Raw genomic sequence first — 243,747 nt, 5'->3', positions numbered from 1 at the left:
ATGCAACAATTACAAAGATTTTGCTGAGGTACAGCTCATGAAAGGAAATAAGTCAATTGAAATAAATTCATTAGGCCCTAATCTATGGATTTTACATGACTGGGTAGAGATACAGCCATGGGTCAGCCTGGGAGGGCATAGGCCCACCCACTGGGGACCCAGGCCCAGCCAATCAGAAGTAGTTTTTCCCCTCAAAAGGGCTTTATTACAGACAGAAATACGACTCCTTATTTCAGCTCATGAAATGAGACCAACACTTTACATGTTGGGTTTATATTTTTGTTCAGTGTACATGGAGGATTTGCTGTTCCTGTGTGTTAATGTATATTTGAGGTGTATGTGTTTTTTTGCTATTTTTAAAATGTTGTTTCCAAACCTTTCCCTTGGGAAAGTGGGGAGGAAAATGTGTTGGGCGAGAGTTCACTTATGTATTAGACTGGTGGGGGTCGGGCGTGCAGGCGGCTCTGGCTGGCTGGGCGGTGTGGCTGAAATCTGACATAGAGGATGTCTTAATAAAGACAATTAAAAGTCTGTATTTATTTGAAGAGATGTTCATTTGTTAGGCTATCGGTTAAAGGTGCAACACAATGTTGACTATTGAATTATCATTGATCTAGTTCAGTCTTATCAATCACTTAAACATATTTCATCATTATTTCTTACCTAGCTTGACGACTGTTGGCATTCTTTGCTTACTTTTGAATTATTCTAAATAGACATATTGGAGGATTGTGTAGAAATACAGGAAATGGCTTGAAATGTCCCCAAAAAGTCCTCCCCAGACCCCCCGCCAATTTAAAATGGCAAGCCCTCTTTTTGTAGTGTGGTGGTCGTACAGTTTCGGCAATATTGCGGTGATTTGATTGTTTTATTGGGGGGTAATCGTGTGGTGATTGGTCAAAGTTTTACGCCCTCACATCAAATGCAGTGAATTGTTGGTTTAGCTAAATATGTTGCGATCGCACTCGCAAAATCCTGGAGGGACTTAATAATAATGATATGTGCTTATAACTGCTCAGAAAGAAATCCACGTTTGTAAAGCATTCTGAGCAGGCAGCATAATGCATTATTAAGCTAAGTGGTATAATGCCTTATTAGCTCATTAGGAAATAGAACATTATATGTACTCAAGTGTTATATTGCCATCCCCTGTGGACCCTCTCATGCACAGTGAGCACACACACACACACACACACACATACAGTACACACACACACACACACTGCATACCAAACATGACTGTAAGCCGCTTTGGATAAAAGCTTCTGCTAAGTGGCATTTATTATTATATATGTTATTATACTTTGCCTCATAAAAAACATTATGCTGCCTACTCATAATGTTTCTGGAGGTAGTTCTAGAAAATGTACGAGTGGGTATTAGCACCAACGTTATGCTTTATAGTGTATATTTCATAAATCATAAGGCCTTATAAATGTTTTATGAAGAAGTATTCATAGGAAGTGTTATCACTGCATCTTTGGAACTCAAACAGATTAAGTAAAAATAAGTAGTCAGAATCACTTGCAAGCATAGAACACAGATCTAAATGAACCAGAATTGTAAGGATATTGTCATGCTTGCTCCCACTGCCCCTCTCTGTCGCTCGAGGGCACCAGGCTGCCCATCATTACGCACACCTGTCACCATCATTACGCGCATCGGCGCCTGGACTCCTTCACTTTGTTGATTGCCCCCTCTATATCTGTCTGTTCCTCAGTTTGTTCCCCATGTCAGCATTGACGGCGTTATGTTTTCCCCTGTCCAGACACTGTCCTTGTTTGTTTCTTGTCTGTTATCTATTAAATGTTCATTCCCTGTACTTGCTTCTCGTCTCCCAGCGTCGGTCCTTACAGAATGCTGACACCACAATTTGATTTAATAGCAGGTTTGTTCTGCACAGATTATATTTGTCTTTATTTTCACAATTGTAATGACACATCCATTCCTGGTCCTGTTTCCAACAGAGTTGGTTTGTATTTGGACTACCCCCTTTTTTCTCCCCAATTTCAGGATTCTCATTACTGTAACTCCTCAACGGGCTTGGGAGAGGCGAAGGTCGAGTCATGCATCCTCCGAAACATGACCTGTCAAACCACGCTCCTTAACACCCTCCCACTTAACCCAGAAGCCAGGAGCACTGATGGAGGAAACACAGGTCAACTGACAACAAGGTCAGCCTGCAGGTGCCCGGCACACCACAAGGCGTTACTAGAGCGCGATGGGCCAAGTAAAGACCCCCCGGCCAAAACCTCCCCTAACCTTGATGAACTCCCGGTCATGGCCGGTAATGACAAAGCCTGGGATCAAATCCCAGGCTGTAGTGACGCCACAACACTCTGATGCAGTGCCTTAGACCGCTGCACCACTCGGGAGGCCCCTGTAGTTTGTCTTTCTATAGTGCAGGGTATCCAATTGGTGTGGGTGGTTTTATTTGGCACCCCAATTTTTCTGAGCAAAAAAGAACACATTTATTTTGGGGATTGTTAGATGTAAAAACACCAGGAAATCAGCTCCAAGTGATTTTAATTGAATACATTTGTTCCCAAGTATTGCTGCGGATAATAGAGAGACACGTGGTTCTATACAAATGTAAAAAGGTTTGAAATTATTATGTTTTAGTCAAACATTATATCTGTTTGGGCTTCTTGCGGTCAATTTGCAGTCTACAAATTATTTGTAATTATGTTCCAGTCCAAACAGTTAAGTAAAAAATAGATAAGTAAAAAAACGAATAAATAAATAACAGATAGTTCAAGTGCAGCAGTAAAATAACAGTAGCGAGGCTATATACAGGGGGTACTGGTAAGTCGAGGTAATTGAGGTAATATGTACATGTAGGTAGAGTTAAAAGGACTATGCATAGATAATAACCAGAGAGTAGCAGCAGCATAAAAGAGTGGGGGGGCAGGGCTGGCTTGGGGGTAGAAGCTATTAAGAAGCCTTTTGGACCGAGACTTGGCACTCCGGTACCGCTTGCCGTGTGGTAAAAGAGAGAACAGTCTATGACTAGGAGGGCTGGAGTCGTTGACCATTTTTAGTGCCTTCCTCTGTCACTCCCTGGAATAGAGGTCCTGGATAGTGGGAATCTTGGCCCCAGTGATGTACCACCCTCTGTAGTGCCTTGCGTTCAGAGGCTGAACAGATGCCATACCAGGCAGTGATGCAACCAGTCAGGATGCTTCGATGTTGTGCTCGTCCGTCCTCTTCCTGTAGTCCACAATCATCTCCTTTGTCTTGATCACGTTGAGGGAGAGGGTGCTATTCTGGCACCACACAGCCAGGTCTCTGACCTCCTCGCTATAGGCTGTCCCATCTGTTTAGGCCCTGAGTTTTTCTTCCCCTCATCATGTGACGCATGTGACAACTCTGGATCCTCGTTGAAAAAACTCTGGATACGAGTAACAAACAATAGCAGTATACTTGTACAATTATTGAGGATGAGAAAAAAAGCCTGTTGCTTCTTTGCACTGTGGCCTTCTATATATCCTTTGAGGTTCTCGTTGGAGATGAATGCCTGCAGATTTCTCCTAATGCATACAGCGGGATAACTAACACAAGGTTAATACATTGTCTGTAAGGTGGACCTCAAGACCTTCAACCTGGAAAATCCAGTTAGGGGTCTTCACTCACTCTATCCTACTGTGAAGTGAGTGCATTATTGAGAACAGATGGTAATGGGGTTTTAATGCTGAATGTCAGCTGCTTCTCCTTCTTGTGACTTTGACTCCATGTCATTCATAAGGTATATGAGCTAATCTGTAAGCAGTTCAAATCAAAAGTGTATGAATTCTGCCTGGGTTAAATGTTGTTGTAGCAATTGAGGAGGGAATAGCTGGAGCAGTGCTTGAACCAGCAACTCTGGGGTTTCAGGGCAAGTGCTCAGCCTCCTGTGCCATTAGGTCCAGATTGTCTGGACCAGTCATTTGGACCTAATACACTTCAACCCCTGCAAGCCAGCAAGTGAAGGAACAAGGGGTAGGCAATCATTGAAATACATCACAATATATATGCCCCTATTGGTGAGAAGAGAGCAAGGGGATTAATTGCACAGGTATGTCCGTGGGTTATTTAGCAAGCACGGTGACGTTACAATATTCTGCTGTGCTCATTAGCTAGAGGATAATAGGTGACTGACATTCTGCACATGGCTAATTGATAGTAGTGACATGACACTGTGCTCTTGAGAACATTTGTATAGCCCACAGATAGAAATTCCAGCTGTGCCCATGATAGAGGATACTGAATCAAAGTTTAATGTGAGGAGATGCATTCAGATCAGCCTTACTGATTGAACTTAACTGAATAAGGCTACCCCAGCACTCAAACCAACTGTCAGTGATACATAACTAGACAAACATCCAGTTTAGCTCAATCTCTACTACCTATGAGGCCCACTAAATGTGTTTTTAATCTGCAAAGTGACTTAAACACCCTGTGATCCTCAAGTTTACTCCATGTTTCCTCCGGTCTTAAATCTGAGGCACTGGCGGGAGAGGTGACATGTAAGGCAGTAACATTATCTGAAGAGTTACATTAGTTCCACCGGCTAATGCCAAGGCTTTAGCTCAGCAGGCTAACGCAGTCTTGCAGCGCTCAGAGGTCCAGATTAGATCCCAGTCAGTTACAGACCAACTGTCCTAGTGATGGGCCCCCAGTTTGACAGACACCAGTGGCCGTTGACATGGCACGTTTATCTGTAGATCAACCCACGCGTTTAGGATTACCTCCCTCCCAGTCCGTTCCAATCCCTCTTTATCCCCCGGCTCACACCTGCGGAGTGACGTCTTTACTTTCACTCTGTGTCGCCGAGGGACTACCTCCTCACAAATGAAGTGGGGACGCGGTTGTAAATACCAAAAATACCAAGAATAGTTCATGAAATTATTCATTCTTTCCAATTCTCTCCTGTGAGTTCTTTTGAAATGAGACGATGAAGGAACAGTTGGACTAAGAGTCAGACTGTTTCAATGGTGAGTGGGCTATAAATAGCACGTTGTTTCTTGACCAAGTCCGAAAGAGAGATGACACCATAACACAATGGTGGCGGCAAAGCTGGATGCCTATCAGACGGAGCACTTACCCAACTCTAATGCCGAACTGCAGGTGAGTTCCATTGGGTATCCTGTCAAGGCCTCTCAGAATGGGTGTCTCAGCAGCTGTGTAGCCTACTTGGTGGGGTGCCTGCTACTCTCTGATGTCTGGTCATATTAGGTAGGTTATTGTCTTCGTTACCATGGTTGGAGTGAGGAGGACATGGTTCTACATGATGATAGGCAGTGACATTTAAGACACTCTGTGAGGATGCACTGTGATATGAATTAGTGATTACATTTACATTTAACATTTAAGTCATTTAGCAGACGCTCTTATCCAGAGCGACTTACAGATTGGTGCTATCACCTTATGACATCCAGTGGAACAGTCACTTTACAATAGTGCATCTAAATCTTAAAGGGGGGGGGGGATACTTATCCTATCCTAGGTATTCCTTAAAGAGGTGGGGTTTCAGGTGTCTCCGGAAGGTGGTGATTGACTCCGCTGTCCTGGCGTCGTGAGGGAGTTTGTTCCACCATTGGGGGGCCAGAGCAGCGAACAGTTTTGACTGGGCTGAGCGGGAGCTGTACTTCCTCAGTGGTAGGGAGGCGAGCAGGCCAGAGGTGGATGAACGCAGTGCCCTTGTTTGGGTGTAGGGCCTGATCAGAGCCTGGAGGTACTGAGGTGCCGTTCCCCTCACAGCTCCGTAGGCAAGCACCATGGTCTTGTAGCGGATGCGAGCTTCAACTGGAAGCCAGTGGAGAGAACGGAGGAGCGGGGTGATGTGAGAGAACTTGGGAAGGTTGAACACCAGACGGGCTGCGGCTTTCTGGATGAGTTGAAGGGGTTTAATGGCACAGACAGGGAGCCCAGCCAACAGCGAGTTGCAGTAATCCAGACGGGAGATGACAAGTGCCTGGATTAGGACCTGCGCCGCTTCCTGTGTGAGGCAGAGTCGTACTCTGCGGATGTTGTAGAGCATGAACCTACAGGTTAGCGCTCAAAGTGAGATTGTGTAATTCCAAGATATCCTGTGATGAAACAGACAAAAACCTATGTATTGCCTTTGTCATCATCATTATTATTGTCCCTCATGATGAAATCGGGGAGGTGTCTGTGGATACAAAACATAACAAGCCATTGAAAATACAAACTTTGAAAAGTCATGCCCCTCTTCCCGTTTAACCTAAAGTCATGGCATTACGTATACATGTCCCGCTCCTCAAAATCAACACATTTGCCTCAGGAACCCTTAAGGTCCGTCATGATGGATTGTCTGCCACTTGGAATTTTACGCTAGTCTTAAAACGCTAGTCTTCAGTACCGAACGACAAATCTGCATGAAACTGGATATGTGGCATCTATGGACAAAGTAGTCTCAACACAATATTTTTCAGAATAGGACCTAAACTACATGGCTGCTATTGACCAATAAACATTCACGTGGGCGTGGTCTGGAACATAAATGCATATAAATCAGTCGAGGATATATTGTAACAATATTTGGTACACATGTTGCAAATACTTTCAAGACTTAACATATGCAAGAACATAGCAACCTCATGGTGGCGCTATAACAGGCACATGTTTATATCTCTTGATCTGTTTCACTGAAATTTGGCACACATGCTCAGGGATTTGAATCTAGCCAACACACGCAATATCTCAGACACCACTGGACCGATTTTGATGACACTTGAGTGAATGATAAGTCTTGCCATAGAGATCCATCATTTACGAAATAACAGTGATTGTTCTTAGACTCAAAAACCTGACTCTGAATTAAGACACAATCACAAGTAAGGCTTGGGCAAAGAAACATGCAACATACGTCATCAGAGCGTGCAACAGAACATTGTACTGTCTACACATGGTTTGTTGTTTATATTATATATTTGTTATTAAATCGATTTTAATCAGAACTAAAGTTTGGGATCCTTTTTTTAACGTGGATTCCGCGAGTGCTAGCTGGCTGTACTACAGACACCTGTCGTCGTCGTGGGAAAGACTCATTGTTATCTTTTCATAAATCAACTGGTTGCAGTAAAGAGCCAACCTGGATACCAAAGAGATCCTGAGGGAAATCGGTGAGTACCAATAGCTTTGCACCATGGAGGAATGACATACTCCATCATGGAAAGATCCAACTACCTCGCAAAAGAACTTTAACCGGACAAAAAAAGAAAAGCAGATTAATCTACAGTCACGGACGATTTACTTACCGTTGAAGTAGAGGCTAGTGCTCTGGCTGGAATCCATGCAACACTGGAACCGCTGTGTGAGGAGATAGCAGTGCTGAGGGGCAGTTTGGAATTCAGCCAGAGTAAAATTCTCACACTCCAAGGAGAGAACAAGGCACTCCCCGCCAAAGTAAAAATCCACAATACCAAAATGGATTGTCTACTCAAGAAAAACAGGGTGATGAAGGAGTCACTACTAGACATACAAACTTATTGCATGCGTGAAAATCTATTTTTTTCTGCGATTCCTGAGGATGCATCCAATTATCCAGAGGGCGCGATCAGAGAACTCATGCAATCCACCTTGAAACTTCCTATAGAGACTGTAAACAAAGTGGCTTTCCACCGAGTACACAGACTTGGAGCGAGAAGACCAAGGGTCCCCGACCAATCATCGCAAAATGTGAACACTACCAATGAAATGAGCAGATCAAAAGCAGGGTAATGGAGCTTAAAGGGACCAAATTCAGTCTCAATGACCAATTTCCAAGGGAGGTAAATGAATGTCGTAAGAGACTATATCCGGTATAGAGGCAAAAGAGGGAGAAGGGTAAGCGTGCCTTTTTCATTGTGGATAAACTCTTTATAGATGGACAGCTATTCCGAGACAGCTCCATAACAACATGCCTGTACTAAATTCTACAGGGACTTGAGGTTACGAAAAAAATGAAGTCTGGGAACGCTAAAAATATCTGAACACTATCAAGTGGATATGAACGCTTACACATACGGACTTATACATACACACACACACTCCTGATCTTTCTCTCTTCTCTCACTCTTTCTTTCTCTTTTCTCTTCTCTTCTCTCACTCTATTGACGAGAACTATTTTATCATTTAATGTTTCTTGTTTGTCTATATTTTTTATGTATTTGTCTACAAATATATACTGTATGTTTACAACAAGCAAGGGGAAGATATCAGAATATGGGCATTGGGGAATAATAACATATTGTACGGAATAGATTTGTACTGTAGTGATGCAACTATGACGGTGATATGATATGGATTACAATTATCAACATGAATATTAAGGCTATACGCACTACATGTTACACACAGACACTCAACCATGCAAATTGTTATTATTAATTTGGACAGCACACATTATAGTCTTAATCTTATACAGACACCGTACACACTCTCACTAAATCACATCCAATATCATACACATCAACCTACACAGATTTACCCCACACATAATATATTGACTCAATTTTCTAACATCTGTGGCATTGGCTCACAGCCAAACAGGCAAGGGAATAAAACAAATATTGCTGGAACCTATTTCTTCAATTCTAAATATCAGACATTTGAAAGCTCTAATTTTGACCATCATAATAACTCTGACAGCAGTAGCTTTACAAGCACTAATTATGGTAAATTTAGATGGAGAATAGTATCTAGTTATGGTAAGGGGTGAAATAAGTATCGCCAGTTATAATTGTAACGGTTTAGCAGATTATATAAAAAGAAGATCAATCTTTTTGTGGCTAAAAGAAAAGGAATATAACATACACTGCTTACATGAAACTCACTCTACATCCTTAGATTAAGTTGCGTGCAAAAAGGAATGGGGTGGTGAAATAATTTTCTGTCATGGACAGAGGAACTCAAAAGATGTGATGATATTAATTAACACAAAAGTCACGGAGTCATCTATGATTCTTCAAATTATATTTTAAAAGAGGAAGTTAAATATTTTAGGCAGATGTTCTCTTTTCCGTCTCATCCTCTCCCACTGAATGAAGATCACGGTAAGGAATTATTTCCAAATAATATAAAACATGGAAAATTAACAAATGTACAGAAAAAATAAGTGCAAAGGCTAAATTATAGAGGAAGAACTTTTTGAGGCTATTAAATCCTTTCATTCTGGAAAAACCCCAGGGCTTAATGGCACACTGGCAGAGGTATATCAAGCCTTTTGTGATATACTAAATGCTCCATTGCTAGATAGTTTTAACTACTCCTATCTCCTATAGAAATGGTAGTCTGTCAGGTAATAGGCAGGAAGGTCTGATTTCTCGATTATTAAAACAAGACCCAGATGGAATATATAAACACCCGGTCTATCTAAAAACTGGAGGTCTCTTACACTTCAATGTTGTGATGCAAAAATACTAGCGAAATGCATAGCACTCATAATTAAAAGGGTTTTTACCAGGTATTGTTCATCCGGATCAGACAGGTTTTTTATATGGACGATACATTGGAGATAATATACGACAACTATTAGAAATAGCAGAACATCATGGAGCATCTAAGAAGCCAGGCCTGGTATTTATAACGGATTTTGAAAAGGCATTTGATAAAGTAAGACTCGATTTTATTTATAAATGCCTTAGATTCTTTTAATTTCAGGGATTCTCTTATGAAATGGGTACAAGGAGTAAAATAGTAAAAAAAACAGCTACTTCTCAGAGTTTTGAATTCTCAAGAGGAGTTAAACAGGGTGTCCACTGTCACCATATCTATTTGTTATGGCCATCGATATGCTTGCTATTAAAATCAGATCCAATAACAACATTAGAGGATTAGAAATGCATGTATGCCAATGACTCAAGTTTTATATTATGTACGCAAGCTAGATCCCTGCAATGTCTCATTGAAGATCTAGATAACTTTTCTGTACTCTCTGAACTAAAACATAATTATGATAAATGTACAATATTACATATTGGAGCTTTAAAAAATACAACTTTTACATTACCCTGCAGTTTACCTATAAAATGGGCTGATGGTGAAGTAGACATACTCGGTATTCATATCACAAAATATATAAATAAGCTCTCCGCAATGAATTTCAATAGAAAACTTGTAAAACTAGACAAGATCCTGCAACCATGGAGAGGTAAATACCTGTGTTTTTATGGAAAAATTGCCCTGATTAACTCCTTAGTCATATCTTAGTTTACTTCTGATGATTCGTTTTTCAAATCATATGAGCAAACAATATTTAGCTTTTTCTGGGACGCTAAACCAGTCAAAATAAAATGAGCCTATAATGAATATGAATTGGGTGGGTTGAGATTATTAAATATAAAAGAACTAAACCTCTCTCTAAAAGCTTCACTTATTCAAAAGTTGTACTTGAACCCTAAATGGTTGTCAAGTAGATTACTAAGAAAAGCTCATCCATTGTTTAAAAATGGCCTTTTGCCTTTGTGCAGATTGCCATGTCTTATTTTCAATTAATTGACTACAATTTCAATTTCATCCCCCTGAAAAGATATTACAAATATTATGGCTGAACTCAAATGTGCTGATTGATAAAATTCCTGTAATTATGGGAAAGGGTATTTTGTTCTTAAATGATATTGTAAATTGGAATGGTAGAGATGTGTCCTTCATGGAGTTATCAGAATTGTATGGGAAGGTCTGCTCAATCCAAGAGTTCAACCAATTGATTACAGAATCACCCCAAAAATGGAGCAGGCAGGTGGCAGTGGGAGGAGGTAGGGAACTGGTCTGTCTGCCCAATATAAAGGATCAAAACTGGTGGAGGAATAAAAATAGCATAAATAGGAAAGTATACCAGTTTCATTTGAGGACCAGGATGTTGACAACCGTGCCATACAGATTGCAAAATAGTTGGGAAGAGATTTTTGATGTACCGATTCCATGGTACAGGGTGTATAAGTTCATATATAAAACAACGCAAGATTCAAGACTTTGTGCTTTTCAGCTAAAAGTATTATATAGAATTCTTGCTACCAACAAAATGTTGAATATTTGGGGCATAAAATCATCTAAACTTTTGTGATGAAGATACAGAATCAATCTACCATTTATAATCAACCATTTATTTTGATATTGCCCTCAGGTAGCCTGTTTCTGGTCTCGGGTTCAGGAATGGCTGAAAATGCATAGCATTGATCTAAAATTGAAAATAGAAATAATACTGTTAGGAGACCTGGAGAGACCGGGTCAGTCAATTACTAATATACTAATAGTCTTAGTAAAAGTATTTGTCTTCAACTCACAATCTGTGGATTCTATTCGATCAGATAGATTGAAATTGTATGTTAAACATCACAGCATACTTGAAAGATATATGTTGTGTAGAAATCCGAAGAGGGTGGACAGCAGAGATACAGTGGGGCAAAAAAGTATTTAGTCAGCCACCAATTGTGCAAGTTCTCCCACTTAAAAAGATGAGAGAGGCCTGTCATTTTCATCATAGGTACACCTCATCTATGACAGACAGAATTAGAAAAAAAATCCAGAAAATCACATTGTAGTTCAATGCCCTTGCTAATGGAAGGAGGTTTTCACTCAAAATCTCACAATACATGGCCCCATTCATTCTTTCCTTTACACGGATGAGTCGTCCTGGTCCCTTTGCAGAAAATCAGCCCCAAAGGATGATGTTTCCACCCCCCATGCTTCACAGTAGGTATGGGGTTGGATGCAACTCAGCATTCTTTGTCCTCCAAACACGACGAGTTGAGTTTTTACCAAAAAGTTATATTTTGGTTTCATCTGACCATATGACATTCTCCCAATCGTCTTTCTGGATCATCAAAATGCTCTCTAGTAAACTTCAGACGGGCCTGGACATGTACTGGCTTAAGCAGGGTGACACGTCTGGCACAGCAGGATTTGAGTCCCTGGCGGCGTAGTGTGTTACTGATGGTAGGCTTTGTTACTTTGGTCCCAACTCTCTGCAGGTCATTCACTAGGTCCCCCCGTGTGGTTCTGGGATTTTTGCTCAACGTTCTTGTGGTCATTTTGACATCACAGGGTGTGATCTTGCGTGGGGTCCCAGATCGAGGGAGATTATCAGTGGTCTTGTATGTCTTCCATTTCCTAATAATTGCTCCCACAGTTGATTTCTTCAAACCAAGCTGCTTACCTATTGCAGATTCAGTCTTCCCAGCAGGGTACAGGTCTACAATTTTGGTTCTGGTGTCCTTTGACAGCTCTTTGGTCTTGGCCATAGTGGAGTTTGGAGTGTGACTGTTTGAGGTTGTGGACAGGTGTCTTTTATACTAATAACAAGTTCAAACAGGTGCCATTAATACAGGTAACGAGTGGAGGACAGAAGAGCCTCTTAAAGAAGAAGTTACAGGTCTGTGAGAGCCAGAAATCTTGCTTGTTTGTAGGTGACCAAATACTTATTTTCCACCATAATTTGCAAATAAATTCATTAAAAATCCTACAATGTGATCTTCTGGATTTTATTTCTCATTTTGTATGTCATAGTTTAAGTATACCTATGATGAATATTACAGACCTCTCTCATCTTTTTAAGTGGGAGTGTCACGCCTTGGTCATTGTATTTTGTGTTTTTGTTATATGTTTGGGTAGGCCAGGGTGTGACATGGGTTTATATTTATTGTATTCATATTGGGTTTTGTATTATTTGGGATTGCGGCTGATTAGGGGTGTGTCTAGTTAGGTTTGGCTGCCTGGGGCGATTCTCAATCAGAGTCAGGTGCTTGTCGTTGTCTCTGATTGAGAACCGTATTTAGACAGCCTGACTTTCGCGTTGTATTTTGTGGGTGTTTGTTCCTGTCTTAGTGTTGTAGTCACCAGATAGGCTGTAATAGGTTTCACGTTCCGTTTGTTGTTTTTGTATTTCAGTTATTTCATGTACCGCAATTCCTTCATTAAAGTCATGAATAACCTACACGCTGCATTTCGGTCTGACTCTCTTCATACAACAGACGAACAGAAACACCCACCACTCACAGACCGAGCAGCGTGTGAACTGGCAGGATCTAAAGGAGGACGTTATGGACGGCAGAAGCATGGATTATACGACGTGGGAAGAAATCGACAGGTGGGCGGCCGACCCAGAGAGAGTGCAGGCGCCCGCCTGGGATTCCCTACAGCAATGCGAAGAGGGCTATAGACGTATGGAGTCGAAAAGGAAAGCACGGCTATACAGAGCGAAAACCGAAAGTAACGGGGTAAGCGCAGAGAGAGAGTGGCTGAGTCAGGAGTCAGACCTGAGCCTACTCTCCCTGTTAATTGTGAGGAGCAGCAATATGAGGACTTCTGGTCATGGGAGGAGGAATTAGACGGTAAAGGACCCTGGGCGCAGCCGGGAGAATATCGCCGTCCCAAGGAGGAAATAGAAGCAGCTAAAGCGGAGAGGCGCAGGTATGAGGAGGCAGCACGGCAACGCGGTTGGAAACCGGAAAGTCACCCCAAAAAAAATATTGGGGGGGAGCTAGAAGGGAGAATAGTTATGCCAGGTAGGAGACCTGCGCATACTCCCTGTGCTCACCGTTGGGCTAGAGAGACCGGGCAGGCACCGTGTTATGCTATGGAGCGCACGGTGTTTCCAGTGCGGGTGCAGAGCCAGCTGCGGCACATACCAGCCCTTCCTATTGGCCGGGCTAGAGTGGGCATCGAGCCAGGTAAGCTTGGGCAGGCTCGGTGCTCAAGAGCTCCAGTGCGCCTGCACGGTCCGGTCTATCCAGAGCCACCTCTACACACCAGTCCTCCGGTAGCAGCTCCCCGCACCAGGCTTCCTGTGCATGTCCTCGAGCCAGTACCACCAGTTCCAGCACCACGCACCAGGCCTCCAGTGCGCCTCGCCTGTTCAGCGCAGCCAGCGCTTTTCTCCTCTCCTGCGCTATCGTAGTCTCCCGCCTGTTTAGCGCAGCCAGAGCCTTTCTCCTCTCCTGCGCTGCCGGAGTCTCCTGTCTGTCCAGCGCTGCAAGTGCTCCCAGTCGGCCCAGCGCGTCCAGTGCGCCTCGCCTGTTCAGCGCAGCCAGCGCTTTTCTCCTCTCCTGCGCTGCCGGAGTCTCCTGCCTGTTTAGCGCAGCCAGAGCCTTTCTCCTCTCCTGCGCTGCCGGAGTCTCCTGTCTGCCCAGCGCCGCCAGTGCTCCCAGTCTGCCCAGCGCCACCAGTGCTCCCAGTCTGCCCAGCACCACCAGTGCTCCCAGTCTGCCCAGCGCCGCCAGTCTGCCAGGATCCGCCAGAAGTGCCAGTCTGCCAAGATCCGCCAGAAGTGCCAGTCTGCCAAGATCTTCTAGATCGGCCAGACAACCTGAATCATCCAGTTCCACCAGCCAGCCAGGATTTACCGGAGCCTACTACCTGCCTGAGCTTCCTCTCAGTACTGAGCTTCCTCTCAGTACTGGGCTGCCTCTCAGTACCGGGCTTCCCCTCTGTCCCGGGCTGCCCCTCTGTCCCGAGCTGCCCCTCTGTCCTGAGATGCCCCTCTGTCCTGAGCTGCCCCTCTGTCCCGAGCTGCCCCTCTGTCCCGGGCTGCCCCTCTGTCCCGAGATGCCCCTCTGTCCCGAGCTGCCCCGCTGTCCCGGGCTGCCCCTCTGTCCCGAGCTGCCCCTCTGTCCCGAGGTGCCCCTCTGTCCCGAGGTGCCCCTCAGTCCCGAGCTGCCCCTCGGTCCCGAGCTGCCCCTGAGTTATGTGGGGATCAGGGTGAGGACTATTAGGCCATGGTCGGCGGAGAAGGTGGATTATCCCTGGACGCGAAGGCGAGGAACTAGGACATTTATGGAGTGGGGTCCACGTCCCGAGCCAGAACCGCCACCATGGACAGACGCCCACCCGGACCCTCCCTATGCTCTTGAGGTGCGTCCCGGAGTCCGCACCTTAGGGGGGGGGGGGTTCTGTCATGCCTTGGTCATTGTATTTTGTGTTTTTGTTATATGTTTGGGTAGGCCAGGGTGTGACATGGGTTTATATTTGTTGTATTCGTATTGGGGTTTGTATTATTTGGGATTGCGGCTGATTAGGGGTGTGTCTAGTTAGGTTTGGCTGCCTGGGGCGATTCTCAATCAGAGTCAGGTGCTTGTCGTTGTCTCTGATTGAGAACCGTATTTAGACAGCCTGACTTTCGCGTTGTATTTTGTGGGTGTTTGTTCCTGTCTTAGTGTTGTAGTCACCAGATAGGCTGTAATAGGTTTCACGTTCCGTTTGTTGTTTTTGTATTTCAGTTATTTCATGTTCCGCAATTCCTTCATTAAAGTCATGAATAACCTACACGCTGCATTTCAGTCTGACTCTCTTCATACAACAGACAAACGACGTTACAGGGAGAACTTGCACAATTGGTGGCTGACTAAATACTTTTTTGCCCCACTGTAGGTGGGATGGGCTGAAGGAAGCTGAGGGTTGGGATGTGGAATTGGAGACAAGTGGGAGTGGAGTTGCTGTGCGGGAGATAGAATGATGTTCAAAGATAAAAGTCTAAAATAAAGTCAAAATAAAACAATAAAAAGTATGTGTCATGTTTTGTCTTATATTGTCTTGTCATTTTGCTTTTCCTTCTGTTCGTTTTCCCCCTGCTGGTCTTTTTAGGTTCGTTCTCCTTTTTCTCTCTCCCTTCCTCTCTCTCTTCTCTCTATCGTTCCGTTCCTGCTCCCAGCTGTTCCTATTCCCCTAATCAATCATTTAGTCTTCCCACACCCGTTCCCTATCTTTTCCCCTGATTAGAGTCCCTATTTCTCCCCTTGTTTTCCGTTTCTGCCCTGTCGGATCCTTGTATATTGTTCACCGTGCTGTGTCTTTGTATCGCCCTGTCGTGTCGTGTTTCCCTCAGATGCTGCGTGGTGAGCAGGTGTCTGAGTCTGCTACGGTCAAGTGCCTTCCCGAGGCAACCTGCAGTTTATTATCGAGTCTCCAGTCAGTTCTCGTGATTACGAGTGAAATTTGTTTTTATGCTTTATTTACCGCTCCGATTTGTCTAGGAGTATTGCTATTTCCTTAAACTGGATTAAAGACTCTGTTTTCGCCAAGTCGCTTTTGGGTCCTCATTCACCTGCATAACAGAAGGATCCGACCAAAGAATGGACCCAGCGACTACAGACGCTCGTAACACTGCCGTCGAGATCCAAGGAGCCATGCTCGGCAGACACGAGCAGGAATTGTCTGCTGCTCGTCATGCCATGGAGAACCTGGCCGCTCAGGTTTCCGACCTCTCTGGACAGTTCCAGAGTCTTCGTCTCGTGCCACCTGTTACTTCCTGGTCTGTCGAGTCTCCGGAACCTAGGGTTAATAACCCACCTTGCTACTCCGGGCAGCCCAAGGAGTGCCGCTCCTTTCTCACCCAGTGTGATATTGTGTTCTCTCTCCAACCCAACACATACTCTAGAGAGAGAGCTCGGGTTGCTTACGTCATTTCACTCCTTACTGGCCGGGCTCGAGAGTGGGGCACAGCTATCTGGGAGGCAAGGGCTGATTGTTCAAACAATTACCAGAACTTTAAAGAGGAGATGATTCGGGTTTTTGACCGTTCAGTTTTTGGTAGGGAGGCTTCTAGGGCCCTGGCTTCCCTATGCCAAGGTGATCGATCCATAACGGATTACTCTATAGAGTTTCGCACTCTTGCTGCCTCTAGTGACTGGAACGAGCCGGCGCTGCTCGCTCGTTTTCTGGAGGGACTCACGCAGTGGTCAAAGATGAGATTCTCTCCCGGGAGGTTCCTTCCAGTGTGGACTCTTTGATTGCTCTCGCCATCCGCATAGAACGACGGGTAGATCTTCGTCACCAAGCTCGTGGAAGAGAGCTCGCGTCAACGGTGTTTCCCTGCTCCGCATCGCAACCATCTCCCTCCTCTGGCTCAGAGACTGAGTCCATGCAGCTGGGAGGTATTCGCATCTCGACTAAGGAGAGGGAACGGAGGATCACCAACCGCCTGTGCCTCTATTGCGGATTTGATGGACATTTTGTCAATTCATGTCCAGTAAAGCCAGAGCTCATCAGTAAGCGGAGGGCTACTGGTGAGCGCTACTACTCAGGTCTCTCCATCTAGATCCTGTACTACTATGTCGGTCCATCTACGCTGGACCGGTTCGGGTGCTACATGCAGTGCCTTGATAGACTCTGGGGCTGAGGGTTGTTTCATGGACGAAGCATGGGCTCGGAAACATGACATTCCTTTCAGACAGTTAGACAAGCCTACGCCCATGTTCGCCTTAGATGGTAGTCATCTTCCCAGTATCAGATTTGAGACACTACCTTTAACCCTCACAGTATCTGGTAACCACAGTGAGACTATTTCTTTTTTGATTTTTCGTTCACCTTTTACACCTGTTGTTTTGGGCCATCCCTGGCTAGTATGTCATAATCCTTCTATTAATTGGTCTAGTAATTCTATCCTATCCTGGAACGTTTCTTGTCATGTGAAGTGTTTCATGTCTGCTATCCCTCCTGTTTCTTCTGTTCCCTCTTCTCAGGAGGAACCTGGTGATTTGACAGGAGTGCCGGAGGAATATCATGATCTGCGCACGGTCTTCAGTCGGTCCAGAGCCAACTCCCTTCCTCCTCACCGGTCGTATGATTGTAGTATTGATCTCCTTCCGGGAACCACTCCCCCTCGGGGTAGACTATACTCTCTGTCGGCTCCCGAACGTAAGGCTCTCGAGGATTATTTGTCTGTTTCTCTTGACGCCGGCACCGTAGTGCCTTCTTCCTCTCCTGCCGGGGCGGGGGTTTTTTTTTGTTAAGAAGAAAGACGGTACTCTGCGCCCCTGCGTGGATTATCGAGGGCTGAATGACATAACGGTTAAGAATCATTATCCGCTTCCCCTTATGTCATCAGCCTTCGAGATTCTGCAGGGAGCCAGGTTCTTTACTAAGTTGGACCTTCGTAATGCTTACCATCTCGTGCGCATCAGAGAGGGGGACGAGTGGAAAATGGCGTTTAACACTCCGTTAGGGCATTTTGAGTACCGGGTTCTGCCGTTTGGTCTCGCTAATGCTCCAGCTGTTTTTCAGGCATTAGTTAATGATGTACTGAGAGACATGCTGAACATCTTTGTTTTTGTCTACCTTGACGATATCCTGAATTTTTCACCGTCACTCGAGATTCATGTTCAGCACGTTCGACGTGTACTCCAGCGCCTTTTAGAGAATTGTCTCTACGTGAAGGCTGAGAAGTGCGCCTTTCATGTCTCCTCCGTCACTTTTCTCGGTTCTGTTATTTCCGCTGAAGGCATTCAGATGGATCCCGCTAAGGTCCAGGCTGTCAGTGATTGGCCCGTTCCAAGGTCACGTGTCGAGTTGCAGCGCTTTCTAGGTTTCGCTAATTTCTATCGGCGTTTCATTCGTAATTTCGGTCAAGTTGCTGCCCCTCTCACAGCTCTTACTTCTGTCAAGACGTGCTTTAAGTGGTCCGGTTCCGCCCAGGGAGCTTTTGATCTCCTCAAGAAGCGTTTTACGTCCGCTCCTATCCTCGTTACTCCTGACGTCACTAAACAATTCATTGTCGAGGTTGACGCTTCAGAGGTGGGCGTGGGAGCCATTCTATCCCAGCGCTTCCAGTCTGACGATAAGGTTCATCCTTGCGCTTATTTTTCTCATCGCCTGTCGCCATCGGAACGCAACTATGATGTGGGTAACCGCGAACTGCTCGCCATCTGCTTAGCCCTAGGCGAATGGCGACAGTGGTTGGAGGGGGCGACCGTTCCTTTTGTCGTTTGGACTGACCATAAGAACCTTGAGTACATCCGTTCTGCCAAACGACTTAATGCACGTCAAGCTCGTTGGGCGTTGTTTTTCGCTCGTTTCGAGTTTGTGATTTCTTATAGCCCGGGTAATAAGAACACCAAGCCTGATGCCTTATCCCGTCTCTTTAGTTCTTCTGTGGCTTCTACTGATCCCGAGGGGATTCTTCCTTATGGGCGTGTTGTCGGGTTGACAGTCTGGGGAATTGAGAGACAGGTTAAGCAAGCACTCACTCACACTGCGTCGCCGCGCGCTTGTCCTAGTAACCTTCTTTTCGTTCCTGTTTCTACTCGTCTGGCTGTTCTTCAGTGGGCTCACTCTGCCAAGTTAGCTGGCCATCCCGGCGTTCGAGGTACTCTTGCTTCTATTCGCCAGCGCTTTTGGTGGCCTACTCAGGAGCGTGACACGCGCCGTTTCGTGGCTGCTTGTTCGGACTGCGCGCAGACTAAGTCAGGTAACTCTCCTCCTGCCGGTCGTCTCAGACCGCTTCCCATTCCTTCTCGACCATGGTCTAACATCGCCTTAGACTTCATTACCGGTCTGCCTTCGTCTGCAGGGAAGACTGTGATTCTTCCGGTTGTCGATAGGTTCTCTAAGGCGGCACATTTCATTCCCCTCGCTAAGCTTCCTTCCGCTAAGGAGACGGCACAAATCATCATCGAGAATGTGTTCAGAATTCATGGCCTCCCGTTAGACGCCGTTTCAGACAGAGGTCCGCAATTCACGTCACAGTTTTGGAGGGAGTTCTGTCGTTTGATTGGTGCTTCCGTCAGTCTCTCTTCCGGTTTTCATCCCCAGTCTAACGGTCAAGCAGAAAGGGCCAATCAGGCGATTGGTCGCATACTACGCAGCCTTTCTTTTAGAAACCCTGCGTCTTGGGCAGAACAGCTCTCCTGGGCAGAATACGCTCACAACTCGCTTCCTTCGTCTGCTACCGGGCTATCTCCGTTTCAGAGTAGTCTGGGTTACCAGCCTCCTCTGTTCTCGTCCCAGCTCGCCGAGTCCAGCGTTCCCTCCGCTCAGGCGTTTGTCCAACGTTGTGAGCGCACCTGGAGGAGGGTGAGGTCTGCACTTTGCCGTTACAGGGCGCAGACTGTGAGAGCCGCCAATAAACGTAGGATTAAGAGTCCTAGGTATTGTCGCGGCCAGAGAGTGTGGCTTTCCACTCGTAACCTTCCCCTTACGACAGCTTCTCGTAAGTTGACTCCGCGGTTCATTGGTCCGTTCCGTGTCTCCCAGGTCGTCAATCCTGTCGCTGTGCGACTGCTTCTTCCGCGACATCTTCGTCGCGTCCATCCTGTCTTCCATGTCTCCTGTGTCAAGCCCTTTCTTCGCACCCCGTTCGTCTTCCCTCCCCCCGTCCTTGTCGAGGGCGCACCTATTTACAAGGTACGTAGGATCATGGACATGCGTTCTCGGGGACGTGGTCACCAGTACTTAGTGGATTGGGAGGGTTACGGTCCTGAGGAGAGGAGTTGGGTTCCATCTCGGGACGTGCTGGACCGTTCGCTGATTGATGATTTCCTCCGTTGCCGCCAGGATTCCTCCTCGAGTGCGCCAGGAGGCGCTCGGTGAGTGGGGGTACTGTCATGTTTTGTCTTATATTGTCTTGTCATTATGCTTTCCCTTCTGTTCGTTTTCCCCTGCTGGTCTTATTAGGTTCGTTCCTTTTTCTATCCCTCTCTCTCCCCTCCCTCTCTCTCCTCTCTCTATCGTTCCGTTCCTGCTCCCAGCTGTTCCTCATTCTCCTAACTCACTCATTTAGTCTTTTCACACCTGTCCCCTATTTTGTCGTCTGATTAGAGTCCCTATTTCTCCCCTTGTTTTCCGCTTCTGTCCTTGTCGGATCCTTATATGATGTTCGCTGTGCTGTGTCATTGTCTCGCCCTGTCGTGTCTTGTCTCCTTCAGATGCTGCGTGTGAGCAGGTGTCTAAGTCTGCTACGGTCGGTGCCTTCCCGAGGCAACCTACAGTCAATGGTCGAGTCTCCAGTCTGTCCTCGTCACTACGAGTGGATTTTAGTTTTTCATGTTTTGTTTTCTTCTTATATTGTCCAGGAGTATACTTTTGCCAGTTACTGGAATAAAGACTCGTTTTTGGGTCCTCATTCACCTGCATAACACATTCTCAATGAAGTAAGCATTATATCACAATACTAATTTGTATTATTGAAGATTGCAACATATAATATTCAATATTGCTCCCATCTTTCATCTGCACTTATCTTATCCCTGACTGTAAGTCACTCTAGATAAGAGCATCTGATGAATGACCAAAATGTAATTGTAAAAACAAACACTTGCAACATATTCTGGGTATTATTCTAATGAGCTCCGCCTCCAAACAAGTACACATTTGGGTAATACTTTATTTGGATAGTCCACATGTAACATTTCAACTAACAATCTACTAACCCTACCCCTAAACGTAACCCTTACCCTAGCCCTTATTCCAAACCTAACCCTTACCATAACCTTAGCAGGCAGTTGCTTATCAACAGATAGTTTGTTGATAGTATGACTATCCAGACTATTCAAATAAAGTGTGATCCAATTTTTGTTCGCTCCGGACCAGACCAAATCTGAACCAATCGTAGACATCTAGGCTGTGTTTCACAAGTTTGAACGGTACTGTACGACAGTTCAGTACAATAGAGCACAGTAAAGCACAGTAGAGTAGAGTACAGTACAGTTTAGATCACTAAAGTAGAGTACATTAGAGTAAATTAAGGTGTAATACAGTACATTATACTATACTCTACTATGCTGTGCTGTACTGAACTATACTTTACTTTTATTGACTTTACTTTACAGTTCTCTACTGTGCTCTACTGTATTGTACTGTACTATACTGTACTTGTCTTTACTGACTGTACAGGGGTCGATAATCTAGAGTAGTGGGGCAAAGGTACAGAATGGCAGGCAGGCTCAGGGTCAGGTCAGGCAGAGGCCGGTAAATCCAGTGTAGGGGCAAAGGTTCAGGACGGTAGGCAGGCTTAGGGTCAGGCAGAGTGGTCAGGCAGGCGGGCTCAGAGTCAGGACTGGCAAGGGTCAAACCAGGGGGGCAAGAAAAAGAGAGCCTGGGGAAAAGAAGGAGCTGAGACAAAATGCCGGTTGACTTGAACAAACAAGAGGAACTAGCAACAGACAAACAGAGAACACAGGTATAACTACCCATGGGATAATGGGGAAGATGGGCGACACCTGGAGGGGGGTGGAGGCAAGCACAAGGACAGGTGAAACAGATCAGGGCGTGACAGTAATGTACTTTAATGTGCTGTACTGTGTGTGCTGTACTGTGCTGTTCAAACTTGTGAAGCATAGATGTATATTATAGGTTCAGATTCTGAACCAAAATTAGACATCTATGTTTGGGCCAAATCAAGGCCGGTCCGGTCCAAATCTGAACCAAAAATCAATATCTGTGGACGTTGGAATCAAGTCAGGTCCCGTGTGGCTTAGTCGATAAAGCATGGCAATTGCAACGCCAGGCTTGTTGGTTTGATTCCCACGGGGGACAGTTACCTGTACAAAACGTTTTTGGATGGCTGTTCACTGGGGCATAGGCATATTCATTATACCGATTGTGTTGCAGAAAGTTGTTAAACCGAAGCAAATGGAAGAAAACTGGGAGGGACCTAGCCAACCTGAATTTGTCCAACAGAAACTCACATTTTTCGCTGTTTGCTTCCGTCTGGTTAGGCTAAACGGTAAACGGTTTCCGTAATGAATACAACACTGGTCACAAAAACAATGATTGATAGTCAGCTTAAACTTCTTAAATTCATCCATTATTGAGTTAAAATACAGATACTGTATAGGCCTACATTTGTAAAGTCATCCACAACAACCACAATCCAGGCACAAATAGCTAAATGAGAAAACTGTTGGATTCACATCAATGCGCTTTGTAGCCTATATATCAATAATAAGTTAGGCTATAATAATAATAATACTAATAGGCTATCCGTATCGCCCATAGGCTGCAAGCCTGCACCACTGCTGTCGTCCTTACCTCCAAGCATTTTTTTCAAGCTGGATAGTCTTTGGATGCCGACAGAAGTCGCACCATTGGACGAGAGCTTGGACTGTAGTATACAAAAGCCTGTTCCTGTTCTTTCCCCATGATCCATTAAACACACCTGTGGTCAGACTCGCTCAGGCGGAACAAACTTTAAACTTGCACCTTTTTTCTTTGCTGATTTAAATGTCATTGAGAAAACAGAAAGTTGTCAAATCTTTTCCCGCAATCCTAGTTTTTCAAAAGTATCTGTAGTCTGATTACAATATTTTTTCGCTGGTAATATAACAAATAACAATTACCGTTTTATTGTAATCCATTACATGTAATGGACTGTTAATTCCCCAACCCTGCAAACAATGAGATGTTCAGTCTTGTCTGAGATTCTAATGCCTTAGTCTACAGGGCTAATGCATTGACAGTAGCTACAATTAGTGACACAACACACACTGTATACAACAGAGCCCTGAAGTGATCTAGTGTTTCAGTTGGTGTTTTTTATCTCACCATGAGGATGTCAACCCTTAGCATACGGTGCCACATCATCATTCAGTCGCACTCTTATTAAAGTGTTTGACGAACTAATGACTAAATGATCATTGGTGGTCTTAGCAAGTGTAGAAAATAAGGTTTGGTGTGCTGAAACACTTCTTACACATTAATCACACTGCATTGATGTTTTGATGCCTGTACCTGGCCTCCTTGGATTCAGTGACACGAAATATCACGGACACCTATAAAAACAGCAATGTGAATATTGGTGGGGAAACACACAAGTGGTAGTAAAAATTGTCAGGTAGATAGTATGCATAGTAAACGAAATGCCCCCTTGAAAGGTAAACCGTCTGAATTCAGATAGGTGACAAGCTGCCATCTTGTCTCACCCTCTCAAAGAGAATGCCTTTGAAAAGGGAACCCTCATTTAAGCTTGTGACCATATTCAGTTATTGTGTCAATGTGGGTGTATGACACTAATGGTTGCCTCTTCCTGCTGCAGGTCCTTTCATGATGTGATCTGAGGGTGACTGTCATATTATAGCCCTACGCACCAAACTACATCAGAAAGAAAGAGAGAGAAGAGACAAGAAGAAAAGAGCCATGGGGTATGGAGCCAGACCTCAACAAACATAGTATCATTAGCATACTGTAAAATATACTGTATGCTAAATGGATAGTTCACAGGTATTATAATAATTTACATGGTGCCAATATTTTCCATTATGTTTTTTATGCTTTTATGCTTGTGGAGAAAAAAATGAAGGTGGAATATGGAATCAGTTAAACATTAGACTATATCACTAGCCACTTTAAACAATGCTACCTTATATAATGTTACTTACCCTACATTATTCATCTCATATACATATGTATATACTGTACTCTACAACATCGACTGCATCCTTATGTAACACATGTATCACTAGCCACTTTAACTATGCCACTTTGTTTACTTTGTCTACACACTCATCTCATATGTATATACTGTACTCGATACCATCTACTGTATGCTGCTCTGTACCATCACTCATTCATATATCCTTATGTACATGTTCCTTATCCCCTTACACTGTGTATAAGACTGTAGTTTTGGAATTGTTAGTTAGATTACTTGTTGGTTATCACTGCATTGTCGGAACTAGAAGCACAAGCATTTCGCTACACTCGCATTAACATCTGCTAACCATGTGTATGTGACAAATAAAATTTGATTTGATTTGATTTGACTACTTTTGAGGCACGATAATGTAAATTCAGATTAATGTTATTTTTTTATTATTATTATTTTTTTTGCAAAAACAGTGGCGTTGACAAATTCAAATTTGGGGCAGATTTTCTATCAAAGTGTCTGGTTTCCTTGAAAAAAATTCTGAAAGAAATACATATCCTTACACATGTTTACACAATTCACTTATTTCATGACATCAAGCTTAGCCTGCTCATTTGAGCAAATTTACTGGGTTCATTATTCTATATCAACCGAGACACTGTATCTAATTGCCCTCCTTGAAAATGACTTAGTCTATATGGAAATGCTCAGTGAATGTAGGTCTACTTTGATCTGTTCAAAGGCAGCACCATCCTTTCTGATTCACCCCCAACAGAGACACAGCAAGGGGTCTGGGGCTTTTAAAATTCATGCTATAATTTCTTTCTCTCCCTTTTTGCCTGCAATGGAAAAAGCACCTGATACTGGTTACCCCCCCCAAATGTATATATTGTACATTTGACACTTTTTATAAACAGTTTGGAATGCTTCCTCTTCAAGATTTAAGCCTGGGTATCTGTAAAGCACTTCGTGACAACTGCTGATGTTAAAAGTTTTATAAAATACATTTGCAAGGGCGCAGTGTATGTTACTGCTAGACCAAGGATACATTTTTGTGTTACCGATTGACCAAGGACTCATTTTAGTGTTACCGCTAGACCAAGGACTCATTTTTGTGTTACTGCTAGACCAAGGACTCATTTTTGTGTTACCGCTAGACCAAGGACTCATTTTTGTGTTACCGCTAGATCAAGGACTTATTTTTGTGTTATCGATTGACCGAGGACTCATTTTTGTGTTACCGATTGACCAAGGACTCATTTTTGTGTCACCGCTAGACCAAGGACTCATTTTTGTGTATACGAGTAAGTGGATGAGTGAGTGAGAAAAGGAGAGTGAAAAATTCAGCCACCACAAACCAACCCCAGCACTCCCTACCCTCTGAACAGCAGGCTTCTGCGCTTTAATTCTGCTTTGTCAGCCTCTGACCAAAGCTCAATCAAAACACTATGAATACAACAAAGAGATTATCAATTATTCCCAGGCCAATCTGAAACTATTCTAATCCCGTCATGCCCTGGTGTAGCGTGAAGTTATTTCCCCCCACTAATGGTTAAGGTGATCTAACACTTGCCCCCCCCCCCCCCGTACTATCTCGGACTTTGCTGATAGCTATTTTATTGAGGAGAAATGTACTTACTATGAATGTGATCTGTGGTTGTCCCACCTAGGTATTTTAAGATGAATGCACTAACTGTAATTTGCTTTGGATAAGAGTGTCTGCTAAAATAAAAAAATATGTAGGTAAATGGTTAGGATTGGAGGAGAGATCCTAGATCTGTACCTCAGGAAAACTTTACCTTTAAAAGTTGGCACGGACCGAGTCGATGTGCATGGGTATGCGGTAATTAAGGTAGATATGTACATATACAGTGCATTCGGAAAGTATTCAGACACCTTGACCTTTTCCACATATTCTAAAATGTATTCAATTGTTTTTCCCCTCATCAATCTACACACAATACCCCATAATGACAAAGCAAAAACTGAAAAAACTGAAATATCATATTTATATAAGTATTGAGACCCTTTACTTAGTACTTTGTTGAAGCAACTTTGACAGCAATTACAGCCTCAAGTCTTCTTCGGTATGACGATGCAAGCTTGGCACACCTGTATTTGGGGAGTTTCTCCCATTCTTCTCTGCAGTTCCTCTCAAGCTCTGTCAGGTTGGATGGGGAGTGTCGCTGCACAGCTATTTTTAGGTCTCTACCGAGATGTTCAATCGGATTCAAGTCTGGGCTCTGTCTGGGCCACTCAAGGACATTCAGAGACATCCAAAGCCACTTCAGCATTGTCAGTCAGGTTTGCTCCAGACGTGACGCTTGGCCTTCAGGCCAAAGAGTTCAATTTTGTTTTCATCAGACCAGAGAATCTTGTTTCACATGGTCTGAGAGTGTTAAGGTACCTTTTGGCAAACTCCAAGTGGGCATTCATGTACCTTTTACTGGGGAGTGGCTTCCGTCTGGCCACTCTACCATAAAGGCCTGATTGGTGGAGGGCTGCGGAGATGGTTGTCCTTCTGGAAGGTTCTCCCTTCTTCACAGAGGAACTCTGGAGCTCTGTCAGAGTGACCATTGGGTTCTTGGTCACCTCCCTGACAAGGCCCTCCTCCCCCGATTGCTCAGTTTGGCCGGGCGGCCAGCTCTACGCAGAGTCTTGGGTGTTCCAAACTTCTTCCAGTGGAGACCACTGTGTTCTTGGAGACCTTCAATACTGCAGAAATGTTTTGGTACCCTTCCCCAGATCTGTGCCTCGACACAATCCTGTCTCGGAGCTCTATAGACAATTCCTCCGACCTCATGGCTTGGTTTTTGCTCTGACATGCACTGTCAACTGTGGGACCTCATGTAGACGTGTGTGTATATCCAAATCATGTCCAATCAATTGATTTACCACAGGTGGACTCCAATCAAGTCGTAGAAACATCTCAATGATGATCAATGGAAGCATGATGCACCTGAGCTCAATTTCTAGTCTCATAGCAAAGGGTCTGAATACTTATGTAATAAGATATTTCAAACATAAAAATAAAAAAAAACGATTTTTACTTTGTCATTATGGGGTATTGTGTGTAGAGTGATGAGGAGAAAATACATTTAGTCCATTTAAGAATAAGGCTGTAACGTTTTTAAAAAATGGATAAAGGGAAGGGGTCTAAATACTTTGATGAGTCAAACGAGTTAGTGCAGAAAGGGTCTGGGTTGGTTAACTATTTAACTAACTATTTAGCAGTCTTATGGCTTAGGGTAGAAGCTGTTCAGGGTCCTGACTGGGTGCATCAGTACTGCTTGCCATGTGGTAGCAGAGAGAACAGTCTGACTTGGGCGTAGTGTCCTGCTACGAACCAGTGTGTTCTGTGCACCACTTGCTTATTACTTTAGTATTTTCCCAGCACAGTGCACAATACATTCTAAAGTTATAAACAGTTCTGCATAGGGGTAGGTAGGGGAGACAGGCCTACCCCTTCACAGACACACCCCACTCTGAGCCAGCTTGCTTCTTCTCTTTCTGTCACTATCAAACTATCAAGGAATTCTGTAATCAAACAGGAATGAAAATAAATTCTTCCTTCTTTTCTTTTCTTTTTTAAATATCTGAAAGGGGCTTTCATGGACTGCTGCATAATGCCGGTTGTCATAGCAACAGCCTCCCTCCTGGGAGGGAGGGGCTGCAGAGTGATCCCCTTAGTAACCAAGGCCACGCTGCGAATTGAGCGCGCGCGGTATTCCCCAGCACGCAGAATAGAAATGAGAGAAAGAGTTACTGTATGTTTCAGGTTGGACATGATAATAATAGTTTTGAAGTTGGACATTGAAGGGAACAAAACTCTTCACAGTTGCAGAAAAGTGTCAAAAGATTGTGATTTTAGAGGCAGAGTTTGCAAACATTCTTGAGTTTGTGAAATAATTACTGTGGAATTACTGAGCAATTACAAAATTATAAAAATAAAAAAAAATCTATATATAATATGTCATATTTATCATCTAAATATTTGTATGTTAATGCATAGACTGTAATAAAATAGATATAAAACTGTCAATTATCTACCCTGTCACACACACAAAATCACAAAAGCAGCATGCACTTGAATAATGTATGAATATAGTTTATTTTTGTACATCTGCTTCGCATATCCAGTGAATGTAATATTGATGGCGTGTTAAAGCGGATTGGGTTGATGCATGTGTGTATTCCGCTGGGATTGCCTCCTTGCCTCGCTTTTTTTGGCAGATCAGATATGCCTTTAAACCTGCAGCATAGAACCAACCCACTGCTTCATTTCTCCTGAAATTGACAGAGAAGGCAGGGGGCGCACAGTTTTTGCTCCTCTCTCTTAAATATTGCCCTGGGGATACTGACCGACAATACATACATTCTCTAACAAAACGTGAGTATTTTTCAGTTTATTCTTGGAGGGATACTCCGATATCTGGTCAATGTGTTCGTTGTTTGTTGCGTCATTGTAAATTATTGCAATTAGTTTTATCAAACGATGTAGTCTAGAGCACATTCATGGGACACATGCATTATTTTTCGAAGATTGTTTCAGTAGCCTATTTCAACGTTGAAAGTTGTTTCATTGTTTCGGCTACTCTCACCACTTGCTTTATCAGCGCAAGAAAGCAATGCGTGTCATATGCAGTCTTGTTTGATTCAATATATTTGTATGGTTTGACTTGTTGTAGGCTATTCTCGTGCATTGTTGTCATATGTTTGCAAGGTCAATGTTATTCACACTACTTCACCCCTTGAACGGCTTGGTCCTTGTCCTTTTTTCCCCCTGGGTTCCTTGAACAATCTAAATAAATCATTCGTTTTGAATTGAGTGCTTGGTCTGCTTGCTGTAGTGTTGACATGAAGATAACAGATATCCTTCTGTAGCCTACTGGGTATCTTGTTATTTCATGACCATTGTTTTTGTTCTGGAAGTATGCCTTCTCAATTCATAAGTACATGACTTAGATCAAAGCGAATCCTTGCATTTCACTTTTTTTCCCAGGGTCTGTGAGCCTTTCTTTTCTTAATATACTGTACCTACGGTAGAGTATGCATTGACATAAGATAATAGAGAAGAGCTGAATTGCCTAGTCTTGCTTGGCTCCTGTATGCAGACTCATGCCTCGTGAGTGATGCTGCTAACTATCATTTACAGGAGATAGCCCTATCTTCCTTATACAGACAGACACAACCTCCATGCACTGATCCAAGTTCAGCTTTATTATAATGGTAAAGTTTAGGATCCAGGTATAAGCTGATCCCAGAACAGTGATCAGGAGTAACCTCTGGAGCCTCTATTTTCTTCTGAGTATAAACTGGCCTGCGAACAGTTGTAATGACCTGCTGTATCCTGACCTTAACAGTAGGGTGTCATTTAGCCTTGTCAGAGGTGATTTTGTCATTGGAGGGTTTTGAAGGGCCATCATCTGTCTGATTGGGTAACATGGCATTATAGGTGAGGGATGCATGGATGAAATGCTCCTGAGGCCATATGTATCAAGGGTCTCGGAGTAGGAGTGCTGACCTAGGATCAGGTCCCCTCTGTCCATGTAATGTTATTCATGGTGATCTAAAAGGCTAAACTGACCATAAATCAACACTTGATCCGTCCAGGACAGGACTAGAGTATGTAGGCCTGCGCTGGGTTAAAACTATTGATGCTAATGTTAGCATTTTAGGTTATTCGTTTTTTGTCCTCCTTGTTTTTGTTGCATCATTTTTTACTTGCAATGGTCACAATATGTGATTGTGTCTGCTCACTTATTTCACTACTGTCATTGTAGGTTGCTGGATAAGATGTGATGTCTATGGTTGCACGTACTACTATCTCATTTGTTGTTCTCTTTCATTTAGACTCATTCATGAAGTTTGTGAGAAATCCAGGCATTCTTCCATTCACACAGTAGTTTGGTATGCTCCAGTGGACTTCACATGAATTAACCACATTGCTTCAGTCACGGCTTCACACGGCTTCATTCAATTTACATTTGTTTTCCTCAGACCCCCAGTTCCTCTAAGGAGATTGTGTCAGTGAAGTCTTATTACATAAACTCTCTCTCTCTCTCTTTCTCTTTTCATCTCTCTCTCTCTCTCTCTCTTCATCTCTCTCTTCATCTCTCTTTCTCTGCCTCTCTCTCAATTCAAAAGGGCTTTATTGGAATGGGAAACACGTTCACATTGCCAAAGCAAGTGGAATAGATAACAAACAAAAGTGAAATAAACTGTCTGAAATGAACAGTAAACATTACGTTTCAAAAGAATAGACATTTCAAATGGTATATTATTTGCTTTGTACAAGTGTTGTAACAATGTGGAAGTAGTTGAAGTACGAAAGGGAAAATAAATAGACGGATAAATATAGGTTGTATTTACAACGGTGTTTGTGCTCCACTGGTTGCCATTTTCTTGTGGCAACAGGTCATAAATATTACTGCTGTGATGGCACACTGTGGTATTTCACCTAATACTGTAGATATGGGAGTTTATCAAAATTAGATTTGTTTTCAAATTCTTTGTAGTTCTGTGTAATCTGAGGGAAATATGTGTCTCCAATATGGTCACACATTTGGCAGGAGGTTAGGAAGTGCAGCTCAGTTTCCACCACATTTTGTGGGCAGTGGGCACATAGCCTGTCTTCGCTCGAGAGCCAGGTCTGCCTACGGCGGCTTCTCTCAATAGCAAAGCTATGCTCACTGAGTCTGTACATAGTCAAAACTTTCCTTAATTTTGGGTCAGTCACAGTAGTTAGGTATTCTGCCACTGTGTACTCTCTGTTTAGGGCCAAATAGCATTCATGTTTGCTTTGTTATTTGGTTAGTTCTTTCCAATGTGTCAATTAATCATCTTAGGGGTTTCTCATGATTTGGCTGGGTTTAATTCTGTTGCTGTCCTGTGGCTCTGTGGGGTCTGTTTGTTTGTGAACAGAGCCCCAGGACCAGTTTGCTGAGGGGACTTTTCCCTAGGTCCATCTCTCTGTAGGTGAGGGCTTTGTTATGGAAGGTTTGGGAATTGCTTCCTTTTAGCTGGTTGTAGAATTTAATGTCTCTTTTCTGGATTCTAACAATTAGCGGGTATCGTCTCTCTCTCGCTCTCTCTCTTTCTCACTATTTCTCACTCCCCTCTCCTTCCAATCTCTTTTCTTGGATGGCTGCCCACCACACTGGCAAAGTCCTCCTTGTCACATCACTGGCTCATGAATGCAGTAACTATTTCTCAGAAACAGGAAGTAGCGTGGGACGGGTGCTGCAGTATGTTGGCATGATGCGGGTTCCCTGCACCAGTGCAGTGCAGCCCCAGAGCTGGACCTGAGGGATTGTTCTGCTCTTCTCATGGCCTACATATATTGTATTTTGGGGGATTGTATATGCAGTGTTTCTCATTTCAGGAGTAGGGAGAAGTTGCCCCTAGACACGGATCTTGGGTCAGTTTAACATTTAACACAAGGTTAGGATTAGGGTTGGTAATACCCAGGGGATACAGGTTTTTGTTATTTCCTAGTATTAACACACCTGATTAGCTTCATCAAGAGTTTAGTGATTAGTTGATGAGTTGAATCAGATGTGAAGTGAGATAGTACTGGGCTAGAAAAAAAACTTTTGCTACCTGGCGGTTCCCTCCAAGAATGTATTGAGAAACACTGCTACATATATTTAGGAAGGAGGATGGTACCAGTCACTATGCAGTTCACTCCTTTATACGGGCCCTTGTAGATTTTAAGGATCGGATGGGTATAAGAATGTTGCAATAGTGCTGCATAGACTTCTGGTCAGTTAAATGGAGTTTCTGACATATTGCTTATTCACATTATTCACTCATTAGATCTTAAAGGAGACATCAATAAGACTTAGTGTCTAGGTTAATCTCTCTAATGCATGTATGGAAAACACTGCATGTTGCTCAAACCATGCTTCAGTGTGGCAATATAGCCTTGCCTCCCAATCATGGCCGTATTGATTGTTTGTAGTGGCTAGGCTACTGGACAGTTGACCACTTATTGATTTATCCAGTTTGGACACAGCCTGTTGGCCCAAAAGGCTCACAACACTGGTGTCCTTTGACATTTGGTGACCCGTGTGAGGATGTGGGTCGATGGCCCTGGTTGCTGCTGGAAGCCAGGCTGGTTCTCTGGTTGTCAATGTGCAGGGTGACTAACTGGAGGTAATTGGTTGCAACACACACGCTCACAAATCAGACACACACCCACACACGCAAATACCCACTCACAACAAGTATATTTCCCAGTCATACCAGTAGGAGATGTCAATGGCTCACAAAAAGAGCATGAGCTCATGAGTCAATGCATGAAATACACCATTGTACCGAAAGTCTCCCACACACACCTTCACAACAACAAATTAGATGGTTATCTAGGGTCAGTTTTGCATTTCCCACAGTAATGGTTAATGTAAGGATTGGGGGTGGGGAAGCTGATCCTAGATCTGTACTGTAGCTAGGTGAAACTTCACCCCAGAGTATGATGGAGATGCTGGAGGTGTAACACTGGAGTGTTCTCTTGCTGTTTGTGATGCTGTTTATTATGAGTGACACACACATACATTGGAGAGGTTAAAGTACATTTTGATATAGTGGTGCTGGAGACGTAGCAGCATATCATTCACGGGTGGCCTCTGTACTGTATTACATGCATACAGACTATCCTACCGATCCTTGACTTTGGCGATGTCATTTACAAAATAGCCTCCAACACTCTACTTAGCAAACTGGATGCAGTCTCTCACAGTGCCACCCGTTTTGTCACCAAAGCCCCATATATGCTCTCGTTGGCTGGCCCTCGCTACATATTCATCGCCAGACCCACTGGCTCTGTGACAGGTTAAAGGACATATTCATAGCCTGTTATACATTGAAAAGTATTAGTAAGTTCATAGTATGTGAGGATCTTAAAACATCTAAGGTTAAAAAGATGCATTCAGTATTAGTTGATAGAGATTGATAACATTCATATAATTGTGTTAAAGTTCAAATCTGTCAAAGGGTACGAATTGTGAGAGTAATGTGTAAACGTTATATTGATTACTTTATTTTGTGGTGCCTAAAAGTGTTAATCTGTGATCTACGAAATGCTCTTAATCTATGAGCCGGAGATCGATTGCTCTGGTCTCCACGCATATTCCTGGGGAAATTCGCGGTCTTTTCTCATTGAACTAAATGTTGACTTGAGAATACAACACCGTATCACTCTCGTGATTATTTCTCCCCTGTTTTCAGGGGCGTAACAGCTCCAGGTCATCTATAAGACTTTGCTAGGTAAAGCCCCGCCTTATCTGAGCTCACTGGTCACCCTAACAACACTGCGCTCCAGCAGGTATTTCTCACAGGTCATCCCCAAAGCCAACACCTCGTTTGGCCGCCTTTCCTTCCAGTTCTCTGCTGCCAATGACTAGAACAATTTGCAAAAATCGCTAAAGTTGGAGACATATCTCCCTCACTAACTTTAAGCATCGGCTATCTGAGCAGCTCACCGATCGCTGCAGCTCTACACAGCCCATCTGTAAATAGCCCATCCAACTACCTACCTCATCCCCATATTGTTTTTATTGACTTTTTTGCTCTTTTGCACCCCAGTATTACTACTTGCACATCATAATTTTTCACATCTATCACTCAAGTGTTAATTTTCTAAATTGTAATTACTTTGCTACTATGGCCTTTTATTGCCTTACCTCCTTACTCCATTTCCACACACTGTATATAGATTTTTCTATTGTATTATTGACTGTACTTTTGTTTATTCCATGTAACTCTGTGTTGTTGTTTTTTGCCGCACTGCTTTGCTTTATCTTGACCAGGTCGCAGTTGTAAATGAGAACTTGTTCTCAACTGGCCTACCTGGTTAAATAAAGGTAAATTAAAAAAACATACATACAGTTGAAGTCGGAAGTTTACATACACCTCAGCCAAATACATTTAAACTCAGTTTATCACAATTCCTGACTTTTAATCCTCGTAAAAATTCCCTGTCTTAGGTCAGTTAGGATCACCACTTTATTTTAAGAATGTGAAATGTCAGAATAATAGTAGAGAGAATTATTTATTTCAGCTTTTATTTATTTCATCACATTCCCAGTGGGTTAGCAGTTTACATATACTCAATTACTATTTGGTAGCATTGCCTTTAAATTGTTTAACTTGGGTCAAACGTTTTGGGTTGCCTTCCACAAGCTTACCACAATAAGTTGAGTGAATTTTGGGCCATTCCTCCTGACAGAGCTGGTGTAACTGAGTCAGGTTTCGAGGCATCCTTGCCTGCACATGCTTTTTCAGTTCTGACCACACATCTTCTATGTGATTGAGGCCAGGGCTTTGTGATGGCCACTCCAATAGATTGACTTTGTTGTCCTTAAGCCGTTTTGCCACAACTTTGGAAGTATGCTTGGGTCATTGTCCATTTGGAAGACCCTTTTGCGACCAAGCTTTCATTTCCTGACTGATGTCTTGAGATGTTGCTTAAATATATCCACATAATTTTCCGCCCTCATGATGCCATCTATTTTGTGAAGTGCACAAGGCCCTCCTGCAGCAAAGCACCCCCACAACATGATGTTGCGACCCCTGTACTTTACGGTTGGGATGGTGTTCCTTGGCTTCCAAGCCGTTTTTCCTCCAAACATAACGATGGTCATTATGGTCAAACAGTTAGATGTTTGTTTCATCAGACCAGAGGACATTTCTCCAAAAAGTACGATCTTTGTCCACGTGTGCAGTTGCAAACCGTAATCTGTCTTTTTCATGGCGGTTTTGGAGCAGTAGCTTCTTCCTTGCTGAGCAGCTTTTCAGGTTATGTCGATGTAGGACTCGTTTTTACTGTGGATATAGATACTTTTGTACCCGTTTCCTCCAGCATCTTCACAAGGTCATTTGCTGTTGTTCTGGGATTGATTTGTTACTTTTCGCACCAAAGTATCATCTCTAGGAGACAGAACGCGTCTCCTTCCTGAGCGGTATGATGGCTGCGTGGTCCCATGGTGTTTATACTTGCATACTATTGTTTGTACAGATGAATGTTGTATCTTCCTGCGTTTGGAAATTGCTCCCAAGGAAGAACCAGACTTGTGGAGGTCTACAATTGTTGTTCTGAGGTCTTGGCTGATTTCTTTTGATTTCCCCATGATGTCAAGCAAAGAGGCACTGAGTTTGAAGGTAGGCTTTGAAATACATCCACAGGTACAACTCCAATTGACTCAAATTATGTCAATTAGCCTATCAGAAGCTTCTAAAGCCATGACATCATTTTCTGGAATTTTCCAAGCTGTTTAAAGGCACAGTCAACTTACTGTATGTAAGCGCGCACGCACACACACACACACAAACACAATAGCTTGTTTCCATGGCACCCATAATTTATTGGTGTAATGTGGTGGCTGGTAAAATGGGTCAATGTACCCTGAAAAGGTGGCTCGTAATTGTTTACAGTCAGAGAAGCAATAAGAGTAGATTTATGACAAGTGACTGAACTGATGAGTTGTCTTAGCGAAGAAGATAGTTGTGTAAATGGATGAGCTATGCCTGACCTCAATATCTAGGATAATAGTGTGTGTCTGTGTGTGTGTTTCTGTCTGTCTGTACATGTCTAGGTCTGTGTGTGCGTACTGTAGTTCCAGGGCTCTCATCTTGCAACCAATCCAAGCATGAAATAGCATGTAAGCTCTCTGTCCACTCATCTCATCCTCTCCGGGTTCAATGCTAACAGAGTCTGCTTTACAGCTCTCTGTCTGCATCCCAAATGGGCTCTGCCCAAAAGTAGTGCACTAAATTTGGGATGCAGACTCTGTTTCTCTCTCCAAGCAGATTTATACCAACTCCCCTTCTCTTATCTCATCTTCAGCTGAGGCCAACATACGTGAACTTTCATTCATTGAAGTTGCTCCTAACCATTGAATCCTGATCAGATATTGTTCCATCCACATTATGGGGATTATTATTTTGTACGTGAAAATGTGATTCTAGGAGTTTGTCTCTATAGTCTAATGTGGATTCCTCTCGTTGGTTCCTCTCCCTATTTTGTTTTAATCTCCACTGACTGTGGTGAACGTATTATTTAAAAAAAAAAATATATATATATATACACTGCTCAAAAAAATAAAGGGAACACTTAAACAACACAATGTAACTCCAAGTCAATCACACTTCTGTGGTAGCATGACACGCAGTCTACAACCCACACAAGTGGCTCAGGTAGTGCAGCTCATCCAGGATGGCACATCAATGCGAGCTGTGGCAAGAAGGTTTGCTGTGTATGTCAGCGTAGTGTCCAGAGCATGGAGGTGCTACCAGTAGACAGGCCAGTACATCAGGAGACGTGGAGGAGGCCGTAGGAGGGCAACAAACCAGCAGCAGGACCGCTGCCTCCGCCTTTGTGCAAGGAGGAGCAGGAGGAGCACTGCCAGAGCCCTGCAAAATGACCTGCAGCAGGCCACAAATGTGCATGTGTCTGCTCAAACGGTCAGAAACAGACTCCATGAGGGTGGTATGAGGGCCTGACGTCCACAGGTGGGGGTAGTGCTTACAGCCCAACACCCTGCAGGACGTTTGACATTTGCCAGAGAACACCAAGATTGGCAAATTCGTCACTGGAGCACTGTGCTCTTCACAGATGAAAGCAGGTTCACACTGAGCACATGTGACATGTGACATTCTGGAGACGCCGTGGAGAACGTTCTGCTGCCTGCAACATCCTCCAGCATGACCGGTTTGGTGGTGGGTCAGTCATGGTGTGGGGTGGCATTTCTTTGGGGGGCCGCACAGCCCTCCATGTGCTTGACAGAGGTAGCCTGACTGCCATTAGGTACCGAGATGAGATCCTCAGACCCCTTGTGAGACCATATGCTGGTGTGGTTGGCCCTGGGTTCCTCCTAATGCAAGACAATGCTAGACCTCATGTGGCTGGAGTGTGTCAGCAGTTCCTGCAAGAGGAAGGCATTGATGCTATGGACTGGCCCGCCCGTTTCCCAGACCTGAATCCAATTGAGCACATCTGGAACATCATGTCTCGCTCCATCCACCAACGCCACGTTGCACCACAGACTGTCCAGGAGTTGGCGGATGCTTTAGTCCAGGTCTGGGAGGAGATCCCTCAGGAGACCATCCGCCACCTCATCAGGAGCATGCCCAGGCATTGTAGGGAGGTCATACAGGCACGTGGAGGCCACACACACTACTGAGCTTCATTTTGACTTGTTTTGAGGACATTACATCAAAGTTGGATCAGCCTGTGGTGTGGTTTTCCACTTTAATTTTGAGTGTGACTCCAAATCCAGACCTCCATGGGTTGATAAATTTGATTTCCATTGATAATTTTTGTGTGATTTTGTTGTCAGCACATTCAACTATGTAAAGAAAAAAGTTTTTAATAAGAATATTTCATTCATTCAGATCTAGGATGTGTTATTTTAGTGTTCCCTTTATTTTTTTGAGCAGTGTATATTATCCCTATCCCTCTTTGGAGGACAAATATCTTAGTTTTTTTTACAGCTTCTTTGCTACATATACATACATTTTACATATACATTTTACATACATGGTGCTTTTAAATACAACAACAATACATACATTGCAATCCAAGATGGCGTAGCAGTCAGACGTCTTTGTCCTGTCGTGTCCCTTGTATATATCGTTATACATATTTTCTAAATACTGTCCTGCAACCCGCCTCACCAAATGTGGCGTGGATCTGATTTTTTTCCTCCTAAAGTATTTATATTTACTTCGGATCTGGAATCCCTCAACTGAAGCTAGCCAGCTAACTACCGGCTATCATTCAGCAAACCATTGCCAGCGTTCATCAGCTAACCCTCAGCTCAGAAAGCTCTCGTCAGTTCGAACAGCGTGACTTTAACCAGAGCATAACGGACCTGTTATTTTTATCCCCGGATTCCTACCGCAAACGGAACATTTTCTTCTGGATCTTCACAACTAGCTAACCGCAATCCCGGATGACTACTCCTGGCTAGCGTTTCCATCCCAGAGCAAGCACAAATTAGCTTGAAGCTAGCCCGGCCAGGGCTCCTGTGCTACCACCGAAGTATACTCTATACTCATGCCTCTCTCTAATATCAATATGCCTTGTCCATTACTGTCCTGGTTAGTGATTACTGTCTTATTTCACTGTAGAGCCTCTAGGCCTGCTGAATATGCCTTAACCAATCATGTTATTCCACCTCCTACATATGCAATGACATCATCTGGTTTAAACATCTCTAGAGACTATATCTCTCTCTTCATTACTCAATGCCTAGGTTTATCTCCAATGTACTCACATCCTACCTTACCTTTGTCTGTACACTATGCCTTGAATCTATGCTATCGTACCCAGAAACCTGCTCCTTTTACACTCTGTTCTGAACGTGCTAGACGGCCAGTTTGTATAGTCTTTAGCCGTACCCTTATCCTACTTCTCCTCTGTTCCTCTGGTGATGTGGAGGTTAATACAGGTCCTGCAGTGCCTAGCTCCACTCCCACCCCACAGGTGCTCTCATTTGTTGACTTCTGTAAACGTAAAAGCCTTGATTTCATGCATGATAACATTAGAAGCCTACTCCCTAAGTTAGCACACTCTGCCAACCCAGATGTCTTAGCCGTGTCTGAATCCTGGCTTAGGAAAACCACCAAAAATCTTGAAATTTCCATTCCTTACGATAACGTTTTCTGCCAAGATAGAACTGCCAAAGGGGGCGGTGTTGCAATCTACTGCAGAGAGAGCCTGCAGAGTTCTGTATTACTATCTAAGTCTGTACCCAAACAATTTGAGCTTCTACTTCTAAAAATTCACCTTTCCAGAAACAAGCCTCTCACTTTTTCCGCTTGCTATAGACCTCCCTCTGCCCACAGCTATGCCCTCGATACCATATGTGAATTGATTGCCCCCCATCTATCTTCTGAGCTTGTGCTACTAGGTGACCTAAACTGGGACATGCTTAACACCCCAGCCATCCTACAATCTAAGCTTGATGCCCTCAATCTTACACAAATTATCAATGAACCTACCAGGGCACCCTCATAGTAAACACGGGCACCCGCATAGATGTCATCCTAACTAACTCGCCCTCGAAAATATAACCTCTGCTATTTTCACTCAAGATCTCAGCGATCAATGCCTCATTGCCGGCATCCGTAATGGGTCTGCAACCAAACGACCACCCCTCATCACTGTCAAACACTCCCCGAAACATTTCTGCGAGCAGGCCTTTCTAATCGACCTGGCCGGGGTATCCTGGAATGACATTGACCTCATCCCGTCAGTAGATGATGCCTGGCTATTCTTTAAAAGTGCCTTCCCCACCATCTTAAATAAGCATGCCCCTGTCCAAAAATGTGGAACTAGGAATAGATATAGTCCTTGGTTCACTCCAGACCTGTCTGCCCTTGACCAGTACAAAACATCCTGTGGCGTTCTGCATTAGCATCGAATAGCCCCCGTGATATGCAACTTTTCAGGGAAGTTAGGAACAAATATACACAGGCAGTTAGCTTTTCTAAGGCAAGCTTATTCAAACAGAAATTTGCAACCTGTAGTACTAACTCAAAAAAGTTATGGGACACTGTAAAGTCCATGGAGAATAAGAGCACCTCATTCCAGCTGCCCCCTGCTCTGAGGCTAGGAAACACTGTCACCACCGATAGATCCACTATAATTGAGAATTTCAATAAGCATTTCTCTACAGTTGGCCATGCTTTCCACTTGGCTACCCCATACCCCAGTCAACTCCCGGCACCCTCCACAGCAACCCGCCAAAGCCCCCACCATTTCTCCTTTACCCAAATACAGATAGCTGATGTTCTGAAAGAGCTGCAAAATCTGGACCCCCTACAAATCAGCCGAGCTAGACAATCTGGACAAACATACCCTTGTAAAACTGACCATCCTACCGATCCTCGACTTCGGTGATGTCATCTATAAAATAGCCTCCAACACTCTACTCAACAAACTGGATGCAGTCTATCACAGTGCCATCCGGTTGTCACCAAAGCCCCATATACTACCCACCATTGCGACCTGTACGCTCTCGTTGGTTGGCCCTCGCTTCATACTCGTCGCCAAATCCACTGGCTTCAGGTTATCTCCAAGTCTCTGCTAGGTAAAGCCCCGCCTAAATCTCAGCTCACTGGTCACCATAGCAGCACCCTCTCGTAGCACGCACTCCAGCAGATATATCTCACTGGTCATCCCCAAAGCCAATTCCTCCTTTGGTCGTCTTTCCTTCCAGTTCTCTGCTACCCATGACTGGAAGGAATTGCAAAAATCTCTGAAGCTGGAGACTCACATCTCCCTCACTAGCTTTAAGCACCAGCTGTCAGCGCAGCTCACAGATCACTGCACCTGTACATAGCCCATCTGTAAACAACCCATCAATCTACCTACCTCATCCCCATAGTGGTATTTATTGATTTATTTACTTTGCTCCTTTGCACCCCAGTATCTCCACCTGCACATTCATCTTCTGCCAATCTACCATTCCAGTGTTTAATTGCTATATTGTAATTACTTTGCCACCATGGCCTATTTATTTCCTTAATTTACCTAATTTGCACTCACTGTATATAGACTGTTTTGTTTTCTTTTGTCCTACTGTATTATTGACTGTATGTTTTGTTTATTCCATGTGTAACTCTGTGTTGTATGTGTCGAATTGCTACGCTTTATCTTGGCCAGGTCGCAGTTTTAAATGAGAACTTGTTCTCAACTAGCCTACCTGGTTAAATAAAGGTGAAATAATAAAAAAAAAAAAAACAAACAGACTCTTTAATCCCAACCCTCAGCCACTCTCAGCCCATCCCACCTATCACCAATAGACCACCCTTGTTTGGTTTCCATGTGCCATGTACTTTTCAATTGTGCTGTGATGTTTTACAACGTTTTTAAATCTTTCTGATCTTATATTATCCACAGATTGTGAGCTAAAGATGAATGCCTTTCCTACGAGTATTATTATATTATTTATTGACTGACTATGGCTTTCCAGATCACCCAACACTGCTATTTGTAAGCTTAATTTTAAGTGAATGTTGTGATTTCTTTTTTTATCCATTCCTGAACCTGTGACCAGAAAGCTTGGGGCAATATCAGAATAAAGGATCTTTTGATTCTGTCTCTAAGCAACCAAATCTACAGAGCTGAGATTGTTGCCCCTCCATATATATTGCATTCTGTTGGTGGCAAGAATTTTATATAATCATTTAAATTGAAAAACTCTTAAGTGTTGATTAAAGTGTTGTTTTTTTGTACCAGTTCATAAACCATGTGCCATGGAAATGGTACGTCAAATCTCCTCCCATTTATTTTGCAACCTGTATGGCGCAGCTGTAAACATTTTTGTCCTCAGATGACATGATATTTTTCTATTTATGCCATTTCCTTTCAGCTAATTTGTATCTTTAATATCTGTTAGGAAAACAAATTCCCTACCTTCTCCCTTTTCCACTTGCCTCCTTACTTTTTGTGGTATTGCTGAATTTGGTTGTAAATTTGGATTGAGCAGATATTCCCATTTATTTTCAATAACTGCACATGTGACATAACTCCTCCATTTCTATTCATTATATCATTAATAAACATAATACCAGTTTTTTAAAATTATCCATAAAGAATGAGTTTAGCCATAACATTTGTTGTAATATTTGTTATATCATTTCTGGAGGATCAAACCGAAATTGTAACCAGTTTTGTATGGCTTGTTTAAGAAAGGGTGATACTTTAAGTAATTAGTCGGAAATGAGAAATTGTAATCTGTATGAAGGCAAAAAAGCGATTTTTTTTTTAACCGAGGATGCGCTTTTCTTAATAATCTACTGGAGAAGCATTTTAGGTTTAAGTATAATTTATGTATGAGTGAAGCTTTTATTGAGTGGTTTAATGCTTTAATATTTAATCATTTCAGCCCCCCAAACTCATATTCATTCTATAAATAGGCACGTTTAATTTTGTCTGGCTTAGCATTCCAAATAAAATGATTTTTTTTTGTTTCTATGATTTAAAACATCATCTGAAGTAGGCAATGCCATTAGTAAGTAAGTAAACTGTGATAGTTTTGTAAAATCAGTGTATTTTTACCATAAATAGACAAGTATTTATGGTAAATTTATCATATCTATTTTTGCTAACTTTCTATGGAAATAATTGTGTTCAGTTCATTTATATATATATATATATATATATATATATATATATATATATATATATATATATATATATTTATTTATTTATTATTTTATTTTTTGGAGATATGTTTACTTCACCATCTGCCCATTTTATTGGTAAACTACAAGGTAGTGTAAGCACAATTTTTTTAACGATCCAATACGTAATATGGTAGGTTTTAATCCAGAGAGACTAGAAAAGTGAATCATCAGCATACATCCACACTTGTTTTTATCCCCTGGATTTCTAACTCCTTGATGTTCTTGTTGGATCTTATTTTAATAGCTAGCATTTCAATGGCCATAATAAATAGATATGGAGACAATGGACAGCCTTGTTTTACTCCTCTTTATAGCTCAATACTTCCTGAGAAGTAACCATTGTTTACTATTTTACATCTGGGGTTGACGTATATAAGAGTTTCACCAAAATGTATTCCAGGCATTTACAGTGGGGAGAGCAAGTATTAGATACACTATGGATTTTGAACGTTTTCCTACTTACAAAGCATGTAGAGGTGTGTAATTTTTTATCATAGGTACACTTCAACTGTGAGAGACGGAATCTAAAACAAAAGTCCAGAAAATCACATTGTATGATTTTTAAGTAATTCATTTGCATTTTATTGCATGACATAAGTATTTCGTCACCTACCAATCAGTAAGAATTCCGACTCTCACAGACCTGTTAGTTTTTCTTTAAGAAAAATATATAAAATACACCTGTCCACACACTCAATCAAACAAACTCCAACTGCTCCACAATGGCCAAGACCAGAGAGCTGTGTAAGGACATCAGGGATAAAATTGTAGACTTGCACACGGCTGGGATGGGCTACAGGACAATAGGCAAGCAGGTCAATGACCTGAAGAGAGCTGGGACCACAGTCTCAAAGAAAACCATAACCATTAATAACACACTACGCCGTCATGGATTAAAATCCTGCAGCGCACGCAAGGTCCCCCTGCTCAAGCCAGCGCATGTCCGGGCCCATCTGAAGTTTCCCAATGACCATCTGGATGATCCAGAGGAGAAATGGGAGAAGGTCATGTGGTCTGATGAGACAAAAATAGAGCAATTTGGTCTAAACTCACCGTGTTTGATGGAAGAAGAATGATGACTACAACCCCAAGAACACTATCCCAACCGTGAAGCATGGTAGTTGGAAACATCATTGTTTGGGGATGCTTTTATGCAAAGGGGACAGGACGACTGCATCGTATTGAGGGGAGGATGGATGGGGCCATGTATCTCGAGATCTTGGCAACAACCTCCTTCCGTCAGTAAGAGCATTGAAGATGGGTCGTGGCTGGGTCTTCCAGCATGACAACGACCCGAAACACACAGCCTGGGCAACTAAGGAGTGGCTCCCTAAGAAGCATCTCAGCGTCCTGGAGTGGCCTAGCCAGTCTCCAGACCTGAACCCAATAGAAAATCTTCGGAGGTAGCGGACAGTCCATATTGCCCAGCGACAGCCCCGAAACCTGAAAGATCTGGCGATGGTCTGTATGGAGGAGTGGGCCAAAATCCCTGCTGTAGTGTGTGCAAACCTGGTCAAGAACTACAGGAAACGTATGATCTCTGTAATTGCAAACAACGGTTTCTGTACCAAATAGTAAAATATGCTTTTCTGATGTATCAAATACTTATGTCATGTAATAAAATGCAAATTAATTACTTAAAAATCATACAATGTGATTTTCTGGATTTTTGTTTTAGATTCCGTCTCTCACAGTTGAAGTGTACCTATTGCTAAAAAAATACATACCTCTACATGCTTTGTAAGTAGGAAAACCTGCAAAATCGTCAGTGTATCAAATACTTGTTCTCCCCACTGTATATATAAATTCTAATTGTACTATTTCAAATGCCTTTTCAAAATCTGCTATGAAGACCAGACACATGTTTTCTTCAATGTTTCATAATGTTCAATTGTTTCAAGTAATTGTCGTATATTATCTCCAGTATATCGTCCATGTAAAAAACCTGTCTGATCAGGATGAACAATATCTGGTGTAACCTTTTTATTCATTATAACATTTATTTATTTATGTTTGCAGTAATGAAATCAGTGTAACGAACCTCGTCCTCTTCTTCTGAGGAGGAGTAGCGAGAAGGATCGGAGGACCAATTTGCAGCATGGTAAGTGTCCATAATGTTTATTAAAATACATAAACTGAACACAACGAAATACAAAACAATAAACGTGAAATGAACGAAACAGTCCCGTATGGTACGAACACAAACACGGAAGACAAACACCCACAACCCAAAAGTGAAACCCAGGCTACCTAAGTATGATTCTCATTCAGGGACAACAATTGACAGCTGCCTCTGATTGAGAACCATACTAGGCCGAACTCAAAAACCAACTTAGAAAAACAGACTGCCCACCCCAACTCACGCCCTGACCATACTAAAACAAATAATAAAATAACAGAACTATGATCAGAACGTGACAATCAGACCACCTTGTTGAGTACCTGAAAGTCTACCATTTGTATAAGAGTAATTAAAACATGCTAATAATGGTTCTTTGAGTACATCAAAAAAGGTCTGATATACCTCTACTGGTATATCGTCAAGCCAGGGTGTTTTTCCAGACTGAAAAGATTTTATTGCCTCAAAGTTCCTCTTCTGTAAGTTGGCCTTCACACTGGTCGTTCTGTAACGGCGGCAGCGTATCCTAGTGGTTAGAGTGTTGGACTAGTAACCGGAAGGTTGCGAGTTCAAACCCCCGAGCTGACAAGGTACAAATCTGTTGTTCTTCCCCTGAACAGGCAGTTAACCCACTGTTCCCAGGCTGTCATTGAAAATAAGAATGTGTTCTTAACTGACTTGCCTGGTTAAAAAAAAGTGTTAATTTGACATTATTAATATTATTATTATTATTATTAAGAAATAAATCCTTGCAGTTAACATCATTCAGTGGAAATGGAGACTGAAAAGAAACATATGCTTAAAATATTTTGCATCCTCTTTCAAAATATAATTTGGTGAATCATGGATAACTCCATAATTTGTAACGAGTGTCTGTAAGTTATTTTTGGTAGAATTTCTGTGTTGAAAATGTTTGTGCATTTTTCACCATTTTTCCATCCAATTCACCTCATTTTTGTAAAACATTACACTTGATTGTTCTTGAATAACTACCTCCATTTCTTTTTATTTTTCCTCTAACCTATTTTGTGTCTCTATAATACAGTTTCCATTACCATCTACCTGCACTGTTACCTCCTCTATTTACTTTATTAGTCTAATCTCTTGACCTAAACTGTTTTTGTTTTAATGATGAGTATTGCATTCAATCGCCTCTAAAAGTACATTTGAAAGTGTCCCTTACAATAAGGGGATCTGCTGTACCTATGTTGCACAAAAAAATATATATATTATGAATTATTTTGTCTTAGCTAACAAATTGTCATCCAATAGGCTTTGATTACATTTCCAATATCCCCGCCCACATGGAAATTCTCTAAGAGTTTTTGGAGGTCAATTTAGATGGTGGTCTGATCGCATTCGGTCTCCTATTAATACTTTTTAAAACTTTTGATGCCAGCAAGAACGAGACTAGGAAGTAATGAAGACGGCTAGCTTGATTAAGCCTCCTCCGTGTATATCTCAGGGTTTTTCACCCTCCATATATCCACTAGTTCTAACGTATTCATGATCTTTGTGATCTCCTTAAGTGCCTGAGGGTAATGGTTTGTAGAATGACTTCCTTTATGATCCATTGAGTTACTTAAAACCGTATTATGTTCTCCCACCATAATAATAGATTATTTCGTTGCTTGTGAGCTCAATAGATTATTATATATATTTTTGAGTGTGGATCATCATTATTTGGCCCATATAGATTAATTAGCTAGATCTGATTTTGGTCCAATAGCATATTCTAAGTAATCCATCTTCCTTGCGGATCTGTTTGCACAATCGGATCAAAATGTGTTTTAATTAGTATAATCACCCCTTTTGAGTGTCTTTGCCCATGACAAAAATATATTTCTCCCTCCCAGTACTTTTCCCACCCAACCTCATCTATATTTGCATTTGTAGTTTCCTGTAAACAATATATATTATATTTTTTCTGTTTTAGCCATGTAAAAATTGATCTTTTTTTATGATCTGCTAAGCCATTACAATTATAACTTGCTATACTTATTTTCCCACTTACCATAATGATACCCAAGTTTCAATTAGACTTACCACAACCAATGTTTGTAAACTTACCATTAAAAAGCACCATGATGATTTAAGTGTCCATATAGTTGTACCATAATAATTTGCACTGTTAAGCATACTGTAGCTGCAACTTTGTAAACCTCCAATTGTCCTAATATTACACCCACTAAAACCTCCCCCCATATCTAGGTCTGTTGTCACTAAGACCATCAGACCATCTCCCTGACTCATGACACTCCTCATTATATCATTTTTGTATTCCGACAAAAAAAGGAAGAAAGATTCTAATGGCCGCTAATGACTGCAAGTAAAAATGAGTCTTATCACATTATATCCTCTTGTATCGTGCCATGGCTGTGCCAGAGCCGACCACAAGCCAACCCCGGGCACTCCCTTATAGGAAGGCATACTAATAAGTTATACACAGTCGATTCCGACACAGCCACGGCACGACAGCCAAGAAAACATGCAGTACTGACAATCCAGAGCGAGTAAACCTGTAAATCCACCCACCCTACACATTGTGGTTTTTATTCCAGGGTCATATTGCGCTATCACCTCGGCTGTTTTACACATTGTACACCATGTTCGGCATGATCACTCAACTGTTTTTCACACTTGCTGTTGTATCCAAGTATGTTTGTTATATAGAATGACCAGTGGACATTATCAGAGAAGCCCTTCTACCATCTATTAACACAGAGGCCAGCTAGGCTGTACGCAAACCTCTGTTGAGTCAACCAAGTACACTCTGTCCCGATGTACAGGGTCTTCGGGGTCTTAATCCCTTTAAGTGAGGGTGGAAGTGGTTAGGGAGGAAACAAATGCATTTGGTGATTGCTGCAGGCATTATTAGGCTCTGCCAATATCATTACAGTAGGAGGGAGAGAGGAAATTCCCCAAGGGCAGGTCTGTGGCATAGGGAAATATTGGCTAGAGAGTATGTGTGTGTGGTGTTTTTTTTTTTGAAGGGGGGGAGATAGGGCTAGGGATCTCTGTATTTTTCTCGGTCTGTATGTCTGTCTTCATACATGTATTTTATGTTTGTTTGTGTGTGTTGACAACATGAGCGATTCTTTCATTGTGCGGTGCTGCAGTTCCAATGGCTGTGCTGTGAGAGACAGGGAGATTGAAGGATATTTAAGAGGAAGGCTTTGTTGGCATCAGTGGCATCAGACCCAAACAGGATAGACTGAGTTAGCCTTACTGCCCTCTGTGCAGAGAGTGGTCCTTCTGCTGTCTGACATAAACACTCACACAGCACTGTTCACCAGACTCTTGCTGTTGTTTTCAAGACCCCAGGGAGCTTCAGTGAGTGGCATGTTATTATGACCAGTGCTCCCTTGATCCTGGTGATTTGTAGGTAAAGTCATTTTGAGGAAGTAGTATATCTCTCCCCCGTGCCTTAACATCCTATCTTTGTTTGGGGAGATTTCTCCCTTGTTCACTCCCCTTCGCACATCTGAGTAAAAGCAACATGGCAAAAACTAGTTGGAGCTATTGCTTACACCTACTCTCGTTTCAGGTCTGTGGACCACAAACCACAAGGCTACTTTGACAACCTGTTGGTTAATGAACAAATAAATAACCTACAATGTTTATCCTTACATAAGGGGTGTCAAACACATTTCCCAGAGTGCTGTGTTTCTGCTGGTGTTTGTTATTTCCTTTCAATTTGTGTCCAGTTAAGATCTAGACAACAAGGAGGGGGATTCTTAACTATTCAAATACCTTAAATGATCAATCAATGGCAAGGGAGTGAGCGAAAACGTGCAGACACTCCGCCTTCCAGGATTTGCGTTTGACCCCTGGCTTAGACAAACAAGCAGAGAGTGAACATTTGGGACAGCCAAATAATAATTATTTAAAAAAATTGATGCTCAATTTGTTCTCTACTGTATTTTAGCATGTATTTCATGAGTATGGTCTTTTAGTGAAGACTTTGCAAGAAGTGATAACATAATTCTTAATTGGCACAACTTTAGTCAATAGTCTGCATATTCATTCATCATCCACTAGTGTTTTGCTCCAGGCCTTGTGAGGCCAACAACACTGCTCTGTAGTGGCTTTGCTTCCTGATCAATAACTGTGTTCAGACTGCACACACAACTATACCAATGTGACTACTTTTCCAAAGGATGCTGGGATGTCAGCTGGGTAGTGTTCTTGGTGTATGTTCATTCGACACCAATCTGAAGAAATGGGACTGAAAATGGGAGGGAAATTTGATTTGACTTGAACTCTGATACAAAATGCTTGTTTTTGTTTTCTGTTACAAAATGTTTCGCCACTTTGTGCCCTAATGAACACGACCCAAGAAGCTGCTGGTGAGGCCTGGTACTGGACACCTAGTGGCCACTAGACCCATCCCTTAGCCCCCACCTCTGCTGTTCACAGATCTGAAATGACTTGACCAGTGAAAACAGTAGTGCATATTAAGCATAGCCTATCTAGTGAGATAGGGGGGAAGCCATTGCCATATTGCTTCCACTTATCCAGTCCGTCCACATCTGTGAACACTGAATGGGTAAGAATATGGGTTAAAGGCCAGGGACTTAAATGGAACCGAATCCAAAACGGTCACAAAACACTCCCTGTCTATTTAATAATCTACTGATAAAGGCCTATTCCACAAACTTTTTCTACTTTATTGCCCCAACCTTAACAACCTCTTGAACCATACTTTTCCCCAGCCTCAGGGGCTTTGCCTACTTTTTAGTACTGTTTTGCTCACTTTGGTTCTTGTGTTCATTTTCTCTGGTATAATTCAAAGCATCACTGCTGAGCCCTTCTCCCGCTGGCCTGCCATATAACTAACAAATGGAAGATGCAGTAAAGGTTGATTCTCTTTTCCTGTTTCTCCATTAAAAGACTGCGCTGTTGCCACAAGGCTGGAGTTAGTTATTGGACACCACTTTGTGTAAATACCTTTTGGGAAATGCATTACTACCATATTGTTTCTATTACAACGGCGTACTAATCTCTGGTTAGTGAATGGTTGGCCAAAATATTTGTTTTTTTTGGCCAACCATTTACTCAGACCTATCATCAGAGGTGTGTAGAAGACCATGGAACCGTAATGGGGGAGAACTCAACGACCGCTTGTTTGGTTTTGAGGGCTAATGGAGCGTGCAGATGTTTTTACCGCCACTCTTCGTCGGGGACTTTATGTAGAAGTCCTGAAGTTTAAACCAGTTAATTACCTCAGCAATGACAAATTCAATGTGCTGCAATGTTTTTTTTAGGCACTGGAAAAGGTGCCTGATTCATTCAGTACTGTTCTATATACATACATTTATGTCAAATGGGTTCCCATGCTGGTTCCACATCTTACGACAATGCATTTATTATGTACGGTATTATAATACTTTTACCTTGGATTGAATAGAACTGAAATAGATTTACTATATTTCACCTGGTGAGTCAGTATAAAACATAAACACCTGGTCCTTCTGTAGCTCAGTTGGTAGAGCATGGCGCTTGTAACGCCAGGGTAGTGGGTTCGATCCCCGGGAGCACCCATACGTAGAATGTATGCACACATGACTGTAAGTCGCTTTGGATAAAAGCGTCTGCTAAATGGCATATATTATTGTAAATACAAATATTACCATCCCTTTCTAACCATGCAGAACATGCTCTTCTAAAACATGACATTCAAATCATGAGTGGCTTCCGGCATGTTCTGTTTGTTTCCCTCCTCTCCTCCTGTTACACATCCCTTACTCTCTCCCTCCTTATCTAGTGAAGTCTGTTGTTTTCTGCCTGTAATGCCTCTGGCCCTGTGGGGCTTCAAGCCAAACACACACACACACACACACACACACACACACACACACACATGTGGCCACCCCCAAGCCTCACTGAGCTCTGCGATTGGTCATTGCCTCTCCCCTGACAGTGATGCCCCTCCTCCCTCCTGCTGCGCTCAGCTGGTGGCTTCTCTGTCAGTCTGTTTGAATTATCGTAACAGCTCCAGCCTCTCACACACATACGCTCCCTCACATACACACACACACACACCATGTCAGAGATGAGACGGATTATGTGACAGGGAGATCTGTGTGGACGTTCTCACATACCGAGAGGGAAGAGAGAAGAGATAGAAACAGAACAGCCATGGAGTTCAAGTAAGTGGTGTTTTCTGGGCTTGGAGAAGGGAGGATGGAGAGAGAAGGGAAAAACGAGGGACATTGACAGAGAGAAATTAAGAAGGGAGGAAGTTGTATTATCTGCATAGTGTCTCCTTTGGGGGGATAGTTGGGTGTGTGGTGTAAAGTCTGTGTGCGTCACTAACTGTGTGTCTCCGTAGGTCTGCCCCTTTAACACAAACAGTCAGAGATAATTAGTTGACTAGACACATACAATGTCAAGGGAAAGATCCATAGGTGACATCCTCATTTCACTCAAATACCTTATATCTCTTGAAATATTACTGGAACTATTTTCTAACATCCTAACACAACACTATGAGCAATGGTTTGGTGGCTGAATGTTGAACTTAGATCTTACTGTGTGTGTGTGTGTGTGTGTGTGTGTGTGTGTGTGTGTGTGTGTGTGTGTGTGTGTGTGTGTGTGTGTGTGTGTGTGTGTGTGTGTGTGTGTGTGTGTGTGTGTGTGTGTGTGTGTGTGTGTGTGTGTGTGTGTGTGTGTGTGTGTGTGTGTGTGTGTGTGTGTGTGTGTGTGTGTGTGTGTGTGTGTGTGTGTGTGCATTCGTTTACAGTATTTTTGTTTGACACTTGCAGTTGTTCTCTCAGTGTGTGTGTGTGTGTTTATCAGCGTGGACAGGCTGTAGACTGACGCCCATGCGAGGAAACCAGACACTGATGATACATTGATAGGAGGAGGGCTGTGAGAGTGTGGCTTGTATCCCAAATGGCACCATTGTCCCTATATAGTACACTACTTTTGCCCAGAGCCATATGGGCCCTGGTCAAAAGTAGTGCACTAAATAGGGGGCTCTGGTCAAAACTAGTGCACTACATTGGGAAGAGGGTACCATTTGGAACAAGGCCTGTGTATCAATTGCTGGGGTGATGAAACTTGATATCTGGGGGTTGCACTGGTCCATTGTTCATCATGCAGACAGTTCTGGGCAGCTATATGGGCTACAATGGGTGTGGGGCTCTGTAGTGAGTCAAGCCCTGAAATCTTAAGTGGGTTATGATGCGATACAATCAAATTCCAACCATATATTATAATTGGAATGAAAAATGCTATTTTAAAGATAATTTCCTATTTTCATGGGAGTTTATCTTGCTTAGAATATATTTGTGAATTAATGAACTCTTTTGGTGAGGTCTGCTTTGTATTTCATCTTATGAAATTATATTTACTTTGCCTATTTCCCTTATTGTTCCATGAACTGTTTTCTTTATATCTACCTGATAATCTGTTGGTTGATATTGAGTCAAGTGGTTTATATTGTGTTCATGTTAGCTCTGAAACATTTAGCCTTTTTATTTGCATTTAGCTCATACATTTGTGGTTGAGTGTGCTAAGGGATAGTTTGCGTCAAAAACTAGAAAACATGCTCAACTCATTGCAGTTTTTGCTCTGTACTGAACGCGCTCTTCTCTTGAAAACTTGACTGCTGGTGTGCACTGTATTAGCAGTGGACTAATGAACAAAATACCAAAAGACAGTTTTTCAGTAAAGTGATCCTTTAACAGTACTGCTTCTCAGTCTCACAGATGCAGTGTATTTTGTGGTATGGCTGACTGCTGAGTGAGCGCTGAAATGGGAAGTGTATCTGACTCTGGCTGACAGATGTGCAAAGTCCATGTTTTCTGTTGCACTGACGCTAGCACAGTTGTACTCTGTAATTTAAGGTGACTGGAACACACATATATACAAACAAACAAACACACACACACACACACACACACACACACACACACACACACACACACACACACACACACACACACACACACACACACACACACACACACACACACACACACACACACACACACACACACACACACACACACACACACACACACACACACACACACACACACTGACTCTTCTCATTGACAGTGCTGTCGCCAGATGTGTAGAGTGAATGTTATTGTCATGGACAGAGCACTTATGAAAGAGACAGGCCTTCACAGATACACAGCCAGCAAAGGGGAAGAACAATGTTCAACATTGAGTACAAAGAACAGTAGGCAATGTTTGAGTATTCTTCTCAGTAAAGCACGCATACCGGTATATAGCTATATTCCTCTGACTACCATGGAGAAGAGCTGCAGTATATTGAGCATTCGGAACATTCCCTGAACTGCTAGGGGTCAATATTGCCCATCAGGCACAAACATGGCTGCCATGGCATTATGTAACAACATCTAACAGCATCGGGATGCCTTTTGGTTTAAACCGCAATGACCAAAGCCTCTATCTATAGCTGTGGGTGGGAGATGGTCTTAATATACTTGTGGGTGGGAGGATGAGAGAGATCTGTACCATCCCCCTTCCCCTCCCGATATCTCCATGATCTCTCATCATCCCATCCCTACTGCGTGGGCCCAGTGGATGCTTTAGATTTGTGTGTGTCCACGCACAGAGTGGGGGTGGGGGACTTAACGCACCCTTTCCAACAAACACACATTGAACCGACAAATCCCTCTCAACAAAGAGAGATTGAGATGAAAACAATGAAAATAATAAAATCACTTCAGTTAGTGTGCAACAGATGAAAAATACATTCATTGGTAACAAAACATACCAGAATTCTCAGCAACACAAGTAAACTGTATTTGTGTCATACTTCCACTATGAAAGTACTCCTGAGCAAGACAAAGAATACTTATAGAACCTCTAGATAAGAAAACTGTCACCTGAAAATAGCTAACCGCTGGAGGATAAGACGGAACAAAGATATTCAAGATAAAGAAACAAAATATTTTAAAAAATGGATAGCCAAAATTAGGATTATCCTGACGATTAAGAAACAATTTCAACATAATAGATTTTAAAGGGTCAATTAGCAGTTGATTGTCCCTTTAAACAGATGCCTCAAGTCCTCAATTGGCAGCTTCATTAAATAGTACCCACAAAATACCAGTCTCAAGGTCAACAGTGAAGAGCCGACTCCAGGATGCTGACCTTCTAGGCAAAGTTCCTCTCTCCAGTGTCTGTGTTCTTTTGCCCATCTTAGTCTTTTATTTTTATTGGCCAGTCTGAGATATGGCTTTTTCTTTGCAACTCTGCCTAAAAGGCCAGCATCCCAGAGTCACCTCTTCACTGTTGACGTTGAGACTGGTGTTTTGCGGGTTTCTCAAACTAGACACGAATGTATTTGTCCTCTTGCTCAGTTGTGCACCTCTCTTTCTACTCTCGTTAGAGACAGTCTGCGCTGTCCTGTGAAGGGAGTAGTGCACAGCGTTGTAAAAGATATTCAGTTTCTTGGCAATAGCCTTCATTTCTCAGAACAAGAATAGACTGACGAGTTTCAGAAGAAAGTGCTTTGTTTTTGGCCATTTTGAGCCTGTAATCGAACCCACAAATTCTGATGCTCCAGATACTCAACTAGTCTAAAGGAGGACAGTTTTATTGCTTCTTTAACTAGGACAACAGTTTTCAGGTGTGCTAAAAGGGTTTTCTAATGATCAATTAGCCTTTGTAAAATTATAAACTTGGATTAGCTAACACAACGTGCCATTGGAACACAGGAGTGATGGTTGCTGATAATGGGCCTCTCTACGCCTATGTAGATATACCATAAAAAATCTGCCGTTTCCAGCTACAATAGTCATTTACAACATTAACTATGTCTACACTTGTCACGACTTGTTCGGGCGGAGTTTGGCGGTCGACGTCATCGTTCTTCTAGCCATCGCCGCTCCACCTTTCATTTTCCATTTGTTGTCTTGTTTTCCCTCACACCTGGTTCACAATTCCCTCATCAGACTAAATGTACATTACCCTCTGTTTCCCCCATCTCTGTGTGTGGAATTGTTCTTTGTGTAGGGTGTTACGCTACAGGCTGGCTTGCGCTAGGTTTGTTTCAAACCAAGGTTTGTTTGTTTTGTTTAATCCGGTTTATGTTACCGTGGTTGTGCTTTGTGCTGACTTGCCTGTGCCTTTGGGCCAGGGTGTATATTAAAGTCCTCCTGTTATCACCCATCTCTGCTCTCCTGTGCCTGACTTCTCGGCAAACCAGTCACACACCCCGTTACAGAATTCCACTCCTATCAATGGAGTCAGCAGTAGCGGGTGCCCCCGTTTTGGAGATAGAGGAGCGCGTCCAGGAACACGATGCCTCACCATCTCGGCGCTGTCATGGACTGTATCGTCCACAGGGAGTCCCTCCAGCGCCCCCACCAGCACAACAGGGGTCTCCACTACTCGCCTCCCCTGCACCCGGTCCCAGTGGGATGGGTCTCGCCCTTCCCAGGGAGTTTGATGAGATGGCGGCACACTGCCAGGGGTTCCATCTCCCAGCACCACCACTCCGTTGCCTATGGAGCCGGGGGTGCTGAACTCAGGGAGGCCGGAGGGGGGGGGGGGCTTTCACGTGCACCAACTGTGGCTGCAGAGGTCACACTGCCGGTCGGTGTCGGGTTGGTTCCTTTGGGGGTCGAGGCAGCAGGCAGAGCACTCTGGCGTCATCCCAGGTGAGCTTGCACCCTACTCACCCAGAGCCCTCTGTTGCCCACCTGTTTTTGCAGGCCAAATTTCATGAATTTTCCCCGCATTCCCAAAATAAGGCGCTCGTCGATTCAGGCGTGGCAGAGCATTTGCCCATAGTTTAGTGATCCCCATTGTTCCAGTGGTTAGGCCCTTTCCAGTTCACGCGTTGGACAGTCGACCATTAGGGTCCGGCTTTATCAGGGAGGCTACCACTCCTTTGGTCATGGTGATGAAGGGGAGTCACAGGGAGAGAATCAGTCTCTTCCTCGTTGACTCTCCTGCGTTTCCCGTGGTGCTAGGCCTTCCCTGGTTAGCCTATCATGACCCCATGATCTCTAAGAAGGTGACTCAATTACCACCCCATTGTCGGCGATAAACCTCCAGGTGGACGCCGCACTTCCCAGGAGTCACGTGTATCCCCTGTCACAGGCAGAGACAGCAGCTATGGAGACATATGTTTCCGAATCCCTGCGTCAGGGGTACATTCGTTCCACCACTTCACCCATCTCTCCTCGAGTTTCTTTTTTGTGAAGGAGGGAGGTCTGCGCCCGTGTATTGACTATCGAGCCCTTAACCAGATCACTGTGAAGTACAGTTACCCGCTACCTCTCATAGCCACAGCGATTGAGTCAATGCACAGGGCGCTTACAACCCGGTGCGTATCCGGGAGGGAGACGAGTGGAAGACAGCATTCAGTACCACCTCAGGGCATTATGAGTACCTCGTCATGCCGTACGTGTTGATGAATGCTCTGGGCGTCTGTACATTCCGTCTGCTGTCCATGATCTATTGTGCACACACGTCACCCTTCTCTGGTCATCCAGGAATCGGTCGGACAGTGCGCTGTCTGAGTGGGAAGTACTGGTGGCCCACCTTGGCAAAGGACGTGAGGGTTTATGTTTCCTCCTGCTCGGTGTGCGCCCAGTGTAAGGCTCCTGCCCAGAGGTAAGCTACACCCCTTACCCATTCCACAATGGCCATCTGTCCGTCGATTTCCTCACCGATCTTCTTCCCTCACAGGGTAACTACACGATCCTGATAGTTGTGGACTGTTTTTCCAAGTCCTGCCAACTCCTCCCTCTGCCCGGTCTCCCTCCGGCCCTACAGACTGTGGAGGCCTTGTTTATACACGTCTTCCGGCACTACGGGGTGCCTGAGGATATAGTGTCTGATCGGGGTCCCCAGTTCACTCTGGAGGGCATTCATGGAACGTCTGGGCATCTCGATCAGCCTTACCTCGGGTTTTCAACCCGAGAGTAATGGGCAGGTGGAGAGAGTGAACCAGGATGTGTGTAGGTTTCTGCGGTCTTATTGCCAGGCCCGGCCCAGGGGAGTGGGTGGCGTTCGTGCCCTGGGCCGAGATGGCTCAGAACTCGATCCGTCACTCCTCCACTAACCTCTCTCCTTTCCTGTGCGTACTGGGGTACCAGCCGGTTCTGGCGCCTTGGCATCAGGGTCAGACCTAGGCTCCTGTGGTGGACGACTGGTTCAGGCGCGCGGAGGAGACCTTGGATGCCGCCCATGTTCACCTCCAGCGGGCCGTGCTGCGCCAGAAGGTGAGCGCAGACTGTCACCGCAGTGAGGCCCCAGTGTTCGCACCAGGGGACCGGGTCTGGCTCTTGACCCGAAACCTGCCCCTCCGCCTGCCCTGCCGGAAGCTGGGGCCGCGGTTTGTGGTGCCACTTAAAGTCCTGAGGAGACTGAACAAGGTTAGTATTAACCCCTCGTTCCACGTGTCTCTCCTCAGAGAGCTGGCCCACTCCAGGAGTCTGAGGTGCGGGTCACCCCGTTACAACACTGTATTTCTGATCAATTTTATGTTATTTTAATGGACAAAAAAAATAGCTTTTCTTTGAAAACCAGGGACATTTCTAAGTGACCCCAAACTTTTGAACGTATCTGTCTCGTCTGTCCCGTCTGTCCGTCCGTCCTATACCCTTTACTCAGTACTTTCTTGCAGCACCTTTTACAACATTGATTATTCTTGGGTATGACGCTACAAGCTGGGAACACCTGTATTTGAGGAGTTTCTCCTATTCCCTGCAGATCATCTCAAGCTCGTTCCGGTTGGATGGGGAGCGTCACCGCCCCGCTATTTTCCAGTCTCTCCAGAGATGTTCGATTGGGTTCTAGTCCGGGCTCTGGGTGGGCCACTCCAGGACATTCAAAGACTTGTCCCAAAGCCACTCCCGTGTTGTCTCGGCTGTGTGCTTAAGGTCGTTGTCCTGTTGAAAGGTCAACCATCGCCCCAGTCTGAGGACCTGAGCGTTCTGGAGCAGGTTTTCGTCAAATTTCTCTCTGTACTTTGCTCCGTTCATCTTTCCCTCGATTCTGACTAGTCTCCCAGTCCATGCCTCTGAAAAACATCCCCCCAGCATGATGCTGCCTCTACCATGCCTCCAGACATGACGCTTGGCAGTCAGTTCAAAGAATTCAAACTTGTTTTCATCAGACCAGAGAATCTTGTTTCTCATGGTCTGAGAGTCTTTAGGTGCTATTTGACAAAGTCCAAGCGGGCTGTCATGTGCCTTTTACTGAGTAGTTGCTTCCGTCTGGCCACTCTACCATAAAGGCCTGATTGATGGACTGCTGCAGAGATGGTTGTCCGTCTGGAAGGTTATCCCATCTCCACAGAGGAACTCTGGACCTCTGTCAGAGTGACCATCAGGTTCCTGGTCACCTCCCTGACCAAGGCCCTTCTCCCCCGGTTGCGCAGTTGGGCTGAGTCTTGGTGGTTCAAACTTCTTCCATTTTAAGAATGATGGAGGCCACTGTGTTCTTGGGGACCTTCAATGCTGCAGAAATGTTTTGGTACCCTTCCCCAGATCTGTGCCTCAACAAAATGTCTTGGAGCTCTACAGACAATTCCTTTGACCTCATGCTTGGTTTGTGCTCTGACATGCACTGTCAACTGTGGGACCTTATATAGACAAGTGTGTGCCTTTCCAAATCATGTCCAATCAATTGATTTACCACAGGTGGACTCTAATCAAGTTGTACAAACATCTCAAGGATGATCAATGGAAATTGGATGCACCTGAGCTCAATTTCGAATCTCATAGCAAATGATCTGAGTACTTATGTATTTCAGTTTTTCATTTTGTAAACATTTCTAAAAACTTATTTTTGCTTTGTTATTGTTCGGTATTTTGTGAAGATTACTGAAGTTTTTTTATTTTTACTCCAAACCGGCTGCGCACTTGCGCTATTGTGCAAAAATGTATTTTGTCCCCCTACACCAAACGAGATCACGACACGCAGGTTAATATATCAAAACAAACTCTGAACCGATGACATTAATTTGGGGACAGGTCAAAAAGCATTAAACATTTAGGGCAATTTAGCTAGTTAGCTTGCACTTGCTAGCTAATTTGTCCTATTTAGCTAGCTTGCTTTTACTAGATCATTTGTCCTGGGATATACACATTGAGTTGTAATTTTACCTGAAATGCACAAGGTCCTCTACTCCGACAATTAATCCACACATAAAACGGTCAACCGAATCGTTTCTAGTCATCTCTCCTCCCAGGCTTTTTCATCTTTGAACTTATATGGTGATTGGCATCTAAACTTTCATAGTATTACCACGACAGCCGGCAAAATATTTTGTCTTCCAATCCCCCACGTGGGTATAACCAATGAGGAGATGGCACGTGGGTACCTGCTTCTATAAACCAAAGAGGAGATGGGAGAGACAGGACTTGCAGCGCGATCTGCGTCAGAAATAGGAATGACTTCATTTTTGCCCTTGGCAACGCAGACGCTCATTGGCGCGCGTGAGCAGTGTGGGTGCAATAATTGAATAACATGGATTTCTACATTTGTTTTGCAACGCTCGCACACACGACGTGTCCGGTCTGGTCAGCATGTAAGGCTGTAACATAACAAAATGTGGAAAAAGTCAAGGGATCTGCATACTTTCCGAAGGCACTGTATATATTAAGTTGTATTCTTCAAGAATCAATGGGTACATATCATTACATATTTTTTTTTTTAAATAATGTAGCAATTGCAGATTGCCCCTTTATGGATTAATTATGTACAGTTGAAAACAGAAGTTTACATACACTTAGGTTGGAGTCATTAAAACTCGTTTTTCAACCACTCCACAAATATCTTGTTAACAAACTATAGTTTGGCAAGTCGGTTAGGACATCTACTTTGTGTATGACACAAGTAATCTTTCAAGCAATTGTTTACAGACAGATTATTTCACTAAAATTCACTGTATCACAATTCCAGTGGGTCAGAAGTTTACATACACTAAGTTGACTGTGCCTTTAAACAGCTTGGAAAATTCCAGAAAATGATGTTGTGGCTTTAGAAGCTTCTGATAGGCGAATTGACATAATTTAAGTCAATTGGAGGTGTACCTGTGGATGTATTTCAATGTCTACCTTCAAACTCAGTGCCTCTTTGCTTGACATCATGGGGAAATCAAAAGAAATCAGCCAAGATATTTTTGTAGACCTCCACACGTCTGGTTCATCCTTGGGAACAATTTCCAAAAGCCTGAAGGTACCATGTTCATCTGTACAAACAATAGTACGCAAGTATAAACACCATGGGACCACGCAGCCGTCATACCGCTCAGGAAGGAGACTCGTTCTGTCTCCTGGAGATGAATGTACTTTGGTGTGAAAAATGCAAATCAATCCCAGAACAACAGCAAAGGACCTTGTGAAGATGCTGGAGGAAACAGGTACAAAAGTATCTATATCCACAGTACAACGAGTCCTACATCGACATAACCTGAAAGGCCGCTCGGCAAGGAAGAAGCCACTACTCCACAACCGCCATAAAAAAAGCCAGACTACGGTTTGCAACTGCACATGGGGACACAGATCGTACTTTTTGGAGAAATGTCCTCTGGCCATAATGACCATCAATATGTTTGGAGGAAAAAGGGTGAGGATTGCAAGCTGAAGATCACCATCCCAATTGTGAACACTGGGGTGGCAGCATCATGTGGGGGTGGGGGTGCTTTGCTGCAGGAGGGACTGATGCACTTCAGAAAATAGATGGCATCATGACGGAGGAACATTTTTGGATATATTGAAGCAACATCTCAAGACATCAGTCAGGAAGTTAAAGCTTGGTCGCAATTGGTCTTCCAGGTGGACAATGACCCAGGCATACTTCCAAAGTTGTGGCAAACTGGCTTAAGAACAACAAAGTCAAGGTATTGGAGTGGCCATCACAGAGCCCTGACCTCAATCCTATAGAAAGTTTGTGGGCAGAACTGAAAAAGTGTGTGTGAGCAAGGAGGCCTACAAAACTGATTCAGTTGCACCAGCTCTGTCAGGAGGGATGGGCCAAAATTCACCCAACCTATTGTGGTAAGCTTGTCGAAGGCTACCTGAAACGTTTGACACAAGTTAAACAATTTAAAGGCAATGTTTCCAAATACTTATTGAGTGTATGTACATTTCTGACCCACTGGGAATGTGATGAAAGAAATAAAAGCTGAAATAAATAACTCTCTACTATTCTGACATTTCACATTCTTAAAATAAAGTTATGATCCTAACTGACCTAAAACAAAATTTTTACGAGGATTAAATGTCAGGAATTGTGAAAACTGAGTTTAAATGTATTTGGCTAAGGTATATGTAAACTTCCGACTTCAACTGTATGGTATTCGCACTATGGATTCTATAGTCACTGATAATAGTGGTAGATGCCTCAATCAGATTATATCTTTGATGTCTGCCTCACAAACTGCCTAAATGTTAACTGGCTAGAATAATTCAATGAAAAATACCCGATATGGTGGTTAGATTTGTATGCTCTAATTGCTCTGATAAGTGGTCTCCTGTTAATGGTAGGTCATTTCTAGTTGTGTATACTGTCCAATTCATCTGAATGATAAGTGCTTTGTGCTAGTTGTTGATCTACAACAGTGCCGATGTTTCAGGATTGATGTAGTCTTCATGGACTGTTGTCATTTTCATTTTCCATTTAATTTTAGACGAATGCTATAATTTAGCTTTGTTGCCTTCCATTGAACAATACTTGTATTCCCCATTTAAGACTCATCTTAAATCAAATAAATACTCACAGAAATTGCAGTTATTTCAACCTACACTATAACTGCGTCACACATGGCACCCTATTTCCTATGGTTGCACTACTTTTGACCCTATGTGCCCTGGTTAAAAGTATTGCACTATATAGGGAATAGGGTGTCATTTGGGATGCACACCGTATGATGGGAGGACTTTAATGTCAGTCATTAAGTCCACGATGTCCTTTTGTTATTATGGTGATTTCAAAGCCCTTTTACTCCGGTCGTTGCTCAGTAACAAAGTGCACAGCATTTATGTTCCTTGTTTGTGTGGCCAGTCTAGCCATTGATAATATGTATCCCAGCCAGGTGAAGTGTATGTGCGTGTTCTGTGCATGCGTGTTTGTATGTGTGTTCAGAATTTGACACTGCTAATAAACCTAAGCAATTAAAAACCTGTTAGGATTCCCCTTTGGAACTCTCCTAACACACACTCTCTACAGTTCTGAAATGAATCTCTTCACTCACTGAAAACAAGCCCTGTGTCTGTCTACAGTCTCAGACAGTTAGCTGAGGTGTTAGCATGCTGCTAATGCTACTAGTGATTTCATTATGGAGCGTTGGGCCCCCTGCTCTAACCTGTTGTGTGTGTGTGTGTGTGTGTGTGTGTGTGTGTGTGTGTGTGTGTGTGTGTGTGTGTGTGTGTGTGTGTGTGTGTGTGTGTGTGTGTGTGTGTGTGTGTGTGTGTGTGTGTGTGTGTGTGTGTGTGTGTGTGTGTGTGTGTGTGTGTGTGTGACTGTGTGTTTGTGTCCCTCTCACGCTCTGGTTTACGTTTAGAAAATTTGGCCGGCGTCACCGTTGTGATGGTGTGACAAGGCAGTTTGTGTTGTTCCCATAGAGAGATGGAGAGAGATAGGGAGCATAGGGGGAAACAGCTGAGGTCAGTGCTCTGGAAAGAGCTGTGGGATGGAAAGGGTAGCAGAGCTGAGCGGAGTATTGACGTTATTGGCCAAAACGAGACAGGGCTGCACACCGACACTGCTTTCCATTGAGACTGGTGAGTGGTATATATTATTGATTAATTTTATATTGGAGTTTGGACTGTGGTCCAATACTTCTTCTCTTCCCTTTATGTATTGTGGGTCAAACACATAGACTGTAAAAAAAATAGGTCAAACAAGATTGGATAGATTGAAACTGGAGTTTCTAGTTAAGCGGCTTTCACATTTTTCCAATCATGTCAGATCTGATATTATTTGAAGCAAGGAAGAAATTTAGACTTTATAAACTATTCAAACAGGGTTTTGGCCTATATTTGCAGTATAAGTAATGTAACTGAACTGGGTGTGTTAATTTTGAGAGGTTGAGAGTTGGCATAAGCCTACTGTAACACACAACCTTGCTCTGGGAGGCAAAAACACCCGTTTTCTTTTTTTGCGAGTATTCTTTCCAGCCCAGTGTCTTTGTGTCCAGGGGGGTGGGGTGAAGGGATGGGGGAGTCTACAGATGCCAAACGTCATGCAGACCTCCCTCTGAATGGGTTGAAGTAATCCTCAATCTGGCGTCTGGAAGAGGAGAGGGTGGACACATTTTAAAGATGCACGCACCCACGCACACACACACACACACACAGACAGAGCTCACAGCTGGAATGGTGAAATGGACTGACTGGGTGGTGTGGGTGCACAAGCATGGATGCACATGTACACAAACGTAATGCTTGGGAATTACCGTCCATGTTCCTGTTATATCCAAGCCAATCCTCCTACATCCCCTTTCCAGCGTCCTCACCTCCTCCACAATCCCTCTGATCTGCTTTTTTTTAAAATTCTCAGTAAGGGACTAGTATCTAGTCTGTGATCTCTCTGTAGTCTCTGGTTCTCCTCACTCTGTTGTGGTTTCACAGAACTTGTTTATTCCGTAGCAGCCCTATCTCCTAGCAGATGCACACAGACAAATGACACAATGTGATTGCACTGACAATGAAAACATATATCCATAAGCCCTTCTGCTATTGGCTAAAATGTTGTTTGCTGATAGACTAACTGGCCATATTCTCTTGATTAGATTTAGTTTCATGCTGCTAATAAGTTGTTATTGAAATCTTCTCATCTGCTTTGTGTTCTTTCCCCCTCGGTAAGAGTCATTATGATTTGATTCGTGTAGTGTGAAATTCTGAATCAGTGGCCTGAAATTACACACTACAATTAATTTTCCACTAGTTATGGCAATTATTATAAACGATATAGCTGTTGACGCTTGTTATGCTTTGCCTCCTGTGATTAAATTGCACCAATAATATATTTGTTTAACTGTAGTTTCATCAGCTTTGTTGGTTTGGTCATTGTTTTGTTTTGCATCCCAAATGGCACCTTATGGGCACTGGTCAAAAGTACTGCACAATATACAGAATAGCGTGCCATTTTGAGAGGCAACCTTGGGGTTTTATCCGCCATTTTAAAATAAATTACTGTAGAGACATTTCTTTCTTTTGATCTTCTTTGGAACTCAAACAAGGCTCAAACTAGATATGGTAATTTCCGTGTAAAACGTGGCATGTCAAATTGTACCAATGTGAAGTTCATAGGAGTGTTGTGACTGGTATCAGGAAACTAGGTATGTCGCAAGTCACGACTTCACAGGAGAACCGTTTGAACGTAAAAACATTTGTTTTGATCAAAATGCGTTTTTTTTTTGGCAAAAATGCCTTCTCGATATGTGAGCTTTCATGTGCCTTAATAACAAACTTTTATGCCATCTGTAAATACGAATACAGTTTTTAAATTACAAGCCAAAGGTTTAGCCAAAGAAAAACTCAGGAACCTTCCCGCTAGCCATGAATGGCTGAGATGATGAGTGGGCTGGACATGCCGAGAGATGAGTTTCAGATTGGTCTGCAATGTAGTATCTTGACTATAAAATGAGATGCTCGTTATGCGTAGGTAATCCTTTCTACTGCATTTTTTTTCAAACGATATAACATTAGCAATGGAGAACTGCAAATATGTTGCTACTGCTCTCAATAACATTGCTGCCTTGAATTTATCAGGCTCTCAAAGGTCAGTGGGGAAAAGTTGTAATGGATTACTTTCTGGAGAACGATCGTGCCATGCTGACTCTCTGACTATGAAAATGAATCAGACGATGAGGAAATCCCTGATTTAGGTAAAAAAAACATGTGCATTGAAGAAGACAGTGTAGAGTCTTCTGATGACAGTGATGGGGGAAGAAACGGCAATCAGCAGTGTTGTCACGGAAGAAGTTGACCGAGTTTTGAAATCAGTTGAATGTCTAGTAGAAGCAGAATATGATAAGGAGATTAATATAATTCTGCTGTTTGATTGCAAATGCATAAGGAGTCGAAAAGAGAACACAGAAGGCTGTTGTATAAAACACCTGTTTCCGGATTGTATCTTCAAACTAAGGGCAACCATGGCATCCGTGACAGAGAGGGAGAAAGATCTGATGATTCTTATGGCATTGCACATGGTCAGTGTGAACCAGAGTGACTTGACACAACGAGCCAAGCAGGCTGTGCAAACTAAACAGAAACGACACAGGACGTCTTTGCAGTCTGCCGTGAAGCTTTCATCCATGTATATGTACATGGCTACAGTTTCAGATATTATACATTTCTAATTTTGTCAGAAAGCTGTTTTCATTGGAGGTTAAAGCTTGCTGGCTTGCAAGCTAACATCGAACCCTAACCCTAACCCTAGTTCATTGTTTAGCTAGCTGACGTTAATGTTACATGTCTAAACAAAATACCCCAAGTTAAATCTTGCTGTTCGGTGTCTATATTTTGTAAAAATTAAGGCATATTTCAACCATTTTTTTTATAATATATTTTTTTAGGAATAAGCAAATGCTTTTGATTTCTGGTCAAACAGATGGAAAGGGAGTCTTAGAAAATCTCTACCAGAAAAAGTCTTAAAAGGTATTAGAAATACATCAAAACACAATTTTGAGGTAAAAAAACCCTTGGCAACTAATATCAACACTTTTCTTATATTTTGTTGGATACAGCCTTCTGTACATTTAAGAAACATTGCTTTGTGCCTCAATTCTGTCACCAAAAACCCACATATCTTTAAGATATTTTCTTTCCCTCATGAGAAGGGAGGATTGTCATGTTTTGTCTTATATTGTCTTGTCATTTTGCTTTTCCTTCTGTTCGTTTTCCCCCTGCTGGTCTTTTTAGGTTCGTTCCCTTTTTTCTCTCTCCCTTCCTCTCTCTCTTCTCTCTATTGTTCCGTTCCTGCTCCCAGCTGTTCCTATTCCCCTAATCAATCATTTAATCTTTCCACACCTGTTCCCTATCTTTTCCCCTGATTAGAGTCCCTATTTCTCCCCTTGTTTTCCGTTTCTGTCCTGTCGGATCCTTGTATATTGTTCACCGTGCTGTGTCTTTGTATCGCCCTGTCGTGTCGTGTTTCCCTCAGATGCTGCGTGGTGAGCAGGTGTCTGAGTCTGCTACGGTCAAGTGCCTTCCCGAGGCAACCTACAGTTTATGATCGAGTCTCCAGTCTGTTCTCGTCATTACGAGTGGAATTGTTTTTTATGCTTTATTTACCGCTCCGATTTGTCTAGGAGTATTGCATATTTCCGTTACTGGATTAAAGACTCTGTTTTCGCCAAGTCGCTTTTGGGTCCTCATTCACCTGCATAACAAGGATAATGAATGTTCACAGAAGTAACAAGTAAAGGTAAACCTGGAGTAGTGGCGAAGCGAGTTCTGTGCCATCTCGGCCCAGGGCACAAACGCCGCCCACTTCCCCGGCCGCTCCCCCCTGGCAATAGGAATGCAGAAACCTGCCCACATCCTGGTTTACTCTCTCCACCTGCCCATTACTCTCGGGTGAAACCCTGAAGTAAGGCTGATCCAGTCCCCCAGACGTTCCATGAACACCTTCCAGACCCTAGACGTGAATTGGGGACCTCGATCAGACACGATATTCTCAGGCACCCCGTAGTGCCGGAAGACGTGTGTAAACAAGGCCTCCGCAGTCTGTAGGGCTGTAGGGAAACCGGGCAGAGGGAGGAGACAACAGGACTTCGAGAACCGATCCACAACGACCAGGATATCGGTGTTACCCTGTGAGAGGTTGAGATCGGTTAGAAAATCCACCGACAGGTGCGACCAAGGCTGTTGTGGAATGGTTAAGGAGTGTAGCTTCCCTCTGGGCAGGTGTATAGGAGCCTTACACTGGGTGCGCCCCGAGCAGGAGGAAACATAAACCTTAGCCAAGGTAGGCCACCAGTACCTCCCGCTCAAACAGCGCACTGTCCAACCGATCCCAGGATGACCAGAGGGCACTGCGTTCATCCACCTCTGGCCTGCTCGCCTCCCTACCACTGAGGAAGTACAGTTCCCGCTCAGCCCAGTCTAAACTGTTCGCTGCTCTGGCCCCCCAATGGTGGAACAAACTCCCTCACGACGCCAGGACAGCGGAGTCAATCACCACCTTCCGGAGACACCTGAAACCCCACCTCTTTAAGGAATACCTAGGATAGGATAAGTAATCCTTCTCACCCCCCCCCTTTAAGATTTAGATGCACTATTGTAAAGTGACTGTTTCACTGGATGGCATAAGGTGAATGCACCAATTTGTAAGTCGCTCTGGATAAGAGCGTCTGCTAAATTACTTAAATGTAAATGTAAATGTAGGGTGACGTGTGGGCCCAATAGATTAACCGGTCACGAACAGCAGACGGGACGTACAGACGCCCAGCGGGACACTGGACGGGAGCGGGGTCTGCATTTAACGCCTGCTCAATGTCCGCGTAAAGCTCCCATACTACCGACGCCACCAGGCAGGAGGCGGGGAGTATGGGAGTGGGATCCATGGGCCGCTCCTCTGGGACAATGCGTCTGCCTTCACGTTCTGGGAGCCTGGTCTGTAGGAAAGGGTAAACACAAAATGGGTAAAAAACATGGCCCACCTTGCCTGGCGAGTGTTCAATCTCCTCGCTCCCTGGATGTACTCCAGATTGCGGTGGTCAGTCCAGATGTGAAAAGGGTGTTTAGCCCCCTCAAGCTAATGTCTCCATGCCTTCAAAGCCTTGACGACAGCCAACAGCTCCCGGTCCCCCACATCATAGTTTCGCTCCGCTGAGCTTCTTCTCTAAGAAGGCACAGAGGCGGAGCTTCGGTGGTGTACCCGAGCGCCGAGAGAGTACAGCTCCTATCCCAGCCTCGGACGCGTCCACCTCCACTATGAACGCCAAAGAGGGATCCGGATGGGCCAGCACGGGAGCCGAGGTACTCGTCTCCCTCTTGCACTCGTCTCCCTCCCGGATACGCACCAAGTTGTAAGCGCACCTGAGATCTAGTTTGGCGATGAAGCGTTCCCCGTGCATTGACTCAATCACTGTGGCTATGAGTGGTAGCGGGTAACTATACCTCACAGTGATCTGGTTCATACCCTGATTGTCAATACACGGGCGCAGACCTCCTTCCTTCTTTTTCACAAATAAGGAACTCGAGGAGGCGGGTGAAGTGGATGACCGAATGTTCCCCTGACGCAGGGATTCCATAGCCTCCATCTACGCCTGTGACAGGGGATACACGTGACTCCTGGGAATTGCAGCGTCTACCAGGAGATCTATCGCACAATCACCCTGTCGATGGGGTGGTAATTGAGTCGCCTTCTTTTTAGAGAAGGCAAAAGCCAAATCGGCATATTCAGGGGGAATGTGCACGGTGGAGACCTGGTCTGGACTTTCCACCGTAGTAGCACCAACGGAAACCCCTAAACACCTCCTCGAGCACTCTCGCGACCACCCCGTGAGAGCCCTCTGTGGCCAAGAAACAGTGGGGTTATGACAAGTTAACCAGGGAAGGCCTAGCACCACGGGAAACGCAGGAGAGTCAATGAGGAAGAGACTAATTCTCTCCTTGTGACCCCCCGCGTCAACATGCCTAAGAGGAGTGTAAATGTTCAGTGTAAATTGTTAAAAGTCGCCCTTGTGCAGAGTTGTATGGTTTGTTAAACTTTGCAATCAATGTTTTTGTTAGATTTTTTCACTTAAAATGTAAGACCAGAGACTCAACACAATTCCGTTACCATGGAATTGCCAATATCAAGCTATCCTAAAAATCCTTGCAGAAAAACATCATTATTTTGCAGTGCACGTTCTTGGCATTCCACATGCGCATTTTGGCACGGTTACTAATGTGTTTATGACTCTTCTGAGTTGTATAGTATTAGCAGCAAGAACTACTTTGAAAGCCAGATAATGTGTGCGTCCCAAATGACACCCCTATGGGCCCTGGTCAAAAGTAGTGCCCTGCACTATATAGGGAGTAGGTTACCATTTGGGACTGAGCTTTTGTGTGTAAAGCACTGGATTGGAACACTCGCCATCAGCATGCTACACTATGAGCCTGTGGCTATGGGTCAAGTTTGGTCGAGTGAGTTCTGATTCAGACCCAATAAAAGAGGAGAATCCTTTCGTTGAATACAGTCTTGTTAAGTGGATTGTTTTCTCTTCAACCCTGTTTTGGCTTTGCGTATGCTCTGTTTTTTGGAGGCATTAAGGTATAAGAATGTGTAGCAGCATAATGGTATTGGACAAAACACTTGTTCAGTCTTCTGTCTGCACTCCTTGGAAAAGAGACTTTCTTGTTGTGCTGGATCTCGACTTAAAATGTTGCATGCAATGAATTGGATATATGCTTGTGCAATTGTGCCCTTATTGGTGCAGTTCACGCAATTCACTTCTATAAAGGCCTTTCAAGTCTCTCTGTCCATCCATCCACACATAGGCCCACATGACCTGATTCTAATTTGTCTAGATGTCTACTAGCCTCCCAAGCATCCTGGTAATCATGCAGTGCTGTCCAGAGCTGTGGTCAAGTGGATAACACTCATGGCTAGTGCATGCCTCCTCACTGGAGACCAGGCTTCAATCCCGATCTACACCCTTTCCTCCTGTGTCTCGGTTTGCTATCTGAACTACAGATGAGAGGGAAATTCTAGCCTGAGTACCAGTCTGTTTGTTCCATCATGCCACTCCTTAGTATGACAAGGGCCAGGCTAGTGGAATTCCACTTCCCTTTTGAATCACAGTACTTAAGGACCTGCTCAATGAGGCGAGTGAGATGAAACCTGCCGTTTCATTACGCAAGAGCAGAGAGGGTGGTGTCACGACCCAGTTGTGTCCCCAATGGCATCCTATTCTCTATACAGTGCACTCCTTTTGAACAGGGGCCTTAGGGACTATAATAGAGAATAGGATGCCATTTGGGATGCAGCCCCAAGTCTACGCAGAAGGCTTGAATTGAGAATGAAGACTACGTTATTTTTGCCACATTTGCATACTGTCATGTTTCTGGATGCCCTCAGAATATTTTGTCATTCTAAACTGTCAAATGTTATCGGCTGTTATCTAGACAGAAGCCAGCAGCTTTGCCATATCTTAGTTAGTTTGTGATCAGATGAATTGCCTTGTCATTTCTAATGCTAGTACTACCTAACGAGTTGCTGTTACCTCAATTCCCCGCTGTCGTTGTTTAGAGTTGACATTTGCGCGTGTGTGTGTATGTCCGGGTGTGTCTACGAGTCACTGTCTGTCTGAGTGTTTATTTATTTGTGTGTGTGTGTGCATGCATGCATGTGCTATTGAGGCTGCCTTCTTGCACCCAAGGGGTGCAAGTTTTGGTTTTTGCCCTGGCATTACACAGCTGATTCAAAGCTTAATAATTAGTTGGTTATTTGAATCGGCCGTCTGGTGCAAAAAAAAACTAAAGTGCACCTGGACCGAGTTTGGGGGAACACTGCTCTAGTCTTGTTCACTCTCTGTAGTCTCTCTCTATCCTTCTATATCTTTTTCTCTTCTTTAATATCTCCCTGGCTTCCCCATGCCCTAATCAATGTTCATTCATCCCTGCGTCCCCCTTTCTTTTTCCCTACCTTTATCTCCATCTCCCTGTCTCTCTCTCTCTCTCAGCCTGTGCAGTGAGTCAGCAATATGGGTATACACACACATGCACACTGCTGCTCCCTTTGATCCTGTTAGCTTCTGCCTCATTGGTTGCTGAGCTGACCCACGCCGGCTTTTCCCTGTCTCATTGGTCACTCTTCAAGAGGCCAGCCAATCCGCTCCCTGCTGCTTGCTGATGCTGCTGCGTCCCTTTCCCAGGATCCTTTGCCAGCTCTTCTGCAGTGATCCAGCATTAACTTGAGAGAGCGGGAGGAAGGGAGGGATGGGGAGAGGGAGGGATATATAGGGTGAGTGGAAAACAGAGGGGAGAGAGAGGGAGACAGAAAGAGGGTGATGGGAAAAAGGAAAAGTGACAGTAAGAGGGAGGGAGGAAAGTGAGGGAGGGAGCGAGGGAGAGGGAAAGAGATGTAAGAGATTGATTGGCTACGAGTCCAGACATAGGTCTACACTGTTGGCTCTCACAATTAATCCTCCTCTCTCACTCTAACTCTCTGCTCTTGATATGTGTCGTCATCTCTTTTCAAGCTTAGCAGCTCTTTAAGCAGCTCATAATTTCTCTGCTCCCTGGACAGGAGTGTCTTTAGAGGGCACAAGCATGCGCTGTGTTTTAAGCCAAGGATGACTCAGCGATGGTAGGGCTCCTACAGAACGCGGTGGGTAGATGGCACGGTCTTGTGTTGGCACGGGTAGCTCTGGGTGGGTGACAGTGTCCCTTACTATATCGGCGTAGTGGTGACGCCTGTTGATTGCTGTGACTGAGTGTTTGGGATAGGGATTTTAGAGTGATTTATATAGTGTCTTAGCAATGTCATCACTTTTGGGCGATGCACTGTATATGCTGGAGTAATGGATTTATGGTTTTGTGTATTGATTTGATTGATTAGTATTGGGCATTTTCAAATAGGGTCATTGTTAATGCTGATTTCTACAGATATCTATCTATGTTTTCTCATGTAAGTTGCACTCGGATTCTCTGATTGGTCAAGATAATTTGACATCTTTAACAGAAATCTACCTTTTGTCATCTGTCATCAGTCGTCTGTTGCCTATGACACTCTGCTAGAAGCATATTGATGGATTAATCCATTTATTTAGTTGCATTTCACGTTGTCTTACATAAAGATTATGTAACGGCGAGACCTCCCTTTGTGAGATGACAGGAGTTGTGTATGTGTTCTGTCTGTGTTTGGTGTTGTCTTCGTTGTGTCTGTTGTGTTGTGTCTGAGTCTTGTTGTGTCTGTGCTGTGTCTGTGTCTGAAAGAAGGATTTGTGGAACAGTTTCATAATCATCTTTCATGCACTGCAAATCCACCTAGATATGCAGGGATGTTTAATGGAATTGATAAATCAGGGAAGGAGCCGGATTGTGTTTCATCAAATCTTCTATTTGATTGAAGGCTTTCGTTGTGCTGGGTTTGTGCTTGCATGTACCGGTTGATTTTTCAATGTACATTTTTTTATCAACAATACTGTGTTTTTTTTTAGATTCCCTTGAGATATTGAGTATTATGATTAAAAAAGCTGACGCACACCCCAAAAATATTCCTACATAACCTGGTTCAAGCATTCATTATGTAACCCTGAAGGAGGCGCTGCGTTGCCGAAACATTGGTTATTAGGTTTACCCCATTCAATTGTTGGAAGCATTTGATTACGAGTGGGCGAATCTCTTTCTTTGTTTGAGTGTTAAGGTGTCATAAATCTTCGGGGTTATCTCAATAGACTATGAACCATATTGTCATCCTCTTTAAGGTCCCGAGTCCCCACGTGTGGAGAGTGAACCCATAGTTGACCAAGGAAGTGAAAAGGACTGTGTAATGACGTAATACCAAAGCTTTCCAGATAAATCTAGCTTTAAAAAAAATCTCAATCCACCGCTTGGCTAAAACCCACGAAGCTTCAAGGGCCGCACAACCAAAGTTATGTAAATATTGTAGCTTAGCTAAGGTTGCGACAGACACTATGAAGGACTTGACTTCTGCTGTGTACTGTTGAGTAGTCAGCATTTAAGATTTAAGCAAACTATATGGAAAGGGTTAAACCAAGTGAAGGGGCTGACCTCTTCTCCATCCCGGTAGCCATGACAACGGTTTTCTTTTTTTCCTGTAAAGCTATTTTCTGGCACATACTGTACAAGATATCAGCGAGGGAGGGAGAGTCTCCCTCAGGGCCTTTTTCTACAAGCGGCAGAGGCGTCCTGTTTCTTTGCCTGTCCTAAATACAACCTGAGACAGCTAGCTAGTTGACACACATGTTTTGCTCACACTGAGACCACCCTGGCCTTGATGTTGATGGGACCGGACTGGACCAAATTCTAACCTATCATAGACACGTTTCACAAGATTGGATAGCATTGTACAGTGAGTAGAGCACAGTACAGTACTCAGTACAATCAGCACTCAACTCTGTCCTCAGTGGCATCACTAAGCTTCTACTGTATATGCGCTGCTTTGCTTTCACTTTGTTATCAAATATTCATAACTCAGTGCTTTTTCTGGAAACATCCACCTAGCATAGCACTGAAGCCATAGCAAAAAAATATATTTTGAGATCATCCAAGCCCCAAATTGAGTTATTGATCCTGGGTAGGGATGCCAGATGGCATTTGAGGGGTACTGACAAGGGCCAAGGCCCCGAAACCACAGTGGATCTTTTTTTTCTTTCTCTCCTTATTTTTCGGGGACGTTCTACTCTTCTGTGGCTAGTATCCGTAGCCAGAATTGCTTGGTCCCCAGTTGGCTCTACTGTTGCTATTCAGCTGGTGCCATTGCCTGAGATTGACCTCCTACCTGTCTTTTCCCCCCTACCAGCCATGGGTCATGTTTGCCTGGTCCCAAATCTGTTGGTGCTTTTGGTATGGCAATGTGGCAAGGTGGCACAAACGGGTCTGGGACCAGTTCCTGGGGTTCAGATCTGTTCCCCAAGCAACCAAAGCCACAGCGTCTGTGTCTCATTTGAAATGGGTGATTTAGCCAAAATGCTAAAAGGCTCATTTCTTTTGGATGGTCGTAGTTGTCAATCTGTATGCTTTTGTTTTATGTAAGTCATTGAGTGAGCAGTTAACTTCTTAGGTCTTATTCCATGTTCTTTGAGGGTGATTTTATTTAATAGACTTGTTAATGACTACTACTAAGCAGTACAATATTATAATGCCATTGTGTGTGATAGGGAGGCAGGGTAGCCTAGTGGACTAGTAACCGGAAGGTTGCAAGTTCAAATCCCCGAGCTGACAAGGTACAAATGTGTCGTTATGCCCTTGAACAGGCAGTTAACCCACTGTTCCTAGGCTGTCATTGAAAATGTGTACTTAACTGACTTGCCTAGTTAAATAAAAGATCAAATAAAAAAAATGGTTACGTCCTGATCTTTATAGGCCATATTGTGGGAAATATTATTTATTTATACATACTGATATGTGGACTATGTTGAGATGTTTTGCTTTTGCTGTGACAGAACTGTGATTTGTGTGTTTGGCATTTCCTGTCTCGGTGAGGGGCAGGATGGAAGAAAGCAAGCAGCTGACGTGTGTCTCCTCCTTTTACCTTTGTGTGTGTGTGTGTGTGTGTGTGTGTGTGTGTGTGTGTGTGTGTGTGTGTGTGTGTGTGTGTGTGTGTGTGTGTGTGTGTGTGTGTGTGTGTGTGTGTGTGTGTGTGTGTGTGTGTGTGTGTGTGTGTGTGTGTGTGTGTGTGTGTGTGTGTGTGCATATGCGTACTGATTGGAATTGCAAAAAAAATTGACACTTCTGTATGTGTGTGCGCATACCTCCAAAACCCTCTGTGTCGAAGTTTTAACATGGGCATCTGTGCGTATGTGTGTGAACCCCTCTAACCCTCCTCTCTCTGTCTTTCTGTAGGGTCCAGGGTGAGAGGAACAGGGAACTTTATGACAGAGTATTAGGATGGCCAGTGAAGGCTCCAGTAGCATCCCCAGCCCTGTGGTGCGACAGATCGACAAGCAGTTCCTGATCTGCAGCATATGCCTGGACCGCTACGACAACCCCAAAGTGCTGCCCTGCCTCCATACTTTCTGTGAGAGGTGAGGTGTGTGTGTGTGTGTGTGTGTGTGTGTGTGTGTGTGTGTGTGTGTGTGTGTGTGTGTGTGTGTGTGTGTGTGTGTGTGTGTGTGTGTGTGTGTGTGTGTGTGTGTGTGTGTGTGTGTGTGTGTGTGTGTGTGTGTGTGTGTGTGTGTGTGTGTGTGTGTGTGTGTGTGTGTGTGTGTGTGTGTGTGTGTGTGTGTGTGTGTGTGTGTGTGTGTGTGTGTGTGTGTGTGTGTGTGTGTGTGTGTGTGTGTGTGTGCGTGCGTGCGTGTGTGTGCACGCTGCCTGTCTCATTTTTGTTCAGTTTGGGAGAGTGCGTGAGCCTGATTGTCTTTGAGAGTGTGATTTATCGGTTAGCAAACGTGTGAATATTCTGCCAATTAAGGGTGATAGAAAGTGATGCTTGCTCATCACACATCCTTGGATTAAAGATGACCTAACCAAATATATATAAAGTGTCTCTCCTTTTGTCATGGATAGGGAACTTAGCTGAATATAGAAACTAAATACTGTAGCTTCACAAAATGGCTGTCTTTTCTGTGATTACATTTGGTCTGTCCATGTCACCCTCCTAGACTAGCTGCCTTTGTCCCTGAGAGAAGAAGGGAGAGCTCAGTGCCTGTCTCTGCCTGTATCATTGTTCTGTATAGCATCTAGAGCGTGACATTACTCAATTAGATTTGATGATGCTGTTGTACCAAGATGCTCTCGCTCTCTTTTGCTCGTTCTCTATCTTTTGCTTGTTTTCTCTCCCTATCGTTGTCTCTTTCTCCTTCTGTCTTTGTCTCTGATTGTAGACAGAGAGGGACTAGACTTCTCTCTGTCTTCTGTCTCTCAACTACCCTTCTTCTGTCTGTCTTCTCTCCCATCCTCTTTTTCCCCACTCTGTCCCTCTCTAGTCCCTCTCTGTCTAGTCTCTCTGTTCATTTTGGAGTCAGTATGGTGCAGGCAACGTGTGTGTGTGTGTGTGTGTGTGTGTGTGTGTGTGTGTGTGTGTGTGTGTGTGTGTGTGTGTGTGTGTGTGTGTGTGTGTGTGTGTGTGTGTGTGTGTGTGTGTGTGTGTGTGTGTGTGTGTGTGTGTGTGTGTGTGTGTGTGTGTGTGTGCGCGCTGGACAATAACATATTCAAATAGTTTTTGAGGGGCAGAAAACTTGAACTTGATTGACATGTTAGGTTCTTCTTCCATTTTTAATTCTGTGTTGACTTTGATGACCATCGGACAACTTAATAAATCAGTGATTAAACAGTGAATCAGCGTCTCTGTGAAAATTGTATATGACTAGATAGAATTAAATCAAACTAGCAATTCAATAGGCCATTTAAAGTTGTTTTTTATATATATATTTTGTGGGACCCTTTTCTGGGCTTTTGTTCTTCTCCCATAAATCAGGTACCTAAATGTTTTGCAGGATGCTTTTTTAAAATGTATTGCAGGATGCTATCTAGGGCTAGGCAGTGTGTGACTCTGAATCCCAACCCTTCATACAATGTGCTGTTGGTGTATGGTGGAAATAACCCTGTAGACTGCTACTACAACATTTTAGGAGTTGATCCTGTAAAAAAAAATGTTGTTTCCTGATTCAAGCAGAATATACTAGACGAGAGTCATAATAACATAGATGTATGATACATATGTCTGTTGTTGCATCCCAAATATCAACCTCTTCCCTATATAGGCAACTACTTTTGACCTGAGGCCATTTGGGATGCAGGCGTGTAGCCTGTGTTTTCTGTCATGACAGGTATTAGGGCTGTGGTGGTATAGAAATAGTCTAGAAACACTAAGTATATCCACATCTGACATTTAACTCCGTCCTTCTACCCGCCTCTCTCCTCTCCAGGTGCCTGCAGAACTACATCCCGGCCCACAGCCTGACGCTGTCGTGCCCCGTGTGCCGCCAGACGTCCATCCTGCCGGAGAAAGGCGTGGCGGCGCTGCAGAGCAACTTCTTCATCACCAACCTGATGGATGTGCTGCAGCGGCCCCCCAGCGACAGCTGCAGCCAGGAGAACGCCGTGTTGGAGACCATCAGCTCTGTGGCCACGGGACAACCGCTCTCCTGTCCCAACCACGTAGGAAATGTAGGATATAACAACAGACAGACTCTCTCTCTCTCACACACACAGATAATCATTTCCATCCATCAATGTCCATCTAACGTTATCCTCCTAGTAAATTATTCTACCGATAGGTCACCTTGAAATTACAGTGATGATCAAGGAATCCCACCAGGAAATTCCGTGACATTCATCTCTCTCTCTCTCTCTCTCTCTCTCTCTCTCTCTCTCTCTCTCTCTCTCTCTCTCTCTCTCTCTCTCTCTCTCTCTCTCTCTCTCTCGTCACCATAGCAACAGGTTTATTTTTATGGGCTACTGGCATGGGGGCACTACCACACTGGCACTGAACTCCTAAGTGAGGATAATGACTTGCTTCAATGCTTGATACAGAGGTTTACAACAGGGTGTGATGTTTTGGGGAAGAAAGGATTTTAGATTACTTGTGTGGTGTTTTTTTGAATATAGTTAAGAGGAAATAAATAATAGGGTTAGTAAATATCTACAGTATTTTGTGCCCTCATATATTCTGGGAATATTTGGGGAGTGCTTTTGCACACCTGCACAGTATGCATTTGCAATCATGTCAGAGGGAGGGAAAGGGTAAGGAGAAAATGGATTCTCATACCGTACCTTGACCTTTGAACTCTTGCTTTGCTCTTGCCTAGGTGATGGAGTTCTACTGTCCACCGTGTGAGACCGCCATGTGCCAGGACTGTACGAGCGGCGAGCATGCCGAGCACCCCACTGTACCCCTCAAAGATGTGGTTGAGCAGCACAAGGCCTCACTGCAGGAACAGCTTGACGCCGTCAAAAACCGGTAGGGGCCAATACATACCCCTGGGGGACACCAAGACGTTATACGACATATTTACATCCATTTAAACAAATTACAACCAGAAAATAACCATTTAATAATAATTATGACATCCAATTGCACTGGACACAGTCAAAAAAAGGTAATGGCCCAACACACACCCCTGGGGAAAGTGGGTTAATATGGTTGTATTTGTACACAGAATTCATCATATGTTCTTCCCCAATTTGCACTAGTGTATTGAGTTTTCCTATTAGACTCAAAGTCCTTTATCTAACCAGTTTGGACCTTAGGCTTTGCCTCCGTAAAGTATTCAGACCCCTTAACTTTTTCCACATTTTGCTACATTACAACCTTATTCTAAAATGGATAAAATAAAACACTCCTCAGCAATCTACACATAATGACAAAGCAAAAACTGTTTTGGGGACATTTTTGCAAATGTATTAAAAATAAAAAACAGATACCTTATTTTTACAAGTATTCAGACCCTTTGCTATGAGACTTGAAATTGAGCTCAGATGCATCCTGTTTCCATTGATCATCCTTGAGATTTTACTGGAACTTGACTGGAGTCCACCTGTGGCAAATTCAATTGATTGGACATGATTTGGAAAGGCACACACCTGTCTATATAAGGTCCCACAGTTGACAGTGCATGTCAGCGCAAAAGCAAGCTACGAGGTCAAATTAATTGTCCGTAGAGCGTCAAGACAGGATTGTGTCGAGGCACAGATCAGGAAAAGGGTACCAAAACATTTCTGCAGTATTGAAGATCCCCAAGAACACAGTGACCTCCATCATTGTTAAATGGAAGAAGTTTGGAACCACCAAGACGCTTCCTAAAGCTGACCGCGAGGCCAAACTGCGTTATCAAGGAAGAAGGGACTTGGTCAGGGAGGTGACCAAGAACCTGATGGTCACTCTGACAGAGCTCCAGAGTTCCTCTGTGGAGATGGATGACACTTCCAGAAGGACAACCATCTCTACAACACTCCACCAATCAGGCTTTTATGGTAGATTGGCCAGACGGAAGCCACTCCTCAGTAAAAGGCACATGAATTTCCGCTTGGATTTGGCCAAAAGGCACCTAAAGACTCTCAGGCCATGAGAAAGAACATTATTCTGGAACCAAGATTTAACTCTTTGGCCTGAATGTCAAGCGTCACATCTGGAGGAAACCTGGCACCATCCCTACAGTGAAGCATGGTGGTGGCAGCATCATGCTGTTGGGATGTTTTTCAACAGCAGTAATTGGGAAACTAGTTAAGATCGAGGAACAGAGCAAAGTACACAGAGATCCTTGATGAAAACATGCTCCTGAGCGCTCAGAACCTCAGACTGGGGTGAAGAATCACCCTCCAACAGGACAACGACCCTAAGCACAAAGCCAAGACAACGCAGAGTGGCTTCAGGACAATGACCCTAAGCACAAAGCCAAGACAACGCAGAGTGGCTTCAGGACAACGACCCTAAGCACAAAGCCAAGACAACGCGGAGTGGCTTCGGGACAAGTCTCTACATGTTCTTGAGTGGTCCAGCCAGAGCCCGGACTTGAACCCGATCGGACATCTCTGGAGAGACCTGGAAATGAATGTGCAGTGACGCTCCCCATCCAACCTGATAGAGCTTGAGAAGATCTGCTGAGAAGAATGGAAGAAACTCACTAAATAGTGGTGTGCCAAGCTTGTAGTGTCATACCAGGAAACGCAAGGCTGTAATTGCTGCCAAAGGGTCTGAATGCTTATGTAAATGTGATATATTTTTTTTTTATTTATTAAAAAACATTTCTAAATAAACAAGTTTTGCTCTGTCATTAGGGGGTATTGTGTGTAGATTGATGAGGGACAATTTTAGAATAAGGCTGTAACCTAACAATGTGGAAAAAGTCAAGTGTGAATTCTTTCCAAAGGCACTGTATATGTATCAGAGGCAACCTAAGCATTATCCCCGATGGCCCAATAGTTTGAGGGACAATGCGCTCCATCCTTCAAAGTGATGTAGTCACAGTCAGCTAATTTTGACGTAAGACTGATCGCACCCACCCTCTGACTCCCTCCCTTTCTTCAGGCTGCCTGAAATCGACTCGGCCCTGCAGGTGCTGTCGGAGATCCTGCAGCAGCTGACCAATCAGAAGAGCTCCATCGAGGGGGACATCCACACCACGTTCGATGAGTTGCAGAAGACCCTGAACGTCCGCAAGAGTGTCCTGCTCATGGAGCTTGAGGTCAACTACGGCCTCAAGCAGAAGGTGAGGCCCCCAACATTTGATAAATGGGGGGGGGGGTTGTTGAGTGGGACATTTATTAGAACCTTTTCTTGTAGGTTTCTGATTTGTTTTGGCAATTTGTTTAGTGCACACAGTCAATATGATACGAAATTAGAGGCAGGTGGTCAATGAAGGTAAGTAGTTTAATGATTAGGAGATAAAGGAAATAGATTTCTAAACACGGGCATAGTTTTTAAACCAAGAATGAACAGCATTATACTCTGAATGTAAACAAGAAAAATAGTGAAAGTAGATGCTTTCACAATCTGAAAATGTAGTATTTATTGAAAGCAGTAGATGGTAATTTTACAACAACTGTTTTCTGATTCCAACGTGCCTTCCTAGAAACAGATCTCTATCCTAAAATATTAAATGAAACCTTTATTAATAAAGGATAAATAACATAGCAATATAAATAAAGTCCTCTGTTCGTTCTACTATCCCACACAGCAGCAGAGGCTCTGTTTACACTGCTTCTACTTTGCATGCCAGTGGCTCAGCTGTGGATCAGGCTGTTCTCTGAGAAATGATTAAATAAAACATGGTTTGGGGAGGGCTGGGAGGGAGGAGAGACTGACTGCCAGGGCAGAGAAGCTGATGCCCCACCCAGCCCAGAGAACCAATCAACCAGGCTGGCCTAGTGCCCAACGCCCTCCCCTTAGGGAGCAGAGCACCATCACATGGGAATGATTCACCAGTAGGACCTGCTGGCTAGAGCAGACAGAGTGCTGCACAAAGGAAGGGAGGACTTTAATCTTTCTGCCTTTTCCTATAGGGTGTGGACTGTGGACACTTTCTACTTTTCTATATCTAGGCTTTGGGGTTGTCATTGTGTTTATCTAGTTGGCAATTTAGGCTTTGAAAGTGCTGTATCTTTCTAGCTAGCAAGCTAGCTGAGCTGTTCATGTTTAAAGAGAGGGTGAGTCTTGAAAGCAGAGAAGGGTTGATAAAGTGGGTAGGTACAGTGGTGTAGGCTTCCACAGTGCACTGAGCTAAGTGAGTGTGCACTGTATCTACCTGCCCTTGGTACGTCCTCTTTCTCTATCTAGAACATCTTTGTGTTATTCTTGCAGAGTGTGAGTCTTATACAGTATGACACAAGGTTTGATATAGATAGTGGTGGAGAAAGTAGTTTTGGCTGGGGACTTTGAGAGCTCAATGGCTTCTCGTGTGGTCGAAGAGGATGAGTGTGATAGCCAGATGCAGGTGAGAGACAGTGAGACTGTGTGTGTGTGTGTGTGTGTGTGTGTGTGTGTGTGTGTGTGTGTGTGTGTGTGTGTGTGTGTGTGTGTGTGTGTGTGTGTGTGTGTGTGTGTGTGTGTGTGTGTGTGTGTGTGTGTGTGTGTGTGTGTGTGTGCGTGTGCGATGCTCAGTGTTTCAACCCAGCCCTGTAGCATTTCTGTGCTGTGGTGTTATGTTAACAAGTGATAACTTTGATAGTTTGTCGACCCTCTTTCATATGCCTATACCAGTGGATGTGTCAAAAGTCCACTTAGCTTAGTCTGCAATTCTATGTTTATTCTTGGTAATGGAAAATGTAGCTTTATTCTCAGTACAGCAAATTAACTGATATTCATGTGGCATGTGGACAGCTGTCTAAAACCAGATGTGTGTTTTCATTTGTTGTGTGTGCATTTTTCCAGTTCCCTGCTTGCAGTGTATATTTGCATGTGTCTGTGTGCACACATTTGTTAGGTGAATGTGTTTGTTGATCAGACGTTGGACAATGTTTGTCTATTTACATTGACAGATTGTATATATGTGTGTGTTGTCAGCCCCTCACACTGACAGATGTTTGCATGCCCACATGTGCATCTCCATTCACACCCACCTGACACCCTTCTACGCCCTCACCCTCTCTACTATCCCGCCTCCTCGCTCTTTTCCCCTCTCTACATTGTGTTTCTCCCAGGTGCTCCAAGCCCAGCTGGACACGTTATTCCAGGGCCAGGATGGCATCAACAGCAGCTGCAATTTCACCGAGCAGGCCCTGAGCCACGGCACCGAGGCCGAGGTCCTGCTCGTCAAGAAGCAGATGAGCGAGCGACTCAGCGAGTTGGCCAGCCGAGAGCTACCCCTACAGCCTGGGGAGAATGACCAGTTGGACTTCCTGGTGGAGACGGAGGGCCTCAAAAAGTCCATCCACAATCTGGGTACTATAGTTACAACGAATGCTGTGGCGTCTGAGACGGTGGCCACGGGCGAGGGCCTGAGGCAGTGCGTAGCGGGCCTGCCCACCTCTGTCACCATCACGACCAAGGACAAGGACGGTGAGCTGTGTAAGATGGGGAAAGCTAACATCACGGCGGAGATTGCCACGCCGGACGGCAGCGTGGGCGACGGTGAGATACTGGACAACAAGAACGGGACGTACGAGTATCTGTACACGGCGCCGAAAGAGGGTAGTTTGACGCTGTCGCTGCGTCTGTACGACCAGCATATTAAGGGGAGTCCCTTTAAGATTAAAGCGACAAAGTCGGCCGATGTGTCGCCCAGTACGGAGAGCGCTAAGAAGAGGTTGAAGTCACCGGGGAGTAGCCACGTCAAGCAGAAGGCCATCAAGAGGCCAGCCAGTATGTACAGCACGGGGAAGAGGAAAGAGAACCCCATCGAAGATGACCTCATTTTCAGGATCGGTAATGGTTGCCTTATCATTGGTGTTTTAACAGATTTAAAGGGAAGGTTCAACTAACACATTTAAAGGGACCGTTCACCTAATACATATGTTGTAGTGTTGTACGGTATAGGGTATACCGAAACATTTGTACTTTTTTGATACTAGAACATAAAAATCGGTTCGGTACTTGAATTTTGGTTACTTTCAGTACTTCTGTAAAAATGTGTTTCACGGATCAACTCTATCGCTTATATTGTGAGGCGCACACCGTGCCTGCTCCACTTACTCATTGATAGCCTGGACTTGGAGTCTGGACTGCATCATGTTAACTTCTGTGCAGAGTGGGGAGCTAACACACTTGAAAATTTTTTTATTTATTTTTTAATTTCACCTTTATTTAACCAGGTAGGCAAGTTGAGAACAAGTTCTCATTTACAATTGCGACCTGGCCAAGATAAAGCAAAGCAGTTCGACAGATACAACGACACAGAGTTACACATGGAGTAAAACAAACATACAGTCAATAATACAGTATAAACAAGTCTATATACAATGTGAGCAAATTAGGTGAGAAGGGGAGGTAAAGGCAAAAAAGGCCATGGTGGCAAAGTAAATACAATAGCAATATTGCACCCCATTATTTTTATTTCTACTTTGCAATGGAAGAATGTGCAAAGTAGAAATAAAAATAATGGGGTGCAAAGGAGCAAAATAAATAAATAAATAAAATACAGTTGGGAAAGAGGTAGTTGTTTGGGCTAAATTATAGGTGGGCTATGTACAGGTGCAGTAATCTGTAAGATGCTCTGACAGTTGGTGCTTAAAGCTAGTGAGGGAGATAAGTGTTTCCAGTTTCAGATATTTTTGTAGTTCGTTCCAGTCATTGGCAGCAGAGAACTGGAAGGAGAGGCGGCCAAAGAAATAATTGGTTTTGGGGGTGACTAGAGAGATATACCTGCTGGAGCGTGTGCTACAGGTGGGAGATGCTATGGTGACCAGCGAGCTGAGATAAGGGGGGACTTTACCTAGCAGGGTCTTATAGATGACATGGAGCCAGTGGGTTTGGCGGCGAGTATGAAGCGAGGGCCAGCCAACGAGAGCGTACAGGTCGCAATGGTGGGTAGTATATGGGGCTTTGGTGACAAAACGGATTGCACTGTGATAGACTGCATCCAATTTGTTGAGTAGGGTATTGGAGGCTATTTTGTAAATGACATCGCCAAAGGTCGAGGATTGGTAGGATGGTCAGTTTTACAAGGGTATGTTTGGCAGCATGAGTGAAGGATGCTTTGTTGCGAAATAGGAAGCCAATTCTTGATTTAACTTTGGATTGGAGATGTTTGATATGGGTCTGGAAGGAGAGTTTACAGTCTAACCAGACACCTAAGTATTTGTAGTTGTCCACGTATTCTAAGTCAGAGCCGTCCAGAGTAGTGATGTTGGACAGGCGGGTAGATGCAGGTAGCGATCGGTTGAAGAGCATGCATTTAGTTTTACTTGTATTTAAGAGCAATTGGAGGCCACGGAAGGAGAGTTGTATGGCATTGAAGCTTGCCTGGAGGGTTGTTAACACATTGTCCAAAGAAGGGCCGGAAGTATACAGAATGGTGTCGTCTGCGTAGAGGTGGATCAGGGACTCACCAGCAGCAAGAGCGACCTCATTGATGTATACAGAGAAGAGAGTTGGTCCAAGAATTGAACCCTGTGGCACCCCCATAGAGACTGCCAGAGGTCCGGACAGCAGACCCTCCGATTTGACACACTGAACTCTATCAGAGAAGTAGTTGGTGAACCAGGCGAGGCAATCATTTGAGAAACCAAGGCTGTCGAGTCTGCCGATGAGGATGTGGTGGTTGACAGAATCGAAAGCCTTGGCCAGATCAATGAATACGGCTGCACAGTAATGTTTCTTATCGATGGCGGTTAAGATATCGTTTAGGACCTTGAGCGTGGCTGAGGTGCACCCATGACCAGCTCTGAAACCAGATTGCATAGCAGAGAAGGTATGGTGAGATTCGAAATGGTCGGTAATCTGTTTGTTGACTTGGCTTTCGAAGACCTTAGAAAGGCATGGTAGGATAGATATAGGTCTGTAGCAGTTTGGGTCAAGAGTGTCCCCCCCTTTGAAGAGGGGGATGACCGCAGCTGATTTCCAATCTTTGGGAATCTCAGATGACACGAAAGAGAGGTTGAACAGGCTAGTAATAGGGGTGGCAACAATTTCGGCAGATAATTTTAGAAAGAAAGGGTCCAGATTGTCTAGCCCGGCTGATTTGTAGGGGTCCAGATTTTTCAGCTCTTTCAGAACATCAGCTGAATGGATTTGGGAGAAGGAGAAATGGGGAAGGCTTGGGCGAGTTGCTGTTGGGGGTGCAGTGCTGTTGACCGGGGTAGGAGTAGCCAGGTGGAAAGCATGGCCAGCCGTAGAAAAATGCTTATTGAAATTCTCAATTATGGTGGATTTATCAATGGTGACAGTGTTTCCTATCTTCAGTGCAGTGGGCAGCTGGGAGGAGGTGTTCTTATTCTCCATGGACTTTACAGTGTCCCAGAACTTTTTTGAGTTAGTGTTGCAGGAAGCAAATTTCTGCTTGAAAAAGCTAGCCTTGGCTTTTCTAACTGCCTGTGTATAACAGTTTCTAGCGTCCCTGAATAGCTGCATATCACGGGGGCTGTTCGATGCTAATGCAGAACGCCATAGGATGTTTTTGTGTTGGTTAAGGGCAGTCAGGTCTGGGGAGAACCAAGGGCTATATCTGTTCCTGGTTCTAAATTTCTTGAATGGGGCATGTTTATTTAAGATGGTTAGGAAGGTATTTAAAAAAAATATCCAGGCATCCTCATCCGGGATGAGATCAATATCCTTCCAGGATACCCCGGCCAGGTCGATTAGAAAGGCCTGCTCGCTGAAGTGTTTCAGGGAGCGTTTTACAGTGATGAGTGGAGGACGTTTGACCGCTGACCCATTACGGATGCAGGCAATGAGGCAGTGATCACTGAGATCTTGGTTGAAGACAGCAGAGGTGTATTTAGAGGGGAAGTTGGTTAGGGTGATCTATGAGGGATCTATGAGGGTGCCTGTGTTTAAGGCTTTGGGGGGGTACCTGGTAGGTTCATTGATAATTTGAGTGAGATTGAGGGCATCAAGTTTAGATTGTAGGATGGCTGGGGTGTTAAGCATGTTCCAGTTTAGGTCGCCTAGCAGCACGAGCTCTGAAGATAGATGGGGGGGCAATCAGTTCACATATGGTGTCCAGAGCACAGCTGGGGGCAGAGGGTGGTCTATAGCAGGCGGCAACAGTGAGATACTTGTTTTTAGAGAGGTGGATTTTCAAAAGTAGAAGTTCAAATTGTTTGGGTACAGACCTGGATAGTAGGACAGAACTCTGCAGGCTATCTTTGCAGTATTTTGCAACACCGCCCCCTTTGGCAGTTCTATCTTGTCTGAAAATGTTGTAATTTGGAATTAAAATTTAAGCCAGGATTCTAAGCCAGGATTCAGACACAGCTAGAACATCCGGGTTGGCAGAGTGTGCTAAAGCAGTGAATAGAACAAACTTAGGGAGGAGGCTTCTAATGTTAACATGCATGAAACCAAGGCTATTACGGTTACAGAAGTCATCAAAAGAGAGCGCCTGGGGAATAGGAGTGGAGCTAGGCACTGCAGGGCCTGGATTCACCTCTACATCGCCAGAGGAACATAGGAGGAGAAGAATAAGGGTACGGCTAAAAGCAATAAGAATTGGTCGTCTAGAACGTCTGGAACAGGGAGTAAAAGGAGGTTTCTGGGGGCGATAAAATAGCATCAAGGTATAATGTACAGACAAAGGTATGGTAGGATGTGAATATAGTGGAGGTAAACCTAGGTATTGAGTGATGAAGAGGGAGATATTGTCTCTAGAAACATCATTGAAACCAGGAGATGTCATTGCATGTGTGGGTGGCGGAACCAACAAACTGGACAATGTATAGTGAGCAGGACTAGAGGCTCTACAGTGAAACAACCCAACAAACACCAACCAGAACAGCAATGGACAAGACATATTGACACCAAGGAGAGGCATCCCTAGTCGAGTGATCAAAAGAGTCCAGTGAGTGGAGTGGTTGGTCTCGGGGTCAAGGCGATTTAGACAGCTAGCCAGGACATCGGTAGCAAGCTAGCATAGGATGGAGGTCTGTTGTTAGCCACCTCTTGCGTTCCGTCAGTAGATTAGTGGGGTTCTGTGTGGTAGAGGGGATTAGTCCAAATCACACAACAACAAAAATAAAATAAAAACAATAGATATAGTTATAGAGGCCCAAGAAGAAACATAATAATAATAATAAAAATAAATAAATTGTCCGATTGTCTATTCTGAGAGCAGCCGGTAAGACAGCTAACGTTTAGCAGGCCGCAGATGGGCGTTCAGGTAACGTCGCGACGGAGGAGCCAGCCAGATCTCCTTTGGGTAGATAACGTCGGCAGTCCAGTTGTGAAGGCCCGGTGGGGCTCCGCGTAGGCAGTAAAACGGGTCCTGATAGGTGACTGCAGCCCAGGAGTGATTGACGGAGCTCAGGAGTGATTGACGGAGCTGGCTAGCTCCGGAGTAATTGATGTTTGCTCCGGAATCGACGAGAGCAGATAGACACACGGATAGCAGCTAGCTAGCTGTGAGATCCGGGAATGAATGTCCAGAGAGCAGTTGAAATCCAAGGACATGGAGAGAAAAAATTGGTCCGGTATGTTCCGTTCCGAGCCGCGCCGTACAAAACTGGCGATAGATTTTCGAGCTAAAGGATAGCTGATGACCACAAACCGTGGTTAGCTGAATACTAACGATTTGCTAGTAAAGAAGCTAACTAGCTTCTGAACTAGCTTCTGATTAGCTTCTAGCTAGCTCCTGGCTAGCTTCTGGTTAGTTTCTGGCTAGCTTCTTGGAGTTTCTGGCTAGCTTCTGGCTAGCTTCTTGGAGGATTGCAGATTTGAGGTAAATAATACTTATTTATAAATATAATTGGTGAGGCGGGTTGCAGGAGAGTGTTTTGAAGATGAGTTGATGGAAAAAAAAATGTATGTGAAAAAAAGTTGTAAATATATATATATATACAGGACACGACAAGACGAGGACAAAAGACGTCTGAACTGATGTTGAAACTGTTAATTACTGTTCGCAAAACAATGTCCATACAGGCTAGATCACTTTACAATGCAAGGAGTCTTGGTAGCATCAAGCTTTGTAGGCTAACTTTCCTTGCTAGTTTACAGCGGAAGCAAACATCAATTTACTACCGTAGTACTTTATTTGTGATTTAATATGGAGACTGTAACGCAAAATGTACTGATTTGAAAGCTGATTGTCACCAAAAACTTTATTAATTCACTTAATTGGTCTCGTGTTGAGTATGCATTCACCTGTATTGTGAACAGGCCTAGGCTATGTTTACATTTGAGTAATTTAGCAGATGCTCTTATCCAGAGTGACTTACAGTAGTAGTGAGTGAATACATTTTCATACTGGTCCCACGTGGGACATCGAACCCACAACCCTGGCGTTGCAAGCGCCATACCAACTGAGCCACACGAGACCAAATTTACCCAGTTTATCAATAGAGATTTACCATTCAAATACATTATTACTGTTGATGTTATGTAGTTTGATTAGTAAAAGCAAAGTCCAATTGATTTTATGATTGTATAATTGATTTAACATTTTGATGTAAAAAAAAGAAGAAAAAATCCAAAGATGCCAAACAATTGAACAGAGCAGTTTTTCTGTCTCGATCAAGTGCCATTCTGTGGTGAAAATACCTTTTTTGCTGTGGTATCATTTTGGTGTTAAGTATTGTGAAGGTATCGAGTATCGCGATACTAAACCTGGTATTGGTATCAAAGTCAAAATTCTAGTACCATGACAACACGAATATGTTATGAATTACTAGTCAAAGTTTTTGTGTGGAATTGGGATAAAGTTACTCAAGAGAACTGACCAATGTAAGAATAATACAGTTCACTTTATCAAAAAAAATAATGTCAAAATGTTTTCACTTTGGAAACTCTTAATCTACACTCATAGGATGAATAAGCATTACGGGGGAATTTGACACTTGTTTATTTCATGCCTTCCAGGTACAAAGGGAAGAAACAAAGGGGAATTCACCAATCTACAGGGTGTGGCTGCCTCCTCAGTAGGCAAGGTGTTGATAGCAGACAGCAATAACCAGTGTGTTCAGGTAAGAGAACTGGCTGGAGAATGTCATTTCTAGCTCTATTTCATAGATTACTCATTAAACCCATGTAATTTATGCCACGCAGACCTTGACTGAATCCCAAATAGCACCCTATTCCTTAGTGCACTATTTTTGACCAAGGCCTGTTGAGCTAATGCTCAGGCATTACCAAGGCCTCAAGGGAAGGTTACCCGTCGCACAAATGTAAAAACATTTGGCTTCAAAAGAGAACTAGCTGTTGTTCAAGGTAGGATCAACAAGCACATTATGCTTCTTCTCTTCGCCTGAGGGAGATATCTGAGGGAATTGTGGGATGACTCCTCATCGCTATTGAACATAATTAGCTTGGTGAGACCGTGCACTTTGTCATCTCCATGGAGACCAACCATCAGCTGTCCGTCCTCCCTTTAATGCATTTGATTTGAAAAGGGCTGAGAATGTGTTCCATCAAATGAACATACAAGCACTTGTGTTTTGTGATTTTTCTTTTGTTTTGTTTTGTTGTTGTTGTAAATTTGCGTTGTTGATCTGTGGATTTACATGGCTTGAATACCAGATGAATAATGGAAATTGACAAAAAAAAAAAAAAATTGATTTATTTACCACAGCACACATTCATTTTTGAGTGAGCACATCCTTTGTTGTTTTATGTAATAAAGATTAGGCATGATAAAATAAGTTTCTACTGTAGTTAGACTCTTTCATTCAAATATTTTATCCCATTTACAGAACCAGTCAAAAGTTTGGACACCTACTCATTCAAAGGCTTTTATTTTTATTTCTATTGTAGAATAATAGTGAAGACATCAAAACTATGAAATAACACACATGGAATCATGTAGTAACCAAAAAGTGTTTAACAAATCAAAATATATTATATATTTTTACATTCTTCAAAGTAGCCACCATTTTCCTTGATGAAAATTTTGCACACCAGCTTCATGTGGAATGCTTTTCCAAAAGTCTTGAAAGAGTTTCCACATATGCTGAGCACTTGTTGGCTGCTATTCTTTTACTCTGCGATCCAACTCATCCCAAACCATCTCAATTTGGTTGAGGTCGGGGGATTGTGGAGGCCAGGTCATCTGCTGCAGCACTCAATCACTCTCCTTCTTGGTCAAATAGCCCTTTCACAGCCTGGAGGTGTGTTGGGTCATTGTCCTGTTGAGAAACAAATGATACTCCCACCATGCGCAAACCAGATGGGATGGCGTATCGCTGCAGAATGCTGTGGTAGTCATGCTGGTTAAGTGTGTCTTGAATTCTAAATAAATCACAGACCGTGTCACCAGCAAAGCACCATCACACCACCTCCTCCATGCTTCAAGGTGGGAACCACACATGTGGAGGTCATCCATTCACCTACTCTGTGTATCACATAGACATGGCGGTTGGAATAAAAAATCTCAAATTTGGACTCATCAGACCAAAGGACAGATCTAACCGGTCTAATGTCCAATGTCCATTGCTCGTGTTTCTTGGCCAAAGCCTCTTCTTCTTTTTGGTGTCCTTTGGTAGGGCAATCTTTGCAGCATTTTGACAATGAAGGCCTGATTCATACAGTCTCCTCTGAATAGTTGATGTTGAGATGTCTGTTACTTGAACTCAGTGAAGAATTTCTTTTGGCTGCAACTTGAGTCTGGTAACTCTAATGAACTTATCTTATGCTACAGAGGTAACTCTGGGTCTTCCTTTCCTGTGGCGGTCCTCATGAAAGCCAGTTTTATCATAGCGTTTGATGGTTTTTGCGACTGCCCTTGAAGAAACTTTCAAAGTTATTGAAATTGTCCGCATTGACTGACCTCCATGTCTTAAAGTAATGACGGACTTTCGTTTCTCTTTGCTTATTTGAGCTGTTCTTGCCATAATATGGACTTAGCCCTATTTGGTAAAAGACCATCTTCTGCATACCTTGTCACTACACAACTGATTGGCGCAAACACATTAAGAAGGAAAGAACAAGGCACACCTGTTAATTGAAAGGCATTCCAGGTGACTCCCTCATAAAGCTGGTTGAGAGAATGCCAAGAGTGTGCAAAGCTGTCATTAAGGCAAAGGGTGGTTACTTTGACGAATCTCAAATATAAAATATATTTTGATTTTGTTCAACACATTTTTGGTTAGTACATGATTCAATATGTATTATTTCATCATTTTAATGTCTTCACTATTATTCTAATGTAGAAAATAGTAAAAATAAAGAAGTAGGTGTGTCCAAACTTTTGACTGGTTCTGTACATAACAGTGGTAGTTAGCATCTAGCTCAGGTCTGTTCAATTCCGGCCAAAACATTTGTTTTTTGTTTCTACCTGGTAGTTAATTGCACTCACCTGCTGTCAAAGGTCTGAATTAGTCCATGAATGGAGGAGAGGGTGAAAAACAAGTGTTTTGCCCGTACAGAAACTGAATTGAACAGCCCTGCATCTAGCTCATCTCTCTGAAGTCGTTCTACCTTGACCTAGTCACAGTGGTATCTTTTGACTGTGAGTTCTCACCAGAGCTCTTTTAGGTGTGTCTGAAGAGATTGTCTGAAGAATATTCTTCTGAAATAGACTGGATGAAAACAAGACTCGGTTAGGAGCTCTGACTGCTCAGATGTTTTGATTTGCTGTATATCGTGATGCTTTTGCAAATTTGAAAATATGGCAAACATACCAACTCTAACAATTCCAGTTCAATAATTGAAAAGTGTCATTTTATTTATCATATCAAACAGGATTTTCAAATGATTTCCTTAAAGGACTGAACAAAAAAGAGCCCTCACTATCCATTGATTTAAGTTTTATATTTCAAAGCATTTTGACAATCAGATTCAGGCCCGTGTTTCTTTTGCAGATCTTCTCTAACGACGGTCTGTTCAAGAGTCGCTTTGGGGTGCGTGGACGGTCTCCAGGGCAACTGCAGCGGCCCACAGGAGTGGCGGTCCACCCCAACGGTGACATCATCATAGCCGACTACGACAACAAGTGGGTTAGCATCTTCTCCAGCGACGGGAAGTTCAAAGTGAGTTCAAAATGTATACAATGCCGTCATTTATCCTGGAATCCACACTAGATATCGCTCTGTTCCACTTTACTGATTGAGTCTGGATCTGGAACCCTCAGTCTGGATTCGGACCTGAATTCGTTGAAATCGTTTGTGCTGCTTTCTAACCACCCCAATTGTCGTCCCAAATGCCTCTCAATTGGAGCAGGTCCAGACTTAATCATTGAAGTGAAAATATTGAAATGGAGGGCTATTCAGTTTGGATTCCGGTCTGTTCCGTCATGTCATCTAATAGCTGCTGTCAGAATTGCTTTATCCTAAGTGATGCTTTGCATGGCTGATGCTTCTGTAGCTCAGTTGGTAGAGCATGGCGCTTGTAATGCCAGGGTAGTGGGTTCGATTCCCGGGACCACCCATACGTAGAATGTATGCACACATGACTGTAAGTCGCTTTGGATAAAAGCGTCTGCTAAATGGCATATATTATTATTATTATATTACTGATAATGGAAAACTCAATGTGGGTATGCTTTCTGACTTGATTAGTCTTTTTCTACCCAGCAGCACCTGAAAAATAGGTTCCCATGCCACTATGAGACTTCAACGTTAGCCTGAAATGTCAACCTGAAACATGAACCTGTTTGCTATTTCTTTACATAAAATACCCAACAGAAATACTGGGGTATTATCCACTGTCCTTCCTGACTGTTCCTCTATCTCCCGCAGAATAAGATTGGCTCGGGCAAGCTGATGGGCCCCAAAGGCGTGTCGGTGGACAGGAACGGCCACGTCATCATCGTGGACAACAAGGCGTGTTGCGTCTTCATCTTCCAGCCCAACGGCAAGCTGGTCACCAAGTTTGGTAACCGCGGAAACGGCGACCGGCAGTTTGCAGGTACACTCAATGGTAATGGTGTTGCACTCCCCTCTCCACTCCCTGTCTTTTGCTCCCACCACCTGCATGCGGAATGAGGACTCCCCCAGGCAAGTGACCTTTAGGATGTGACCATGACCTTTTGAGCTATAACATTTTATTTGATCAAGAGGGACTTCCCGCATGCTCTTCCTAATATCTCGAAGCCCTTTTATTTTGTCAGTCTCGTGTGTGTGTGTGTGTGTGTGTGTGTGTGTGTGTGTGTGTGTGTGTGTGTGTGTGTGTGTGTGTGTGTGTGTGTGTGTGTGTGTGTGTGTGTGTGTGTGTGTGTGTGTGTTTCCATTCAATATTCAAATTTTCAATTAACCCAACCTTATCTTAAAGGGGCAATCAGCGGTTGCAACATCCATTTTTGGCCTTATAAATATGTACCCATTGATTCTTATAGAATATAAATTGCGCCTCATCAGCTTACTTGAACTGACATACCCCATCAGAACCCAAAATATAGCTTGTTTTACTACAATGTTTGTAAACAAAGTAAATATAAACAAATACCGGACAGCCTCAAAACACAATTGAAAACTATAAGTTTGTATTCATGGATATCCTTGCATCCATATCTCTGTCTTTGAATTTGAGAGCAGTTACATTTCTCCTGCCCCATCCCCCCTCTTTTTACAGAAACAGTGGTGGGGAGTACGCTTTGTAATTGTTTCAACTGCTGATTGCTGCTTTAAAGGTATGGGTTAACCTTACCTAAACGTGACAGAGTCCATCGTGTTTCCATTTTTGAAAAGAAATGCTTTATTGACGTTGCTTTGTTTTTTCTTCTTCTTCTGGAGTAATAGGCCTATATAATCACTTGTTATTCTTAATTCACATGACTAAAGGTTACATTTCTAAATACTGTCCACATGAAATCCAATAATTTAGATTTACCTGAATGGCAGCCATGAAGTACCCAGCAGGAGCAGCAGGCTGGTAGGAGATGATCACCGGGTTAGGGTTGGTCCTCTCCTTGTTTTGGTTCGTGAGGAACTCGACACCTTGTGCTGGGGCCACATATAGTGGCTTGGTGGCCACAAAGGACCTTTGCCTTGCTAGCACACATGACCATCCTCCTAAAGCATCTTACCAGTCCATGCCCAAGTGGGGACACTTCAGGCTGAGGAGTAAGTTTCACACAGCTCTATGTGCTACATTCACCCCTTAAACTTACTCAACAGCGACCCCAGCATTGACCTGAGCGCAACTGTAGATTCTAGTCACTAGGCACCACTGTAAAGGATATTACACTAGCTTAGCGAGTACCACTTCCTCCTGATTCGGCTCACACAGAGGCTCGAACCCAGGACCTCTGTCTTGCTAGCATACGTGACAGCTCTCCTGAAGCATCTTACCAGTCTGTGCCATGCGAAAAGCTCGCTATTCCGTGGCGCAACTGGGGCCACTTTAGGCTGAGGAGTAAGCACTACACTGTGCTACACTAGCAGCATTCTGTATTATTTTGTTACGGCTCTTTCAGAAGTCTCATTGGACGAAGGCATAGCCTTTAGACTGCCCATTCTCGTCACAAACCAGCTTGCTGGAGAGAATGTCTCCGAAGGCTGATTCTTAACAAACATATTTCCTACCCTGCTCTTTCTCAAGGATGGGTCACGCTGAGAGCACATGATCCGCATAGGTTTTACATGAATGCTTTCAAAGTTGCTCGTGTCCAGGGCATGCTCAGTATCAGCTGGGCTAAGAAAGTTGACATAAGTGCTTCTCAGTGAACGACTGGTGATTTGGTCCCTTGTAATACAAAACCGCGTCAGTCACCTCAGGATGAAGATCACCAAAGTAAAGGGGGGGGGCCCTGGGGTTTCTGGGCCCATTGGGAGCCATGTATAATGAAGCATACATTCTTGTGCTGTCCACGCTGGTTTGCTGGCAAATACTGCTGCTGGTGATGTAAAGTTGGGGCGAAAAAAATATTGAAAAGTTTGTTTTGGCTGTTGATAGTTGCTCAAGATAACAATGACCGGAAAATGAAAGAATCTCAGGTTTTGGAACCCCCGGAACCCCTCGTTGTGTATGTCATAACACAAGTCATGTTTGATACTTCAAGTCGATATTCGCGTCATAAGGAATTCCGCTCAACCACGCCCACAAATTGGGGAAAAGTATTTTCAATCGACCCCCATTGTAAAAGAGCCAACTTCGTAGATTTCTTTTGTTATACTAAAATAACAAACATGCCAAAAAGCTGCGATGTTATTCAATGTACCCGAGTTGCGCAGAAGTCTAAGGCACTGCATCGCAGTGGCTAGAGGTGTCACTACAGACCCGAGTTCGATCCCAGGCTGTGTCACAGCCGGTCGTGACTGGGAGACCCATGAGGCCGCGCACAATTGGCCCAGTGTTGTCTGGGTTAGGGCAGGGTTTGGCCGGCCGGGATGTCCTTGTCCCATCGTGCTCTAGCGACTCCTTGTGGCGGGCTGGGAGCATGCATTCTGACTTCGGTCGCCAGTTGTATGGTGTTTCTGACACATTGGTGTTTTCCGGGTTGAACCAGCAGTGTGTCAATAAGCAATGCGGCTTGGCAGGGTCTCGTTTTAAAGGATGCATGGTCCTTGACCTTCACCTCTTCTGAGTCCGTATGGGAGTTGCAGCGATGGGACAAGACTGTAACTACCAATTTGGATATCACGAAATTGGGGAGAAAAAGAGGTATAAAAATCCCAACCCAAGGTTTGCAATGCACCCACATAGGGAAATGGAGCCTGCGAGACGAGCCCTGTTCCTTCAGGGCAAATGGGAAATGTGGGGACCAGGTGTCCAAGTAGACTACACGTAGTTGTGTGTGGAAAACACTTATTCAGTACAGTCCGTTTGAAACTCCACTCTCTACTTGAAGCTGTATAGTCTGTTTGTTGTTGTTCTTGGCTAGCTTAATGTTCTGGTCGGTAGATAGCTAACACTCACGTGGCTGCTAGCACCATCATGAGGGAAGCCCTGCCATATTACACTTTTCTAAGTAGACAGAACGCTCAGGAGCAGACAGTGTTGAAAAGTAATCTTTAGACATGTACTTTTCTTACATGTTGTTTTGTAATTGACTAAAACAAGTAGACAACAAGGAAATAGCATTTGAAAAAAGTCAAGTTTTTGCTATGAGCCAATGGGGTAACCTAGGTAACCACAGGTTGTTTTCCCCACAGGCGGCCGTGACATTCGAATACCGAATGGGACTATCAAATATAATCTATCCAATACTTTCTTTATTGCATCATAGTCAGTTAGAATTCATGATTTACATAGTAAATGTAAGTAAGCTAATGAATCAAATGTGAAAACTGTAAAAAACAAACAAACAAAAAATCACAGTAGGCCTGAGCGTACACATAATTAGCAAATTACCTGTCAAAAACAACCATCTGAACAGCAGGACTCTCCAGTAGGGGAGAGTGGGGTAAGTTGAGACATTTTTGATATTCATCATCACTCCATCAAGGGAAATATAGTTTTCTTTCTAACAAAAACATCTACATATATTTCAGGATGTTAAGTATCCCTGGAAATAATCACAATTAATGTAAACATTACAGTTTTGAAAAAAAAATAAAGTGGTCTCTTGGCATAATTTGTTGTGCTTGCGGGACAGGGTAAGTTAAGCCGCCTACAAATGTTGTGTATTGAATGAAATATGAGACCGACCGACTTGATTCAGTGTCATGTAGCAAAATTTGAAATTGTGTTTTATATATTGGATAAAAGCAGAGAGACAGAGCTACGAAATGGTATATCATATACTGCATTTGAGGAACAATGGGAAAGTAATTCTGCTTTAAGTTGAGAAAATGGCCTTGGAATGTTTTGGTACCAACTGGAGACATCTTCTTTGCTCATTCACCATCGTTCACAACCTCTTAAGCTTTAGCATGACCCATCTCTTTATTACTCGCCCTAGCAGAGCTGGTTAGGCAAAGAAAAGCTGCGTTAGACAGGATTACCTACACATACTAAGCAGCTCAAATAGACAGAAGCGTGCTATATGGCGCTCGTAATATAAACATTTTATTCAGATGGCATACAAGTTTGTTATTCAGGCACATGAAAGTTCACAAAAAACGATTCAAATGACTCTACTGTAAAGTAGTGACCCGCGCCATGTGCCTAGTTTCCTGAAACTGGTCACATATTACAATTACCCTTTTAAAACCATTTCTCTTTATTTCCCAAACACAAAATTCAACACAATTACAATAGCTTCTTTGTCAAAAAATTAATTAAATAAAAAATGGGACCTTACCACTTTTTTCCCATATGGTTTCCTAGAAACAAGGGTGGCTCAACTTACCACACTCTTCACTATAGCTTTCCATTTCAGTTAAATACTTTTCTTTCATTTAACAATGTGTTAATGATTCCATAGTTTTATTATGCTATTTCGTTACAGTTTAACAGAGTAAAATGCATGCAGTGGAATCCGTTTCTACATATGTTTTGGCATGTCTTTCATAAACATCTCATATCAAATGATACATTGTTTTAAATCAAGACATGTTCAACTTTGTCGGCGGTGTCTTTAGTAGTTTTACTATATTTACATGTAGGCCGTGGTACATGGCAGCTGACGCATGTACACAGCACATAAAATGTATTAAACAAGGAAACAAAAACAGTATGTCAGGATAGGAGCTGAAGCAGTTTGTCTTGGTAGTATCAAACAATGTCTTGAGCGGTGGGAGGCCATTTAGCAGAGCACCTCGGCGTCCCTAGCGTCCGTAGCGTAGCCACTTGACTTTTGTAGCCATTCTCCCATACAAACAAGTAGCACCCACTTGGGTGATGCCCCGGCAGCTCATCACTACTCATCGGTAGTCCAGAGTGGGCTATTTACAATCCTCAAGCCTCTGCCATCACCCGCAAGCCATCTCCACTTTCGTCTGTTTCGTTGTTTACGTTGCCATAGGAGCAGGGTTAAATGCATTGTACTGTCTCTCTGTTTGATCCAGGTCCTCACTTTGCAGCAGTCAACCATAACAATGAGATAATTGTTACGGACTTCCATAATCATTCTGTGAAGGTAAGACCATCTCACCAATTACAATTGATTTGTTCCCTTGTGGAAAAAAGTATGTATATTTTCCCGTAAAAAGGATGTGCACCTTTTTATGAAAAAGGGATATAATAATAAATGATTTATTTCGCTTCTCTAGCGCTTTTCATGACAAAAAATTATCTTAAAGCACTTGAACAAGCTGTAAAATTGTGTGTATACTTATTACTATGAGATTATTAACAGAGCACCAGTCCAGTATTGAACAGCAATTGTATTCTAGGAAGACTTATGAGGCTCATAGTTATTTTAGCAATAACTCTATAAGACTAACATTTTAACAATACTAATTATTGGCTTATCTGAAGGTATGAATTATTTTGAGAATCAATTGGAGTTCTTTAACAGAATAACAAAGACAAACAAAATTTCTTTGAACAAATCAACATTTAATAACACTAATCTAAATATTTACAAACATAATGAGAATGATCATGAAAAGGTAGGAAATAGATTGGAAGACCTCGAGATCCTGAACATTAAAATATGTTCTCCTCAGTCTGGGATCAAAGTCTGTGGTGGCTTCTTGATGGTTCAGGCCGCATAGAGGAGAACAAAGGAAGAAGATGGTCTGTGTGTGCTTTCCCTGTTGAATTGAGGTACCTCCATCAGGTCGCTCCTTTGGTCCCGAGTTGGTGTCCTTATGTTTGTTGCTCTTCTCTGTTGGCTCCTTGCTTGAGTTGCAGAGGCTGTGCTCTAATTGTCTTATCCTTCTTTCCTTGAAGACGGTCAGCTTAAGGGTACCGTTCTGGCTACACTAGCTCTAAGTTGTATGTTTTCTCCTGAGCCTGTTTAGTGCGTGGGCACTTCCTTCCCACTGTATTTACTGGATTAGAGGTATTATTCCCGAAATATATACTTCCCCCCCCCTAAGTTATCAGTTACCGGTTCTGGCCATTAAAGGCAAAGGTCCAGAACTTATGGTCGGCCCGCTGGAGGTTTAGACCTTTTTCAGGAGCAGACCTTTTTTATAGTCCTGCTAGGTCACATGGTATCACCCCTAGGTGTCGAGCCATTTGTATGACCCATTGTCTTGGAGCTAAAGTATTTTGGGGGAGAAAACCTAAAGTTGGTTAAGGTCAATTCGACATTGTGTTCAGCGGCCTCCCGGGTGCCACCAGAGATTTTGGGTTCGAGCCTAAGCTCTGTCGTAGCCGCCCGCAAACGGGAGGCCCATGGGGCGGCGCACAATTGGCCCAGCATCGTCCGGGTTGGGGAGGGTTTGGCCGGTAGGGATATCCTTGTCTCATCGCGCACTAGCGACTCCAGGCGCAGTGCACGCTGACCAGGTCGCCAGGTTTACAGTGTTTCCTCCGACACATTGGTGTGGCTGGTGTGTGGTGTGGTGTGGCTGTTGCAGCGACGAGACAAGACTGTAACTACTACCAATTGGATACCACAAAATTGGGGAGAAAAAGCATTGTGTTCAGCATTGTTCAACATGACATTCAAACGACACATCGCTACAAACAAGAATCAAATAAAACTGCTATAGGATATAGTAGATCTGGACTATGATTTTTAGACAGTGTTGACTGTTTTGAGTGTTTCAAGCCTCCAACAGATGGAGCGACAGTCAAGATGGAATTGCATGTCTTAAGCAGAGAAAGGAGGTCAATGGGGGGGAGATGAGCAGGTCCTCCGGAGACTGGCAGGCAGACCGCACAGTTCACTCTGCATTGAAGGCATCTCACTCGCGCCTTGTCCCCCCCCCCCCCGCCCTCTGCCTGACTGCGATTTCTCCGTAGCCGTTGACTCTCAGGTCTTGTAGCGTAGAAAGAGATGTTTATTTTTGAGCTCTCCAGTCTCCATTCACTCAGGATATTATGATGACGGGCCGCTCATAACTTCGGAGGAAACCTCCCGAGCGGTGACGTCGTCACTGCCAGCTCGCCATGAATTAGTCCTCCTCATTGAGTCATGAGACCGTAGAAATAACAATGAAAAATAGAATGTATGGTAGCATCGCTAGCTAGCTATCATGAGACAGCTGATTTGCAATGAATTCATGGGCAGTAAACAAATAGACCTAATCCAGATGTAATATATAAACATTTGGCTATTCAACCCCCACCCCCCAAAAAAATTATTAGATTCCAACAAAAAACATGTAGAAATTATAAAATATTTACAAAATGTCCAGCGGCTCTCTGCCTAAGCAATTTCACAGCAACATGGCATCAATTGAACCAAAAGATGATGGTATGTACCTGTTTCTTTATATAAAAAGGGATTGTGTACCTTTCTGCAGGTGTTCAACCCTGAGGGGGAGTTTCTTCTGAAGTTTGGTTCCAACGGGGAGGGGAATGGCCAGTTCAACGCCCCTACGGGGGTGGCAGTGGACGTCAACGGGAACATCATCGTGGCAGACTGGGGCAATAGCCGAATACAGGTGAGGCCAAAGAGCATGGAAGTGAGACCAAGGTCAGGGAAGTGGGAGACCTTGGTTTGGTGTTAACTAAAATGTAAATGAAAAATGTTTCTTGTCCTCTAGCGTGCTCTTTAAAATATAATTTTATTATCCATTTTTTTTGTTAGATGTATTATATTTTCATCTAGAGTAGTCAGTTAGATTAGTGGTATTTCAAATGTATTTCTCTCTGCACTCTCTCTCTCTCTCTCTCTCTCTCTCTCTCTCTCTCCTCCCCCTCTTTCTCTCTCTCTCTCCTCCCCTGCTTTCTCTCTCTCTCCCCCTCTTTCTCTCTCTCCCTCTCTCAGGTGTTTGATGGCAGTGGTTCGTTCCTCTCCTACATCAACACATCGGCAGACCCTCTCTACGGTCCCCAGGGCCTGGCCCTCACCTCCGATGGCCATGTGGTGGTGGCTGACTCTGGGAACCACTGCTTCAAAGTCTACCGTTATCTGCAGTAGCCCTCGCACACTTAGTGTACACACAGACACACACACACACACTTATGCATACACACTCACATTCACAGATTCACACACACAAAGACTTGCACACACACACCATCCTCACTACGGAGTAATGGGTGGATTTGCACTCATCCACTTCACCCACTAATTCAATCCCACCATCCATCACAGTTCCATACAGAACCTCTCTCTAACAGTTAACCCTGACGTGTGCCTCTGTAGACTCCTTCATGAACTCTGACCTTTAAGCTTGTCCTCCACTGACCCCCTGGACTTCATAAGAGAAACCCTGCATTTTCCCAGAAACGTATTTTCTACTGTCGGCCATGGGGAAGAGGAAGAGGAAGAAGGAGAATCGGTCATGTGATGTAGGTGGGAGGGACTATGATTGAGATTTCTATGGATTGGAGGACGGAGATTTATTTGACTAGTTTCTGCCCCTGCCCCTAATGTGATATATAGAAGTAGTAGGGTGAAGTTGTCCCAAGATACTGATCTTGGCTCAGTTCTGCATTTTCCCCATCAATAGTTAAGGTTACGATTGGCGGAGTGGAAGCTGATCCTAGATCTGAACTTAGGGGAAACTTCACCCCAGAGCTGATATACAATACATTCCTTTTTGTTTAAAGGGATTGTTGGGATGATGAAAAATGATAAGTGGGTATCATGGTTAGGTTGGACCAATTCTTCCTTTTGTTATTTATCGTTGTGACATGACACTTGATGTAAAACTGGAAATTAATGTTTATCATGCAAAGAAATTAAAGTACGGAAGTTGTTGCTAATATTAGTTTGCCGGTCAACAATGTGTATGGAAGTGAGATTGAAAAGAAGTAAAAATCAAAAAATAAAGTGCCTGGACTTTAATCACAGGCTAGCTCCAAAAATATGTCTCAAAAAATTTGATTGTTTCCCTTTCTTGGCATCCCCCGATTATAATTTGGCATCAACGATCACCGCAAAGTAATCTCCGGCTAAAGTAGCTTTTAGTAAAAATGTTCTCAGTAAAAATAAGTTATCTACAGGTATCTCTACCCACCTCACCTGTTCAATTTCATACATAGAACCTCAAATATATCAGGGTATTTTTTAAGCATGGTATATATAACAAGTGCATGCAACGCTGTCCGAAAACCTTCCCACAAAAATTTGTGAAACATTCCCAAACATCTGCAAAACCTTTGTCAAAGATTGCATCCATCTACAGGAAGCAATCGAAGTTTGGTATTCGATGACATATTTTGTGACATCACACAATGGTTACATTCTGCTTATTTGTGGGAGTGCTTTTTTCAATCTACACCACCACCACTTGATATTTACATATATTAACAATAAGGAATTCACATACTGCTCAATGTATGATATATATTATCTTATCTCCTCTAGTCTGGTGGTTTCACACTTTGCTTCTCTTCCTCAATAATAACAGACTAGGTATTGTTGCTCAATGCAAAATATTGTGCGTGCGCGTGCGTGCACGTGCTGTAAAATACAATAAGGGACACTTCACTTCACATTAAACTCTTTATGATACTACTTATGATGGCTCAAAGCATTCTTGGATGTTAAGTTCACTTTCAATGAGTCCTGAAAATGAACAATGTAGTTATACATCTGTGTTATTCTTGCTACTCTGCACTGTAGGTCATTGTAGAACTGTTAGAAACCATAACAAAAATATTGAAACTGATATTACAAACCTGTCATCTCTTTTTTGTCTGCTGTCACAAAATCTATTGATACTACTCAGGTGTAGTATTCTGATACTGTAGCTGACACTGTCTAATAGTTGATCTAAAAAAAAACGTAAAATGGCTAAACAGTCGATGTAATCTGTGTGAATAGACTGCACTCTGTTTCAAAAGGTAATTAGCCTACATCATAATAGGTTCAGCCTTCAAATATGCTCTCATTTTTTTTTTGTATGTGTCCATTTTGATTCATTTAGATTCGAAAGCACTTGACTCGCATCAATTCATGACTTTCATGTACATAGTTTCAGGCACCCATTTTGTATTTGTCCTCAAGTTATTTGTTGTCCATGTTGATACCCTGATGCCAAATGGAAGAAGTGCCCATATCCTGTATGTTTAGCTCTCAGTAATGCAGCAAGTGTGATATCCAACTTAAACATTTTTGTACAGAAAGTAAGTTTTAGTGGCATTGCAAATGACTGAGTTGTTCCATTCCACCCCCTGAATGTGTATGTAAAACTTTTTGAAGATTGATTCCAAGTGTTATGAATGTCATGCACATGGTTAATGTCAGACACATGGACTTAGAATGTTTTTTTTCCACCTCATACATTCCAACTTTTACATAACACCCTGTTAAAAACGGAAGTGTTATTCCCTTTCACTGTATCAGAACATTCATATTTAAAGTTAGATTTCCCAAAGCCCTAATATGCTTGCAGTATGTGAAAACATTTTCTCAAGTTTGACCATTCCATCATTTGATGTTTATTTCCTCTTTGTGTACAGCACAGAAATAAAGTATTGCAATTCCTGAAAAAAAGTGTTTTGTGAATCCACTTCAATGAATAAGAAAGAAATGGCATGTAGATGAGACACTTCAATTAAGAAACGCTTATGTTGTCAAAAAAGCATCAATTCCAAAGCTATTTCTGTAGACCTTTCTTGCAGCCTCTGGTAAAATCTTCTCACTGGGGAATTGTCCATGAGGAAGAATCCTAACCTTTATGATAGTCCATGTTAACACCCCTGGTACAAAGACACTTTGCTATTAGAGGATGTGCCACCCACCCTCTTTGGTACTGTCATAACCAATGATTTATGTATATTATGACCGACAGGGGGTGCTGTTTTGACGCCACTGTTCCTCTATCTTGCCACTCCCAGACAAATGTAAACCATTTTGGATAGTATAGAAATTAATTTATTAATGTCTAAACATGTTTTTATGGCAGACATCATAATGCATAATTTTCAATGATATTATGAGTGCTCAACATAAAAAAACACACATTTTCCTTCAAGTTTAATTCTTAGAAAATACTAATGTTATTGTTCACACTACAACAACAAAATACTTCAACACATCAGAGGAAGAAGTGAAGCGAGAGGTTTTCCTTTCGCCAAAATTGGTCAAATAAATCCAATGCGTTTCCATGGGCTCATTTTTGACCTAAGCTTGTCGCCTGCCATTCAGCCATTGAGATGGCACATTGTTAGGGCGGAGACATGAGCATCATCATTATATACAAATATTTGAAACATGTTGTCCTTGAAAGATTGAATTGAGGACTGCTTCTTCTGGGGAGTGCCAATATGGCCAATACATCCATCAGCAATCCAGGGTTTATATACATCATTGGAAGTGGTGAAATGCAGGGTGACCCAAACTTGGTCCTGGTGCACGTTTGGATTTTTTGCTCTTGCACAAAACTAGTTGATTCAAATAATCAAAGCTTGATGATGAGTTGGTTATTTGAACCAGCTGTGTAGTGCAACGGCAAAAAAACAACAACTAAATGTTCACGGGGGAGGGGGGCAGGACAGAGCATGGGAAACACCGGGTAGTGGAGGGGTAAAAGCAGTTTACTCACCTTTTTTTTGCCTAACAGTTCACCCACCTCTTGCAGAAAAAAATGCATTGAAAGTATAGGGAACGTTACATTTACCACCTCGACCTGTAATCAGAGTTTTACTCGACACATTATTTTCCCATCACTACATCTCTGATCATAACCATAGTAGACTGTACTGTGTAGGACTGTGTAGTTCTCCTAAACAGCCAACAGATGGCGCCAGGGTATGAGAGGCGAGTGTCATACCCCGCCCTCCCTTCCCTTGTCGACCACCCTTGAACTACCGCGGGAAACTCATTGCTTGCACTGAAGGATAAGCGCGCTCCGTGTAGGTTATTTACATTGCATAATGGTAAGTTAGTTATACCCTTTTTACAGTCAACACCCTTGCTTCATTTGAATGGCACAAGGGCTAACTAGTCAGTTGAAGAAGTTGAACAAGCTAGATAGTCAGTTGAAGAAGCTTTGGCTGAACTCTACAGTAGCGAGCGAAGTATATACTATAGCTAGTTTAGCACACTCAGCTCAAACGAACTAGCATGTATGCTAGCTTGGCATGTCTCTGCTAAAAAAAAACTGTTGCGTCCATATGCTAGCTAGGACTATGTTATGTTATATGTGGGTTGGCGTTTATTTATGTTCACATGCTCCTCCGAGCTCGCCACGGCCCGTCAGCGAAAGTCTGCGAAGCCTAATTTACACGAATATGTCAAGAGGCACATTGTTTATGTGTCTTTTAAGGGGGAGGGGGGGTGCAATGTCAACCCCACCTCTGTTTTTGTAAATCGCTGAGGGATGGAGAGATTTAGGCTAAAAAGCCAAATGTATGTTTGATCCGAAAACGTGGTCGAGAATCTTCGTGTAGATGGTATGAAAAGCTCTGTACACACATGCCGTGTGTCTCTCTGAAATGTTGTAACAATGTGAAGGGGGTATAAACACGAACTTACTTCCATGACAACTTCCTTCACAATAGCGCTGCTCTTCTAAGCGTAAGAAGTATGAAGCCCAAAAGTCTGCTGAGGCAGCATCTCACTAAATGCTGTATAGCCAAATCGGATGCAATGACTGACCATCCATGAGATAAAAATGATAGTTTTAACCATGTGTTGAGGCTATACAGTTTTACAATGTATATTGGGTTCTGATGGGCAATGACAGTTGAACTAAGCTGCTCATGAGGAATGTATATGTTCAATTCTTCAAGAATCAGTGAATGACTTTCAAGAATCAATTTTGAAAGTCCAAATATGTATATACCATTTACAGATTGCCACTTTACGACTGACTTATTCTATTTATTCTATATTTTTGTCTTGCAGTCCAAAAAAAAAGGTCTCAGTCATGAGGAGAAGAGGACACGCATGATGGAGATTTTCTTCGAGACAGTGAGTTAAAGGAATAGTTCACCAAAACAACATTAGTGTCCTTGCTAATCGATCCCATAACGTGAATGGGATTTGTGCCACAAATAAATTAAATGTTAGCATGTGGAAACGGTGCCAGGGAAACTAAAACCAAAGCAGGAATTGCTGTCATACCTTATCTTCTCAATAGACTTCACTACAGCAGGGTTTCCCAAACTCTGTGCACGTTTTGTTTTTTGTCCGAGCTCTTCACAGGTAACTCAAATAATCAACCATTCAGTCTTTGATCATTTGAATCAGTTGTTTGTGTTACAGCAACAAACAAAAAACGTGCACCCCTTGGGGTTTCTGAGGACTGAGTTTGGGAAACTGGCCTACAGGGTAAGGAAACAATGTCATTTTGTTGAACTATCCCTTTAGTAATTTGACACCTATGTCTATTTCATAACACACATGCCGTTTCACTTCAAGCTGTGTATTAAGGTCCAAGAGTATCCATGGAGAGTAGTGTGATTGTGGGAGTTTTGAGTCAGTTGGTGAAACCGGGGGCTGGTTTCGCACTGCAGTTAGAAAGCTGCCGCGGATGCCAGGGTTGGCTATGACACCTGAGCTCAAGTAAACAGACCAAACACAGCACCTTGAGCGTGCCTCCATCTCTCAAACACACACACACACACAGGCTCTCCCTCTAGTGTGAAACACCCTTGGACATGTTGGGGCAGGGAACTTGGTTTCTAAGCTGGGGTTAACCAGTAGAAGAGGTTTTCAGGACGGTACATGCTGTATTGCTGATTCAGAGTAAAGTTAGTTTGAACATGAAATTCTGCCCATGGGAAATATCGGTTCTACGGAGGCTTTTGAAACTGAGCCAAACCCAAAATGCACCCTTTTCACTATTTAGTACCTTTGACCAGAACCCTATAGACCCTGGTCAAAAGTAGCGCACTACATAGGATTAGGGTGCCATGTGCGACGCCGACACACACTGGGGTTGAATAGCGGGAACCAGGTTACCAAGATGTCCCAACCGACCAACTCCATTTTCACCAGTGAACAATAACGGCAAGAAACTGGAAGTCTGCAGTTTGACAAGTCTGCAGGGATTTCCCTGAGTAAACAACCTCTTTGTCGCACTCTTACCGGTCACTTAAAGGTTTAAAACCATAGAAATAGAAATCATTTCTAGGTGTAAAGCATACTTCATATCATGTTTGATCATGTTATAGGCCTATACCGGTTTAGGTATCCTATAACGTTTTCCATGCCCTCTTTGATTTGAAGCAACACCAATAAATGTCTGTTTTCACTGTTTTTTCAAGAAAAGATGTATGTTGACACACTGAATGCATGCATATGGCCTGTAGGTGTTTTATATTATGGCCTAGTTGAAAAAGTAGAGCTTCTAGAGTATTAGTTTAGGACAGCTTGGCAACCTCTCTAACTTGCTCATACATAATATATATATATACTACTATATAGTAGTATGGAGTAGTTTTTTTTGTCTTTCTCACCAGAAAGAGGTGTTTCAGCTGAAGGACATTGAGAAAATCGCCCCCAAGACTAAAGGAATAAGTGAGTAATGATTCATTGAGACGAACCAGATGGATCGTTTTACAAGTGAAACCTGGGACTCGTGATTTATTTTCTATATAAATAAAACATTAAATTAAAACATTTCCCTGCGATGCCAAGGTGCCTTTTCTACTCAGTGACGGCATATGGATCCCAAATCTTTAAGACCGGCCCACTAAAATTCCCAGAGGTCGTTTTCTTCCCCCCTCTTTAATTTAATAGTGTTCATGTTTTTGGGCCGAGCATTCTGCGGATGCTTGAAGTAGTTCCGCGTCATTTTCTTCCCATGAATGTGCGGTCTGTGTCAACACAGAAAGGTGCCCTCATGCACCCATAACAACATAATGGTAAAATGGTCCCGACATCATTGTCTTGGCAACCGAGTCTAGCCCTAACCACTATGATTCATCCCATATTTAGGCTGTAGTATGGAGTGGGACAACACTACTGCCAAAAGGCACTAACTTCTCATAGCAATGATACAGATGAAACGGCCAAGTTTGGGTATGGGCTGAACTGCATTTGCTTGAACACACAATGAACCCTTTACATGTTGCGTGAGTGTGTCTGTGTATATAGAGAGAGAGAACTTCAATGAAAAGTACATGTTTTAAGTGCTGGTCCCATAGAGAAACAAAGCCGTGCTGTTTTGGTACGCACCCAAAAGGGACTTTATTTTCTTTTTTTCCTTTTTTTTATTTTTACAGTGGACGTTACATTAATTTGGGGGAACTTGATCGGGCTGCTCGCGACTGATTGGAATCACATGTTTTTAAAGGCCCTGCTCTGGCATCGGGATGTAGTTACGGGGGCAGGGTGGGAGGGGGGGGGGACTGTGTGATATACACAGCAGTTTATCACACACAGCAGAGAGGGAAGGAGGGAGAGAATGAGAGGGGGAGAAAGGGAGCTAGTGGGAGAGAGTGAGACCAGGGGCCCTCTTTGAATACGTTGAAAATGCATCCATCCTTTTCCTTGATGTGGTTTAATCACTCATTTCAATTCATTGGATTAACGAAACCAAGGATTCAACTACATTGCCTTCCACCAATCCAGCTATGTTATATCAGTGATTATTTGAAGGAATTATATATTTTCAAAAGGCCCCAGGGGAGACAGAGCGAGCGATTGGGGGGGGGGGGGGCAAACGAGCGAGACAGACGAGAAACTAGCAAGTCCAGATGTGCCAGACTATCGAGAAATTTAAGCATGTTTGATAAATGAGGCCCCTGAAATCCTTGTTCCAGAGTTTGCTTGAACAGGGCCCATTAGTTTGATTCTCCCTGCTGCCCAACATCCTCCCAGTACTTAAAGTAGAAATTCAGTGCTTTACATATACACAGTATACTAAGTATAGCTAACGTTTGTAGTGGCTGTTTAGAGAAAACAGAACAATGGATTACAGTTTCTCCTGGCCATAAGACTACTTTCCGGATGTGGAGCCATCTAACTTTAAGTTGTAAAATACTGAACTTTCCCTTTAACACAACTCACTCCAAATCACACCAGATCAACTTTATTAGTGCTACGGCAGAGGAACAGAACAGTCCATGATGTTGGACTATCGCATTTCACCAGCCGCCCTCGTTCCAGATGTAAGAACGTTCTATTATGCTCGGAGGTAACGTTTCCTCTGGGTACAGATCTAGGACCAGCATCCCCTCCCCCAATATATCCTTAATCGCTGTGGGGAAAATGCTAAACTGACACAAAATCAACTTCTAGGGGCAACTTCGTAAGCCCTCTATTATTCTCGGCTGATTTGGGATCAGTTAAGAGAGGGAGGGAATCCACAGAAGAGTCCCGGACCTTATTGTTGTAATGAATGTAAAGCGATTATGTGGCAGATGAGTGGGCTAGGTTTGCATCCCAAATGGCACCCTATTCCTTATTTAGTGTACTACTTTTGACCAGGGGTCATTAGCGCTTTGGTTTAAAGTAGTGCACTATATAGGGATTAGGATGCCATTTGGGATGCAGATATATTCTGGTCTCGGAACATCTGGACCACAGAGTTGGAAGATCGATGCTATATGACGCTGGTTAGTATAATGGGCTTTACTCAGTAATATGACGATTTGAAACAAATCCAGTTGTTTTCTTATGGAGTGTGAATTGATCATTAGGGAACTAGGGCACTAACACATTCCTGGGCTCTACATGAATTCACCTTTCTGTGATTCCTCACATCCTTTTCAGTCGTATTGGAGGAGATGGTCCAAGGTTCCTCCACTCTGACCTTTTTTCTCCAATGGGTCTTGAGAAGGTGAGGACAGAGGATGCGACAAACCCAGGAAAGATTAACTGAGAAAGAGCCCTTGCCTCTCTCCTCCTGTCTGCAGCACCCATGTCAGTGAAGGAGGTTCTCCAGAGTCTGGTGGATGACAACATGGTGGACTGTGAGAGAGTGGGCACCTCCAACTACTACTGGGCCTTCCCCAGCAAGGCCCTGCACGCCCGCAAGCGCAGGTTGGAGGAGCTGGACAAGCAGGTGATTATAACAGGGGTGTATTGTGGTCTGGCGGTCTTAGCCACTGCCTCTAGAGCATACCGCTGCAGCACGGGTTAGAATCCGACTCACTGCTACAGCAACTTTCTTTCCTCTATTTATCCTATCCAATAAATGCTATGTGAGTGGGACTGCCCCCTCAATAGTGTGATCTGTCTTTGTTTCTGGAATTTTGTAACCCTACTGACACCGCGGGGGGGGGTGTATATTGGTTTTCAACAGGGCAAAGTACACGGTCACTCCCCCATCTGACCTCTAACCTTAACCTAATGCTGCAGGTCTACTGGCCTCTCCTCCCCTCCAGTTTTAACAGCTTGCTAGACTTTTTATGGAGTTCACGCTGTGACTCACATGGTTCTTATTACAGAACATCTTAGGCCTATAGACCTCACGTACCAGGATTGTGTCCCAAATAGTACCCTATTCTCTACATAGTGCACTTCTTCTGACCAGGGCCTTATTGGATATACTTAACTAAATAACCATATGTGTCCTGGTCAAAAGTAGTGTACTACATAGAGAATAGGGTGCTATTTGGGATGTAGCCCTTGTCTGCATAGTCTCAAGCCCACAGACAGACCGGTGCATTTCCTATCCCAAATGCATTCTCTGTTCTCAGAGCTGTGGTTAACTGTACTCTGGTTTCTGTAGCTAGCACACCAAGCAGGCATACTTGTTTGCAGTAAAGCATTTGCTTTTATTGTAAGTGGGAGGTAAAGGAATTACTACTACACTCAAACAGGCGATAAGACTTGCCGGTCACATGTTATGTGATCAAAATGTCAATTTGTTCATCAAAATGTACTTTACAAATAATAAAATATTGACTGTGAAGACAAAATTAAAAATGTACTTAGACTGGCTTCGAGGTCTAGAGTTGAGTTTGAGGGGAGCGGTTAAGACCGCTGTCTTCAGAGCACACACACATCCTACCATGTCGGCGTGTGTTCGAAATCCAGCCCACACCCTTCTGGCACAATCTTCTCTCCCATCTTTCCTGTCTTTCTCTCGCTATCTCTATCCCCAACAAAATAACGAATAAGTAAGGAGTACATTTTCAACACAGTATCTTATTTGGTCATGATCACAAGAGGCTCTAGGTTCAGAACCAAAGTAGCCTACATCTAAGACCTAATAGTCTCATTGCAGAGTTGTGGGGGGTTGGCGGACCCGCTATCAGTAGCGGCGATGAAGGTGGTGTGGCTTGTCACAGGCGCCAGTGTCACTTGGTGGTCCTCTCGATAGCATTTCCTCCTGGTGCCACTGATGCGGCCACCGCCGATTTGGAAATGAAACACAGTGGCGTGAATATGTGATGCTTTATCAGTGACTTATTTATATGAGAACCCTCCCGTGTCTTATTCCATAAACAGAGTACAAGGAAGGGGACTGTTTGTTTTGTAGTCTATACAGTTTTAGTAAAATTGTATTTTAATACAATAACTATTGTTTTATCACCGTCTGAACTTTTGAATACAAACCGTTTTAATACGAGTTATGATGTATAAAGAGATGTCAATTAACGTGCCCCAAATGACACCCTGTTTCCTGTGTAGGGACACAGCCCATGCCAATGTGTAAGAATACTAACCAGTGCAAATATTATAGCTGCCAGGTTTTCATACCCGTGTTTACGGTATTACCAGAAGTGCGCACAAGGGGCACTATTTATTTTGACACACAAAACAATATAGGTAACATGTATTTTGATCCAGGAGGGGATTGAATGTCACTGCTGTAACCAAGAAGCTTGATCTTGACATCTCGCTACTTAGCTAGAAAACCAAATGCATAGCTGGAGCCCTGAGCTGGATATCATTTATTTGACACATCTTAGCTGTCTTCTAGTTCTACGTATAAGTAGCACGCACCCCCACAGGTATTGAAAATAATACCGTTGGTATTTCGAAGTACTCCGATATTCATTTTAAATGGTATATCGCCCTAGCCTATGCACAATTTAAGAAATAGATAATGTATGATATTTAGTTATATATATATATATTTTTATATATAAATGTTCGTGATGAGTAGTTTACATGTGTCAAGTTGAAGCCCACAAAACACATTGATGTGAAAATGAAATATGGTGTTAAATTGTGTTCATTCGAGATCTCCTTTCTCGCCATAGCATACCGAGGCGAAACAAAGGAAGATGTCTCTGCAGCAGGCTGTCGACAAAGCAAAAGTAGGACGTGAAGATACAGTAAGTACATTTATGCGCACATGCCAACCTTAAAGGGAAAGAAGGCTGTTTATTATCCTTCATTTCATCACAGAAATTGAGTGTCTTACATTAAGAATTATGAATTTGTTAATGATGAGTGATTTGTTTTCATATTGTAAGTTAAAGGACTAGAATCCACACCAGTGAGAGGGGTAGGTGTGTGTGTTGCATATACTGTGCATTTGGAAAATTATTCAGACCCTTTGACTTTTTCCACATTTACGTTACAGCCTTATTCTATAATGGATTAAATGGTTTCCCCCCCCCCCCCTTCATCAATCTACACACACAAACCCATAATGACAAAGCAAAAAGAGGTTTTTAGAAATGTTTGTTAATAAATTAAGACTAAAAAAATGGATGTGGAGCGTAGCTGCACAGCTATTTTCAGGTCTCTCCAGAGATGTTCAGGTCTGGATTGTGGCTTGGGCCACTCAAGGACATTCAGAGACTTGTCCCGAAGCCACTCCTGCGTTGTCTTGGCTGTGTGCTTAGGGTCGTTGTCCTGTTGGAAGGTGAATCTTCACCCCAGTCTGAGGTCCTGAGCACACTGGAGCAGGATCTCAAGGAGCTCTCTGTACTTTGCTCCATTAATCTTTCCCTTAATCCTGACTAGTCTCCCAGTCCCTGCCTCTGGAAAAAAACATCCCCTCCAAGCATGATGCTGCCACTACCATGCCTCCAGACGTGATGCTTGGCATTCAGTTCAAAGAATTCAATCTTGTTTTCTTCATACCAGAGAATCTTGTTTCTCATGGTCTGAGAGTCCTTTAGGTGCTATTTGGCAAACTCCAAGCGGGCTGCCATGTGGTTTTTACTGGTGGGGTGTTGCAGAGATGGTTGTCCTTCTGGAAGGTTCTCCGATCTCCACAGAGGAACTCTGGAGCTCTGTCAGTGACCATGGGGTTCTTGGTCACCTCCCTAACCGAGGCCCTTCTCCCCCAATTGCTCAGTTTGGCCGGGTGGCCAGCTCTAAGAAGAGCCTTGGTGGTTCCAAACTTCTTCCATTTAAGAATGATGGAGGCCACTGTGTTCTTGGGGACCTTCAATGCTGCAGAAATGTTTTGTTACCCTTCCCCAGATCTGTACCTTGACACAATGCTGTCTTGGAGCTCTACGGACAATTCCTTCGCCCTCATGGCTTGGTTTTTGCTCTGACATGCCCTGTCAACTGTGTGACCTCTATATAGACAGGTGTGTGCCTTTCCAAATCACGTCCAATCAATTAAATTTACCACAGGTGGACTCAATCAAGTTGGAGAAACATCTCAAGGATGATCAATGGAAACAGGCTGCACCTGAGCTCAATTTCGAGTATCATAGCAAAGGATCTGAATACTTATGTACTGTTAATCATATTTATTTCTATAAACCTGTTTTTACATTGTCATTATGGGGTATTGTGTGTAGATTGCTGAGGATTTTTATTTAATCCATTTTAGAATAAGGCTGTAATGTAACAAAATGTGGAAAAAGTCAACGGGTCTAAGTACTTTCCTTAGGCACTGTATGTATTAGCGATTGAGGGGGTCAATAGTTACATTTTGGGATATTATTTTTGACAATGTATTGTTTTGACAATATTGCAATATTGTACCTGCACCAAAACACCTTCCTTCATAGCTGGTTCTCCATCTTCTTTTTAAATTTACATTCCATTTAAGTCATTTAGCAGACGCTCTTATCCAGAGTGACTTACAAATTGGAGCCAATTTTGTTTCCAACACTTCCATTTCCCTGACTGATCAAAATGGCGAGCAATATGTTTGGAACATTGAATTGCAATGAAATCACAGTATTGAATCGCAATACATATAGAATCGTGAGAATTGCAATACATATCATATTGCACCTAAGTGTGGTGATAATATCGTATCGTGAGATACCTGGCAATTCCCTGCCCGAATATGTGTTTGCAGACTTGGTGTGTGTATACTTGTGCATATGTTTGTGTGTGCGTAATGTGTGTGTGTCTGGATTTTCACGTGTTTGTGTCCACCTATAAAGGAGGAGCGGGCCTCTCTTCTAAAGGAGCTGCAGGCTCTGAGGGAGAAGAGGAGTCATCTGAAGTCAAAGCTGGAGAAGAACAGGGAGTGTGACCCAGAAGTGATCGAGGAGATGAGTGAGTACCCTGTAACCAGCCTCTCAAAACAAGGAGGCTGCGTCCCAATAATCAGACCATTTTTTTTCCTGAAGTGTGCTCTCGAAGTGCTCACTCAGGCTCGCAAGCGGCACAGCGGTCTAAGACACGGCATCTCAGTGCTAGAGGTGTCACTACAGACCCTGGTTCGATTCCAGGCTATATCACAACCGGCCGTGATGGGAGTCCCATAGGGCGGCGCACAATTGGCCCAGCGTAGTTAGGGTTTGGCCAGAGTAGGCTGTCATTGTAAATAAGAATGAGTTTTTAACTGCATAGTTAAATAAAAATGTCCCTCCACATGTCAGGCGTTAACTTTTATCTGTACTCTTTTGGTTCTTGAGAAAGAGGCTATTTAGTATTTTATAGGTCATATCAACAATAACTTCTGCTTTAACCACAAGCTCATTTTACCTGTATTTTGAACCTTGCCCCAATTTTGTATATCTTCAAACTTTCGCCATTGTTGAAACCTCCCCATACAAATTAAGTTTGGATTGAATTAATAAAAGGAGGGAATCCAATGAAACATCAGGTGCCTCATGTGGACAGATGGCCGATCCACAGCTGTCCATCAGGCCTTCCTATTAAAAGCCCAGAGGCTGAGGAGAGGCCTGGACAGCATCCAAGAGGGAGAAAGCAATCAAGCAGCCCCATGCCAGTAGCCTACGAGTCCATGCTTAATTCTCAAATCTGGATCTGCTCCAGTGCGTAGAAATAGAATCGATAGATCGAACATGGCTCCAGTCCAGCACAAGGAAATAGGACACTCCTCATGATGGAGTGGAGACGCCTTCAGATTTGTGCACCTTACAGTTGCGTGAGGCATGTTAAAAAAAAGGCAAAGAGCATTCCAAACACAGTCGGTCTACCACTACGGAACATGGCTTTGAATCAGAATCGCCGTTCTATCCCTTTCCAAATCTATGCTTCCCCTCCTTGACTTCTCTGGTTTCAAGTCTTGCTCAGTTTAACCCATCTCTTAAAGTAGAAACTCAGACTAAGCCCATGGCTGTTACTGCGTACACAACATGGCTGACCTCTCGGGCCTGCACGAAACTTAACCGGTCGGGATTAACAGCTTTTAACGGTCTGCCCGTGTCCTGAGTTTATAGACTGTTTATTTTTACACACCTCTCAACTGGTATAGGCACGACAAGCGATTGACTATTTGAAGTCTAAAAAGGAATCGTTGTGGCTTTAGTGTGTGTGTGTGTTTCAGTGTGTGTTTCAGTGTGTGTTTCAGTGTGTGTATATTTGCACTCGTGACTCTCTAAATGTGTGATTGATTTATCTTCTCGTCCTCTCTCCTGTCCCTCGATGCTACGAGGCCTCGCTATAGAGTTGTCAAGCACATGAAGAGTGCTGTCGTTTTAATAGCCCCGACACTGCACTCCACGCTTTCGCTAGTGTCACTGAAGAAGCCGTTACTGTCCAGAGTGACTTAACACACAGACTCTGAACGGAATCTTGGGGAAACAGCTGGCCCCATGTCCATTACAGAGTCCCCTTGGTAAAACAGCCCATTTCTCAATGATGTACTCACAAGGCTAAACCGCCACAACAGCTGTGTGGCTCCCGCGACAGGGAAGTCTTTTCTTTTATGGGTTGAACGGGTCCTCTCCATTTTTGCCTGTGAAATTGCTCTGCACATCAAAATAATAGGCACAGGCGTACCAATGAAGGCCCTAGCAGGTGTGTGGTTTCAAGTTTTGTATTAGTCACATGTACGGGATACACACAGTATACACCGCCCAACGAAACTTGTAGATTACTTCTGCACAATGCATCAATAACAAAGGATGCGAATACGAACAAGGTGAATGAATCAGTAGAATAGAATAAACATTTTAGCACGAGTGCCTTCAGAAAGTATTCACACCCCTTAACGATTTGGCCTTAATGACCATGCAATCTTATCTCTACCCGGCACAGCCAGAAGAGGACTGGTTCCTCTCTAGGTTTCTTCCTAGGTTCCCGCCCTTTCAAGGGAGTTTTCCTAGCCACCATGTTTCTACATCTGCATTGCTTGCTGTTTGGGGTTTTAGGCTGGGTTTCTGTGCAGCACTTTGACATCTGCTGATGTTAAAAGGGCTTTATAAATACATTTGATTGATTGACCCCTTGACTTGTTCCACATCTTGTTACAAAGTGGGATTCAAATGGATTTTGTTGTAATTTTGTCAACAATCTACACAAGACTCAAAGTGAATGAAAAATTGTAACATTTTGTAAAAAGAAATAAGAAAAATAAAATGCATATAATATATATTTATTAGATAAGTATTTAACCCCCAGAGTCAATACATGTTAGAATCACCTTTTGGCAGCGATCACAGCTATGAGTGTTTTTGGGTAAGTCTTTAAGAGCTTTCCACACCTGGATTGTGCACAATATGCCCATTCATTTATTAAAACAATTATTCATCCATTTTCAGGTTTTTCAATAGATTTTCAAGCAGATTTAAGTGAAAACTAACTCGGCCACTCGGGAACAGTAACTGTCTTCTTGGTAAACAACTCCAGTGATTTAGCCTTGTGTTTTAGGTTATCTCGGTGGAGTTGCTGTACCAGGCTGTGATGCAAACAGTATACTCTCGATGTTGCTCCTGTCAAACTCTGTGAGGGCCCTCGGGGACAGGCCGAATTTCTTCAGCATCCTGAGGTTGAAGAGTTGCTGTAGTGCCTTCTTCACAATGGTGTCTGTGGGGTTAGACCATTTCAGCTTCTCTGAGATGTGTACGCCGAGGAATCTGAAGTTATTGACTGCCTCAACGACGGCTCCGTTCATGAGGATGGGAGCTTGTCTTGCCTGGTTCCTCCTGAAGTCCACAATCAGCTCCTTTGTTTTGCTAATGTTGAGGGAGACGTTGTTTACCTGGCACCACGCTGTCGGAGTGCCTACCTCCTCCCTGTAGTCTGTCTCTTCATGTCTATGATCAGGCCTACTACTGTTGTTTCTTCAGCAAACTTGATGATGGAGTTGGAACTACCCATGCAGTTGTGGGTATACAGAGGATACAGGAGGGGACCTTCACCACCTGTGGTCGTTCCGTCAGGAAGTCCAGGACCCAGCTGCATAGGGAGGAGTTCAGACCCAGGGCTGTGAGCTTTATAGGGCACTATGGTATTGAAGGCAGAAGTGTAGTCGATGAGCAGCATCCTCACATATACATCACATACGTATAATCCTTTTGTCCAGGTGGGTAAGGGCTGTGTGCAGTGCAACAGCGATTGCGTCGTCATAGGATCTGTCAGGGTGGTAGGCGAGTTGGAGAGGTTCGAGTGTGTCGGGGAGGGAGGAGGTGATATGGTCTTTGACTAGCCTCTCAAAGCACTTCATGATGACTGAAGTGAGTGCTATTGGTCGGAAGTCATTCAGTTCAATTACTTTCCCTTTCTTGGGCACAGGGTTGATGGCGGACATTTGAAGTAGGTGGGTATAGAGGCCTGAGCTAGGGAGAGATTGAAAATCTCAGAGAACACAACAGCCAGCTGGTCTGCACATGACTTCTGTGAACGGTGGATGTTGCTGAGGGGTGGACGGCTCATAATAATGGATGGCATGTATCAAACGTGCTTTCCCTGAAGCCGTCCTCCCCTCAGCAGCCTCCACTGAAACACTACCTATTAGCAAAGGTGTCGGCAAGAGTTGACGTGCTTGCAGGGATTTGTGGTCTTGCATTACATCTACTTTCAGGCTAATTATAATTTTAGAATCTGAGTAAACAGAGCTGAATATATTGATAAGTCACCTTGTCCGATAGATTTACATGGTTATCAAAATGTCACGCCAGGTTAAGCCTGCACGAAAATCCCCTATGGGAAAAAAAACAATTGGAACCATTTCCCTGTTTGACCGCTAGGTTTTATAAGTATTATGACACCTCCACTATGGGGCTCTATAACAAAGGGGTGGAATACTTATTGACTCAAAGACATTTGAACTTTTCATTTTTAATTATGAAAAACATAATTCCACTTTGACATTATGGGGTATTGTGTGTAGGCCAGTAACCCAAAAAATTCACCTGTTATACAACACAATGTGGAAAAAGTCAAGTAGTGTGAATGCTTTCTGTAGGCACTGTAATGCAGGAAGGCACAAGTTATAGTCCAATATTTACACATGATTGGGGGACAGCTGTTAATTGTACAGTATTTTGTAATCATAATAAGAGTCTGGTGGTAGCAGATGTGTGTGTAGAATGAATGTATGTCTGAGCATGTGCTTGTGCATTGCAACCACTGAAGGTATCCCCATCACTTGTTTGTCTTGACTGGTATCTGAACCCCCCCCACCCCCCCCCCCCCCAAATGGGACTGGAATTGGTTTCTAATTGTGGCCCGTCTAATGTAGCTCCCTGGTGAAAGTGGATGCCGACCGCTCCTCCCCACCGTAGCCCCCACAGCCCGTCCCACGAGCGCTGAAAGACGAGTCCATGGCGAAATGTCAAACCCTCACCCTGTGTGTGTTCTGCTTAAGTCTGAATGATGAGGCGTGAAAGTCGAATAACGCGATCCAAATCCTACAGACGCACGGCACTCCTAGATTCCCCAGATTGATTGATGGAGGGAGGGAGACAGAATAAGCGGGACCTCCCCTATTCTAGTGCCCCCCCGCTAGCGGGTTTACCCACATGTCCTTCGGGAACTGATTGATTCTGGTGACCATTGTCGGCGGTGCGAACCGAAATCCCCGGCGCAGGCGGATGCCAAGGAGGACTCCACCTCCGCCCCTACTGCGTCACCCTTCTCTCTTTCACCACCGTCTCTCTGTCTCCCCCCCGCAGCTGTCTTGTTGCCGGAGGGGCTCCACAAGGCTGGGCATTTATCCCTGCGTACATTTTCAGATAATCGTCTCAGTGTACCCAATGAAACGCTAATTGTATTTCCAAAGCTGCTAGTGGTTCTCGTGAGGTTACAGGACACCGTGTTGTGTCTAGGTTCAAATGGGGTGTGGATTCAGCCTGCAGTGTGTTAAGACCAGGCAACCCTGGACAGTCAGGTTCTGGTCTAGCAGAAGGCTGTGGGCATAGGGGTTAATTTAAGGACCTACTTTTAGACTTGCTATCAAGAGATTTTGACACTTGATACAACGGAGTTGAACTGAATTCATTAATCCCATTTTTACATCGAAGGACTCCAGTCAAGGGATACAAGTAAAACATTAAAAGCAAATAGACTACAAACCTCAGTGGACATTTGTATAATATAAAACCACAGGGTAAAAAAACATGAACATTTATTCTGTACTGTAAATATTATGCAGCTGAGCTAAACTTCGCTGTGTTGGCTCCTACAGGTGAGTTTGCTTTGAGTTAACAATTAGCCCCTAGCACTGAAATCCTCCTATTTGGAGAAGCTTGCTGTTTGAGTTATGTGTAGGCTACTTTCGCACAGATTTCCTGCATTGTGTATCATGCCAACTCTCCAAAAATAATTCCATCTCTGCATAGTCCTCATCCTTGCTTTGATAACTGTTAGGTTCCCCTTGCGCCCTGTGGTCAGTGGGAAGCTGTCCACTCATTTCTACATCACTTCTTTGTGTCTGTCCATCAGACCAATCCAGAATTCCTTGTAAATTCATTCATGCATAAATACCTGCTGTTTACGATCACTAGGCATGCTCCTCTCCTTTAGACAGTCTTGTCGGCTTTGCCCACTGGATTTATTCTCAGTAGAGATTTACATTACATTTACATTTAAGTCATTTAGCAGACGCTCTTATCCAGAGCGACTTACAAATTGGTGCATTCACCTTATGACATCCAGTGGAACAACCACTTTACAATAGTGCATCTAAATATTTTAAGGGGGGTGAGAAGGATTACTTTATCCTATCCTAGGTATTCCTTAAAGAGGTGGGGTTTCAGGTGTCTCCGGAAGGTGGTGATTGACTCCGCTGTCCTGGCGTCGTGAGGGAGTTTGTTCCACCATTGGGGAGCCAGAGCAGCGAACAGTTTTGACTGAGCTGAGCGGGAACTGTACTTCCTCAGTGGTAGGGAGGCGAGCAGGCCAGAGGTGGATGAGAGATGTAGTACACACTGCAGCTGAAATGGCTCCATCCAGAATATTGCTCTTGCACATAGAGCTGAAGATCATCTCTCTCATCTTGCATCTGATCTCTTGGTTGGCTCCTTGATGCCAGGACCATGACCTCTGAGGGTCTCTGTATTAACACGGAGATCCATCATCTTTTCCTATGCCTCACCACTGTCAGCGGTGTCATAGATACTTGGATATCTCCACTACTTATGCCACTGAGTTACAACAACAAAAAAGATCTGCACTGTACTCTTGCATGGTTCTCTCTCTAATTTTATTGCAAAAAATAGCTTTGACCTTTTTGAAAACAATAGCAAAAAAAATTGTATTTTTAATTTCCTCGTATTTTTAAGCAAATGTTCAAAATTACTGAAACTCATTCTTAAAAGCTCATATTTTGTTCAATCATATTCCAATATCCCTGTGACTTCCTAATAGAAAGTTACCTCACTTTCAGGGCTCTCCAGTGTGACCACTTTACTCCCATATGTGCCTTAATATTTGAATGACCAGTAGTTTTGTTATCATCTCTTAAGTGGGGAGACGACTTGGGAGTAGCTGACTCACTTGACTGTTGACGTTGATTGAGGAAACCACCAGTGTTACGGAAAGTAACAGTTTCCAGTTTTTAGAAATGTTAGAAAATCTATTAAATACAGAAATATCTCATTTGCATAAGTGTTCACACCCCTTTGCGATGACACTACAAATTGAGCTCAGGTGCATCCAATTTAATTTGATCATCTTTGAGATGTCACTACAACTTGATTGGAGTACACCTGGCCCTCTGAGCAAAACTGAGCAAATGGGCAAGAAGAACCTTGGTCAGGGAGATGACCAAGAACACAGTGACCACTCTGACAGAACTACAGAGTTCCTTGGCTGAGAAGGGAGAACCTGCCAGAAGGACAACAATCTAAAGCACTTCACCAATCTGGGCTTTATGGGGGAGTGGCCAAACGGAGGCCACTCCTGAGAAAAAGGCACATGACGGCATACCTGGAGTTTGCAAAAAGGCACGTGAAAGACCGGTCATTAGGCAAAAGATTGTGGGCTGATGAGACAAAGTAACTCCTTGGCTTGAATGCGAAGTGCTATGTCTGGAGAAAACCAGGCACAGCTCAACACCCGTCGAACACCATCCCTACCGTGAAGCATGGTGGTGGCAGCATCATGCTATGGGGATGCTTTTCAGCGGCAGGGACTGGGAGACTGGTAAGGATAGAGGGAACAATGAATGGAGCCAAATGCAGGCAAATCCTTGATGAGAACCTGCTTCAGAGTGCAAACGACCTTACACTGGGGGGGTGAAGATTTACATTCCAACTGGACAATGACCAGTTGCAGCAATTTAGCATACAGCTAAAGCCACGCAGGAATGGCTTCAGAACAAGAATATGAAAGTTCTTCAGCGGTCAAGCCAAAGCCCAGACTTGAATCGCATTGAAAATCTGTGGAAATACTTGATTGTTGTTCCCCTGCCGCTCCCCATCTAACTTAACAGAGTTTGAGATATTCTGCAAGGAAGAATGGGAGAAAATCACCAAATCCAGATGTGCCAAGCTGACAGACATACCCAAGATGACTCAAAGCTGTAATTACAGATGACTCAAAGATTCTTCTACGAAATCTATTTAATCTATTTTTATTCAGGCTGTAACACAACAAAATGTGGTATAAGTCATGGGGTATGAATACTTTCTGAAGGCACTGTAAGTACCCCAGCAGTGTTAGGTCATTTTATCTTTGAAAACTCAAACATTGAACAGATCCTTTAAATTCAGCAATACAGTGTCTCCAATGGATGTGTTGAAAGTAAATGGTGTGGTACTTCAAACCCGAAATGTACATGTGAGCCTGCTTTGACTTAGCAGTTGGCCCCTTAGCAATGAGGGGTATGGAGTTTCAGTTATTGATATGCTACTTTCTCACAGATCCAAAGGCGCATTTCACTGCATTGTGTATTATGCCAGCTGGGGCAGAAATAAAAGTCCTTCGCTCCACACAGTCATTTTCCTTGCCCTGATAGCTGTTAGGCTCCCCTTGCGCACTGTGGTCAGTGGGGTGCTGTAAACCCGTTGCCAGGTCCCTTCATCTCGGTCAGTTAGACCAATCCAGAATCCCTTGTCGATGAATGAATAGATAAATGCCTATTCCTCTCTGCTGTTTATGGTCACAAGGTCTGCTCCTCTTCTTAGACGGTTCTGTCTGCACACCTCCCAGGATTTAGGATAAACACTACCCTGACTATCATGAGAGGCAGTAGAAACTGAAACTGAAATATCTCCATTTCCTTTGAGAATATTGCCCTAGCGCAGAGCCCGTAACTGGTCTTTCTCAGCAGAGCAGTGGTTTCTAAAAACACTCACCCAAAAATCATTCCATTATAGTGGACATGGCATGCCTGTGATCCCAGCCAGTAGAAGTATACATAGCAACCCCAGACACACTGCAGCAGCTCTTTTCACTGAGATCTCCGAAACGAGATACTGGTTGTCTCCTTGGGGTGTTTCCCTCTGTCTCAGTGCTGGGGTCAAGGCCTCTGAGGCTGCCTGCACTGCTGTAAGTATTGACAAGATGTTGCTGTAGCTATTTACGCTCCTCTGCCTCACCACTGTCAATGCTGTCTTTTGTTGTCATAGATACTCTGACATCTCCATGTACTACTGATGTCTGGCTGATTCAACCAAAATGTCTACTGCTCTTTTAATACATGTCTCTGATCGGAATGTGTGATGGAACTGTGCGGTGAGGGACTTCCTGTGTTGTACCAGGAAGAGAAAGTCTAAAATATGTGACTGGCTGTAACACGGTTATTGTCAACTTGAGGCGGCCTCCATCAGTATGAGTATTTGAAAAGCCTGTACAGTCACCAAGCTTATGTCCATTTTTACCTGCATTTCCCTTCTTAAAGCTTGAGTAGCTGCAGCACCAGCTATTAGATTTGCTTTCAAGAGATCTTGATACAACTATGGGTTAAACTGAATTTATTTAGTTTATTTTTAACATGTTAAGTATTCAGCCAAGGGGTACAATTCAAACATTAAAAGGAAATAAAGTACTTCAACTGACATTGATAAGACATCCATACAAAACCATTAGGAAAACATTAACAGCACTCAATGCAGTTAAGAAATGCAGCTGAGCCATACATTGCTGGCTTGGTTCTGCTTTGAGTCTGCTTTGAGTTAGGAGTTAGCCACTGGCATGGATGCCTTCCTGTTTTGAGAAGCCAACTTATAACTTTTGTGTATGGGCTGGCTACCATCTCACAGATCCAGAAGTACAATTCACTGCATTCTCCTCTCGGGTAGAGAAATGGGTCCATCACTCTGCATAGTCTTCATCCTTGCCCTGAAAACTCAGGTTCTCCTCTTGACGAGTACCCTGTAGACAGAGTTGTGTCATCCACCAATGTTTATGATCACCAGGTCTGCTTTCCTCCCAGGATATAGTCTCCGTAGAGATGAAGTACAAACTGGAGCTAAAATGTCTCCATCCCAGTTTCTCTAGCCCAGAGATCTTTTCTTGTAGTCTGACAATCACTTTATTATAGTGGACACTCAGGCCTATGATCTCAGCCAGAAGAACAACAGCTCCAGACACACTGCAGCAACTCTGGACGGTCTGGAGTGCTGATCTCCTGCTCGGCTCTCTGGGGTGTTGCCCTTTGTCTCAATGCTGGGATCATGACCCCTGAGGGTGCCTGCACTTCTGTAGACATTAACAAGCTGCTTCTGTATATATTCATATTTACTCTCCTCTGCCTCACCCCCGTCAATGCTGTCTTTTGTTGTCATGGAGATTGAGACCTCTCAGAGTATCTATGTACTACCTATGTCCTTCTGATTCAACCAGAATGTCTTTACTGCTGTCTAGTACATGTCTCTGCCATGTGAATGTGACAGTTCTGTTTAGCTAGGGACTCGGTTGGGGACCTCCTGTTATACCAGGAAGAGAGATGAGTCTATATATGTGACTGGCTGTAGCACAGTTATTTGAAGTTGAGGTGGCCAGATTGTTCTGCCAAAAAGCGGTTGAGGAGTGGGCCTAGCACATTCACATTATTGAAAAGGATGGCAAAAAATACACTAATTATGTACACAGTTTAACTGCCAGAGTGAGACGTCTAACTTTTATTACATTTTTTTTTATTTCACTCGGCAAGTCAGTTAAGAACATATTCTTATTTTACAATGACGGCCTACCCCGGCCAATCCCTCTGACCCGGACAACGCTCAGCCAATTGTGCGCCGCCCTTTGGGATTCCCGATCACGCCGGTTGTGATACAGCCTGGAATCAAACCAGGGTCTGTAGTGATGCCTCTAGCACTCAGATGCAGTGCCTTAGACAGCTGCACCACTCAGGAGTCCAAAACTTCTATCTTCTAACAAGTGTTTCTTCAATAGACCCAAATAGGGTTTAAAAAAGAAACCGTTACCTTTGCTGTCAAAGGTAACATAACTCAGAAAAGCACTGTATGAGTTTACTTTTATTATAATGAACAAAAAATACAAACGCAACATGTGAAGTGTTGGTCCCATGTTTCATGAGCTGAAATAAAAAATCCCAGACATTTTACATATGTAAAAAAAAACTTCTCAAATTTCATGCGCAAATTTGTTTACATCTCTGTTAATAAGCATTTATCTGTTACTAAGATATTCCATCCACCTGACAGGTGTGGCATACCAAGATGCTGATGTAAACAGCAGGACCACTACACAGGTCACACCTTGTGCTGGGGACAAGAAAAGGCTACTCTTAAAATGTGGATCTTTGTCACAACACAATGCCACAGATATCTCAAGTTTTGAGGGAGCATGCAATTGGCATGCTGACTGTAGGAATGTCCACCAGAGCTGTTGCCAGATCATTTGGTTAATTTCTCTACCTTAAGCCACCTCCAACGTTGCTTGAGAGAATTTGGCAGTACGTCCAACTGGCCTCACAGCCGCAAACAACTTGTAACCACGCCAGCCCAGGCCCTTCACATGCGACTTCTTCACCTGCGGGAATGTCTGAGACCAGCCATCCGGATAGCTGATGAAACTGTGGGTTTGCACAACCGAAGAATTTCTGCATAAAGTGTCAGAAATCGTCTCAGGAAGCTCACCTACGTGCAGATACTGACTGGTTTTCTGATCCACACCCCTACTTTTTATTTGATCTGTGACCAATAGATTCATATCTGTATTCCCAGGCATGTGAAATCCATAGGTTAGAGCCTAATTTATTAATTTCAATTGACTTGTATGAACTGTAACTCATTCAAATCTTTGAAATTGCTGCATTTTAATATTTGTGTTCAGTGTAGGTGAAACTCAGAGCAGATTACTTTAAAAACCTGTATCATTCGACACACTCATATACAATTCTAGCCTGAATTAAGAGTTGTTAAAGCTGGACTAGCTCCAGCAGTTTTGAATTGATCTACTCCGCTGCTTGTCTTAACTTGCTATCCTTTTACCAGCATCAGAGAAATCAAGGATCGCGAAACAGAACTCCCTTCCAAAGCACAGCAACTCTTGCCGTTATTGCCAGGGACAACATTTACTCACACAGGCGCTATGGATATACTGTAATTCCGCTATGGACGTTTAATCTTTGTTATAAGTTCAGGGTTTAGTGTTAAGACTGACATAAGCGCTTTGTTTTGGTGTCTTTGTGCTATGATGGCGTGATGCTTTGTAAAGAATAGATTTCAGATAAAGTTGGCGCTGGTCTTTCAGCTTCAATAGGATTGCTTAAGTCAGATGTTTTTGTTTTTCTAGACCAGCGTCAAATCTGTTAGTAATTTGTGTGGACATAAACCTTGACTAATGCTTACTTACATTAAACATTTATGCTTACTTAAACACTTGAGCATTTTTATGCTCACTTTTATTTCTTTGCACATACAACCTTTTCTTGTAAATTTGAGTTGCCATTGAAATCTAGTTGAGCAAGCAAAAGAGGGGAAATGAAATTTGCAATTCAAAGTGCGGCCACTGACATGTTGTCAAGTTTGTTCCCCATAACCCATTTTCGTTTTAGTTTCCTCACTTATTGTTACTCATTTGACCATTTCCCACACAGCCTTTGATTAAACCTGTGTAAGTACGTTGACTTGGACATAGTTACTGTATGTATTCTGTGGTCTCAATGGGTTTGGTTAATTAGTTCTAGTTAAAGAGAGTGAAACGATATAGCTCTGTCCTTTTTCCTGATTGAGCCGTATTGAGTTCTTGTTCTTTGGGGACATAGGCATGTGACTTGCGTGAGAAACCAAAACAACAGGCCACAGAAATAACATTTGGATTTATTTCAGATGGCTGTTGCATTCGTTTCTACAGCAATAGGTACAAGTCACGTTACCCCCTGCCTCAACTTGCTGATCCGAAGCAAGATTTCCTTTCTCTTCTAATAACCACTCATCATATCATCACCTGTGTCAAATCTGATCCAGGAACGGCTCCTTCGAGGGCATCTTTTCCCTGGAGACGGAGGTGTTTCTTGGCTTCCAACGAACAATGCGGCTTTGGCCAAGCTTATGTGGTCCAGCTCCCCCCCTTGGCTGGCGCTCCCGTGCCCCTCTGCCAAGAAATTGGATCCCCAGTGCTGCAATCTTTCTTCGGCGCTAGGCTGGGTAGCATGTTACACTGACATAGCAGATTGATCTGCCATCTCCCCCCGAGCCACGGCTATTCACAAAGGGCTGTAATGGATGGGGCACACAGGGTAACTCTCACTTTGGAATTGAAAGTGGTTGGTGTGCGCTCGAGGTGATGGATTAGCTTGGAAGCGGCGTCACGGCTGGGGAGTCGGACTGCGGGAGGGATTTCTCTGGTCAGAGCATAGGAAAAAGAAACGCACTCCCCCGCATAATATACTGTTCAGCCAAAGGGTTCGACTCCAATTCAAGTAAAACTGGTTTGTGTAGTAGTGTATAAACGTACCCTTTGTTTGCTGTAGTCAAGTGATATATAAGAGTTTTCTACTAAATGCATCGTCTGGTTTCCCAAACCCAGATTACTCCTGGACTAAAATGCATGCTCAATGGTAAATGTCTAGAAAGGGCTTTTTTTCAAAAGTAGGCACTGGGTCAGGGATACCTTCCCTCAATGTATGATTTGTTTATGGTCTTTGTCCAACGTGGCAGACTTTTGCATAAGTACAGTATCTATGTGTTGATGGTAGGTTTGTGTCTTGCAGGAAAGTCCAATGTCACAGCTAAAGAGGCAGTGTCCAGATGGACAGGTAAATCAACTGAAAGACTAACCTGACTAACATGCACAACATGAACAGACTGCTAGACTGTATGGACATTGCACTGGGTTGGATGAGTCAACGTGGTGGAGGCAAAAGCCTCAACTTTTACTGGGCATTTTCACTCAAAACACACACAAGAAATCCAGACAAACGTACAAGTTTTTGTGTGTCATTTCGGAAAAAAATGTTAAAGGGGCGTTTCTCTGGGAATCCCATTCTGTGATGACAAAGGTCTTGTTTGCCATCACAGAAAACAACACCTGAAGGTTCTGAAAACCCAAAGTACCTACTAACTAACTGCAGCCCTACGCACTCCCCATTGTGTGCACTACGTGAACCCGGCAGTAACCTGGCACGACCAGTGACCTCAGGGTGATTATGATCGTGGGGAGGCACTACAGGGAGTTAGGGGCTGCTAGGTGGTGTGTAGTGAGGAGCAGGGTTAGTGTTTACATACTAGCTATCGTGTTGCAGTGGATAACTCCCCTTAATCTACGGCCCTTTCACACTGGGTGAACAAACATATGTATGTGTGTATGTATGCATACACACCACACACACACACTTTCCCTCTCACTATCACACACAGCCTTGCATGCACACACACACCCCAGGGTTCACACCACCACCCACTCTGTAAATACAGTGTCATTACATGACTTTAGCGATTTGAAAGTTATCCGGCCTGGGTTTATTGTTAAGCCCGACAAGTGAACTTAAAAGTGCAATTAGACCTATCCATTGATCCGGCGGACCCCAGGGAGGGAAAGTGCTCTGCTAACCTTCTCATATAGAATCAACATTTACTCACAACAAATCTCCATTTGGCAACATTGAGGTCATGTCAAATGTAAACAATTCTAAGCTATATTTGTTGTTGATCTGTTTGATGAATGATAATGTGGTGCATCAAAGTGAGAACACACCCATATGCGCTGATCCCATTGGTCTAATTTCACTATTTGTCAAATAATTCATTTCACAGTCAGTTTTGAATGAATGGGATCAGTGAGAAATATCACTTGTTAATAAAGTAGTTTTCTAATCATTGTATTTTTGTCTGCAGATAATGTCTTTGCCATCAAGTCGTGGGCCAAGAGGAAGTTTGGTTTCGACGACGGACGCATCGATAAAGCCTTCGGGATACCTGAAGATTTTGATTACATGGACTGACTGCACAATCTGTCATTTTAATTAATTGTTTTTGTTAAATGAGTGACCTCCATTGCACACAATGCAAGTCAAACATGTTACTTTATGTTGAAAGGACACTAAGACCACTCAGGCAAGCCCCCCCAAAAAACAGCCTTATGTTTTCCGTAGTTGACTCGGAGCAGCTGCAATTTTGGCATTCGCTCAGGGCCCTTGCAGGTGCAAATGCTGCTTATGTGGAACCTGAGAAGGCGCTGTGCTAACCTTTGGGCTGTTCCGTGGTGGTGGTGGGGGGGGGGGCTACTTTTGGGACACCTGTTTGCATGAAAATCGAGAGCCCAGAGTCGTTGACGGAAATTAGCTGTGTCCAGCACTTCGACCCCCCCCCCCACACACACACACACACACACACACACAGAAAAAGAGGCAGCACATCAAACACCCATTCAATGTTAAAAATCTAACCTTACCTGATTTAAACAGATGTAAATGAATACAGCCACTCATGTCCCTTATCTCTCTTTTCATAATTTACTTTGACAAAAGAAGCATGTGGCACCAGGACTGACTGAACTTGCCTTATCTCATGTTTAAATCAAAAGAGGGAGAGGGTTGTTGTGGACAAAAGGTGCTTGGTGATTGACAATGCAGTGGTGTGGAGAGTAACGCAAGGAGCACCAAAATACAAAATGGAAGAGCCACTGAAATATCGTTGAATAGGCTGGCTGTACAGTGGGGATATGTTTAGAATTCACAACATTTAGAAGCTCCATAAATTAATAACTCCCTGTAAATGTGCTTTATGGTCTTGTGGTTCTGCAGAGTCTAGACTGAGGTGTTCAGGTTTTGTTGTTGAGAACATAATGGATGATCCATTTCAATAAAGTCTTAGTGTTATGTTTTATCTTACTTAACTGTTGTGTTTTCCACAGGCCTACATGTACCGTAACTGATTTCATATGCCTCGAATTTCCAAGCAACAGGGTGAATGCATCACCTTTCATTTTCTGTCTGAACTGGAATGTGGCGAAAACCTCTCAAACAAAGGGCAGCATTTTTTTCTGCTGTACACCGTGATTTATTCCAATGTGGTATGAGCAAAAAGGGTATATTTGCCGTGAACGGTCCAGAATTACTTTTGTGCTTTTGCTGTCTGTATTTGACAGATTTTTTTCAAACTGCACAAACAATGGTTATAATTTATGTGCTCATGGAGTTGACTCTCCAGATGCCGTTATACTACTAGAGGTCAAATGTCAACCCATTCGTTCAAAATGAAAAGTATCCACACAGATCCTACCCATTTCTTCACTTTGCAGTGACAATACATCTACAGTTTGAATGATCATTTACTGCTTTATCCTTTCTTATGCATGTTTTTCATGTATTTCAAAATGTTCAATGTATTCCTAATTCCATTTTCTCATTACAGCAGATTCAGCATTATTATATATTTTGGGAAAGGGGGATGTCTAGTCAGTTGTAAAACTGAATGCATTCTTCTGAAAACTGTCTTCCGCATTTAACCAAACCCCTCTGAATCAGAGTTGTGTAGGGGGCGAACTATTCGAAGTCCATGTGCCTGGGGAGCAGTTGTTGGGCGTTAACTGCCTTGCTCAGGGGCAGAACGATAGATATTTACCTTGGCGGTTCTGAGATTTGATCCAGCAACCTTTTGGTTACTGGCCCAACACTTCTACCAGTCAGGCTACTGCCGCCCAGTAGGACGTGCTGCTACTACTATACTGTGCAAAAATATAATATATAAACGCAAAAGTGTTACTTTCTTGAACTGAAATAAAAAGATCCCAGACATGTTCCATATGTACAGCAAGCTTATTTCTCTCAAATTTTGTGCATAAATTTGTTTACATCCCTATATGTGAGCAATTCTTATTTGCCAAGATAAACCATCCACCTGACAGGTGTGGCATATCAAGAAGCTGATTAAACAGCATGATCCTTACACAGGTGCACCTTGTGCTGGGAACAATAAAAGGCCACTCTTAAAATGTGCAGTTTTGTCACACAACTCAATTCTACAGATGTCTCATGTTTTGAGGGAGTGCGCAATTGGCATGTACGTCCTACTGGCCTCAACCTCAGACCATGTGTACCCACGCCAGTTTAGGACCTCTACCTGCGAGATTGTCTGAGACCAGCCACCCGGACAACTGATGAAACAAGAGCATTTCTGTCTGTAATAAAGCCCTTTTGTGGGGAAAAACAAATTCTGATTGGGTGGGCCTATGCCCTCCCAGGCCCACACATCGCTGCACCCCTACCCAGTCATGTGAAATCCATAGATTAGGGCCTAATGAATTTATATCAGTTCCTTAAATGAACTGTAACTCAGAATTATTGCCTGTTGCATTTATTTTTGTTCAGTATATTTGACCTGAACCCTCTACCGTGTGCAGATATTATTTCAAGCATAACATACCTTGTCTAAACATGTTTGGCCTAAACGTTTGAACAATGACACACCCACCATGGAAGAGTATGTGTGATATTTGTGTGTGAACCTGCTTAGCCTGTCCATTCTGATTCATTAAGGTTGACCTGAAGTCTGCACCCCAAAAAATGTACTTCACCCTTGAGCAGTAGTGTCCAAAATGTACTTAAATAAAATATAGGCTTGTGACTTTTATGTATTCCACTAATTGTCTACCAGTTATTGTTGCTAACCTAACACTGGCCTACAGCATATGGCCTGTTTCAATGTTGAACTTGAATACCAATGTCCTTTATAACTCTTCAGTTATAAAACGAGTATTAGAGGAAGTGCAAGAAATGTGCTTTATGTGACAGGGTTCTCATGGCATAATTTGAGTTTGCAGGACTTCATTGGTGTTGATGTTGGAGGGACTTCTAGTACTATGAATATTGCAGTTTGATTATTCCAAATGGGAACCACATGATGGAATCTCTCAACCTTTGGAGTGATCTATTGATTGGCACAACGTTTTTCAACCTCAGTAGAACGGGGTATGGGGGATTTTAAAACAATGGGTCCACAAGCGCATCATCATAACCTAGATTTGCTTTGGTTGACCGCATGACAGTTGTTTGCCCGCGCGGGAAGAAAAAAAACGAAATAGAATGTTTCGTATAAACTTTGTTTTCTGCACGATTTACCTGCGTATTGGACTGGCCACGCGATATTCCCATGAGTTGGATCATTTGGTGCGTTTAGTTCGTCACGTTCAAGTCCACCTCATTGTGCCAAAATCAGCCAACGCAGGCAGGCCGATGAATGCAACGCCTTGGCTGTGGTCGGCGCATACTCTCCACACACACAACGAGAAAGAGGGCGAGGAACAGAACAGGGTGGGAGGGTTTGCTATAGACGGGGAGCGAAAGCAAGAGAAAGAGAAAGCCAAGCGTAGCACAAGGCAGGCTGCTAGCTGAACAGGGCAGCATGGCGGTGGTACGGGAGTTCCAACAAGGCAGCCGCTGTCACAGAAAAACGTGGATTAATATTATACTCGGAATTCTACCGCTACTTTTGCCCTGCATACAGCATGGAGGGGCTCAATTGCAAGGTCTGGTGAAGTCCATTTTTCTTTAATAATTAACGTTAACCACCCATTGCGAAAATGTCGGCGAGAACTGCCAGTAACGTTAGAGCGAACGTTACCGAGTTGACAGTGAGGACAAGTCGCTATGCGAAAACGGGAGGGCTACTGCAACCATCGTATTGTGGATTCCAATTCGGCATAATTTGCGTGATAATTTTGAATGTGTTAATGTCTGCAGAAATGTTGCGAACGTCGTACACTTATAAGTGCTAAGACTATTTTATTAAGTATTTTTATATTTGTTTTTAATCAGTGGACAGTTTCCTGTGTTGGTTCATGCAAGCCATAACGTTATTTCAGTCAAGTGTCGCGTTACAGTAGCTAGCGAATTTAGCTACAAGGGAACTTCGTTTAATGATAGTTAGCTTGCCAGATGCCATTGTTATCACTTTGGTTGTGTGTTTTTAAATGTTTCAGTGTATTTATTGGTTGTGTTATAAATGTATAGCTCGGCTTTTATAAATGTTAAAGCTATGTGTTTACACGCTAGCAAAGCCAAAGCTAGCTAACCTAAAAGCAACGTTGATGATGATGATTTCGTGGGTGCTTACTGGCCTATTTAACACATGTACAAGTGTGTATTAATACTTCATGTGTGAATTGGGATATCACATTTTTCAACTCTCCCCGAGCCACCCTCGGAGAGTGGGATCATGGGCAGTTGAATACACGCCTTTGTCAGTCAAGCATTTGCACAAGTTTATGCTAAACGTTGACAAACAGCCGTTTCGCTGTCCCCTGTTATATTTTTTGGGGGGTAAAGCATTTTATCTAGACATTATTTCTTTCTTTTTTTATCTGATGTGCTTGACAGCGAGTGTTTTCTGCTCAAGTTTTCACATTTACACCTCGTCCCCCTCTCTTCCTCCCACGAAGCCCTGAGTCAAATGTCCAGCGTGGTCGAGGTCTGGCAAGCTGAGGATGCTGACCCAGTAGTCCCAACTCAGGTAAATGCAATACACAATTTATTGAGATGGTATAAACCTTGATTGCAGATGACATAAAGATAGGCAGGCATTTATATTTCTTTAACAAAGCATACCACCTCCCACGTGCATGGGTATATCACCCCATTGTTTATGTTTGCACGTGTCTTGGAGCGCAGTGACATTAAGGAGGTTAGTTAGGTACTGCTACATTCTATCACTTCTGTGTGTTCTCTAATTTTGTCGAACTGTTAATTATGGTTCTATTTTGCCAAGTCAGCTAAACGTGTTCCTGTTCTAAACGTGAGCATTTATGTTTGAAGCGAGGAGTCCAAATGGAGGCGGGGAATAATTTGCCAAGGCCACCACCTGCTAGAGGAATAGAGGATGCCATGTGGCCTGCCCTGTTACTTGTCGGAAGTGTGCAATAATAGTGTGTCCATGAACAGCATAGCAAAGCCCTGTCTTAATTATCTCCATCTCATACATATCTTACACATTTTATTTGTCACATGTGCAGAATACAAGAGGTAGACCTGTGAACATTTCACAGTAATAACCTGTTGTAGTCCGCGCATGTCTAACATTAATTACTATGCTACAGAGAAAATAGCCTAGCTAGTCAAATCAATGAAGTTGGCTAAATAGATGTAAATATGATTTAATTCATCTGTGTTACTGGCACTATGATGCAAAAGCTTTTTTTCACGATGACACCTCACAAACTTCCCGAATTTCAAGTAATGCGTTGTCAGTGCTGCAGTGTTTTGCATTTTGGCCCTGTCTGCATTTTATGCTGTAGCTGATTATGTTTGACTTTTTCTGTAATCCAGGAACACCCTACATATTTTGTTTTACTGATTGTCAGTGAAGCTATGACGGACTGTCATGTTACCTGCAGATAAGACACTTATTTTAATTGAACCTAGGATAAAAACAGTATTGGAATGTTTTCAAATACCTGGTCATTTAGGTTGTGTACACCTTTTGACAGTCGACGCAGAACAAAAACATTATGCTTTCAATTGTCTATTTGATGGGAAGTAGAATTTGCCTAGTTCCATTTTCACATAGAAATGGTGTACCGGTACATTTCAGAAGCTTACCCTGACATACAATGTCACCTAAGTTAGACCAGTTGTTTTGGTTCGTATTCCCACCAAAAAAGGGTGTGTACTGTGCATCGCAACTTAGTTAGGCGTACATTTGCTCAGTGCAATGGGGAACCAAGGTAATCCTGTCAGGGTTGCAAATTATTTGGACCTGTTGATAGCAATTTAAAGTTAATGACATTTCAGAAGCTTACCCTGACATACAATGTCACCTAAGTTAGACCAGTTGTTTTGGTTTGTATTCCCACCGAAAAAGGGTGTGTACTGTGCATCGCAATTTAGTTAGGCGTACATCTGCTCAGTCCAATGGGGAACCAAGGTAATCCTGTCAGGGTTGCAAATTATTTGGACCTGTTGATAGCAATTTAAAGTTAATGACATAATGCTGCAATTGTTTACATTCCTCAGTATTTGTCAGGCTCAGGTAGGCAGGGCTGTGCTGTGAATGGAGTAGCTGTGTCTCAGCACTATGATTTGTGAAATGTAGTAATTACATAATCTGTTTGCACTTGGCTGTGTTTAGTAGGTTCACAGTTTAGCTAAATGTTTCTTATTGGACAAGTCCAGGTTGTCCTTCCCTGTTTCATTGTTTTCTTCCGTTTGGTGCCTAATGAATATAGTCCTTGTTTAAGATTGTTGTTGTTGGGTGGAAGATGTTAGCAGCTCACTGAGGTGATTCGGTGCAAAGATATCACAGTTTGTTTTAACCGTGCCACAACAAACCACTCCCTCTGTAAACCATAACTGGTTGATCTTGGTTGCGACAATTTACAATGGAAGAGTAAAACAAATATTTAAACTTTAAAGAAATATATTTTTAAAAATATATAAAGATCAGTCATTCCACCTTTTTGAGTGTAACTTAGTCCATAAAAAACAGATTTCACATAATTTTTTTACATTCTGTCATAAAGAGCACATGTTCAACTTCATTTTACACATTTTTCCATCTCGAGGTTAAATAAATTACTATAGTAAGTGCCTATTATGTGCCAAATAAAGTAACATGGTTGATGATTTCATCTTAAATCAACCATAAAGTTAATTAGTCATAGCAACAAAATAACTAGGGCTTTACAATGATAGTAAAAACTTGTCAAAATGTTGTGGGTTAAAATCTTCTTAAAAGTCACAGAGGGTTATTAAGGATCCTCATTTACTTATTTGATTTACTTCTGCCAAGGAAGTCCAGCAACATTAATTGTATATAACTGCCTTAAGTGATAATCCCTGATAAGCCGGTGTTTGAAGGGTAAATTGACACGGGTGTTAGGCCCGAGACGAGTTTGAGTGCAAGCAAACCGTGCCAATACAGTGCATTCGGGAAGTATTCAGACTCCTTTTTCCACATTTTGTTATGTTACAGCCTTATTCTCAAATGGATTAAATAAAACATTTTCCCCATCAATCTACACACAATAACCCATAATGACAAAGTAAAAAGAGGTTTTTAGCAATGCACATTTGCACATTTATTAAGAATTAAAAAATGATTTACACATTTACTTACGTATTCAGTCCTATTACTCAGTACTTTGTTGAAGTACCTTTGACAGCGATTACAGCCTCAAGTCTTGTGAAGTATGATGTTACAAGCTTGACACACCTGTATTTGGGGAGTTTCTCCCATTCTTCACTGCAGATCCTCTCAAGCTCTTTCAGGTTGAATGGGGAGCGTCGCTGCACAGCTATTTTCAGGTCTCCAGAGATGTGTGATCAGGTTCAAGTCCGGGCTCTGGCTGGGCCACCCAAGGACATTCAGAGACTTGACCCGAAGCCACTCCTGCATTGTCTTGGTTGTGTGCTTAGGGTCGTTGTCCTGAGCACTCTGGAGCAGGTTTTCATCAAGGATCTCACTGTACTTTGCTCCGTTCGTCTTTCCCTCAATCCTGACTAGTCCCTGCCACTGAAAAACATCCCCACAGCATGATGCTGCCACTGCCATGCTTCACAATGGGGATGGTTTCAGGTTTCCTCCAGACGTGACGATTGAACTATTTGGCCTGAATGCCAATCTTTGTTTCATCAGACCAGAGAATCTTGTTTCTCATGGTCTGAGTCCTGGGGCGGCAGGGTAGCCTAGTGGTTAGAGCATTGGACTAGTAACTGGAAGGTTTCAAGTTCAAACCCCCAAGCTGACAAGGTACAAAATCTGTTGTTCTGCCCCTGAACAGGCAGTTAGCCCACTGTTCCTAGGCCGTCATTGAAAATAAGAATTTGTTCTTAACTGACTTGCCTAGTTAAATAAAGGTAAAATAAAAAATAAAAGGTGCCTTTTGGCAAACTCCAAGCGGGCTGTCATGTGCTTTTTACTGAGGAGTGGCTTCCGTGTGGCCACTCTACAATAAAGGCCTGATTGGTGGAGTGCTGCAGAGATGGGAGAATCTTCCAGAAGGACAACCATCTCTACATAGGATCTCCGTCAGTTACCATCAGGTTCTTGGTCACCTCCCTGGCCAAGGCCCTTCTCCGGTGATTGCTCAGTTTGGCTGGGCAGCCAGCTCTATGGAGAGTCTTGGTGGTTCTAAATTTCTTCCATTTTAAGAATAATGTAGGCCACTGTAGGGTTGGGCGGTATACCATATTTTATGATATACTGGTATTGATGCAGGGACCGGTTTTGGTTTACCGTCAATACTGGTATTTGAATATTTGGTTTGTTAAATGCGATAAGCCATGTGTAATGTCAATTTTTATGGTTTACTTCGCTACTTGAATCATCTCTTGCGGCTCTTTCTCTCTATGCCACTTTCAACACAGACCTAGCCATGCCCCCTGTCACTCGAGTGCATTTGATGTTCCTCAACCACGAGACACTTGCGTTCAGTCTGCATGGTCAATGCTGCACATGCAACAATGTTGATGACAACAATGCTGTTTTCACTTTGCTTCTTAATATAAATCCACTAGCATTCTAAACTCAATAAAAAAATAACCACAATCTAAACAACTTCACAGATCTTCATTGTAAAGGGTTTAAACACTGTTCCCCATGCTTGTTCAATGAACCATAAACAATTAATGAACATGCACCTATCACATCGGCTGATACCGATGTTGGCATTTTTTAGCTAGTATCGGCTGATTCTGATATTTTCACCGATATATCGTGCATCCCTACTCCCCGGCATTTTATATCGTGCATCCCTACACCCTGGCATTTTAATTTGTGGTCATCTCAAACGCTGTATTCAAAGTGCCCACTATTATATTCTTATAGATTTAGAATAGTCATTCGATGTCCATGATTCCAAACGTTTTGCTCTAATTCGGAAGTCAAATCGCATTTGCAACATTTGGTTAAAAAATAGGTCCTATATTATTTGCCCATATCGTAAAGCCCTACGTGGCAGTGTGGAAATTGTCAACTGAGCAGTGGTTTAAAAAGACTTAAGTACCACGTAAGTTTTTATTTTGGGGGGGATTCTGTACTTTACTGTTTTTTTTTTTGACAACTTCACTACATTTCTAAACGAAAATACTGTACTTTTTACTCCATTTTTCCCTGACACCTAAAAGTACTCGTGACATTTTGAGTGCTTAGCAGGACAGGAAAAGGGTCCAATTCACGCATTTGTTAAGAGAACATCCCAGGTCATCTACTGCCTCTGATCTGGAGGACTCCCTAAACACAAATGCTTTGTAAATTATGTCTGAGTGTTGGAAGTGTGCCCCTGGCTATCTGTAAATAAAATAACCAAATGGCACCATCTTTTTCTTTTCTTAATATAAGGAATTTCAAATTATTTATACTTTTACTTTTGATACTTGAGTAAAAGTATTTTGTTTTAAATATACATATGTAGTATTTTACTGGGTGACTCCCTTTTATCGGAGTAATTTTCTATTATCTTTTACTCAAGTATGACAATTGGGTACTTTTTCCAACACTGCAATTGAGTGCAGGAAATGCAGAAATTATAAAAAAGTGCTGACATTTATTTTGGTTGAAGTTTTATACTGTTCAATCAGAATGGAGAGACTTATTGCAATCACTTAATCTATGTGTTGCACCCTAGGATCACTCACTACTCATAAAGCAAATGTGTAACTTTTATTATAAAAAAAAAAAATACTGCCATACCGTCCAATTTTAAAATACTGTGATATATTTCGGCCATATCGCCCAGCACCAAGCCACTGTGTTCTTGGGCACCTTCAATGCTGCAGACATATTTTGGTACTTTTCCCCAGATCTGTGCCTCGACACAATCCTGTCTCGGCGCTCTACAGACATTTCCTTCTACTTCATTGATTGGTTTTTGCTTTGACATGCACGGTCAACTTTGGGACCTTTTTATATAGATGTGTGTGCCTTTCCAGATCATGTCTAATCAATTGAATTTACCACAGGTGGACTCTAATCAAGTTGTAGAAATATCTCAAGGATGATAAATGGAAACAGGAAGCATCTGAGCTACAATTTCGAGTCTCATAGCAAAGGGTCTGAATACTTATTTAAATAGGATATTTCTGTTTTATCTGTAATACATTTCTAAAAACCTGTTTTCACTTTGTCATTATATAATTGGTATTGTGTAGATTGAGGGGTGAAAAAATATATTTAATCCATTTTAGAATAAGTCTAACGTAACTGTAGAAAAAGTCAAGGGGTCTGAATACTTTCTGAATGCGCCGTATATCCTCAACACCGACTTCTCGGGTATTTATCACTTTTATACAACGGGTTACCACATTCAAATCAACATTTTATTTTGATGTATTTATTAATACTATTTCGACAAAATATAGTCCCGACACACATCTAAGGACGCTACACAAGCAGGCTAGTCGTTGGTTCGTTTTGCAGAGACGCGAACCAGTCATTCCGTCTTTTGTTCTCTATGGACTCAACCCAGTCGTTCGTTCTAAATGTTTCATTGCCATACTGGCTGGCAACGTTGTTATCCCTTGCTTGCTAGGTAGCCAACTGTGGCTAACTTAGTCACGTCAAACAGTGCAACCAGAATAACAGTAGCTGGATTTGCATTTGTTTAACCTCTTAAATGTGGAGTCCCCATATTTGCGGAGACTATTTTTCAATTCAGTCTGTGTGAACGGTAGCCCCTATCTGCAGGGTTTCTGCGGAATGCCGAGTATCTTGGCTATTGATCGGTGTGACTTACTACCATATATGGGCATGCGAATATATAAGGTGGCAGGTAGCTTAGTGGTTAGTGTTGGGCCAGTAACTGAAAGGTTACTGGATCGAATCTCTGAGCTGACAAGGTAAAAATCTGTCGTTTTGCCCCTGAACATGGCAGTTAAACCATTGTTTCCTGGTAGGCCGTCATTGTAAGTAAGAATTTGTTCTTAACTTCTTGACGCTACCCATCCCGGTAGCGGGGTAATTGTCATCAGCAACTGCTGAATAAGCATAGCGCAACAGTCAAATAATATTACAAAAAAATATTCATATTCATGAAATCACAAGTGCAACATAGGAAAACACAGCTTAACCTTTTGTTAATCGACCTGTCGTCTCAGATTTTGAAATTATGCTTTACAGCGAAAGCAATCCAAGCGTTTAAGTTTCTTGATAGCATAACATTATGTACACTAAGCATTAAGTAGCTAGGTCACAAATCAGAAAAGCAATCAAAAAAATAGTTTACCTTTTGATCTTCGGATGTTTTCACTCACGAGACTTCCCAGTTTCACAACAAATGTTCCTTTTGTTCCATAAAGATCATTTTTATACCCAAAATACTGACGTTTGTCACGTTATGTTCAGAAATGCACAGGAAAGAGCGGTCACGACAACGCAGACGTATATTCCAAATATCCATAATGTCCACAAACATGTCAAACGTTTTTTCATAATCAATCTTCAGGTTGTTTTTTAAATATGTCAACAGTGTGTAGGTTTTTCAATGACAGCGGGAGGAACAATGGCGGCTTTACTCAATTGCGCAAAACTCACTCGGAGCCCTCACCTATCTACTTACGCAATGTGATCCTTCACGCTCATTTTTCAAAATAAAAGCCTGAAACTATGATTAAAGACTGTTGACACCTTAGGGAAGCCATATAAAAAGGAATCTGGTTGATATCCCTTTAAATGGAGGATAGGCGTGCATAGGAACGGAGAGGTTTCAAAATAAGAGGCACTTCCTGATTGGATTTCTCAGGCTTTCGCCAGTTTAGTTATACTCACAGACAATATTTTTACAGTTTTGGAAACTTTAGTTGTTTTCTATCCTAATCTGACAATTATATTTATTATTCTATTTTCTGGGGCTGAGAAATAGGCAGTTTAAAATGGGTATGTTTTTAAGCCAAAAGCACAAATACTGCCCCCTACACGCAAAAGGTTAATTGACTTGACTAGTTAAATAAAGGTTCAATTTAAAAAGGCCAGGCTGAGCTCATGACCTCGCTTCAAGATGGCTGCTACCTACATACTGGTTAGCGTTGTGAAGCATAATCAAAATAAACAAGGAATACGTTGATAAACACCGAATGCCGGGCATCCACAGATCATGAGGATATATTATTTGTCTGCTTGTGACCTACTGTTATTGAGAACGTTTTTACCAACAAGGTAAGCTTCGATTTGGTCTGTGTTTGAGCTATAGCTACATGGGGGTATCAAATTAATTCTTAGGTTGTTTAGGAACAAAACATTGGCAATGGGCTACATATCTGATGTATAACTTAATGGTAACGTCTAATGTCCACGAGTGATCATATTTTTGATGCGCAAAGATATAATTTTGCCTGCTTAGGCACAGTGTACATCCATTACTATGTCACCTTGACAGTCTTGTAGACAATTAGAGGCTTTCCAGGAATATGCAGTTAACCTGGGTGGGACAAAGGAAGCCGTAGAACTTTTTTTTCATGCGTTATATGAAATATTGCTACCTGGCTCAGACGAGACGCACCAAACACGCTACATTTACATTGTAAACTGATTTAATTTAATTTAATTGCTTTTGCATACAATTTAGCTTCTCGTGGAGGGGGGGGGTGTAATTCAGCATATCGAACAGGAACCTTAAAAGACAGTATAACGACCATAAAAGCTTAGAATAAAATACTGGAGTCGGACAAAGAGGATTCCCGTCTGGATTACTGCAACTCGCTGTTGGCTGGGCTCCCTGCCTGTGCCATTAAACCCCTACAACTCATCCAGAACGCCGCAGCCCGTCTAGTGTTCAACCTTCCCAAGTTCTCTCACGTCACCCCGCTCCTCCGCTCTCTCCACTGGCTTCCAGTTGAAGCTCGCATCCGCTACAAGACCATGGTGATTGCCTACGGAGCTGTGAGGGGAACGGCACCTCAGTACCTCCAGGCTCTGATCAGGCCCTACACCCAAATAAGGGCACTGCGTTCATCCACCTCTGGCCTGCTCGCCTCCCTACCACTGAGGAAGTACAGTTCCCGCTCAGCTCAGTCAAAACTGTTCGCTGCTCTGGCTCCCCAATGGTGGAACAAACTCCCTCACGACGCCAGGACAGCGGAGTCAATCACCACCTTCCGGAGACACCTGAAACCCCACCTCTTTAAGGAATACCTAGGATAGGATAAAGTAATCCTTCTCACCCCCCCCCCCCCTTAAAATATTTAGATGCACTATTGTAAAGTGGTTGTTCCACTGGATGTCATAAGGTGAATGCACCAATTTGTAAGTCGCTCTGGATAAGAGCGTCTGCTAAATGACTTAAATGTAAATGTAATGTAAATGATTCCGACTCGGGCTGACGAAGTTTGCTTTCCAGAGGGATTGGACCCATTTTAAGATCTGTAAGTCAATTATTTTCTTGACTTTATATCTAATTTACTATATTGTTTTTTGTAAGCTTTTTGTGATTTGGATGTAGTTTACATAGGCCTATGTAACAAGTAATTTCAATGTTATGTAATTCCAAAGTAGTTATTGTCTAAGTTTCATCCTTGTAACTTTGGAGAGGCCACTAAACTCTCATGGCCATTGTTTATTTGTGGTTCTCACCTTTCCCTCTGTCTCCAAGGTGTTACTGTTTGCATTGTGTGTGTGCTTCACACCTAATGTGAGTCACTGTCCAGGTAAAGTTTAGGCTTGGTGTTTTTACTTTATAGTAATGTCATTTTGTAAATTTAGTCAACTGTAATTCTGTCTCACAACAATATCTCTTTATTGGATGCAAATAGTTTGGATGATGTTTGGGAGCCATCCCTTCCCCCAGCGAGCTTCCCCCGCTGCTATGTCAATCACCCCATCTGATGGTTCTATATCCACTTTTCATAGACCTCTTGATAAAGAAAAGATGGGATTCTGGCACCATTCGCCCTATCAGAATAGTTTTCCCCAAGACCAAGGTAAACGACATGACAAATACAGTGGAGAGGGGGACATTACGTTGGATCAGGACTAACAAGCAGCTTTTTTTTAAAATGGAAGGACACTAGGAAAGTAACCATGCTCACCACACAGCGTAAGGCCATAACGACCATGTCTCAATGAGGGTGAAAAATGCCAATGGGGCATTGGTGAGGAAAAAAGTCCAGGTTTCTCTGAAGGACTACAATTCCAATATGGGAGTACTGACCTATCTGATGCTCTGATGGGCTACTACCAGGTCCTCCACAAGACCAGGAAGTGGTATAAGACTCTTTTTTTAAAATCTTTTTTTTACCACTTTGTGGAGATTGATACAGTAAATGCCAAAGCAAAAGGTCAAACCCCTCACCCAGTTGGCCTTCCGAGAGCAGCTGTGTTGGAAATGACAGAATTGGGGACCCAAAGCCACCTCACAACTGTTAGCACTTGTTACTTTTCATTAACACAGACTCTAAAGCAAATCAGGTGGAGGTAAATGTGTTTATTCTTATTCAAAAAGGACAAATCATGTGGGGAGGTAGATGTTCATGCTCCCCTGTCCTCAGTGATTCTCTCCTGGGTGATTATCTTCTGTGATTCTCCAGTGAACAAAGGGACAGGGTGTAGTTTATAACCTTGACTGGTTGACCAGTTAGAATTCCTTGCAATAAAACTGGGCCAATGGCCAAATAACAAGTATGCTGTTTCAGGCTCACTTTATAGACTCATTCCTCCTATGTCTCTAACGTTGCTCATTAATCCCCTATTACAGAAAAAGCAGTATTTCCACTCATCAATAGTACTCTATTGAACTCTTGTACTCGGCGTTGTGTATTTATCTTCGAAATATTCTTACTCTCCCCTAGACCATTTTGAAAAGAAATATACTTAAAGGGTATTTTTAGAACATGAAAAAATAGACAGTATAAATAACATTAGCAGTAAGCATAAAATCATTCACATTAAACACCTTGCATTTCTATAAAACACAAAGGGCATGTTGTACTTGCTGTTACAATAAGAAATAGATTTCAAGCAAAGTTATTAGTATTAACAGGTGTAATGATGAGGAAACTCACCCAAATTTTTTTTTTCCAATTGTCCTATTGGAAATTCACCAAGTCCTTTTAAAGGGACCAGCTCTTCCACACTGGTATCAGTCCCACATAGATAACTATTAGAAATTATGTTCTGACAGTCTGCCAGGAGTGAGGAATTATTCTTCCGTTCCACTGGTTGATAAGGACTTTTCTAATGAACACTTCACCGGTGATCTTGTATCCTTTCAAATACAGTCCTTGGATCAAGGGATATTGCTTCAGACTGTAGATTCTCATAACCTGTAACGACGGAAACCGTAACGAAGGAAAAAAAAAGGTGAAAGTAACTTGTCCTGGTTTCAAGAGTGATATTTGACATAGATTTCTGTAAGTAAGCATGTCCCGATTTTCAGGAAACCGTTGGACATTTCACTTAGATATCCCTAATATGATGATTGCGGTGTACAACATAGAAGCTTATCAGGTTCTGAGCATCTTACATGGATCCCAAACCGGCTGCACACGTGCGCCATCGTGCATAAATGTATTTTGTCCCCCTACACCAAACGCGATCACAACATGCAGGTTAAAATATCAAAACAAACTCTGAACCAATGACATTAATTTGGGGACAGGTCGAAAAGCATTAAACACGTATGGCAATTTAGCTAGTTAGCTTGCACTTGCTAGCTAATTTGTCCTGGGATATAAACATTGAGTTGTTATTTTACCTGAAATGCACAAGGTCCTCCACTCCGACAATTCATCCAAACTCAAAACGGCCAACCGAATCGTTTCTAGTCATCTCTCCTCCTTTTGTCTTTTTCATCTTTGAACTTATATGATAATCGGAATCTAAACTTTCATAGTACTACCACGACGACCTGCAAAATAGTTTGAAAGACAATCACCCACGTGGGTATAACCAATGAGGAGATGGGAGAGTCAGGACTTTCAGTGCGATCTGCGTCAGAAATGCTAATCAGTTCTATTTTAGCCCTTGGCATCGCAGACGCTTGTTGTCGCAATAATTGAATAACATGGATTTCTACATTTATTTTGCGACGTGTCCGTTCTGGTCAGCATGTTACTATGCTTCTGCACCTGAGATTGGCCCCTCATTTTTCTTCGTAGTCCAAATAGGATGGTTTGGAACTGTAGATCCCTGCAGTTGTCTAATTTGCCATGTCATCGTTCCTTCATAAATGTTCAGTGTAGAGTCAAGTTGCATAATAACATCAAGGCCTTACATTGATTGTTGAAATGATCTTATCCACACCCCTGCATCAATCTTCATTGGATCAATAGATATTGATATGGTGGTTGGGTTTGTTTCATGTCTCCCCTCCACACATCTTCTTGCCCGTGTACTGAGGACATGTATATTTTGCTTAAGATATGGGCAATACAGTGACTCAAGCACCCTTATCTACTGCAAAGTTGTTAACCATCACGTTCACATATATTCCATCTGATTACATATGTTCACGAGCTGAGATGATAAGTAAAGCGGGGGTCTATTAGTTTCCTTCCACAGCATCCAGCAAACTTGCTGCTGAGCCAGACGGAGCTTCTTACATTTCTGCATCAGCATTGTATCATTGTCCCGTTTCCCCTTAGACAGACCTGGCTTCTCCTGGCCATTCTTCATAAGAACACAATTTATTTTCCGACATTCTCGTTTGATAGTGATCAGAAATCCGCAATAATGACATGCACCAGGTTTCTCTTCCACTGAACAAATAATGTTGTTTCACTCGGAACCTGCACAACTCTTGATACCCACGTCTCGTGGATGCATCAAAGTTTTTGAACATTTGTCCTACTGTTTTGGGGATGCTGATTTATGTGTGATTACTGTCACCGGAGGTTTGTCTTCACTACCTTTTACAGCCTGTGTTCTGGTTGGCCTAAGATGTCATTCGTCACTGCTGTCAGATTCTGTTGACTCAAAGCCATGCAGTGCTGACCAGATGCTTGAAACCCGATCATCCTTGCGGAACTCAGCCTAAGGGTAGATTGAGGGAACAAAGGGTCCACTTGTGGGGGTCAAGTCTATTTTTTATTTTTTTTACGACCCTAGCCTGTAATTGTTGAATTTCTTCTTTCAAGGTATTGAAATGTTCACCAAGAGCTTTCAAACTATCCTTATCGCTCTGCAATATCCTGTCATGATTCGCCAGAAAGAATTTCTCATCCCGTTAACCTACTTTGGCTATAAAAGTTAAAGACCGTCTTGTCTTTGTCAACGAGTTAGACATCTGTATTTTTCCTCAAGCTTTTTGTATTTCGGATAGATTCCATCTTTGTCAACAATGACGGAATATTTCTTTATTCTCTCGTCTACACTCCTCTACTTTGAAATGGTTCTTCATATCACTAGACGGTGAATTTAAAATCTTTTTCATTCTCACATCCGGAGGAGCTGTTAAGTGGTTTTCTCACTTAACAATGGCATTATATTAACTTCAAAAGTTGGATCATATATCTCTGTTTTAATATATTAATTTAACCCCAAAGAATGTGTGCATGTAACCCCTTTTGAGGACTCAAACCTCTTCTTGAATACGTTGTCTCATAAATCGTATGTTCACTTCAAAAAGCTTGTTGAAGACTTACATTAACCACATGTGTACAAATTGCTACTCTACTAGCAACTCCTATGCAACAAGGTTTCACAAAAAGGACTAACCAATTAATAGAGGACTTGAACCCCTGTAATAGAGAACAAAGACCAAGGACTTGAACCTTATATCACAGATATGTATCACTCATTGCATGCACTAATTTGAACCTGATTTGGTTCTTTTTAAAATGGTATTGGTCTAGATCAGCCAGCTCTATGCCATCAATCGGGAGATTGGGAGTCACCTCTTAAAGTGGGTCAGCCTTATCTCTTTCTTCTGGATTAACACAGTTGAGTTTTTCTTGTTGTTCAGACAATTCATCCGGGTCACGGCACCAAATGTTAGCAGTTGTTACTCTTAAATAACACTGACTCCAAAGCAAATCAGTGCTCCCCAATAGGTTTTTATTCATATTCAAAAAGGAGGAATCATGTGGGGAGGTAGATGGTAGATGTTCATGCTCCCTCTGTGCTTGGGTGATTCTCCCGAAGTGATTATCTCCAGTGAACAAAGGGACAGGACAAGTATCGTATTTCAGGCTCACTGTATAGACAAATTCCTCCAATGTCTCTGACCCTTTGCTCATTAATCCCCTATTACAGAAAAAACACTATTTCCAATGATCGTTAGTACTCTATTGACCTCTCGTACTCTGCCTTGTGTATTTATCTTCAAAATCTTCCTACACAACCATCACAAGACCCCCCCCCCACACTCAAGGTGAGTGTGACTATCCAACACACATGCCAAAAGACAAAAAAAAGTACTGCAAACATGGGGGAAAAAGGGGGAAATGACAGATCTTCTTTCAGAAATGCCAGTTGGCTTTTTGTTTCCTGGCAGAGGGACTGCTTCAGACTATCACGACATGCTCAAGCTACAGTGAAATTGAAATCTAATCATCTACACCTGGGATGTAAAATGAGCACGAATGCCATTTGTAAATAATAATACATTTCAGCTAATGTCACGTGCGTAACCAAGTTTGTTTGAGAAGACAATTGTGTATAATTTGAGTTGTATATCAGTTGCTTCTATATTGTTTTCGTAAGTAGTTAATTTGTATGTAGAACCAGTACATTGGATATGCCTAGGCTAAACTTTGAGGCACTTGAAACACTTGAATATACCCTGTGTGTCCCGACAATACCACAATGTTTGAGAGGGGTTGGTGTTGTAGGAATTTAGTTTTTATAGTGAACAATCATTTTTAGGCACATCCAGTTTGCAAAAACAGTACAGTTACCACATTTGGACACTTTGACGAGGTTGAAAGGACAGTTGAATGTAGCCTGGGTACCCCATACCACCACAATGTTTGAGTGAGGTCGATATGATAGAATGTGTGTTTTAATACTGAACAACCAGCAAATATGTAATAGCACTGGAATTATCTAATTTCCAGACATATGCCAAATTGAAGAGGTTTAGGGACACTACTTAAACATCTGCCCATTTCTAGTAGTTAGGTCTATCAATGTGTTTCCAGCTCTGGGCATCAATAATGCACTTAAAGCTTGTCAATGAAAGATGACTTATCATTTGTATTTTTTTTTATTTTAAATGGTTCACTTGTGTGTGCTTGATCTTATGTGTTCTGAATTATGTAATTGAGAATGTGCGCTCTCGTCAGCACACTGTTGTTCAGAGGAGCTAGCCAACAGCACAGCTAACACAATCGCGTCAAATTATGCCAGCTGATTCATGATTTTGACTGGCTGAGAAACGCAGCCTGCCTATCTGTCTCGTCCCGACACCTTCATTACTATGGGACAGCTGGAGATCAAATTTGAATATTGAAACAATGTTGCAAATGTTGGAGAGACCGACAGCAAGGATTATTTAAAATCTCCGATGTTAGTCTAAATTAAATAATGTCTGTATGCTTTTTATAGTGGCGATCAAGTTCATAAATTGCCTTGCTGGTCTGATTAGACAGTTGATTGCGCAGTCAGATGGAACGGAGTAAATAGGCATTTTAACATCATAGATTTAGCCGGTGGTAACTTGTGGAATAGACACCGGCTGGGATGCGGTTTTAACCAATCAGCATTCAGGATTAGCCCCACCCGTTGTACAATTTAAACACATTGCATGGCATTACATTTCATAACACACTAAGTGTGTGCCCTCAGGCCACTACTCTACCACATATCTACAATACACAATCCATATGTACTTGTGTGTAGTGCTTGTGTTAGTATGTGGATTGCAAGGGGTGAACAGATTGCAAGTCTGATTTATTGAGTTCTCCATATGGTCGATATTAAAGGGAACTTCATTGAATATAATAGTCTTTTAAATTCAATATCGATGCACAATTTCTTCATAAAATGTCAAATGGGTGCAAAATGCACTTTGTGGTACAACCTATTTTCTGTTGTTAGATCTTAATGGAAATGAAATACATCTGTTTTGTTTCCTTGATAGCGTTTATGCCAAAATGCTCCGATGTCCAAACTGTATTTTTACGATAGATTAGCCTAATCTGATTTTAAAAAGTCTTAACTCATCTTGAACAGCTATTACGATAATTACAATGGAAGTTAACTACGTCTGTCTCTTTGGCTCCGTTTAGATAGGCAGCCCAATTCTATTTTTTTTCCACCAATTGGTGTTTTGATCAATCAACTCTGAAAAAGTTCTGACAAGAAAAGATCTAATGTGATTTAGACAAAAGACCAATTAGTGGAAAAAAGCTCAGTATTGAGCTGCCTGTGTGAACACAGTCTTAAGAAACAACAACAGATCACCATTTCCATGCTTTGTTAAATGTTTAAATTGAGTTTGATCCATGAGTGACTAGGCGTACAGTGGGGGGAAAAAAATATTTAGTCAGCCACCAATTGTGCAAGTTCTCCCACTTAAAAAGATGAGGCCTGTAATTTCCATCATAGGTACACTAAAACTGACAGACAAAATGAGAGAGAAAAAATCCAGAAAATCACATTGTAGGATTTTTAATGAATTTATTTGCAAATTATGGTGGAAAATAACTTTTGTTATTGACCAAATGCTTATTTTCCACCATAATTTGCAAATAAATTCATAAAAAATCCTACAATGTGATTTTCTGGATTTCCCCCCCCTCATTTTGTCTGTCATAGTTGAAGTGTACCTATGATGACAATTACAGGCATCTCTCATCTTTTTTAAGAGGGAGAATTTGCACAATTGGTGGCTGACTAAATAATTTTTTGCCCCACTATATATGCATGCAACGTTATGTAGGCTAGGTAGATTAACCTACACTAAAACACACCGCCCTTCAACTATACTGAACAAAAATATAAACGCAACGCTTTCAAAGATTTTACTGAGTTACAGTTCATAAGGAAATCAGTCACTTGAAATGAATTCATTAGGCCCTAATCTATGGATTTCACATGACTGGGAATACAGATACCTTAAAAAAATGGCTCACAGTGGTGGGCCTCAGGATCTCATCACGTTATCTCTGTGCATTCAAATTGCCATCAATTTAAAAAATGCAATTGTGTTCGTTGTCCATAGCTTATGCTTGCCCATAGCTCCACCGCCACGATGGGGCACTTTGTTCGCAACGTTGACATCAGCAAACCGCTCGCCCACATGACGCCATACACATGGTCTGTGGTTGTGAGGCCGGTTGGACGAACTGCCAAATTCTCTAAAATGAAGGTGGCTTATGGTAGAGAAATGAGCATTAATTTCTCTGGCAACAGCTCTGGTGGACATTCCTGCAGTAAGCGTACCAATTGCACGCTCTCTCAACTTGAGGCATCTGTGACATTGTGTGAAAAAACTGCACATTTTTAGAGTGGCCTTTGATTGTCCCCAGCACAAGGTGCACCTGTGTAATGATCATGCTGTTTATTCAGCTTCTTGATATGCCACACCTGTCAGGTAGATGGATTAACTTAGAAATGCTCACTAACAGGGATGTGAACACATTCGTGTACTTGAGAGTAATACGCTTTTTTGTGTATGGAACTTCTTATTTATTGGACTGATAGCCTGCGTCTGAGGGGAGGGAGGGATCAGCGGTGAGGCTGCCGGTCACCAGACTCAACGTCCCTCTTCGCTGAGAAAGGAGAAAGTCTTCCAGCTGATAGCGAAACAAACTTAAATCACACTGCATTACTTCTGCCTCATGCACCAATTAATGTTGTGACTCCTATGACCAGAGAAAGTGAAATATTCCTCAATATTTAAAGACACAAGCTGCAAATCATAATAATATAGGAACGCAAGGCATTATTGTTGGGTTTTTACGTACATTTTTGGTGATTGACTAGGAATGGCTTGGAGGTTGGTGATCACTGCTGTAAAGAATTAGGTTTTTTTTTTTCTTCTGGCAACACCAACGCCTCCATTGTATAAAAGGGGGCTGCATGCACAAAGTTACTACTGTACTTTAAAAACAACTATCCCCACACAGCCACTCTCCTCCCGTTGTACAAAAAGTCAATGTACTGCTGAGAGCTCGCCAATGTGACTCATGTCATGGGCCCCAGATTGTTCCTATGGAAGTGAGCTGTTCAATGGTAGCAACGAGTTCGGCTAACACTCCAGTTTACAAAGCTGTATGTAATAAGAAAATCTCTGTGGCTCTTACATTTAGGGGATAATGCCAGAGAAGCCGATGTTTGTTTAGATTATGTATTAGTAACACTGGCTTCGAGGGCATTATTTATTTTTTACTTAACATTTAATTTAACTAGGCAGTGAAGAATAAATTCTTATTTACAATGATGGCCTACTCCGGCCAAACACAGACGACGCTGGGCCAATTGTGCGCCGCCCTATGGGACTCCTAATCACGGCCGTTTGTGATGTAGCCTGGATTTGAACCAGGTACTGCAGTGACGCCTCTTGCACTAAGATGCAGTGTCTTACAACGGGTTACTGACATATTCACTTAATGATTGACACATTTTCAGAATTTTCAATCTTCCACAAGATATTGTCCTGACACACATCTCTGCTTGTTACCCAAGCTGGCTGGTCGTTCATTCTATCGGTTCAGTTGCTAGAGACGCGACCCAGTCGTTCTCCATCTATGGATGCGACACAGTCGTTCGTTCTAAATGTTCCATTGCCATAATAGCTGGCAACATTCTTATCCCTTGTTAACTAGCCAACTATGGCTAACTTAGTCACGTCAAAATGTGCAGCCAGAATAACCACAAAGTAGACTCATTTGTTTTAGCTCTTTTTTTCCTTCCTGATTTTAACTGGCTGAGAAACGTTGCCTGCCTGCCTGTCTGGTCCCGACACGTTCATTACTATGGGACAGCTGGAGATCGAATTTGAATGTTGAAACAATGTTCCAAGTGTCGGAGACAGACAGCGAGGTTTATACAAATCTCCACTGTTGAAAATGTAAGGTTAGTCTAAAAGAAATGTGAGATAATGTCTAGATGCTTTTTATAGTGGAGATCAGCCCAACCAATCAATTTATAAACTTGATGACAGTGGATTGCGCAGTCAGATGGAACGGAATAAATAGGACTAGACACCGGCTGGGATGCGGTTTTAACCAATCAGCAATCAAGATTACACCCACCCGGATAAGAAGTACATCATGTACCCGTGCATCTGCTTTGAGTATTAGTGTTGTCACAATGGGCCACCATTCACCTTAGGAGCATTTAGAAAGATAGTCATTTTAATTTTTTTCATACGGCATTCCTTTTATCCAAAACATAAATGTTATAAACGTACAAACTTAGACTGCAGCTAATTTGTTGATTCATTTGGGTTTATTTAAGCCTAACACTCTTGATTGATTATATTTGTCCATTGTTTATTCATTATCAAGTGCTGAAATCCTACTAATGATGCTCATCATACTAATTTGCACTTTAAAACAATGACTCAATATAGAAACTATTAGGCTAAACTGTAATTACAAGACTAATATATACATTCTTTAATCTGCTATGTATTTATGGAGGTTTAGTTGTTGTTTTGTAATTTAGTTGTTTTGTTTGCTTGTCTACGTAGGTGGAAGAGCGCAGCAAAGGCAGTCTTCCACTGGAAGAGAGGTAAGATCTTCTAATCCTTGATATCCCTTGGCGACGACAAACCAACATTCTTGTTACGTTACTCATTTTGTTTCACTCACACCACGCCACACAACAACCATAGGTGTGGAAAATGGCAGATAAATAATATCCCACTATGATCCGAAAGGATTTGCTGTCTTGAGTGGAGAGAGAATGTAGAAACAGCCAAGTGTAGTTAAGTTAGGACTATGGAAACAAACCACTGCATGCAGTTTAATCGAAGCTTGGATTATGACAGGTGTGCATCTTTCAGATGAGAGAACCAAAGTGGGCGAAAGACCAAACTGGGTGTGGTGTGCAGAGTGGAATAGGACTTGTGTTGTTAAATCAAGCATCATTTTGACTTGTCACACAAGTTCACATCCACTGTAATGTGTAGCCTACATGTATTCCGATGCATTTATAGTGGAGATGCACGATATATCGGTGAAGATATCGGAATCGGACGATATTAGTTAAAACTGCCGACATCGACCCGATGTCTAGTTTAACGCCGGTGTGCAAAAACAATGTCAAAGCTGACGTACATACCTTTATAACGTAGGTACATGACGTAATGACTGTGCAACACAGCATTCCTAACCTAGCCCACAATGTGTGCTGTGTGGACCGAGCAGTCATTTGAAAGAGTAAGAAAATTTGAGCGAGAGACCTCAAAGGTGAAATCCATTAAACACCAAGATAATGGCATTCATTGCCCTTGACAATCAACCGTTCTCTGTCGTGGGTGATGTTGGCTTTCACCGACTGGTCGAGCACCGGTACACTCTACCAAGTGTTCTATTTTTCAGATGTTGCCCTACCGGAGTTACACAGTAATAGCGTCACTGCTATTCGCTTCACGACTGACATTTGGACCAGCGATATCAGCCCCATGAGCATGATGAGTCTGACAGCACAATGGGTTGATGAGGATTTCGTACTGAGAAGTCTTATTTCATTCTCATGAATGTGCTGGTTGTCTGAAACTTGGAAACATGAACACACTAGCTTGCTCTATTTGGACAACTGACTCGGGAAATAAGCTTATCAATTGCGTCTGCAGCAGACGTGATACTCTCTGTCACGGCATTGAAACGCCTGCTCAACAGGCATTCTCTCTTTACTCTGTCGCCACATGCTCGTACAAGTACCACTACTTTGATGCAGACAAACAGGGCTTACGTGAAATGTATGAACAAATGAACTACGAAACAGCACAGCAAGTAAGTGAAAGAAATCAGTTTAGATTGTTTTACTGGTAATGGGGACAAACGTAAATGCCAACACAATAAGTTTTTGGGCAGTGTGTGTGTAACCTTTTATTAACTAGGCAAGTCAGTTAAGAACAAATTCTTAATTACAATGACTGCCTACCAAACCCGGACGACGCTGGGCCATTTGTGCGCCGCCCTATGGGACTCCCAATCACGGCCGGATGTGACACAGCCTGGATTCAAACCAGGGACTGTAGTGACGCCTCTTGCACTGAGATGCCATGCCTTAGAACGCTGTGTGTGTGTGTGTGTGTTAACTGTTGAACTGTACTAGAATGTCTATGCCTAGGCTATATGTTTTAGATACTGGAGCTCCAGAGGGGATTCTAAGAGGGCCTTATTGGGGCCTTTTCAATATGGTGTGGTGTTTATGTTGGTATGAGTGTGGAGGGCGTGAACACGAGTGGGAGAGGGCGAAAGAGCGGCACGGTAATACATTCCAGACTCATTTTAGAACTCCTTTAAAGAAAATGCAGTCGAGGTCCATCTGACCAGAGTTTTTATTTTATTTTTTACTCCAGATTGCGAAAAGTCTCCTTTCTTAACGAATAGAACATTGATATGTAATACATCTTGACGGCAGTTAAATGTGTTCTTGTTCCATGAAAGACTGGAAGCATAGATGCCAATAGCTCATTTGAATGAAGTGTTGACCCTAGTGCTGCGTTTTAAGATAACAAATTGAATTGGTTTGGCAATGACTGAAGGAGTGAGGACATTCCACATTCAAGCACATACATTCCACATTCATACTGTGAATATAGGCCTATTCTTTGTTGTGTTTTCTGGTTAGCCATAGCACTAGTGACTAGAGAATGACATTTACAAGACAAGTCAGAACTGCACTTCTTTTGCTATCAAATTTCTTTGATCTAACATATAGCTGGGACTGTCATGGCAGCCACTGTTGGCTAGCTGCGTGCTGCTGGTTAGTGTCAGCTACTTCTAAAAGCCCCCTGACAGTCAAGAAACAGAGCCCTGAGTCTCCTGTGTGTACTCAACTTGTCACTGGCACTGTAAGTGGCCCCAGTTGCTTGCTCACAAAGCCCTGAGGGAATGATGTTTTGTATGGGAAGTTGGCATTTGATTTACTATCTAACACGTAGCTAACCTAGCCTAGCCTACTACTTAGGCTGTTGCTAAAAATGTCCCCCAGTACAAACACACTGGGAAGGTGTGGAGTCCTTGGACAGGGCTAACATTCAATAACACTGAATTTAATACTAAACAGTGCTGCGCTCCTCAGCGCATTGGTAGCAAAATGTCACTTGATGACTTCCTACCATCTCCTTATCAGTAGCGATACGAGCTAACCGTGTGCTAGCAGGATGCACCATTTTAACTTCAAATAGCTGTTGATTGATTTCCTTAGGCACATTCCCTCCAGACCCAGTGTGGAAGTGTCTCTGAGCCCAGAGAAGTGATAGGAAAGTGTGGACAGGCAGTGCTGGTTGAATCCCCTCGACCTGGGGACCAGGGCTCCAGAGCCTCTTGTGCTTGGGTTATCGTACCTCTTGACGCAAGGTGCCATCACTCTTATCCCACCTTGAAAATAGGGTGGAGATAGAGGGAACGGGTCTGAGCCAATGACCTTGCTGTTTGTGCGTGTGTCAGGGTTTCCGTTAACAAACAATTGCCTGGTTTTTCCCCAAAAAATTATAGCGAAAAGCTGATAAATAAAACTGTTGCCTGGCAAAATGCCTGGGCAAAAAAAATACATTTCAAGATATGCCCATCAATGAATAAAAAATATTATCAGTCAATGTTTTAAATTGGCCTTTTTTTTTTGTGTTGGATGAAAGCGGTATTTCTCCTGCAGTTCTTCAGTTGGTTGCTGCTGGAGTTAAAAAACATGCTTTTATAAGCCCATTCATTGCACGACAATTCTAAATGCGATCTCATGTTAACAGTTTTGGTGCACAATTAAAACAAGCTACTATTTTTTTCAACTGGTAATTGAAGTGCTCCTCCCATTCAAGTGCATGCAACAGGCTATCAGTGCATCACCCACCACTTTACAGTGTGATTGTTTTGAAACCTGAATGTTTTATTTCGTATTTTGAGGCATGTCTTACCTTATTGTATAAAGACTTCATAGGCTAGGCGGCATGCGAGTTTAAATTTTGGGGAAGCTTACAATTTATCCTACCGTTCTGCGTACCTGTTATAATGATTTCCATATACACATTTTCGTGGAACAGTTTCATTTCAATAAGGACGCCCCCCCCCCCCCCAAAAAAAAAAAACGATACCGATATTTAACATTTTAGTGGCCTTTTAAGCATTCTAGTACAGTTAAATAGTTGACACACACTGACCCAGAAGTTATTTTGTTGGTGTTTACCAGTAAAACCTATTTCTTTCACTGACTGCTGCTGCTTTGTTGTTCGTTTGTTCAGTCTCAACCAGAATTTCATCATACATGTCAAGCAGTGAAGTTTCAGCTCTGTCCATGTTTCTTGTCTGCATTGAAGTAGTGGTCCTTGTACCTAGCATCGAGCATGGTGGCGACACAGTAACAAGGCTCTGACAGAATCCCACCGAATCGCTTGTTCACAGCCTCTTGTACAGTACTTTTGTAAGCTTTAACCCCACGGTCTGTCGGCAGTTTTGAGCAGGCTTTTCAATGCCGTGACAGAGAGTATCACGTCTGCTGCAGACGCAGTGGATGAGCTTATTTCCCGAGTCAGTTGTTCGAATGGAGCTAGGAAGTGTGTTCATGTTTCAAACATTGTTCTCAAATGCCATTGAAATGGCAGGAGCGGTATGAGAAGCAGCACATTCTTGAACATGTATTATGGCTTTCCTCCGTACGAAATCCTCGTCGACCCATTGTGCTGTCAGACTCCGCATGCTCATAGGGTTGACATTGCTGGTCCAAATGTCAGTCGTGAAGCTAATAGCAGTGACGCTCATAGCAAGTAGCTCATGGATGTGCGTTCCAACAATACTGTGGAACTCCGGTAGGGCAACATCTGAAAAATAGTTATTGCTTGGGACCAGTCGGTGAAGGCCAACATCATCCACGACAGAACAGTTGATTGTCAAGGGCAATGAATTCAATTATTGGTGTTTAATGAATTTCACCTTTGCGTTGTCTCCCTGAAATGTTCTTACTCTTTTCAAATGACTGCTCTAATTTATATCATTTTGGCAAATTTAATTTCCATTTACTTCTCTATTTCCTGTTGGTTTTCATATGAATTTTCTTTCGTTGTCCAGAAGCCAAAGACACAATCATAGTCTTATTAGCAACCCATTCTAGTTATTGAGTCTTTATTCCCCCTCTTTCTAAATTGAACAGATTTTCATCTAGATTTCTTTCATCTAGAGATTTCATGAAATTAAAGTCTTCCCGGTCATGTTGTCCTGCAACACATTTTCCCAACGGAAATCTTGGTGTGCGTGTTCTTCTTTATCTTGCTAGCTCTCTGTCTGGGTCACTTGCTACTGTGTTTGTTTGTGTGTCTACCTGTCTGTCAGCTGGTCCCATTCCACTTAGCCCTAACCCATATCTCTTACACCATACAGATGTGCAAACATTAAAAGTATAGGGATCCAGCTAGGACCAGCTGTGTGACACTTGCTCTGCTTTCTCCACTTCGTTGTTATGTTGTTAGTCCTCTTTCCTCCCCAGCCGTTGCTTAGAGACCAAGGGTCTTGACAATGAGTGGTCGTCATAATCTTAATTCAACTCATTCTAATTCAATGCTATCGTCTCCATGGCTTTGATCAACATTCTAGAGAAGGGCCGGCTTAAAAGAAGGGTCGCACTGAACTATCAAGTGTACTTCGCTGCATGTCGGTGCTCTAATCAGCGCGTAAAGTGTCCACGCAATAAATGGAGTGAACCTGCAGGCAGCCATATAGCATGTGCTAAGTCAATCGTTCAATTCACCCTACATGCATACATTGGGGACAGAGGACAATGTCAGTTTCTTCCCTTGCTCCTTGATCGGTATTGTCTGTACAGTCATACATAGTAGCACCGAGCAAAGCTCGAGGGAATGTGGTAGTCCTCTATTAAGAATCTTGTAGGTGCATTGAATATGCCTCCCACCCACTGCTCCCTTGCAGTCTTACTTTCTTATTTCAATGAAAGCCACCCTTGGTTCAAAGCTGAACACCAAACTAAACTCCCACCCTGCTATCATCTCATAGCAGATGTGTTGTGGGTAGTGCACTGTGGTTTTACAAGGCTCTAAAAGCACACACAGTGTCCTATCAGCCTGGTGCAGAGCTGACTTACACTAGACAGCCCTCTCACGTTTAGGAAATAGAGATTACACATTTCACATTACAATTACAGCCATTTCTGACTGAAATGTTACTGAAATCCCTAATTTGGAAAAATATTTCCTATTCTCTAAACCCCTTGTTCTCTTTTTAAGTGACACATATGCATCACATACACATGACCAATAGCATATCATAATCACATCAATAAATTGGTTATAACAAACTAAGAACACTAACATGTGACAGTAAAATCGTTGCAGACGACGTGACAAACTCGAAATGGGGGAATGTTTACTGGTTGCTCAGGAGGTTAAGGGGAAGTCGGATGTCGAATATATTTGATTAGTTGTGGAAAATACTGGAGATATAGAAAAAAAAGATGTAAGGAGAAAGTGCTGCCTGCATATTGTGTGTGCCATACAGGTGCTGTTAGATTACAATACACTTTTTCTGACCGTTTGGAACAATGTAAACAACACTATAAGCGTACCAGAGTCTTTAACGTTTTTTTTGTAAAGCTATTATTACAGCAAATACTGAAGAGTCACATTCATTCGTTAATATAATTTCTGAAATCAACTGTTTAGGAACAGTTTAGGCCTATTTGTTTACGCAAATTATTTAGTGGTCGCTTCATTTTACTACTAAAATGCTTGATTGCATTTCAAATCATGAATGACTCGTGTGATGACATAACCAAATGAATGATTGATTGATACAGTAGCCTGTAAAAGTATTTTATTAAAAGCCTCACTCTTTTAATAAAACAGGATGTGCTCTTAGGCCTCCAGCTCAATGATGGTTATACAAAGCTGCTATACTAAAGCCTACTAATGACATTACTTATTATAGTGATCATCATCATCATAATAATAATAACAAGATCAAGGAAAAAGGAGGGTTATTATAAATATAATTGTTCTATTTGGAACAGTGTAACAATACTAAATAACTAATACCAGAGAGGCTGGTCCAGCCTTTTACGGCATAGCAAAGATTAAAAACAGACATTTTGTTTATCCGACGTGGTTTTGTGAGGCTTGGCGCTCACGGAATCAGTAGGCTATTAAACAAACACTCAAACAGAAGCAGGATCGGTCTTATTTCTGTCTATATATGGATGATTTATAAATCCAGGCACCTTTAAGTTAGGCTATTGATTATAGACCTACGTTAGTCTCCGCTCTCCTCACTTTTCTTAGGTAATTAAGGCAAGGGTTGTGTTCTCCGCTGCTTCCTCCACCGCATTGTTCTCAACACCAATATGCTGGTTTAAATGTGTGCACATAGCAACATGGTCTAGGAAAAGGCACCAATTCAACAGCGCACTGATGCATTTTATAACTGCGACAGCGACCACTATCTAACGCGGGAGAAAACGCATTTCTTATCAAATAATCTCATTTTTATTTGTGTTGCACCGTTCTTACATAATGTAACCATATACAATTTCAGTAGCACATGTCATAGAGTGATGGACTGTGCCATCCCCATGGCGTCCACAATGCAGCAGTCCACTCAGACTTTGCTACTGCTCGACTAAAATCTACGATAATCAACAGCCTATCGACCAAACAATCGACCAGTCAACTAAAGGGGGTCAGCCCTAACCCACATCCATCATTTTAGGTTCTGGGTATAAAAAAAAAATTGAATGCATAGTTTCAGTTATTTTCCTACATTGCGCATATTGCAATTGTCAGGAAGATTTGATTTTGTTAGCAGGTTTTGTTATTATTAAATGGTGGTTTTGACCAACTTTACCAACCTGTTGCATGTTGCTGAGGGACAAATGTTCTGAACCAAAGCGATGTCTAGGGCCTGGAGTTTTTCTCTTCAGTTCTTCCTGATCAGGTTGCGTTGTCAGGGAAACCCCCTGGCTCTATGTTATACTCTACACAAGGTGGAGTGTCGTATGAACAGCTGACCAATTTTCTCGGCTGGTCCTCACCTCTCTCCCTTGAAGCATGTTTGATGGTTTAACTGGTTCAAATAAGGTCACCGCTAATGTTTACTTTATTTAGGTAGATCCGGGGATCAAATGATGACCGAACATAACTTATTTCTGCACTGTCTGTGGACAAAAACAAGGTCTGGGGCACACACCATGCTTGCTGAGGAGGGCCTGTGGCTTTTTGAAAATAAACACGCAGGAGAGTGGGTGCCCCACACGCAGGGTAGCTCTGCTCTCTCTCCTCCTTTAACAAACAGTAGACCTATATAAAGCCACCTGACCCTGTGTGTCTGAGTGAGGGAGCGTGCAGTGTCGTCATCCTAAAAGGTTTGCTTGTCCCCCCCCAAGTTCACTTTCTCTGTGCACGCACCTCTTCCGCATTGACAAACAGAGCTGGGGTTAATGCTATCTGACAGGGTATGAACTAACTAGCGATTATGACTGTGGACTGACGGAGATAAGAGGTGGAGAGCAGCCCTTATGTAATGGAGAATAACAATGGCCTGACTCACATTGATTGGTGTCCTGGGCTCGACTTGAAGTACAGCCCTTACACTTCTATTGAAACAAGGGACATTTGGCTCCTTGTTTTGTTTTTTACTTGTTACACATGGTCAGGGAGGAAGCTCCCAATATTTGAATAGCAGTGTTTCTTATTGTGAATTGGTCACTCTGCTAGTTCCTTATTGTTTGTTGCTAAATACTGCTTTGAGTCTCAGCATATTGTTTTGTAGTCTTAGCCTATATTTGGTAGGCACCAGAAAATATTAAAAGGCTAATTTAGACGGAGCACAATGCAGACAATATTTCTACTGAACCAAAATATAAACACAACTTGTAAAGTGTCCCATGTTTCATGAGCTGAAATAAAAGATCCCAGAAGTGTTCCAAATCAAATCAAATCAAATTTTATTTGTCACATACACATGGTTAGCAGATGTTAATGCGAGTGTAGCGAAATGCTTGTGCTTCTAGTTCCGACAATGCAGTGATAACCAACAAGTAATCTAACTAACAATTCCAAAACTACTGTCTTATACACAGTGTAAGGGGATAAGGAACATGTACATAAGGATATATGAATGAGTGATGGTACAGAGCAGCATACAGTAGATGGTATCGAGTACAGTATATACATATGAGATGAGTGTGTAGACAAAGTAAACAAAGTGGCATAGTTAAAGTGGCTAGTGATACATGTGTTACATAAGGATGCAGTCGATGATGTAGAGTACAGTATATACATATGCATATGAGATGAATAATGTAGGGTAAGTAACATTATATAAGGTAGCATTGTTTAAAGTGGCTAGTGATATATTTACATCATTTCCCATCAATTCCCATTATTAAAATGGCTGGAGTTGGGTCAGTGTCAATGACAGTGTGTTGGCAGCAGCCACTCAATGTTAGTGGTGGCTGTTTAACAGTCTGATGGCCTTGAGATAGAGGCTGTTTTTCAGTCTCCCAGCTTTGATGCACCTGTACTGACCTCCATATGCACAAAAAGCTTATTTCTGTAATTGTGTATTTTAATGTTAATTTCTCATACATAAGCCACCTCCCAGCGTTGTTTTAGATCATTTGGCAATAGACCACGTGTAAACGTGCCAGCCCAGGACCTCCAAATCCGCCTTCTTCATCTGTGGGATCGTGTGAGACATTTCTCTTAGTAAGAAAGCCCTTTTGTGTGGAAAAACTCATTCTGATTGTCTGGGCCCACCCATGCCCGCGCCCCTGCCCAGTCATGTGAAATCCATAGATTAGGGCCTAATGAATTTATTTCAAATGACTTATTTGCTTATATGAACTGTAAATGAGTCAAATTGTTGCATGTTGCGTTTAGATTTTTGTTCATTATAGTAACCATTTCTGTGGTGTTGAAGATATCTGTATCGTTTAAATGCCTTCATCACAATTTGTTTGACCACCAAAGTGGAAATATTGTGGGAGGAAGTGATGCCATAGCCAGGAAGTGTGAGCGTAAGAGTGTGGATTTCAGCTATTTCTCAACTGGATGTTGCTGCCCACTGTACATTAAGTGCTTGTGCAAAAGACTGGGATGTTCCTTAAGATTTTGTTATAGGCTGCTTAAGACCTTATTCTCATCGACTTGGCACATGGAGGTGGTGAATGTTTCATGTTGCATGGCAGCTGTGTCATCACTCACTCCACTCAAGAAACTTTGTTCCTGACTGGGAAATTTGGAATGCAACGCGATTTAAGCAACCTGTGTTAGAAATAATATTGTGGTTATAGTTGATAGAAGCAAATTTTAGTTGCGTGAATGTTTCAATAGCGCAAATGATTTCACACAAAGCTGTTAAGATTCACTAGCTAGCTACATTAGCATCTAAGATGGCAAGCTAACATTACCACCCGCCAATGAATAATGGTGCATGTTTCTCATTATAGAATTAGTGACTGAACACAGAATGCATCCCTGTGTGTCCTACACATAGAATATCAGATTTCAGAGCGTGATGTCAGATGTCATATCTGAATGAGCGTGTGAGCAGCCAGCCGCATCCCCTAACCAGCCATTTGTCTACTTATCTGCTTCTCTCCAGACCGGGCGCCAGGATAAAGTGGCCAAGGGGACACCGTTTTTAGGGGGTTCTTGCATTGGAATTGTATTGAATTCTGCTTATTTCACACTATACCACAATAAACTATGTTCAAATCTCTCTGAGACAATTAATTGCTTTTGAAGTGACAGGTAGGCTACAGATTTCAGGCCAATCTCCACTGCGCTGTATCAGCAGAATTGACAGCGCCCTAAACGCTATTACTAAAATAATGCAAACCAAATGCTGAAAGTAGTAGACTAGTTATTAATGCTCGCAAACAAAAATACTGAATAGCAGTTTGGCATGGAATACCAACACAGCTGCGAATGCGAATAGCACGAAAGTGGTACCAAGTAGGTAGAAAGCAAAATATCAGATGGATAAAGGCATGACAAAATCTATGTTTAAGCTAGTTACATTAACAGTAAACAAACACCATAAATAAAAGGTGAATGGAGATTCAAATAACCTAAATCTAGACTACAACCTAGAGCGTCTGCTAAATGACTTAAATGTAAATGTACAGTGAGAAGCAGAGCTGTCTTGCCAAACAAAAAGACATGGAAAATCAGTACGATATTATCACGATACTTAGGTGCCGATACGATATGTATTGCAGCTCTCACGATTCGATACATGGATTTTATTGCAATTTGACGTTCCAAAAGTATTTCTCACCATAAGTCTGCTGCGGAGGAACGAGAGAGCCATGAGAATTACAAGTTTTGATCAGTCGTAGAAATAAGTGCTAAACGATGGAGAACAGTCCTCCCGTGTGGCTGTTGGTAGAGCATGGCGCTTATGTAAGTCACTCTGGATAAGAGTGTCTGCTAAATGACTAAAATGTTAAAATTCCTAAAACAATTGGTGTAGGTACAGCCAACTAGAGCAAAAACAATACTGCAATATTGTCAAAACGATACGATATAACGGGTCTCCAACAGGTTGATCGCCAAGCAACGGGTAGCTCGCCGTACTATTTTGAAAGTGCATGCAATTTTTATGCGTTTCCACCCCAAACTGTCAAACAAATCTCACAAGTATCAGACACCATAAACTCCCAGCTACTATCTAATCAACACAGCTTTGACATTATCCCACACCTGTTAGCCACTATTGGCCTAAAAAGTCAAACCTTACACAATGTCTGCCAATTGCTTTCCTGCAATATTGCCCGTCTATGTGATGCGCGCATTTGTTTGTCAGTTCGTGTGTATCCAGTTGATCTGATAAGTCTTTTGGCATGACAGAAATACTTTCCCCTAAACCTTATCAATGAAATGTTAACTGCAAATGAAGCTTACCTGGCAGAAGTATATCATGAGTAAGTATATCATTTGTATCTATTATTTGCACATTTTGAAGTGAAGCAGCAGCACTACACAACCATCACTAGACCGGCACATTATAAACAGCAATTTCATCACTTGCTGTAATTTGAAGATTGAAAAACAAAACTGAATACAATTTTTGAAAATATATCACCGATTTTATAGTTGTTTATGAACCATTATTTTACCAGGTATATTGACAGAACATAAACTATGTTCTCTTGTACACTTATTTGAAAGCTGGAATAAAATGAGGAGCTCATGACACTTTTACTGTTTATTTTGTTTAAGTAGCTCATACTAGAAAAGGTTGGAGACCCCTGCAATATGATATATTGTCAAAAATATTATATCGATATGTACTGTAACTATCGACCTAATGTTTAGGCTAGGCCTGGTGGATGACACTGTTGTGTGCATTGCCAATTCAAATACACACATGGCATTGGCATTGCCCATGAACTGTGAACTTCTGTCACCTCTGCTCTATCTAGAGTGTGAACGATGATCTAAGTAGTATGAACATGATACATGAACATTAACTTGGGTATTAATTCACTCCACTCTGTGTTCACTTCCTTTTAGATGGTATACGGGTTGTGTCACAAATGGCACCCTATTCCCTATGTCGTGCACTGCATTTGACCAGCGCCCTAGGACTTCATTCTCTATTACTATTGACTACTAACCTCAATGTGTGGTATTTTTTAGCGTTTGGGCAGGTGATGACATCGCCCCCCTTTTGCAGTTGGTTGTGTTTTTTTTTCTTTCTCTCCCTGCTACAGCGAAGTGGGTATTGAAGCTGTGTGTGAAGTCTCTGCATTTAGCATGCTGAGTCAGGCGCACGCACAGAGGCCCACGCACAGAAGCACTTAGCACTGGCGAACGCGTCGATCACACCGACAGCGTCATTGCATTTTGACACACCAGAAGTACATTAATTTCCAATGGAACGCTGCGTTTGCCTTGCAGCGTTGCGTTGCAGTGCGTTCTGTGTGGGGCCTACGTTGGATTTATCGAACGTGTGCAATCCAACTGTATGCGTAGACGGCTTGACAAATGGTAGCAGAAGGTGAATGTTGAACTTTTTGTTGCACACATATCCAGATGATGCCGCGTACCATTTTCCACTATAGCGATGTCTGTGTGATCGAGGAGTAAGATAAGCCCCCTTCCTCTCGCCTGACCCGAGAGTGAGATCATTCCGTGGCTAAATCAATCATGTCAAATTCATGCCAAACCAAGCAGAAACACAGAAATGAAAAGGAACCAATATTGCCCTAAATAAGGGGAAAACCAAGATCATGCTTACTTTAAATCTAATGGATAGTGATTTTACGTTTTGAGCCGAGGAGTGATGGTAATGTTCTCTCGTGAAAGGAATTGACTTTTCAGTCAAACCTGTGGCTTTCAGTGTGCTAAAGCAGTGTCATATTTGCTTTGGCATGAAAATGGTCAGTACTGCTCAGATCTCCCATGGCGATCTCTGCGTAGCAGCTGTTGCTATGAGTCCATTATGCTAAAGCGCTATCTGAACTGATAGGCCTCAATGTATAGAGAGCCGTATCGAACCCTTTTTTAGGATATGTGTGTATTGTGTGTATGCGGCTTTGCGTGCACGTCTCCCTTTCCCCTATTTCTGCCCGCTCGTCTCTCCCTCCCTCTCTCGCTCCCTATCTGCAATGACCCAGTGCAAAGCTGGCAGCTGAGCAGTTGGGAGTGCTAATTTTCACACCTCCTGCCGTTCCTGCACCCACTCTCCTCTGCTCCTCTCCAGCGTCCCCGGAGCCAGCCAAGCCTCCTATTGCTCACCATGACGCAGATAGACCCACCACCAGCAGCCCCTCAGTGAGGTATTTAGGCCCACTAGCCAGAGGTTAACCCTTCAAATCTCGGTACAAATTGAGATTTTAAGGATTATAAGTAAGGGTATAAAATAAATGATTTTGTTCTGCAGGTAGTTTTACATGATCAAGTTATGCTGAAGTATCATCATGATTTAAAATATATTGTAAAAAATGGGTGTTTTCCAGTATAAATGGATTTCCGTTTGTTGTCATTGGCCTATTAAGGCTCTTCAGCCTCAATATCTTTTGAATAGCTATTGGTTTTTCCCTTCCCGCTTCACGTTGCCGGTGATGTGTCATAATGATCCCAGTGGGAGAGGTCTTACAGACTAGAACAATAGGGGCTACTCTGATACAATGACGTCGTTCCCCCACCTTTTACTCTACTACCTCTCATTCTCCTTTGGCGGTGGGGAAAAAGCTTTGTCTCACCATAATAGCACATTGTATTGGCGAGAGCAAGAGGGACGCTAATAACTAGTGCTCTAGCCGGGCTTTCATATTGTAATGCACACTTATGATAGCTTTGTTTCACCGTAGATATATTTAGCTCTTTCTTCCTCCCTTCTTCCTGGGGCGGCAGGTAGTCTAGTGGTTAGAGTGTTGGGCCAGTAACCAACAGGTTGCTGGTTTGAATCCCCAAGCTGACCTGAGCAAGGCAGTTAACACATTGTTCCCCGGGTGCCGAAGACGTGGTTTTTTATTTAAGGCAGCCCCCTGCACCTCTCTGATTCAGAACAACATTATTATGCGGAAGACACATTTCAGTTGTACAACATTTCAGTTGTACAACTTTAATTAGCTAGCACACAGCGCTATTGCCAGAGCTCTCCTCTCCCCTACAGGCAGGTCATTGGAGCCGTGAAACAGACACCCGATAATTGCGCTCGCACAGATGAGGGAGTTGGATACAAGACGGTCGTCAACAGAATTTGCCAACTGCCACAGTCTCAAATTCTTATCTCTGAGCTTCACTCTCTTCACGAGTTGGTTATGCTGTATGACCGACCACAAAGGGGTGTAGGCGAGTTTTGCCATAGCCAAGTAGGGGGAAAAAAAGCTATCATCATACATTGCTGAAAGTGCACTTGCGTAGTGTAAAGATATTAAGTTGATCAGATTTTTGAGACCTACTGCAGTGATTGTCAGGAATTTTGTGTTGACAATATGGCTTTAATTATTTTACTGTCAATGTTATTGTAATTTGATTGTTATTTAGATTTTTCATTAGGTTTTGCCTTTGTGTGCACTATTTTGGCCTATATTCATCGAACAGTAAATGTAATGTCCTAAAAATAACTTTGCAATGTGGCCTAGTGAGTGGCACTGGAGTGGAGCAGCGGTCTAAGTACTGCATCGCAGAGGTGACACTACAGGCCTGGTTCGATTCCAGGCTGTATCACAACTGGCTGGGATTGGGCGGTGCACAATAGGCCCAGCGTCGTTAGGGTTTGGCCGTCACTGTAAATAAGAATTTGACTTGCCTAGTTAAATTAAGGTGAAATAAAATAAGTGCACTCACGATGGCCAATGTGAAATTTTGCTCGCTCTGTATTTCAAAGCCATATCAGATATCTTGATTATAAACAGTGTGCTTTGAGCCCATTGATCGTTCTTTAAATATCTTTAATACCCGCAATTGCATTTTGAAATGTTATACAATCACGAGGTGCTCATTACAGCAGCCGGCCCCATCGAAACGGGCAGGCACAGTGGACGGCCAGACACTTTTATTGCAGGAAGGTTAATGCAGTTTACTATTTAACAAATCATGGTTTCATCCACCCAAACAATAGGATGATTGAGGTGACCAGATAGTATGTACAGCTCTCATCAGTGCAACCAATAAAATGTTTTACTCGCAGTCCAAGGGTAGCAAAATACAACTAGATGGTTTCAATCTGGACATCTGACAAATGCATTTTTAGTGAATGTGTTTGGCTGGGTACATGTGTCTGGCTGTAGAGGAAACCAAGTGGCAAATTTCAGCTTATCCTTATAATGCACCACACGGGTCGGGACATTAATCACTGAACAAGGTTCAGAGTTTATCAGTGTCAGAGCAGAGTTAGCATAGTTGTTGTTCATTCGGCGCCAAACTTAAGAAACGACTGAAACGGGAAGTGACTTCCTGGGCTTGTCCAATAATAAACGGTCAATATCGTTTTCCGTTGCGTGCCTTAATGAATACAACCCAAGTCAGAAGAGACCTTCCTGTATGTAAACTCTTGTTCCCTGTCAACAGTCTGCGCCGTGATGAAATCTGTTTGGGCCCAATTAGGCTGTTAGGACAGAGCGAAACAGTGGGCACCTGCAATATTCAAATGAACCCCAACTTCCTGTTGAAACCTGTACAGGTTGTAGACACTCTCTCCGTCTCTCGTTTTCTCTCAGTGAGCTGCTTTTTAGGCTCATTACTGTTTTTGTGACATAGGGACGTTTTAGTTGACTGAAGTTACTACACTAAATAAAAATATAAACGCAACATGTTTCATGAGCTGAATCAAAAGATCCCAGAAATGTTCCATACACCCAAAAGTGTATTTTTCTCAAATGTTATGCACAACATTTTTTACATTCCTGTTAGTGAGCATTTCTTCTTGGCCAAGATAATCCATCCACCTGATGGGTGGTATATCAAAAAGCTGATTAAACAGCATGATTATTACAAAGGTGCACCTTGTGCTGAGGACAATAAAAGGCCAGTCTATAAAATGAAGTTTTGACAATGTCTCAGATGTCTCAAGTTGAGGGAGCGTGCAATTGTCATGGTGACTTCAGGAATGTCCACCACAGCTGTTGCCAGAGATTTGAATGTTAATTTCTTTACCATAAGCCACCTCCAACATCGTTTTAGAGAATTTGGCAGTATGTCCAACCGGCTTCACAACTGCAGACCATGTGTATGGCGTTGCGTGGGCGAGTGGTTTGCTGATAACATTGTGAACAAAGTGCCCATGGGGGGGGTTATGGTATGGGCAGGCATAAGTTACTGACAATGAACACAATTGTATTTTACCGATGGCAATTTGAATGCACAAAAATACCGTGACGCGATTGTGAGGCCCATTTTATTTTTTTTTGTTACGGTATCTGACCAACAGATGCATAACTGTATTCCCAGTTATGTGAAATCTATAGATTAGGGCCTAATGAATTTATTTCAATTGACTGATTTCCTCATATGAACTGTAACTCAGTAAAAAAAAACAATTAAATTGTTGCATGTTGCGTTTATATTTTGGCTCAGTGTACATATTGAGCAACAGTTTCACACTGTCCATGTGAATGTGTAGATACTCTACTTTTACCTTGGTATCTAAGGAGATGGGTGGTTTTGAGTTACGTAAGAGCCTTGTCTTTTCAAGCACATTTAATCCATGGTGCATTTGATGTCTGCAAGCTATTTAAGACCTAACTCTTCATTCCCACGAATGTCACTTCTTTCTAGTCAAAATGCAGATAATGTGAAAATGGAGACGGCTGATCTTTCGTGGCATGTCGGATGACAGGTGAATTGTTGTAACCTTCAACGCTATGCAAATCCTGCCACGTAAAACATGTCTCAGCAAAGACTGTACATGTCAGACACCCTCATTGCAGCCATCTATAAGCCTAGATTGTGAGGGCTGGAAGCCACAACCTGCTCTGTTTCCTCTTTCGTACATGTAGCCTGGGAATTATTTTTGGCAAAGCTTCAATGTGATTCTGATCAGATCACATTCTGGACATTTTAAAGAAGAGTTAACAATGTAGCCTATTTTGTCGTAACGAGTTACCAAAAACTTGTAAGTCCTGATTGTGTTGTCTAGAATTGACTTGTGTCTTGTTGTCGCTACATCCGTAGCTTGATGTTAATGTAGCTATTGATGTCGCAAGTTAGCTGTGAGAGGGTTAACTTGGGGCAGAATGTAGATTTCATAATTTCATCTCTAGGATCCGGCTGGCAAAGTGAATGGCCTTGGGCTGTTCTAGGCTATATATTTTTACACTGGCTGTGGCAAGCCTCCTGACTCACTGGGCACTCATCAGTCAGTGTTTTTTTTTTTTTTGAGGGAAGTAGCTCGCACAAGACATGGCCTGCCTCAGTTTGGAGCAGGGTTTCGTTTTGGGAACTGTGGCACCGGGCATTTGAGTGGCAACATTTTAATTTACCGGAAATTTCAGAAATGTACTGGACCCATATGCATTGGGTGCGTGACCTGATAATGCCTTCCACCCACGTTGCTCAGAATGACGACAGGAATGACATTTTAGATTATGGTCATTTATATTAACAGAACGTGTAAGTCGAGGATGCAACAATGTCTTACTGAATTCTAACGTGCACTTTGAAGACATTTCCTCAGCAAAGACAAGTAACCAACAGCAAAATCACTAGCCTGTCAATCTACTATCCCACACAGTAGAAAGGTTTACCTATTCTATTGGTCACCTTGTCGAGAAAGAAATACCCTATTCCAAACAGACTCTGGGACAGTTGTGAGATGATATATCCCAAATTAATAGATATTTAGCGCAATCTGACAGATTTTACACTTAAAGGCTCTGTATCTGTATGCTGCCAATTTAATTCCACAAATGTATATTTTGTTTATTTTATTTCACCTTTTATTTAACCAGGTAGGTTAGTTGAGAACAAGTTCTCATTTGCAACTGCGACCTGGCCAACATAAAGCGTAGCAATTCGACACATACAACAACAGAGTTACACATGAATTAAACAAAACCTACAGTAAAACATTTAAACAAAAAGTCTATATACAGTGAGTACAAATGAGGTAAGTTAAGGAAATAAATAGGCCATGGTGGCGAAGTAATTACAATATAGCAATTAAACACTGGAATGGTAGCTCGGCAGAAGATGAATGTGCAGGTAGAGATACTGGGGTGCAAAGGAGCTAAATAAATAAATACCTAGTATGGGGATGAGGTAGGTAGATAGATGGGTTGTTTACAGATGGGCTATGTACAGGTGCAGTGATCTGTAAGCTGCTCTGACAGCTGGTGCTTAAAGCTAGTGAGGGAGTTTCCAGCTTCAGAGATTCTTTGCAATTCGTTCCAGTCATGGGCAGCAGAGAACTGGAAGGAAAGACGGCCAAACGAGGATTTGGCTTTGGGGGTGACCAGTGAGATATATCTGCTGGAGTGCGTGCTTCGAGTGGGTGCTGCTATGGTGACCAGTGAGCTGAGATAAGGCGGGGCTTTACCGAGCAGAGACTTGTAGATAATCTGTAGCCAATTGGGTTTGGCGACGAGTATGAAGCGAGGGCCAACCAACGAGCGCGTACAGGTCGCAATGATGGGTAGTGTATGGAGCTTTGGCGACATAATGGATGGCACTGTAATAGACTGCATCCAGTTTGTTGAGTAGAGTGTTGGAGGCTATTTTATAGATGACATCACCAAAGTCGAGGAGCTCGCTCTCTCTCTTTCCAAGCCCTTCATTGTACCCAATGCCCTGTGACCACAGCATGAACTTTCTCCCCTTCACCTCTCACTCCTCCCTTCCTATCCCGTTGTCTTTTTATATCTCCACACAGCACACCGCATTGCAGGCCAGCGATGCAGATCCCTAGGATGCTATAAGCAGCGAAGCTGCCAGTGGACAATGCCTCTCGACTCGTAACCACCCACAAAGTGTCTGTCTGAACTAAATTCAGAACCTCTGCAGGTGGATTACCGTGTTTCAGAGATTGGGGGGGAATTGTTGCGCGTGGGAGACCATTGAAGACATTTTTATTTATAATTTTACCCCCCTTTCTCCCCAATTTCGTGGTATCCAATTGTTAGGAACTACTATCTTGTCTCATTGCTACAACTCCCGTACGGGCTCGGGAGAGACCAGTCGAAAGCCATGCGTCCTCCGAAACACAACCCAACCAAGCCGCACTGCTTCTTTAACACAGCGCGCATCCAACCCGGAAGCCAGTCACACCAATGTGTCGGAGGAGACACTGTGCACCTGGCGACCTGGTTAGCGTGCACTGCGTCCGGCCCGCCACAGGAGTCGCTAGTGCGTGATGAGACAAGGATATCCCCACCGGCCAAACCCTCCCTAAACCGGACGACGCTAGGCCAATTGTCGCCCATTGGGTCTCCCGGTCGCGGCTGGCTGCGACAGAGCCTGGGCGCGAACCCAGAGGCTGGTGGCATAGCTAGCACTGCGATACACTGCGCCACCCGGGAGGCCGAATAAGACATTTTAACATACAAGTATTTTTAGAACCATGAGTCTGGAGTAGGACGAGGGTTTTATGGCAGAAGATGCATTTTATAATAATATAAACATATGAAGTGCGACAGATTGGATTCTATTGGACAAGTTTAGTTGATACAGCGTCCATTCAAATCCATTTTATCACATTAGAAGCCTATACTGTAGGCTTCCATCATTAGCAGGGTTGAGGTCAGTTCCATTTCAACTCCAGTCAATTCTGAAAGTAAACCAAATTCCTATTCCAAATGTTTCTCAGTGTATCACCCCACACGAGATATCGCCCAGCACTATGTAACGGATGTGAAACGGCTAGCTTAGTTAGCGGTGCGCGCTAAATAGCGTTTCAATCGGTGACGTCACTTGCTCTGAGACCTTGAAGTAGTAGTTCCCCTTGCCCTGCAAGGGCCGCGGCTTTTGTGGAGCGATGGGTAAAGATGCTTCGTGGGTGACTGTTGTTGATGTGTGCAGAGGGTCCCTGGTTCGCGCCCGGGTATGGGCTAGGGGACGGGCTAAAGTTATACTGTTACACCTACAGAACGTTGGGCCCAGTGTAGCCTGTTACTCAGTGAGGGACAGTGCAGGACAGCAGAACTGAAAAAGGACAGCAAGCAGTGCTTCTGGTCTGCTTTATGATGTGAGTCACCTCAACAGGCACCATCAAACAGGACATACAGTGCAACAATCTCTCTGCGGTCCAGAACATTCGCTACGTCTGTACACACTGTACAATCCAATAAGTCCCCAGTAGTAGCCATCCACTGTGCCTCTCTTTCAACTGTCTCTCCCGCCCCTCCCGGGGTATGTGAGTTGAGATCCCAACTGTTGAAAGCTTGGACAGGAAACTGACAATCTGGAACTGATGAAGTGAGGTTGTCCATTCCAAAGTGTGAAAACATGGCTTCAGTGTGTTGATTTGATTGTTATCAGGCAGGGAGGGGTGTGTGTGTGTGGGGGGGGGGGTCTTCTTTCAGCCCAAGTGTAGCGTTTGTGCTCCTTTAGGGAGGTTTCAAAGTGTTTCCCTGTGTGTTCTGGTGATGTTAGTGGGAGTTGCTGTATACTTGGGTCTGTTTTTATAGGCGATGATTGGAGTTTGTTGATGACATTCTTAAAACACAGATCTCCCTTTTCTGACTTCAGCATACTTGAGCATGCTAACTTCATGTATAATTCTGAACCCTGCAATCTACTACACCTACAGTGGCAAGAAAAGGTTTGTGAACCCTTTCTGCATAAATTGGTCATCAGATAAGATTTTATCTCATCTGTCACAACAATAGACACAGTGTGCTTAAATTAATAACAGATAAATAAAATCATTTTTCTTGAATACATCATTTAAAAATTCAGTGTAGATTGGAAAAAGTATGTGAACCTCTAGGCGAATGACTTCTCCAAAAGCTAATTGGAGTCAGGAGTCAGCTAACCTGGAGTCCAATCAATGAGATTAGATTGGAGATGTTGGTTAGAGCCGCCTTGCCCTACAAAAAAACACTCAGAAAATTAGTTTGCTAATTAACAAGAAGCATTGCCTGATGTGAACCGTGCCTTGAACAAAAGAGATCTCAGAATACCCAATATTAAGAATTGTTGACTTGAATAAAGCTGGAAAGGGTTACAAAAGTATATCTAAAAGCCTTGATGTTCATCAGTAAGACAAATTGTCTATAAATTGAGAAATTTCAGCACGGTTGCTACTCTCCCTAGGTGTGGGTGTCCTGCAAAGATGACTGCAAGAGCACAGAGCAGAATGCTCCCTGAGGTTAAGAAGAATCCTAGTGTCAGCTAAAGACTTACAGAAATCTGTAACATGCCAACATCTTTGTTGACAGGTCTACAAAACGTAAAACACTAAACAAGAATGGTGTTCATGGGAGGACACCACGGAAGAAGCCACCTGAAACCCCACCTCTTTAAGGAATACCTAGGATAGGTTAAGTAATCCCTCTCACCCCACCCCCCCTAAGTTTTAGATGCACTATTGTTAAGTGACTGTCCCACTGGATGTCATAAGGTGATTGCACCAATTTGTAAGTCGCTCTGGATAAGAGCGTCTGCTAAATGACTTAAATGTAAATGTAAATGTCCAGAAAAACCATTGCTGCACGTCTGACGTTTGCAAAACTACACATGAAGCTCAACTGAAGTTGGGTGATGCAACAGGACAACGACCCAAAACACAGAAGTAAATCAACAACAGAATGGCTTCAACAGAAGAAAATACACCTTCTGGAGTGGCCCAGTCAGAGTCCTGACCTCAATTCAATTGAGATGCTGTGGCATGACTTCAAGAGAACGGTTCACACCAGACATCCCAAGAATATTGCTGAAATTAATCAGTTTTGTAAAGAGGAATGGTCCAAAATTCCTCCTGACCGTTGTGCAGGTCTGATCCACAACTACAGAAAATGTTTGGTTGAGGTTATTGCTGCCAAAGGAGGGTCAACCAGTTAATAAATTCAAGGATTCACATACTTTCCCCCCCCCCTGCATTGTGAATGTTTACACATTGGGTTCAATAAAGACATGAAAACGTATAATTGTTTGTGTTATTAGTTTAACCTCTTACCTCCACCCGACACGCAGGCGTCCCATCTAGACATCTGGAAATGCAAATGCGCTACGCTAAATGCTAACAGCACTCGTTAAAACTCAAACGTTCATTAAAACACACATACAGGGTATTGAATTAAAGCTACAGTCGTTGTGAATCCAGCCGACAAGTCAGATTTTTTAAATGCTTTTCGGCGAAAGCATGAGAAGCTATTATCTGATAGCATGCAACACCCCTAAAGACCCTCAGGGGACGTAAACAAAATAATTAACATAGTCGGCGCTACACAAAATGCAGAAATAAAATATAAAACATTCATTACCTTTGACCATCTTCTTTGTTGGTACTCCTAGATGTCCCATAAACATCACTATTGGGTCTTTTTTTCCGATTAAATCGGTCCATATATAGCCTAGATATCGATCTATGAAGACTGTGTGATCAAGGAAAAAAACAGCGTTTTATAACGCAACTTCATTAAAAAAAAATTAAAGTCGACGATAAACTTTCACAAAACACTTCGAAATACTTTTGTAATGCAACTTTAGGTATTAGTAAACGTTAATAATTGATCAAATTGATCACGAGGCGATGTATATTCTATAGCTGTACGTCTTGAAATAATGTCTGGGTAAATCTCAACCAAAATATCCGGTCAGAGACCGGAAGAAATGGGCTGCCTCTTGTCCGTTTGACCAAGAAACAAATCCTAGGCAAATTACAAGACTGTTGACATCGTGTGGAAGCTGTAGGTATTGCAACCTCGGCTCCAGGTATTGTGGTTTCTATTCAACAATACATTCAAGTGGCGCATTGATATATTTTTCAGTGATCAGATTTTCTGCGCTTTTTGATGAAATGCACGTTCTGTTATAGTCACAGCTGTGATTTAACCAGTTTTAGAACCGTCCGAGTGTTTTCTATCCACACATACTAATCATATGTATATACTATATTCCTGGCATGAGTAGCAGGGCGCTGAAATGTTGCGCGATTTTTAACAGAATGTTCGAAAAAGTAGGGGGTAGGATCAACAGTTTAAGCAGATTGTTGTGACCTAGATGAAACATTTTGTGACCATTTTATGCAGAAATATATTGAGGTTTCACACATTTTTGTTCTTGCCACTTTATATTGTTAAAGCTAGTTAGGGTCTTCAGGAGCAGTGTTTCGTCTCAGCCGTCAACTCACTGAACAGCTGTGTCAGCCCTCTGTCAACAGGGCCAGATCAGGTTCTCCTCACACACTGCAGCTGCTGGCTCCCTGCAGTGCGGATCTCCGTCACAGTGCTCATTGGAATGGGACATCACACACACATATGGCCACCACAAACAACGCACTGGTCGCAGAAGGGTGGCAGAAATGACCTCGTACTTTCCGTCATATAGTGTGTCATTCAGATAGAAAGCACAAGTTGATTTTTGGTGAGAGAGTAAGGGATAGTGGGCGGGGTGCATGTGTACGAACTGAGTTCCCATTACAATATATTGTAGGCTGTGTCTGGGTTTCTTTTTTAAAATGCTATTTGTGTAACAGAGCCATTTTTAATGCGCAAACCTGACCGTCTTGTCGCAGGTGAATGTAACCCACTCGGTCTCAGGAAGATGGAGTAGGGGGAAGGTGCCCCTAAATGCTGATCTTGGGTCAGTTTAGCATTTTTCCCACTAATGGTTAAGGTTAGGCTTGGGGGATGGAAAGCTGATCCTTGATTTGTACCTTGGGTGGAAACTTCATCCTGGAGCCAAGTGGATTTTGCCATGGTCTCAAGACAGTCTAGCCTAGCTGATGTACATGGACTTGTCAATGTACCAGCCCGCTACTTATAGCCTAGGGCCTAGTGTTTCTCAATACTGGTCCTGGTGACCCAACGAGTGCACATTTTAGTTTTAGCCCTGGCAATAACACAGCCCACTCACCCACCTGATTCTACTTATCAACTCATCATCAAGACGTGACAAGTGGAAGCAGGTGTGTGCACCCATTTGGTTTCCCAGTAGGGCTGGGAATTGCCAGGGACCTGTGTTGCAATGCTGGTGTTTCTCATGATTCAATATGTATTGCAAGTTGATACTTTGATTTGATTGTGATTCGATGTTCCAAACTCTCTTGCTCACTGCTTCAGAGAGATGAGAGATCATAAGAAAATTGCTTTTGATCAGTCATGGAAATAAGTGCTGAAAACAAATTGGCTCCCTATTTAACCTTTTCACATGTACCAACAAACGGGTGTGATCATTCTACAGCGTATGCTCAAACCAGTGTGATTAGAACGTCCAGTTTCGATTGATGCAACAGTCAGCATTTGAGCTGGCCACACTTTTTCCCCACAAACACAGTCCATACAAAGTTATGTCCTGAATGTGAACAGTTTTTTTTATTTTTGGATGTCATGTTCAGACATTCACAGAAATAGTGACTGCATACACAATCATCTAAACTGGGAAATGTATGCTACATTAGTCCTAGCAATAACTAAGGGAAGATTTACCTATTTAGAGCACTTTCGGCTGACAGAAACCACAATATGAATTAGCTAATCGCAGTTACTATTTATAAATCGTCACATCACAGGTGAGCGCAGAGTTGATCGAAATAATTGAGTTAAACACTTTCTAGAAATCAAAAGTAATCCGACGATGGGTAGTTTGTGCAAGCTGCCATTTTAGTTATTATTTTTTTTGCGTCAACCAGAGATGAGTTTGGTCTGTTTGCAGTATGCATGCTCTACCATCATCCACTTTCCTTCATTCACTTCTGGATGTTTACTTGAAAGATATGTGAACCATTCCTTCACCTCATAACATCTTTGGTCTGACAGACGTTTACGTGACACCCAGAATGCATTGTATAATGTCAACAAACATGGCGCCACACATAGCTGGCAAATAGCTTAGCAGTAGCTCATTATAATCAGTACAACAAAATACCAAGAAAGTATTTTACACACATCCTAGGTGTCCATTACAATCTATGCAATAATCAGAATGCATTATTTGTCACCAGTACTTGAAAACGTTAATAAAACTGAATACATACATGCATACATGCATACATGCATACATGCATACATGCATACATACATACATACATACATACATACATACATACATACATACATACATACATACATACATACATACATACATACATACATACATACATACATACATACATACATACATACATACATACATACATACATACATACTGTATGCTACAGTAGAAACAACAAGATACACAGAGAATAAGGCAATTACTTTGATAGCAACTTACACATGTCCAAAGTTATTATTTGTAAGGAAAACAACAATGCAACAATGTGAGCCGCCAGTCAGAAAATGTACCAGTTTGTGCAAGACTGCAAATGTCTGCATACTTTGTGCAGAAGAAATGGGGAAGGGCTCTTCTCGAAGAGGGAAGCTTGTAGCTTGTCCAGCTAAATTAAGCCTCAAACAACACTGAAATGGGCTACTTCTATTTGAATTCATGAGGCGGTACACACTTCAATTCAAACTGTTAGAAAATAATTGGAAATTGACAAGTTGAAACACAGCCTATAGATAATTAGCAGGCAGCTCGTTTTAACAGTCCTGTTGCGTAACAATACGCCATATGGTAAATTTTATATCCCGATGTGTAGCTGTCGATTTATTTTATGCCCCCATCAATTTGGGTCCCCAGGACTAGGATTGGGAAACACTGAGCTAGTTGATGGGCATCCCCATCCATTCCAACAATCAACGTGTCAAATAAACATGTTTATCATCACTAGAACCCAGCCAGGGTATCCATTTGGGGGATTTTAATTTACCGAACATTTGAGAAATTATCGGACCCATATGCATTGGATGTGTAACCTGATTAGGTCGTCCACCCATGGTGCTCAGAATGACAGAAATCACATTTAAAATTATGGTCATTTATATTAACAGAACATGCAAGTCGAGGATGCAACTATGTGCGGTCCTTCTTACTGAATTCTGACGTGCACTTTGAAGATGTTAGAATAACTGTCCACATTTACATTTCCTCAGCAAAGACAAGTAACCAACAGCAGAATCACGAGCCTTTCAATCTACTATCCCCCACAGTAGAAAGGTTTACCTATTCTATTGGTCACCTTGCCTAGAAATTAATTCCAAACAGACTCTGGGACAGTTGTGAGATGATAGATCCCTAATTCATACATCCAGTAGGCTACATAACTGTGTGATGCAACAGATCACAAGGTTTAGCTTAAAATGTTGACCAACTATTATTTCTACACGTTATCAGCGCAGCAATGCACACAAGGCAGCAAGGAGGCTACTCGCGAATGTTCGTTCCATAATGCAATTAGCGGGATAACCCCGTTGTCAAATGGGCACCGCACATGCAAGTGGTTTTATGTGACCAAGATGAAAGTATCCTTTAGACATTTTAAGATCTAATATGCAACAACTGGCACGGGTTGCTAATATGACTAGGATTGTGGCTACTGGGTAGTGAAATAAAGTTTATATGAAATGATTGCTTCCACTGATATAGACTGACGAAAGGTAAGACATGCCTCCATAATATGTATTAATACGTTCAGTTTTCAAACAATTTAAGTATATGCATACTGCCTCCAGCTCATTGCAAAGTGGTGTGTGACAGTGATGAAGCCTGCCTTCTGTTGCCGATGTATGCGTTTGCTGTTTGAGATGCTGTAGCCGCTGCTCTCGCGCTGTCTGACCGATTTTTCCGCTCAAAGGCTTTGTATCTGTATGCTGTACATGTTTGATATATAAGATGCATAACGGAATATACTTGTACCTGCGGCAATTGTGCAACATTGAAGGCTCCTTGGCAACATTGGATTCACACCTCTGATAGTTTATAGAGTTTCTAATATGAAACTGAAGGGTGTGTGTGTGTGTGTGTGTGTGTGTGTGTGTGTGTGTGTGTGTGTGTGTGTGTGTGTGTGTGTGTGTGTGTGTGTGTGTGTGTGTGTGTGTGTGTGTGTGTGTGTGTGTGTGTGTGTGTGTGTGTGTGTGTGTGTGTGTGTCTGATAGCTATTCTTATTGAAGCTCAGAATTAGAAACCACCACCTTCTGTTGTAACTGTGTCACTGGCGATTGACTGTGTTGTTTTGCTGCGTGCCTCGACGCTCGCTTGCAGTGCAATACAGGGCTGCATGTTCATTACGGCAACGAAAAACTATCTAAAACATTTTGCAACGAAAAAAATAGGTAATTTCTCATTGGACAGTCCAGGCAGTCTCTCCCATTTTTCTTCTATTTGGTGTCTAAACAGACAGAAACCAGGCTATTATTTACCTTATTGAAATGAGTAGAATTCCAATTACAAATAGAAGGACCCACATTGGTGTTGATGAAAGCAGGTTTAAGTCCAACTCCCAACACATGCGGCTTGAGTTTTCCAAAGACACTGTAAAGCAGCTCTTATAATAAAGAACTCTCATTGTCTTTGTCGTGTTTCAACTCGAGCCCCCCCCCCCACACACACACACACACAATGGGGTGTGAAATGGATTTGGCAAGCGGGAGACTTCCATTTAAATCCCCCTAATTCATCTCTGACACCCCTCTCTGCCTTTTGTTATATTTATATATATGTATGTTTGTTTTCACGAGTAGGACGATCAAGTGTCTCAGAGGACTCAAGATTTGGCCACCACTAGATAGGAGAGTCAGCGTTTTGCCAAGTCGCCCGAGCGCTCACTTGTTTCATAGGATAAGGTCCCATTGGAACTCCACTGAGTTGATAGGTGTACGTGTACATAAATGTATTCTTCTCTTTGTCTTTCTTTCGCCAGCTCCTCGTTCTATGTGCCGGAGAATGGAAGGCCGCTGCGCTTCCAGCCACCATCGCTGGAGTTTGGGGCACAGTGAGTTTATTTCTCTCACTTCCTGGTTTCATAGAAAATGATTCATAAACATAAGCCAATGTCAAGACATTGATAAATCCCGTGTTTGGAGCTACTATAACCAACCACCTCATTTTAGACGTACACATGGGTGCAAAAGACACCGACTCCAAATCACAATCCGACAGTTATCAGAGTAATGTGGAAATAGCGTCGTATGCCAAAATCAACAAAATATCTGTAACCTTTACCTAACCATGTCTGGATTATGTCACCGGAAGCCCCAATGAAGAATCACATGCATAGAAAATGATGATAAAAAGCAGTATAAGTGGAGAAGCTCTCTGTATAAAGCAGAGGGGCCTTTTAAACGCAGAGGAAGCCAAAGGAACAGACAGATGACGACCAAATAAGGTCATGAGCAGCTCAGCTCTCTTCCCATAAGCGCGAGACTGAATAAGGGAGAGGGTCAGACCCAAGGGGAAACGTTTAGAACTCTGCTGTTTGCCTCCCTGCTCCCAAAACAATCACCAGAATAGCGAGACTCTTTGTTGTGCTTGGACGGCTGTCCCGTCCCCACTGCTACTATTTGCAGCTGAAAAAATGTATCCTCTGACATTCATTCTTTTGAGCCATATTTAAAAAAAATCCCTCCAAAGTCTGTTTATTTCCCATTTCATTTTGTTTATCTATTGATCCAAGATATGTATTTGTTAATTATTTCTGTTTCTAAATCTGAGAAATAGCCCATTCCTAACGTTTTAACAAACTAGTAAACACTAGGTCCGACCTAGGATGTATCCTCGTCCATACCTTATTGCTTTGGACAATGGTTGCTATATGACTGACGTGTTTAAACAATGCAATCCCATGCCCTTGTTTTACAGTGACATCAAGCAAAGCAGCCATAAGACAAGCACACCAGCACAAGGTGTTAAACTCAACCTCATCCTCGCCCACTAGCCTTGCTAGCCACTCGCTAACTAGGCTAACCCAACAGCCCAGTAATTTCAGCAATGGCAATATACCGTGTTTATATGCAACATTAGCACACCCTCCTTTTTCCGTTTGCCAGGCAGCACAGAGGGAACCAGGCATGCCCAAACAGACCTTTTATTGACCGAAGTTGTGTCCCAAATGTCACCCTCTTTCCTATATAGTGCACTACTTTTGACCAGAGCCCAGTGGCACCCTATATAATGCACTACTTTGACCAGAGCCATATGGGAACTCTATTCCCTATATGTAGTGCACTACTTTCGCAGTATTTACTCGTAGTTTAAACATACAACAAACCCCCCTGTCCCCACTACAATGCAGGTCCCCAGTTATGTGATACGAGTGGCTAAGACAGGCAGTAGCTTCGCATAAAGAGGATGGAATTTCTGCTGTCTTTTAACATCAGCGTTGAATTGAGGAAACATCTAGATTATAAAATAGGCAAGGTTAAAACTCCTATCTGTTACTTAATCACGTTAGGAAATGGAGTTTGACCTATCCAATGACTTTACATTGTACAGTAGCTCTAAAAGTTACTATCAGGTGTCTTTATATATTCCTGGCTTATGGTTATGATGACGCTAGCATGAGGAAAGTTTGCACCTGCAGCTATTAAGTTTATCTGCAAACCTCTCCTTTAAGAGGGACACAGGTGACTCCTGCCTTTGTTGCTTTGCCCCCTTTTTTATTACAAACGCATCAAAATATTGAAAGGCTAAATGGAGAGCCCTAAGCATAGCTCCAAAGGTCACCATAGACCTTTTAATCGCAGGCTGCGCTCGCTTCGTTTTTGTGGTTGATCTGAACTATGTCACGTTTTATCCTTTGATGTCAGCCCCGGAGAAGTGTCAGAGGAGCAAAAGTGACTTCCTCGTTTCTAGGAAGAGCTAACTTGTAGTCAATAAAATGGTGTAGGGTGAAGTTGCCCCTAGATACTGATCTTGAGTCAGATTTGCGTTTCCGCCCGCTAATGGTTAAGGTTAGGATTGGGGGGGGGGGAGTGGAAGCGGGACAGATCAAAGATCTGTCCCTAGAGGAAACGTCACTCTTAAAGGGACATGTCCAGTTCATGGTCAAGTGTTGGTGCTATGTCAGTGTTGACACAATTGGAAAAACTTTGCATTGAGTCGTACTCTTATGCCCTGATGTTATTCTATAACTACAGTGCTAACTAGAATGTAATCATGGTAAAACTGCAAATGAGGTAACAATGTCTAAATTGTACTTAAACAAAAGTTAGTTTCATAGTAGTTTAGAAATATTACTTTGTCGATGTCCAATTGCGATAAAGTATTTTACACTGATTAAACAGCATGATCATTACACTGGTACACCTTGTGCTGGCCACTCTAAAATGTGCAGCATGGTCACACAATGCGACAGATGTCTCAAGTTTTGAGGGAGCTTCCAATGACATGCTGACTGCAGGAATGTCCGCTTGAGCTGTTGCCAGATAATTGAATCTTAATTTCTCTACCAACGTCGTTTTAGAGAATTTGGCGGTACGTCCGATTGTCATCCCCTAGACAACATGTATGGCGTTGTGTGGGCGAGCAGTTTGCTGATGTCAACGTTGGTGGTGGTGAGGTTATGGTATGGGCAGGCATAAGCTACAGACAACGAACACAATTGCATTTTATCGATAGCAATTTGAATGCACAGAGATGCCATGACGAGGTCCATTGTCGTGCCATTCATCCCCCGCCATCCCCTCATGTTTCAGCATGATAATGCACGGCCGCATGTCGCAAGAATGGATGCTGGATGCTACAAATGTCCCAGTTCTTCCATGTTCTGCATACTCACCAGACATGTCAAGCGTTGAGCATGTTTGGGATGCTCTGGATCAACGTGTACGACGTGTTTTCAGTTCCCGCCAATATCCAGCAACTTCTCACAAGGCCACAATCAACAGCCTGATCAACTCTATGTGAAGGAGATGCGTCACGCTGCATGAGGCAAATGGTGGTTACACCAGATATTGACTAGTTTTCTAATCCATGCCCCCCCCCCATTATATAAATATATATATATATATATATATTTTTTTTTTACCTTTATTTTACTAGGCAAGTCAGTTAAGGACAAATTCTTATTTTCAATGACTGCCTAGGAACATTGGGTTAACTGCCTGTTCAGGGGCAGAACGACAGATTTTGTACCTTGTCAGCTCGGGGATTTGAACTTGCAACTTTTCGGTTACTAGTCCAATGCTCTTACCACTAGGCTTACCCTGCCGCCCCATATATATATATATAAGGTATCTGTGACCAACAGATGTCTGTATTCCCAGTAATGTGAAATCCATAGATTAGGGCCTAATGAATTCATTTCAATTGACTTATTTCGTTATAGGAACTGTAATACAGCAAATTTTTTGAGTGTTGCATGTTGCATGTATATTTTTGTTCAGTATAGCTTGATGTTTACTATGCCTGGATAGAACAATGAGAGGTGCTTGTTGTGTCCATCTCTCTCCATCTCTATCTCTCTGTAGGCCACTGGGGCTGCCAAGAGCTGAAACCATATACATACACAACCCCAGCCAGGAACTTCCAGTGACACTGCTGTCAATGTTTACATCCAGCAGACATTTCCACATGCCTTCGTTCCACAGAAGGGTGAGTGTGTGTGTGTGTGTGTGTGTGTGCCCTCCCCCGGACACTCCCTCCCTCTCTCACCCAACCACACCTCTCTGCATCCAATTTCTCTCCTGTTTCTCTCGCTCTCTCACTCACGCTGTTTTTCCTCTCCGTCTACCTCTCACCTCACACACTCACTCACTCACGCTGTTTTTTTCCTCTCTTTGTCTACCTCTCCACTCCCCCCTCTTTCTCATGTCAGTCCCTTGGGCCACCAGTACAGCTATTTAAACTCTCAAACTGCCATTGAAACCCACAGCATTTCCCTGCTCTGCTTAGAAAATTTCTCCTACCGATTCCATGCTGAAATTAACCCACAAATCATTCTCAGCATGATTCTCATAGAAGTGGTGGAAGTTGTGTGCCTCACCAGCATACTACAGAGTATGAAGCCATGCTAGTATGGACATTGTAACGTAGTCATTGCCTTTCAGTGAACCCTGACCCCGTGTCCTCTCTGCTTTCAGGTAATCCCACCCAGAGGGAAGGCCTCATTTAAACTGGTCTTCCTCCCGACGGAGGAGGGCAACGTAGAAAACTCATTATTTATAAACACATCGGCCCACGGGGTTCTCTCTTACCAGGTCAGTAGTGATATGAGCATATGATACTAATGCTCTCCGGTCTACGTCGCAGAAGTCTCCTTATTTACGGCACTACTTTTCACCAGTGCCTGTATGACTGTGGTCAAAAGTAGTGCGCTATGCCTCGCAGTGCTAGCTGTGCCGCTAGAGATCCTGGTTCAAGTCCAGGCTCAGTCGCAGCCGGCCACGACTGGGATACCCATGGGGCGGTGCACAAACGGCCCAGCGTCGTCCGGGTTCGGGGAGGGTTTGGCCGCAGGGATGTTCTTGTCCCATCGCGCTCTAGCGACTTCTGTGGTGGGCTGGGCGCAGTGCACGCTGACACGGTCACCAGGTGTACAGTGTTTCCTCCGACACATTGGTGCGGCTGGCTATCGGGTTACGCGGGCATTGTGTGACGAAGCAGTGCAGCTTGGCTGGGTTGTGTTTCGGGGGACTCACGGCTCTCGTCCTTCGCATCTCTCGAGTCCGTACAGGAGTTGCAGCAATGAGACAAGACTGTAACTACCACTTTGGATACCATGAAATTGGGGAGAAAATGGGGTAAAAGTACAAAATAAAAAAATTAAATTAAAAAAATTAAAAATAAAAAGTATTCCTACACTATAGACTAGGGTTCTATTTGGGACTTATGCTCTGACCCACAGCCAGGGATCTGTTTTTAATATGGACTCAAAAAGAACATTGTGTGCTTGGTGGAAGGCATGTTGAAGTTAGTTTTGCAATCGTTTTGAAACACAGGAAGTAATGGCTGTGATGTGATATTTGGCACCTTTGACCCCTGACCTTTTAAAGACACATCAAAGCAGATGGGTGTTAATAACAGAGTGACATAAATGCCCAAAGCCCTATTAATAGTTAAATCAGCATTCATTCTTGGCAGGGAGGGAAGGAAGGGTGCCTAGGCCTAAATATATTCTGTTAATCAGTGAAAAGGCACAATTTAATACACCCAATCATTAAACAACTTAAGTTTCCATTAAATATGGGGATTGTGTTTATTACGATGATTCATTCTCCAGTGTTGTATACATCATGGCCACTATTAGCATAAGCTACATTAGCACGCGACCTTGGATTCATTCACTCCCTTTGATTTAATATTCTGTGGTCTTATCAGTCCCTTTACAATGGCCAAGTAAACAAAACTCTGCTTTTGGATTGCACACTCTTCTGACACATTAGACATCTCTCGAGGTAAAAGTAAGTCATTTCTGTCATTATATGAACTGTCCCTTTAACAGTGATGTCCTTTCACCCAGGTTTTTGGTTTGGGCGTCCACCGGGGCTCTTTAAATGGGGTCAATAGGAAGGACAGTGTCCTCATATTCCCCCACATCCAGAGCATCAAGCTAAGCCAAACTCAGGTACGTCCATTCCATTCAACTCAATACACTTGATTTATTGCCCAACAGGCAATTGTTCCTGGACAAGGAAGTCAGCAGACATGTGGCAACAGGATACATATGTTTACCACAGTACTATAAAGACTTACACACATGCCATAACAACAAGCAAACACATTTACCACAGAAAACTTGCTAGCATGGCCCTCTGCCCTGCTCTGCAGTGTGCAGGCCTTGCTGTATTGTCAGCTGCTGGCTATCAGATGTCAATCTTCCCCTCTTTGCCAGTCCCAATAAAGAGAGAACCCAACACAGAGGCATAAACACACACTTACATGAGGCGTACGCACACACACAAGGTATATACACATTCATGCATGCGCACACATGATCAATCACGTTCACATTTGTGTATACACACACACACACACACACACACACACACACACACACACACACACACACACACACACACACACACACACACACACACACACACACACGCGGAGCATGAAAACAGTCCCATCACACACAAACTCGCACCCACTTCAAGGGAGGACGTGAAAGCGACAAGGCTTCTTCGGAGGGGCGTTACCCTCGGCAACAGGAAGCATGTGTCAGTTACAAAATGTCAGTCTGGCTGTGTTCTCACAATCGCTCAGACTTGCTACTAGTCTTTATTTAAACATGTTTTGCAAGATGGTTGTTTTTGTTATTTCTCAGTATGGTTTACTTAATAAATCGACCATTTATTTTGAACACGCTCTTCTGTTACAACACTGAAGTTTTACAAAACAATTTATGGGCTGCGCCTTAAATATATGCCCCCCCAATTGCCTATACAGTGCACAACCTTTGATCAGTGCTCTATATAGAAAATAGGGTTTTGTTGAAATAATGCACTATAAATAGAATCGGGTGCCATTTGGGACAACCATAGTTTCTTCACTGATCTGGATATACTTTTATGCGAGGTAGACGGGCGTTGTGAGAGTGAACTTGTTCCTGTATGGTGTCTGTGGTTTGTGTTGCTGTAACACGGCCTGTTGAGCTGCTGAACATATGAACAGGTTTAAATATAGACCGAGTTTTGGCAGCCATATTCAAATTTAGTTCCCCCTTCCCTTTATTTCTTTACTCCCTGTCACTTTATTTCTGTCTCACTTTCTATCATTCTATCTCTGGCTCTTTAGTGGGGAGGTTGAAATGAAGTCTCTCGCTCGCTCTCTCTCTCTCCAAGTCATTGGACGAGGTTACTGTTGTTTCAGTGTGTACTGGAGCTTTGAGCTCACCACCACTTTTGATATTAAATGACGCACTACGCACCAATCCAAATACGCTGTCATGTATGAATACTGTCACCAAAGTATAAGGTCTTGACTAGTGAAGACTTGTGTCAAAGAGATCTGCCTTGTAGTTGGGATAACCTATAGGTCATGTTGATAAATCAATCAATCAGTTTTGAATTCATAAAGCCCTTCCTAAATCAATAGTTGTCACAAAAGACTTTACAGTAAATAACCCAGTCTAGAACCACAAAGGTCATAGGGTTCAATGACTCAGTGCAATAATGCTGGTCATGTACACCGCCTTTCAAAAGGTTGGGGTCAATTAGAGACGTCATTGTTTTTGAAAGACAAGCTAATTTCTGTCCATTAAAATAACACAAAATTCATCATAAATACATTGTAGACATTGTTAATGTTGTAAATGACTAGTGTAGCTGGAAACGGCGGATTTTAAAAGAATTTAAAGAGCATTTTAAAATAATTTTTAATGAAATAACTTCATAAGCGTACAGAGGCTCATTATCGGCATCTATCACTCCTGTGTTCCAATGGAAGTTGTTTGCTAATCCAAGTTGATAATTTTAAAAGGCTAATTGATCATTAGAAAACCCTTTTGCAATTATGTTAGTACAGCTGAAAACTGTTGTACTGATTAAAGAAGTAAAACTGGCCTTTAGACTAGTTGAGCATCAGCATTTGTGGGTTCGATTACAGGCTCAAAATGGCATGAAACAAAGAACTTTCTTCTGAAACACGTCAGTCTATTCTTGTTCTGAGAAATGAAGGCTATTCCATGTGAGAAATTGCCAAGAAACTGAAGATCTTGTACAGCGCTGTGGACTACTCCCTTCACAGAACAGCACTAACTGTCCCTAACCAGAATAGAGAGAGGAGTGGGAGGCCCCGGTGCACAACTGAGCAAGAGGACAAATACATTAGTGTCTAGTTTGAGAAACAGACTCCTCACAAGTCCTCAATTGGCAGCTTCATTAAAACTTCTTCAGGATTGGTGGGTGTGGTGGTTAATTTCTTTACTATCAAATGAGGAGAGACAAACTTATCACACAAGTCCGAGTTACCCTTAAACTAAATAGACTTGACAACGATTCACCATTTCTAATGATCCGTTGAAAGTGCCGAGACAAACAACCGATACATAGAATGGGTCACAAGGTGAGACCTTTTAAATGAGAAAGGAGTATCCCTTAGCCAGATAGGATTCGCTATAAATGATTGTTCTGTTTTTTTCCCTAAGACGAGGTTCCTATCTCGTTCCTGTTACTCCTAGCACAAAAACACCAACATAAATCAATTGTCAACTCCAGACCCTACCACACACACCCCCCAAGGCCAAAGGAGGAAGTGACTGGCACACAAACATTGTGGAAACCACTAATTGATTCCCCATTAATCACGCCATCTCTTCACATGTTTTAGAATAGGTAAAGACACATTCACATATGAAGACAATGTTCCCTCCTGTCCTCTTCTCTTTCTGATATTCTGCATTGCACCAGGGACATGTGAAAGACAAGCCTGACCTCTCCCCTCTCTGGGCCCCGGGTGACTGAGCCCCAGCTGAGGGAAGAAGTGCAACTGCCAACACTAGAGTCCAAAGGGATACATTCTAATAACAAGTATATCACATAAGCATATTATGCAGATAAGACATCTTAATTATCTATGTTACCCAACTAATTCGGATTCATCCGCCACATGCGTCCCCTGCGGGACGGTTGAGTTAACGTAGGCTAATGCGATTAGCATGAGGTTGTTGTTAATTGAGTGCATGTAAACTTCTGACCCACTGGAAATGTGAGGAAATAAATAAAAGCTGAAATAAGTCATTCTCTCTCCTGTTATTCTGACATTTCACATTCTTAAAATAAAGTGGTGATCCTAACTGACCTAAAACATGGCATTTTTACTAGGATTAAATGTCAGGAATTGTGAAAAACTGAGTTGAAATGTATTTGGCTGAGGTGTATGTAAACTTCTGACTTCAACTGTATGTTACCAATGTTTTGCTTAATATAACCTCACACAATTAGTTTAGTTTGTTATTTATGCTACACATGCCAGTATTTAATTCTTCACTAGTCCCATTAGATTCCATCTAAAAGAGTGGCGGATGTAATTTCGATCTTTAATCTTGATTAATGAAACTGCCTTTAATTTATTTAGTCTAATCAACATGACCTTTCCAGCTATTCGTATCAAAGAGCATTGGAATGAAGGCTGAGTTATCAACCTCCTTGATTATATGTTTCTACCATTGACTCCATGTTCTCTGTTACAGGAAGATTCTTCCAACATCACTATCCTGGGGCTACTGCTAGAGTGCAGTTTACCCAAGAGCATGTACAGCCAGCCGCAGGTACTGGGCATCTCATTACTTTTAAAAACCAGCCTTTTCACTATAATGTTCTCAGTATGTAAATTGAAAGACTGAAATATGCTTTATATTAGTTCAAAATTGAACACTCTACCAAAATCGAATCAAAGACGCTGCCAGACTCAACAGAAATGCATGTGTATGACCACTTGATATTTTCGAGGCAACCTATTTGCGTTTTAAAGGCAAAACGTTTAAATTGCAAAGTCCTTATTCCATGCCAACTGTAAGAATAACTTTGAGTGTTGATATTACAGGCATTTTCATAGCACTTATGGACGTTAAAGTTTATTTTATTTTTTTCCAGCTTATTGTCAGCACGAGTGCTGAATACTCCTTAATTGTGTGTACTCACCATCTTCTTGGCTTCACGATAAATCACAAGGGTTATTCCCCTGTAGTCAGTTATTACCTGTGTCACATGAATTGGAGCTCTAAAGTCTACTGCAGAATCATTGCTCATGATGAAATCGTTTTGAAGGGTTATGTGTACAGGACATATCTGAGTGAGCTGCGGTGTTGTGATATCTGACTGCAGTCTGGTTCCTCAAGAAGCCCCAAGGACAGCGAGACCACTTGCTAGGAACATAATTGCTTCCTCGCGAGACCTTTTAATTGGCCGGGAGCTTCCCTAAACACAGGTGGCGCAATCGCCACCAATGACGCAAGCTCTACACACCACTCTATCGCTCAAACCTAACCCAACTTTGTTTTGTTTGTTTATTTCATAATGCCTTGTGAATACTTCTAGTATGGTGTAGCCTGGTCCCAGATCTGTTTGTGAAGTATGGCCAACTCCTACGGTCAGGGGGGATAAGCACTGATATGGCGTCTTCAGGAAGTGGCCGGTAGTCTATCTGTTGTATCCACAGGGGCTTGGTGTTTGTTATTGTAGGCCCAGGCCCTGTGGCGTCTAGCCAGGGATAGATAGCTGTCTGTTTCTTAAGTCCAGGCCTGAGTCGCTCCTACTCCTAAAATGACAAGGCCTGGTTTGAGCCAGGCTTTGCACCCCTCCGATACGGATCTTGCCAGATTAAAGGGGGGTTAGTGGGTTAGGTACAGTGCTGAGGGACTGAAGAGAAGCAGCTTGTTGCCCATAGTTCTGCCTCTAGCTGACTATGTATATAGTGTGTGTGTTTGTGTGTACACGCATGCACACACGCACACACTCTTTTAGTATACTCCCCCTTCATCTCTTCCTCGTTGACATTTCTTACACAATTTTACTCATTTGTCTCTCCTTCTGTCCCTCTGTCCCCCTTTCTTGCCCCCCTATCGCTCTCCACGTTCCACTCTGCCACTAATCTCTCTTTCTACACTCCTCTTCATTCTCTCAGCTCTATTCAACCAATCCCCTCCCCCTTTCTCCCTCTTTGCTCCCTCTGTGTAACTGGTATGCCTTTCCTGCCGTTTCCCCAGGGGTCCTGCTTCCAGAGCATTGAGGACCATGCGGCCGGGGTAGAGCAGCGACTCAACCTCCAGATCAGGCTGTCGGAAAGCACAGAACGCCCCGCTGACCTGGACAAGCTCAAGCCCTACATCATCGAGCACATCCTGGTCCTGTTGGTCGCCCCAGCGACGGGCCGTGGCTCCACCAATGGTGGGTGTCGGGGCTAGGGGACTAGTTTTTGGTGGTGAAGGTGGGGTAAGGCATGAGAGCTAGGAATAACTTAAAATATTTTAAGGATGTTGGTTGGTTTTAATACAGAATGTTGGTAGTCTGCGGGTTTATGGTCCTTTGTACCCCACCTAAAGAAACATCTGGAAGAAAGACTGATTTGGATTTGGGAGCCTTACTACTGCTGAGCCATTGAGAAATATTACCACAGCTAGTTGTAGAATCAAACATGTCCTTCCCCAAATTCTCATCTTAACTATTAAAGGGGAAACGGCAAAACTGATCTTAGATCAGCCCCTCGGTGCAAGTTAATCCTGTATCCTCATCACCACCACACCCCATATTACATACACAGGACCGTTAGTGCTCCCTTATCAAGGCCGGACTATACTCTGTAGAGTAGGCTACATCTCCCTGCTAGAATATCCCTATCACACCAGGCCTGTAGATTGATGATGGATTAACATTGGGTTTGTCCCAAATGACACTCTATTCCCTACATAGTCCACTACTTTTTTTACCAGATCCCATAGGACTCTGGTCAAAAGTAGTTCACTATATAGGGAATTGGGTGCCACTTGGGATGCAACCATTGTTTACAATTTGGTACTAGGGGCCAGACATGGGTGATTAGATGTTCTTTCCTTGTTCTTCTGTCCACCGACTTCTACATCATTAAACAACTGAGGGATGTTTTCCTGGCTTTCTCCATTTACATTTTAATCTAATAGTAGACTTAATCTGGGTCATGTCAGTTTACAAAAGTGTATTTCTGTGAAACGGTACTAAAACGGTGAACTTAGTGACTCTCAGTGAACGGTTGGTCATTCATTGGTTTGCCAATACAACGCTATCGATGGAGGTGAAGCGTGAACGGTAGAACAGGTACTTTTCATCCACAGTCTCACTTGCAGAGAAACCTGCGGTTGAAAGGAATTGCCTAAGGGAATCAGCCCCGATGTGTCAGCTCAGCACTTTCGCCCACCCAACTGCTGCACTGCTGCTGTAGAGTAGAGCACTCAGGTTTTTATGATCACTGCATACTGTAAACATAATCACCTCCTTTCACTTGGTGCTACTGTCCAAATCAAACCCGAACTGAAACCACCCTAGTGAATAACATTAGATCTAATTTTAAGTTAATTGTCAGTCATCTGACCTCCTGTGAGGAGTGTTATCTGTCATCTTTCGTCTCATGTACAAGTGATTGGCATGCATGAAATGGGATAGATGGGGCATTTACCTTCTACCTTGGAATGGGCATCATAGAGCATCAGCGTTACGCCCTTAGATTCTGTGCACGGCGTAAAGTCACAGTACCTAAGAGGATGTCAAGTAGCCCTGAAGATTGCTTTGTTATTGACGGTCTTTCTTAAGGTGGATGTATCCATTTTGTGTGCGTAGTGACACCTACTGGCGACAGAGAAGTGCAATTTTCAGTGTTTTTTGTTGGGCAGCAGTACAGTATTTATTCGATTCTTTCAATAACATGTCATTAACCTATTATGTCTTTATTCTGTCCTACAGGGGAGCCAAACATAGGAATTTATATGTTGAATTCAGGAGGAAAGAAACTTTATGTTAAGGTAAGTTTCTGTGCAAGTACTCAGAGTACTCCTATGTAGTCTATTTCAAATGTATTCAGTATTACCCATGCAGGAGTTTATATTGTATATTTTTTTTCTAAGGAAATACAGCTGTTATCCAAAGTGGACAGCACTCTGGAGTTCAGCCCAGTCCTGCTGAGAGCATCAGCAGCAAACTTCACAGAAGTGGCTACGCTAGCCTGCAGAGGTACGTTACAATGTCAAGGTAGAGAAATACTGGTTCTGTTTGCCATTTGTGGTAATAATATTGATATCTTAAAAGAAAATGGAAAACCTGCAAATTGCTCTTGAAGTATCATCATCAAATTGTTCCCACACACCTGCAACAAGCAAACTCAGCGGTGTGACATCTTTTCTTATTTTGCTTGTGAGTTGATAACATGTGTGTATATTTAAGCAATAAGGCCCAAGGTTGTAGTACAGTGCCTTCAAAAAGTATTCATACCCCTTGACTTATTCCACATTTTGTTTTTACAGCCTGAATTCAAAATTAAAGTGCTTTTTTTTCACCCATCTATGCCCAATACCCCATAATGACGAAGTGAAAACATGTTTCTAGACAATTTTGCAAAGTAATTTACATAAGTATTCACACCACCGAGTGAATACTTTGTACAAACACCATTGGCAGTGATTACAGCTGTGAGTCTTCATGGGTAAGTCTCTAAGAGCTTTCCACACCTGCCCATTATTATTTTCAAAATTCTAGACAACCATTTTCAGCTCTTGCCATAGATTTTCAAGTAGATTTAAGTCAAAACTGTAACTCAGCCACCAAGGAACATTCACGGTCTTCTTGGTAAGCAACTCCATTGTAGATTATTCCTTGTGTTTTAGGTTATTCTCCTGCTGAAATGTGAATTAATCTCTGTCTGGTGGAAAGCAGACTGAACCAGGTTTTCCTAGAGGGTTTTGCCTGTGCTTAGCTCCCGTTCAATTTATTTTTATATCCTGAAGAACTCCCCAGTCTTTAGCAATTACAAGCATACCCATAACGTGATGCAGCCAACACTATGCTTGAAAACATGGAGAGTGGTACACAGTACTACTGTATTGGATTGGCCCTAAACATAACGCTTTCTATTCAGGAAAAAAAGTTGATTGCTTTGCCATGTTTTTGTTGTTGTTGCAGTATTACATTAGTGCCTTGTTACAAACAGGATGCATGTTTTGGAATATTTGTATTCTTTACAGGCTTCCTTTTCACTTTGTCAATTAGGTTAGTATTGTGGAGTAACTGCAATGTTGTTGATCCATCCTTAGTTTTCTCCTATTACAACCATTTCACTCTAATGTCTTTAAAGTCACCATAGCGTACCTCAGTATGAGTCATAATAACCATTAAACCTAGCGGTCAAACAGGGAAATGGTTCCAATCGTTTTTCCACCAGACATTTTTCCCATCAGAGATTTTAGAAACACTTAAAGTGGGGGCTGTGTTTCATGTTGGCCTACCCAGTGATGTGATGTTTTCTGTTTAAATCTCTCTAGGACAAGGTGACTTTGATCAATATATTCATCTGTATTTACCCCCTAAAAATGAAACTCTCATTAGATGCTAATGTAGCTATCATGAAAATGAAAATAAATACCATGATGATCTGGACAAGACTGCCGAATCGAGGCAAAGGTAAGAATCTGGATTAACTATCTGTTTACTAAATGTAGTAATGAATAAATTTGCAACATTTATTGAAATGGACAATTCTTTGAGCTGTCTTGTGTAAGTTTTTTAATTTGACACAATACATGTTAGCAACGGTGTCAGCTAGGGATAACATGCAGGAACTTGATTTGTAGTTTTGCATTACGTCTACTTTGAGGCTAATTAGCGGCTTAGACGGAGTAAATAGAGCCACAATATATGGATACGCCATCTTGTCAAAGAGAGATTTACGTGGTTATGAAAACATTTCACCAGGGTTAGTCTACACAAAACACAGACCTTATTTGAAGTGTTTTTAAAATCCCCTATTGGATGAATGGCAGAAGAAATGATTGGGACCATTTCCCTGTTTGACCACTTTGTCTTATGGGTATTATGACACCTCCACTCTGGGGTTCTTATTGGTCTCATTGTGAAATGCCTGAGTGGTTTCCTTCCTCTCCGGCAACTGAGTTACAGTAGTCATCTTTGTAGTGTGAAGTCAAGGGCTATGAGTACTTTCCGACTGCCCTGTATTAGCTGGAACGTAACTTATTTACCGAGAGGAACCTCCTACTTTTAAAATCCAATGTCGACTGTGTTCAGCAGGGTCTCTGCCAGGTCAGGATAGAAGATGCTCCAGTCATATTAGCCTACAGGTCTTGGGGAATCACACAGTGAACACTTTCCCTGGCTTCCACATCACACTCAGGTAAGACCATACAGATACTCTGCTCAAAAGGAGATTTCGACTTTTCTGCCCTCAAGGTGTGTAAGACGACATTTATGTTCCGTTTTCAGTTTGTATTTACAAAGTATAAAATCCAGATAACAAAAAAAACGCTAGAAAATGTGGTGAATGGGCGTTACGTTATCAGCACATTTTAAGAGACAAGAGTTCCTCTCACTCCAAAGCACGTTTCAATGGTTGTCCCTCTTCTCTCCAGGGGGTTGGAGCTGTCTAGTCTCTTTCAGGTGAGACTGGGGCAGAGAGGAGCCGACCACGTGGACCTGTGGCTGACCAACACCCTCCACTTTCCCCTCGCCGTCCAGGACGCCACCCTCTCCCCGGAGTCCCAGGGCTTACTGAAGGTAGGGGTGGTGGTCTTCTTTTGTAGTTGCGCTGGGCATCTAAGAAGATGGCTACGTCCTACAAATGTGGTTCCATGAATTTTGTTGGCATTTTTGAGGTCGACCAGAGTTTTTTTTGCTTAAGGTCGATAGAAATGTCAAAGTTCAGCCCGAAAGCTATGTGCAAAAGTAAAATTGCCTTGGTTTCTTTATACATATTGGTACAGGTGCACAATTCAGTCTCTCACAGTTTCACAGGCCTAGTTTCCCAGGTTGAAATCAGTCTCTAGTTCAAATATGAGAGAAGGAGATCTGCGTAGTTATAGTTGTATGTCCGTGCTGACCGTCTGTCCCGCGTGCATCAAGGTGGTCAACTTCAGTGGGGCAGTGTCAGTGCCCCAGGGTGGCTGCTGGCGGCTCCTCTCCCTGCAGCTCCTCAACAGGAGCCTGCCCCTAAACCTGCTATCCACCCTCTCCCTGACCACTGGCTTGGGTCTGGCCCTGAAACTACCCCTCCACTTTCACTCCACCCTGGCCAAGGTAACACTCCCAGGGACTGTCTGCATACACACTCCGCCATACTCTCGATAGACCAGGAGTGCGCATTTTTGTTTCTGCCCTAGCAATACACACTTGATTCCACTAATCAAAGGATTGATGAGGAGTTTGTTGGTGTAATCGGGTGTTTTAGTGCTAGGCCAAAAACAAAGATGTGCACCACTTTCAGACTCAAGGACCAGGGCCTGTGTCCACAAAGAGTAGCAGTGCTGATCTAGGATCAAGTTTATCCTTTTAGATCATAATGAATAAGATTTTATGGACAGATCCTAGATCAGCACTCGTATGCTGAGATACCTTGTGGATAAACACCCCCGGTCTGAGAAACACTGCCATAGACAACTGTATTACATACTACTACAGTCCTGAATAACCACACTATTACTGTCTGTTGTTATGATCTCTAATGTTTAACATCTGCTCACTCACGCCTTTGTTCTGATATCGGGTGTGTGTGCACCCGCGCGCAGTGCATTCGGAAGGTATTCAGACCCCTTCACTTTTTCCAAATGTTACGTTACAGCCTTATTCTAAAATGGATTATATACATTGATGAGGAAAACAATCTACACACACTACCCCATAATAACATATCGAAAACAGGATTTTAGGAATGTTTGCGAATTAATTTTTTAAAAATGTAAAGGCCTTATTTACATAAGTATTCAGACCCTTTGCTAATGAAACTTGAAATTGAGCTCAGGTGCATCCTGTTTCCATTGATCATCATTGAGATGTTTCTACGACTTGATTGGAGTCCACCTGTGGTAAATTGACTTCATTGGACATGATTTGGAAAAGCGCACACCTGTCTATATAAGGTCCCACAGTTGACAGTGCATGTCAGAGCAAAATCAAGCCATGAGATCGAAGGAGTTGTCCGTAGAGCTCTGAGACAAGATTGTGTCGAGGCACAGATCTGGGGAAGTGCACCATTGAAGGTCCCGAAGAACACAGTGGCCTCCATCATTCTTCAGTGGCCTTCCATTCTTAAATGGAAGAAGTTTGGAACCATCAAGACTCTTCCTGGAGCTGGTTTCCCAGCCAAACTGAGCAATCGGGGGAGATGGACCTTGGTCAGGGAGGTGACCAAGAACCCGATGGTCACTGACAGAGATGGGAGAACCTTCCAGAAGGACAACAATATCTGCAGCACTCTACCAATCAGGCCTTTATGGGAGTGGCCAGGTGGAAGCCACACCGCTTGGAGTTTGACAAAAGGCTTCTAAAGGACTCTGACCAGGAGAAACCAGATTGTCTGGTCTGATGAAAGCAAGATTGAACTCTTGGCCCTGAATGCAAAGCGTCACGTCTGGATGAAGTCTGGCACCATCCCTACGGTGAAGCATGGTGTTGGCAGCATCATGCTGTGGAGATGTTTTGCAGGGGCTGGAAGACGAGTCAGGATTGAGGGAAAGAAGAACGGAGCAAAGTACAGAGATCCTTGATGAAAACCTGCTCCAGAGTGCTCAGGACCTTAGACTGGGGTGAAGGTGCAATACAGGAGAGGCCAAGCCAGAGCCCAGACTTGAACCCAATCGAAATAGTGAGTAAAGAATACTTATGTAAAATTTCAGTTGTAAAAAAAAATCTTTAATTTGCAAACATTTTTTTTTTTAAACAACAATTTAATCAATTTTAGAACAAGGCTGTAACGTAACAAAATGTGGAAAAAGTCCAGGGGTCTGAATCCTTTCCCCGCGCGCGCGTGTGTGCACAAGCTAACGAATGGTTAAACGGCATTATATTGATCTGACATAAATTCAGCAAAACATTATGTAGTGTGTTCTCTAATAGGAGTGTGTTTGTGTGTTCCCTCTCCAGCAGGGTAATGTTGTGTTTGAAGCAGAGGGCGAGTGTGGCCGACTATGTCCTCTCAGACTGTCAGAAGCAGGTGAGTCGTGTGTGTGTGTGTGTGTGTGTGTGTGTGTGTGTGTGTGTGTGTGTGTGTGTGTGTGTGTGTGTGTGTGTGTGTGTGTGTGTGTGTGTGTGTGTGTGTGTGTGTGTGTGTGTGTGTGTGTGTGTGTGTGTGTGTGTGTGTGTGTGTGCGCACACGTTTGTGGCGTGCATGCATGAGTCATTGGTCTCTGCTGTTGGTACAGTGTGTGTTTGACTGATAGGTGTGTGGTCCACTCAGGCTGTGTTGTATGGGTGTTTCCAGGTCGTGTCCAGTGGCAGCGCTCTCTTCTCGCAGACTCCTCCTCCTGGATGCTGGACAGCAGACTGGCCTCGGAGCTCTGCTCTCGCTGGCAAATCCGCAAAGACCAGCTGCCTTGCAGGTGAGACACACGGCTGTTCACTTTACTCTGTCTGGTCACTCGTACACACACACAGCATTTGTCCTACCCACAGTGACTTATACATTTATCTAGTCACTCGTAACACTTATAATCACTTATATCACTCACATTTTCTTCTGTTCACTAAAGGTGGCCAAGACTACCAGCAGAGACCTCATCCCCTCTAGACTTTGGTGCTGTCCCTGTCAATGAAAGCAAGGTAACCCAAACATGTTTTTATCACACACTAATAGTTGAAAAGCTCTGTATTACAATTGGTCAACAATTCACCTGCAGCCGTTGGAGGATTTGAGATATTTGTAATAATACATAAAAAAATGTAACTCTACCATCTACACTTTTAACATTAGTATGCTTTTCCATTGCAATGTCTTGTTATGTTACGTGTCCAGCTGTGAGCCATGGAAACCAAATACAATTGTCAATGTACAATACATATTTTGAACTTTGATCTTTCCCCCAGGTTAAGCTGCTGACTCTGAAGAACCCCTCCTCCTCTGTGGTGTGTGTGGAGATCAGAGCCCTTTCCCTGTACCCAGCTCCCCTGGAAGCCCTTGACCTCCTCACCAAATGGTACGAACCCAAGGACACCACCTCTCAACATTAGTTGCACAGGAGATGCACTTCCTTGGGTGCGTCTCAATAGTGGCTTCCTCTCCTCATCTCCTTTCCTTCATCTGCACTGAAGTGAAACAACTGAACCATATTGCTTTCACCTATAGTGCGTTTTGAGATCAGTGCAGAGGAAGGAATGGGAAGTCACTTCAGACCATTGTAACACATTCCTTCGCGTTAGTTTCCCACTCCTTAAATGGACAGTTCATACAAATATTTGTTGATTTTAGACAGAACTGCCCCTTTAACATTGCAGTTTAGTACCCGTTAGCTCTGAGTGTCCCTTGTAGGTGTTATTGATGAGGTGTCTTACTGTTTGGCCTCCTCCTCTCTCCCCTGTTTCTCCAGGTTCAATATCAGCCCCCTCTCTGTCAACATCAGCACTACAGAGTTCACTCTGCTGCATGCAGAGCACAAGGTAAGGATGCTGTGCATTCTGGGAAATGTAGTTTGTATGTTCCACTGTCTGCCTATGGGACTGGGGCTGCTGTAATGTATTAGGTGTAGGGCAGGGATGGGGGGGAAATGAAGTAGAGTATAGCGATTAAATATATATATATATTGCTAGGTAGTTAAATTGCTAGGTAGTTAACATTAACAAATACTAGTCGGCTGTACCTTCGCCAAAACTCTGGCATATCTCATCCTATAGCTTGTTTTCCATCTTCTTTTTAAAACGTGTTTTCTCATGGCTTTCTCGTTTCTCTGCAGCAAACACGTGAGCTTTGGAACATCGAATCACAATAAATTCACAGTATCGAATCTCAATACAGTCGTGATACATATAGGGTGCATTCGGAAGGTATTCAGACACCTTTACCTTTTCCACATTTTGTTACGTTGCCCCCTTACTCTAAAATGTATTAAATACATTTGTTCCTCATCAATCTACAGACCCCATAATGACAAAGCAAACTTTTTTTTTTTTATGTTTGCAAATGTAAAAAAAAAAAAAAGATCACATTTACATAAGTCTTCAGACCCTTTACTCAGTACTTTGTTGAAGCACCTTTGGCAGTAATTACAGCCTTGAGTCTTTTTGAGTATGACGCTACAAGCTTGGCACACCTGTATTTGGGGAGTTTCTCCCTTCTCTGCAGACCCTCTCAAGCTCTGTCAGGTTGGATGGGGAGCGTCGCAGCACAGCTATTTTCAGGTCTCTCTAGAGATGATCGATCAGGTTCACGTCCGGGCTCTGGCTGGGCCACTCAAGGACATTCAGAAACTTGTCCCAAAGCCGTTCCTGCTTTGTCTTGGCTGTGTGCTTAGGGTCGGGGTCGTTGTCCTATTGGAAGGTGAACCTTCACCCCAGTCTGAGGTCCTGAGTGCTCTGGAGCAGGTTTTTATCAAGGATCTCTCTCTCTGTACTTTGCTCCGTTTATCAATTGAATTTACCACAGGTGGACTAGAAACATCTCAAAGATGATCAATGGAAACCTTTGTAAATAAGGTTTTATTTTTATTTTATTTGCTCAAATTTAAAGAATCTTTTCACTGTCATTATGGGGTATTGTGTGTAGATTGATGAGGGGGGAAATGATCTCTGTCCATTTTAGAATAAGGCTGTAACGTAACAAGTTGTGGAAATAGGGAAGGGGTCTGAATACTTTCCAAATGCACTTTACAGTATTGTGTATCGTGATAATATTGTTTCGTGAGGTCCCTGGCAATTCCAATCCCAAGATCAGCGTCTACACTTTCCCCCATTTAATGGTTAAGTTTAGGAATGGCGGAGGGGAAGCTGATCCTAGTTCTGTATCTAGGGGAAATTTCACCCCGTATCAATGGATTACAATGAAATGACAGGACATTTTTGAGAGCTCATTGTTTACTGCTCCCAAGTGTGCTATTTTATTGACCTACGGTGGGTAGCTAGCTAAGTCACCGACTTTGCAGCAAACATGGAGCATTTGCTGTCTTTTTATTGTGTTATTCTTTGGTCCTTATTGCATTTTGATGCATGTACTTTAGTCATTCTGTTCTTTTGACACGCCAGCTCAGATTTTCTCAATCCACTCCTAGGGAATCCAAGTTAGTGCTGACCCACCCCAGGAATGGATTGAGAAACACTGCTCTAGTTATGGGAAACCAATGCAGTCTTTAATCATTGGCTTTGGTGTCCCAGGTCTGAATCGGTCCATGATTAGTAGAGAATGAAAGCCAGTGGGGGCTGTATGTATGTATCAAGCGTCTCAGCCCTTTTAGATCAAAATGACCAGGCAAGACCTGATCCTAGATCAGCACTCCTACTCTTGATATGCCTGATACAGACAACCCCACAAGTGTTTCAGCTGTCCAGGAGAGCGCAGTTGAATAATTCTCGCTATATATAAAGTGTTCTCATGCAGTGATATATGAACCCTGTGTGTTGTCTGCAGGGCAGGGAGAGTGTGAGGGGAGAGGGAGCGTTGCGTCTCCTCCTCCAGCCGTGGGAGAGCAGGGAGGTGACTGTGGTGTTCACCCCCTCCGAACACAAACCCACCACCACCATCCTACTCATCAGGTACACTATGAATGACACCTCTACATTTTGACACGTTCTTAGGAATAGTCTTCTGATTTTCATGTTGTCATGTACATACAAAGGCAAAATTACCACATAAACAGTACCCCTCCCCAGTTGTTGCATACTGGTAGTTGTAGTCTCTTGTGCATGCAAGATCTTGATATGAGCTCTGATATTACAGTAGTTATAGCAGTACAATGCAAACCCTTAGCTTTGTGCGTGATATTATTGTTGTTGCTTTGGTCAATAATGGAGCCAAGCTAGATGGCACCAGGTATTTTAATGACGTTTGCCAGATTTGATTAAGGTGCCATGTGCTGTCGGTTTTGTTGACGCTCAGCATTGGTGACCCTCTAGTCTCGAGTTGCCATTATTTTCAAGTGTCGTCTGTCACTCTACTGTTGGTGCGCGAGGAAGTGCGAGTCGGGGAGCTGAGTCTAGAGACAGTCTGACTCTTGTCTCTTTCTCTTTTTTTCTCTCTCTGTCTCAGGAACAATCTGACAGTGTTTGACATGGTGATGGTGCGGGGTCATGGGGCCAAGGAGCTGCTGAGGGTGGGGGGCAAGCTGCCGGGCCCCGGAGCCTCATTACGCTTTAATGTCCCTCAGTCCACCCTCATGGAGTGCCGAGATGGTGAGCCAACCACTGTGTTCATTTTAATATTTGTCATTTATCCACCTTTCTCTCACTGAAGATGAAAATCTATTTCCTGCACTTATTTAAAATAATTTCCACACTGCCACGTAGGGCAAACAATCTAGGCCTTATTTTTAATCAGATGTTGCAATTGCGATTTGACTTGCGATTTAGTGTAAATCTAACTAATTATATAGTTATAGTATAATAGTGGGCGCTTTGAATACAGTGTTTGGCATGACAACAAATGAAAGGGAGGAGTTATTGTGACAGGGTAGGAACCAAAGTGTTGATATGTGTTTCCTAGGGGGATCTATAATCTTTGACTACGTTAAATGTTTTCACTTAGCTACTTCTAAGATATTCATGCTTTGCGTATTCCTCTTTGATTTAGAAGATACTGTTGCACAACAGCATTCTGATTTTGGTCTAAACCATCACTGGTATTATCAGGCTGTATAGCTAATTACATTTGCTCTGACTCAGTACATTTATTAGCTAGCTAGCCAGCCAGCTAACTGGCGATTAGCATTAGCGGCTAACAGGATTTAGGCCCAATATGCTAAAAAAAGAAAGAAAAACTAGCTGTTTGAAAAAAAGAAACTAGCTGTTTGCAGATGTAAGAAACACAAATTATGTGTAATTATAGAATGCTAGTGGATTTATATTAAGAAGCAAAGTGAAAACACCATTGTTGTCATCAACATAGTTGCTCTGCTGCATGCAGACTAAGCGCAAGTGTCTCCTGGTCGAGGAGCAAATGTGCTCCTTGAGTGACGGGGAAAGAGGGGCTCGGTCTGTGTTGAATAACGGTATATCGTAAAATGCGTTGTACCCTCCGCCCTAAGTATACAGTATTTACCGTATGTAGCTAGATCTTATTTGATGTTTGTCCATTTTTAAATGCATTACAAATACAATTCATTAGTCAAGGCAAATGATGGTACTTCATAGTAATGGCAAAGTGAATTCAACACATTTCAGGTTAATTTGCACTTCAAACTCTATTATAAGGCCCTTGAATTTGAAACTAGGCTACTTAATCATTGTCTTACTATTAGTGGTGGTAGTTCTGCTGTACAACCTGTCATATCCTTTAATAAACTCCTTTTAATGGCACAAAGCAGATTTATTTTTTATTAAACTGACAAAGCGTGCCTTATCTTGTGTGTTCTCCTACCAAGGCTAATTAATCCTTGGTGACATAGGAAATGTCACCCTATTCCCTGTATAGTGACGTATTTGGTCAAAAGTAGTGTGTTATAAAAAGAATAGGGTGCCATTTGGAACTTAGCACTTGTCTTGCTCTACTGTTCTTAAGAGTGTGTGGCTGGCTACTTTATAAAATGCTTCCTCCCATCTACCTCCCAGGCCTGCGCACCAACAAGCCTCTGTTTGCCATCTGGAAGAGCTTCAAGGTAGAGAACGCCGGGGAGCTGCCCCTTACGGTCACGTCCATGAACATCAACGGCTACAAGTGCCAGGGCTTCGGCTTCGAGGTGCTGCAGTGCAGGTCCTTCAACCTGGACCACAACTCCTCCTCCGAGATCACCATTGCGTGAGTCAAATGTCGGCAGAATGGATGCAGATTGTTCTTGAACCTTTTTCATGTCAACATATTTTGTATTAACTCAGCAGTAGTGTGCATGCGTCAGGTTACTTTCAAGTGAAGGGTACATGAAGTAAAGTAATAAAAGAAAAATAGATCAAAAATAGATCATTTTTGTATTCTAGTAAATCATTTATTGTGATACGAGACATATCAAGATAAAGTTTTTTGACATTTGTAATGCTCATTGACCTCTCATCTCCTTCTCGCCTTTCCCCCCCACTGTCTCAACTTCTATTTTCTCCATCTTTCTTCCCCCTCTGGTTGTCTCCCCTCTCCCCCTTAATCGCTCACTCTCTTTTTCTCCTTTTCTTACTCTACCTTCTCCTTCTCTCTCCCCACGTCCCACTTTCTCCCTCCTCCAGGTTCACTCCAGACTTCACGTCGTCCTGGGTGATCCGGGACCTGACCCTGGTGACGTCACGCGGCTCATTGTTCCCCTTCACCCTCAACGTGACGCTGCCCCACCACATGCTGCCCCTCTGTGCCCAAGTGGTGCCCGGCCCCAGCTGGGAGGAGACATTCTGGGTGGTCACCCTCATCTTCACCTGGTCAGTGCCACCCTGAGACGCATAGACCAGTACCAACTTAGTGCTAATTTTGGGTGGTGAAAGGCCAATGTCATACACTCCCCCCAGAAATCAAACAGGTTTCAGGTTGAAAGACAATGGACTTTGACTCCCCAACCAGATTACCGGTGCCTGCTACTTTGTCAATTTATTTGGACTGATATCACCAATGAATAACCGGCCATATCCTTTCTCTCTCTCCTCTCAGCTTCTCCCTGGCGGGTGTTTGTCTGATGGCTTTCCACCAGGCCCAGTACATCCTGACTCAGTTCTCCAGCCCCACCCCCCGGAGCATCCACAACTCTGCCCTGTCCCGGGACAACGGCCCCGTCAACATCACCCCCAACGGAGTCAAGTAAGACTCTGTGGAATATATTTTACAAGAGACCCGTTTCCAATCAAATATTTTTTACATAAAATCAACAGTTTTATATGGTTGCCAATAGAGGTTGACCGATTAATTAGGGCCGATTTCAAGTTTTCATAACAATCGGTAATCAGCATTTTTGGACGCCGATTACATTGCACTCCACGAGGAGAATGCGTGGCAGGCTTGACCACCTGTTACGTGAGTGCATCAAGGAGCCACGGTAAGTTGCTAGCTAGCATTAAACTTATCTTATAAAAAACAATCAATCTTAACATAATCACTAGTTAACTAAACGTGGTTGATGATATTACTAGTATATCTAGCTTGTCCTGCGTTGCATATAATCGATGCGGTGCCTGTTCATTTATCGTCGAATCACAGCCTACTTCGCCAAACAGGTGATGATTTAACAAGCGCATTTGTTAAAAAAGCACTGCCGTTGCACCAATGTGTAGCTAACCATAAACATCAATGCCTTTCTTAAAATCAATACACAAGTATATATTTTTTAACCTGCATTAGTTAATATTGCCTGCTAACATGAATTTATTTTAACTAGGGAAATTGTGCCACTTTCTATGCAAGCAGAGTCAGGGTATATGCAGCCGTTTGGGCCGCCTAGCTCGTTGTGAACTGTGTGAAGACCATTTCTTCCTAACTAAGACGAGTTAATTTGCCAGATTTTTACATAATTATGACATAACATTGAATGTTGTGAAAAAGCAGTTTTTAGACTCAGGGATGCCACCCGTTAGATAAAATATCTAACGGTTCCGTATTTCACTGAAAGAATAAATGTTTTGTTTTCGAAATGATAGATTCCGGATTTGACCATATTAATGACCCAAGGCTCGTATTTCTGTGTGATTATTATATTATAATTAAGTCTATGATTTGATATTTAATAGAGCAGTCTGACTGAGCGGTGGTAGGCAGCAGCTGGCTCGTAGGCATTCATTCAAACCGTGCTTTCCTCAGTTTGCCTGCAGCTTTTCGCAATGCTCAAAGCATAGATTGGTTTATGACTTCAAGCCTATCAACTCCCAAGATTAGGCTGGCAATATTATAGTGCCGTCTATCAGAACATCCAAAAGTCAAAGTTCTATGAAATTCAAATGATATAGAGAGAAATAGTCCTATAATAACTGCAACCTAAAATGTTTTAACTGGGAAAATTGAAGACTCATGTTAAAAGAAACCAATAGCTTTCATGTGTTCTCATGTTCTGAGCAAGGAACTTGAACGTTAGCTTTTTTACATGGCACATATTGCACTTCTCCAACACTGTTTTTGCGTTATTTAAACCAAATTGAACATGTTTAATAATTTATTTGAGACTAAATTGATTTTATTTATGTAATATATAAGTTAAAGTAAGCGTTCATTAAGCATTGCTGTAATTGTCAGTATTACAAATATATTTTTTTAAACCGTCCGATTAATCGTCATCAGCTTTTTTTGGTCCTCCAATCATCGGCATCGGCGTTGAAAAATTCAATCGGTCGACCTCTAGTTGCCAATATAAAGTGTTATTAAAGTTAGATGTTTGGGGTGGTACTTGATTTAACTCTTGGTATAACACTCCAGTACAACAATGTTGTCAAAGTAGCTGTATGTTATCTACGTAAATCTGAACTGATTTTGTTCTATAAATGAGGCTTGTCACCCATTTGATTAGCTGGTGATTGTTGTGCATTGTTATGGGTTTACACATAGAGAGACTAACTAGTCTTTTTGTTTTTGTCCATGTCCAGTAAATTGAAGGGCAGCTGCAAGACATATGTGGACACCTGCCACAACTCTGACAAAGGAAAGGGGCGTGGCTCCCCGGCAGTGGCCAACGGCTCCACCCCCCGGCCCCAGCCCCTCTCCACCTCCTCTTCCTCCTCCAAGAAGGGTGCCTCCACCACTCCCTCCCAGCCGCAGAAGAAACACAAGGTGTCCGTTTACTACGGCAAGTACAAAACCAGCTCCTACGCTACAGCGGCGGCGGCCGCCACTGCGACCGAGGAAGAACGGGAACTAGACCTAACGCCCGACCTGGGAACCCTGGAACCCGACCTGTGCACGGACGCCTGCAACAACAACGAGCCCACGTTCCTCTGTCAAATCGACGTTAAGAAAACGACACAGCACTTTAAGGAAGCCCCACCACAGAGCGACGCCCAGCGTGAGGACAGCAAAGGGCCGGTGGCGGTTATGTTTCCCGTGGAAACGCAGGCCGGCTTCCCCGACAATGTCACCATGGTCCCAGGCCCCCGACCGGGTCTCCTGCTGTGCAGCCCCGTGACAGAGAAAGGGTGCGGCCTCCGTACACATTCACAGTTTGTGGAGAAGAGGGACACAACGACGAAAAGGGACAACTCTGAGCTAGAGGTGAGAGAGAGACAGGGTGATCAATTGGCTATTACTTGGTTTTATTTGATAGCTTGCTCTGATGCTTGTAGCCTGGTTACTCGAGCTCTGTAGAGATGTTTTTTTTTTGTTGTGTGCAATCTAAGTACTTCAGTACAGGGTGGAAATGTGAATTGAATATTTCTCTCTTTCTCCAGACCAGAGAGGATGGTAAAATCCAGAGGAAGAAGGCAGAGAAGACGGAGGCTGGTGTCCCAGCCGGGAACAGCAAGGCAAAGAAGAGTCGTAAGAAGAACACAGAGCGGATTTCTGGGTACGTGGCATCTTCAAATCGATAGAGATGATAGACTCTGTGCTCACTTAGAAATTAGTCTTGACAAATGGTTTGGTGCAGAATTCCGTTTGTAAAATCTATAGAAAAGGGCCTCCCGGGTTGCGCAGTGGTCTAGGACTGCATCCCAGTGCTAGTTGTGCCACCAGAGACTCTGGGTTCGCGCCCAGGCTCTGTCGCAGTCTGCCGCAACCGGGAGGTCCGTGGGGCGACGCACAATTGTCCTTGTCTCATCGTGCACTAGCGACTCCTGTGGCGGGCCGGGCGCAGTGCACGCTAACCAGGTCGCCAGGTGCACGGTTTTTCCTCCGACACATTGGTGCGGCTGGCTTCCGGGTTGGATGCACGCTGTGTTAAGAAGCAGTGCGGCTTGGTTGGGTTGTGTTTTGGAGGACGCATGGCTTTCGACCTTCGTCTCTCCCGAGCCCCGAGTTGTAGCGATGAGACAAGATAATAATAATATATTTAGCAGACGCTTTTATCCAAAGCGACTTAGCAGACGCTTTTAGCAGACGCTTTTATCCAAAGCGACTTAGTCATGTGTGCATACATTCTACGTATGGGTGGTCCTGGGAATCGAACCCACTACCCTGGCGTTACAAGCGCCATGCTCTACCAACTGAGCTACAGAAGGACCACTAACAATTGGACCACTAACAATTGGATACCACGAAATTGGGGAGAAAATCTGTTTAAAAAAAAAAAATAGTAATAATCTATAGAGAACGAAATTGACATCACTCAAAGGACAATCTTGAATAAGTCATTGCTTACCTTACGCTTGGGATGACCCACTTCTTCCCACACAGATGTGATACACCTTATTCACAACGCGGCCATTGTTCATTCACCAAAAGTACTTTTTTTTTGTTTTTGATAATACTTTCTAACTGGGCTGTGAGTTGGTGAATTTGAATATTTTGATTTGGGGTTGATTTAAATTGAAGAAACAACCGTTAATTAGCTACCCCCAGCAGCCGTTTATAGTAGAACGTTCAGGTCTGTAACCCTGTTGATTGTTGAATCGCTGCGTGAAATGTAACGACATTGAATGACATTGGTCTTCGCTGTTCCCACAGGCTACCTGAACACAGTGTGGTTGTGACGTCGGTACAGGAGAGGGAACCGGAGTGGAGAACGGGAGAACAACAACAGAATATGAATGGAACCCGCACTCGGAACCGCTGCTCCACAGGAAAAGCAGACGCACCGAAGCCCAGCCCCGACAGCCCCCTCAAACAGAACGGTGGGTATATGTACATACATACACACCAGGGTTTCCGTTAGGAAAATGTGGCGGGGGGACATTTGACCGGAAACCTTTTTTATTGACCCGACATTTGAGAAATTACATTTCCTCAGCGAAGACAAGTAACCAACAGCAGAGTCACTAGCCTGTCAATCTACTAGCCTGTCAATATCCACTAGCCTGTCAATATCCCCCACAGTAGAAAGGTTTACCTATTCTATTGGTCACCTTGCCGAGAAATGAATTCCAAACAGACTCTGGGACAGTTGTGAGATGATAGATCCCTAATTCATACAACCAGTAGGCTACATAATAATGTGTGATGCAACAGATCACAACGTTTAGCTTAAATTGTTGATCAACTATTATTTCTACACGTTATCAGCGCAGTAATGCACCCAAGGCAGCGGGCTACGCAGGGCGGCGGGCGGGCTACGCGCGGATGTTTGTTCCATAATGCAATTTGCCGGAAAACACTTGTCACTTCACATGCGGTTTCACATTTTATAGGAGAAAAGCCAGCTAACGGATAACGGAAACACTGACCAACACAGACACACATTCAAAAAAGCTGCGACATCTATGGTTACACCCCTCACTCAACCACTTTATAACCTGTGTGGCTGTCGCTGTCAGTTTGTGGCTAACTTGACCGAAGTTCAACCCTACCCCTCACCTAAACCAATCATGTTAAAAGCCCTCTGCTGTGTCTGTGATGCTCTGGACATCTCTAAGCAGATTTACTGACCATGTATCTGCCGCAGTGCATTTTCTTTTTCAACACATTGCCATGGTAGACACTCCAGTACATATCCGATTTTGTCACATTTTCAGAAACACCGGAATTCCCAATTAAATGTGATGGCTAAAGACGTAACTGACTGAGTGAAAGTTAATAGATTGACATTTTATATTGGACAGTCCTCAGTGTCCTTCTTTCTCGACACTTTATTTCAACAGCTGGAGACAAGAGAAGCTGGGCAAGAGGGAGGAGCATAGGAAGGGTGGATATGGGGCATTGAAGGGATTGAGCAGTGTATTTGACTGGAGTGTTACAGCTAGGCCACGGGCTTTACTCGGTCCTCAACATCTCTCGCCCTCCTTCCTGTTCTAGGCGTGTGTCTGGTGCGGCCACGGCGGAAGTGCGCGGAGCGGCGCGTGGCGTGCGAGTCGGGCTCAGACTCGGGCAGCTCATCGGGCAGCGTGCGGGCCAGCCGCGGCAGCTGGGGCAGCTGGAGCTCTGCCAGCAGCATTGAGGGAGACAAGGACCCCAGCACTCCGCACCACCGCCCACACCACTGTGCTACCTCAGCCAGGAAAAGTATGGACCCACTACTGCAGTAAACCCACACACACACACTGTGCCATATACAACGCACGCACACAAGCACACTTTTATCTAGACACTACAAAACATTAGGACCACATGCTCTTTCCATGACAGACTGACCGGGTGAATCCAGGTGAAAGCTATGATCCCTTATTAATGTCACTTGTTAAATCCACTTCAATCCGTGTAGATGAAGGGGAGGAGATGTGTAAAAGATGGATTCTCAAGCTTTGAGACAATTGAGACGTGGATGGTGTATGTGTGTCATTCAGAGGGTGACTGGGCAAGACAAAAGATTTAAGTGCCTTTGAACGGTGTATGGTAGTAGGTGCCAGGCGCACTGATTTGTGTCAAGAACTGCAACGCTGCTGGGTTTTTCACACATGTGTATCAAGAATGGTCAACCACTCAAACGACATCCAACTGTGGGAAGTATTGGAGTCAACATGACCCAGCTCCCCTGTGGAACGCTTTCGACACCTTGTCGAGTTCATGGCCCGACGAATTGAGGTCGTTCTGAGGGCAAAGGGAGGCTCGACTTAATATTAGGAAGGTGTTCCTAATGTTTTGTACACTCTGTGTATACACACTCCCCTATCTCGGTACTGCAGCAACCACTGCACTGCTCTTATCAGGAAACGTGCCCATAGAGCACGGCTCTCCAGCCCTGTTCCAGGAGAGCTACCGTCCTGTAGGTTTTCACCTTAACCCTAGTCTAGTGCCCCAGTTAGTTAATAGCAATGGGCCAGCGCTCCTAACCACTAGGCTAGCTGCCACCACACCGGGGTTGGAGCGTGAACCTACAGGAAGGTAGCTCTACAGGAACAGGATCACAGATTGACTTTAGAGAATGTGTTTTTGTCCCTGGTCCCTACATATTGCTCCTTTTACTATTCCCAAAAGTTCTCTCTCCTCTGTTTTGCTGTCTTGTCAGCATAGCCATGTGTCTCCATTCCGTCCCACACAGGTGCTTCTCATCAAAATGTCCTCCTTTCACCCCAGAATAGGGGCTGAGGGGGTTGTAAAAGTGGGACAGGGGACTCTACAGAGCACCATGGTGCTGGGTTAGGTTAGGTCCTTTGGGTCTGAGGGACTTTGTCTGTCTCGGCTAGGGCTGAGATTCCCAAATTTCCCATCTCTGAATCCACCTCAGTGTACACCTCATTAGACATGGAAATGTTGCATCCGTCTTTCACCTCACCTGTTCTCTTTCTCTCTTTCTTTCTCTCTTTCTTTCTCTCCCTCTCTGTCTACCGCTTTCTCTCTGTCTACCGCTTTCTCTCTGTCTACAGCTTTCTCTCTGTCTACCGCTTTCTCTCTGTCTACCGCGCTCTCTCTGTCTCCCTCTCTGTCTACCTCTTTCTCTCTGTCTACCGCTTTCTCTCTGTCTACCGCTTTCTCTCTGTCTACCTCTTTCTCTCTGTCTACCGCTTTCTCTCTGTCTCCCTCTCTGTCTATCTCTTTCTCTCTGTCTACCGCTTTCTCTCTGTCTACCTCTTTCTCTCTGTCTACCGCTTTCTCTCTGTCTACCGCTTTCTCTCTGTCTACCGCTTTCTCTCTGTCTCCCTCTCTGTCTATCTCTTTCTCTCTGTCTACCGCTTTCTCTCTGTCTACCTCTTTCTCTCTGTCTACCGCTTTCTCTCTGTCTACCGCTTTCTCTCTGTCTACCGCTTTCTCTCTGTCTACCGCTTTCTCTCTGTCTACCGCTTTCTCTCTGTCTACCGCTTTCTCTCTGTCTACCGCTTTCTCTCTGTCTACCGCGCTCTCTCTGTCTACCGCGCTCTCTCTGTCTACCGCGCTCTCTCTGTCTACCGCGCTCTCTCTGTCTACCGCGCTCTCTCTGTCTACCGCGCTCTCTCTGTCTACCGCGCTCTCTCTGTCTACCGCGCTCTCTCTGTCTACCGCGCTCTCTCTGTCTACCGCGCTCTCTCTGTCTACCGCGCTCTCTCTGTCTCCCTCTCTGTCTACCTCTTTCTCTCTGTCTACCGCTTTCTCTCTGTCTACCGCTTTCTCTCTGTCTACCGCTTTCTCTCTGTCTACCGCTTTCTCTCTGTCTCCCTCTCTGTCTATCTCTTTCTCTCTGTCTACCTCTTTCTCTCTGTCTACCGCTTTCTCTCTGTCTACCGCTTTCTCTCTGTCTCCCTCTCTGTCTATCTCTTTCTCTCTGTCTACCGCTTTCTCTCTGTCTACCGCTTTCTCTCTGTCTACCGCTTTCTCTCTGTCTACCGCTTTCTCTCTGTCTACCGCTTTCTCTCTGTCTACCGCTTTCTCTCTGTCTACCGCTTTCTCTCTGTCTACCGCTTTCTCTCTGTCTACCGCTTTCTCTCTGTCTACCGCTTTCTCTCTGTCTACCGCGCTCTCTCTGTCTACCGCGCTCTCTCTGTCTTACCGCTCTCTCTCTGTCTACTGCGCTCTCTCTGTCTGTGTGTCTGTGTGTCTGTGTGTCTGTGTGTCTGTGTGTCTGTGTCTGTCTGTGTCTGTCTGTGTCTGTCTGTGTCTGTCTGTGTGTGTCTGTGTGTCTGTGTGTCTGTCTGTCTGTGTGTCTGTGTGTCTGTGTCTGATTCAAGGACTTTATTGGCATGGGGAACATGTGTTAACATTGCCAAAGCAAGTGAGGTAGATAATAGTCAAAAGTGAAATAAACAATAAAAATGAACAGTAAACATTACACGTACAGAAGTTTCAAAACAATAAAGACATTACATATACACCGTGTTGTAACAATGTACAAAGGGTTAGAGTACACAAGGGAAAATAAATAAGCATAAATATGGGTTGTATTTACAATGGTGTTTGTTCTTCACTGGTTGCCCTTTTCTTGTGGCAACAGGTCACAAATCTGGTTGCTGTGATGGCACACTGGGATTTCACCCAGTAGATATGGGAGTTTATCAAAATTGGATTTGTTTTCGAATTCTTTGTGGATCTGTGTAATCTGAGGGAAATATGTCTCTATGGTCATCCATTTGGCTGGAGGTTAGGATGTGCAGTTCAGTTTCCACCTCATTTTGTAGGCAGTGTGCACATAGCCTGTCTCCTCTTGAGAGCCTGTCTGCCTATGGCAGCTTTTCTCAATAGCAAGGCTATGCTCACTGAGTCTGTACATAGTCAAAGCTTTCCTTAAGTTTGGGTCTGTCACAGTGGTCAGGTATTCTGCCACTGTGTACTCTCTGTTTAGGGCCAAATAGCATTCTAGTTTGCTCTGTTTATTTTGTTAATTCTTTCCAATGTGTCAAGTCATTTTCTTTCTGTTTTCTCATGATTTAGTTGGGTCTAATTGTGCTGCTCTGTGGAGTGTGTTTGTGAACAGAGCCCCAGGACCAGCTTGCTTAGGGACTCTTCTCCAGGTTCATCTCTCTGTAGGTGATGGCTTTGTTATGGAAGGTTTGGGAATCTCTTCCTTTTAGGTGGTTGTAGAATTTAACAGCTCTTTTCTGGATTTTGATAATTAGTGGGTATCGGCCTAATTCTTTCTCTGCATGCATTATTTGGTGTTCTACGTTGTACATGAAGGATATTTTTGCAGAATTCTGCATGCAGAGTCTCAATTTGGTGTTTGTCCCATTTTGTGAAGTCTTGGTTGGTGAGCAGACCCCAGACCTCATAACCATAAAGGGCAATGGGCTCTATGACTGATTCAAGTATTTTTAGCCAGATCCTAATTGGTATGTTTAATTTTATGTACCTTTTGATGGCATAGAATGCCCTTCTTGCCTTGTCTCTCAGATCGTTCACAGCTTTGTGGAAGTTACTGTTTAGGCGCTGATGTTTAGGCCGAGGTATGTATTGTTATTTGTGTGTTCTAGGGCAATTGTGTCTAGATGGAATTTGTATTTGTGGTCCTGGCGACTGGACCTTTTTTGGAACACCTATTTTGTTTTACTGATTTACTGTCAGGGCCCGAGTCTGGCAGAATCTGTGCAGAATATCTAGGTGCTGCTGTAGGCCCTCTTTGGTTGGAGGGGTGCAAAATCCACTTGTCATTTAAATCTCTTACTCTGGTGACTCTTTTTCACACTTGCTAGTGCCATTCGTGTTTTCTCATTGACATGAGGACCGCATAAACGTTTATATTGACCTGTCAAACACACTCTGGTAATGGCTGAAATGGGCCCAATGGAATACATTGTTTTTCCATTGCCTCTATAAAAGAGCTAACACTACGTCTGGGATTTAACACTCTGTATTGACAGTTGCATCACAAGAAAGACGTCTTATTTTGGTAGGTTTCGATGTATGTGCAGTTGAAGAAGAAAAAAGTTAGGATTTAGTTCAAATGTTTTCAAATTAGAGGCGCTGAAATTAAAGGTACCTCTGATAAAATGTCTGATCTCGCAAACGATGTAAATATGTATAGATGGGCGTAATCTAGAGCCAAGCATTTGGTTTTGAAAACGCATGGTTATCCTTCTCACGGAACACTTGTTGAATTATGCAAGAGAACGTGACGACCGTAATGAATAACTAATGAGGCTGTCTAGACAGCGCAGGTTGGCCTAGAGACAGAGCATGTTTTCGCCGGTCGTCGCCCTGTTCAAACCCCTTTATATAAAAATGTATTAATGAATGCAAATACACCCAGGCAAATGATGCACATAATACTGTTTATTTTATCACAAGAGTATTTTTTTTTAACCTGGGGGGGGGGGAGGCGTTTTACAATAAATGCAATACCTGAATTCCCACCCAAATGCCACCTCCATTCGTTATTTGTCCGTGCCAGTACAATGTTTTATGTGCTATAATTCAGTCAATCTGATTTTGATTTATACCATTCTGGAAAAAGTAATTGCAGTGTTTTCACACTCTCCCCCTCTCTGGCGCTGATATGGTAAAGAAAAGGATGTATGAACTACCATGTTTTTCATGAGAAAGCATGGTCAGAGTTGTGGTTTGTAGCTGTGTGTCTGTGTCCACAGGGGACTCCATGCAGTACGGTGTCTACCCAGCCGAGAGGGACTGCTACCAGACCATGAACTCCACCTACAAGGCCCAGAGGTACACACACACACACACACACACACACACACACACACACACATTGACTGATGTAATCACACACAGGCGGATAAATACACAGGCGGATAAATACACACACACACACACAGCAACCACATAGATTGGAAGATGTACTCTTATGGTCATTTAGCAGACTTTTATTTTAAGCTACTTACAGTTCAACCCACAACTGTAACTAACTGTACCGCTCTTACTGTTTCAAGAAGTGTACTATCATTCTAAAAGTCCTTAATGACAAAAACCCTAATGGAGAAGTCAAAGTTCCAATAATAATGATTATTTATGTACATTTTTTCAGTGTTTTTCATCATACACAATCTCAAAGTGCTATATCTGTCCCCTGGTGTGCAGCATGAATAATCTGTACAGGAAGGAGCCTTGCCAAAGCCCAACAGAGCCCGCCCCGGTGCCCCCCAGCTTTGCCCCCAGCTTCGCTTCTGTAGCAGCCCGCATGGACAGAACCATGGGTGAGTGAAGTGCTCAGTCAATAAATGTTGACATACCTGGACATCAGAATCCGTGTGTAAAATGTATTGTCTATTATAAATACAAAGTTGACCTTAAAAAGGGAAGTGCTGTAAAATTAGCATGTAAGGGTATTGTGTTTGTCATTCATTGAATGCGTTTCGCAAATTATTGCGATTTCTGTAAATGTTTGGTGTCATAAATCAAGGATGGCCAATGCTCTTTCTGGACAGCCAAGCACGCAGGCTTTTTCTCCAACCCTACTATAAAGCCTGCGTTACAGCTTTCCCTGTTAGAAACGCACAAACATAATTGTTTCCCTCTTCTCTCTCAGATGTGGCGGGCCACTATTTGCCTGAGGAGACGTGGTCGGCACCCTCCGTGCCCCTCACCAATGAGTTCAGGTACAACACCTCAGAGGCCGTGCCCTACGTACCTCAAGCCTCAGCACCCGCACCCTTCAACGGGTACGTCACTAAGCCAAGACGAAATGTACTAATTGTGTATTTTTGTACAGTCATGTTGTAGCTTAGGAAGCCATTTTGATTGTCTGTCAGGCCATGTCGATCATACAGCTATTTTATACAGTAATCATGTACTTCTGAACCAGAGTTTATAGCACCGAGGCGGTGTACCCTAGTAGGGAGTGCTCACCCTGTACTATTGGCTCAAACAAATAGAACGTTGTCATGTCTACCTACTTCTCATAAAACAATCAAGAATGCCATAAGTGTTTAAAATTGCCTACATTAACATATGTAGCCTAAAAAACAAGGTTCATGAAATCAATAACTTGCTTGTAATAGATGACATTCATATTCTGACCATCTCTAAAACTCACTTAGATAATACATTTGATACAGTGCTGGCAATACATGGTTATAACATCTACAGAAAATACTGAAATGCCAATGGGGGTGATGTTACGGTCTATATCCAGAACCACATTCCTGTAAAGCTTAGAGGTGATTTTATGTAAAATGGCTACAGGTTCATCTGCCTCACCTAAAGCCCATTCTGGGAAGCTGTTATAGACCACCAAGTGCTAACAATCAATATATGTGAAATGCTTGATAATGTATGTGGAATCAACAGAGAGGTGTATTTTCTGGGTGACCTTAATATCAACTGGCTTTCATCAAGCTGCCCACTCAAGAAAAAGCTTCAAACTGTAACCAGTGTCTGCAACCTGGTTCAGGTTATCAATCAACCTTCCAGGGTATTTACAAACAGCACAGGAATGAAATTATCAACATGTATTGATCACATCTTTACTAATGCTGCAGAAATTTGCATTAAAAATCTATAGGATGTTGTGATCACAATATAGTAGCCATAGCTAGGAAAACCAAAGTTCCAAAGGCTGGGCCTCTTATAGTGTATAAGAAGTCATACAATATGTTTGGTAGTGATTCCTATGTTCATTAAAACTTGTTTGGTTGTGAGGGATGTGGCAGAAGGAATGGCAAATCAGTCTGGCTGCACAACCGATTGGCAAATGTACCGGAAACTGAGAAATCATGTGGCTACATTGAATGAAAAGAAGAAACTATACTATGAAACAAAGCTAAATGAATGATAGTAATACGTTTTACAGCACCTTAATTGTAATTTAGGGCAAAAAGACACTCGGCTCCGTCGTTCATTGAATCAGATGGCACATTCATCACAACCCACTGATATTGCCAACTACACTACTTTAATGATTTGTTTTCATCGGCAAGATTAGCAAACTTAAGCATGACATGCCAGCAACAAACGCTGACACTACACATCCAAGTATATCTGACCAAAATATGAAAGCCAAGCATTGTAACTTATTATTTCCGAAAAGTTAGCCCGGAAAAGGTGAAGAAATGGTTGTCTATCAACAATGAAAGCCACCTGGGTCTGACAACTTGGATGGAAAATGACTGAGGATGATAGCGTACGATATTGCCACTCCTGTTTGCCGTTTCTTAAATGTAAGCCTACAAGAAAGTGTGCTTTCAGGCCTGGAGGGAAGCAAAAGTAATTCCGCTACCTAAGTAAAGTCCCCTTTTGTCAGCTATTTGAGCCAGTAATCAGCCTGTTTACCAACCCTTAGTACACTTTTGGGGGGGAAATTGTGTTTGATCAGATACAATGCTATTTTATAGTAAACAAATTGACAAGACTTTCAGCACGCTTATAGGGAAGGACATTCAACAAGCACACCACTTACACAAATGACTGATGGCTGAGCGAAATTGACTGACTGATGGCTGAGCGAAATTGATAGCGAAACGATTGTGGAAGCTGTTTTGAGACTTCGTTACGGCTTTTGGCATTATTGATCATAGTATGCTGCTAGAAAAACACATTTGTTATGGCTTTACACCCCCTGCTATATTGTTGATAAAGAGTTACCTGTTTAACAGAACAGAGGGTGTTATTTAATGGAAGCCTCTAACATAACAGGTAGAATCAAGAATTCCCCAAGGCAGTAGTCTAGGCCCTTTCACTTTTTTCAATCTTTACTAATGGCATAGACGCTGGCTTTAAGTAAAGCCAGTGTCTATGTATGCGGATGACTCAACAATATACACATCAGCTACTACCTGATTGAAATGACTGCAACACTTAACAAAAAGCTATAGTCCATTTCAGAATGGGTAGCAAGAAATAAGTTATTAAATATTTCTAGAACTAATCTGTCGTTCTGCCCATGAACAAGGCAGTTAACCCACTGTTCCTAGGCCGACATTGTAAATAAGATTTTGTTCTTAACTGACTTGTCTAGTTAAATAAAGGTAAAATAAAAATCAATAGATAAATTGTAAACTGCCATGGTCAAAACATGTTGATGCAACAGTAGCTAAGATGGGGAGAAGACTGTCCATGATAAAGCGCTGCTCTGCCTTAACAGCACTATCAACAAGGCAGGTCATACAGACCCTAGTTTTGTCGCACCTGGACTACTGTCCAGTTGTGTGGTCAGGTGCCACAAAGATGGACTTAGGAACATTGGCTCAGGAGAGGGCAGCACGGCTGGCCTGTACATGTAAACGGAATGCTGACATGAATAATATACACATCAATCTCTCATGGCCCAAAGTAGAGGAGATATTTACTGCCTCACTACTTGTACCTTATGGAACAGCGGTGACTGAAGAGACACACGGGATACACACACTAACACACATGGATTGTGTGTTGTAGAGTAGTGGCCTGAGGGCAGACACTTAATGTGTTCTGAAGAGTGTTATGAAATGTCACGCAATATTTTTTGTTGTATGCAACTGTCTTAATTTGCTGGACCCCAGGAATAGTGGCTGTTGCCTTCGTAGCAGCAAATGGGGATCCTTAAATTAAAATGTGTTTTACCTCTGTCAATTTAGATACAGAAATGTATTGTGAAATTATGTGTGTTAGCTAATTCACGATTTTGTGTTTCTGTGTTTTTTCCCCCCCAATTTTTTTTGTTCTCAAACAGCTTCCCTTGGAACAGTGCCAACAGCCAATGTAACAGCCCGTACGTGTACTGTGACCAGGGCAACTACGTGTCAGCAGGTAGGCGTCAAAGCTACTGTGTTATTATGTGTAAAATGTCTTCTACAGGTCTCCCTTGAAAAAGGACTTTTGATCTCAATGGGACAACCTGGTGAAATATCATGGGAAAACCACTTACCAGTGTGTCCTTACCATCGGTCCGCAGGCAACACCAACTTCCACAACAGTTTCCCATGCCAGCCAGAAAGCCAGACGGTAGCCTACAGCCACCAGCCCAGCTGGAGAGAGGAATGTTCCCAGGAGGCTCCCTCGTCCTGGGATACAGCCGGCTGTGTGGGCAGCAAGGTAAACCTCCGGGACACGCTGCTTGCTCCATTCAACCTAATCCCCCTAATATCTATCATTACTGTCCCCCTGTCTGCCTCAGTCAATGACCTAGTCCTAACCACTTGGCTTTGTGCCAGGTTTATACTAAGCTTCTGCCCCGAAGACGAACGGCCTTCATTTACACTTAACATTATTATTATTTTACCCTGTGGAAAAAGCCATGTGCAAACGCTTACTAAATCTGTCTCAGTAAAGCTTAGTATTTAATGTTATATATTTATGATATTAATATAAAGTATAAAAGATTGTTTGATATTATTTAAATGGGTAATCAATGTGAGTGTTATTGTCACTTATCTGAATCTGTTTTCTGAAACGCCCTTTGACCTCTGTGTCCTCTGTTTTTCCCTTTTACTGGTGCTGTCTGTGGTTATCACATTTTAACATCACAATCTTAACTGTGATTTATAAAAAGCAAATGGAGCTTAGAAAATAGGAACTTCAACCTCTGCGGTTTGATTGGGAATCTAGGGAGTGAGGCTTTGTCTGCTTCTCTTGCGTGGACAACTTCCACTTTTCACAAACTACCATGGTTCTGGCCTCAGCATGGGTCAATACAATGTCGATCATAGTCTTTCGGTTAGGCTTTATTTTAGAGAGCATTGTTTACCTGTTATTTAGACCAAAACACAATGTCACTGACTGCTTGATGACATTGATACCTTTTCCTAATTCTTGGTAAAAGTCACATAAGTGGAATGTATTGTATTGAATTATTTTCTAACAAGAACCAGAAAGTGAACACCAACATACTAGTGGTGACAGGCCTGTAAAATGAAGCTTTTATGCTTGTATTTATCAAGATCCCGACCACCTCCATTATGTCTTGTGTGCAATGTTCCCTCAAATTTTTGTTGGGCACTGAGCAAATTTCTGGTTTGATGAGTGCAAACTTGAATGTTGTGAAAATTTGGTGCAACTTCCAATGCACGTTTACTGTGAAGACTGAGGCTATACCTGCTTTCAGTTAGTTTTAACAGTGGCCAAGTAGGCTACTGTGGCTATTTGATCGTAATGTAGGCCTAACAAAAACAATGGAGAAAATGCATCCCATAACATTTTAACATGGAAATAGTAGTTCTATTATTCAGCCTACAGTAGCAGCCAATGTGTTGCATTCAATGTACGTCTACATTCCAAAAGAAAACATGCTGGGCTTGACATTAACCTGTTTATCCACATGTCCTTCAGACAAGGAGGTGACTGAAAATGTTGTTTGATTCAAGAAACCACTTCACAAATAAAATGCATCATTATAGAGAATCAGACAAATTATGCTACCCTCTGGCTATTGGCCACTTAGCTTATTCAAGCCTGTCTCAAATACAACACTGCCCCTTTAAGACAAAAAAAAGCTCTTTACCTAACTCGCTTTTCAAAATGTATAAGTTTTGTGCTCTTGTAGGAAGCAATCACTCCCCTATTGCTGACTACAAATTATCTATAACTGGGCTAATAACTCACTAACTAGCAAATTATATGAACAAAATAGTTTACATGCAGCTCTCGCTTTGATCTCAAAACAAGCGCATCTACTTACGGCCGCTCATGCTGTGAACACAGTCCAGTTCATAGTAAATTGCACCGATCCATATATGGCAATGGTCTATTTACATAGGCCTACTGCAGCCCTGATTGTTTATGCCGCACCAGTCTGTGTAGAGTACGGGCGGAGTATTGCGTATAAATGCAATTGAATCCTACTCCTATGCGCTCTGTCTACAACAAAATCTCTTGCATAGCAAGTGGCTAATATTGCGTTGATTCGATCACAATTTCAACAGTATAGGGAAATGTTGATAGTGTTAAGTGAACTCTAGAACAGTGGTCACCAACATTTTCTGAGTCGAGATCAATTTGAGTCGAAATGCAAGCTGAGATCTACCGCTCAGATTTTTCCCCCGACATTAACAACTTAAGCCTATGCAACATTAACCAATTTAAAACAGTACCGTGGCAATGAGGTTTGTGCAGTAAACTATAGGCCCAATAAGTTATGACTGAATATTGGCTTTGCTTGAATTGCCCTGCCAATGCGCTGTTCGGGACGTTTTTTCAAATTCGAAATATGAGATGCTATACGATCACACCAGTAATAGATCCGTTGTTGTATTTTTTATTTGAACTTTATTTAACTAGGCAAGTCAGTTAAGAAAAAAATCTTATTTACAATGACGGGCTAGGAACAGTGGGTTAACTGCCTTGTTCAGGGGCAGAACGTGTGAAGCACAGCATACATTTAAAAAAATTACTGGGCTGATGGTACCTGCATCTGATGAGCTTGTTCAGCGGAGGGAGAGAGCAATAGACTGACACGGTCTTCCAGATAATGGACGAAACCCGAGTCGCACCACATTATTGCACCACTGCCTCATGCACAAATGTGTTACTCCTTTGAGTTTTGCCCTCACTGAAGTGTCCAGCAACATGTAATATTATAATTTTTTGTTAAATAAATGTGGCATATCTTTTCTAAACCATGTTTTTTTATTTCACTCTGTTCCCCCTTAGCCCTATTTCCCCGGCACCAGGAGCCTGTCCCCCATGTCCAGTCTGTTCGGTTCCATCTGGACCCCCCAGAGTGAGCCGTACCAAAGCCACTTCCAACCCGAGCGCTCAGCCCCCATGTCCCCCGTCTGCCCCATCACCCCGCCTCACGCCCCCTTCAACAGGGAGCCCGGGGGCATGTGCCGCCCCAAGCAGTACTCCAGCTTCAACCCTTTCGGCCCCCACATGAACCTGGACATTTGGAACTCCTCATCCAACCGCAGCTCAAACTCGCAGCTGTCCAACGACTCAGGCTACTGTGGTGACATTTAATCAAAACCTGGCATAACCGACGACAACAAACAAAAACGATGCTATAAAAGAAAGGAACGAGAAATGAATGTGCTTTTATCGATAATGGGGGGAAAAATGTGAATATTCCTTTACTTTTATGTTATTTTTTTCTTTCAAACGTTCAATGTTGTGAAAGGTTAAGCATTTGTTGTATATTTTTCTAGATGTTTTGATCATAGAAAATTAAAACATTTAAAAAGTTTTGTACTTTGATGTCTTGTTTTCTTTGTCCCCCACACTACAACTATTTAGCAGTAGCAGATGGACCGTATAAGCTTGTTATCTTTGCCATCCATCAAAATCACTTTCATACAGCAGTTGAAATCACAATTATAACCAGAAAATGACACAGAATTCAAATGTACAGCAGGTGATGGCCTAATAATATACAGTGAAACATAGATCAAAACAAGAAATCAATCGATTCAAATCACTGTGCACAATTGATGCCAATCAATTAAAAGTATGTAAGATTCTAGGATTAGGATATTCGTTGATCTTTGAACACAAATTGAACTATATAGAACAAAAATATAAATACAACATGCCACAATTTCAACTATTTTACTACATTACAGTTCATATAATGAAATCAGTCAATTTAAATAAATTCATTAGGCCCTAATCTATGGATTTCACATAACTGGGCAGGGGCGCAGGCATGGGTGGGGTTGGGAGTGCATTGGCCCACCCATTTGGGAGCCAAGTCCACCGTCTGGCTGGGGCTGGCTCCCAAATCTGATTTAGTTTTTCCCCACTAAAGGGCTTCATTACAGACACAAATAATCCTCAGTTTCATCAGCTGTCCCGGTGGCTGGTCACAGACGATGTGGAGGCCTTTTATTGTCCCCACCACAAGGTGCACCTGTGTAATGATCATGCTGTCTCATCAGCTTCTTGATAACCCATCCACCTGACAGGTGGGGCATGTCTTGGCAAAGGACAAAATGCTCACTAACAGGGATGTGAACAAATTTGTGCAATTTTGGGGGGGGGGGCTTTTTGTGCGGATGGACCATTTCTGGGATCTTATTTCAGCTCTTGAAACATGGGACCAACACTTTTACATGTGTTTATACACTGCTCATAAAAATAAAGGGAACACTAATATAACACATCCTAGATCTGAATGAATGAAATATTTTTATTAAATACTTTTTTTCTTTACATAGTTGAATGTGCTGACAACAAAATCACACAAAAATTATCAATGGAATTTATCAACCCATGGAGGTCTGGATTTGGAGTGACACTCCAAATTAAAGTGGAAATCCACACTGTAGGCTGACCCAACTTTGATGTAATGTCCTTACAACAAGTCAAAATGAGGCTCAGTAATGTGTGTGGCCTCCACGTGCCTGTATGACCTCCCTACAATGCCTGGGCATGCTCCTGATGGGGTGGCGGATGGTCTCCTGAGGGATCTCCTCCCAGACCTGGACTAAAGCATCCGCAAACTCCTGGACAGTCTGGTGCAACGTGGCGTTGGTGGATGGAGCGAGACATGATGTCCCAGATGTGCTCAATTGGATTCAGGTCTGGGGAACGGGCGGGCCAGTCCATTGCATCAATGCCTTTCTATTGCAGGAACTGCTGACACACTCCAGTCACATGAGGTCTTGCATTAGGAGGAACCCAGGGCCAACCGCACCAGCATATGGTCTCACAAGGGGTCTGAGGATCTCATCTCGGTACCTAATGGCAGTCAGGCTACCTCTGGCGAACACATGGAGGGCTGTGCGGCCCCCCCAAAGAAATGCCACCACACACCATGACTGACCCACCGCCAAACCGGTCATGCTGGAGGATGTTGCAGGCAGCAGAACGTTCTCCACGGCATCTCCAGACTCTGTCACGTGCTCAGTGTGAACCTGCTTTTTTCTGTGAAGAGCACAGGGCGCCAGTGGTGAAAATGCCAAACGTCCTGCACGGTGTTGGGCTGTAAGCACAACCCCCACCTGTGGACGTCGGGCCCTCATTTACCACCCTCATGGAGTCTGTTTCTGACCGTTTGAGCAGACACATGCACATTTGTGGCCTGCTGGGGGTCATTTTGCAGGGCTCTGGCAGTGCTTCTCCTGCTCCTCCTTGCACAAAGGCAGAGGTAGCGGTCCTGCTGCTGGGTTGTTGCCCTCCTACGGCATCCTCCACATCTCCTGATGTACTGGCCTGTCTCCTGGTAGCGCCTCCATGCTCTGGACACTATGCTGACAGACACAGCAAACCTTCTTGCCACAGCTCGCATTGATGTTCCATCCTGGATGAGCTGCACTACCTGAGCCACTTGTGTGGGTTGTAGACTCCGTCTCATGCTACCACTAGAGTGAAAGCACCGCCAGCATTCAAAAGTGACCAAAACATCAGCCAGGAAGCATAGGAACTGAGAAGTGGTCTGTGGTTGCCACCTGCAGAACCACTCCTTTATTGGGGGTGTCTTGTTAATTGCCTATAATTTCCACCTGTTGTCTATTCCATTTGCACAACAGCATGTGAAATTTATTGTAGATCAGTGTTGCTTCCTAAGTGGACAGTTTGATTTCACAGAAGTGTGATTGACTTGGAGTTACGTTGTTGTTTAAGTGTTCCTTTTATTTTTTTGAGCAGTGTATTTTTGTTCAGTATAAATCAGAAATAGCACCAGTCCCCACTCTGGCTTCACTTCCTCTTTTGACTCAATGGACTGGTCCATAAATACTGTTTGACAGAGAAAGGGGAAATGCTATGCTCACTATTTGACATCGTTGCCTGGCTACCCAAACTCCTTGCTACGGCCAAACGCTACGCCACAGACATTAGTTTCTTCTCTGCAATGAGTCTGGATCTGAGTGCCTCCCCAACGATTTCTTGGAACGCAAACACATTCTAACCGTTCCGATTGGTCCCAGAAACCAATGGCATCATGGCACACAAGGTGAATCACAAATGCTGTTTAGCCTACATTTTATTTAGCCAGATATAGTAAATTGCTTGCAGGGACAGAGGCTCCAAGGGGATTTGGGACAGTCAGATTATCACGGACCGGTAAGGGGGACTCGGAACACATTTTAGAATACTGACCACACTTATGTTAGTTTAAATCAAGTTATTTAACACAAGGAACCCAAGTGGTTTATTTTTGCACTACATTTCTCAAGTACAACATCTTCAGTTTCTTGGCAATTTCTCGCATGGAATAGCCTTCATTTCTCAGAACAAGAATAGACTGACGAGATTCAGAAGAAAGTGCTTTGTTTTTGGCCATTTTGAGCCTGTAATCGAACCAACAAATTTTGATGCTCCAGATACTCAACTAGTCTAAAGAAAGCCCGTTTTATTGATTCTTTAATCAGGACAACACTTTTCAGCTGTGCTAACATAATTGCAAAAGGGGTTTCTAATGATCAATTAGCCTTTTAAAATGATCCATTTGGATTGGCACACAATGTGCCATTGGAACACAGGAGTGATGGTTGCTGATAATGGGCCTCTGTACGCCTATGTAGATATTCCATTAAAAATCAGCCGTTTCCAGCTACAATAGTAATTTACAACATTAACAATGTCTACACTGTATTTCTGATTTGATGATATTTTAATGGACAAACGGTAGTGAATATTTTACTTTATTATTTTCCCCCCTAACTCTACCAAATCAAATCAATCTTTGTCACGTGCCGAATACCACAAGTGTAGATCTTACCATGAAATGCTTACTTACCCTTAACCAACAATGCAGTTCAAGAAGAGTTAAGAAAATATTTACCAAATAAACGAAAGTAAAAAATAATCAAAGTAACACATTAACATAACAACGAGGCTATATACAGGGGGTGCCGGTAACGAGTCAGTGTGCGTGGGTACAGGTTAGAGGTAATAGGTACTTATAGGTAGGTGTGAAGTGACTATGCATAGATAAACAGCGAGTAGCAGCAGTGTACAAAACAATTGGGAGGGGGGGTGTTGGGGGGTTAATGTAATAGTCTGGTGGCCATTTGATTAATTGTTCCGCAGTCTTATGGCTTGGGGGTAGACGCTGTTAACGAGCCTTTTGGTCCTCGACTTGGCGCTCCGGTACCACTTGCCGTGTGGTAGCAGAGAAAACAGTCCTATGACTTGGGTGACTGGAGTCTCTGACAATTTTATGGGCTTTCCTCTGACTCCGCCTATTATATAGGTCCTGGATGGCAGGAAGCTTGGCCCCAGTGATGTACTGGGCCATTCGCACTTCCCTCTGTATAGCGCCTTACGGTCAGATGCCGAGCAGTTGCCATACTAGGCGGTGATGCAACCGGTCACGATGCTCTCGATGGTGCAGCTGTAGAACTTTTTGAGGTTCTGGGGGACCCATGCCAAATATTTTCAGTCTCCTGAGGCATGCCCTCTTCACGACTGTCTTGGTGTGTTTGGACCATGATAGATCGTTGGTGATGTGGACACCAAGAAACTTGAAACTCCCGACCCGCCCCACTACAACCCTGCTGATGTTTCCAGTAGTCCACGATCAGCTCCTTTGTATTGCTCACACTGAGGGAGAGATTGTTGTCCTGGCACCACACTGCCAGTTCTCTGACGTCCTCCCTTTCGGCTGTCCTCCCCTAATTGGAGAAGACTAATGGACAACAATACGTGGGCTTTGACTTCCTGCTGATACACACTATATACATTTTATGGACACATTAGTCATCTTGTTTTGAACTTTTTAGTCCCACCCTTCAGCGCTCTCCTCACCCCTCCCATCTATCTCTGAACACCATCCAGTTTTGATTTCGATTTGCCATGTATTTTTAAACTGTGCTGTTTCATAAAAGTTCGGAACTTTTCTATTCTCACAGTTTATACAGATTGTAACTAAAGCAAACATTTTTGTTCTGAGACTTATTTTATTATATTGATTGATTGAATATGACTTGTTAAATCACCCAGCAGTGGTATTTGCAGAGTTAGCTCCAGGAAAATGTTGCAGTTCTTCAACCATTCCTAAACATGCTTCATCTGGGCAGTACCAAAGAAGTGATCTGATCTTTGCAGCAAAATCTGCAGAACTGGAATGTTTGTATCCCCCATATATATATATATATATATATATATTGTCGGAAGTTTACATACACCTTAGCCAAATACATTTTAACTAATTTTTTCACAATTCCTGACATTTAATCCGAGTAAAGATTCCCTGTCTTAGGTCAGTTAGGATCACCACTTTAATTTAAGAATGTGAAATGTCAGAAAAGTAGTTGAGAGAATTATTTATTTCAGTTTTGATTTCTTTCATCACATTCCCAGTGGGTCTGTTTACATACACTCAATTAGTATTTGGTAGCATTGCCTTTAAGTTGTTTAACTTGGGTCAAACATTTTGGGTAGCCTTCCACAAGCTTCCCACAATAAGATGGGTGAATTTTGTACCATCCCTCCTGACAGCTGGTGTAACTGAGTCAGATTTGTAGGCCTCCATGCTCGCACACACTTTTTCAGTTCTGCCCACATATTTTCTATAGGATTGAGGTCAGGGCTTTGTGATGGCCACTCCAATACCTTGACTTTGTTGTCCTTAAGTCATTTTGACACAACTTTGGAAGTATGCTTGGGGTCATTGTCCATTTGAAAGACCCATTTGCGACCAAGCATTAACTTCTTGACTGATGTCTTGAGATGTTGCTTCAATATATCCACACCATTTTTCTCCCTCATGATGCCATCTATTTTGTGAAGTGCACCAGTCCCTCCTGCAACAAAGCACCCCCACAACATGATGCTGCCACCCCCGTGCTTCACAGTTGGGATGGTGTTCTTTGGCTTGCAAGCATCCCCCGTTTTCCTCCAAACGTAACGATGGTTGGGCATTCTGGCCAAACAGTTTTATTTTTCATCAGACCAGAGGACATTTCTCCAAAAAGTACGATCTTTGTCCCCATGTGCAGTTGCAAACCGTAGTCTGGCTTTTTTATGGCGGTTTTGGAGAAGTGGCTTCTTCCTTGCTGAGCAGCCTTTCAGGTTATGTCGATATAGGACTTGTTTTACTGTGGATATAGATACTTTTGTACCTGTTTCCTCCAGCATCTTCACACGGTCCTTTGCTGTTGTTCTGGGATTGATTTGCACTTTTCGCACCAAAGTTTGTTCATCTCTAGGAGACAAAACGCGTCTACTTCCTGAGCGGTATGATGGCTGCATGGTCCCATGGTGTTTATACTTGCATACTATTGTTTGTACAGATTAACATAGTACCTTCAGGCGTTTGGAAATTGCTCCCAAGGATCAACTAGGCTTGTGGAGGTCTACAATTGTTTTTCTGAGGTCTTCGCTGATTTCTTTTGATTTTCCCATGATGTCAAGCAAAGAGGCACTGAGTTTTAAGGTGGGCCTTGATATACATCCACAGGTACACATCCAATTGACTCATATGATGTCAATTAGCCTATCAGAAGCTTCTAACGCCATGACATCATTTTCTGGAATTTTCCAAGCTGTTTAAAGGCACAGTCAACTTAGTGTATGTGAACTTCTGACCCACTGGAATTATGATACAGTGAATTATAAGTGAAATAATCTGTTTTAACAATTATTGGAAAAATAACTTATGTCATGCACAAAGTAGATGCCTAACTGACTTGCCAAAACTATAGTTTGTTAACAAGAAATTTGTGGAGTGGTTGAAAAACGAGTTTTAATGACACCAACCTAAGTGTATGTAAACTTCCAACTTCAACTGTATATATAAACATTCTACTGGTTGCAAGAATTTGGTATAATTTAAATAGAAAAACTCATACATTTTGAATCCAGTGTCATATTGCGTATCAGTTCCTAAACCATGTACCATTGCATCGGTACATCAAAAATTTCTACCCAACTACTGTTTGGGTCCTGAAATGAAATTATTTATAATTTTCTTTAACCTGCTTTGGTCTTTAATGCAGGGCTGACAGACAAGTTCCTTACCTTCTTCTCCCTCATACAATTGCCTCGTCCATTTTTACTGAAATTCTGCAATTAGTTTGTTGTAATTTTGGATAGAGCAGACATTTCAATAGTTTTGTTAGCTGCTTGTGTGACAATTCCACCAGTCCTAAGTATGAAATCATTTACAAATATTACACTGTAAAAAAAAAATACAAATCCTGTTTTTTTTAAATCATTTAGTATATTTGTTTAACCATAATATTTATTGTACTATTTGCTCTGTCTTTTCTGATGGATTAAACTGAAATTGCAACCAACTTTCTATGGCTTGTTTCATCTTCAAATAACCGAATCTGAATGAAGGGGAAAAGGCTTGAACACTGGGGGAGCCCTTAATACTAATCTGCTGGAGAACCAGTTTGGATTTAGGTATAGTTTTTGTATAACTGAAGCCTTTGAGAGGTCTAATACTTTAATATTTAATTATTTTTGCCCTCCAAATTCATATTCATTACAGTGCATTCGGAAAGTATTCAGACCCCTGACTTTTTCCACATTTTGTTACGTTACAGCCTTATTGTAAAATGTATATATTTATTTGTATTTATTTTTTATTCCCTCAATCTACACACAATACCCCATAATGACAAGCAAAAACAGGTTTTTAGAAGTAAATAAAAAACTGATATCACAGTTCATACCCTTTACTCAGTACTTTGTGAAAGCACATTTGGCCGTGATTACAGCATTGAGTCTTCTTGGCTATGATGCTACAAGCTTGGCACATCTGTATTTGGGGAGTCTCTTCCATTTTTGTCTGCAAATCCTCTCAAGCTCTGTCAGATTGGATGGGGAGCGCCGCTGCACAGCTATTTTCACGTTTCTCCAGTGTTTCTCATAGTCTGAGAGTCCTTTAGGTGCCTTTTTGGCAAACACTAAGTGGGCTGTCATGTGCTTTTTACTGAAGAGTGACTTCCGTCTGGCCGCTCTACCATAAAGGACTGATTAGTGGACTGCTGCAGAGATGGTTGTCCTTCTGGTAGGTTCTTTCATCTCCACAGAGGAACTCTGGAGCTCTTTCAGAGTGACCATTGGGTTCTTGGTCACCTCCCTGACCAATGCCCTTCTCCCCCGATTGCTCAGTTTGGCTGGGCGGCCAGCTCTAGGAAGAGTCTTGGTGGTACCAAACTTCTTCCATTTAAGAATGATGGAGGCCACTGCTTTCTTGGGGACCTTCAATGCTGCTGACATTTTTTGATACCCTTCCCCAGATCTGTTCCTCAACACAATCCTGTCTCAGGTGCGTGCCTTTCCAAATCATGTCCAATGAATTCAATTGACCACAGGTGGACTCCAAGTTGTAGCAACATCAAAGATGACCAATGGAAACAGGATGCAGCTAAACTCAATTTGGAGTCTCATAACAAAGGGTCTGAATACTTAAGAAAATAAGGTATTTCTGTTTATTTATAATACATTTGTAAAAATGTCAAACCTGTTTTCGCTCTGTAATTATGGGGTATTGTGTGTAGATTGATGAGGAAAAAATGTATTTAATAAATTTTAAAATACGGCTGTAACGTAACAAAATGTGGAAATAGTCAAGGTGTCTTAATACTTTCCAAATGCACTTTCTATCAATAGGCCTGTTTAATCTTGGCTGACTTGCCGTTCCAAATTAAATGGAATATTTTTTGCTCAAATAATTTTTTAAAAAGTTGTTAGGTATAGGCAGGGTCATAAGCAAATAGGTCAATTGGAAGATTTGACTAAAAAGTTCATCAGGGTGATTTTTCCACAAATAGATAGGTATTTTATAATAATAATAATATAATAATAATAATAATATATGCCATTTAGCAGACGCTTTTATCCAAAGCGACTTACAGTCATGTGTGCATACATTCTACATATGGGTGGTCCCGGGGATCGAACCCACTACCCTGGCGTTACAAGCGCCATGCTCTACCAACTGAGCTACAGAAGGACCATGGTAGTAAGATCTATTTTTGCTAACTTTCTATTAACATTTATTGTAGTGAGATCATTTCCTTCTTTCGGGATATGCATATGATTGGTCAGTATTTGTATTAAACCATTCCCTTCTCTAAACTGAATACTCATTTCCCTAACTCTTATTAATATGAATATGATTGGTCAGTATTTGTATTAAACCATTCCCTTCTCTAAACTGAATACTCATTTCCCTAACTCTTATTAATATGAATTTGATTGGTCAGGATTTGTATTAAACCATTCCCTTCTCTAAACTGAATACTCATTTCCCTAACTCTTATTAATATGAATATGATTGGTCAGTATTTGTATTAAACCATTCCCTTCTCTAAACTGAATACTCTTGAACTCCTTAACTCTTATTAATATGAATTTGATCCCCACATGGGTCACATATTCTGAAAATATGTATATCTGTAAATTGATAGTGGTAACACTAAAATCCCCATAACTGTCACATTGGCCCTGTTCGTTAATAATTTGAAATATATCCAGCAGATGGTGCTATTACTCAAGTGAGCTCTTCATTATTGTATACATTTTACCCTAAGAGATATTTTGGTCAGGGCCTCAGTGCCCAAAGTATTGGTTTGGTCTGGGTCTTGGCTAGTCTTTGTGGTCTCAGCTCATGATGTGGTGAAGATACAGAACATCACTAGCCCAATTTATACCTGGTGCTCACATGGGGTTGTCGTCTATACTTGGATATTAAAATGTGTATTTTAGCAGTCCACTTTCTCTGTATTGTGGCCAGATTTGTTTGATTCCTCCCTCTATGCAAATTATTGGACAGATATTGTTTCAAAATAATATGAATGTATTCATTTTAAGACAATGGTGCCACCCGGAAAATGATGTAAATGTTTTTACAGTCCAGATCTGTCTACACTTGTGAGATATCCAGACACAATGCGTGCTCTGCTACCTCTGCAAGGTGTCAAGAAGATCAGATCACCATGTGTTTTTTTGATCATCTACACCTGTCTACAAATGTGGGCACAATCAGGACAAAGGACGCATGTTACAGTAGCACCAAATAAATGAGACTGAGTACCATCTCTTGCCCTGGCACCTTGCTTTAAATGTGGAGGCCGTAATGGCATGCTAGTGTTTAGGTAGATGGATACTTTAAGAGGATTGGTCTGGGTCTTGTCTTTCCACATTTGAACAGATCTTGTCATAGTGTCAATAAGCTGAATCTAGCTCTGGTTGTCAAGAAGTTGGGTCTTGGTCTGGAATGGTTCTGAAGAGGTCTCCGGTCTTCACTTCATATCTGTTCCAAACATAATAAACATGCCATTGATTTGTATTTTAAAAGGTTCCTTGAATTGTTTCCTTTAATTAAGAGGGACCAAAAGATGCAGTAACCGGTCATTTATAAGAATCACACTTCTCAGATTAATATTATACAAATATATGTTTAGTGTTGGAATTTTAAAAAACTTATCACCATCTGAAATCACACTTGTCTCGACTTCTGCGGTCTCCCAAAATTATGTACAAGAATACAAGGTTTATCTGATATTTACAGAGTACTATATAAAGCAGTATTTTACACACACACACTACAGCGGCATTTTTTTTTTTGCATTCACCCCATGAAATGAAAACACAATCGACCACTAATATACAATCCTGATATACTTAGTTAACATACCTAAGACACGCTGTCATAGTGAGAATAAATGTCTTTAGAAAATTGAAACACAGAAATGGCATGTCAAAGGAACTAACGCGAAAAAGCTTGAAACAGAAGCATATTTCATAATCAATAATTGTGGTGGAAATAGGAACAGTGCAGCATTGAGGCTCATGTACAAAAAAGTTGACCGTCCATTGACTGCAGAGGGTCAAATAATTGATCGTCGTCACTGCAATGATATGGGCCTTGCTCTGGCCCGTTGAACTTCCAATGCCAGGGGTACATTGGAAGTGGTATCTAAAAAGGCAGAGAATATAGCCAGCTATCTCTCGTTGCTTGAGAAAAATAACACGTAAAAAAAGAGCACATTACACTGCATTTCATTACATACCTTAGTCTCACTATCATCATCTTAAAGAACACATCTGAACAATATCACACCATGCACACAGAAACCACACACTCTCCTCTCACCTGATGATAGGCCTATGCATTGAAAATGTATCCAGCCTCATCATCAAGTCTGGATAAGTGTAGCCTAACAGACTGCATTTAATCATGAAAAAATGACGGGTACTTATGATTTTCAGTCTTTTCAGAAACACTGAAAAATGCAGACAACATGACGTGTAAGTAAGGCCTTTTTGTCTTTGATTTTACTGTAATGTGTATGTGATTTGCTTTGTCTTAAAGACAATTGATGGCTCAAATGAGACCCTAATAAACCATGAAATTGTTGAAAAGTAGCCTATGGCAGCGCTAAACATGATACTAAGGACAGGACATTTAACAATACTGACTGAGAACTAGTTGCATCCGGATCAGACCAGATCCGGCTCTTAAGAGTTTAGATAAGACTCATCTGGATCTGAGTCTTGCTTCGCTTAGCACTGCAGCTTGCGGATGCTGCGCGAGATCCTCTTGAACTCACGCTGACCCCGCTGCCAGCGCTTGAGCGAGGTGATCACCAGGTGGCCATCCATCTTCTGGCCCATGACCAGGTAGGAGGCGTTGATGTCGTTCATCTCGTCGCACACGCACTGCAGGCCATCCTTGAGCCAGAGCACCGTCTTGCGCAGGTCGCGCTCAGTCACGCCGCTCAGCTTGTAGATGGTCTTGCTCTTGGTCTCGGGCACGATCTTGGTGTCGCCGTTCATGTAGGAGATCTCCTTTACCTTGATCTTCAGGGCTACGCAAAGCAGCCAGGGGTGAAAGGAAGAGGTGGAGGTTAAGGTTTTTGGATTTGTTGGACTTGAAAGCGAGTGCTAATAAGCCGACTGTATTTAGTTGGAATTCAGGAGTAGGACTTACCGAAGTCATTTTTGCACAGGTTGTCAACTATTTCATTGTCGTTTTCCTCCTTTTCCTTGCAGGCGTCACACACTCTGGGCACTACAGGAGAAACGAGAGCAGATGTATTATACTCCCACTGTACATTCAACAGGTGTTCTATCGACTGTCACATAATGCAGCATATGACAGTTTAATTAAATAGTAAAGCTATTCAATGCATTCTTTCTCACATTCCACTGTTGAGAGTGATCTCAGGAGTAACCTGTGGCCGTTTTACACATTCCCTTATTAAGAGAACAACCCAGTAAAAACAGGTCCTGCCCAAAGGAGATTCCACAAGACACTGTTAACCTGATGCTCAGGCTTATGAAAATCCAGGGGGGAATGGAGCTCCAGGAACATGGCTATGACGTTTTATTAAACGACTCTGTTACATTACCGCATTGGATCTCATTAGGCTCCTACATCAAATGTATCATTGGCCGTTTCCCGTTTAAAGTAGTGTCATGTTATTGTAGGCTAAGACATATTTTGCCTTGACTTTATCAGTATATTTTGGGGGGTGAATGCCAACAGAATACAGCTGTAGTGTGTGTGTGTGCGTGTGCGCGTTTGTGTGTGTAAAATATTGCTTTATATAGTACTATGTAAATATCAGATAAACCTTATACTTTTTGTTATGTTTCCATAATAAAGCCGTGTATTTTCTTTTCAGAACTGGAAGTTAAACAGGTTTTACAAAAAAAATAATCGATTTTGAGGTTTATTCTGTGAAAATTGTAAGTGTCTCGCCGGATTATGCCAATACCTTACCTTCTTTGGTGACTGGCATGAAATGATCGATGCCCGCTGGAGGGATACACAGGTCATTGTCCGGCGGGAAGCGCTCGCAGTCAAGCATATCTGGCCACGGGAACCCGAACGCGGACATCACCGGTGCGCAACCGTGTTTGACGCTCTCACACAACGACCTGCACGGCTGGATAGGCTCGTCCATATCGTCCAGACAGACCGGTGCAAAGAGAGAGCAAAGAAACTTCCTCGTGTCGGGGTGACACTGCTTCTGGACCAGTGGAATCCACGAAGAGGCTTGCTGCAAAACCTCGTTCATTGTCTCGTGCCCGAGAAGGTTCGGGAGGCGCATCTCGGTGTATTCGATGTCATGGCACAGGACAAGATTGGCCGGGATTGGTTTGCAGTTATTCTTTTTGTAGAATAACTCGGGTTGACCGAAATTGTATAATCCGTGGATTGCCATGCACGCAGGTAATGTTATCGCCCATATTATGGACAGAATGTTGTAATTCATAGTTGTTAGCTAAATAGTTTTAAAATATTTTTTTTTTATCGAAACGGCGAGCTGCAATGCCTTCATCCAGGTGTTCTTCAGCATCAGTAGAGGACCACTGACAATGTTCTGAATATGTAGTAGTTTAACATGGGGTGTTCTTGTGGGCATGTTTGGGAGGAGTCAAGGGCACGAAGTAATCTCATCCATTGGTCCAGTTTCACTCCTCGGTGTCAGGTAAACATTCGACTGGCAGTGCACTGGGATATGTTGTACAATGTACAATGTTCTTCGTTTCTTATATTAGCTAAATATACTCTACATCGTAAATTATTTCACTCCCAAGCACACCTATTTGCAATTGAAGCCAGCAGAATGGGAGAAATACCTCACACATGCTACAAAACGATGTATTGCACTGTACTTTACTAGGTAGAGCTATATCACTTAAACGTAGGCTTTCCAGTCTCCTATGGTTTTTTGAGTAAGCTGCCAGAAACAATAGTAATGCATTTACCAATTAAAACCCATAAGCTACAGCTTGTCTTTAGGGAGTAAGTATGGAGTTAGGAGAGCTATATTGAAAGTGCCACAATTCGATTCATCTATGTGTTAATTTATCATCATTACCAGGGTTTAAACCTTCTGGCCCATTCCTCAGGTTTATACACCACATGGTGAAATATAGTCCAGTGAGAGAACCAGAGCCTGGCGCATTGGACCCAGGGGTGAAACTTCATCTCCCCCCCTTGGCTGCAGCTCTAGCCTGGCTCCCATTCCACTCAACACCCCCTGGGCTGGAGTCTGGTCTGCAGACAGCCAAATGGTTCTTCTCAGCCTTGACATCCTGCCCTACTTTCTCCTTGGGGGGGGGGGGGGGGGGGGAGAAAAGGATGGTGAGAGCTTTATCTTAAAGGTTGATGCTGTTCATGCTCGCAGGAGTCTTTGCTCCGACAAGTATAGCTAGATCAATGGGTAAAAAGGGAGCGCTGGAGTTGACATGATCAGCCTCCATTTCCTTACTAGAAAGCTTAGTACTCTGAGAAGAATGTTGATTTTCAGCCACACACAATAAGAACATAAGGAAGCATGTGCATTGCATTGTTCTATGGAATTTGACATTTTATTAAAGCAACAATAATGTGTTCTTGCTTGTTAAAGATGGCCTCAAATGTTGTATAATTTCAGCCAGTAGTTTTGAAAATGATGGTCACGGGCAAAAACGGGTCCCCATTTTTTGGTGTACCACGTCATCCATTTTGTGTACCACGTCATCCATTTGTGTACCACGTCATCCATTTCGTGTGATACTTTATGGATTTTGCAATTTGTATGATGTCATACGAATTTTGCAATTCGGGTGATATGTTAAAGATGCACTCAGGGATCTTAAGCACAAGGAATTGTAACAGATTGCACACATTGGATTTGTAACTTCCCTTCTAGTATGTCCCACAAATATGTTATTGCCTTGTAGTTGACATGTTACCTACCATGACAATAATGTACACAACCAATGTGAAAGTACTATATGGGTTTTTACTATAGAAAAAATGATACTGCATTGAAAAAAAGAATCAGAGGGAAGAATGTGACATTGCAATGGTGCGATATAGCATCACCCAAAACCGCGATAATAAAATACACAAGGGAAACAAATTGTAGGAGTAATCTATCAAACGTCCTAAAGCTGTTTTACGAGGCCCATAAAGCCTTTTAGCCGTGTGCCATCCATGACAAACAAGCCCTCACCTCACCACCTTTGAATGGAAAAACCAATGAACATGATTCCTCGCTAAAGATTTCTTCTGGGACAGGAAGTGCAATATGTATTTTGCTGTGGTCTCGCAATCTCAACTTCACTTCTCGAGACCCCCTTCCAGCACCCCTCAGCAGCAGATCTGGGTTCAAATCCCACCCACCTGCTACAGTGGCACTCCAGTCGGCTCAGGCAAATGCTTATAGTATTCGAAGGAAAACCAGGTCTGCGCAGCAGTCGCTTCGTTCGCCCTAGAAGTTGATATAAGTAAATGGCTAAAGAGGGAGGAGAATAGAAGTCAATTGAAAACCAGAGAGTAGTTTACAGTGTCAGAATTAAACCCATCATTAAAGTTTATAGCTTTATGTGTGCCAGTTTTTCAGCGGGAAGGGATAAAGAGGATGGTTCCGTTGGGAAAATGCCTAAAGTTTGGGATTTTTATTCTGTGGTAAAACAAGACAGAACTTATATCTTATAAATGACTAGGAGTGTTTGGCATGAGTAAACTGTCTATCAGTCCAAATTAATAGCTGAGCATTTTCCCATTCCCTTAAATTAGGTGTTTTATTGTTCGCTAGCCATGATAAAATACTTCTAAATTTCTCCTGGAATGAGTCATCATAGAATCATGAGCAGATGGCATACCTTCTACCGAGTCATACATTTCATCTCTTTATATCTTTATAGAGGCTTGTATGGATTTGTAACGAATAATTGTACCTATTACGCCCCCATTTCAGGAAGGCGGATCACCTGGAGCGCATTTTAGAATGCATAAACATATACATTCGCTGTCAAAGCAAGGCCATTGTGTGTTGGGACAATGTGAAACTGACTACAGGCACTCCCATTTTAACCATCCTCCAATAACATTTCTACCGCTCCCCGCTGAGTGTCCACTGCGCACGTCCCCGAGAGTAACTTAGCTACCCCCCAGTGGTCTGAGGATCAATGGACTCCAGTGGTGCCCCCAGTGTTATGCTTTTATGGGGCAACGCTTCTCCCTTCAAACTCGCTCCCCTTCGTAGTGAGCAAATTCCAAAAAAAGCTTCTGCGGAGACACCTGTGAGGTCGTATTTACTCACTACAGCCCCATTAACCCACTACTGGGCTTCCCTTGAACCTCAGGGTCCTGAGGCTAAAAGCCACGCAGCGAGGCCAGCTATTTAAACACGGTTTAAACCCAAGGTTTGATAGTTCAAGTGACAATCCCCTCTGTTGGGCTACCAAGGTGATCTAAAGGCTACAAACGGGAGCCCGGCTTTATACTGGGGAGTCTTTACATCTCGCTACACCCAGGGCATGTATTCACTAAGCATCTCAGAGTAGGGGTGCTGACCTAGGATTAGGTCCCCCCCTTGTCCATATAATCTTATCCATTATGATCTGAAAGGGACAACTGATTCTAGATCAGTGTACTCCAACTCTAAGAAGCTTTGTGAATACGGGCCCAGAGAATGGTTGTGGACACATTCAATGGGAAAGCCAAGGGGCGTAGAATGCGTTGAGGCTTCACAGGCCCACGGGGAGTGGGTAAAATCACTGGGGAAGCCAGAGAAGAAAGCCATATTACAACCTGTATGATAATTGCGTTGTTTTCTCTATAACCTATTAGGTCATATGCCTTGCCACCGTGATATATACTGTAGGTCTAAGGCCGAGACAATAAGAAGATACAATGGCAGAATAAATTCAACCACACCTTTGTTTCATCACAAAACCAGAGAGCAGCATCTGTCCAGTGAAGTCCACGAAGCCTATTGCATGTAACAAACAGTTACATGACCTACAGCATGGTCAAGCAAGTTAAATGTTTACGTCATTTTCTAACTACTATTGATTTCGAACCACGGAGTGTTACCGCAAGTCGCTAAGAAAACACCAGCACCATTTTAACTTCAGGATTCAAATGATTAAATCACCTAATACAGTGATAATTAAAAGATACCAAAAACTGTTTAGTTCAAACAATGCAAGCTAAATATGATGTGGCTTTCCATGGTACTGATGTGTGTGCGCGCGTGCGCTCGCGGAAGCAGAAAAAATGTTGACTCACCCTACTTGCAGAGAAACGCCAATGCCATCCTCTCCTTCATGTTGCCAAAACGGTCTGTGACTTGGTCATACAGTAACATTACATGCATAGTATTTGTTGTCCTCCTAGGCTACCTGTCTAAAATGCTTGTCGCTAGTCTACGTCCTTCATGGATAACATTGTTAACATTACGGGCACAATGTATGAATTTATGGTTAGTTGGATCGCAGTTATATAAATCACTGGCCAGTGCGGAGAATGAATTAAAACCAAATCGTTATCTCCATCCATGGCTAATTTTGGAAAGGGACAATTTTATCTAGCTAGCTACCGGAGGACAACGACACCATGATATGCAACGATTCATGTTTTTTGACTATTTGCTTTTGATGTCATTGATGTGAAGCAAAATCCAAACTGTCTTCCCTTAAAACTTATTTTTTGGTCCGCTAAGACCATTCACAGTTGAGCTCGCTCAGCCAATCAATGTTGAGCTAAAATATCATTTTATTTTAATTATCAAGGGAGACCAAATGCTCTCTGGCTTCCCTTGCGTTCAATTATACCGACAGCAACGATGTCATACTCTTTTTGACCAGACAGCATCAGATAGATGGGCTAGACATACAGAGACAGAGGGGCGCTGTTTCGCTCACTCGGATGCTTTCTCTGGCGAGAGAATTCTTGGGAATTTAAGGAAAATTATGAAACACAGAGACACAATAATGTGTGTTTCCTTTTTTTCCTGGTCAATTGTTTGGGGAAGCCTGGCTTCCCTTAGCACCTATGAATACACGCCACTGTGCACAGAACACCACACACTGCCTGTACATCACCCTAAACCTCATCAAAAGCACCAGAGACAAAGCCCATGTCAGATTAAAATGACCTAGGCGAAAGGAAAAGCACATTGTGGTTGGATTTGAATAATTTAGCCTAGCAGTTAAGAGTGTTGGGCCAGTAATAGAAATGTCTCTGGTTTGTCACCCTGTGCCAAGGAGAGTGTGTCACCGACATTGCAATGTTTTACAAAACCCCAGAATTGCTATTCGGACCACAAGCGTGATGTAAAGTGTTGTACCCTGCAACCAAGAACCCCAAACAGCATAACAGTGTCATACAAATCAGCACAATCTGTGTTGGTCCATATTTGTCCTCCATATCCAAGGGAGATGCTCCCTAACAAAGCATAGATCTCAGGTCAGTCTGGAGTTTGACAACTTTATGGTTAGAGGTTATAGTCAGGAATAGGGAAGCTGCTCCTAGGCCTGCGCTTAAAGGGGCCACATCTCCCCAGAACAAGTACCAGCAGGTTCTCATTACGACGCTGTGTCAAAATGAGACGCAGCTTCGTTGGAGCGACTCGCTCATCTGTAGGCTGGAAACCCTACCTTCCTCTCTTTTTACATTTTTTATTGAGAATCGCAGGCCGGACTACTGTCACAAGCCATTAGTGAGGGAATGTTTCCTCGGGTTCAAGAGAAACCCAAACCCCACTGGAAGCCTTTGAGGAATCAATTCATCGAGCGTCAATAAAGTTCCTTGCGGTGTGAAGGGGGCTTGGACCATCGGGCCCGCTCCAATGTAAAACAAGATTTCTCTTTCATGTTTTCACATCAAAGTCGCTATTCCTTGATCGGAAAGCTCCTTTTTCCCGTCTGCACTTTACGCCAACATTTTTTACATTTTTTAAAGTTTGCTATTAGGGAAGGAGTTCACTAGTCAGGACTATGTTTACTATAATTTGGTTGTTAGTGACATATTTCTAATTATAGTAGCTGGGATTAGTGTCAGTGAAACAATGTAAGCCAATCTCTTTCATCGTTATGGTACGACATTCTATTGTAATCACGGTTCCAAAATAATTGTCGATGGCGTTCGCGAAGGGCTTTTTAGAAGGGTGGAAGTTTTGACAAAGACTTCATGTTCAAAGATACTGGTTAAACAATGAGGTTTCAAAAAGGTGTGATATATTGTGAATATATCACATCTAAAGGGTGTTGTTAAAGCTGATTGACGTTTAAAATTAGTTACAAATGCTTGTCATTAAAGCGGCAGTTCAAACAAGTTGTCACCACACCACTGTTTTGCTAAAGAGCTGAAGGATGTGGCTCGAGAAATGATCCATGGAGATCTATGGATGAAAAGAATGACCATCCATGAAATCAAAATGATAGTTTCAACTATGTTTTAAGGTTATACAATGTTTGTTTACAAATGCATTGTTTACAAACACTGTATTAAAACAATCTTATATTATGGGTTCTGATGGAGTAAGACTGTTGAACTTATTAGCTCATGAGGCATTTCCAAGTTATTTTCTTTCAAAAATAAAAATAAATAAATGGGTACATACTGTATCATACATTTAAAAGTAAATAAAAAACATTTAAAAAAATAAAACAATCCTTTAAGCACTAAGTTTCTCAGGTCTGACCAATCAGATCAGCTATGAAAAAGATAATAATAATAATAATAATATATGCCATTTAGCAGACGCTTTTATCTGATTGGCCAGAAGACAAATTAGTGTAAGAAATACCAGCAGCCATAGTGGTCGGCAAGTGCCAATCTATCATAGAGGTATCTTAGATCTGCAGTGTATGATCTATTATAGATCCACAGTGTACTGTATGGACATGGTTCATGGTCTGAGTGACAGTTAGACCGATGCTTCGTGAGATCAACAAGGCTGTTCCACTAGAACCTCTACTCTGTACGTATCACATAGGGCCCACCACAGGACCCCCAGCAGAGAATCAACATATAGTCCAGGATATGAACTGAAGTCCACATGGACCACACATACTAATGAGCTTGTTAGCGGTAATCCCTCCGCATACTTTGACATCTAAAATGTATTAATCTCATTAAAGTTCCAAAGAGTCATATAGATAATGCTTGCTGAGTGTAATTCATGAAATGCCCCCATTAGAGAGGTAAAATTGTTTCAGTATGGCGGTTCAGGCAGCTGTGACACAGTCAACTCTCAGGCTAAGGGGGGGGGGGGGGGTAATAATCAGATGAACACTAGCCAAGAGCTATGGCCCTGTCCAGCTTCTACTTCAACTAGATCTACACATCTCTGTACAATGCTCAAATTCAACAATATCTACATAAACTCAGCAACAAAAAAAATAAACGTCCTCTCACTGTCAGCTGAGGATATTTTCAGCAGACTTAACATGTGTAAATATTTGTATGAACATAATATTCAACAACTGAGATATCAACTGAACAAGTTCCACAGACATGTGACAAACAGAAATAGAATAATGTGACAAGGGGGGGGGGGGGGAATCAAAGTAACAGTTAGTATCTGGTGTGGCCACCAGCTGCATTAAGTACTGCAGTGCATCTCCTCCTCATGAACTGCACCGGATTTGCCAGTTCTTGCTGTGAGATGTTACCCCACTCTTCCACTAAGGCACCTGCAAGTTCCCGGACATTTCTGGGGGGACGTGCTCAATGGGATTGAGATCCGGGCTGTTCGCTGGTCATGGAAGAACACTGAAATTCCTGTCTTGCAGGAAATCACGCACAGAACGAGAAGTATGGCTGGTGGCATTGACATGCTGGAGGCTCATGTCAGGATGAGCCTGCAGGAAGGGTACCACATGAGGGAGGAGGATGTCTTCCCTGTAACGCACAGTGTTGAGATTGCCTGTAATGACAACAAGCTCAGTCCGATGATGCTGTGACACATTGCCCCAGACCATGATGGACCCTCCACCTCCAAATCTATCGCACTCCAGAGTACAGGCCTCGGTGTAACGTTCATTCCTACGATGATAAACGCGAATCCAACCATCACCCCTGGTGAGACAAAACCGTGACTCGTCAGTGAAGAGCACTTTTTGCCAGGCCTGTCTGGTCCAGCAACGGTGGGTTTGTGCCCATAGGTGACGTTGTTGCCGGTGATGTCTGGTGAGGACCTGCCTTACAACAGGCCTACAAGCCCTCAGTCCAGCCTCTCTCAGCCTATTGCGGACAGTCTGAGCACTGATGGAGGGATTGTGCATTCCTGGTGTAACTCAGGCAGTTGTTGTCATCCTGTACCTGTCCCGCAGGTGTGATGTTAGGATGTACCAATCCTGTGCAGGTGTTGTTGCACGTGGTCTGCCACTGCGAGGACGATCAGCTGTCCGTCCGGTCTCCTTGTAGTGCTGTCTTAGGCGTCTCACAGTGCGGACACTGCAATTTATTGCCCTGGCCACATCTGCAGTCCTCATGCCTCCTTGCAGAATGCCTAAGGCACATTCATGCTGATGAGCAGGGACCCTGGGTATCTTTCTTTTGGCGTTTTTCAGAGTCAGTAGAAAGGCCTCTTTAGTGTCCTAAGTTTTCATAACTGTGACCTTAATTGCTGTTGTCAACCACCGTTCCACAGGTGCATGTTCATTAATTGTTTATGGTTCATTGAACAAGCATGGGGAAACAAGTTTAAACCCTTTACAATGAGGATCTGTGAAGTTATTTGGATTTTTACGAATTATCTTTGAAAGTCAGGGTCCTGAAAAAGGGCCGTTTCTTTTTTTGTTGAGTTTATATACACGGACTATACCAACCATTAAGAACACCTTCCTAATATTGAGTTCCACAGGGATGCTGGCCCATGTTGACTCCAATGTTTCCCACAGTTGTGTCAAGTTCGCTGGATGTCCTTTGGGTGGTGGACCTTTCTTGATACACACAGTCAACTGTTGTGCATGAAAAACCCAGCAGGGTTGCAGTTCTTGACACGAACTGGTGCGTATGACACCTACTACCAGACCCTGTTCAAAGACACTTGCATTTTGTGTCTTTCCCATTCACCCTCTGAATGGCACACATACAATCCATGTCTGACTTGTCAAGGCTTAAAATTCCTTATTTAAAGCAGTCTCCTCCCCTCCACACTGATTTGAAGTGAATTTAGCAAGTGACATTAATAAGGGATCGTGGCTTTTACCTGGTCAAGCTTAACATCCTTATCATTTATCGCCCTCCAGGTTCCCTCGGAGAGTTCATCAATGAGCTTGATGCCTTGATAAGCTCCTTTCCTGAGGACGGCTCACCTCTCACAGTTCTGGGCGACTTTAACCTCCCCACGTCTACCTTTGACTCTTTCCTCTCTGCCTCCTTCTTTCCACTCCTCTCCTCTTTTGACCTCACCCTCTCACCTTCCCCCCCTACTCACAAGGCAGGCAATACGCTCGACCTCATCTTTACTAGATGCTGTTCTTCCACTAACCTCACTGCAACTCCCCTCCAAGTCTCCGACCACTGCCTTGTATCCTTTTCCCTCTCGCTCTCATCCAACACCTCCCACACTGCCCCTACTCGGATGGTATCGCGCCGTCCCAACCTTCGCTCTCTCTCCCCCGCTACTCTCTCCTCTTCCATCCTATCATCTCTTCCCTCCGCTCAAACCTTCTCCCACCTATCTCCTGATTCTGCCTCCTCAACCCTCCTCTCCTCCCTCTCTGCATCCCTTGACTCTCTATGTCCCCTATCCTCCAGGCCGGCTCGGTCCTCCCCTCCCGCTCCGTGGCTCGATGACTCATTGCGAGCTCACAGAACAGGGCTCCGGGCAGCCGAGCGGAAATGGAGGAAAACTCGCCTCCCTGCGGACCTGGCATCCTTTCACTCCCTCCTCTCTACATTTTCCTCCTCTGTCTCTGCTGCTAAAGCCACTTTCTACCACGCTAAATTCCAAGCATCTGCCTCTAACCCTAGGAAGCTCTTTGCCACCTTCTCCTCCCTCCTGAATCCTCCGCCCCCTCCCCCCCCTCCTCCCTCTCTGCAGATGACTTCGTCAACCATTTTGAAAAGAAGGTCAACGACATCCGATCCTCGTTTGCTAAGTCAAACGACACCGCTGGTTCTGCTCACACTGCCCTACCCTGTGCTCTGACCTCTTTCTCCCCTCTCTCTCCAG

General features: G+C 42.8%; 4 protein-coding genes across 18 annotated transcripts; 3 read left to right on the top strand and 1 right to left on the bottom strand.

Moving 5' to 3' along the window:
* Positions 1-28,321: 28,321 nt before the first annotated feature.
* Positions 28,322-101,687, top strand: trim2a (tripartite motif containing 2a). Of its 9 annotated transcripts, XM_046325536.1 has the most exons (13): positions 28,322-28,442; positions 44,267-44,348; positions 73,835-74,016; positions 75,859-76,099; positions 76,741-76,892; positions 78,960-79,140; positions 81,071-81,794; positions 87,882-87,985; positions 90,818-90,985; positions 91,694-91,874; positions 96,845-96,915; positions 99,200-99,340; positions 99,667-101,687. In XM_046325536.1, the coding sequence occupies exons 3-13, from the start codon at positions 73,880-73,882 to the stop codon at positions 99,817-99,819; spliced, it is 2,253 nt and encodes a 750-aa protein (XP_046181492.1). In that variant the 5' UTR covers positions 28,322-28,442; positions 44,267-44,348; positions 73,835-73,879; the 3' UTR covers positions 99,820-101,687. The 9 variants fall into 9 exon arrangements, with proteins under 9 accessions (XP_046181492.1, XP_046181493.1, XP_046181499.1 ...); XM_046325537.1 differs by lacking the exon at positions 44,267-44,348 and having other exon boundaries at positions 28,340-28,442; XM_046325534.1 differs by lacking the exons at positions 28,322-28,442; positions 44,267-44,348 and adding an exon at positions 50,354-50,518.
* A 1,954-nt stretch (positions 101,688-103,641) lies between these two features.
* Positions 103,642-128,554, top strand: mnd1 (meiotic nuclear divisions 1 homolog (S. cerevisiae)). 2 transcript variants are annotated; one of them, XM_046326725.1, is made up of 8 exons: positions 103,643-103,730; positions 104,701-104,766; positions 106,260-106,317; positions 108,660-108,808; positions 110,958-111,032; positions 113,061-113,175; positions 126,437-126,481; positions 127,560-128,554. In XM_046326725.1, exons 1-8 carry the CDS (start codon positions 103,728-103,730, stop codon positions 127,664-127,666), a joined length of 618 nt encoding a protein of 205 aa, XP_046182681.1. In that variant the 5' UTR covers positions 103,643-103,727; the 3' UTR covers positions 127,667-128,554. The 2 variants fall into 2 exon arrangements, with proteins under 2 accessions (XP_046182682.1, XP_046182681.1); XM_046326726.1 differs by lacking the exon at positions 126,437-126,481 and having other exon boundaries at positions 103,642-103,730.
* A 2,154-nt stretch (positions 128,555-130,708) lies between these two features.
* Positions 130,709-221,119, top strand: tmem131l (transmembrane 131 like). Of its 6 annotated transcripts, none has more exons than XM_046325280.1 (35): positions 130,709-131,190; positions 132,103-132,173; positions 151,225-151,265; positions 179,055-179,126; positions 182,602-182,725; positions 183,214-183,330; positions 184,593-184,697; positions 188,265-188,342; positions 189,780-189,960; positions 191,506-191,564; positions 191,667-191,772; positions 193,141-193,215; positions 193,837-193,942; positions 194,178-194,322; positions 194,668-194,841; positions 196,684-196,753; positions 197,021-197,138; positions 197,289-197,358; positions 197,623-197,732; positions 198,123-198,192; positions 200,153-200,277; positions 200,771-200,913; positions 202,288-202,474; positions 202,891-203,076; positions 203,303-203,449; positions 205,219-205,840; positions 206,017-206,132; positions 207,230-207,396; positions 208,514-208,720; positions 213,649-213,727; positions 214,100-214,215; positions 214,548-214,617; positions 217,668-217,744; positions 217,890-218,029; positions 220,583-221,119. In XM_046325280.1, the coding sequence occupies exons 1-35, from the start codon at positions 131,067-131,069 to the stop codon at positions 220,889-220,891; spliced, it is 4,707 nt and encodes a 1,568-aa protein (XP_046181236.1). In that variant the 5' UTR covers positions 130,709-131,066; the 3' UTR covers positions 220,892-221,119. The 6 variants fall into 6 exon arrangements, with proteins under 6 accessions (XP_046181236.1, XP_046181234.1, XP_046181233.1 ...); XM_046325278.1 differs by having other exon boundaries at positions 130,711-131,190; positions 196,687-196,753; positions 214,548-214,680; XM_046325277.1 differs by having other exon boundaries at positions 130,712-131,190; positions 193,840-193,942; positions 214,548-214,680.
* Positions 221,120-231,133: 10,014 nt separating this feature from the next.
* sfrp2 (secreted frizzled-related protein 2) lies at positions 231,134-234,157 on the bottom strand. The gene is made up of 3 exons (XM_046327083.1): positions 233,559-234,157; positions 232,764-232,844; positions 231,134-232,641 (listed from the first exon to the last, which is right to left on the bottom strand). The coding sequence occupies exons 1-3, from the start codon at positions 234,052-234,054 to the stop codon at positions 232,337-232,339; spliced, it is 882 nt and encodes a 293-aa protein (XP_046183039.1). The 5' UTR covers positions 234,055-234,157; the 3' UTR covers positions 231,134-232,336.
* Positions 234,158-243,747: the final 9,590 nt, after the last annotated feature.

The sequence above is a fragment of the Oncorhynchus gorbuscha genome, linkage group LG24, assembly GCF_021184085.1.
Source record: "Oncorhynchus gorbuscha isolate QuinsamMale2020 ecotype Even-year linkage group LG24, OgorEven_v1.0, whole genome shotgun sequence".
Lineage (NCBI taxonomy): Eukaryota > Metazoa > Chordata > Actinopteri > Salmoniformes > Salmonidae > Oncorhynchus > Oncorhynchus gorbuscha.
This window is presented reverse-complemented; position numbering and strand designations above follow the sequence as displayed.

Bases quoted from the DNA above. Each gene is read 5' to 3' on its own strand.
- trim2a (XM_046325536.1), top strand. From the start codon at position 73,880: ATGGCCAGTGAAGGCTCCAGTAGCATCCCCAGCCCTGTGGTGCGACAG. The intron at 74,017-75,858 runs GTGAGGTGTGTG...TCTCCTCTCCAG, and splicing joins CTCCATACTTTCTGTGAGAG to GTGCCTGCAGAACTACATCC. The intron at 91,875-96,844 runs GTAATGGTGTTG...TGTTTGATCCAG, and splicing joins GTTTGCAGGTACACTCAATG to GTCCTCACTTTGCAGCAGTC.
- mnd1 (XM_046326725.1), top strand. The intron at 108,809-110,957 runs GTGATTATAACA...TTCTCGCCATAG, and splicing joins TGGAGGAGCTGGACAAGCAG to CATACCGAGGCGAAACAAAG. The intron at 113,176-126,436 runs GTGAGTACCCTG...TGTGTCTTGCAG, and splicing joins AGAAGTGATCGAGGAGATGA to GAAAGTCCAATGTCACAGCT.
- tmem131l (XM_046325276.1), top strand. From the start codon at position 131,067: ATGGCGGTGGTACGGGAGTTCCAACAAGGCAGCCGCTGTCACAGAAAA. The intron at 188,343-189,779 runs GTACTGGGCATC...CCGTTTCCCCAG, and splicing joins GCATGTACAGCCAGCCGCAG to GGGTCCTGCTTCCAGAGCAT. The intron at 206,133-207,229 runs GTACGTGGCATC...CTGTTCCCACAG, and splicing joins AACACAGAGCGGATTTCTGG to GCTACCTGAACACAGTGTGG.
- sfrp2 (XM_046327083.1), bottom strand. From the start codon at position 234,054: ATGAATTACAACATTCTGTCCATAATATGGGCGATAACATTACCTGCG. The intron at 232,845-233,558 runs GTAAGGTATTGG...TTTCTCCTGTAG, and splicing joins CATGCCAGTCACCAAAGAAG to TGCCCAGAGTGTGTGACGCC. The intron at 232,642-232,763 runs GTAAGTCCTACT...TGCTTTGCGTAG, and splicing joins CCTGTGCAAAAATGACTTCG to CCCTGAAGATCAAGGTAAAG.